Source organism: Bombus vancouverensis, chromosome 9 (assembly GCF_051014615.1).
Source record: "Bombus vancouverensis nearcticus chromosome 9, iyBomVanc1_principal, whole genome shotgun sequence".
Classification (NCBI taxonomy): Eukaryota; Metazoa; Arthropoda; class Insecta; order Hymenoptera; family Apidae; genus Bombus; species Bombus vancouverensis.
This window is the reverse complement of record NC_134919.1, coordinates 1,801,052-2,089,409: the sequence shown is the minus strand read 5'-3', so window position 1 is coordinate 2,089,409 and position 288,358 is coordinate 1,801,052. Positions and strand designations below refer to the sequence as shown.

General features: G+C 30.6%; 23 protein-coding genes and 1 long non-coding RNA gene across 67 annotated transcripts; 13 read left to right on the top strand and 11 right to left on the bottom strand.

The window, feature by feature from the left end:
* Positions 1–149,250: 149,250 nt before the first annotated feature.
* LOC117159981 (uncharacterized) lies at positions 149,251–194,521 on the bottom strand. 5 transcript variants are annotated; one of them, XR_013059132.1, is made up of 5 exons: positions 194,168–194,521; positions 193,738–193,945; positions 151,190–151,282; positions 149,703–149,770; positions 149,251–149,435 (listed from the first exon to the last, which is right to left on the bottom strand). XR_013059132.1 is itself a non-coding variant. In XM_076621206.1 (5 exons), the coding sequence occupies exons 1-4, from the start codon at positions 194,288–194,290 to the stop codon at positions 149,713–149,715; spliced, it is 444 nt and encodes a 147-aa protein (XP_076477321.1). In that variant the 5' UTR covers positions 194,291–194,521; the 3' UTR covers positions 149,251–149,435; positions 149,703–149,712. The 5 variants fall into 5 exon arrangements, 1 of the variants encoding a protein (XP_076477321.1); XR_013059131.1 differs by lacking the exon at positions 194,168–194,521 and adding an exon at positions 194,001–194,136; XM_076621206.1 differs by having other exon boundaries at positions 194,206–194,521.
* On the top strand, positions 181,169–189,261 carry LOC117161054 (NPC intracellular cholesterol transporter 1 homolog 1b). Of its 3 annotated transcripts, none has more exons than XM_033342257.2 (24): positions 181,169–181,311; positions 181,404–181,739; positions 181,950–182,170; positions 182,321–182,451; positions 182,553–182,670; positions 182,872–183,061; positions 183,465–183,536; positions 183,774–183,991; positions 184,086–184,184; positions 184,272–184,474; positions 184,545–184,745; positions 184,819–185,023; positions 185,123–185,239; positions 185,378–185,558; positions 185,645–185,772; positions 185,869–186,126; positions 186,257–186,420; positions 186,520–186,635; positions 186,707–186,846; positions 186,969–187,165; positions 187,382–187,613; positions 187,945–188,058; positions 188,129–188,291; positions 188,444–189,260. In XM_033342257.2, the coding sequence occupies exons 2-24, from the start codon at positions 181,523–181,525 to the stop codon at positions 188,527–188,529; spliced, it is 3,771 nt and encodes a 1,256-aa protein (XP_033198148.2). In that variant the 5' UTR covers positions 181,169–181,311; positions 181,404–181,522; the 3' UTR covers positions 188,530–189,260. The 3 variants fall into 3 exon arrangements, with proteins under 3 accessions (XP_033198148.2, XP_076477317.1, XP_076477316.1); XM_076621201.1 differs by having other exon boundaries at positions 181,176–181,294; XM_076621202.1 differs by lacking the exons at positions 186,969–187,165; positions 187,382–187,613 and having other exon boundaries at positions 181,169–181,739; positions 188,444–189,261.
* Positions 189,742–194,187, top strand: E(z) (histone-lysine N-methyltransferase E(z)). Of its 2 annotated transcripts, none has more exons than XM_076621205.1 (11): positions 189,742–189,951; positions 190,032–190,333; positions 190,424–190,666; positions 190,742–190,958; positions 191,425–191,525; positions 191,595–191,772; positions 191,859–192,233; positions 192,304–192,594; positions 192,671–192,853; positions 192,943–193,108; positions 193,178–194,187. In XM_076621205.1, exons 1-11 carry the CDS (start codon positions 189,816–189,818, stop codon positions 193,236–193,238), a joined length of 2,253 nt encoding a protein of 750 aa, XP_076477320.1. In that variant the 5' UTR covers positions 189,742–189,815; the 3' UTR covers positions 193,239–194,187. The 2 variants fall into 2 exon arrangements, with proteins under 2 accessions (XP_076477320.1, XP_033196174.1); XM_033340283.2 differs by having other exon boundaries at positions 190,020–190,333.
* Adcy2 (adenylate cyclase type 2 Ac76E) lies at positions 194,047–205,774 on the top strand. Of its 4 annotated transcripts, none has more exons than XR_013059129.1 (20): positions 194,047–194,187; positions 195,083–195,249; positions 195,704–196,033; positions 196,175–196,369; positions 196,459–196,565; positions 196,665–196,776; positions 196,919–197,046; positions 197,123–197,281; positions 197,365–197,497; positions 197,864–197,928; positions 198,363–198,468; positions 198,642–198,706; positions 198,852–199,022; positions 200,029–200,272; positions 200,489–200,652; positions 200,799–201,039; positions 201,124–201,378; positions 204,302–204,416; positions 205,053–205,437; positions 205,634–205,774. XR_013059129.1 is itself a non-coding variant. In XM_033340271.2 (19 exons), exons 1-19 carry the CDS (start codon positions 194,106–194,108, stop codon positions 205,313–205,315), a joined length of 3,102 nt encoding a protein of 1,033 aa, XP_033196162.1. In that variant the 5' UTR covers positions 194,047–194,105; the 3' UTR covers positions 205,316–205,514. The 4 variants fall into 4 exon arrangements, 2 of the variants coding, with proteins under 2 accessions (XP_033196162.1, XP_076477318.1); XR_013059128.1 differs by having other exon boundaries at positions 205,053–205,450; positions 205,634–205,773; XM_033340271.2 differs by lacking the exon at positions 205,634–205,774 and having other exon boundaries at positions 205,053–205,514.
* On the bottom strand, positions 205,510–209,127 carry Hexo1 (beta-hexosaminidase 1). Its single transcript, XM_033340284.2, has 6 exons — positions 208,979–209,127; positions 207,905–208,313; positions 207,038–207,484; positions 206,385–206,896; positions 206,121–206,251; positions 205,510–205,939 (listed from the first exon to the last, which is right to left on the bottom strand). Exons 1-6 carry the CDS (start codon positions 209,059–209,061, stop codon positions 205,707–205,709), a joined length of 1,815 nt encoding a protein of 604 aa, XP_033196175.1. The 5' UTR covers positions 209,062–209,127; the 3' UTR covers positions 205,510–205,706.
* Positions 209,128–209,408: 281 nt separating this feature from the next.
* On the bottom strand, positions 209,409–210,677 carry MED10 (mediator complex subunit 10). Its single transcript, XM_033340306.2, has 3 exons — positions 210,163–210,677; positions 209,771–209,854; positions 209,409–209,682 (listed from the first exon to the last, which is right to left on the bottom strand). The coding sequence occupies exons 1-3, from the start codon at positions 210,303–210,305 to the stop codon at positions 209,493–209,495; spliced, it is 417 nt and encodes a 138-aa protein (XP_033196197.1). The 5' UTR covers positions 210,306–210,677; the 3' UTR covers positions 209,409–209,492.
* A 142-nt stretch (positions 210,678–210,819) lies between these two features.
* On the top strand, positions 210,820–213,251 carry LOC117159975 (epimerase family protein SDR39U1). 2 transcript variants are annotated; one of them, XM_076621194.1, is made up of 6 exons: positions 210,820–210,978; positions 211,298–211,439; positions 211,498–211,768; positions 211,836–212,101; positions 212,173–212,286; positions 212,353–213,251. In XM_076621194.1, the coding sequence occupies exons 2-6, from the start codon at positions 211,413–211,415 to the stop codon at positions 212,464–212,466; spliced, it is 792 nt and encodes a 263-aa protein (XP_076477309.1). In that variant the 5' UTR covers positions 210,820–210,978; positions 211,298–211,412; the 3' UTR covers positions 212,467–213,251. The 2 variants fall into 2 exon arrangements, with proteins under 2 accessions (XP_076477309.1, XP_033196186.1); XM_033340295.2 differs by lacking the exon at positions 210,820–210,978 and adding an exon at positions 211,100–211,234 and having other exon boundaries at positions 211,333–211,439.
* A 140-nt stretch (positions 213,252–213,391) lies between these two features.
* Positions 213,392–216,461, top strand: Atg101 (autophagy-related protein 101). 4 transcript variants are annotated; one of them, XM_076621195.1, is made up of 2 exons: positions 213,392–213,665; positions 215,039–216,461. In XM_076621195.1, exons 1-2 carry the CDS (start codon positions 213,650–213,652, stop codon positions 215,701–215,703), a joined length of 681 nt encoding a protein of 226 aa, XP_076477310.1. In that variant the 5' UTR covers positions 213,392–213,649; the 3' UTR covers positions 215,704–216,461. The 4 variants fall into 4 exon arrangements, with proteins under 4 accessions (XP_076477310.1, XP_076477311.1, XP_076477312.1 ...); XM_076621196.1 differs by lacking the exon at positions 213,392–213,665 and adding an exon at positions 213,951–214,272; XM_076621197.1 differs by lacking the exon at positions 213,392–213,665 and adding an exon at positions 213,952–214,038.
* A 271-nt stretch (positions 216,462–216,732) lies between these two features.
* LOC117159974 (prolactin-releasing peptide receptor) lies at positions 216,733–224,827 on the top strand. Of its 6 annotated transcripts, none has more exons than XM_076621193.1 (4): positions 216,733–218,749; positions 218,930–220,115; positions 220,948–221,204; positions 224,646–224,827. In XM_076621193.1, the coding sequence occupies exons 2-3, from the start codon at positions 219,159–219,161 to the stop codon at positions 221,167–221,169; spliced, it is 1,179 nt and encodes a 392-aa protein (XP_076477308.1). In that variant the 5' UTR covers positions 216,733–218,749; positions 218,930–219,158; the 3' UTR covers positions 221,170–221,204; positions 224,646–224,827. The 6 variants fall into 6 exon arrangements, with proteins under 6 accessions (XP_076477308.1, XP_033196183.1, XP_033196182.1 ...); XM_033340292.2 differs by lacking the exon at positions 224,646–224,827 and adding an exon at positions 222,820–223,082 and having other exon boundaries at positions 216,733–217,740; positions 218,947–220,115; XM_033340291.2 differs by lacking the exon at positions 224,646–224,827 and adding an exon at positions 222,820–223,082 and having other exon boundaries at positions 216,733–217,740.
* Positions 224,828–225,735: 908 nt separating this feature from the next.
* Positions 225,736–227,976, top strand: LOC143303126 (uncharacterized). Its single transcript, XR_013059126.1, has 2 exons — positions 225,736–225,911; positions 226,199–227,976. It is a non-coding gene; the product is annotated as an uncharacterized LOC143303126 (long non-coding RNA).
* LOC117159978 (N-alpha-acetyltransferase 30) lies at positions 226,516–229,014 on the bottom strand. The gene is made up of 3 exons (XM_033340300.2): positions 228,460–229,014; positions 228,197–228,375; positions 226,516–227,975 (listed from the first exon to the last, which is right to left on the bottom strand). The coding sequence occupies exons 1-3, from the start codon at positions 228,731–228,733 to the stop codon at positions 227,658–227,660; spliced, it is 771 nt and encodes a 256-aa protein (XP_033196191.1). The 5' UTR covers positions 228,734–229,014; the 3' UTR covers positions 226,516–227,657.
* Positions 229,015–229,379: 365 nt separating this feature from the next.
* RpS8 (ribosomal protein S8) lies at positions 229,380–232,214 on the top strand. The gene is made up of 5 exons (XM_033340304.2): positions 229,380–229,467; positions 229,913–230,043; positions 230,422–230,673; positions 230,747–230,876; positions 232,059–232,214. Exons 1-5 carry the CDS (start codon positions 229,464–229,466, stop codon positions 232,166–232,168), a joined length of 627 nt encoding a protein of 208 aa, XP_033196195.1. The 5' UTR covers positions 229,380–229,463; the 3' UTR covers positions 232,169–232,214.
* A 1,621-nt stretch (positions 232,215–233,835) lies between these two features.
* LOC117159971 (Inositol hexakisphosphate kinase) lies at positions 233,836–242,002 on the top strand. 3 transcript variants are annotated; one of them, XM_033340288.2, is made up of 9 exons: positions 233,836–234,283; positions 234,928–235,054; positions 235,339–235,465; positions 235,601–235,680; positions 235,791–235,966; positions 236,035–236,240; positions 236,430–236,708; positions 240,391–240,666; positions 240,776–242,002. In XM_033340288.2, exons 1-9 carry the CDS (start codon positions 234,161–234,163, stop codon positions 240,999–241,001), a joined length of 1,620 nt encoding a protein of 539 aa, XP_033196179.1. In that variant the 5' UTR covers positions 233,836–234,160; the 3' UTR covers positions 241,002–242,002. The 3 variants fall into 3 exon arrangements, with proteins under 3 accessions (XP_033196179.1, XP_033196180.1, XP_033196177.1); XM_033340289.2 differs by having other exon boundaries at positions 235,788–235,966; positions 240,394–240,666; XM_033340286.2 differs by having other exon boundaries at positions 235,788–235,966.
* Positions 242,003–242,153: 151 nt separating this feature from the next.
* On the top strand, positions 242,154–245,797 carry LOC117159977 (ciliary microtubule inner protein 2B-like). 7 transcript variants are annotated; one of them, XM_033340299.2, is made up of 6 exons: positions 242,154–242,737; positions 242,850–243,192; positions 243,987–244,062; positions 244,184–244,346; positions 244,453–244,695; positions 244,859–245,797. In XM_033340299.2, the coding sequence occupies exons 3-6, from the start codon at positions 244,057–244,059 to the stop codon at positions 245,086–245,088; spliced, it is 642 nt and encodes a 213-aa protein (XP_033196190.1). In that variant the 5' UTR covers positions 242,154–242,737; positions 242,850–243,192; positions 243,987–244,056; the 3' UTR covers positions 245,089–245,797. The 7 variants fall into 7 exon arrangements, 6 of the variants coding, with proteins under 6 accessions (XP_033196190.1, XP_033196189.1, XP_033196188.1 ...); XM_033340298.2 differs by having other exon boundaries at positions 244,147–244,346; XM_033340297.2 differs by lacking the exon at positions 242,850–243,192.
* LOC117159970 (mini-chromosome maintenance complex-binding protein) lies at positions 242,862–249,022 on the bottom strand. 4 transcript variants are annotated; one of them, XM_076621566.1, is made up of 9 exons: positions 248,728–249,022; positions 248,046–248,323; positions 247,441–247,791; positions 247,006–247,331; positions 246,744–246,923; positions 246,416–246,659; positions 246,163–246,336; positions 245,811–246,021; positions 242,862–242,880 (listed from the first exon to the last, which is right to left on the bottom strand). In XM_076621566.1, the coding sequence occupies exons 1-8, from the start codon at positions 248,783–248,785 to the stop codon at positions 245,830–245,832; spliced, it is 1,803 nt and encodes a 600-aa protein (XP_076477681.1). In that variant the 5' UTR covers positions 248,786–249,022; the 3' UTR covers positions 242,862–242,880; positions 245,811–245,829. The 4 variants fall into 4 exon arrangements, with proteins under 4 accessions (XP_076477681.1, XP_076477683.1, XP_033196176.1 ...); XM_076621568.1 differs by lacking the exon at positions 242,862–242,880 and adding an exon at positions 248,453–248,531 and having other exon boundaries at positions 245,725–246,021; positions 248,728–249,019; XM_033340285.2 differs by lacking the exon at positions 242,862–242,880 and having other exon boundaries at positions 245,725–246,021.
* A 126-nt stretch (positions 249,023–249,148) lies between these two features.
* LOC117159967 (uncharacterized) lies at positions 249,149–253,137 on the bottom strand. Of its 6 annotated transcripts, none has more exons than XM_033340276.2 (7): positions 252,644–253,136; positions 252,212–252,384; positions 251,862–252,132; positions 251,658–251,794; positions 251,355–251,582; positions 251,066–251,273; positions 249,149–250,943 (listed from the first exon to the last, which is right to left on the bottom strand). In XM_033340276.2, the coding sequence occupies exons 3-7, from the start codon at positions 252,115–252,117 to the stop codon at positions 249,433–249,435; spliced, it is 2,340 nt and encodes a 779-aa protein (XP_033196167.1). In that variant the 5' UTR covers positions 252,118–252,132; positions 252,212–252,384; positions 252,644–253,136; the 3' UTR covers positions 249,149–249,432. The 6 variants fall into 6 exon arrangements, with proteins under 6 accessions (XP_033196167.1, XP_033196168.1, XP_033196170.1 ...); XM_033340277.2 differs by having other exon boundaries at positions 252,914–253,136; XM_033340279.2 differs by having other exon boundaries at positions 252,975–253,136.
* Positions 253,138–253,396: 259 nt separating this feature from the next.
* HDAC1 (histone deacetylase 1) lies at positions 253,397–258,198 on the bottom strand. Its single transcript, XM_033340290.2, has 9 exons — positions 258,038–258,198; positions 256,957–257,069; positions 256,662–256,779; positions 256,137–256,510; positions 255,909–256,056; positions 255,547–255,832; positions 255,233–255,461; positions 255,012–255,102; positions 253,397–254,930 (listed from the first exon to the last, which is right to left on the bottom strand). The coding sequence occupies exons 1-9, from the start codon at positions 258,084–258,086 to the stop codon at positions 254,860–254,862; spliced, it is 1,479 nt and encodes a 492-aa protein (XP_033196181.1). The 5' UTR covers positions 258,087–258,198; the 3' UTR covers positions 253,397–254,859.
* A 544-nt stretch (positions 258,199–258,742) lies between these two features.
* LOC117160026 (F-box only protein 32) lies at positions 258,743–265,189 on the bottom strand. Of its 2 annotated transcripts, none has more exons than XM_033340405.2 (7): positions 264,800–265,189; positions 262,318–262,364; positions 262,064–262,113; positions 261,462–261,648; positions 261,209–261,384; positions 260,892–261,142; positions 258,743–260,759 (listed from the first exon to the last, which is right to left on the bottom strand). In XM_033340405.2, exons 1-7 carry the CDS (start codon positions 264,919–264,921, stop codon positions 260,561–260,563), a joined length of 1,032 nt encoding a protein of 343 aa, XP_033196296.1. In that variant the 5' UTR covers positions 264,922–265,189; the 3' UTR covers positions 258,743–260,560. The 2 variants fall into 2 exon arrangements, with proteins under 2 accessions (XP_033196296.1, XP_076477684.1); XM_076621569.1 differs by lacking the exon at positions 264,800–265,189 and adding an exon at positions 263,499–263,626.
* Positions 265,190–265,390: 201 nt separating this feature from the next.
* On the bottom strand, positions 265,391–267,120 carry LOC117160028 (18S rRNA aminocarboxypropyltransferase). Of its 2 annotated transcripts, XM_076621574.1 has the most exons (5): positions 267,012–267,120; positions 266,414–266,523; positions 266,169–266,338; positions 265,705–266,092; positions 265,391–265,615 (listed from the first exon to the last, which is right to left on the bottom strand). In XM_076621574.1, exons 3-5 carry the CDS (start codon positions 266,295–266,297, stop codon positions 265,461–265,463), a joined length of 672 nt encoding a protein of 223 aa, XP_076477689.1. In that variant the 5' UTR covers positions 266,298–266,338; positions 266,414–266,523; positions 267,012–267,120; the 3' UTR covers positions 265,391–265,460. The 2 variants fall into 2 exon arrangements, with proteins under 2 accessions (XP_076477689.1, XP_033196300.1); XM_033340409.2 differs by lacking the exon at positions 267,012–267,120 and having other exon boundaries at positions 266,414–266,691.
* Positions 267,076–270,765, top strand: olf186-M (Ki-ras-induced actin-interacting protein-IP3R-interacting domain olf186-M). 2 transcript variants are annotated; one of them, XM_076621565.1, is made up of 6 exons: positions 267,093–267,216; positions 267,410–267,422; positions 267,753–268,056; positions 268,136–268,431; positions 269,214–269,438; positions 269,499–270,765. In XM_076621565.1, the coding sequence occupies exons 2-6, from the start codon at positions 267,413–267,415 to the stop codon at positions 270,497–270,499; spliced, it is 1,836 nt and encodes a 611-aa protein (XP_076477680.1). In that variant the 5' UTR covers positions 267,093–267,216; positions 267,410–267,412; the 3' UTR covers positions 270,500–270,765. The 2 variants fall into 2 exon arrangements, with proteins under 2 accessions (XP_033196293.2, XP_076477680.1); XM_033340402.2 differs by lacking the exon at positions 267,410–267,422 and having other exon boundaries at positions 267,076–267,216.
* Positions 270,766–271,906: 1,141 nt separating this feature from the next.
* On the bottom strand, positions 271,907–274,914 carry LOC117160029 (uncharacterized). Its single transcript, XM_033340410.2, has 5 exons — positions 274,674–274,914; positions 273,532–273,789; positions 273,288–273,428; positions 273,072–273,196; positions 271,907–272,965 (listed from the first exon to the last, which is right to left on the bottom strand). The coding sequence occupies exons 1-5, from the start codon at positions 274,779–274,781 to the stop codon at positions 272,947–272,949; spliced, it is 651 nt and encodes a 216-aa protein (XP_033196301.1). The 5' UTR covers positions 274,782–274,914; the 3' UTR covers positions 271,907–272,946.
* A 4-nt stretch (positions 274,915–274,918) lies between these two features.
* Positions 274,919–278,480, top strand: LOC117160025 (dipeptidase 1). 2 transcript variants are annotated; one of them, XM_033340403.2, is made up of 9 exons: positions 274,919–275,190; positions 275,279–275,529; positions 275,790–275,916; positions 276,424–276,595; positions 276,679–277,116; positions 277,282–277,540; positions 277,804–277,888; positions 277,947–278,022; positions 278,092–278,480. In XM_033340403.2, the coding sequence occupies exons 2-9, from the start codon at positions 275,332–275,334 to the stop codon at positions 278,324–278,326; spliced, it is 1,590 nt and encodes a 529-aa protein (XP_033196294.2). In that variant the 5' UTR covers positions 274,919–275,190; positions 275,279–275,331; the 3' UTR covers positions 278,327–278,480. The 2 variants fall into 2 exon arrangements, with proteins under 2 accessions (XP_033196294.2, XP_033196295.1); XM_033340404.2 differs by having other exon boundaries at positions 275,675–275,916.
* A 443-nt stretch (positions 278,481–278,923) lies between these two features.
* LOC117160023 (endothelin-converting enzyme 1) lies at positions 278,924–286,414 on the top strand. 5 transcript variants are annotated; one of them, XM_033340397.2, is made up of 18 exons: positions 278,933–280,275; positions 280,753–280,844; positions 280,916–280,966; positions 282,354–282,424; positions 282,590–282,768; positions 282,988–283,233; positions 283,364–283,569; positions 283,665–283,841; positions 283,940–284,038; positions 284,130–284,274; positions 284,402–284,616; positions 284,707–284,883; positions 284,952–285,114; positions 285,215–285,263; positions 285,345–285,412; positions 285,530–285,672; positions 285,780–285,944; positions 286,123–286,414. In XM_033340397.2, exons 2-18 carry the CDS (start codon positions 280,827–280,829, stop codon positions 286,297–286,299), a joined length of 2,349 nt encoding a protein of 782 aa, XP_033196288.1. In that variant the 5' UTR covers positions 278,933–280,275; positions 280,753–280,826; the 3' UTR covers positions 286,300–286,414. The 5 variants fall into 5 exon arrangements, 4 of the variants coding, with proteins under 4 accessions (XP_033196288.1, XP_076477422.1, XP_076477423.1 ...); XM_076621307.1 differs by lacking the exon at positions 280,753–280,844 and having other exon boundaries at positions 278,934–279,999; positions 280,077–280,275; XM_076621308.1 differs by lacking the exon at positions 280,753–280,844 and having other exon boundaries at positions 278,934–279,999.
* Positions 285,959–288,112, bottom strand: LOC117160027 (p21-activated protein kinase-interacting protein 1-like). Its single transcript, XM_033340407.2, has 4 exons — positions 287,990–288,112; positions 287,818–287,916; positions 287,542–287,704; positions 285,959–287,439 (listed from the first exon to the last, which is right to left on the bottom strand). Exons 2-4 carry the CDS (start codon positions 287,893–287,895, stop codon positions 286,760–286,762), a joined length of 921 nt encoding a protein of 306 aa, XP_033196298.2. The 5' UTR covers positions 287,896–287,916; positions 287,990–288,112; the 3' UTR covers positions 285,959–286,759.
* Positions 288,113–288,358: the final 246 nt, after the last annotated feature.

Sequence of the window (288,358 nt, the reverse complement as noted above, 5' to 3'; positions counted from 1 at the left end):
AAATGCCGTTTTACGTTATATGGTATTACGTTATAACGTATTACGTTATATGGAATAACGTTATACCGTATCACGTAATATGGTATAACGAAATGACGTATTACGTTATATGGTATTACGTTATAACGTATTACGTTATATGGTATGACGTTATAACATATTACGTTATATGGTATAACGGTTTAACGTATTACGTTATATGGTATAACGTTATAACGTATTACTTTATATGGTATAAGGCTATCACGTATTACGTTATATGGTATAACGATTTAACGTATTACGTTATATGGTATATCGTTATAACGTATTACGTTATATGGTATAACGTTATACCGTATTACGTTATATGGTATAACGAAATGACGTTTTACGTTATATGGTATTACGTTATAACGTATTGCGTTATAAGGCATTAAGTTATATCGTATTACGTTATATGGTATAACGTTATACCGTATTACGTTATATGGTATAACGAAATGCCGTTTTACGTTATATGGTATTACGTTATAACGTATTACGTTATATGGAATAACGTTATACCGTATCACGTAATATGGTATAACGAAATGACGTATTACGTTATATGGTATTACGTTATAACGTATTACGTTATATGGTATGACGTTATAACATATTACGTTATATGGTATAACGGTTTAACGTATTACGTTATATGGTATAACGTTATCACGTATTACGTTATATGGTATAACGTTATAACGTAAAACGTTATATGGTATTACGTTATAACGTATTACGTTATATGGTATAACGTTATAACGTATTACGTTATATGGTATAACGTTGTAACGTATTACGTTATATGGTATAACGTTATAACGTATTACGTTATATGGTATATCGTTATAACGTATTACGTTATATGGTATAACGTTATACCGTATTACGTTATATGGTATAACGAAATGACGTTTTTCGTTATATGGTATTACGTTATAACGTATTACGTTATATGGTATTACGTTATAACGTATTACGTTATGTGGTATAACGTTTTAACGTATTACGTTATATGGTATAACGTTATAACGTATTACGTTATATGGTATAACGAAATGACGTTTTACGTTATATGGTATTACGTTATAGCGTATTACGTTATATGGTATGACGTTATAACATATTACGTTATATGGTATAACGGTTTAACGTATTACGTTATATGGTATAACGTTATAACGTATTACTTTATATGGTATAAGGCTATCACGTATTACGTTATATGGTATATCGTTATAACGTATTACGTTATATGGTATAACGTTATACCGTATTACGTTATATGGTATAACGTTATAACGTATTACGTTATATGGTATAACGTTATAACGTATTACGTTATATGGTATATCGTTATAACGTATTACGTTATATGGTATAACGTTATACCGTATTACGTTATATGGTATAACGAAATGACGTTTTACGTTATATGGTATTACGTTATAGCGTATTACGTTATATGGTATTACGTTATAACGTATTACGTTATATGGTATAACGAAATGCCGTTTTACGTTATATGGTATTACGTTATAACGTATTACGTTATATGGAATAACGTTATACCGTATCACGTAATATGGTATAACGAAATGACGTATTACGTTATATGGTATTACGTTATAACGTATTACGTTATATGGTATGACGTTATAACATATTACGTTATATGGTATAACGGTTTAACGTATTACGTTATATGGTATAACGTTATAACGTATTACTTTATATGGTATAAGGCTATCACGTATTACGTTATATGGTATAACGATTTAACGTATTACGTTATATGGTATAACGTTATCACGTATTACGTTATATGGTATAACGTTATAACGTAAAACGTTATATGGTATTACGTTATAACGTATTACGTTATATGGTATAACGTTATAACGTATTACGTTATATGGTATGACGTTATAACATATTACGTTATATGGTATAACGTTGTAACGTATTACGTTATATGGTATAACGAAATGACGTTTTACGATATATGGTATAACGTTATAACGTATTGCGTTATATGGCATTAAGTTATATCGTATTACGTTATATGGTATAACGTTATACCGTATTACGTTAGATGGTATAACGTTATAACGTATTACGTTATATGGTATAACGTTATAACGTATTACGTTATATGGTATAACGCTATAAAGTATTACGTTATATGTCATTACGTTATATCGAATTACGTTATATGGCATTACGTTATAACGTATTACGATATATGGTATGACTTTATAACATATTACGTTATATGGTATTACGTTATAACGTATTACGTTATATGGTATAACGTTGTAACGTATTACGTTATATGGTATAACGTTATAACGTATTACGTTATATGGTATATCGTTATAACGTATTACGTTATATGGTATAACGTTATACCGTATTACGTTATATGGTATAACGAAATGACGTTTTTCGTTATATGGTATTACGTTATAACGTATTACGTTATATGGTATTACGTTATAACGTATTACGTTATGTGGTATAACGTTTTAACGTATTACGTTATATGGTATAACGTTATAACGTATTACGTTATATGGTATAACGTTATAACGTATTACGTTATATGGTATATCGCTATAACGTATTACGTTATATGGTATAACGTTATACCGTATTACGTTATATGGTATAACGAAATGACGTTTTTCGTTATATGGTATTACGTTATAACGTATTACGTTATATGGTATTACGTTATAACGTATTACGTTATGTGGTATAACGTTTTAACGTATTACGTTATATGGTATAACGTTATAACGTATTACGTTATATGGTATAACGTTATAACGTATTACGTTATATGGTATAACGTTATCACGTATTACGTTATATGGTATAACGTTATAACGTATTACGTTATATGGTATTACGTTATAACGTATTACGTTATATAGTATAACGTTATAACGTATTACGTTATATGGAATAACGTTATCACGTATTACGTTATATGGCATTACGTTATAACGTATTACGTTATATGGTATTACGTTTTAACGTATTACGTTATATGGTATAACGTTATAACGTATTACGTTATATGGTATTACGTTATAACGTATTTCGTTATATGGTATAACGTTATAACGTATTACGTTATATGGTATAACGTTATAACGAATTACGTTATATGGCATTACGTTATAACGTATTACGTTATATGGTATAACGTTATAACGTATTACGTTATATGGTATAACGTTATAACGTATTACGTTATATGGTATAACGTTATAACGTACTACGTTATATGGTATATCGTTATAACGTATTAAGTTATATGGTATAACGTTATACCGTATTACGTTATATGGTATAACGTTATAACGTATTACGTTATATGGTATAACGTTATAACGTACTACGTTATATGGTATATCGTTATAACGTATTACGTTATATGGTATAACGTTATACCGTATTACGTTATATGGTATAACGTTATAACGTATTACGTTATATGGTATAACGTTATAACGTATTACGTTATATGGTATATCGTTATAACGAATTACGTTATATGGCATTACGTTATAACGTATTACGTTATATGGTATAACGTTATAACGTATTACGTTATATGGAATAACGTTATAGCGAATTACGTTATATGGCATTACGTTATAACGTATTACGTTATATGGTATAACGTTATAACGTATTACGTTATATGGTATAACGTTATAACGTATTACGTTATATGGTATAACGTTATAACGTACTACGTTATATGGTATATCGTTATAACGTATTACGTTATATGGTATAACGTTATACCGTATTACGTTATATGGTATAACGTTATAACGTATTACGTTATATGGTATAACGTTATAACGTATTACGTTATATGGTATATCGTTATAACGTATTACGTTATATGGTATAACGTTATACCGTATTACGTTATATGGTATAACGAAATGACGTTTTACGTTATATGGTATTACGTTATAGCGTATTACGTTATATGGTATTACGTTATAACGTATTACGTTATATGGTATAACGTCATAACGTATTACGTTATATGGTATAACGTTATAATGTATTACGTTATATGGTATAACGTTATAACGTATTACGTTATATGGTATATCGTTATAACGTATTACGTTATATGGTATAACGTTATACCGTATTACGTTATATGGTATAACGAAATGACGTTTTACGTTATATGGTATTACGTTATAGCGTATTACGTTATATGGTATTACGTTATAAAGTATTACGTTATATGGTATAACGTCATAACGTATTACGTTATATGGTATAACGTTATAACGTATTACGTTATATGGTATAACGTTATAACGTATTACGGTTATATGGTATAACGTTATAACGTATTACGTTATATGGTATTACGTGAGCACGTATTACGTTATATGGTATAACGTTATAACGTATTACGTTATATGGTATAACGTTTTAACGTATTACGTTATATGGTATAACGTTATCACGTATTACGTTATATGGTATAACGTTATAACGTATTACGTTATATGGTATTACGTTATAACGTATTACGTTATATAGTATAACGTTATAACGTATTACGTTATATGGAATAACGTTATCACGTATTACGTTATATGGCATTACGTTATAACGTATTACGTTATATGGTATTACGTTTTAACGTATTACGTTATATGGTATAACGTTATAACGTATTACGTTATATGGTATTACGTTATAACGTATTTCGTTATATGGTATAACGTTATAACGTATTACGTTATATGGTATAACGTTATAACGAATTACGTTATATGGCATTACGTTATAACGTATTACGTTATATGGTATAACGTTATAACGTATTACGTTATATGGTATAACGTTATAACGTATTACGTTATATGGTATAACGTTATAACGTACTACGTTATATGGTATATCGTTATAACGTATTAAGTTATATGGTATAACGTTATACCGTATTACGTTATATGGTATAACGTTATAACGTATTACGTTATATGGTATAACGTTATAACGTACTACGTTATATGGTATATCGTTATAACGTATTACGTTATATGGTATAACGTTATACCGTATTACGTTATATGGTATAACGTTATAACGTATTACGTTATATGGTATAACGTTATAACGTATTACGTTATATGGTATATCGTTATAACGAATTACGTTATATGGCATTACGTTATAACGTATTACGTTATATGGTATAACGTTATAACGTATTACGTTATATGGAATAACGTTATAGCGAATTACGTTATATGGCATTACGTTATAACGTATTACGTTATATGGTATAACGTTATAACGTATTACGTTATATGGTATAACGTTATAACGTATTACGTTATATGGTATAACGTTATAACGTACTACGTTATATGGTATATCGTTATAACGTATTACGTTATATGGTATAACGTTATACCGTATTACGTTATATGGTATAACGTTATAACGTATTACGTTATATGGTATAACGTTATAACGTATTACGTTATATGGTATATCGTTATAACGTATTACGTTATATGGTATAACGTTATACCGTATTACGTTATATGGTATAACGAAATGACGTTTTACGTTATATGGTATTACGTTATAGCGTATTACGTTATATGGTATTACGTTATAACGTATAACGTTATATGGTATAACGTCATAACGTATTACGTTATATGGTATAACGTTATAACGTATTACGTTATATGGTATTACGTTTTAACGTATTACGTTATATGGTATAACGTTATAACGTATTACGTTATATGGTATTACGTTATCACGTATTACGTTATATGGTATAACGTTATAACGTATTACGTTATATGGTATAACGTTATAACGTATTACGTTATATGGTATAACGTTATAACGTATTACGTTATATGGTATAACATTATAACGTACTACGTTATATGGTATAACGTTATAACGTATTACGTTATATGGTATAACGCTATAAAGTATTACGTTATATGTCATTACGTTATAACGAATTACGTTATATGGCATTACGTTATAACGTATTACGATATATGGTATGACGTTATAACATATTACGTTATATGGTATTACGTTATAACGTATTACGTTATATGGTATAACGTTGTAACGTATTACGTTATATGTTATAACGTTATAACGTATTATGTTATATGGTATATCGTTATAACGTATTACGTTATATGGTATAACGTTATACCGTATTACGTTATATGGTATAACGAAATGACGTTTTTCGTTATATGGTATTACGTTATAACGTATTACGTTATATGGTATTACGTTATAACGTATTACGTTATGTGGTATAACGTTTTAACGTATTACGTTATATGGTATAACGTTATAACGTATTACGTTATATGGTATAACGTTATAACGTATTACGTTATATGGTATAACGTTATAACGTATTACGTTATATGGTATAACGTTATAACGTATTACGTTATATGGTATTACGTGAGCACGTATTACGTTATATGGTATAACGTTATAACGTATTACGTTATATGGTATAACGTTTTAACGTATTACGTTATATGGTATAACGTTATCACGTATTACGTTATATGGTATAACGTTATAACGTATTACGTTATATGGTATAACGTTATAACGTACTACGTTATATGGTATATCGTTATAACGTATTACGTTATATGGTATAACGTTATACTGTATTACGTTATATGGTATAACGTTATAACATATTACGTTATATGGTATAACGTTATAACGTATTGCGTTATATGGTATATCGTTATAACGTATTACGTTATATGGTATAACGTTATACCGTATTACGTTATATGGTATAACGAAATGACGTTTTACGTTATATGGTATTACGTTATAGCGTATTACGTTATATGGTATTACGTTATAACGTATTACGTTATATGGTATAACGTCATAACGTATTACGTTATATGGTATTACGTTATCACGTATTACGTTATATGGTATAACGTTATAACGTATTACGTTATATGGTATATCGTTATAACGTATTACGTTATATGGTATAACGTTATACCGTATTACGTTATATGGTATAACGAAATGACGTTTTACGTTATATGGTATTACGTTATAACGTATTGCGTTATAAGGCATTAAGTTATATCGTATTACGTTATATGGTATAACGTTATACCGTATTACGTTATATGGTATAACGAAATGCCGTTTTACGTTATATGGTATTACGTTATAACGTATTACGTTATATGGAATAACGTTATACCGTATTACGTAATATGGTATAACGAAATGACGTATTACGTTATATGGTATTACGTTATAACGTATTACGTTATATGGTATGACGTTATAACATATTACGTTATATGGTATAACGGTTTAACGTATTACGTTATATGGTATAACGTTATAACGTATTACTTTATATGGTATAAGGCTATCACGTATTACGTTATATGGTATAACGATTTAACGTATTACGTTATATGGTATAACGTTATCACGTATTACGTTATATGGTATAACGTTATAACGTAAAACGTTATATGGTATTACGTTATAACGTATTACGTTATATGGTATAACGTTATAACGTTTTACGTTATATGGTATGACGTTATAACATATTACGTTATATGGTATAACGTTGTAACGTATTACGTTATATGGTATAACGAAATGACGTTTTACGATATATGGTATAACGTTATAACGTATTGCGTTATATGGCATTAAGTTATATCGTATTACGTTATATGGTATAACGTTATACCGTATTACGTTAGATGGTATAACGTTATAACGTATTACGTTATATGGTATAACGTTATAACGTATTACGTTATATGGTATAACGCTATAAAGTATTACGTTATATGTCATTACGTTATATCGAATTACGTTATATGGCATTACGTTATAACGTATTACGATATATGGTATGACTTTATAACATATTACGTTATATGGTATTACGTTATAACGTATTACGTTATATGGTATAACGTTGTAACGTATTACGTTATATGGTATAACGTTATAACGTATTACGTTATATGGTATATCGTTATAACGTATTACGTTATATGGTATAACGTTATACCGTATTACGTTATATGGTATAACGAAATGACGTTTTTCGTTATATGGTATTACGTTATAACGTATTACGTTATATGGTATTACGTTATAACGTATTACGTTATGTGGTATAACGTTTTAACGTATTACGTTATATGGTATAACGTTATAACGTATTACGTTATATGGTATAACGTTATAACGTATTACGTTATATGGTATAACGTTTTAACGTATTACGTTATATGGTATAACGTTATCACGTATTACGTTATATGGTATAACGTTATAACGTATTACGTTATATGGTATTACGTTATAACGTATTACGTTATATGGTATAACGTTATAACGTATTACGTTATATGGAATAACGTTATCACGTATTACGTTATATGGCATTACGTTATAACGTATTACGTTATATGGTATTACGTTTTAACGTATTACGTTATATGGTATAACGTTATAACGTATTACGTTATATGGTATTACGTTATAACGTATTTCGTTATATGGTATAACGTTATAACGTATTACGTTATATGGTATAACGTTATAACGAATTACGTTATATGGCATTACGTTATAACGTATTACGTTATATGGTATAGCGTTATAACGTATTACGTTATATAGTATAACGTTATAACGTATTACGTTATATGGTATAACGTTATAACGTATTACGTTATATGGTATTACGTTATAACGTATTACGTTATATGGTATAACGTTATAACGTATTACGTTATATGGAATAACGTTATCACGTATTACGTTATATGGCATTACGTTATAACGTATTACGTTATATGGTATTACGTTTTAACGTATTACGTTATATGGTATAACGTTATAACGTATTACGTTATATGGTATTACGTTATAACGTATTTCGTTATATGGTATAACGTTATAACGTATTACGTTATATGGTATAACGTTATAACGAATTACGTTATATGGCATTACGTTATAACGTATTACGTTATATGGTATAGCGTTATAACGTATTACGTTATATGGTATAACGTTATAACGTATTACGTTATATGGTATAACGTTATACCGTATTACGTTATATGGTATAACGTTATAACGTATTACGTTATATGGTATAACGTTATAACGTATTACGTTATATGGTATATCTTTATAACGAATTACGTTATATGGCATTACGTTATAACGTATTACGTTATATGGTATAACGTTATAACGTATTACGTTATATGGTATAACGTTATAACGTATTACGTTATATGGTATAACGTTATACCGTATTACGTTATATGGTATATCGTTATAACGTATTACGTTATATGGTATAACGTTATACCGTATTACGTTATATGGTATAACGAAATGACGTTTTACGTTATATGGTATTACGTTATAACGTATTGCGTTATAAGGCATTAAGTTATATCGTATTACGTTATATGGTATAACGTTATACCGTATTACGTTATATGGTATAACGAAATGCCGTTTTACGTTATATGGTATTACGTTATAACGTATTACGTTATATCGAATAACGTTATACCGTATTACGTAATATGGTATAACGTAATGACGTATTACGTTATATGGTATTACGTTATAACGTATTACGTTATATGGTATTACGTTATAACGTATTACGTTATGTGGTATAACGTTTTAACGTATTACGTTATATGGTATAACGTTATAACGTATTACGTTATATGGTATAACGTTATAACGTATTACGGTTATATGGTATAACGTTATAACGTATTACGTTATATGGTATTACGTGAGCACGTATTACGTTATATGGTATAACGTTATAACGTATTACGTTATATGGTATAACGTTTTAACGTATTACGTTATATGGTATAACGTTATCACGTATTACGTTATATGGTATAACGTTATAACGTATTACGTTATATGGTATTACGTTATAACGTATTACGTTATATAGTATAACGTTATAACGTATTACGTTATATGGAATAACGTTATCACGTATTACGTTATATGGCATTACGTTATAACGTATTACGTTATATGGTATTACGTTTTAACGTATTACGTTATATGGTATAACGTTATAACGTATTACGTTATATGGTATTACGTTATAACGTATTTCGTTATATGGTATAACGTTATAACGTATTACGTTATATGGTATAACGTTATAACGAATTACGTTATATGGCATTACGTTATAACGTATTACGTTATATGGTATAACGTTATAACGTATTACGTTATATGGTATAACGTTATAACGTATTACGTTATATGGTATAACGTTATAACGTACTACGTTATATGGTATATCGTTATAACGTATTAAGTTATATGGTATAACGTTATACCGTATTACGTTATATGGTATAACGTTATAACGTATTACGTTATATGGTATAACGTTATAACGTACTACGTTATATGGTATATCGTTATAACGTATTACGTTATATGGTATAACGTTATACCGTATTACGTTATATGGTATAACGTTATAATGTATTACGTTATATGGTATAACGTTATAACGTATTACGTTATATGGTATATCGTTATAACGAATTACGTTATATGGCATTACGTTATAACGTATTACGTTATATGGTATAACGTTATAACGTATTACGTTATATGGAATAACGTTATAGCGAATTACGTTATATGGCATTACGTTATAACGTATTACGTTATATGGTATAACGTTATAACGTATTACGTTATATGGTATAACGTTATAACGTATTACGTTATATGGTATAACGTTATAACGTACTACGTTATATGGTATATCGTTATAACGTATTACGTTATATGGTATAACGTTATACCGTATTACGTTATATGGTATAACGTTATAACGTATTACGTTATATGGTATAACGTTATAACGTATTACGTTATATGGTATATCGTTATAACGTATTACGTTATATGGTATAACGTTATACCGTATTACGTTATATGGTATAACGAAATGACGTTTTACGTTATATGGTATTACGTTATAGCGTATTACGTTATATGGTATTACGTTATAACGTATTACGTTATATGGTATAACGTCATAACGTATTACGTTATATGGTATAACGTTATAATGTATTACGTTATATGGTATAACGTTATAACGTATTACGTTATATGGTATATCGTTATAACGTATTACGTTATATGGTATAACGTTATACCGTATTACGTTATATGGTATAACGAAATGACGTTTTACGTTATATGGTATTACGTTATAGCGTATTACGTTATATGGTATTACGTTATAACGTATTACGTTATATGGTATAACGTCATAACGTATTACGTTATATGGTATAACGTTATAACGTATTACGTTATATGGTATTACGTTTTAACGTATTACGTTATATGGTATAACGTTATAACGTATTACGTTATATGGTATTACGTTATCACGTATTACGTTATATGGTATAACGTTATAACGTATTACGTTATATGGTATAACGTTATAACGTATTACGTTATATGGTATAACGTTATAACGTATTACGTTATATGGTATAACATTATAACGTACTACGTTATATGGTATAACGTTATAACGTATTACGTTATATGGTATAACGCTATAAAGTATTACGTTATATGTCATTACGTTATAACGAATTACGTTATATGGCATTACGTTATAACGTATTACGATATATGGTATGACGTTATAACATATTACGTTATATGGTATTACGTTATAACGTATTACGTTATATGGTATAACGTTGTAACGTATTACGTTATATGTTATAACGTTATAACGTATTATGTTATATGGTATATCGTTATAACGTATTACGTTATATGGTATAACGTTATACCGTATTACGTTATATGGTATAACGAAATGACGTTTTTCGTTATATGGTATTACGTTATAACGTATTACGTTATATGGTATTACGTTATAACGTATTACGTTATGTGGTATAACGTTTTAACGTATTACGTTATATGGTATAACGTTATAACGTATTACGTTATATGGTATAACGTTATAACGTATTACGTTATATGGTATAACGTTATAACGTATTACGTTATATGGTATAACGTTATAACGTATTACGTTATATGGTATTACGTGAGCACGTATTACGTTATATGGTATAACGTTATAACGTATTACGTTATATGGTATAACGTTTTAACGTATTACGTTATATGGTATAACGTTATCACGTATTACGTTATATGGTATAACGTTATACCGTATTACGTTATATGGTATAACGAAATGACGTTTTACGTTATATGGTATTACGTTATAGCGTATTACGTTATATGGTATTACGTTATAACGTATTACGTTATATGGTATAACGTCATAACGTATTACGTTATATGGTATTACGTTATCACGTATTACGTTATATGGTATAACGTTATAACGTATTACGTTATATGGTATATCGTTATAACGTATTACGTTATATGGTATAACGTTATACCGTATTACGTTATATGGTATAACGAAATGACGTTTTACGTTATATGGTATTACGTTATAACGTATTGCGTTATAAGGCATTAAGTTATATCGTATTACGTTATATGGTATAACGTTATACCGTATTACGTTATATGGTATAACGAAATGCCGTTTTACGTTATATGGTATTACGTTATAACGTATTACGTTATATGGAATAACGTTATACCGTATCACGTAATATGGTATAACGAAATGACGTATTACGTTATATGGTATTACGTTATAACGTATTACGTTATATGGTATGACGTTATAACATATTACGTTATATGGTATAACGGTTTAACGTATTACGTTATATGGTATAACGTTATAACGTATTACTTTATATGGTATAAGGCTATCACGTATTACGTTATATGGTATAACGATTTAACGTATTACGTTATATGGTATAACGTTATCACGTATTACGTTATATGGTATAACGTTATAACGTAAAACGTTATATGGTATTACGTTATAACGTATTACGTTATATGGTATAACGTTATAACGTATTACGTTATATGGTATGACGTTATAACATATTACGTTATATGGTATAACGTTGTAACGTATTACGTTATATGGTATAACGAAATGACGTTTTACGATATATGGTATAACGTTATAACGTATTGCGTTATATGGCATTAAGTTATATCGTATTACGTTATATGGTATAACGTTATACCGTATTACGTTAGATGGTATAACGTTATAACGTATTACGTTATATGGTATAACGTTATAACGTATTACGTTATATGGTATAACGCTATAAAGTATTACGTTATATGTCATTACGTTATATCGAATTACGTTATATGGCATTACGTTATAACGTATTACGATATATGGTATGACTTTATAACATATTACGTTATATGGTATTACGTTATAACGTATTACGTTATATGGTATAACGTTGTAACGTATTACGTTATATGGTATAACGTTATAACGTATTACGTTATATGGTATATCGTTATAACGTATTACGTTATATGGTATAACGTTATACCGTATTACGTTATATGGTATAACGAAATGACGTTTTTCGTTATATGGTATTACGTTATAACGTATTACGTTATATGGTATTACGTTATAACGTATTACGTTATGTGGTATAACGTTTTAACGTATTACGTTATATGGTATAACGTTTTAACGTATTACGTTATATGGTATAACGTTATAACGTATTACGTTATATGGTATATCGTTATAACGTATTACGTTATATGGTATAACGTTATACCGTATTACGTTATATGGTATAACGAAATGACGTTTTTCGTTATATGGTATTACGTTATAACGTATTACGTTATATGGTATTACGTTATAACGTATTACGTTATGTGGTATAACGTTTTAACGTATTACGTTATATGGTATAACGTTATAACGTATTACGTTATATGGTATAACGTTATAACGTATTACGGTTATATGGTATAACGTTATAACGTATTACGTTATATGGTATTACGTGAGCACGTATTACGTTATATGGTATAACGTTATAACGTATTACGTTATATGGTATAACGTTTTAACGTATTACGTTATATGGTATAACGTTATCACGTATTACGTTATATGGTATAACGTTATAACGTATTACGTTATATGGTATTACGTTATAACGTATTACGTTATATAGTATAACGTTATAACGTATTACGTTATATGGAATAACGTTATCACGTATTACGTTATATGGCATTACGTTATAACGTATTACGTTATATGGTATTACGTTTTAACGTATTACGTTATATGGTATAACGTTATAACGTATTACGTTATATGGTATTACGTTATAACGTATTTCGTTATATGGTATAACGTTATAACGTATTACGTTATATGGTATAACGTTATAACGAATTACGTTATATGGCATTACGTTATAACGTATTACGTTATATGGTATAACGTTATAACGTATTACGTTATATGGTATAACGTTATAACGTATTACGTTATATGGTATAACGTTATAACGTACTACGTTATATGGTATATCGTTATAACGTATTAAGTTATATGGTATAACGTTATACCGTATTACGTTATATGGTATAACGTTATAACGTATTACGTTATATGGTATAACGTTATAACGTACTACGTTATATGGTATATCGTTATAACGTATTACGTTATATGGTATAACGTTATACCGTATTACGTTATATGGTATAACGTTATAACGTATTACGTTATATGGTATAACGTTATAACGTATTACGTTATATGGTATATCGTTATAACGAATTACATTATATGGCATTACGTTATAACGTATTACGTTATATGGTATAACGTTATAACGTATTACGTTATATGGAATAACGTTATAGCGAATTACGTTATATGGCATTACGTTATAACGTATTACGTTATATGGTATAACGTTATAACGTATTACGTTATATGGTATAACGTTATAACGTATTACGTTATATGGTATAACGTTATAACGTACTACGTTATATGGTATATCGTTATAACGTATTACGTTATATGGTATAACGTTATACCGTATTACGTTATATGGTATAACGTTATAACGTATTACGTTATATGGTATAACGTTATAACGTATTACGTTATATGGTATATCGTTATAACGTATTACGTTATATGGTATAACGTTATACCGTATTACGTTATATGGTATAACGAAATGACGTTTTACGTTATATGGTATTACGTTATAGCGTATTACGTTATATGGTATTACGTTATAACGTATTACGTTATATGGTATAACGTCATAACGTATTACGTTATATGGTATAACGTTATAATGTATTACGTTATATGGTATAACGTTATAACGTATTACGTTATATGGTATATCGTTATAACGTATTACGTTATATGGTATAACGTTATACCGTATTACGTTATATGGTATAACGAAATGACGTTTTACGTTATATGGTATTACGTTATAGCGTATTACGTTATATGGTATTACGTTATAAAGTATTACGTTATATGGTATAACGTCATAACGTATTACGTTATATGGTATAACGTTATAACGTATTACGTTATATGGTATAACGTTATAACGTATTACGGTTATATGGTATAACGTTATAACGTATTACGTTATATGGTATTACGTGAGCACGTATTACGTTATATGGTATAACGTTATAACGTATTACGTTATATGGTATAACGTTTTAACGTATTACGTTATATGGTATAACGTTATCACGTATTACGTTATATGGTATAACGTTATAACGTATTACGTTATATGGTATTACGTTATAACGTATTACGTTATATAGTATAACGTTATAACGTATTACGTTATATGGAATAACGTTATCACGTATTACGTTATATGGCATTACGTTATAACGTATTACGTTATATCGAATAACGTTATACCGTATTACGTAATATGGTATAACGTAATGACGTATTACGTTATATGGTATTACGTTATAACGTATTACGTTATATGGTATTACGTTATAACGTATTACGTTATGTGGTATAACGTTTTAACGTATTACGTTATATGGTATAACGTTATAACGTATTACGTTATATGGTATAACGTTATAACGTATTACGGTTATATGGTATAACGTTATAACGTATTACGTTATATGGTATTACGTGAGCACGTATTACGTTATATGGTATAACGTTATAACGTATTACGTTATATGGTATAACGTTTTAACGTATTACGTTATATGGTATAACGTTATCACGTATTACGTTATATGGTATAACGTTATAACGTATTACGTTATATGGTATTACGTTATAACGTATTACGTTATATAGTATAACGTTATAACGTATTACGTTATATGGAATAACGTTATCACGTATTACGTTATATGGCATTACGTTATAACGTATTACGTTATATGGTATTACGTTTTAACGTATTACGTTATATGGTATAACGTTATAACGTATTACGTTATATGGTATTACGTTATAACGTATTTCGTTATATGGTATAACGTTATAACGTATTACGTTATATGGTATAACGTTATAACGAATTACGTTATATGGCATTACGTTATAACGTATTACGTTATATGGTATAACGTTATAACGTATTACGTTATATGGTATAACGTTATAACGTATTACGTTATATGGTATAACGTTATAACGTACTACGTTATATGGTATATCGTTATAACGTATTAAGTTATATGGTATAACGTTATACCGTATTACGTTATATGGTATAACGTTATAACGTATTACGTTATATGGTATAACGTTATAACGTACTACGTTATATGGTATATCGTTATAACGTATTACGTTATATGGTATAACGTTATACCGTATTACGTTATATGGTATAACGTTATAACGTATTACGTTATATGGTATAACGTTATAACGTATTACGTTATATGGTATATCGTTATAACGAATTACGTTATATGGCATTACGTTATAACGTATTACGTTATATGGTATAACGTTATAACGTATTACGTTATATGGAATAACGTTATAGCGAATTACGTTATATGGCATTACGTTATAACGTATTACGTTATATGGTATAACGTTATAACGTATTACGTTATATGGTATAACGTTATAACGTATTACGTTATATGGTATAACGTTATAACGTACTACGTTATATGGTATATCGTTATAACGTATTACGTTATATGGTATAACGTTATACCGTATTACGTTATATGGTATAACGTTATAACGTATTACGTTATATGGTATAACGTTATAACGTATTACGTTATATGGTATATCGTTATAACGTATTACGTTATATGGTATAACGTTATACCGTATTACGTTATATGGTATAACGAAATGACGTTTTACGTTATATGGTATTACGTTATAGCGTATTACGTTATATGGTATTACGTTATAACGTATTACGTTATATGGTATAACGTCATAACGTATTACGTTATATGGTATAACGTTATAATGTATTACGTTATATGGTATAACGTTATAACGTATTACGTTATATGGTATATCGTTATAACGTATTACGTTATATGGTATAACGTTATACCGTATTACGTTATATGGTATAACGAAATGACGTTTTACGTTATATGGTATTACGTTATAGCGTATTACGTTATATGGTATTACGTTATAACGTATTACGTTATATGGTATAACGTCATAACGTATTACGTTATATGGTATAACGTTATAACGTATTACGTTATATGGTATTACGTTTTAACGTATTACGTTATATGGTATAACGTTATAACGTATTACGTTATATGGTATTACGTTATCACGTATTACGTTATATGGTATAACGTTATAACGTATTACGTTATATGGTATAACGTTATAACGTATTACGTTATATGGTATAACGTTATAACGTATTACGTTATATGGTATAACATTATAACGTACTACGTTATATGGTATAACGTTATAACGTATTACGTTATATGGTATAACGCTATAAAGTATTACGTTATATGTCATTACGTTATAACGAATTACGTTATATGGCATTACGTTATAACGTATTACGATATATGGTATGACGTTATAACATATTACGTTATATGGTATTACGTTATAACGTATTACGTTATATGGTATAACGTTGTAACGTATTACGTTATATGTTATAACGTTATAACGTATTATGTTATATGGTATATCGTTATAACGTATTACGTTATATGGTATAACGTTATACCGTATTACGTTATATGGTATAACGAAATGACGTTTTTCGTTGTATGGTATTACGTTATAACGTATTACGTTATATGGTATTACGTTATAACGTATTACGTTATGTGGTATAACGTTTTAACGTATTACGTTATATGGTATAACGTTATAACGTATTACGTTATATGGTATAACGTTATAACGTATTACGTTATATGGTATAACGTTATAACGTATTACGTTATATGGTATAACGTTATAACGTATTACGTTATATGGTATTACGTGAGCACGTATTACGTTATATGGTATAACGTTATAACGTATTACGTTATATGGTATAACGTTTTAACGTATTACGTTATATGGTATAACGTTATCACGTATTACGTTATATGGTATAACGTTATACCGTATTACGTTATATGGTATAACGAAATGACGTTTTACGTTATATGGTATTACGTTATAGCGTATTACGTTATATGGTATTACGTTATAACGTATTACGTTATATGGTATAACGTCATAACGTATTACGTTATATGGTATTACGTTATCACGTATTACGTTATATGGTATAACGTTATAACGTATTACGTTATATGGTATATCGTTATAACGTATTACGTTATATGGTATAACGTTATACCGTATTACGTTATATGGTATAACGAAATGACGTTTTACGTTATATGGTATTACGTTATAACGTATTGCGTTATAAGGCATTAAGTTATATCGTATTACGTTATATGGTATAACGTTATACCGTATTACGTTATATGGTATAACGAAATGCCGTTTTACGTTATATGGTATTACGTTATAACGTATTACGTTATATGGAATAACGTTATACCGTATCACGTAATATGGTATAACGAAATGACGTATTACGTTATATGGTATTACGTTATAACGTATTACGTTATATGGTATGACGTTATAACATATTACGTTATATGGTATAACGGTTTAACGTATTACGTTATATGGTATAACGTTATAACGTATTACTTTATATGGTATAAGGCTATCACGTATTACGTTATATGGTATAACGATTTAACGTATTACGTTATATGGTATAACGTTATCACGTATTACGTTATATGGTATAACGTTATAACGTAAAACGTTATATGGTATTACGTTATAACGTATTACGTTATATGGTATAACGTTATAACGTATTACGTTATATGGTATGACGTTATAACATATTACGTTATATGGTATAACGTTGTAACGTATTACGTTATATGGTATAACGAAATGACGTTTTACGATATATGGTATAACGTTATAACGTATTGCGTTATATGGCATTAAGTTATATCGTATTACGTAATATGGTATAACGTTATACCGTATTACGTTAGATGGTATAACGTTATAACGTATTACGTTATATGGTATAACGTTATAACGTATTACGTTATATGGTATAACGCTATAAAGTATTACGTTATATGTCATTACGTTATATCGAATTACGTTATATGGCATTACGTTATAACGTATTACGATATATGGTATGACTTTATAACATATTACGTTATATGGTATTACGTTATAACGTATTACGTTATATGGTATAACGTTGTAACGTATTACGTTATATGGTATAACGTTATAACGTATTACGTTATATGGTATATCGTTATAACGTATTACGTTATATGGTATAACGTTATACCGTATTACGTTATATGGTATAACGAAATGACGTTTTTCGTTATATGGTATTACGTTATAACGTATTACGTTATATGGTATTACGTTATAACGTATTACGTTATGTGGTATAACGTTTTAACGTATTACGTTATATGGTATAACGTTTTAACGTATTACGTTATATGGTATAACGTTATAACGTATTACGTTATATGGTATATCGTTATAACGTATTACGTTATATGGTATAACGTTATACCGTATTACGTTATATGGTATAACGAAATGACGTTTTTCGTTATATGGTATTACGTTATAACGTATTACGTTATATGGTATTACGTTATAACGTATTACGTTATGTGGTATAACGTTTTAACGTATTACGTTATATGGTATAACGTTATAACGTATTACGTTATATGGTATAACGTTATAACGTATTACGGTTATATGGTATAACGTTATAACGTATTACGTTATATGGTATTACGTGAGCACGTATTACGTTATATGGTATAACGTTATAACGTATTACGTTATATGGTATAACGTTTTAACGTATTACGTTATATGGTATAACGTTATCACGTATTACGTTATATGGTATAACGTTATAACGTATTACGTTATATGGTATTACGTTATAACGTATTACGTTATATAGTATAACGTTATAACGTATTACGTTATATGGAATAACGTTATCACGTATTACGTTATATGGCATTACGTTATAACGTATTACGTTATATGGTATTACGTTTTAACGTATTACGTTATATGGTATAACGTTATAACGTATTACGTTATATGGTATTACGTTATAACGTATTTCGTTATATGGTATAACGTTATAACGTATTACGTTATATGGTATAACGTTATAACGAATTACGTTATATGGCATTACGTTATAACGTATTACGTTATATGGTATAACGTTATAACGTATTACGTTATATGGTATAACGTTATAACGTATTACGTTATATGGTATAACGTTATAACGTACTACGTTATATGGTATATCGTTATAACGTATTAAGTTATATGGTATAACGTTATACCGTATTACGTTATATGGTATAACGTTATAACGTATTACGTTATATGGTATAACGTTATAACGTACTACGTTATATGGTATATCGTTATAACGTATTACGTTATATGGTATAACGTTATACCGTATTACGTTATATGGTATAACGTTATAACGTATTACGTTATATGGTATAACGTTATAACGTATTACGTTATATGGTATATCGTTATAACGAATTACGTTATATGGCATTACGTTATAACGTATTACGTTATATGGTATAACGTTATAACGTATTACGTTATATGGAATAACGTTATAGCGAATTACGTTATATGGCATTACGTTATAACGTATTACGTTATATGGTATAACGTTATAACGTATTACGTTATATGGTATAACGTTATAACGTATTACGTTATATGGTATAACGTTATAACGTACTACGTTATATGGTATATCGTTATAACGTATTACGTTATATGGTATAACGTTATACCGTATTACGTTATATGGTATAACGTTATAACGTATTACGTTATATGGTATAACGTTATAACGTATTACGTTATATGGTATATCGTTATAACGTATTACGTTATATGGTATAACGTTATACCGTATTACGTTATATGGTATAACGAAATGACGTTTTACGTTATATGGTATTACGTTATAGCGTATTACGTTATATGGTATTACGTTATAACGTATTACGTTATATGGTATAACGTCATAACGTATTACGTTATATGGTATAACGTTATAATGTATTACGTTATATGGTATAACGTTATAACGTATTACGTTATATGGTATATCGTTATAACGTATTACGTTATATGGTATAACGTTATACCGTATTACGTTATATGGTATAACGAAATGACGTTTTACGTTATATGGTATTACGTTATAGCGTATTACGTTATATGGTATTACGTTATAAAGTATTACGTTATATGGTATAACGTCATAACGTATTACGTTATATGGTATAACGTTATAACGTATTACGTTATATGGTATAACGTTATAACGTATTACGGTTATATGGTATAACGTTATAACGTATTACGTTATATGGTATTACGTGAGCACGTATTACGTTATATGGTATAACGTTATAACGTATTACGTTATATGGTATAACGTTTTAACGTATTACGTTATATGGTATAACGTTATCACGTATTACGTTATATGGTATAACGTTATAACGTATTACGTTATATGGTATTACGTTATAACGTATTACGTTATATAGTATAACGTTATAACGTATTACGTTATATGGAATAACGTTATCACGTATTACGTTATATGGCATTACGTTATAACGTATTACGTTATATGGTATTACGTTTTAACGTATTACGTTATATGGTATAACGTTATAACGTATTACGTTATATGGTATTACGTTATAACGTATTTCGTTATATGGTATAACGTTATAACGTATTACGTTATATGGTATAACGTTATAACGAATTACGTTATATGGCATTACGTTATAACGTATTACGTTATATGGTATAACGTTATAACGTATTACGTTATATGGTATAACGTTATAACGTATTACGTTATATGGTATAACGTTATAACGTACTACGTTATATGGTATATCGTTATAACGTATTAAGTTATATGGTATAACGTTATACCGTATTACGTTATATGGTATAACGTTATAACGTATTACGTTATATGGTATAACGTTATAACGTACTACGTTATATGGTATATCGTTATAACGTATTACGTTATATGGTATAACGTTATACCGTATTACGTTATATGGTATAACGTTATAACGTATTACGTTATATGGTATAACGTTATAACGTATTACGTTATATGGTATATCGTTATAACGAATTACGTTATATGGCATTACGTTATAACGTATTACGTTATATGGTATAACGTTTTAACGTATTACGTTATATGGAATAACGTTATAGCGAATTACGTTATATGGCATTACGTTATAACGTATTACGTTATATGGTATAACGTTATAACGTATTACGTTATATGGTATAACGTTATAACGTATTACGTTATATGGTATAACGTTATAACGTACTACGTTATATGGTATATCGTTATAACGTATTACGTTATATGGTATAACGTTATACCGTATTACGTTATATGGTATAACGTTATAACGTATTACGTTATATGGTATAACGTTATAACGTATTACGTTATATGGTATATCGTTATAACGTATTACGTTATATGGTATAACGTTATACCGTATTACGTTATATGGTATAACGAAATGACGTTTTACGTTATATGGTATTACGTTATAGCGTATTACGTTATATGGTATTACGTTATAACGTATTACGTTATATGGTATAACGTCATAACGTATTACGTTATATGGTATAACGTTATAATGTATTACGTTATATGGTATAACGTTATAACGTATTACGTTATATGGTATATCGTTATAACGTATTACGTTATATGGTATAACGTTATACCGTATTACGTTATATGGTATAACGAAATGACGTTTTACGTTATATGGTATTACGTTATAGCGTATTACGTTATATGGTATTACGTTATAAAGTATTACGTTATATGGTATAACGTCATAACGTATTACGTTATATGGTATAACGTTATAACGTATTACGTTATATGGTATTACGTTTTAACGTATTACGTTATATGGTATAACGTTATAACGTATTACGTTATATGGTATTACGTTATCACGTATTACGTTATATGGTATAACGTTATAACGTATTACGTTATATGGTATAACGTTATAACGTATTACGTTATATGGTATAACGTTATAACGTATTACGTTATATGGTATAACATTATAACGTACTACGTTATATGGTATACCGTTATAACGTATTACGTTATATGGTATAACGCTATAAAGTATTACGTTATATGTCATTACGTTATAACGAATTACGTTATATGGCATTACGTTATAACGTATTACGATATATGGTATGACGTTATAACATATTACGTTATATGGTATTACGTTATAACGTATTACGTTATATGGTATAACGTTGTAACGTATTACGTTATATGTTATAACGTTATAACGTATTATGTTATATGGTATATCGTTATAACGTATTACGTTATATGGTATAACGTTATACCGTATTACGTTATATGGTATAACGAAATGACGTTTTTCGTTATATGGTATTACGTTATAACGTATTACGTTATATGGTATTACGTTATAACGTATTACGTTATGTGGTATAACGTTTTAACGTATTACGTTATATGGTATAACGTTATAACGTATTACGTTATATGGTATAACGTTATAACGTATTACGTTATATGGTATAACGTTATAACGTATTACGTTATATGGTATAACGTTATAACGTATTACGTTATATGGTATTACGTGAGCACGTATTACGTTATATGGTATAACGTTATAACGTATTACGTTATATGGTATAACGTTTTAACGTATTACGTTATATGGTATAACGTTATCACGTATTACGTTATATGGTATAACGTTATAACGTATTACGTTATATGGTATAACGTTATAACGTACTACGTTATATGGTATATCGTTATAACGTATTACGTTATATGGTATAACGTTATACTGTATTACGTTATATGGTATAACGTTATAACATATTACGTTATATGGTATAACGTTATAACGTATTGCGTTATATGGTATATCGTTATAACGTATTACGTTATATGGTATAACGTTATACCGTATTACGTTATATGGTATAACGAAATGACGTTTTACGTTATATGGTATTACGTTATAGCGTATTACGTTATATGGTATTACGTTATAACGTATTACGTTATATGGTATAACGTCATAACGTATTACGTTATATGGTATTACGTTATCACGTATTACGTTATATGGTATAACGTTATAACGTATTACGTTATATGGTATATCGTTATAACGTATTACGTTATATGGTATAACGTTATACCGTATTACGTTATATGGTATAACGAAATGACGTTTTACGTTATATGGTATTACGTTATAACGTATTGCGTTATAAGGCATTAAGTTATATCGTATTACGTTATATGGTATAACGTTATACCGTATTACGTTATATGGTATAACGAAATGCCGTTTTACGTTATATGGTATTACGTTATAACGTATTACGTTATATGGAATAACGTTATACCGTATTACGTAATATGGTATAACGAAATGACGTATTACGTTATATGGTATTACGTTATAACGTATTACGTTATATGGTATGACGTTATAACATATTACGTTATATGGTATAACGGTTTAACGTATTACGTTATATGGTATAACGTTATAACGTATTACTTTATATGGTATAAGGCTATCACGTATTACGTTATATGGTATAACGATTTAACGTATTACGTTATATGGTATAACGTTATCACGTATTACGTTATATGGTATAACGTTATAACGCAAAACGTTATATGGTATTACGTTATAACGTATTACGTTATATGGTATAACGTTATAACGTTTTACGTTATATGGTATGACGTTATAACATATTACGTTATATGGTATAACGTTGTAACGTATTACGTTATATGGTATAACGAAATGACGTTTTACGATATATGGTATAACGTTATAACGTATTGCGTTATATGGCATTAAGTTATATCGTATTACGTTATATGGTATAACGTTATACCGTATTACGTTAGATGGTATAACGTTATAACGTATTACGTTATATGGTATAACGTTATAACGTATTACGTTATATGGTATAACGCTATAAAGTATTACGTTATATGTCATTACGTTATATCGAATTACGTTATATGGCATTACGTTATAACGTATTACGATATATGGTATGACTTTATAACATATTACGTTATATGGTATTACGTTATAACGTATTACGTTATATGGTATAACGTTGTAACGTATTACGTTATATGGTATAACGTTATAACGTATTACGTTATATGGTATATCGTTATAACGTATTACGTTATATGGTATAACGTTATACCGTATTACGTTATATGGTATAACGAAATGACGTTTTTCGTTATATGGTATTACGTTATAACGTATTACGTTATATGGTATTACGTTATAACGTATTACGTTATGTGGTATAACGTTTTAACGTATTACGTTATATGGTATAACGTTATAACGTATTACGTTATATGGTATAACGTTATAACGTATTACGTTATATGGTATAACGTTTTAACGTATTACGTTATATGGTATAACGTTATCACGTATTACGTTATATGGTATAACGTTATAACGTATTACGTTATATGGTATTACGTTATAACGTATTACGTTATATGGTATAACGTTATAACGTATTACGTTATATGGAATAACGTTATCACGTATTACGTTATATGGCATTACGTTATAACGTATTACGTTATATGGTATTACGTTTTAACGTATTACGTTATATGGTATAACGTTATAACGTATTACGTTATATGGTATTACGTTATAACGTATTTCGTTATATGGTATAACGTTATAACGTATTACGTTATATGGTATAACGTTATAACGAATTACGTTATATGGCATTACGTTATAACGTATTACGTTATATGGTATAGCGTTATAACGTATTACGTTATATAGTATAACGTTATAACGTATTACGTTATATGGTATAACGTTATAACGTATTACGTTATATGGTATTACGTTATAACGTATTACGATATATGGTATAACGTTATAACGTATTACGTTATATGGAATAACGTTATCACGTATTACGTTATATGGCATTACGTTATAACGTATTACGTTATATGGTATTACATTTTAACGTATTACGTTATATGGTATAACGTTATAACGTATTACGTTATATGGTATTACGTTATAACGTATTTCGTTATATGGTATAACGTTATAACGTATTACGTTATATGGTATAACGTTATAACGAATTACGTTATATGGCATTACGTTATAACGTATTACGTTATATGGTATAGCGTTATAACGTATTACGTTATATGGTATAACGTTATAACGTATTACGTTATATGGTATAACGTTATACCGTATTACGTTATATGGTATAACGTTATAACGTATTACGTTATATGTTATAACGTTATAACGTATTACGTTATATGGTATATCTTTATAACGAATTACGTTATATGGCATTACGTTATAACGTATTACGTTATATGGTATAACGTTATAACGTATTACGTTATATGGTATAACGTTATAACGTATTACGTTATATGGTATAACGTTATACCGTATTACGTTATATGGTATATCGTTATAACGTATTACGTTATATGGTATAACGTTATACCGTATTACGTTATATGGTATAACGAAATGACGTTTTACGTTATATGGTATTACGTTATAACGTATTGCGTTATAAGGCATTAAGTTATATCGTATTACGTTATATGGTATAACGTTATACCGTATTACGTTATATGGTATAACGAAATGCCGTTTTACGTTATATGGTATTACGTTATAACGTATTACGTTATATCGAATAACGTTATACCGTATTACGTAATATGGTATAACGAAATGACGTATTACGTTATATGGTATTACGTTATAACGTATTACGTTATATGGTATGACGTTATAACATATTACGTTATATGGTATAACGGTTTAACGTATTACGTTATATGGTATAACGTTATAACGTATTACTTTATATGGTATAAGGCTATCACGTATTACGTTATATGGTATAACGATTTAACGTATTACGTTATATGGTATAACGTTATCACGTATTACGTTATATGGTATAACGTTATAACGTAAAACGTTATATGGTATTACGTTATAACGTATTACGTTATATGGTATAACGTTATAACGTATTACGTTATATGGTATGACGTTATAACATATTACGTTATATGGTATAACGTTGTAACGTATTACGTTATATGGTATAACGAAATGACGTTTTACGATATATGGTATAACGTTATAACGTATTGCGTTATATGGCATTAAGTTATAACGTATTACGATATATGGTATGACGTTATAACATATTACGTTATATGGTATTACGTTATAACGTATTACGTTATATGGTATAACGTTGTAACGTATTACGTTATATGGTATAACGTTATAACGTATTACGTTATATGGTATATCGTTATAACGTATTACGTTATATGGTATAACGTTATACCGTATTACGTTATATGGTATAACGAAATGACGTTTTTCGTTATATGGTATTACGTTATAACGTATTACGTTATATGGTATTACGCTATAACGTATTACGTTATGTGGTATAACGTTTTAACGTATTACGTTATATGGTATAACGTTATAACGTATTACGTTATATGGTATATCGTTATAACGTATTACGTTATATGGTATAACGTTATACCGTATTACGTTATATGGTATAACGAAATGACGTTTTTCGTTATATGGTATTACGTTATAACGTATTACGTTATATGGTATTACGCTATAACGTATTACGTTATGTGGTATAACGTTTTAACGTATTACGTTATATGGTATAACGTTATAACGTATTACGTTATATGGTATAACGTTATAACGTATTACGTTATATGGTATAACGTTTTAACGTATTACGTTATATGGTATAACGTTATCACGTATTACGTTATATGGTATAACGTTATAACGTATTACGTTATATGGTATTACGTTATAACGTATTACGTTATATGGTATAACGTTATAACGTATTACGTTATATGGAATAACGTTATCACGTACTACGTTATATGGCATTACGTTATAACGTATCACGTTATATGGTATTACGTTTTAACGTATTACGTTATATGGTATAACGTTATAACGTATTACGTTATATGGTATTACGTTATAACGTATTTCGTTATATGGTATAACGTTATAACGTATTACGTTATATGGTATAACGTTATAACGAATTACGTTATATGGCATTACGTTATAACGTATTACGTTATATGGTATAGCGTTATAACGTATTACGTTATATGGTATAACGTTATAACGTATTACGTTATATGGTATAACGTTATAACGTACTACGTTATATGGTATATCGTTATAACGTATTACGTTATATGGTATAACGTTATACCGTATTACGTTATATGGTATAACGTTATAACGTATTACGTTATATGATATAACGTTATAACGTATTACGTTATATGGTATAACGTTATAACGTATTACGTTGTATGGTATAACGTTATACCGTATTACGTTATATGGTATAACGTTATAACGTATTACGTTATATGGTATAACGTTATAACGTATTACGTTATATGGTATATCTTTATAACGAATTACGTTATATGGCATTACGTTATAACGTATTACGTTATATGGTATAACGTTATAACGTATTACGTTATATGGTATAACGTTATAACGTATTACGTTATATGGTATAACGTTATACCGTATATTACGTTATATGGTATAACGTTATAACGTATTACGTTATATGGTATTACGTTATCACGTATTACGTTATATGGTATTACGTTATCACGTATTACGTTATATGGTATATCGTTATAACGTATTACGTTATATGGTATAACGTTATACCGTTTTACGTTATATGGTATTACGTGAGCACGTATTACGTTATATGGTATAACGTTATAACGTATTACGTTATATGGTATAACGTTATAACGTATTACGTTATATGGTATAACGTTATACCGTATATTACGTTATATGGTATAACGTTATAACGTATTACGTTATATGGTATTACGTTATCACGTATTACGTTATATGGTATTACGTTATAACGTATTACGTTATATGGTATTACGTTATAACGTATTACGTTATATGGTATAACGTTATACCGTATTACGTTATATGGTATAACGTTATAACGTATTACGTTATATGGTATTACGTTATAACGTATTACGTTATATGGTATAACGTTATAACGTATTACGTTATATGGTATATCGTTATAACGTAGTACGTTATATGGTATAACGTTATAACGTATTACGTTATATGGTATAACGTTATAACGTATTACGTTATATGGTATAACGCTATAAAGTATTACGTTATATGTCATTACGTTATATCGAATTACGTTATATGGCATTACGTTATAACGTATTACGATATATGGTATGACGTTATAACATATTACGTTATATGGTATTACGTTATAACGTATTACGTTATATGGTATAACGTTGTAACGTATTACGTTATATGGTATAACGTTATAACGTATTACGTTATATGGTATATCGTTATAACGTATTACGTTATATGGTATAACGTTATACCGTATTACGTTATATGGTATAACGAAATGACGTTTTTCGTTATATGGTATTACGTTATAACGTATTACGTTATATGGTATTACGTTATAACGTATTACGTTATGTGGTATAACGTTTTAACGTATTACGTTATATGGTATAACGTTATAACGTATTACGTTATATGGTATAACGTTATAACGTATTACGTTATATGGTATAACGTTTTAACGTATTACGTTATATGGTATAACGTTATCACGTATTACGTTATATGGTATAACGTTATAACGTATTACGTTATATGGTATTACGTTATAACGTATTACGTTATATGGTATAACGTTATAACGTATTACGTTATATGGAATAACGTTATCACGTATTACGTTATATGGCATTACGTTATAACGTATTACGTTATATGGTATTACGTTTTAACGTATTACGTTATATGGTATAACGTTATAACGTATTACGTTATATGGTATAACGTTATAACGTATTACGTTATATGGTATATCGTTATAACGTAGTACGTTATATGGTATAACGTTATAACGTATTACGTTATATGGTATAACGTTATAACGTATTACGTTATATGGTATAACGCTATAAAGTATTACGTTATATGGAATAACGTTATCACGTATTACGTTATATGGCATTACGTTATAACGTATTACGTTATATGGTATTACGTTTTAACGTATTACGTTATATGGTATAACGTTATAACGTATTACGTTATATGGTATTACGTTATAACGTATTTCGTTATATGGTATAACGTTATAACGTATTACGTTATATGGTATAACGTTATAACGAATTACGTTATATGGCATTACGTTATAACGTATTACGTTATATGGTATATCTTTATAACGAATTACGTTATATGGCATTACGTTATAACGTATTACGTTATATGGTATAACGTTATAACGTATTACGTTATATGGTATAACGTTATAACGTATTACGTTATATGGTATAACGTTATACCGTATATTACGTTATATGGTATAACGTTATAACGTATTACGTTATATGGTATTACGTTATCACGTATTACGTTATATGGTATTACGTTATCACGTATTACGTTATATGGTATATCGTTATAACGTATTACGTTATATGGTATAACGTTATACCGTATTACGTTATATGGTATTACGTGAGCACGTATTACGTTATATGGTATAACGTTATAACGTATTACGTTATATGGTATAACGTTTTAACGTATTACGTTATATGGTATAACGTTATCACGTATTACGTTATATGGTATAACGTTATACCGTATTACGTTATATGGTATAACGAAATGACGTTTTTCGTTATATGGTATTACGTTATAACGTATTACGTTATATGGTATTACGTTATAACGTATTACGTTATATGGTATGACGTTATACCGTATTACGTTATATGGTATAACGTTATAACGTATTACGTTATATGGTATTACGTTATAACGTATTACGTTATATGGTATAACGTTATAACGTATTACGTTATATGGTATATCGTTATAACGTAGTACGTTATATGGTATAACGTTATAACGTATTACGTTATATGGTATAACGTTATAACGTATTACGCTATATGGTATAACGCTATAAAGTATTACGTTATATGTCATTACGTTATATCGAATTACGTTATATGGCATTACGTTATAACGTATTACGATATATGGTATGACGTTATAACATATTACGTTATATGGTATTACGTTATAACGTATTACGTTATATGGTATAACGTTGTAACGTATTACGTTATATGGTATAACGTTATAACGTATTACGTTATATGGTATATCGTTATAACGTATTACGTTATATGGTATAACGTTATACCGTATTACGTTATATGGTATAACGAAATGACGTTTTTCGTTATATGGTATTACGTTATAACGTATTACGTTATATGGTATTACGTTATAACGTATTACGTTATGTGGTATAACGTTTTAACGTATTACGTTATATGGTATAACGTTATAACGTATTACGTTATATGGTATAACGTTATAACGTATTACGTTATATGGTATAACGTTTTAACGTATTACGTTATATGGTATAACGTTATCACGTATTACGTTATATGGTATAACGTTATAACGTATTACGTTATATGGTATTACGTTATAACGTATTACGTTATATGGTATAACGTTATAACGTATTACGTTATATGGAATAACGTTATCACGTATTACGTTATATGGCATTACGTTATAACGTATTACGTTATATGGTATTACGTTTTAACGTATTACGTTATATGGTATAACGTTATAACGTATTACGTTATATGGTATTACGTTATAACGTATTTCGTTATATGGTATAACGTTATAACGTATTACGTTATATGGTATAACGTTATAACGAATTACGTTATATGGCATTACGTTATAACGTATTACGTTATATGGTATAGCGTTATAACGTATTACGTTATATGGTATAACGTTATAACGTATTACGTTATATGGTATAACGTTATAACGTACTACGTTATATGGTATATCGTTATAACGTATTACGTTATATGGTATAACGTTATACCGTTTTACGTTATATGGTATAACGTTATAACGTATTACGTTATATGGTATAACGTTATAACGTATTACGTTATATGGTATAACGTTATAACGTATTACGTTATATGGTATAACGTTATACCGTATTACGTTATATGGTATTACGTTATAACGTATTACGATATATGGTATGACGTTATAACATATTACGTTATATGGTATTACGTTATAACGTATTACGTTATATGGTATAACGTTGTAACGTATTACGTTATATGGTATAACGTTATAACGTATTACGTTATATGGTATATCGTTATAACGTATTACGTTATATGGTATAACGTTATACCGTATTACGTTATATGGTATAACGAAATGACGTTTTTCGTTATATTGTATTACGTTATAACGTATTACGTTATATGGTATTACGTTATAACGTATTACGTTATGTGGTATAACGTTTTAACGTATTACGTTATATGGTATAACGTTATAACGTATTACGTTATATGGTATAACGTTATAACGTATTACGTTATATGGCATTACGTTATAACGTATTACGTTATATGGTATAACGTTATAACGTATTACGTTATATGGTATAACGTTATAACGTATTACGTTATATGGTATAACGTTATACCGTATATTACGTTATATGGTATAACGTTATAACGTATTACGTTATATGGTATTACGTTATCACGTATTACGTTATATGGTATTACGTTATCACGTATTACGTTATATGGTATATCGTTATAACGTATTACGTTATATGGTATAACGTTATACCGTATTACGTTATATGGTACTACGTGAGCACGTATTACGTTATATGGTATAACGTTATAACGTATTACGTTATATGGTATAACGTTTTAACGTATTACGTTATATGGTATAACGTTATCACGTATTACGTTATATGGTATAACGTTATACCGTATTACGTTATATGGTATAACGAAATGACGTTTTTCGTTATATGGTATTACGTTATAACGTATTACGTTATATGGTATTACGTTATAACGTATTACGTTATATGGTATAACGTTATACCGTATTACGTTATATGGTATAACGTTATAACGTATTACGTTATATGGTATTACGTTATAACGTATTACGTTATATGGTATAACGTTATAACGTATTACGTTATATGGTATATCGTTATACCGTATGACGTTATATGGTATAACGTTATAACGTATTACGTTATATGGTATAACGCTATAACGTATTACGTTATATGGTATATCGTTATAACGAATTACGTTATATGGGATTACGTTATAACGTATTACGTTATATGGTATAACGATATAACGTATTACGTTATATGGTATAACGTTATAACGTATTACGTTATATGGTATAACGTTATACCGTATTACGTTATATGGTATAACGTTATAACGTATTACGTTATATGGTATTACGTTATCACGTATTACGTTATATGGTATTACGTTATCACGTATTACGTTATATGGTATTACGTTATCACGTATTACGTTATATGGTATAACGTTATAACGTATTACGTTATATGGTATAACGTTATACCGTATTACGTTATATGGTATAACGTTATAACGTATTACGTTATATGGTATAACGTTATAACGTACTACGTTATATGGTATATCGTTATAACGTATTACGTTATATGGTATAACGTTATACCGTATTACGTTATATGGTATAACGTTATAACCTATTACGTTATATGGTATAACGTTATAACGTATTACGTTATATGGTATATCGTTATAACGAATTACGTTATATGGCATTACGTTATAACGTATTACGTTATATGGTATAACGTTATCACGTATTACGTTATATGGTATTACGTTATCACGTATTACGTTATATGGTATTACGTTATCACGTATTACGTTATATGGTATAACGTTATAACGTATTACGTTATATGGTATATCGTTATAACGTATTACGTTATATGGTATAACGTTATTCCGTATTACGTTATATGGTATTACGTGAGCACGTATTACGTTATATGGTATAACGTTATAACGTATTACGTTATATGGTATAACGTTTTAACGTATTACGTTATATGGTATAACGTTATCACGTATTACGTTATATGGTATAACGTTATAACGTACTACGTTATATGGTATATCGTTATAACGTATTACGTTATATGGTATAACGTTATACCGTATTACGTTATATGGTATAACGTTATAACGTATTACGTTATATGGTATTACGTTATCACGTATTACGTTATATGGTATTACGTTATCACGTATTACGTTATATGGTATTACGTTATCACGTATTACGTTATATGGTATAACGTTATAACGTATTACGTTATATGGTATATCGTTATAACGTATTACGTTATATGGTATAACGTTATACCGTATTACGTTATATGGTATTACGTGAGCACGTATTACGTTATATGGTATAACGTTATAACGTATTACGTTATATGGTATAACGTTTTAACGTATTACGTTATATGATATAACGTTATAACGTATTACGTTATATGGTATTACGTTATAACGTATTACGTTATATGGTATAACGTTATAACGTATTACGTTATATGGAATATCGTTATCACGTATTACGTTATATGGCATTACGTTATAACGTATTACGTTATATGGTATTACGTTTTAACGTATTACGTTATATGGCATTACGTTATAACGTATTACGTTATATGGCATTACGTTATAACGTATTACGTTATATGGTATAACGTTATAACGTATTACGTTATATGGTATAACGTTATAACGTATTACGTTATATGGTATAACGTTATAACGTACTACGTTATATGGTATATCGTTATAACGTATTACGTTATATGGTATAACGTTATACCGTATTACGTTATATGGTATAACGTTATAACGTATTACGTTATATGGTATAACGTTATAACGTACTACGTTATATGGTATATCGTTATAACGTATTACGTTATATGGTATAACGTTATACCGTATTACGTTATATAGTATAACGTTATAACGTATTACGTTATATGGTATAACGTTATAACGTATTACGTTATATGGTATATCGATATAACGAATTACGTTATATGGCATTACGTTATAACGTATTACGTTATATGGTATAACGTTATCACGTATTACGTTATATGGCATTACGTTATAACGTATTCCGTTATATGGTATAACGAAATGACGTATTACGTTATATGGTATTACGTTTTAACGTATTACGTTATATGGTATAACGTTATAACGTATTACGTTATATGGTATTACGTTATCACGTATTACGTTATATGGTATTACGTGAGCACGTATTACGTTATATGGTATAACGTTATAACGTATTACGTTATATGGTATAACGTTTTAACGTATTACGTTATATGGTATAACGTTATCACGTATTACGTTATATGGTATAACGTTATAACGTATTACGTTATACGGTATTACGTTATAACGTATTACGTTATATGGTATAACGTTATAACGTATAACGTTATATGGAATAACGTTATCACGTATTACGTTATGTGGTATAACGGTATAACGTATTACGTTATATGGTATTACGTTATAACGTATTACGTTATATGGTATAACGTTTTAACGTATTACGTAATATGGTATAACGTTATCACGTATTACGTTATATGGTATAACGTTATAACGTATTACCTTATATGGTATGACGTTATAACATATTACGTTATATGGTAAAACGTTTTAACGTATTACGTTATATGGTATAACGTTATCACGTAGTACGTTATATGGTATAACGTTATAACGTATTACGTTATATGGTATAACGTTATAACGTATTACGTTATATGGTATAACGCTATAAAGTATTACGTTATATGTCATTAAGTTATAACGAATTACGTTATAGGGCATTACGTTATAACGTATTACGATATATGGTATGACGTTATAACATATTACGTTATATAGTATTACGTTATAACGTATTACGTTATATGGTATATCGTTATAACGTATTACGTTATATGGTATAACGTTATACCGTATTACGTTATATGGTATAACGAAATGACGTTTTACGTTATATGGTATTACGTTATAACGTATTACGTTATATGGTATAACGAAATGACGTTTTACGTTATATGGTATTACGTTATAACGTATTACGTTATATGGTATAACGTTATACCGTATTACGTTATATGGTATAACGAAATGACGTTTTACGTTATATGGTATTACGTTATAACGTATTACGTTATATGGTATAACGAAATGACGTTTTACGTTATATGGTATTACGTTATAACGTATTACGTTATATGGTATAACGTTATCACGTATTACGTTATATGGCATTACGTTATAACGTATTACGTTATATGATATTACGTTATAACGTATTACGTTATATGGTATATCGTTATAACGTAGTACGTTATATGGTATAACGTTATAACGTATTACGTTATATGGTATAACGTTATAACGTATTACGTTATATGGTATAACGCTATAAAGTATTACGTTATATGTCATTACGTTATAACGAATTACGTTATATGGCATTACGTTATAACGTATTACGATATATGGTATGACGTTATAACATATTACGTTATATGGTATTACGTTATAACGTATTACGTTATATGGTATAACGTTGTAACGTATTACGTTATATGGTATAACGTTATAACGTATTACGTTATATGGTATATCGTTATAACGTATTACGTTATATGGTATAACGTTATACCGTATTACGTTATATGGTATAACGAAATGACGTTTTTCGTTATATGGTATTACGTTATAACGTATTACGTTATATGGTATTACGTTATAACGTATTACGTTATATGGTATAACGTTGTAACGTATTACGTTATATGGTATAACGTTATAACGTATTACGTTATATGGTATATCGTTATAACGTATTACGTTATATGGTATAACGTTATACCGTATTACGTTATATGGTATAACGAAATGACGTTTTTCGTTATATGGTATTACGTTATAACGTATTACGTTATATGGTATTACGTTATAACGTATGACGTTATGTGGTATAACGTTTTAACGTATTACGTTATATGGTATAACGTTATAACGTATTACGTTATATGGTATAACGTTATAACGTATTACGGTTATATGGTATAACGTTATAACGTATTACGTTATATGGTATTACGTGAGCACGTATTACGTTATATGGTATAACGTTATAACGTATTACGTTATATGGTATAACGTTTTAACGTATTACGTTATATGGTATAACGTTATCACGTATTACGTTATATGGTATAACGTTATAACGTATTACGTTATATGGTATTACGTTGTAACGTATTACGTTATATGGTATAACGTTATAACGTATTACGTTATATGGAATAACGTTATCACGTATTACGTTATATGGCATTACGTTATAACGTATTACGTTATATGGTATTACGTTTTAACGTATTACGTTATATGGTATATCGTTATAACGTATTACGTTATATGGTATAACGCTATAAAGTATTACGTTATATGTCATTACGTTATATCGAATTACGTTATATGGCATTACGTTATAACGTATTACGATATATGGTATGACGTTATAACATATTACGTTATATGGTATTACGTTATAACGTATTACGTTATATGGTATAACGTTGTAACGTATTACGTTATATGGTATAACGTTATAACGTATTACGTTATATGGTATATCGTTATAACGTATTACGTTATATGGTATAACGTTATACCGTATTACGTTATATGGTATAACGAAATGACGTTTTTCGTTATATGGTATTACGTTATAACGTATTACGTTATATGGTATTACGTTATAACGTATTACGTTATGTGGTATAACGTTTTAACGTATTACGTTATATGGTATAACGTTATAACGTATTACGTTATATGGTATAACGTTATAACGTATTACGTTATATGGTATAACGTTTTAACGTATTACGTTATATGGTATAACGTTATCACGTATTACGTTATATGGTATAACGTTATAACGTATTACGTTATATGGTATTACGTTATAACGTATTACGTTATATGGTGTAACATTATAACGTATTACGTTATATGGAATAACGTTATCACGTATTACGTTATATGGCATTACGTTATAACGTATTACGTTATATGGTATTACGTTTTAACGTATTACGTTATATGGTATAACGTTATAACGTATTACGTTATATGGTATTACGTTATAACGTATTTCGTTATATGGTATAACGTTATAACGTATTACGTTATATGGTATAACGTTATAACGAATTACGTTATATGGCATTACGTTATAACGTATTACGTTATATGGTATAGCGTTATAACGTATTACGTTATATGGTATAACGTTATAACGTATTACGTTATATGGTATAACGTTATAACGTACTACGTTATATGGTATATCGTTATAACGTATTACGTTATATGGTATAACGTTATACCGTTTTACGTTATATGGTATAACGTTATAACGTATTACGTTATATGGTATAACGTTATAACGTATTACGTTATATGGTATAACGTTATAACGTATTACGTTATATGGTATAACGTTATACCGTATTACGTTATATGGTATAACGTTATAACGTATTACGTTATATGGTATAACGCTATAACGTATTACGTTATATGGTATATCGTTATAACGAATTACGTTATATGGCATTACGTTATAACGTATTACGTTATATGGTATAACGTTATAACGTATTACGTTATATGGTATAACGTTATAACGTATTACGTTATATGTTATAACGTTATACCGTATTACGTTATATGGTATAACGTTATAACGTATTACGTTATATGGTATTACGTTATCACGTATTACGTTATATGGTATTACGTTATCACGTATTACGTTATATGGTATTACGTTATCACGTATTACGTTATATGGTATAACGTTATAACGTATTACGTTATATGGTATATCGTTATAACGTATTACGTTATATGGTATAACGTTATACCGTATTACGTTATATGGTATTACGTGAGCACGTATTACGTTATATGGTATAACGTTATAACGTATTACGTTATATGGTATAACGTTTTAACGTATTACGTTATATGGTATAACGTTATAACGTATTACGTTATATGGTATTACGTTATAACGTATTACGTTATATGGTATAACGTTATAACGTATTACGTTATATGGAATAACGTTATCACGTATTACGTTATATGGCATTACGTTATAACGTATTACGTTATATGGTATTACGTTTTAACGTATTACGGTATATGGCATTACGTTATAACGTATTACGTTATATGGTATAACGTTATAACGTATTACGTTATATGGTATAACGTTATAACGTATTACGTTATATGGTATAACGTTATAACGTACTACGTTATATGGTATATCGTTATAACGTACTACGTTATATGGTATATCGTTATAACGTATTACGTTATATGGTATAACGTTATACAGTATTACGTTATATGGTATAACGTTATAACGTATTACGTTATATGGTATAACGTTATAACGTACTACGTTATATGGTATATCGTTATAACGTATTACGTTATATGGTATAACGTTATACCGTATTACGTTATATGGTATAACGTTATAACGTATTACGTTATATGGTATAACGTTATAACGTATTACGTTATATGGTATAACGTTATAACGTATTACGTTATATGGTATAACGTTATACCGTATTACGTTATATGGTATAACGTTATAACGTATTACGTTATATGGTATAACGCTATAACGTATTACGTTATATGGTATATCGTTATAACGAATTACGTTATATGGCATTACGTTATAACGTATTACGTTATATGGTATAACGTTATAACGTATTACGTTATATGGTATAACGTTATAACGTATTACGTTATATGTTATAACGTTATACCGTATTACGTTATATGGTATAACGTTATAACGTATTACGTTATATGGTATTACGTTATCACGTATTACGTTATATGGTATTACGTTATCACGTATTACGTTATATGGTATTACGTTATCACGTATTACGTTATATGGTATAACGTTATAACGTATTACGTTATATGGTATATCGTTATAACGTATTACGTTATATGGTATAACGTTATACCGTATTACGTTATATGGTATTACGTGAGCACGTATTACGTTATATGGTATAACGTTATAACGTATTACGTTATATGGTATAACGTTTTAACGTATTACGTTATATGGTATAACGTTATAACGTATTACGTTATATGGTATTACGTTATAACGTATTACGTTATATGGTATAACGTTATAACGTATTACGTTATATGGAATAACGTTATCACGTATTACGTTATATGGCATTACGTTATAACGTATTACGTTATATGGTATTACGTTTTAACGTATTACGGTATATGGCATTACGTTATAACGTATTACGTTATATGGTATAACGTTATAACGTATTACGTTATATGGTATAACGTTATAACGTATTACGTTATATGGTATAACGTTATAACGTACTACGTTATATGGTATATCGTTATAACGTATTACGTTATATGGTATAACGTTATACCGTATTACGTTATATGGTATAACGTTATAACGTATTACGTTATATGGTATAACGTTATAACGTACTACGTTATATGGTATATCGTTATAACGTATTACGTTATATGGTATAACGTTATACCGTATTACGTTATATGGTATAACGTTATAACGTATTACGTTATATGGTATAACGTTATAACGTATTACGTTATATGGTATATCGTTATAACGAATTACGTTATATGGCATTACGTTATAACGTATTACGTTATATGGTATAACGTTATCACGTATTACGTTATATGGCATTACGTTATAACGTATTCCGTTATATGGTATAACGAAATGACGTATTACGTTATATGGTATTACGTTTTAACGTATTACGTTATATGGTATAACGTTATAACGTATTACGTTATATGGTATTACGTTATCACGTATTACGTTATATGGTATTACGTGAGCACGTATTACGTTATATGGTATAACGTTATAACGTATTACGTTATATGGTATAACGTTTTAACGTATTACGTTATATGGTATAACGTTATCACGTATTACGTTATATGGTATAACGTTATAACGTATTACGTTATATGGTATTACGTTATAACGTATTACGTTATATGGTATAACGTTATAACGTATAACGTTATATGGAATAACGTTATCACGTATTACGTTATGTGGTATAACGTTATAACGTATTACGTTATATGGTATTACGTTATAACGTATTACGTTATATGGTATAACGTTTTAACGTATTACGTAATATGGTATAACGTTATCACGTATTACGTTATATGGTATAACGTTATAACTTATTACGTTATATGGTATTACGTTATAACGTATTACGTTATATGGTATAACGTTTTAACGTATTACGTAATATGGTATAACGTTATCACGTATTACGTTATATGGTATAACGTTATAACGTATTACGTTATATGGTATTACGTTATAACGTATTACGTTATATGGTATAACGTTATAACGTATAACGTTATATGGAATAACGTTATCACGTATTACGTTATGTGGTATAACGTTATAACGTATTACGTTATATGGTATTACGTTATAACGTATTACGTTATATGGTATAACGTTTTAACGTATTACGTAATATGGTATAACGTTATCACGTATTACGTTATATGGTATTACGTTATAACGTATTACGTTATATGGTATAACGTTATACCGTATTACGTTATATGGTATAACGTTATAACGTATTACGTTATATGGTATTACGTTATAACGTATTACGTTATATGGTATAACGTTATAACGTATTACGTTATATGGTATATCGTTATACCGTATTACGTTATATGGTATAACGTTATAACGTATTACGTTATATGGTATAACGTTATACCGTATATTACGTTATATGGTATAACGTTATAACGTATTACGTTATATGGTATTACGTTATCACGTATTACGTTATATGGTATTACGTTATCACGTATTACGTTATATGGTATATCGTTATAACGTATTACGTTATATGGTATAACGTTATACCGTATTACGTTATATGGTATTACGTGAGCACGTATTACGTTATATGGTATAACGTTATAACGTATTACGTTATATGGAATAACGTTATCACGTATTACGTTATGTGGTATAACGTTATAACGTATTCCGTTATATGGTATAACGAAATGACGTATTACGTTATATGGTATTACGTTTTAACGTATTACGTTATATGGTATAACGTTATAACGTATTACGTTATATGGTATTACGTTATCACGTATTACGTTATATGGTATTACGTGAGCACGTATTACGTTATATGGTATAACGTTATAACGTATTACGTTATATGGTATAACGTTTTAACGTATTACGTTATATGGTATAACGTTATCACGTATTACGTTATATGGTATAACGTTATAACGTATTACGTTATATGGTATTACGTTATAACGTATTACGTTATATGGTATAACGTTATAACGTATAACGTTATATGGAATAACGTTATCACGTATTACGTTATGTGGTATAACGTTATAACGTATTACGTTATATGGTATTACGTTATAACGTATTACGTTATATGGTATAACGTTTTAACGTATTACGTAATATGGTATAACGTTATCACGTATTACGTTATATGGTATAACGTTATAACTTATTACGTTATATGGTATTACGTTATAACGTATTACGTTATATGGTATAACGTTTTAACGTATTACGTAATATGGTATAACGTTATCACGTATTACGTTATATGGTATAACGTTATAACGTATTACGTTATATGGTATTACGTTATAACGTATTACGTTATATGGTATAACGTTATAACGTATAACGTTATATGGAATAACGTTATCACGTATTACGTTATGTGGTATAACGTTATAACGTATTACGTTATATGGTATTACGTTATAACGTATTACGTTATATGGTATAACGTTTTAACGTATTACGTAATATGGTATAACGTTATCACGTATTACGTTATATGGTATTACGTTATAACGTATTACGTTATATGGTATAACGTTATACCGTATTACGTTATATGGTATAACGTTATAACGTATTACGTTATATGGTATTACGTTATAACGTATTACGTTATATGGTATAACGTTATAACGTATTACGTTATATGGTATATCGTTATACCGTATTACGTTATATGGTATAACGTTATAACGTATTACGTTATATGGTATAACGTTATACCGTATATTACGTTATATGGTATAACGTTATAACGTATTACGTTATATGGTATTACGTTATCACGTATTACGTTATATGGTATTACGTTATCACGTATTACGTTATATGGTATATCGTTATAACGTATTACGTTATATGGTATAACGTTATACCGTATTACGTTATATGGTATTACGTGAGCACGTATTACGTTATATGGTATAACGTTATAACGTATTACGTTATATGGTATAACGTTTTAACGTATTACGTTATATGGTATAACGTTATCACGTATTACGTTATATGGTATAACGTTATACCGTATTACGTTATATGGTATAACGAAATGACGTTTTTCGTTATATGGTATTACGTTATAACGTATTACGTTATATGGTATTACGTTATAACGTATTACGTTATATGGTATAACGTTATACCGTATTACGTTATATGGTATAACGTTATAACGTATTACGTTATATGGTATTACGTTATAACGTATTACGTTATATGGTATAACGTTATAACGTATTACGTTATATGGTATATCGTTATACCGTATTACGTTATATGGTATAACGTTATAACGTATTACGTTATATGGTATAACGCTATAACGTATTACGTTATATGGTATATCGTTATAACGAATTACGTTATATGGCATTACGTTATAACGTATTACGTTATATGGTATAACGATATAACGTATTACGTTATATGGTATAACGTTATAACGTATTACGTTATATGGTATAACGTTATACCGTATTACGTTATATGGTATAACGTTATAACGTATTACGTTATATGGTATTACGTTATCACGTATTACGTTATATGGTATTACGTTATCACGTATTACGTTATATGGTATTACGTTATCACGTATTACGTTATATGGTATAACGTTATAACGTATTACGTTATATGGTATAACGTTATACCGTATTACGTTATATGGTATAACGTTATAACGTATTACGTTATATGGTATAACGTTATAACGTACTACGTTATATGGTATATCGTTATAACGTATTACGTTATATGGTATAACGTTATACCGTATTACGTTATATGGTATAACGTTATAACGTATTACGTTATATGGTATAACGTTATAACGTATTACGTTATATGGTATATCGTTATAACGAATTACGTTATATGGCATTACGTTATAACGTATTACGTTATATGGTATAACGTTATCACGTATTACGTTATATGGTATTACGTTATCACGTATTACGTTATATGGTATTACGTTATCACGTATTACGTTATATGGTATAACGTTATAACGTATTACGTTATATGGTATATCGTTATAACGTATTACGTTATATGGTATAACGTTATACCGTATTACGTTATATGGTATTACGTGAGCACGTATTACGTTATATGGTATAACGTTATAACGTATTACGTTATATGGTATAACGTTTTAACGTATTACGTTATATGGTATAACGTTATCACGTATTACGTTATATGGTATAACGTTATAACGTACTACGTTATATGGTATATCGTTATAACGTATTACGTTATATGGTATAACGTTATACCGTATTACGTTATATGGTATAACGTTATAACGTATTACGTTATATGGTATTACGTTATCACGTATTACGTTATATGGTATTACGTTATCACGTATTACGTTATATGGTATTACGTTATCACGTATTACGTTATATGGTATAACGTTATAACGTATTACGTTATATGGTATATCGTTATAACGTATTACGTTATATGGTATAACGTTATACCGTATTACGTTATATGGTATTACGTGAGCACGTATTACGTTATATGGTATAACGTTATAACGTATTACGTTATATGGTATAACGTTTTAACGTATTACGTTATATGGTATAACGTTATAACGTATTACGTTATATGGTATTACGTTATAACGTATTACGTTATATGGTATAACGTTATAACGTATTACGTTATATGGAATAACGTTATCACGTATTACGTTATATGGCATTACGTTATAACGTATTACGTTATATGGTATTACGTTTTAACGTATTACGTTATATGGCATTACGTTATAACGTATTACGTTATATGGCATTACGTTATAACGTATTACGTTATATGGTATAACGTTATAACGTATTACGTTATATGGTATAACGTTATAACGTATTACGTTATATGGTATAACGTTATAACGTACTACGTTATATGGTATATCGTTATAACGTATTACGTTATATGGTATAACGTTATACCGTATTACGTTATATGGTATAACGTTATAACGTATTACGTTATATGGTATAACGTTATAACGTACTACGTTATATGGTATATCGTTATAACGTATTACGTTATATGGTATAACGTTATACCGTATTACGTTATATAGTATAACGTTATAACGTATTACGTTATATGGTATAACGTTATAACGTATTACGTTATATGGTATATCGTTATAACGAATTACGTTATATGGCATTACGTTATAACGTATTACGTTATATGGTATAACGTTATCACGTATTACGTTATATGGCATTACGTTATAACGTATTCCGTTATATGGTATAACGAAATGACGTATTACGTTATATGGTATTACGTTTTAACGTATTACGTTATATGGTATAACGTTATAACGTATTACGTTATATGGTATTACGTTATCACGTATTACGTTATATGGTATTACGTGAGCACGTATTACGTTATATGGTATAACGTTATAACGTATTACGTTATATGGTATAACGTTTTAACGTATTACGTTATATGGTATAACGTTATCACGTATTACGTTATATGGTATAACGTTATAACGTATTACGTTATACGGTATTACGTTATAACGTATTACGTTATATGGTATAACGTTATAACGTATAACGTTATATGGAATAACGTTATCACGTATTACGTTATGTGGTATAACGGTATAACGTATTACGTTATATGGTATTACGTTATAACGTATTACGTTATATGGTATAACGTTTTAACGTATTACGTAATATGGTATAACGTTATCACGTATTACGTTATATGGTATATCGTTATAACGTATTACCTTATATGGTATGACGTTATAACATATTACGTTATATGGTAAAACGTTTTAACGTATTACGTTATATGGTATAACGTTATCACGTAGTACGTTATATGGTATAACGTTATAACGTATTACGTTATATGGTATAACGTTATAACGTATTACGTTATATGGTATAACGCTATAAAGTATTACGTTATATGTCATTAAGTTATAACGAATTACGTTATAGGGCATTACGTTATAACGTATTACGATATATGGTATGACGTTATAACATATTACGTTATATAGTATTACGTTATAACGTATTACGTTATATGGTATATCGTTATAACGTATTACGTTATATGGTATAACGTTATACCGTATTACGTTATATGGTATAACGAAATGACGTTTTACGTTATATGGTATTACGTTATAACGTATTACGTTATATGGTATAACGAAATGACGTTTTACGTTATATGGTATTACGTTATAACGTATTACGTTATATGGTATAACGTTATACCGTATTACGTTATATGGTATAACGAAATGACGTTTTACGTTATATGGTATTACGTTATAACGTATTACGTTATATGGTATAACGAAATGACGTTTTACGTTATATGGTATTACGTTATAACGTATTACGTTATATGGTATAACGTTATCACGTATTACGTTATATGGCATTACGTTATAACGTATTACGTTATATGATATTACGTTATAACGTATTACGTTATATGGTATATCGTTATAACGTAGTACGTTATATGGTATAACGTTATAACGTATTACGTTATATGGTATAACGTTATAACGTATTACGTTATATGGTATAACGCTATAAAGTATTACGTTATATGTCATTACGTTATAACGAATTACGTTATATGGCATTACGTTATAACGTATTACGATATATGGTATGACGTTATAACATATTACGTTATATGGTATTACGTTATAACGTATTACGTTATATGGTATAACGTTGTAACGTATTACGTTATATGGTATAACGTTATAACGTATTACGTTATATGGTATATCGTTATAACGTATTACGTTATATGGTATAACGTTATACCGTATTACGTTATATGGTATAACGAAATGACGTTTTTCGTTATATGGTATTACGTTATAACGTATTACGTTATATGGTATTACGTTATAACGTATTACGTTATATGGTATAACGTTGTAACGTATTACGTTATATGGTATAACGTTATAACGTATTACGTTATATGGTATATCGTTATAACGTATTACGTTATATGGTATAACGTTATACCGTATTACGTTATATGGTATAACGAAATGACGTTTTTCGTTATATGGTATTACGTTATAACGTATTACGTTATATGGTATTACGTTATAACGTATGACGTTATGTGGTATAACGTTTTAACGTATTACGTTATATGGTATAACGTTATAACGTATTACGTTATATGGTATAACGTTATAACGTATTACGGTTATATGGTATAACGTTATAACGTATTACGTTATATGGTATTACGTGAGCACGTATTACGTTATATGGTATAACGTTATAACGTATTACGTTATATGGTATAACGTTTTAACGTATTACGTTATATGGTATAACGTTATCACGTATTACGTTATATGGTATAACGTTATAACGTATTACGTTATATGGTATTACGTTATAACGTATTACGTTATATGGTATAACGTTATAACGTATTACGTTATATGGAATAACGTTATCACGTATTACGTTATATGGCATTACGTTATAACGTATTACGTTATATGGTATTACGTTTTAACGTATTACGTTATATGGTATAACGTTATAACGTATTACGTTATATGGTATAACGCTATAAAGTATTACGTTATATGTCATTACGTTATATCGAATTACGTTATATGGCATTACGTTATAACGTATTACGTTATATGGTATAACGTTATCACGTATTACGTTATATGGCATTACGTTATAACGTATTACGTTATATGATATTACGTTATAACGTATTACGTTATATGGTATATCGTTATAACGTAGTACGTTATATGGTATAACGTTATAACGTATTACGTTATATGGTATAACGTTATAACGTATTACGTTATATGGTATAACGCTATAAAGTATTACGTTATATGTCATTACGTTATAACGAATTACGTTATATGGCATTACGTTATAACGTATTACGATATATGGTATGACGTTATAACATATTACGTTATATGGTATTACGTTATAACGTATTACGTTATATGGTATAACGTTGTAACGTATTACGTTATATGGTATAACGTTATAACGTATTACGTTATATGGTATATCGTTATAACGTATTACGTTATATGGTATAACGTTATACCGTATTACGTTATATGGTATAACGAAATGACGTTTTTCGTTATATGGTATTACGTTATAACGTATTACGTTATATGGTATTACGTTATAACGTATTACGTTATATGGTATAACGTTGTAACGTATTACGTTATATGGTATAACGTTATAACGTATTACGTTATATGGTATATCGTTATAACGTATTACGTTATATGGTATAACGTTATACCGTATTACGTTATATGGTATAACGAAATGACGTTTTTCGTTATATGGTATTACGTTATAACGTATTACGTTATATGGTATTACGTTATAACGTATGACGTTATGTGGTATAACGTTTTAACGTATTACGTTATATGGTATAACGTTATAACGTATTACGTTATATGGTATAACGTTATAACGTATTACGGTTATATGGTATAACGTTATAACGTATTACGTTATATGGTATTACGTGAGCACGTATTACGTTATATGGTATAACGTTATAACGTATTACGTTATATGGTATAACGTTTTAACGTATTACGTTATATGGTATAACGTTATCACGTATTACGTTATATGGTATAACGTTATAACGTATTACGTTATATGGTATTACGTTATAACGTATTACGTTATATGGTATAACGTTATAACGTATTACGTTATATGGAATAACGTTATCACGTATTACGTTATATGGCATTACGTTATAACGTATTACGTTATATGGTATTACGTTTTAACGTATTACGTTATATGGTATAACGTTATAACGTATTACGTTATATGGTATAACGCTATAAAGTATTACGTTATATGTCATTACGTTATATCGAATTACGTTATATGGCATTACGTTATAACGTATTACGATATATGGTATGACGTTATAACATATTACGTTATATGGTATTACGTTATAACGTATTACGTTATATGGTATAACGTTGTAACGTATTACGTTATATGGTATAACGTTATAACGTATTACGTTATATGGTATATCGTTATAACGTATTACGTTATATGGTATAACGTTATACCGTATTACGTTATATGGTATAACGTTATAACGTATTACGTTATATGGTATAACGTTTTAACGTATTACGTTATATGGTATAACGTTATCACGTATTACGTTATATGGTATAACGTTATAACGTACTACGTTATATGGTATATCGTTATAACGTATTACGTTATATGGTATAACGTTATACCGTATTACGTTATATGGTATAACGTTATAACGTATTACGTTATATGGTATTACGTTATCACGTATTACGTTATATGGTATTACGTTATCACGTATTACGTTATATGGTATTACGTTATCACGTATTACGTTATATGGTATAACGTTATAACGTATTACGTTATATGGTATATCGTTATAACGTATTACGTTATATGGTATAACGTTATACCGTATTACGTTATATGGTATTACGTGAGCACGTATTACGTTATATGGTATAACGTTATAACGTATTACGTTATATGGTATAACGTTTTAACGTATTACGTTATATGGTATAACGTTATAACGTATTACGTTATATGGTATTACGTTATAACGTATTACGTTATATGGTATAACGTTATAACGTATTACGTTATATGGAATAACGTTATCACGTATTACGTTATATGGCATTACGTTATAACGTATTACGTTATATGGTATTACGTTTTAACGTATTACGTTATATGGCATTACGTTATAACGTATTACGTTATATGGCATTACGTTATAACGTATTACGTTATATGGTATAACGTTATAACGTATTACGTTATATGGTATAACGTTATAACGTATTACGTTATATGGTATAACGTTATAACGTACTACGTTATATGGTATATCGTTATAACGTATTACGTTATATGGTATAACGTTATACCGTATTACGTTATATGGTATAACGTTATAACGTATTACGTTATATGGTATAACGTTATAACGTACTACGTTATATGGTATATCGTTATAACGTATTACGTTATATGGTATAACGTTATACCGTATTACGTTATATAGTATAACGTTATAACGTATTACGTTATATGGTATAACGTTATAACGTATTACGTTATATGGTATATCGTTATAACGAATTACGTTATATGGCATTACGTTATAACGTATTACGTTATATGGTATAACGTTATCACGTATTACGTTATATGGCATTACGTTATAACGTATTCCGTTATATGGTATAACGAAATGACGTATTACGTTATATGGTATTACGTTTTAACGTATTACGTTATATGGTATAACGTTATAACGTATTACGTTATATGGTATTACGTTATCACGTATTACGTTATATGGTATTACGTGAGCACGTATTACGTTATATGGTATAACGTTATAACGTATTACGTTATATGGTATAACGTTTTAACGTATTACGTTATATGGTATAACGTTATCACGTATTACGTTATATGGTATAACGTTATAACGTATTACGTTATACGGTATTACGTTATAACGTATTACGTTATATGGTATAACGTTATAACGTATAACGTTATATGGAATAACGTTATCACGTATTACGTTATGTGGTATAACGGTATAACGTATTACGTTATATGGTATTACGTTATAACGTATTACGTTATATGGTATAACGTTTTAACGTATTACGTAATATGGTATAACGTTATCACGTATTACGTTATATGGTATAACGTTATAACGTATTACCTTATATGGTATGACGTTATAACATATTACGTTATATGGTAAAACGTTTTAACGTATTACGTTATATGGTATAACGTTATCACGTAGTACGTTATATGGTATAACGTTATAACGTATTACGTTATATGGTATAACGTTATAACGTATTACGTTATATGGTATAACGCTATAAAGTATTACGTTATATGTCATTAAGTTATAACGAATTACGTTATAGGGCATTACGTTATAACGTATTACGATATATGGTATGACGTTATAACATATTACGTTATATAGTATTACGTTATAACGTATTACGTTATATGGTATATCGTTATAACGTATTACGTTATATGGTATAACGTTATACCGTATTACGTTATATGGTATAACGAAATGACGTTTTACGTTATATGGTATTACGTTATAACGTATTACGTTATATGGTATAACGAAATGACGTTTTACGTTATATGGTATTACGTTATAACGTATTACGTTATATGGTATAACGTTATACCGTATTACGTTATATGGTATAACGAAATGACGTTTTACGTTATATGGTATTACGTTATAACGTATTACGTTATATGGTATAACGAAATGACGTTTTACGTTATATGGTATTACGTTATAACGTATTACGTTATATGGTATAACGTTATCACGTATTACGTTATATGGCATTACGTTATAACGTATTACGTTATATGATATTACGTTATAACGTATTACGTTATATGGTATATCGTTATAACGTAGTACGTTATATGGTATAACGTTATAACGTATTACGTTATATGGTATAACGTTATAACGTATTACGTTATATGGTATAACGCTATAAAGTATTACGTTATATGTCATTACGTTATAACGAATTACGTTATATGGCATTACGTTATAACGTATTACGATATATGGTATGACGTTATAACATATTACGTTATATGGTATTACGTTATAACGTATTACGTTATATGGTATAACGTTGTAACGTATTACGTTATATGGTATAACGTTATAACGTATTACGTTATATGGTATATCGTTATAACGTATTACGTTATATGGTATAACGTTATACCGTATTACGTTATATGGTATAACGAAATGACGTTTTTCGTTATATGGTATTACGTTATAACGTATTACGTTATATGGTATTACGTTATAACGTATTACGTTATATGGTATAACGTTGTAACGTATTACGTTATATGGTATAACGTTATAACGTATTACGTTATATGGTATATCGTTATAACGTATTACGTTATATGGTATAACGTTATACCGTATTACGTTATATGGTATAACGAAATGACGTTTTTCGTTATATGGTATTACGTTATAACGTATTACGTTATATGGTATTACGTTATAACGTATGACGTTATGTGGTATAACGTTTTAACGTATTACGTTATATGGTATAACGTTATAACGTATTACGTTATATGGTATAACGTTATAACGTATTACGGTTATATGGTATAACGTTATAACGTATTACGTTATATGGTATTACGTGAGCACGTATTACGTTATATGGTATAACGTTATAACGTATTACGTTATATGGTATAACGTTTTAACGTATTACGTTATATGGTATAACGTTATCACGTATTACGTTATATGGTATAACGTTATAACGTATTACGTTATATGGTATTACGTTATAACGTATTACGTTATATGGTATAACGTTATAACGTATTACGTTATATGGAATAACGTTATCACGTATTACGTTATATGGCATTACGTTATAACGTATTACGTTATATGGTATTACGTTTTAACGTATTACGTTATATGGTATAACGTTATAACGTATTACGTTATATGGTATAACGCTATAAAGTATTACGTTATATGTCATTACGTTATATCGAATTACGTTATATGGCATTACGTTATAACGTATTACGTTATATGGTATAACGTTATCACGTATTACGTTATATGGCATTACGTTATAACGTATTACGTTATATGATATTACGTTATAACGTATTACGTTATATGGTATATCGTTATAACGTAGTACGTTATATGGTATAACGTTATAACGTATTACGTTATATGGTATAACGTTATAACGTATTACGTTATATGGTATAACGCTATAAAGTATTACGTTATATGTCATTACGTTATAACGAATTACGTTATATGGCATTACGTTATAACGTATTACGATATATGGTATGACGTTATAACATATTACGTTATATGGTATTACGTTATAACGTATTACGTTATATGGTATAACGTTGTAACGTATTACGTTATATGGTATAACGTTATAACGTATTACGTTATATGGTATATCGTTATAACGTATTACGTTATATGGTATAACGTTATACCGTATTACGTTATATGGTATAACGAAATGACGTTTTTCGTTATATGGTATTACGTTATAACGTATTACGTTATATGGTATTACGTTATAACGTATTACGTTATATGGTATAACGTTGTAACGTATTACGTTATATGGTATAACGTTATAACGTATTACGTTATATGGTATATCGTTATAACGTATTACGTTATATGGTATAACGTTATACCGTATTACGTTATATGGTATAACGAAATGACGTTTTTCGTTATATGGTATTACGTTATAACGTATTACGTTATATGGTATTACGTTATAACGTATGACGTTATGTGGTATAACGTTTTAACGTATTACGTTATATGGTATAACGTTATAACGTATTACGTTATATGGTATAACGTTATAACGTATTACGGTTATATGGTATAACGTTATAACGTATTACGTTATATGGTATTACGTGAGCACGTATTACGTTATATGGTATAACGTTATAACGTATTACGTTATATGGTATAACGTTTTAACGTATTACGTTATATGGTATAACGTTATCACGTATTACGTTATATGGTATAACGTTATAACGTATTACGTTATATGGTATTACGTTATAACGTATTACGTTATATGGTATAACGTTATAACGTATTACGTTATATGGAATAACGTTATCACGTATTACGTTATATGGCATTACGTTATAACGTATTACGTTATATGGTATTACGTTTTAACGTATTACGTTATATGGTATAACGTTATAACGTATTACGTTATATGGTATAACGCTATAAAGTATTACGTTATATGTCATTACGTTATATCGAATTACGTTATATGGCATTACGTTATAACGTATTACGATATATGGTATGACGTTATAACATATTACGTTATATGGTATTACGTTATAACGTATTACGTTATATGGTATAACGTTGTAACGTATTACGTTATATGGTATAACGTTATAACGTATTACGTTATATGGTATATCGTTATAACGTATTACGTTATATGGTATAACGTTATACCGTATTACGTTATATGGTATAACGAAATGACGTTTTTCGTTATATGGTATTACGTTATAACGTATTACGTTATATGGTATTACGTTATAACGTATTACGTTATGTGGTATAACGTTTTAACGTATTACGTTATATGGTATAACGTTATAACGTATTACGTTATATGGTATAACGTTATAACGTATTACGTTATATGGTATAACGTTTTAACGTATTACGTTATATGGTATAACGTTATCACGTATTACGTTATATGGTATAACGTTATAACGTATTACGTTATATGGTATTACGTTATAACGTATTACGTTATATGGTGTAACGTTATAACGTATTACGTTATATGGAATAACGTTATCACGTATTACGTTATATGGCATTACGTTATAACGTATTACGTTATATGGTATTACGTTTTAACGTATTACGTTATATGGTATAACGTTATAACGTATTACGTTATATGGTATTACGTTATAACGTATTTCGTTATATGGTATAACGTTATAACGTATTACGTTATATGGTATAACGTTATAACGAATTACGTTATATGGCATTACGTTATAACGTATTACGTTATATGGTATAGCGTTATAACGTATTACGTTATATGGTATAACGTTATAACGTATTACGTTATATGGTATAACGTTATAACGTACTACGTTATATGGTATATCGTTATAACGTATTACGTTATATGGTATAACGTTATACCGTTTTACGTTATATGGTATAACGTTATAACGTATTACGTTATATGGTATAACGTTATAACGTATTACGTTATATGGTATAACGTTATAACGTATTACGTTATATGGTATAACGTTATACCGTATTACGTTATATGGTATAACGTTATAACGTATTACGTTATATGGTATAACGCTATAACGTATTACGTTATATGGTATATCGTTATAACGAATTACGTTATATGGCATTACGTTATAACGTATTACGTTATATGGTATAACGTTATAACGTATTGCGTTATATGGTATAACGTTATAACGTATTACGTTATATGTTATAACGTTATACCGTATTACGTTATATGGTATAACGTTATAACGTATTACGTTATATGGTATTACGTTATCACGTATTACGTTATATGGTATTACGTTATCACGTATTACGTTATATGGTATTACGTTATCACGTATTACGTTATATGGTATAACGTTATAACGTATTACGTTATATGGTATATCGTTATAACGTATTACGTTATATGGTATAACGTTATACCGTATTACGTTATATGGTATTACGTGAGCACGTATTACGTTATATGGTATAACGTTATAACGTATTACGTTATATGGTATAACGTTTTAACGTATTACGTTATATGGTATAACGTTATAACGTATTACGTTATATGGTATTACGTTATAACGTATTACGTTATATGGTATAACGTTATAACGTATTACGTTATATGGAATAACGTTATCACGTATTACGTTATATGGCATTACGTTATAACGTATTACGTTATATGGTATTACGTTTTAACGTATTACGGTATATGGCATTACGTTATAACGTATTACGTTATATGGTATAACGTTATAACGTATTACGTTATATGGTATAACGTTATAACGTATTACGTTATATGGTATAACGTTATAACGTACTACGTTATATGGTATATCGTTATAACGTATTACGTTATATGGTATAACGTTATACCGTATTACGTTATATGGTATAACGTTATAACGTATTACGTTATATGGTATAACGTTATAACGTACTACGTTATATGGTATATCGTTATAACGTATTACGTTATATGGTATAACGTTATACCGTATTACGTTATATGGTATAACGTTATAACGTATTACGTTATATGGTATAACGTTATAACGTATTACGTTATATGGTATATCGTTATAACGAATTACGTTATATGGCATTACGTTATAACGTATTACGTTATATGGTATAACGTTATCACGTATTACGTTATATGGCATTACGTTATAACGTATTCCGTTATATGGTATAACGAAATGACGTATTACGTTATATGGTATTACGTTTTAACGTATTACGTTATATGGTATAACGTTATAACGTATTACGTTATATGGTATTACGTTATCACGTATTACGTTATATGGTATTACGTGAGCACGTATTACGTTATATGGTATAACGTTATAACGTATTACGTTATATGGTATAACGTTTTAACGTATTACGTTATATGGTATAACGTTATCACGTATTACGTTATATGGTATAACGTTATAACGTATTACGTTATATGGTATTACGTTATAACGTATTACGTTATATGGTATAACGTTATAACGTATAACGTTATATGGAATAACGTTATCACGTATTACGTTATGTGGTATAACGTTATAACGTATTACGTTATATGGTATTACGTTATAACGTATTACGTTATATGGTATAACGTTTTAACGTATTACGTAATATGGTATAACGTTATCACGTATTACGTTATATGGTATAACGTTATAACGTATTACGTTATATGGTATGACGTTATAACATATTACGTTATATGGTATAACGTTTTAACGTATTACGTTATATGGTATAACGTTATCACGTAGTACATTATATGGTATAACGTTATAACGTATTACGTTATATGGTATAACGTTATAACGTATTACGTTATATGGTATAACGCTATAAAGTATTACGTTATATGTCATTAAGTTATAACGAATTACGTTATAGGGCATTACGTTATAACGTATTACGATATATGGTATGACGTTATAACATATTACGTTATATAGTATTACGTTATAACGTATTACGTTATATGGTATATCGTTATAACGTATTACGTTATATGGTATAACGTTATACCGTATTACGTTATATGGTATTTCGAAATGACGTTTTACGTTATATGGTATTACGTTATAACGTATTACGTTATATGGTATAACGCTATAAAGTATTACGTTATATGTCATTACGTTATAACGAATTACGTTATATGGCATTACGTTATAACGTATTACGATATATGGTATGACGTTATAACATATTACGTTATATGGTATTACGTTATAACGTATTACGTTATATGGTATATCGTTATAACGTATTACGTTATATGGTATAACGTTATACCGTATTACGTTATATGGTATAACGAAATGACGTTTTTCGTTATATGGTATTACGTTATAACGTATTACGTTATATGGTATTACGTTATAACGTATTACGTTATATGGTATAACGTTATACCGTATTACGTTATATGGTATAACGAAATGACGTTTTACGTTATATGGTATTACGTTACAACGTATTACGTTATATGGTATAACGAAATGACGTTTTACGTTATATGGTATTACGTTATAACGTATTACGTTATATGGTATAACGTTATCACGTATTACGTTATATGGCATTACGTTATAACGTATTACGTTATATGATATTACGTTATAACGTATTACGTTATATGGTATATCGTTATAACGTAGTACGTTATATGGTATAACGTTATAACGTATTACGTTATATGGTATAACGTTATAACGTATTACGTTATATGGTATAACGCTATAAAGTATTACGTTATATGTCATTACGTTATAACGAATTACGTTATATGGCATTACGTTATAACGTATTACGATATATGGTATGACGTTATAACATATTACGTTATATGGTATTACGTTATAACGTATTACGTTATATGGTATAACGTTGTAACGTATTACGTTATATGGTATAACGTTATAACGTATTACGTTATATGGTATATCGTTATAACGTATTACGTTATATGGTATAACGTTATACCGTATTACGTTATATGGTATAACGAAATGACGTTTTTCGTTATATGGTATTACGTTATAACGTATTACGTTATATGGTATTACGTTATAACGTATTACGTTATATGGTATAACGTTGTAACGTATTACGTTATATGGTATAACGTTATAACGTATTACGTTATATGGTATATCGTTATAACGTATTACGTTATATGGTATAACGTTATACCGTATTACGTTATATGGTATAACGAAATGACGTTTTTCGTTATATGGTATTACGTTATAACGTATTACGTTATATGGTATTACGTTATAACGTATTACGTTATGTGGTATAACGTTTTAACGTATTACGTTATATGGTATAACGTTATAACGTATTACGTTATATGGTATAACGTTATAACGTATTACGTTATATGGTATATCGTTATAACGAATTACGTTATATGGCATTACGTTATAACGTATTACGTTATATGGTATAACGTTATAACGTATTACGTTATATGGAATAACGTTATAGCGAATTACGTTATATGGCATTACGTTATAACGTATTACGTTATATGGTATAACGTTATAACGTATTACGTTATATGGTATAACGTTATAACGTATTACGTTATATGGTATAACGTTATAACGTACTACGTTATATGGTATATCGTTATAACGTATTACGTTATATGGTATAACGTTATACCGTATTACGTTATATGGTATAACGTTATAACGTATTACGTGATATGGTATAACGTTATAACGTATTACGTTATATGGTATATCGTTATAACGTATTACGTTATATGGTATAACGTTATACCGTATTACGTTATATGGTATAACGAAATGACGTTTTACGTTATATGGTATTACGTTATAGCGTATTACGTTATATGGTATTACGTTATAACGTATTACGTTATATGGTATAACGTCATAACGTATTACGTTATATGGTATAACGTTATAATGTATTACGTTATATGGTATAACGTTATAACGTATTACGTTATATGGTATATCGTTATAACGTATTACGTTATATGGTATAACGTTATACCGTATTACGTTATATGGTATAACGAAATGACGTTTTACGTTATATGGTATTACGTTATAGCGTATTACGTTATATGGTATTACGTTATAACGTATTACGTTATATGGTATAACGTCATAACGTATTACGTTATATGGTATAACGTTATAACGTATTACGTTATATGGTATTACGTTTTAACGTATTACGTTATATGGTATAACGTTATAACGTATTACGTTATATGGTATTACGTTATCACGTATTACGTTATATGGTATAACGTTATAACGTATTACGTTATATGGTATAACGTTATAACGTATTACGTTATATGGTATAACGTTATAACGTATTACGTTATATGGTATAACATTATAACGTACTACGTTATATGGTATAACGTTATGACGTATTACGTTATATGGTATAACGCTATAAAGTATTACGTTATATGTCATTACGTTATAACGAATTACGTTATATGGCATTACGTTATACCGTATTACGTTATATGGTATAACGAAATGACGTTTTTCGTTATATGGTATTACGTTATAACGTATTACGTTATATGGTATTACGTTATAACGTATTACGTTATGTGGTATAACGTTTTAACGTATTACGTTATATGGTATAACGTTATAACGTATTACGTTATATGGTATAACGTTATAACGTATTACGTTATATGGTATAACGTTATAACGTATTACGTTATATGGTATAACGTTATAACGTATTACGTTATATGGTATTACGTGAGCACGTATTACATTATATGGTATAACGTTATAACGTATTACGTTATATGGTATAACGTTTTAACGTATTACGTTATATGGTATAACGTTATCACGTATTACGTTATATGGTATAACGTTATACCGTATTACGTTATATGGTATAACGAAATGACGTTTTACGTTATATGGTATTACGTTATAGCGTATTACGTTATATGGTATTACGTTATAACGTATTACGTTATATGGTATAACGTCATAACGTATTACGTTATATGGTATTACGTTATCACGTATTACGTTATATGGTATAACGTTATAACGTATTACGTTATATGGTATATCGTTATAACGTATTACGTTATATGGTATAACGTTATACCGTATTACGTTATATGGTATAACGAAATGACGTTTTACGTTATATGGTATTACGTTATAACGTATTGCGTTATAAGGCATTAAGTTATATCGTATTACGTTATATGGTATAACGTTATACCGTATTACGTTATATGGTATAACGAAATGCCGTTTTACGTTATATGGTATTACGTTATAACGTATTACGTTATATGGAATAACGTTATACCGTATCACGTAATATGGTATAACGAAATGACGTATTACGTTATATGGTATTACGTTATAACGTATTACGTTATATGGTATGACGTTATAACATATTACGTTATATGGTATAACGGTTTAACGTATTACGTTATATGGTATAACGTTATAACGTATTACTTTATATGGTATAAGGCTATCACGTATTACGTTATATGGTATAACGATTTAACGTATTACGTTATATGGTATAACGTTATCACGTATTACGTTATATGGTATAACGTTATAACGTAAAACGTTATATGGTATTACGTTATAACGTATTACGTTATATGGTATAACGTTATAACGTATTACGTTATATGGTATGACGTTATAACATATTACGTTATATGGTATAACGTTGTAACGTATTACGTTATATGGTATAACGAAATGACGTTTTACGATATATGGTATAACGTTATAACGTATTGCGTTATATGGCATTAAGTTATATCGTATTACGTTATATGGTATAACGTTATACCGTATTACGTTAGATGGTATAACGTTATAACGTATTACGTTATATGGTATAACGTTATAACGTATTACGTTATATGGTATAACGCTATAAAGTATTACGTTATATGTCATTACGTTATATCGAATTACGTTATATGGCATTACGTTATAACGTATTACGATATATGGTATGACTTTATAACATATTACGTTATATGGTATTACGTTATAACGTATTACGTTATATGGTATAACGTTGTAACGTATTACGTTATATGGTATAACGTTATAACGTATTACGTTATATGGTATATCGTTATAACGAATTACGTTATATGGTATAACGTTATACCGTATTACGTTATATGGTATAACGAAATGACGTTTTTCGTTATATGGTATTACGTTATAACGTATTACGTTATATGGTATTACGTTATAACGTATTACGTTATGTGGTATAACGTTTTAACGTATTACGTTATATGGTATAACGTTATAACGTATTACGTTATATGGTATAACGTTATAACGTATTACGTTATATGGTATATCGTTATAACGTATTACGTTATATGGTATAACGTTATACCGTATTACGTTATATGGTATAACGAAATGACGTTTTTCGTTATATGGTATTACGTTATAACGTATTACGTTATATGGTATTACGTTATAACGTATTACGTTATGTGGTATAACGTTTTAACGTATTACGTTATATGGTATAACGTTATAACGTATTACGTTATATGGTATAACGTTATAACGTATTACGGTTATATGGTATAACGTTATAACGTATTACGTTATATGGTATTACGTGAGCACGTATTACGTTATATGGTATAACGTTATAACGTATTACGTTATATGGTATAACGTTTTAACGTATTACGTTATATGGTATAACGTTATCACGTATTACGTTATATGGTATAACGTTATAACGTATTACGTTATATGGTATTACGTTATAACGTATTACGTTATATAGTATAACGTTATAACGTATTACGTTATATGGAATAACGTTATCACGTATTACGTTATATGGCATTACGTTATAACGTATTACGTTATATGGTATTACGTTTTAACGTATTACGTTATATGGTATAACGTTATAACGTATTACGTTATATGGTATTACGTTATAACGTATTTCGTTATATGGTATAACGTTATAACGTATTACGTTATATGGTATAACGTTATAACGAATTACGTTATATGGCATTACGTTATAACGTATTACGTTATATGGTATAACGTTATAACGTATTACGTTATATGGTATAACGTTATAACGTATTACGTTATATGGTATAACGTTATAACGTACTACGTTATATGGTATATCGTTATAACGTATTAAGTTATATGGTATAACGTTATACCGTATTACGTTATATGGTATAACGTTATAACGTATTACGTTATATGGTATAACGTTATAACGTACTACGTTATATGGTATATCGTTATAATGTATTACGTTATATGGTATAACGTTATACCGTATTACGTTATATGGTATAACGTTATAACGTATTACGTTATATGGTATAACGTTATAACGTATTACGTTATATGGTATATCGTTATAACGAATTACGTTATATGGCATTACGTTATAACGTATTACGTTATATGGTATAACGTTATAACGTATTACGTTATATGGTATAACGTTATAACGTATTACGTTATATGGTATATCGTTATAACGTATTACGTTATATGGTATAACGTTATACCGTATTACGTTATATGGTATAACGAAATGACGTTTTACGTTATATGGTATTACGTTATAGCGTATTACGTTATATGGTATTACGTTATAACGTATTACGTTATATGGTATAACGTCATAACGTATTACGTTATATGGTATAACGTTATAATGTATTACGTTATATGGTATAACGTTATAACGTATTACGTTATATGGTATATCGTTATAACGTATTACGTTATATGGTATAACGTTATACCGTATTACGTTATATGGTATAACGAAATGACGTTTTACGTTATATGGTATTACGTTATAGCGTATTACGTTATATGGTATTACGTTATAAAGTATTACGTTATATGGTATAACGTCATAACGTATTACGTTATATGGTATAACGTTATAACGTATTACGTTATATGGTATTACGTTTTAACGTATTACGTTATATGGTATAACGTTATAACGTATTACGTTATATGGTATTACGTTATCACGTATTACGTTATATGGTATAACGTTATAACGTATTACGTTATATGGTATAACGTTATAACGTATTACGTTATATGGTATAACGTTATAACGTATTACGTTATATGGTATAACATTATAACGTACTACGTTATATGGTATAACGTTATAACGTATTACGTTATATGGTATAACGCTATAAAGTATTACGTTATATGTCATTACGTTATAACGTATTACGATATATGGTATGACGTTATAACATATTACGTTATATGGTATTACGTTATAACGTATTACGTTATATGGTATAACGTTGTAACGTATTACGTTATATGGTATAACGTTATAACGTATTACGTTATATGGTATGACGTTATAACATATTACGTTATATGGTATAACGTTGTAACGTATTACGTTATATGGTATAACGAAATGACGTTTTACGATATATGGTATAACGTTATAACGTATTGCGTTATATGGCATTAAGTTATATCGTATTACGTTATATGGTATAACGTTATACCGTATTACGTTAGATGGTATAACGTTATAACGTATTACGTTATATGGTATAACGTTATAACGTATTACGTTATATGGTATAACGCTATAAAGTATTACGTTATATGTCATTACGTTATATCGAATTACGTTATATGGCATTACGTTATAACGTATTACGATATATGGTATGACTTTATAACATATTACGTTATATGGTATTACGTTATAACGTATTACGTTATATGGTATAACGTTGTAACGTATTACGTTATATGGTATAACGTTATAACGTATTACGTTATATGGTATATCGTTATAACGTATTACGTTATATGGTATAACGTTATACCGTATTACGTTATATGGTATAACGAAATGACGTTTTTCGTTATATGGTATTACGTTATAACGTATTACGTTATATGGTATTACGTTATAACGTATTACGTTATGTGGTATAACGTTTTAACGTATTACGTTATATGGTATAACGTTATAACGTATTACGTTATATGGTATAACGTTATCACGTATTACGTTATATGGTATAACGTTATAACGTATTACGTTATATGGTATTACGTTATAACGTATTACGTTATATGGTATAACGTTATAACGTATTACGTTATATGGAATAACGTTATCACGTATTACGTTATATGGCATTACGTTATAACGTATCACGTTATATGGTATTACGTTTTAACGTATTACGTTATATGGTATAACGTTATAACGTATTACGTTATATGGTATTACGTTTTAATGTATTACGTTATATGGTATAACGTTATAACGTATTACGTTATATGGTATTACGTTATAACGTATTTCGTTATATGGTATAACGTTATAACGTATTACGTTATATGGTATAACGTTATAACGAATTACGTTATATGGCATTACGTTATAACGTATTACGTTATATGGTATAGCGTTATAACGTATTACGTTATATAGTATAACGTTATAACGTATTACGTTATATGGTATAACGTTATAACGTATTACGTTATATGGTATTACGTTATAACGTATTACGTTATATGGTATAACGTTATAACGTATTACGTTATATGGAATAACGTTATCACGTATTACGTTATATGGCATTACGTTATAACGTATTACGTTATATGGTATTACGTTTTAACGTATTACGTTATATGGTATAACGTTATAACGTATTACGTTATATGGTATTACGTTATAACGTATTTCGTTATATGGTATAACGTTATAACGTATTACGTTATATGGTATAACGTTATAACGAATTACGTTATATGGCATTACGTTATAACGTATTACGTTATATGGTATAGCGTTATAACGTATTACGTTATATGGTATAACGTTATAACGTATTACGTTATATGGTATAACGTTATAACGTACTACGTTATATGGTATATCGTTATAACGTATTACGTTATATGGTATAACGTTATACCGTATTACGTTATATGGTATAACGTTATAACGTATTACGTTATATGGTATAAGGTTATAACGTATTACGTTATATGGTATAACGCTATAACGTATTACGTTATATGGTATAACGTTATACCGTATTACGTTATATGGTATAACGTTATAACGTATTACGTTATATGGTATAACGTTATAACGTATTACGTTATATGGTATATCTTTATAACGAATTACGTTATATGGCATTACGTTATAACGTATTACGTTATATGGTATAACGTTATAACGTATTACGTTATATGGTATAACGTTATAACGTATTACGTTATATGGTATAACGTTATACCGTATTACGTTATATGGTATATCGTTATAACGTATTACGTTATATGGTATAACGTTATACCGTATTGCGTTATATGGTATAACGAAATGACGTTTTACGTTATATGGTATTACGTTATAACGTATTGCGTTATAAGGCATTAAGTTATATCGTATTACGTTATATGGTATAACGTTATACCGTATTACGTTATATGGTATAACGAAATGCCGTTTTACGTTATATGGTATTACGTTATAACGTATTACGTTATATCGAATAACGTTATACCGTATTACGTAATATGGTATAACGAAATGACGTATTACGTTATATGGTATTACGTTATAACGTATTACGTTATATGGTATGACGTTATAACATATTACGTTATATGGTATAACGGTTTAACGTATTACGTTATATGGTATAACGTTATAACGTATTACTTTATATGGTATAAGGCTATCACGTATTACGTTATATGGTATAACGATTTAACGTATTACGTTATATGGTATAACGTTATCACGTATTACGTTATATGGTATAACGTTATAACGTAAAACGTTATATGGTATTACGTTATAACGTATTACGTTATATGGTATAACGTTATAACGTATTACGTTATATGGTATGACGTTATAACATATTACGTTATATGGTATAACGTTGTAACGTATTACGTTATATGGTATAACGAAATGACGTTTTACGATATATGGTATAACGTTATAACGTATTGCGTTATATGGCATTAAGTTATAACGTATTACGATATATGGTATGACGTTATAACATATTACGTTATATGGTATTACGTTATAACGTATTACGTTATATGGTATAACGTTGTAACGTATTACGTTATATGGTATAACGTTATAACGTATTACGTTATATGGTATATCGTTATAACGTATTACGTTATATGGTATAACGTTATACCGTATTACGTTATATGGTATAACGAAATGACGTTTTTCGTTATATGGTATTACGTTATAACGTATTACGTTATATGGTATTACGCTATAACGTATTACGTTATGTGGTATAACGTTTTAACGTATTACGTTATATGGTATAACGTTATAACGTATTACGTTATATGGTATATCGTTATAACGTATTACGTTATATGGTATAACGTTATAACGTATTACGTTATATGGTATAACATTATAACGTACTACGTTATATGGTATAACGTTATAACGTATTACGTTATATGGTATAACGCTATAAAGTATTACGTTATATGTCATTACGTTATAACGAATTACGTTATATGGCATTACGTTATACCGTATTACGTTATATGGTATAACGAAATGACGTTTTTCGTTATATGGTATTACGTTATAACGTATTACGTTATATGGTATTACGTTATAACGTATTACGTTATGTGGTATAACGTTTTAACGTATTACGTTATATGGTATAACGTTATAACGTATTACGTTATATGGTATAACGTTATAACGTATTACGTTATATGGTATAACGTTATAACGTATTACGTTATATGGTATAACGTTATAACGTATTACGTTATATGGTATTACGTGAGCACGTATTACGTTATATGGTATAACGTTATAACGTATTACGTTATATGGTATAACGTTTTAACGTATTACGTTATATGGTATAACGTTATCACGTATTACGTTATATGGTATAACGTTATACCGTATTACGTTATATGGTATAACGAAATGACGTTTTACGTTATATGGTATTACGTTATAGCGTATTACGTTATATGGTATTACGTTATAACGTATTACGTTATATGGTATAACGTCATAACGTATTACGTTATATGGTATTACGTTATCACGTATTACGTTATATGGTATAACGTTATAACGTATTACGTTATATGGTATATCGTTATAACGTATTACGTTATATGGTATAACGTTATACCGTATTACGTTATATGGTATAACGAAATGACGTTTTACGTTATATGGTATTACGTTATAACGTATTGCGTTATAAGGCATTAAGTTATATCGTATTACGTTATATGGTATAACGTTATACCGTATTACGTTATATGGTATAACGAAATGCCGTTTTACGTTATATGGTATTACGTTATAACGTATTACGTTATATGGAATAACGTTATACCGTATCACGTAATATGGTATAACGAAATGACGTATTACGTTATATGGTATTACGTTATAACGTATTACGTTATATGGTATGACGTTATAACATATTACGTTATATGGTATAACGGTTTAACGTATTACGTTATATGGTATAACGTTATAACGTATTACTTTATATGGTATAAGGCTATCACGTATTACGTTATATGGTATAACGATTTAACGTATTACGTTATATGGTATAACGTTATCACGTATTACGTTATATGGTATAACGTTATAACGTAAAACGTTATATGGTATTACGTTATAACGTATTACGTTATATGGTATAACGTTATAACGTATTACGTTATATGGTATGACGTTATAACATATTACGTTATATGGTATAACGTTGTAACGTATTACGTTATATGGTATAACGAAATGACGTTTTACGATATATGGTATAACGTTATAACGTATTGCGTTATATGGCATTAAGTTATATCGTATTACGTTATATGGTATAACGTTATACCGTATTACGTTAGATGGTATAACGTTATAACGTATTACGTTATATGGTATAACGTTATAACGTATTACGTTATATGGTATAACGCTATAAAGTATTACGTTATATGTCATTACGTTATATCGAATTACGTTATATGGCATTACGTTATAACGTATTACGATATATGGTATGACTTTATAACATATTACGTTATATGGTATTACGTTATAACGTATTACGTTATATGGTATAACGTTGTAACGTATTACGTTATATGGTATAACGTTATAACGTATTACGTTATATGGTATATCGTTATAACGAATTACGTTATATGGTATAACGTTATACCGTATTACGTTATATGGTATAACGAAATGACGTTTTTCGTTATATGGTATTACGTTATAACGTATTACGTTATATGGTATTACGTTATAACGTATTACGTTATGTGGTATAACGTTTTAACGTATTACGTTATATGGTATAACGTTATAACGTATTACGTTATATGGTATAACGTTATAACGTATTACGTTATATGGTATATCGTTATAACGTATTACGTTATATGGTATAACGTTATACCGTATTACGTTATATGGTATAACGAAATGACGTTTTTCGTTATATGGTATTACGTTATAACGTATTACGTTATATGGTATTACGTTATAACGTATTACGTTATGTGGTATAACGTTTTAACGTATTACGTTATATGGTATAACGTTATAACGTATTACGTTATATGGTATAACGTTATAACGTATTACGGTTATATGGTATAACGTTATAACGTATTACGTTATATGGTATTACGTGAGCACGTATTACGTTATATGGTATAACGTTATAACGTATTACGTTATATGGTATAACGTTTTAACGTATTACGTTATATGGTATAACGTTATCACGTATTACGTTATATGGTATAACGTTATAACGTATTACGTTATATGGTATTACGTTATAACGTATTACGTTATATAGTATAACGTTATAACGTATTACGTTATATGGAATAACGTTATCACGTATTACGTTATATGGCATTACGTTATAACGTATTACGTTATATGGTATTACGTTTTAACGTATTACGTTATATGGTATAACGTTATAACGTATTACGTTATATGGTATTACGTTATAACGTATTTCGTTATATGGTATAACGTTATAACGTATTACGTTATATGGTATAACGTTATAACGAATTACGTTATATGGCATTACGTTATAACGTATTACGTTATATGGTATAACGTTATAACGTATTACGTTATATGGTATAACGTTATAACGTATTACGTTATATGGTATAACGTTATAACGTACTACGTTATATGGTATATCGTTATAACGTATTAAGTTATATGGTATAACGTTATACCGTATTACGTTATATGGTATAACGTTATAACGTATTACGTTATATGGTATAACGTTATAACGTACTACGTTATATGGTATATCGTTATAATGTATTACGTTATATGGTATAACGTTATACCGTATTACGTTATATGGTATAACGTTATAACGTATTACGTTATATGGTATAACGTTATAACGTATTACGTTATATGGTATATCGTTATAACGAATTACGTTATATGGCATTACGTTATAACGTATTACGTTATATGGTATAACGTTATAACGTATTACGTTATATGGTATAACGTTATAACGTATTACGTTATATGGTATATCGTTATAACGTATTACGTTATATGGTATAACGTTATACCGTATTACGTTATATGGTATAACGAAATGACGTTTTACGTTATATGGTATTACGTTATAGCGTATTACGTTATATGGTATTACGTTATAACGTATTACGTTATATGGTATAACGTCATAACGTATTACGTTATATGGTATAACGTTATAATGTATTACGTTATATGGTATAACGTTATAACGTATTACGTTATATGGTATATCGTTATAACGTATTACGTTATATGGTATAACGTTATACCGTATTACGTTATATGGTATAACGAAATGACGTTTTACGTTATATGGTATTACGTTATAGCGTATTACGTTATATGGTATTACGTTATAAAGTATTACGTTATATGGTATAACGTCATAACGTATTACGTTATATGGTATAACGTTATAACGTATTACGTTATATGGTATTACGTTTTAACGTATTACGTTATATGGTATAACGTTATAACGTATTACGTTATATGGTATTACGTTATCACGTATTACGTTATATGGTATAACGTTATAACGTATTACGTTATATGGTATAACGTTATAACGTATTACGTTATATGGTATAACGTTATAACGTATTACGTTATATGGTATAACATTATAACGTACTACGTTATATGGTATAACGTTATAACGTATTACGTTATATGGTATAACGCTATAAAGTATTACGTTATATGTCATTACGTTATAACGTATTACGATATATGGTATGACGTTATAACATATTACGTTATATGGTATTACGTTATAACGTATTACGTTATATGGTATAACGTTGTAACGTATTACGTTATATGGTATAACGTTATAACGTATTACGTTATATGGTATGACGTTATAACATATTACGTTATATGGTATAACGTTGTAACGTATTACGTTATATGGTATAACGAAATGACGTTTTACGATATATGGTATAACGTTATAACGTATTGCGTTATATGGCATTAAGTTATATCGTATTACGTTATATGGTATAACGTTATACCGTATTACGTTAGATGGTATAACGTTATAACGTATTACGTTATATGGTATAACGTTATAACGTATTACGTTATATGGTATAACGCTATAAAGTATTACGTTATATGTCATTACGTTATATCGAATTACGTTATATGGCATTACGTTATAACGTATTACGATATATGGTATGACTTTATAACATATTACGTTATATGGTATTACGTTATAACGTATTACGTTATATGGTATAACGTTGTAACGTATTACGTTATATGGTATAACGTTATAACGTATTACGTTATATGGTATATCGTTATAACGTATTACGTTATATGGTATAACGTTATACCGTATTACGTTATATGGTATAACGAAATGACGTTTTTCGTTATATGGTATTACGTTATAACGTATTACGTTATATGGTATTACGTTATAACGTATTACGTTATGTGGTATAACGTTTTAACGTATTACGTTATATGGTATAACGTTATAACGTATTACGTTATATGGTATAACGTTATCACGTATTACGTTATATGGTATAACGTTATAACGTATTACGTTATATGGTATAACGTTATAACGTATTACGTTATATGGTATAACGTTATAACGTACTACGTTATATGGTATATCGTTATAACGTATTACGTTATATGGTATAACGTTATACCGTATTACGTTATATGGTATAACGTTATAACGTATTACGTTATATGGTATAAGGTTATAACGTATTACGTTATATGGTATAACGCTATAACGTATTACGTTATATGGTATAACGTTATACCGTATTACGTTATATGGTATAACGTTATAACGTATTACGTTATATGGTATAACGTTATAACGTATTACGTTATATGGTATATCTTTATAACGAATTACGTTATATGGCATTACGTTATAACGTATTACGTTATATGGTATAACGTTATAACGTATTACGTTATATGGTATAACGTTATAACGTATTACGTTATATGGTATAACGTTATACCGTATTACGTTATATGGTATATCGTTATAACGTATTACGTTATATGGTATAACGTTATACCGTATTGCGTTATATGGTATAACGAAATGACGTTTTACGTTATATGGTATTACGTTATAACGTATTGCGTTATAAGGCATTAAGTTATATCGTATTACGTTATATGGTATAACGTTATACCGTATTACGTTATATGGTATAACGAAATGCCGTTTTACGTTATATGGTATTACGTTATAACGTATTACGTTATATCGAATAACGTTATACCGTATTACGTAATATGGTATAACGAAATGACGTATTACGTTATATGGTATTACGTTATAACGTATTACGTTATATGGTATGACGTTATAACATATTACGTTATATGGTATAACGGTTTAACGTATTACGTTATATGGTATAACGTTATAACGTATTACTTTATATGGTATAAGGCTATCACGTATTACGTTATATGGTATAACGATTTAACGTATTACGTTATATGGTATAACGTTATCACGTATTACGTTATATGGTATAACGTTATAACGTAAAACGTTATATGGTATTACGTTATAACGTATTACGTTATATGGTATAACGTTATAACGTATTACGTTATATGGTATGACGTTATAACATATTACGTTATATGGTATAACGTTGTAACGTATTACGTTATATGGTATAACGAAATGACGTTTTACGATATATGGTATAACGTTATAACGTATTGCGTTATATGGCATTAAGTTATAACGTATTACGATATATGGTATGACGTTATAACATATTACGTTATATGGTATTACGTTATAACGTATTACGTTATATGGTATAACGTTGTAACGTATTACGTTATATGGTATAACGTTATAACGTATTACGTTATATGGTATATCGTTATAACGTATTACGTTATATGGTATAACGTTATACCGTATTACGTTATATGGTATAACGAAATGACGTTTTTCGTTATATGGTATTACGTTATAACGTATTACGTTATATGGTATTACACTATAACGTATTACGTTATGTGGTATAACGTTTTAACGTATTACGTTATATGGTATAACGTTATAACGTATTACGTTATATGGTATATCGTTATAACGTATTACGTTATATGGTATAACGTTATACCGTATTACGTTACATGGTATAACGAAATGACGTTTTTCGTTATATGGTATTACGTTATAACGTATTACGTTATATGGTATTACGCTATAACGTATTACGTTATGTGGTATAACGTTTTAACGTATTACGTTATATGGTATAACGTTATAACGTATTACGTTATATGGTATAACGTTATAACGTATTACGTTATATGGTATAACGTTTTAACGTATTACGTTATATGGTATAACGTTATCACGTATTACGTTATATGGTATAACGTTATAACGTATTACGTTATATGGTATTACGTTATAACGTATTACGTTATATGGTATAACGTTATAACGTATTACGTTATATGGAATAACGTTATCACGTACTACGTTATATGGCATTACGTTATAACGTATCACGTTATATGGTATTACGTTTTAACGTATTACGTTATATGGTATAACGTTATAACGTATTACGTTATATGGTATTACGTTATAACGTATTTCGTTATATGGTATAACGTTATAACGTATTACGTTATATGGTATAACGTTATAACGAATTACGTTATATGGCATTACGTTATAACGTATTACGTTATATGGTATAGCGTTATAACGTATTACGTTATATGGTATAACGTTATAACGTATTACGTTATATGGTATAACGTTATAACGTACTACATTATATGGTAAATCGTTATAACGTATTACGTTATATGGTATAACGTTATACCGTATTACGTTATATGGTATAACGTTATAACGTATTACGTTATATGATATAACGTTATAACGTATTACGTTATATGGTATAACGTTATAACGTATTACGTTGTATGGTATAACGTTATACCGTATTACGTTATATGGTATAACGTTATAACGTATTACGTTATATGGTATAACGTTATAACGTATTACGTTATATGGTATATCTTTATAACGAATTACGTTATATGGCATTACGTTATAACGTATTACGTTATATGGTATAACGTTATAACGTATTACGTTATATGGTATAACGTTATAACGTATTACGTTATATGGTATAACGTTATACCGTATTACGTTATATGGTATAACGTTATAACGTATTACGTTATATGGTATTACGTTATCACGTATTACGTTATATGGTATTACGTTATCACGTATTACGTTATATCGTATATCGTTATAACGTATTACGTTATATGGTATAACGTTATACCGTATTACGTTATATGGTATTACGTGAGCACGTATTACGTTATATGGTATAACGTTATAACGTATTACGTTATATGGTATAACGTTTTAACGTATTACGTTATATGGTATAACGTTATCACGTATTACGTTATATGGTATAACGTTATACCGTATTACGTTATATGGTATAACGAAATGACGTTTTTCGTTATATGGTATTACGTTATAACGTATTACGTTATATGGTATTACGTTATAACGTATTACGTTATATGGTATAACGTTATACCGTATTACGTTATATGGTATAACGTTATAACGTATTACGTTATATGGTATTACGTTATAACGTATTACGTTATATGGTATAACGTTATAACGTATTACGTTATATGGAATAACGTTATCACGTATTACGTTATATGGCATTACGTTATAACGTATTACGTTATATGGTATTACGTTTTAACGTATTACGTTATATGGCATTACGTTGTAACGTATTACGTTATATGGTATAACGTTATAACGTATTACGTTATATGGTATAACGTTATAACGTATTACGTTATATGGTATAACGTTATAACGTACTACGTTATATGGCATATCGTTATAACGTATTACGTTATATGGTATAACGTTATACCGTATTACGTTATATGGTATAACGTTATAACGTATTACGTTATATGGTATAACGTTATAACGTACTACGTTATATGGTATATCGTTATAACGTATTACGTTATATGGTATAACGTTATACCGTATTACGTTATATGGTATAACGTTATAACGTATTACGTTACATGGTATAACGTTATAACGTATTACGTTATATGGTATATCGTTATAACGAATTACGTTATATGGCATTACGTTACAACGTATTACGTTATATGGTATAACGTTATCACGTATTACGTTATATGGCATTACGTTATAACGTATTCCGTTATATAGTATAACGAAATGACGTATTACGTTATATGGTATTACGTTTTAACGTATTACGTTATATGGTATAACGTTATAACGTATTACGTTATATGGTATTACGTTATCACGTATTACGTTATATGGTATTACGTGAGCACGTATTACGTTATATGGTATAACGTTATAACGTATTACGTTATATGGTATAACGTTTTAACGTATTACGTTATATGGTATAACGTTATCACGTATTACGTTATATGGTATAACGTTATAACGTATTACGTTATATGGTATTACGTTATAACGTATTACGTTATATGGTATAACGTTATAACGTATTACGTTATATGGAATAACGTTATCACGTATTACGTTATGTGGTATAACGTTATAACGTATTACGTTATATGGTATTACGTTATAACGTATTACGTTATATGGTATAACCTTTTAACGTATTACGTAATATAGTATAACGTTATCACGTATTACGTTATATGGTATAACGTTATAACGTATTACGTTATATGGTATGACGTTATAACATATTACGTTATATGGTATAACGTTTTAACGTATTACGTTATATGGTATAGCGTTATCACGTAGTACGTTATATGGTATAACGTTATAACGTATTACGTTATATGGTATAACGTTATAACGTATTACGTTATATGGTATAACGCTATAACGTATTTCGTTATATGGTATAACGTTATAACGTATTACGTTATAGGGCATTACGTTATAACGTATTACGATATATGGTATGACGTTATAACATATTACGTTATATAGTATTACGTTATAACGTATTACGTTATATGGTATATCGTTATAACGTATTACGTTATATGGTATAACGTTATACCGTATTACGTTATATGGTATAACGAAATGACGTTTTACGTTATATGGTATTACGTTATAACGTATTACGTTATATGGTATTACGTTATAACGTATTACGTTATATGGTATAACGTCATAACGTATTACGTTATATGGTATTACGTTATCACGTATTACGTTATATGGTATAACGTTATACCGTATTACGTTATATGGTATAACGGAATGACGTTTTACGTTATATGGTATTACGTTATAACGTGTTACGTTATATGGTATAACGTTATCACGTATTACGTTATATGGCATTACGTTATAAAGTATTACGTTATATGATATTACGTTATAACGTATTACGTTATATGGTATATCGTTATAACGTAGTACGTTATATGGTATAACGTTATAACGTATTACGTTATATGGTATAACGTTATAACGTATTACGTTATATGGTATAACGCTATAAAATATTACGTTATATGTCATTACGTTATAACGAATTACGTTATATGGCATTACGTTATAACGTATTACGATATATGGTATGACGTTATAACATATTACGTTATATGGTATTACGTTATAACGTATTACGTTATATGGTATAACGTTGTAACGTATTACGTTATATGGTATAACGTTATAACGTATTACGTTATATGGTATAACGTTATACCGTATTACGTTATATGGTATAACGAAATGACGTTTTTCGTTATATGGTATTACGTTATAACGTATTACGTTATATGGTATTACGTTATAACGTATTACGTTATGTGGTATAACGTTTTAACGTATTACGTTATATGGCATTACGTTGTAACGTATTACGTTATATGGTATAACGTTATAACGTATTACGTTATATGGTATAACGTTATAACGTATTACGTTATATGGTATAACGTTATAACGTACTACGTTATATGGTATATCGTTATAACGTATTACGTTATATGGTATAACGTTATACCGTATTACGTTATATGGTATAACGTTATAACGTATTACGTTATATGGTATAACGTTATAACGTACTACGTTATATGGTATATCGTTATAACGTATTACGTTATATGGTATAACGTTATACCGTATTACGTTATATGGTATAGCGTTATAACGTATTACGTTATATGGTATAACGTTATAACGTATTACGTTATATGGTATATCGTTATAACGAATTACGTTATATGGCATTACGTTATAACGTATTACGTTATATGGTATAACGTTATCACGTATTACGGTATATGGCATTACGTTATAACGTATTCCGTTATATGGTATAACGAAATGACGTATTACGTTATATGGTATTACGTTTTAACGTATTACGTTATATGGTATAACGTTATAACGTATTACGTTATATGGTATTACGTTATCACGTATTACGTTATATGGTATTACGTGAGCACGTATTACGTTATATGGTATAACGTTATAACGTATTACGTTATATGGTATAACGTTTTAACGTATTACGTTATATGGTATAACGTTATCACGTATTACGTTATATGGTATAACGTTATAACGTATTACGTTATATGGTATTACGTTATAACGTATTACGTTATATGGTATAACGTTATAACGTATTACGTTATATGGAATAACGTTATCACGTATTACGTTATGTGGTATAACGTTATAACGTATTACGTTATATGGTATTACGTTATAACGTATTACGTTATATGGTATAACCTTTTAACGTATTACGTAATATGGTATAACGTTATCACGTATTACGTTATATGGTATAACGTTATAACGTATTACGTTATATGGTATGACGTTATAACATATTACGTTATATGGTATAACGTTTTAACGTATTACGTTATATGGTATAGCGTTATCACGTAGTACGTTATATGGTATAACGTTATAACGTATTACGTTATATGGTATAACGTTATAACGTATTACGTTATATGGTATAACGCTATAAAGTATTACGTTATATGTCATTAAGTTATAACGAATTACGTTATAGGGCATTACGTTATAACGTATTACGATATATGGTATGACGTTATAACATATTACGTTATATAGTATTACGTTATAACGTATTACGTTATATGGTATATCGTTATAACGTATTACGTTATATGGTATAACGTTATACCGTATTACGTTATATGGTATAACGAAATGACGTTTTACGTTATATGGTATTACGTTATAACGTATTACGTTATATGGTATTACGTTATAACGTATTACGTTATATGGTATAACGTCATAACGTATTACGTTATATGGTATTACGTTATCACGTATTACGTTATATGGTATAACGTTATACCGTATTACGTTATATGGTATAACGAAATGACGTTTTACGTTATATGGCATTACGTTATAACGTATTACGATATATGGTATGACGTTATAACATATTACGTTATATGGTATTACGTTATAACGTATTACGTTATATGGTATAACGTTGTAACGTATTACGTTATATGGTATAACGTTATAACGTATTACGTTATATGGTATATCGTTATAACGTATTACGTTATATGGTATAACGTTATACCGTATTACGTTATATGGTATAACGAAATGACGTTTTTCGTTATATGGTATTACGTTATAACGTATTACGTTATATGGTATTACGTTATAACGTATTACGTTATGTGGTATAACGTTTTAACGTATTACGTTATATGGTATAACGTTATAACGTATTACGTTATGTGGTATAACGTTATAACGTATTACGGTTATGTGGTATAACGTTATAACGTATTACGTTATATGGTATTACGTGAGCACGTATTACGTTATATGGTATAACGTTATAACGTATTACGTTATATGGTATAACGTTTTAACGTATTACGTTATATGGTATAACGTTATCACGTATTACGTTATATGGTATAACGTTATAACGTATTACGTTATATGGTATTACGTTATAACGTATTACGTTATATGGTATAACGTTATAACGTATTACGTTATATGGAATAACGTTATCACGTATTACGTTATATGGCATTACGTTATAACGTATTACGTTATATGGTATTACTTTTTAACGTATTACGTTATATGGTATAACGTTATAACGTATTACGTTATATGGTATTACGTTATAACGTATTTCGTTATATGGTATAACGTTATAACGTATTACGTTATATGGTATAACGTTATAACGAATTACGTTATATGGCATTACGTTATAACGTATTACGTTATATGGTATAATGTTATAACGTATTACGTTATATGGTATAACGTTATAACGTATTACGTTATATGGTATAACGTTATAACGTACTACGTTATATGGTATATCGTTATAACGTATTAAGTTATATGGTATAACGTCATAACGTATTACGTTATATGGTATTACGTTATCACGTATTACGTTATATGGTATAACGTTATACCGTATTACGTTATATGGTACAACGGAATGACGTTTTACGTTATATGGTATATCGTTATAACGTAGTACGTTATATGGTATAACGTTATAACGTATTACGTTATATGGTATAACGTTATAACGTATTACGTTATATGGTATAACGCTATAAAGTATTACGTTATATGTCATTACGTTATAACGAATTACGTTATATGGCATTACGTTATAACGTATTACGATATATGGTATGACGTTATAACATATTACGTTATATGGTATTACGTTATAACGTATTACGTTATATGGTATAACGTTGTAACGTATTACGTTATATGGTATAACGTTATAACGTATTACGTTATATGGTATAACGTTATACCGTATTACGTTATATGGTATAACGAAATGACGTTTTTCGTTATATGGTATTACGTTATAACGTATTACGTTATATGGTATTACGTTATAACGTATTACGTTATGTGGTATAACGTTTTAACGTATTACGTTATATGGTATAACGTTATAACGTATTACGTTATATGGTATAACGTTATAACGTATTACGGTTATATGGTATAACGTTATAACGTATTACGTTATATGGTATTACGTGAGCACGTATTACGTTATATGGTATTACGTTATAACGTATTACGTTATGTGGTATAACGTTTTAACGTATTACGTTATATGGTATAACGTTATAACGTATTACGTTATATGGTATAACGTTATAACGTATTACGGTTATATGGTATAACGTTATAACGTATTACGTTATATGGTATTACGTGAGCACGTATTACGTTATATGGTATAACGTTATAACGTATTACGTTATATGGTATAACGTCATAACGTATTACGTTATATGGTATAACGTTATAACGTATTACGTTATATGGCATTACGTTATAACGTATTACGATATATGGTATGACGTTATAACATATTACGTTATATGGTATTACGTTATAACGTATTACGTTATATGGTATAACGTTATAACGTATTACGTTATATGGTATATCGTTATAACGTATTACGTTATATGGTATAACGTTATACCGTATTACGTTATATGGTATAACGAAATGACGTTTTTCGTTATATGGTATTACGTTATAGCGTATTACGTTATATGGTATTACGTTATAACGTATTACGTTATATGGTATAACGTCATAACGTATTACGTTATATGGTATAACGTTATAACGTATTACGTTATATGGCATTACGTTATAACGTATTACGATATATGGTATGACGTTATAACATATTACGTTATATGGTATTACGTTATAACGTATTACGTTATATGGTATAACGTTGTAACGTATTACGTTATATGGTATAACGTTATAACGTATTACGTTATATGGTATATCGTTATAACGTATTACGTTATATGGTATAACGTTATACCGTATTACGTTATATGGTATAACGAAATGACGTTTTTCGTTATATGGTATTACGTTATAACGTATTACGTTATATGGTATTACGTTATAACGTATTACGTTATGTGGTATAACGTTTTAACGTATTACGTTATATGGTATAACGTTATAACGTATTACGTTATATGGTATAACGTTATAACGTATTACGTTATATGGTATAACGTTTTAACGTATTACGTTATATGGTATAACGTTATCACGTATTACGTTATATGGTATAACGTTATAACGTATTACGTTATATGGTATTACGTTATAACGTATTACGTTATATGGTATAACGTTATAACGTATTACGTTATATGGAATAACGTTATCACGTATTACGTTATATGGCATTACGTTATAACGTATCACGTTATATGGTATTACGTTTTAACGTATTACGTTATATGGTATAACGTTATAACGTATTACGTTATATGGTATTACGTTATAACGTATTTCGTTATATGGTATAACGTTATAACGTATTACGTTATATGGTATAACGTTATAACGAATTACGTTATATGGCATTACGTTATAACGTATTACGTTATATGGTATACCGTTATAACGTATTACGTTATATGGTATAACGTTATAACGTATTACGTTATATGGTATAACGTTATAACGTACTACGTTATATGGTATATCGTTATAACGTATTACGTTATATGGTATAACGTTATACCGTATTACGTTATATGGTATAACGTTATAACGTATTACGTTATATGGTATAACGTTATAACGTATTACGTTATATGGTATAACGTTATAACGTATTACGTTATATGGTATAACGTTATACCGTATTACGTTATATGGTATAACGTTATAACGTATTACGTTATATGGTATAACGTTATAACGTATTACGTTATATGGTATATCTTTATAACGAATTACGTTATATGGCATTACGTTATAACGTATTACGTTATATGGTATAACGTTATAACGTATTACGTTATATGGTATAACGTTATAACGTATTACGTTATATGGTATAACGTTATACCGTATTACGTTATATGGTATAACGTTATAACGTATTACGTTATATGGTTTTACGTTATCACGTATTACGTTATATGGTATTACGTTATCACGTATTACGTTATATGGTATTACGTTATCACGTATTACGTTATATGGTATAACGTTATAACGTATTACGTTATATGGTATATCGTTATAACGTATTACGTTATATGGTATAACGTTATACCGTATTACGTTATATGGTATTACGTGAGCACGTATTACGTTATATGGTATAACGTTATAACGTATTACGTTATATGGTATAACGTTTTAACGTATTACGTTATATGGTATAACGTTATCACGTATTACGTTATATGGTATAACGTTATAACGTATTACGTTATATGGTATTACGTTATAACGTATTACGTTATAACGTATTACGTTATATGGTATAACGTTATAACGTATTACGTTATATGGAATAACGTTATCACGTATTACGTTATATGGCATTACGTTATAACGTATTACGTTATATGGTATTACGTTTTAACGTATTACGTTATATGGCATTACGTTGTAACGTATTACGTTATATGGTATAACGTTATAACGTATTACGTTATATGGTATAACGTTATAACGTATTACGTTATATGGTATAACGTTATAACGTACTACGTTATATGGTATATCGTTATAACGTATTACGTTATATGGTATAACGTTATACCGTATTACGTTATATGGTATAACGTTATAACGTATTACGTTATATGGTATAACGTTATAACGTACTACGTTATATGGTATATCGTTATAACGTATTACGTTATATGGTATAACGTTATACCGTATTACGTTATATGGTATAACGTTATAACGTATTACGTTATATGGTATAACGTTATAACGTATTACGTTATATGGTATATCGTTATAACGAATTACGTTATATGGCATTACGTTATAACGTATCACGTTATATGGTATAACGTTATCACGTATTACGTTATATGGCATTACGTTATAACGTATTCCGTTATATGGTATAACGAAATGACGTATTACGTTATATGGTATTACGTTTTAACGTATTGCGTTATATGGTATAACGTTATAACGTATTACGTTATATGGTGTTACGTTATCACGTATTACGTTATATGGTATTACGTGAGCACGTATTACGTTATATGGTATAACGTTATAACGTATTACGTTATATGGTATAACGTTTTAACGTATTACGTTATATGGTATGACGTTATAACATATTACGTTATATGGTATAACGTTTTAACGTATTACGTTATATGGTATAGCGTTATCACGTAGTACGTTATATGGTATAACGTTATAACGTATTACGTTATATGGTATAACGTTATAACGTATTACGTTATATGGTATAACGCTATAAAGTATTACGTTATATGTCATTAAGTTATAACGAATTACGTTATAGGGCATTACGTTATAACGTATTACGATATATGGTATGACGTTATAACATATTACGTTATATAGTATTACGTTATAACGTATTACGTTATATGGTATATCGTTATAACGTATTACGTTATATGGTATAACGTTATACCGTATTACGTTATATGGTATAACGAAATGACGTTTTACGTTATATGGTATTACGTTATAACGTATTACGTTATATGGTATTACGTTATAACGTATTACGTTATATGGTATAACGTCATAACGTATTACGTTATATGGTATTACGTTATCACGTATTACGTTATATGGTATAACGTTATACCGTATTACGTTATATGGTATAACGAAATGACGTTTTACGTTATATGGTATTACGTTATAACGTATTACGTTATATGGTATAACGTTATCACGTATTACGTTATATGGCATTACGTTATAACGTATTACGTTATATGATATTACGTTATAACGTATTACGTTATATGGTATATCGTTATAACGTAGTACGTTATATGGTATAACGTTATAACGTATTACGTTATATGGTATAACGTTATAACGTATTACGTTATATGGTATAACGCTATAAAGTATTACGTTATATGTCATTACGTTATAACGAATTACGTTATATGGCATTACGTTATAACGTATTACGATATATGGTATGACGTTATAACATATTACGTTATATGGTATTACGTTATAACGTATTACGTTATATGGTATAACGTTGTAACGTATTACGTTATATGGTATAACGTTATAACGTATTACGTTATATTGTATATCGTTATAACGTATTACGTTATATGGTATAACGTTATACCGTATTACGTTATATGGTATAACGAAATGACGTTTTTCGTTATATGGTATTACGTTATAACGTATTACGTTATATGGTATTACGTTATAACGTATTACGTTATGTGGTATAACGTTTTAACGTATTACGTTATATGGTATAACGTTATAACGTATTACGTTATATGGTATAACGTTATAACGTATTACGGTTATATGGTATAACGTTATAACGTATTACGTTATATGGTATAACGTGAGCACGTATTACGTTATATGGTATAACGTTATAACGTATTACGTTATATGGTATAACGTTTTAACGTATTACGTTATATGGTATAACGTTATCACGTATTACGTTATATGGTATAACGTTATAACGTATTACGTTATATGGTATTACGTTATAACGTATTACGTTATATGGTATAACGTTATAACGTATTACGTTATATGGAATAACGTTATCACGTATTACGTTATATGGCATTACGTTATAACGTATTACGTTATATGGTATTACTTTTTAACGTATTACGTTATATGGTATAACGTTATACCGTATTACGTTATATGATATAACGTTATAACGTATTACGTTATATGGTATAACGTTATAACGTACTACGTTATATGGTATATCGTTATAACGTATTACGTTATATGGTATAACGTTATACCGTATTACGTTATATGGTATAACGTTATAACGTATTACGTTATATGGTATAACGTTATAACGTACTACGTTATATGGTATATCGTTATAACGTATTACGTTATATGGTATAACGTTATACCGTATTACGTTATATGGTATAACGTTATAACGTATTACGTTATATGGTATAACGTTATAACGTATTACGTTATATGGTATATCGTTATAACGAATTACGTTATATGGCATTACGTTGTAACGTATTACGTTATATGGTATAACGTTATAACGTATTACATTATATGGAATAACGTTATAACGAATTACGTTATATGGCATTACGTTATAACGTATTACGTTATATGGTATAACGTTATAACGTATTACGTTATATGGTATAACGTTATAACGTATTACGTTATATGGTATAACGTTATAACGTACTACGTTATATGGTATATCGTTATATCGTATTACGTTATATGGTATAACGTTATACCGTATTACGTTATATGGTATAACGTTATAACGTATTACGTTATATGGTATAACGTTATAACGTATTACGTTATATGGTATATCGTTATAACGTATTACGTTATATGGTATAACGTTATACCGTATTACGTTATATGGTATAACGAAATGACGTTTTACGTTATATGGTATTACGTTATAGCGTATTACGATATATGGTATTACGTTATAACGTATTACGTTATATGGTATAACGTCATAACGTATTACGTTATATGGTATAACGTTATAATGTATTACGTTATATGGTATAACGTTATAACGTATTACGTTATATGGTATAACGTTATAACGTATTACGTTATATGGTATAACGTTATACCGTATTACGTTATATGGTATAACGAAATGACGTATTACGTTATATGGTATAACGTTATAACGTATTACGTTATATGGTATTACGTTTTAACGTATTACGTTATATGGTATAACGTTATAACGTATTACGTTATATGGTATTACGTTATAACGTATTACGTTATATGGTATAACCTTTTAACGTATTACGTAATATGGTATAACGTTATCACGTATTACGTTATATGGTATAACGTTATAACGTATTACGTTATATGGTATGACGTTATAACATATTACGTTATATGGTATAACGTTTTAACGTATTACGTTATATGGTATAGCGTTATCACGTAGTACGTTATATGGTATAACGTTATAACGTATTACGTTATATGGTATAACGTTATAACGTATTACGTTATATGGTATAACGCTATAAAGTATTACGTTATATGTCATTAAGTTATAACGAATTACGTTATAGGGCATTACGTTATAACGTATTACGATATATGGTATGACGTTATAACATATTACGTTATATAGTATTACGTTATAACGTATTACGTTATATGGTATATCGTTATAACGTATTACGTTATATGGTATAACGTTATACCGTATTACGTTATATGGTATAACGAAATGACGTTTTACGTTATATGGTATTACGTTATAACGTATTACGTTATAAGGTATTACGTTATAACGTATTACGTTATATGGTATAACGTCATAACGTATTACGTTATATGGTATTACGTTATCACGTATTACGTTATATGGTATAACGTTATACCGTATTACGTTATATGGTATAACGAAATGACGTTTTACGTTATATGGTATTACGTTATAACGTATTACGTTATATGGTATAACGTTATCACGTATTACGTTATATGGCATTACGTTATAACGTATTACGTTATATGATATTACGTTATAACGTATTACGTTATATGGTATATCGTTATAACGTAGTACGTTATATGGTATAACGTTATAACGTATTACGTTATATGATATAACGTTATAACGTATTACGTTATATGGTATAACGCTATAAATTATTACGTTATATGTCATTACGTTATAACGAATTACGTTATATGGTATAACGCTATAAAGTATTACGTTATATGTCATTAAGTTATAACGAATTACGTTATAGGGCATTACGTTATAACGTATTACGATATATGGTATGACGTTATAACATATTACGTTATATAGTATTACGTTATAACGTATTACGTTATATGGTATATCGTTATAACGTATTACGTTATATGGTATAACGTTATACCGTATTACGTTATATGGTATAACGAAATGACGTTTTTCGTTATATGGTATTACGTTATAACGTATTACGTTATATGGTATTACGTTATAACGTATTACGTTATGTGGTATAACGTTTTAACGTATTACGTTATATGGTATAACGTTATAACGTATTACGTTATATGGTATAACGTTATAACATATTACGGTTATATGGTATAACGTTATAACGTATTACGTTATATGGTATTACGTGAGCACGTATTACGTTATATGGTATAACGTTATAACGTATTACGTCATATGGTATAACGTTTTAACGTATTACGTTATATGGTATAACGTTATCACGTATTACGTTATATGGTATAACGTTATAACGTATTACGTTATATGGTATTACGTGAGCACGTATTACGTTATATGGTATTACGTTATAACGTATTACGTTATGTGGTATAACGTTTTAACGTAATACGTTATATGGTATAACGTTATAACGTACTACGTTATATGGTATATCGTTATAACGAATTACGTTATATGGCATTACGTTATAACGTATTACGTTATATGGTATAACGTTATAACATATTACGGTTATATGGTATAACGTTATAACGTATTACGTTATATGGTATTACGTGAGCACGTATTACGTTATATGGTATAACGTTATAACGTATTACGTCATATGGTATAACGTTTTAACGTATTACGTTATATGGTATAACGTTATCACGTATTACGTTATATGGTATAACGTTATAACGTATTACGTTATATGGTATTACGTGAGCACGTATTACGTTATATGGTATTACGTTATAACGTATTACGTTATGTGGTATAACGTTTTAACGTAATACGTTATATGGTATAACGTTATAACGTACTACGTTATATGGTATATCGTTATAACGAATTACGTTATATGGCATTACGTTATAACGTATTACGTTATATGGTATAACGTTATCACGTATTACGTTATATGGCATTACGTTATAACGTATTCCGTTATATGGTATAACGAAATGACGTATTACGTTATATGGTATTACGTTTTAACGTATTACGTTATATGATATAACGTTATAACGTATTACGTTATATGGTATTACGTTATCACGTATTACGTTATATGGTATTACGTGAGCACGTATTACGTTATATGGTATAACGTTATAACGTATTACGTTATATGGTATAACGTTTTAACGTATTACGTTATATGGTATAACGTTATCACGTATTACGTTATATGGTATAACGTTATAACGTATTACGTTATATGGTATTACGTTATAACGTATTACGTTATATGGTATAACGTTATAACGTATTACGTTATATGGAATAACGTTATCACGTATTACGTTATGTGGTATAACGTTATAACGTATTACGTTATATGGTATTACGTTATAACGTATTACGTTATATGGTATAACCTTTTAACGTATTACGTAATATGGTATAACGTTATCACGTATTACGTTATATGGTATAACGTTATAACGTATTACGTTATATGGTATGACGTTATAACATATTACGTTATATGGTATAACGTTTTAACGTATTACGTTATATGGTATAGCGTTATCACGTAGTACGTTATATGGTATAACGTTATAACGTATTACGTTATATGGTATAACGTTATAACGTATTACGTTATATGGTATAACGCTATAAAGTATTACGTTATATGTCATTAAGTTATAACGAATTACGTTATAGGGCATTACGTTATAACGTATTACGATATATGGTATGACGTTATAACATATTACGTTATATAGTATTACGTTATAACGTATTACGTTATATGGTATATCGTTATAACGTATTACGTTATATGGTATAACGTTATACCGTATTACGTTATATGGTATAACGAAATGACGTTTTACGTTATATGGTATTACGTTATAACGTATTACGTTATAAGGTATTACGTTATAACGTATTACGTTATATGGTATAACGTCATAACGTATTACGTTATATGGTATTACGTTATCACGTATTACGTTATATGGTATAACGTTATACCGTATTACGTTATATGGTATAACGAAATGACGTTTTACGTTATATGGTATTACGTTATAACGTATTACGTTATATGGTATAACGTTATCACGTATTACGTTATATGGCATTACGTTATAACGTATTACGTTATATGATATTACGTTATAACGTATTACGTTATATGGTATATCGTTATAACGTAGTACGTTATATGGTATAACGTTATAACGTATTACGTTATATGATATAACGTTATAACGTATTACGTTATATGGTATAACGCTATAAAGTATTACGTTATATGTCATTACGTTATAACGAATTACGTTATATGGCATTACGTTATAACGTATTACGATATATGGTATGACGTTATAACATATTACGTTATATGGTATTACGTTATAACGTATTACGTTATATGGTATAACGTTGTAACGTATTACGTTATATGGTATAACGTTATAACGTATTACGTTATATGGTATATCGTTATAACGTATTACGTTATATGGTATAACGTTATACCGTATTACGTTATATGGTATAACGAAATGACGTTTTTCGTTATATGGTATTACGTTATAACGTATTACGTTATATGGTATTACGTTATAACGTATTACGTTATATGGTATAACGTCATAACGTATTACGTTATATGGTATTACGTTATCACGTATTACGTTATATGGTATAACGTTATACCGTATTACGTTATATGGTATAACGAAATGACGTTTTACGTTATATGGTATTACGTTATAACGTATTACGTTATATGGTATAACGTTATCACGTATTACGTTATATGGCATTACGTTATAACGTATTACGTTATATGATATTACGTTATAACGTAATACGTTATATGGTATATCGTTATAACGTAGTACGTTATATGGTATAACGTTATAACGTATTACGTTATATGGTATAACGTTATAACGTATTACGTTATATGGTATAACGCTATAAAGTATTACGTTATATGTCATTACGTTATAACGAATTACGTTATATGGCATTACGTTATAACGTATTACGATATATGGTATGACGTTATAACATATTACGTTATATGGTATTACGTTATAACGTATTACGTTATATGGTATAACGTTGTAACGTATTACGTTATATGGTATAACGTTATAACGTATTACGTTATATGGTATATCGTTATAACGTATTACGTTATATGGTATAACGTTATACCGTATTACGTTATATGGTATAACGAAATGACGTTTTTCGTTATATGGTATTACGTTATAACGTATTACGTTATATGGTATTACGTTATAACGTATTACGTTATGTGGTATAACGTTTTAACGTATTACGTTATATGGTATTACGTTATCACGTATTACGTTATATGTCATTACGTTATAACGAATTACGTTATATGGCATTACGTTATAACGTATTACGTTATATGGTATTACGTGAGCACGTATTACGTTATATGGTATAACGTTATAACGTATTACGTCATATGGTATAACGTTTTAACGTATTACGTTATATGGTATAACGTTATCACGTATTACGTTATATGGTATATCGTTATAACGTATTACGTTATATGGTATAACGTTATACCGTATTACGTTATATGGTATAACGAAATGACGTTTTTCGTTATATGGTATTACGTTATAACGTATTACGTTATATGGTATTACGTTATAACGTATTACGTTATGTGGTATAACGTTTTAACGTATTACGTTATATGGTATAACGTTATAACGTATTACGTTATATGGTATAACGTTATAACATATTACGGTTATATGGTATAACGTTATAACGTATTACGTTATATGGTATAACGAAATGACGTATTACGTTATATGGTATTACGTTTTAACGTATTACGTTATATGATATAACGTTATAACGTATTACGTTATATGGTATTACGTTATCACGTATTACGTTATATGGTATTACGTGAGCACGTATTACGTTATATGGTATAACGTTATAACGTATTACGTTATATGGTATAACGTTTTAACGTATTACGTTATATGGTATAACGTTATCACGTATTACGTTATATGGTATAACGTTATAACGTATTACGTTATATGGTATTACGTTATAACGTATTACGTTATATGGTATAACGTTATAACGTATTACGTTATATGGAATAACGTTATCACGTATTACGTTATGTGGTATAACGTTATAACGTATTACGTTATATGGTATTACGTTATAACGTATTACGTTATATGGTATAACCTTTTAACGTATTACGTAATATGGTATAACGTTATCACGTATTACGTTATATGGTATAACGTTATAACGTATTACGTTATATGGTATGACGTTATAACATATTACGTTATATGGTATAACGTTTTAACGTATTACGTTATATGGTATAGCGTTATCACGTAGTACGTTATATGGTATAACGTTATAACGTATTACGTTATATGGTATAACGTTATAACGTATTACGTTATATGGTATAACGCTATAAAGTATTACGTTATATGTCATTAAGTTATAACGAATTACGTTATAGGGCATTACGTTATAACGTATTACGATATATGGTATGACGTTATAACATATTACGTTATATAGTATTACGTTATAACGTATTACGTTATATGGTATATCGTTATAACGTATTACGTTATATGGTATAACGTTATACCGTATTACGTTATATGGTATAACGAAATGACGTTTTACGTTATATGGTATTACGTTATAACGTATTACGTTATATGGTATTACGTTATAACGTATTACGTTATATGGTATAACGTCATAACGTATTACGTTATATGGTATTACGTTATCACGTATTACGTTATATGGTATAACGTTATACCGTATTACGTTATATGGTATAACGAAATGACGTTTTACGTTATATGGCATTACGTTATAACGTATTACGATATATGGTATGACGTTATAACATATTACGTTATATGGTATTACGTTATAACGTATTACGTTATATGGTATAACGTTGTAACGTATTACGTTATATGGTATAACGTTATAACGTATTACGTTATATGGTATATCGTTATAACGTATTACGTTATATGGTATAACGTTATACCGTATTACGTTATATGGTATAACGAAATGACGTTTTTCGTTATATGGTATTACGTTATAACGTATTACGTTATATGGTATTACGTTATAACGTATTACGTTATGTGGTATAACGTTTTAACGTATTACGTTATATGGTATAACGTTATAACGTATTACGTTATATGGTATAACGTTATAACGTATTACGGTTATATGGTATAACGTTATAACGTATTACGTTATATGGTATTACGTGAGCACGTATTACGATATATGGTATAACGTTATAACGTATTACGTTATATGGTATAACGTTTTAACGTATTACGTTATATGGTATAACGTTATCACGTATTACGTTATATGGTATAACGTTATAACGTATTACGTTATATGGTATTACGTTATAACGTATTACGTTATATGGTATAACGTTATAACGTATTACGTTATATGGAATAACGTTATCACGTATTACGTTATATGGCATTACGTTATAACGTATTACGTTATATGGTATTACTTTTTAACGTATTACGTTATATGGTATAACGTTATAACGTATTACGTTATATGGTATTACGTTATAACGTATTTCGTTATATGGTATAACGTTATAACGTATTACGTTATATGGTATAACGTTATAACGAATTACGTTATATGGCATTACGTTATAACGTATTACGTTATATGGTATAATGTTATAACGTATTACGTTATATGGTATAACGTTATAACGTATTACGTTATATGGTATAACGTTATAACGTACTACGTTATATGGTATATCGTTATAACGTATTAAGTTATATGGTATAACGTCATAACGTATTACGTTATATGGTATTACGTTATCACGTATTACGTTATATGGTATAACGTTATACCGTATTACGTTATATGGCATAACGGAATGACGTTTTACGTTATATGGTATTACGTTATAACGTATTACGTTATATGGTATAACGTTATCACGTATTACGTTATATGGCATTACGTTATAAAGTATTACGTTATATGATATTACGTTATAACGTATTACGTTATATGGTATATCGTTATAACGTAGTACGTTATATGGTATAACGTTATAACGTATTACGTTATATGGTATAACGTTATAACGTATTACGTTATATGGTATAACGCTATAAAGTATTACGTTATATGTCATTACGTTATAACGAATTACGTTATATGGCATTACGTTATAACGTATTACGATATATGGTATGACGTTATAACATATTACGTTATATGGTATTACGTTATAACGTATTACGTTATATGGTATAACGTTGTAACGTATTACGTTATATGGTATAACGTTATAACGTATTACGTTATATGGTATAACGTTATACCGTATTACGTTATATGGTATAACGAAATGACGTTTTTCGTTATATGGTATTACGTTATAACGTATTACGTTATATGGTATTACGTTATAACGTATTACGTTATGTGGTATAACGTTTTAACGTATTACGTTATATGGTATAACGTTATAAGGTATTACGTTATATGGTATAACGTTATAACGTATTACGGTTATATGGTATAACGTTATAACGTATTACGTTATATGGTATTACGTGAGCACGTATTACGTTATATGGTATTACGTTATAACGTATTACGTTATGTGGTATAACGTTTTAACGTATTACGTTATATGGTATAACGTTATAACGTATTACGTTATATGGTATAACGTTATAACGTATTACGGTTATATGGTATAACGTTATAACGTATTACGTTATATGGTATTACGTGAGCACGTATTACGTTATATGGTATAACGTTATAACGTATTACGTTATATGGTATAACGTCATAACGTATTACGTTATATGGTATAACGTTATAACGTATTACGTTATATGGCATTACGTTATAACGTATTACGATATATGGTATGACGTTATAACATATTACGTTATATGGTATTACGTTATAACGTATTACGTTATATGGTATAACGTTATAACGTATTACGTTATATGGCATTACGTTATAACGTATTACGATATATGGTATGACGTTATAACATATTACGTTATATGGTATTACGTTATAACGTATTACGTTATATGGTATAACGTTGTAACGTATTACGTTATATGGTATAACGTTATAACGTATTACGTTATATGGTATATCGTTATAACGTATTACGTTATATGGTATAACGTTATACCGTATTACGTTATATGGTATAACGAAATGACGTTTTTCGTTATATGGTATTACGTTATAACGTATTACGTTATATGGTATTACGTTATAACGTATTACGTTATGTGGTATAACGTTTTAACGTATTACGTTATATGGTATAACGTTATAACGTATTACGTTATATGGTATAACGTTATAACGTATTACGTTATATGGTATAACGTTTTAACGTATTACGTTATATGGTATAACGTTATCACGTATTACGTTATATGGTATAACGTTATAACGTATTACGTTATATGGTATATCGTTATAACGTATTACGTTATATGGTATAACGTTATACCGTATTACGTTATATGGTATAACGTTATAACGTATTACGTTATATGGTATACCGTTATAACGTATTACGTTATATGGTATAACGTTATAACGTATTACGTTATATGGTATAACGTTATACCGTATTACGTTATATGGTATAACGTTATAACGTATTACGTTATATGGTATAACGTTATAACGTATTACGTTATATGGTATATCTTTATAACGAATTACGTTATATGGCATTACGTTATAACGTATTACGTTATATGGTATAACGTTATAACGTATTACGTTATATGGTATAACGTTATAACGTATTACGTTATATGGTATAACGTTATACCGTATTACGTTATATGGTATAACGTTATAACGTATTACGTTATATGGTATTACGTTATCACGTATTACGTTATATGGTATTACGTTATCACGTATTACGTTATATGGTATTACGTTATCACGTATTACGTTATATGGTATAACGTTATAACGTATTACGTTATATGGTATATCGTTATAACGTATTACGTTATATGGTATAACGTTATACCGTATTACGTTATATGGTATTACGTGAGCACGTATTACGTTATATGGTATAACGTTATAACGTATTACGTTATATGGTATAACGTTTTAACGTATTACGTTATATGGTATAACGTTATCACGTATTACGTTATATGGTATAACGTTATAACGTATTACGTTATATGGTATTACGTTATAACGTATTACGTTATATGGTATAACGTTATAACGTATTACGTTATATGGAATAACGTTATCACGTATTACGTTATATGGCATTACGTTATAACGTATTACGTTATATGGTATTACGTTTTAACGTATTACGTTATATGGCATTACGTTGTAACGTATTACGTTATATGGTATAACGTTATAACGTATTACGTTATATGGTATAACGTTATAACGTATTACGTTATATGGTATAACGTTATAACGTACTACGTTATATGGTATATCGTTATAACGTATTACGTTATATGGTATAACGTTATACCGTATTACGTTATATGGTATAACGTTATAACGTATTACGTTATATGGTATAACGTTATAACGTACTACGTTATATGGTATATCGTTATAACGTATTACGTTATATGGTATAACGTTATACCGTATTACGTTATATGGTATAACGTTATAACGTATTACGTTATATGGTATAACGTTATAACGTATTACGTTATATGGTATATCGTTATAACGAATTACGTTATATGGCATTACGTTATAACGTATTACGTTATATGGTATAACGTTATCACGTATTACGTTATATGGCATTACGTTATAACGTATTCCGTTATATGGTATAACGAAATGACGTATTACGTTATATGGTATTACGTTTTAACGTATTGCGTTATATGGTATAACGTTATAACGTATTACGTTATATGGTATTACGTTATCACGTATTACGTTATATGGTATTACGTGAGCACGTATTACGTTATATGGTATATCGTTATAACGTATTACGTTATATGGTATAACGTTATACCGTATTACGTTATATGGTATAACGTTATAACGTATTACGTTATATGGTATAACGTTATAACGTATTACGTTATATGGTATATCGTTATAACGTATTACGTTATATGGTATAACGTTATACCGTATTACGTTATATGGTATAACGAAATGACGTTTTACGTTATATGGTATTACGTTATAGCGTATTACGTTATATGGTATTACGTTATAACGTATTACGTTATATGGTATAACGTCATAACGTATTACGTTATATGGTATAACGTTATAATGTATTACGTTATATGGTATAACGTTATAACGTATTACGTTATATGGTATATCGTTATAACGTATTACGTTATATGGTATAACGTTATACCGTATTACGTTATATGGTATAACGAAATGACGTTTTACGTTATATGGTATTACGTTATAGCGTATTACGTTATATGGTATTACGTTATAACGTATTACGTTATATGGTATAACGTCATAACGTATTACGTTATATGGTATAACGTTATAACGTATTACGTTATATGGTATTACGTTTTAACGTATTACGTTATATGGTATAACGTTATAACGTATTACGTTATATGGTATTACGTTATAACGTATTACGTTATATGGTATAACGTTTTAACGTATTACGTTATATGGCATAGCGTTATCACGTAGTACGTTATATGGTATAACGTTATAACGTATTACGTTATATGGTATAACGTTATAACGTATTACGTTATATGGTATAACGCTATAAAGTATTACGTTATATGTCATTAAGTTATAACGAATTACGTTATAGGGCATTACGTTATAACGTATTACGATATATGGTATGACGTTATAACATATTACGTTATATAGTATTACGTTATAACGTATTACGTTATATGGTATATCGTTATAACGTATTACGTTATATGGTATAACGTTATACCGTATTACGTTATATGGTATAACGAAATGACGTTTTACGTTATATGGTATTACGTTATAACGTATTACGTTATATGGTATAACGTTATAACGTATTACGTTATATGGTATAACGTTATAACGTACTACGTTATATGGTATATCGTTATAACGTATTACGTTATATGGTATAACGTTATACCGTATTACGTTATATGGTATAACGTTATAACGTATTACGTTATATGGTATAACGTTATAACGTACTACGTTATATGGTATATCGTTATAACGTATTACGTTATATGGTATAACGTTATACCGTATTACGTTATATGGTATAACGTTATAACGTATTACGTTATATGGTATAACGTTATAACGTATTACGTTATATGGTATATCGTTATAACGTATTACGTTATATGGTATAACGTTATACCGTATTACGTTATATGGTATAACGAAATGACGTTTTACGTTATATGGTATTACGTTATAGCGTATTACGTTATATGGTATTACGTTATAACGTATTACGTTATATGGTATAACGTCATAACGTATTACGTTATATGGTATAACGTTATAATGTATTACGTTATATGGTATAACGTTATAACGTATTACGTTATATGGTATATCGTTATAACGTATTACGTTATATGGTATAACGTTATACCGTATTACGTTATATGGTATAACGAAATGACGTTTTACGTTATATGGTATTACGTTATAGCGTATTACGTTATATGGTATTACGTTATAACGTATTACGTTATATGGTATAACGTCATAACGTATTACGTTATATGGTATAACGTTATAACGTATTACGTTATATGGTATTACGTTTTAACGTATTACGTTATATGGTATAACGTTATAACGTATTACGTTATATGGTATTACGTTATAACGTATTACGTTATATGGTATAACGTTTTAACGTATTACGTTATATGGCATAGCGTTATCACGTAGTACGTTATATGGTATAACGTTATAACGTATTACGTTATATGGTATAACGTTATAACGTATTACGTTATATGGTATAACGCTATAAAGTATTACGTTATATGTCATTAAGTTATAACGAATTACGTTATAGGGCATTACGTTATAACGTATTACGATATATGGTATGACGTTATAACATATTACGTTATATAGTATTACGTTATAACGTATTACGTTATATGGTATATCGTTATAACGTATTACGTTATATGGTATAACGTTATACCGTATTACGTTATATGGTATAACGAAATGACGTTTTACGTTATATGGTATTACGTTATAACGTATTACGTTATATGGTATTACGTTATAACGTATTACGTTATATGGTATAACGTCATAACGTATTACGTTATATGGTATTACGTTATCACGTATTACGTTATATGGTATAACGTTATACCGTATTACGTTATATGGTATAACGAAATGACGTTTTACGTTATATGGTATTACGTTATAACGTATTACGTTATATGGTATAACGTTATCACGTATTACGTTATATGGCATTACGTTATAACGTATTACGTTATATGATATTACGTTATAACGTATTACGTTATATGGTATATCGTTATAACGTAGTACGTTATATGGTATAACGTTATAACGTATTACGTTATATGGTATAACGTTATAACGTATTACGTTATATGGTATAACGCTATAAAGTATTACGTTATATGTCATTACGTTATAACGAATTACGTTATATGGCATTACGTTATAACGTATTACGATATATGGTATGACGTTATAACATATTACGTTATATGGTATTACGTTATAACGTATTACGTTATATGGTATAACGTTGTAACGTATTACGTTATATGGTATAACGTTATAACGTATTACGTTATATGGTATATCGTTATAACGTATTACGTTATATGGTATAACGTTATACCGTATTACGTTATATGGTATAACGAAATGACGTTTTTCGTTATATGGTATTACGTTATAACGTATTACGTTATATGGTATTACGTTATAACGTATTACGTTATATGGTATAACGTCATAACGTATTACGTTATATGGTATTACGTTATCACGTATTACGTTATATGGTATAACGTTATACCGTATTACGTTATATGGTATAACGAAATGACGTTTTACGTTATATGGTATTACGTTATAACGTATTACGTTATATGGTATAACGTTATCACGTATTACGTTATATGGCATTACGTTATAACGTATTACGTTATATGATATTACGTTATAACGTATTACGTTATATGGTATATCGTTATAACGTAGTACGTTATATGGTATAACGTTATAACGTATTACGTTATATGGTATAACGTTATAACGTATTACGTTATATGGTATAACGCTATAAAGTATTACGTTATATGTCATTACGTTATAACGAATTACGTTATATGGCATTACGTTATAACGTATTACGATATATGGTATGACGTTATAACATATTACGTTATATGGTATTACGTTATAACGTATTACGTTATATGGTATAACGTTGTAACGTATTACGTTATATGGTATAACGTTATAACGTATTACGTTATATGGTATATCGTTATAACGTATTACGTTATATGGTATAACGTTATACCGTATTACGTTATATGGTATAACGAAATGACGTTTTTCGTTATATGGTATTACGTTATAACGTATTACGTTATATGGTATTACGTTATAACGTATTACGTTATGTGGTATAACGTTTTAACGTATTACGTTATATGGTATAACGTTATAACGTATTACGTTATATGGTATAACGTTATAACGTATTACGGTTATATGGTATAACGTTATAACGTATTACGTTATATGGTATTACGTGAGCACGTATTACGTTATATGGTATAACGTTATAACGTATTACGTTATATGGTATAACGTTTTAACGTATTACGTTATATGGTATAACGTTATCACGTATTACGTTATATGGTATAACGTTATAACGTATTACGTTATATGGTATTACGTTATAACGTATTACGTTATATGGTATAACGTTATAACGTATTACGTTATATGGAATAACGTTATCACGTATTACATTATATGGCATTACGTTATAACGTATTACGTTATATGGTATTACTTTTTAACGTATTACGTTATATGGTATAACGTTATAACGTATTACGTTATATGGTATTACGTTATAACGTATTTCGTTATATGGTATAACGTTATAACGTATTACGTTATATGGTATAACGTTATAACGAATTACGTTATATGGCATTACGTTATAACGTACTACGTTATATGGTATATCGTTATAACGTATTAAGTTATATGGTATAACGTTATACCGTATTACGTTATATGATATAACGTTATAACGTATTACGTTATATGGTATAACGTTATAACGTACTACGTTATATGGTATATCGTTATAACGTATTACGTTATATGGTATAACGTTATACCGTATTACGTTATATGGTATAACGTTATAACGTATTACGTTATATGGTATAACGTTATAACGTACTACGTTATATGGTATATCGTTATAACGTATTACGTTATATGGTATAACGTTATACCGTATTACGTTATATGGTATAACGTTATAACGTATTACGTTATATGGTATAACGTTATAACGTATTACGTTATATGGTATATCGTTATAACGAATTACGTTATATGGCATTACGTTGTAACGTATTAAGTTATATGGTATAACGTTATAACGTATTACGTTATATGGAATAACGTTATAACGAATTACGTTATATGGCATTACGTTATAACGTATTACGTTATATGGTATAACGTTATAACGTATTACGTTATATGGTATAACGTTATAACGTATTACGTTATATGGTATAACGTTATAACGTACTACGTTATATGGTATATCGTTATAACGTATTACGTTATATGGTATAACGTTATACCGTATTACGTTATATGGTATAACGTTATAACGTATTACGTTATATGGTATAACGTTATAACGTATTACGTTATATGGTATATCGTTATAACGTATTACGTTATATGGTACAACGTTATAACGTATTACGTTATATGGTATAACGTTATACCGTATTACGTTATATGGTATAACGTTATAACGTATTACGTTATATGGTATAACGTTATAACGTATTACGTTATATGGTATATCGTTATAACGTATTACGTTATATGGTATAACGTTATACCGTATTACGTTATATGGTATAACGAAATGACGTTTTACGTTATATGGTATTACGTTATAGCGTATTACGTTATATGGTATTACGTTATAACGTATTACGTTATATGGTATAACGTCATAACGTATTACGTTATATGGTATAACGTTATAACGTATTACGTTATATGGTCTTACGTTTTAACGTATTACGTTATATGGTATAACGTTATAACGTATTACGTTATATGGTATTACGTTATAACGTATTACGTTATATGGTATAACCTTTTAACGTATTACGTAATATGGTATAACGTTATCACGTATTACGTTATATGGTATAACGTTATAACGTATTACGTTATATGGTATGACGTTATAACATATTACGTTATATGGTATAACGTTTTAACGTATTACGTTATATGGTATAGCGTTATCACGTAGTACGTTATATGGTATAACGTTATAACGTATTACGTTATATGGTATAACGTTATAACGTATTACGTTATATGGTATAACGCTATAAAGTATTACGTTATATGTCATTAAGTTATAACGAATTACGTTATAGGGCATTACGTTATAACGTATTACGATATATGGTATGACGTTATAACATATTACGTTATATAGTATTACGTTATAACGTATTACGTTATATGGTATATCGTTATAACGTATTACGTTATATGGTATAACGTTATACCGTATTACGTTATATGGTATAACGAAATGACGTTTTACGTTATATGGTATTACGTTATAACGTATTACGTTATATGGTATTACGTTATAACGTATTACGTTATATGGTATAACGTCAAAACGTATTACGTTATATGGTATTACGTTATCACGTATTACGTTATATGGTATAACGTTATACCGTATTACGTTATATGGTATAACGAAATGACGTTTTACGTTATATGGTATTACGTTATAACGTATTACGTTATATGGTATAACGTTATCACGTATTACGTTATATGGCATTACGTTATAACGTATTACGTTATATGATATTACGTTATAACGTATTACGTTATATGGTATATCGTTATAACGTAGTACGTTATATGGTATAACGTTATAACGTATTACGTTATATGGTATAACGTTATAACGTATTACGTTATATGGTATAACGCTATAAAGTATTACGTTATATGTCATTACGTTATAACGAATTACGTTATATGGCATTACGTTATAACGTATTACGATATATGGTATGACGTTATAACATATTACGTTATATGGTATTACGTTATAACGTATTACGTTATATGGTATAACGTTGTAACGTATTACGTTATATGGTATAACGTTATAACGTATTACGTTATATGGTATATCGTTATAACGTATTACGTTATATGGTATAACGTTATACCGTATTACGTTATATGGTATAACGAAATGACGTTTTTCGTTATATGGTATTACGTTATAACGTATTACGTTATATGGTATTACGTTATAACGTATTACGTTATGTGGTATAACGTTTTAACGTATTACGTTATATGGTATAACGTTATAACGTATTACGTTATATGGTATAACGTTATAACGTATTACGGTTATATGGTATAACGTTATAACGTATTACGTTATATGGTACTACGTGAGCACGTATTACGTTATATGGTATAACGTTATAACGTATTACGTTATATGGTATAACGTTTTAACGTATTACGTTATATGGTATAACGTTATCACGTATTACGTTATATGGTATAACGTTATAACGTATTACGTTATATGGTATTACGTTATAACGTATTACGTTATATGGTATAACGTTATAACGTATTACGTTATATGGAATAACGTTATCACGTATTACGTTATATGGCATTACGTTATAACGTATTACGTTATATGGTATTACTTTTTAACGTATTACGTTATATGGTATAACGTTATAACGTATTACGTTATATGGAATAACGTTATCACGTATTACGTTATATGGCATTACGTTATAACGTATTACGTTATATGGTATTACGTTTTAACGTATTACGTTATATGGCATTACGTTATAACGTATTACGTTATATGGTATAACGTTATAACGTATTACGTTATATGGTATAACGTTATAACGTATTACGTTATATGGTATAACGTTATAACGTACTACGTTATATGGTATATCGTTATAACGTATTACGTTATATGGTATAACGTTATACCGTATTACGTTATATGGTATAACGTTATAACGTATTACGTTATATGGTATAACGTTATAACGTACTACGTTATATGGTATATCGTTATAACGTATTACGTTATATGGTATAACGTTATACCGTATTACGTTATATGGTATAACGTTATAACGTATTACGTTATATGGTATAACGTTATAACGTATTACGTTATATGGTATATCGTTATAACGAATTACGTTATATGGCATTACGTTATAACGTATTACGTTATATGGTATAACGTTATCACGTATTACGTTATATGGCATTACGTTATAACGTATTCCGTTATATGGTATAACGAAATGACGTATTACGTTATATGGTATAACGTTATAACGTATTACGTTATATGGAATAACGTTATCACGTATTACGTTATGTGGTATAACGTTATAACGTATTACGTTATATGGTATTACGTTATAACGTATTACGTTATATGGTATAACCTTTTAACGTATTACGTAATATGGTATAACGTTATCACGTATTACGTTATATGGTATAACGTTATAACGTATTACGTTATATGGTATGACGTTATAACATATTACGTTATATGGTATAACGTTTTAACGTATTACGTTATATGGTATAGCGTTATCACGTAGTACGTTATATGGTATAACGTTATAACGTATTACGTTATATGGTATAACGTTATAACGTATTACGTTATATGGTATAACGCTATAAAGTATTACGTTATATGTCATTAAGTTATAACGAATTACGTTATAGGGTATTACGTTATAACGTATTACGATATATGCTATGACGTTATAACATATTACGTTATATAGCATTACGTTATAACGTATTACGTTATATGGTATATCGTTATAACGTATTACGTTATATGGTATAACGTTATACCGTATTACGTTATATGGTATAACGAAATGATGTTTTACGTTATATGGTATTACGTTATAACGTATTACGTTATATGGTATTACGTTATAACGTATTACGTTATATGGTATAACGTCATAACGTATTACGTTATATGGTATTACGTTATCACGTATTACGTTATATGGTATAACGTTATACCGTATTACGTTATATGGTATAACGAAATGACGTTTTACGTTATATGGTATTACGTTATAACGTATTACGTTATATGGTATAACGTTATCACGTATTACGTTATATGGCATTACGTTATAACGTATTACGTTATATGATATTACGTTATAACGTATTACGTTATATGGTATATCGTTATAACGTAGTACGTTATATGGTATAACGTTATAACGTATTACGTTATATGGTATAACGTTATAACGTATTACGTTATATGGTATAACGCTATAAAGTATTACGTTATATGTCATTACGTTATAACGAATTACGTTATATGGCATTACGTTATAACGTATTACGATATATGGTATGACGTTATAACATATTACGTTATATGGTATTACGTTATAACGTATTACGTTATATGGTATAACGTTGTAACGTATTACGTTATATGGTATAACGTTATAACGTATTACGTTATATGGTATATCGTTATAACGTATTACGTTATATGGTATAACGTTATACCGTATTACGTTATATGGTATAACGAAATGACGTTTTTCGTTATATGGTATTACGTTATAACGTATTACGTTATATGGTATTGCGTTATAACGTATTACGTTATGTGGTATAACGTTTTAACGTATTACGTTATATGGTATAACGTTATAACGTATTACGTTATATGGTATAACGTTATAATGTATTACGGTTATATGGTATAACGTTATAACGTATTACGTTATATGGTATTACGTGAGCACGTATTACGTTATATGGTATAACGTTATAACGTATTACGTTATATGGTATAACGTTTTAACGTATTACGTTATATGGTATAACGTTATCACGTATTACGTTATATGGTATAACGTTATAACGTATTACGTTATATGGTATTACGTTATAACGTATTACGTTATATGGTATAACGTTATAACGTATTACGTTATATGGAATAACGTTATCACGTATTACGTTATATGGCATTACGTTATAACGTATTACGTTATATGGTATTACTTTTTAACGTATTACGTTATATGGTATAACGTTATAACGTATTACGTTATATGGTATTACGTTATAACGTATTTCGTTATATGGTATAACGTTATAACGTATTACGTTATATGGTATAACGTTATAACGAATTACGTTATATGGCATTACGTTATAACGTATTACGTTATATGGTATAACGTTATAACGTATTACGTTATATGGTATAACGTTATAACGTATTACGTTATATGGTATAACGTTATAACGTACTACGTTATATGGTATATCGTTATAACGTATTAAGTTATATGGTATAACGTTATACCGTATTACGTTATATGGTATAACGTTATAACGTATTACGTTATATGGTATAACGTTATAACGTACTACGTTATATGGTATATCGTTATAACGTATTACGTTATATGGTATAACGTTATACCGTATTACGTTATATGGTATAACGTTATAACGTATTACGTTATATGGTATAACGTTATAACGTACTACGTTATATGGTATATCGTTATAACGTATTACGTTATATGGTATAACGTTATACCGTATTACGTTATATGGTATAACGTTATAACGTATTACGTTATATGGTATAACGTTATAACGTATTACGTTATATGGTATATCGTTATAACGAATTACGTTATATGGCATTACGTTGTAACGTATTACGTTATATGGTATAACGTTATAACGTATTACGTTATATGGAATAACGTTATAACGAATTACGTTATATGGCATTACGTTATAACGTATTACGTTATATGGTATAACGTTATAACGTATTACGTTATATGGTATAACGTTATAACGTATTACGTTATATGGTATAACGTTATAACGTACTACGTTATATGGTATATCGTTATAACGTATTACGTTATATGGTATAACGTTATACCGTATTACGTTATATGGTATAACGTTATAACGTATTACGTTATATGGTATAACGTTATAACGTATTACGTTATATGGTATATCGTTATAACGTATTACGTTATATGGTATAACGTTATACCGTATTACGTTATATGGTATAACGAAATGACGTTTTACGTTATATGGTATTACGTTATAGCGTATTACGTTATATGGTATTACGTTATAACGTATTACGTTATATGGTATAACGTCATAACGTATTACGTTATATGGTATAACGTTATAATGTATTACGTTATATGGTATAACGTTATAACGTATTACGTTATATGGTATATCGTTATAACGTATTACGTTATATGGTATAACGTTATACCGTATTACGTTATATGGTATAACGAAATGACGTTTTACGTTATATGGTATTACGTTATAGCGTATTACGTTATATGGTATTACGTTATAACGTATTACGTTATATGGTATAACGTCATAACGTATTACGTTATATGGTATAACGTTATAACGTATTACGTTATATGGTATTACGTTTTAACGTATTACGTTATATGGTATAACGTTATAACGTATTACGTTATATGGTATAACGTTATAACGTATTACGTTATATGGTATAACGTTATAACGTATTACGTTATATGGTATAACGTTATAACGTATTACGTTATATGGTATAACGTTATAACGTATTACGTTATATGGTATAACGTTATAACGTATTACGTTATATGGTATAACGTTATAACGTACTACGTTATATGGTATAACGTTATAACGTATTACGTTATATGGTATAACGCTATAAAGTATTACGTTATATGTCATTACGTTATAACGAATTACGTTATATGGCATTACGTTATAACGTATTACGATATATGGTATGACGTTATAACATATTACGTTATATGGTATTACGTTATAACGTATTACGTTATATGGTGTTACGTTATAACGTATTACGTTATGTGGTATAACGTTTTAACGTATTACGTTATATGGTATAAAGTTATAACGTATTACGTTATATGGTATAACGTTATAACGTATTACGTTATATGGTATAACGTTATAACGTATTACGTTATATGGTATAACGTTATAACGTATTACGTTATATGGTATTACGTGAGCACGTATTACGTTATATGGTATTACGTTATAACGTATTACGTTATATGGTATAACGTTATAACGTATTACGTTATATGGAATAACGTTATCACGTATTACGTTATATGGCATTACGTTATAACGTATTACGTTATATGGTATTACTTTTTAACGTATTACGTTATATGGTATAACGTTATAATGTATTACGGTTATATGGTATAACGTTATAACGTATTACGTTATATGGTATTACGTGAGCACGTATTACGTTATATGGTATAACGTTATAACGTATTACGTTATATGGTATAACGTTTTAACGTATTACGTTATATGGTATAACGTTATCACGTATTACGTTATATGGTATAACGTTATAACGTATTACGTTATATGGTATTACGTTATAACGTATTACGTTATATGGTATAACGTTATAACGTATTACGTTATATGGAATAACGTTATCACGTATTACGTTATATGGCATTACGTTATAACGTATTACGTTATATGGTATTACTTTTTAACGTATTACGTTATATGGTATAACGTTATAACGTATTACGTTATATGGTATTACGTTATAACGTATTTCGTTATATGGTATAACGTTATAACGTATTACGTTATATGGTATAACGTTATAACGAATTACGTTATATGGCATTACGTTATAACGTATTACGTTATATGGTATAACGTTATAACGTATTACGTTATATGGTATAACGTTATAACGTATTACGTTATATGGTATAACGTTATAACGTACTACGTTATATGGTATATCGTTATAACGTATTAAGTTATATGGTATAACGTTATACCGTATTACGTTATATGGTATAACGTTATAACGTATTACGTTATATGGTATAACGTTATAACGTACTACGTTATATGGTATATCGTTATAACGTATTACGTTATATGGTATAACGTTATACCGTATTACGTTATATGGTATAACGTTATAACGTATTACGTTATATGGTATAACGTTATAACGTACTACGTTATATGGTATATCGTTATAACGTATTACGTTATATGGTATAACGTTATACCGTATTACGTTATATGGTATAACGTTATAACGTATTACGTTATATGGTATAACGTTATAACGTATTACGTTATATGGTATATCGTTATAACGAATTACGTTATATGGCATTACGTTGTAACGTATTACGTTATATGGTATAACGTTATAACGTATTACGTTATATGGAATAACGTTATAACGAATTACGTTATATGGCATTACGTTATAACGTATTACGTTATATGGTATAACGTTATAACGTATTACGTTATATGGTATAACGTTATAACGTATTACGTTATATGGTATAACGTTATAACGTACTACGTTATATGGTATATCGTTATAACGTATTACGTTATATGGTATAACGTTATACCGTATTACGTTATATGGTATAACGTTATAACGTATTACGTTATATGGTATAACGTTATAACGTATTACGTTATATGGTATATCGTTATAACGTATTACGTTATATGGTATAACGTTATACCGTATTACGTTATATGGTATAACGAAATGACGTTTTACGTTATATGGTATTACGTTATAGCGTATTACGTTATATGGTATTACGTTATAACGTATTACGTTATATGGTATAACGTCATAACGTATTACGTTATATGGTATAACGTTATAATGTATTACGTTATATGGTATAACGTTATAACGTATTACGTTATATGGTATATCGTTATAACGTATTACGTTATATGGTATAACGTTATACCGTATTACGTTATATGGTATAACGAAATGACGTTTTACGTTATATGGTATTACGTTATAGCGTATTACGTTATATGGTATTACGTTATAACGTATTACGTTATATGGTATAACGTCATAACGTATTACGTTATATGGTATAACGTTATAACGTATTACGTTATATGGTATTACGTTTTAACGTATTACGTTATATGGTATAACGTTATAACGTACTACGTTATATGGTATAACGTTATAACGTATTACGTTATATGGTATAACGTTATAACGTATTACGTTATATGGTATAACGTTATAACGTATTACGTTATATGGTATAACGTTATAACGTATTACGTTATATGGTATAACGTTATAACGTATTACGTTATATGGTATAACGTTATAACGTACTACGTTATATGGTATAACGTTATAACGTATTACGTTATATGGTATAACGCTATAAAGTATTACGTTATATGTCATTACGTTATAACGAATTACGTTATATGGCATTACGTTATAACGTATTACGATATATGGTATGACGTTATAACATATTACGTTATATGGTATTACGTTATAACGTATTACGTTATATGGTGTTACGTTATAACGTATTACGTTATGTGGTATAACGTTTTAACGTATTACGTTATATGGTATAACGTTATAACGTATTACGTTATATGGTATAACGTTATAACGTATTACGTTATATGGTATAACGTTATAACGTATTACGTTATATGGTATAACGTTATAACGTATTACGTTATATGGTATTACGTGAGCACGTATTACGTTATATGGTATAACGTTATACCGTATTACGTTATATGGTATAACGAAATGACGTTTTTCGTTATATGGTATTACGTTATAACGTATTACGTTATATGGTGTTACGTTATAACGTATTACGTTATGTGGTATAACGTTTTAACGTATTACGTTATATGGTATAACGTTATAACGTATTACGTTATATGGTATAACGTTGTAACGTATTACGTTATATGTTATAACGTTATAACTTATTATGTTATATGGTATATCGTTATAACGTATTACGTTATATGGTATAACGTTATACCGTATTACGTTATATGGTATAACGAAATGACGTTTTTCGTTATATGGTATTACGTTATAACGTATTACGTTATATGGTGTTACGTTATAACGTATTACGTTATGTGGTATAACGTTTTAACGTATTACGTTATATGGTATAACGTTATAACGTATTACGTTATATGGTATAACGTTATAACGTATTACGTTATATGGTATAACGTTTTAACGTATTACGTTATATGGTATAACGTTATCACGTATTACGTTATATGGTATAACGTTATAACGAATTACGTTATATGGCATTACGTTATAACGTATTACGTTATATGGTATAACGTTATACCGTATTACGTTATATGGTATAACGTTATAACGTATTACGTTATATGGTATAACGTTATAACGTATTACGTTATATGGTATATCGTTATAACGAATTACGTTATATGGCATTACGTTATAACGTATTACGTTATATGGTATAACGTTATCACGTATTACGTTATATAGCATTACGTTATAACGTATTCCGTTATATGGTATAACGTTTTAACGTATTACGTTATATGGTATAACGTTATCACGTATTACGTTATATGGTATAACGTTATAACGTATTACGTTATATGGTATTACGTTATAACGTATTACGTTATATGGTATAACGTTATAACGTATTACGTTATATGGAATAACGTTATCACGTATTACGTTATATGGCATTACGTTATAACGTATTACGTTATATGGTATTACTTTTTAACGTATTACGTTATATGGTATAACGTTATAACGTATTACGTTATATGGTATTACGTTATAACGTATTTCGTTATATGGTATAACGTTATAACGTATTACGTTATATGGTATAACGTTATAACGAATTACGTTATATGGCATTACGTTATAACGTATTACGTTATATGGTATAACGTTATAACGTATTACGTTATATGGTATAACGTTATAACGTATTACGTTATATGGTATAACGTTATAACGTACTACGTTATATGGTATATCGTTATAACGTATTAAGTTATATGGTATAACGTTATACCGTATTACGTTATATGGTATAACGTTATAACGTATTACGTTATATGGTATAACGTTATAACGTACTACGTTATATGGTATATCGTTATAACGTATTACGTTATATGGTATAACGTTATACCGTATTACGTTATATGGTATAACGTTATAACGTATTACGTTATATGGTATAACGTTATAACGTACTACGTTATATGGTATATCGTTATAACGTATTACGTTATATGGTATAACGTTATACCGTATTACGTTATATGGTATAACGTTATAACGTATTACGTTATATGGTATAACGTTATAACGTATTACGTTATATGGTATATCGTTATAACGAATTACGTTATATGGCATTACGTTGTAACGTATTACGTTATATGGTATAACGTTATAACGTATTACGTTATATGGAATAACGTTATAACGAATTACGTTATATGGCATTACGTTATAACGTATTACGTTATATGGTATAACGTTATAACGTATTACGTTATATGGTATAACGTTATAACGTATTACGTTATATGGTATAACGTTATAACGTACTACGTTATATGGTATATCGTTATAACGTATTACGTTATATGGTATAACGTTATACCGTATTACGTTATATGGTATAACGTTATAACGTATTACGTTATATGGTATAACGTTATAACGTATTACGTTATATGGTATATCGTTATAACGTATTACGTTATATGGTATAACGTTATACCGTATTACGTTATATGGTATAACGAAATGACGTTTTACGTTATATGGTATTACGTTATAGCGTATTACGTTATATGGTATTACGTTATAACGTATTACGTTATATGGTATAACGTCATAACGTATTACGTTATATGGTATAACGTTATAATGTATTACGTTATATGGTATAACGTTATAACGTATTACGTTATATGGTATATCGTTATAACGTATTACGTTATATGGTATAACGTTATACCGTATTACGTTATATGGTATAACGAAATGACGTTTTACGTTATATGGTATTACGTTATAGCGTATTACGTTATATGGTATTACGTTATAACGTATTACGTTATATGGTATAACGTCATAACGTATTACGTTATATGGTATAACGTTATAACGTATTACGTTATATGGTATTACGTTTTAACGTATTACGTTATATGGTATAACGTTATAACGTACTACGTTATATGGTATAACGTTATAACGTATTACGTTATATGGTATAACGTTATAACGTATTACGTTATATGGTATAACGTTATAACGTATTACGTTATATGGTATAACGTTATAACGTATTACGTTATATGGTATAACGTTATAACGTATTACGTTATATGGTATAACGTTATAACGTACTACGTTATATGGTATAACGTTATAACGTATTACGTTATATGGTATAACGCTATAAAGTATTACGTTATATGTCATTACGTTATAACGAATTACGTTATATGGCATTACGTTATAACGTATTACGATATATGGTATGACGTTATAACATATTACGTTATATGGTATTACGTTATAACGTATTACGTTATATGGTGTTACGTTATAACGTATTACGTTATGTGGTATAACGTTTTAACGTATTACGTTATATGGTATAACGTTATAACGTATTACGTTATATGGTATAACGTTATAACGTATTACGTTATATGGTATAACGTTATAACGTATTACGTTATATGGTATAACGTTATAACGTATTACGTTATATGGTATTACGTGAGCACGTATTACGTTATATGGTATAACGTTATACCGTATTACGTTATATGGTATAACGAAATGACGTTTTTCGTTATATGGTATTACGTTATAACGTATTACGTTATATGGTGTTACGTTATAACGTATTACGTTATGTGGTATAACGTTTTAACGTATTACGTTATATGGTATAACGTTATAACGTATTACGTTATATGGTATAACGTTGTAACGTATTACGTTATATGTTATAACGTTATAACTTATTATGTTATATGGTATATCGTTATAACGTATTACGTTATATGGTATAACGTTATACCGTATTACGTTATATGGTATAACGAAATGACGTTTTTCGTTATATGGTATTACGTTATAACGTATTACGTTATATGGTGTTACGTTATAACGTATTACGTTATGTGGTATAACGTTTTAACGTATTACGTTATATGGTATAACGTTATAACGTATTACGTTATATGGTATAACGTTATAACGTATTACGTTATATGGTATAACGTTTTAACGTATTACGTTATATGGTATAACGTTATCACGTATTACGTTATATGGTATAACGTTATAACGAATTACGTTATATGGCATTACGTTATAACGTATTACGTTATATGGTATAACGTTATACCGTATTACGTTATATGGTATAACGTTATAACGTATTACGTTATATGGTATAACGTTATAACGTATTACGTTATATGGTATATCGTTATAACGAATTACGTTATATGGCATTACGTTATAACGTATTACGTTATATGGTATAACGTTATCACGTATTACGTTATATAGCATTACGTTATAACGTATTCCGTTATATGGTATAACGAAATGACGTATTACGTTATATGGTATTACGTTTTAACGTATTACGTTATATGGTATAACGTTATAACGTATTACGTTATATGGTATTACGTTATCACGTATTACGTTATATGGTATTACGTGAGCACGTATTACGTTATATGGTATAACGTTATAACGTATTACGTTATATGGTATAACGTTTTAACGTATTACGTTATATGGTATAACGTTATCACGTATTACGTTATATGGTATAACGTTATAACGTATTACGTTATATGGTATTACGTTATAACGTATTACGTTATATGGTATAACGTTATAACGTATTACGTTATATGGAATAACGTTATCACGTATTACGTTATGTGGTATAACGTTATAACGTATTACGTTATATGGTATTACGTTATAACGTATTACGTTATATGGTATAACCTTTTAACGTATTACGTAATATGGTATAACGTTATCACGTATTACGTTATATGGTATAACGTTATAACGTATTACGTTATATGGTATGACGTTATAACATATTACGTTATATGGTATAACGTTTTAACGTATTACGTTATATGGTATAGCGTTATCAGGTAGTACGTTATATGGTATAACGTTATAACGTATTACGTTATATGGTATAACGTTATAACGTATTACGTTATATGGTATAACGCTATAAAGTATTACGTTATATGTCATTAAGTTATAACGAATTACGTTATAGGGCATTACGTTATAACGTATTACGATATATGGTATGACGTTATAACATATTACGTTATATAGTATTACGTTATAACGTATTACGTTATATGGTATATCGTTATAACGTATTACGTTATATGGTATAACGTTATACCGTATTACGTTATATGGTATAACGAAATGACGTTTTACGTTATATGGTATTACGTTATAACGTATTACGTTATATGGTATTACGTTATAACGTATTACGTTATATGGTATAACGTCATAACGTATTACGTTATATGGTATTACGTTATCACGTATTACGTTATATGGTATAACGTTATACCGTATTACGTTATATGGTATAACGAAATGACGTTTTACGTTATATGGTATTACGTTATAACGTATTACGTTATATGGTATAACGTTATCACGTATTACGTTATATGGCATTACGTTATAACGTATTACGTTATATGATATTACGTTATAACGTATTACGTTATATGGTATATCGTTATAACGTAGTACGTTATATGGTATAACGTTATAACGTATTACGTTATATGGTATAACGTTATAACGTATTACGTTATATGGTATAACGCTATAAAGTATTACGTTATATGTCATTACGTTATAACGAATTACGTTATATGGCACTACGTTATAACGTATTACGATATATGGTATGACGTTATAACATATTACGTTATATGGTATTACGTTATAACGTATTACGTTATATGGTATAACGTTGTAACGTATTACGTTATATGGTATAACGTTATAACGTATTACGTTATATGGTATATCGTTATAACGTATTACGTTATATGGTATAACGTTATACCGTATTACGTTATATGGTATAACGAAATGACGTTTTTCGTTATATGGTATTACGTTATAACGTATTACGTTATATGGTATTACGTTATAACGTATTACGTTATGTGGTATAACGTTTTAACGTATTACGTTATATGGTATAACGTTATAACGTATTACGTTATATGGTTTAACGTTATAACGTATTACGGTTATATGGTATAACGTTATAACGTATTACGTTATATGGTATTACGTGAGCACGTATTACGTTATATGGTATAACGTTATAACGTATTACGTTATATGGTATAACGTTTTAACGTATTACGTTATATGGTATAACGTTATCACGTATTACGTTATATGGTATAACGTTATAACGTATTACGTTATATGGTATTACGTTATAACGTATTACGTTATATGGTATAACGTTATAACGTATTACGTTATATGGAATAACGTTATCACGTATTACGTTATATGGCATTACGTTATAACGTATTACGTTATATGGTATTACTTTTTAACGTATTACGTTATATGGTATAACGTTATAACGTATTACGTTATATGGTATTACGTTATAACGTATTTCGTTATATGGTATAACGTTATAACGTATTACGTTATATAGTATAACGTTATAACGAATTACGTTATATGGCATTACGTTATAACGTATTACGTTATATGGTATAACGTTATAACGTATTACGTTATATGGTATAACGTTATAACGTATTACGTTATATGGTATAACGTTATAACGTACTACGTTATATGGTATATCGTTATAACGTATTAAGTTATATGGTATAACGTTATACCGTATTACGTTATATGGTATAACGTTATAACGTATTACGTTATATGGTATAACGTTATAACGTACTACGTTATATGGTATATCGTTATAACGTATTACGTTATATGGTATAACGTTATACCGTATTACGTTATATGGTATAACGTTATAACGTATTACGTTATATGGTATAACGTTATAACGTACTACGTTATATGGTATATCGTTATAACGTATTACGTTATATGGTATAACGTTATACCGTATTACGTTATATGGTATAACGTTATAACGTATTACGTTATATGGTATAACGTTATAACGTATTACGTTATATGGTATATCGTTATAACGAATTACGTTATATGGCATTACGTTGTAACGTATTACGTTATATGGTATAACGTTATAACGTATTACGTTATATGGAATAACGTTATAACGAATTACGTTATATGGCATTACGTTATAACGTATTACGTTATATGGTATAACGTTATAACGTATTACGTTATATGGTATAACGTTATAACGTATTACGTTATATGGTATAACGTTATAACGTATTACGTTATATGGTATAACGTTATAACGTACTACGTTATATGGTATATCGTTATAACGTATTACGTTATATGGTATAACGTTATACCGTATTACGTTATATGGTATAACGTTATAACGTATTACGTTATATGGTATAACGTTATAACGTATTACGTTATATGGTATATCGTTATAACGTATTACGTTATATGGTATAACGTTATACCGTATTACGTTATATGGTATAACGAAATGACGTTTCACGTTATATGGTATTACGTTATAGCGTATTACGTTATATGGTATTACGTTATAACGTATTACGTTATATGGTATAACGTCATAACGTATTACGTTATATGGTATAACGTTATAATGTATTACGTTATATGGTATAACGTTATAACGTATTACGTTATATGGTATATCGTTATAACGTATTACGTTATATGGTATAACGTTATACCGTATTACGTTATATGGTATAACGAAATGACGTTTTACGTTATATGGTATTACGTTATAGCGTATTACGTTATATGGTATTACGTTATAACGTATTACGTTATATGGTATAACGTCATAACGTATTACGTTATATGGTATAACGTTATAACGTATTACGTTATATGGTATTACGTTTTAACGTATTACGTTATATGGTATAACGTTATAACGTATTACGTTATATGGTATTACGTTATAACGTATTACGTTATATGGTATAACCTTTTAACGTATTACGTAATATGGTATAACGTTATCACGTATTACGTTATATGGTATAACGTTATAACGTATTACGTTATATGGTATGACGTTATAACATATTACGTTATATGGTATAACGTTTTAACGTATTACGTTATATGGTATAGCGTTATCACGTAGTACGTTATATGGTATATCGTTATAACGTATTACGTTATATGGTATAACGTTATACCGTATTACGTTATATGGTATAACGAAATGACGTTTCACGTTATATGGTATTACGTTATAGCGTATTACGTTATATGGTATTACGTTATAACATATTACGTTATATGGTATTACGTTATAACGTATTACGTTATATGGTATAACGTTGTAACGTATTACGTTATATGGTATAACGTTATAACGTATTACGTTATATGGTATATCGTTATAACGTATTACGTTATATGGTATAACGTTATACCGTATTACGTTATATGGTATAACGAAATGACGTTTTTCGTTATATGGTATTACGTTATAACGTATTACGTTATATGGTATTACGTTATAACGTATTACGTTATGTGGTATAACGTTTTAACGTATTACGTTATATGGTATAACGTTATAACGTATTACGTTATATGGTTTAACGTTATAACGTATTACGGTTATATGGTATAACGTTATAACGTATTACGTTATATGGTATTACGTGAGCACGTATTACGTTATATGGTATAACGTTATAACGTATTACGTTATATGGTATAACGTTTTAACGTATTACGTTATATGGTATAACGTTATCACGTATTACGTTATATGGTATAACGTTATAACGTATTACGTTATATGGTATTACGTTATAACGTATTACGTTATATGGTATAACGTTATAACGTATTACGTTATATGGAATAACGTTATCACGTATTACGTTATATGGCATTACGTTATAACGTATTACGTTATATGGTATTACTTTTTAACGTATTACGTTATATGGTATAACGTTATAACGTATTACGTTATATGGTATTACGTTATAACGTATTTCGTTATATGGTATAACGTTATAACGTATTACGTTATATAGTATAACGTTATAACGAATTACGTTATATGGCATTACGTTATAACGTATTACGTTATATGGTATAACGTTATAACGTATTACGTTATATGGTATAACGTTATAACGTATTACGTTATATGGTATAACGTTATAACGTACTACGTTATATGGTATATCGTTATAACGTATTAAGTTATATGGTATAACGTTATACCGTATTACGTTATATGGTATAACGTTATAACGTATTACGTTATATGGTATAACGTTATAACGTACTACGTTATATGGTATATCGTTATAACGTATTACGTTATATGGTATAACGTTATACCGTATTACGTTATATGGTATAACGTTATAACGTATTACGTTATATGGTATAACGTTATAACGTACTACGTTATATGGTATATCGTTATAACGTATTACGTTATATGGTATAACGTTATACCGTATTACGTTATATGGTATAACGTTATAACGTATTACGTTATATGGTATAACGTTATAACGTATTACGTTATATGGTATATCGTTATAACGAATTACGTTATATGGCATTACGTTGTAACGTATTACGTTATATGGTATAACGTTATAACGTATTACGTTATATGGAATAACGTTATAACGAATTACGTTATATGGCATTACGTTATAACGTATTACGTTATATGGTATAACGTTATAACGTATTACGTTATATGGTATAACGTTATAACGTATTACGTTATATGGTATAACGTTATAACGTATTACGTTATATGGTATAACGTTATAACGTACTACGTTATATGGTATATCGTTATAACGTATTACGTTATATGGTATAACGTTATACCGTATTACGTTATATGGTATAACGTTATAACGTATTACGTTATATGGTATAACGTTATAACGTATTACGTTATATGGTATATCGTTATAACGTATTACGTTATATGGTATAACGTTATACCGTATTACGTTATATGGTATAACGAAATGACGTTTCACGTTATATGGTATTACGTTATAGCGTATTACGTTATATGGTATTACGTTATAACGTATTACGTTATATGGTATAACGTCATAACGTATTACGTTATATGGTATAACGTTATAATGTATTACGTTATATGGTATAACGTTATAACGTATTACGTTATATGGTATATCGTTATAACGTATTACGTTATATGGTATAACGTTATACCGTATTACGTTATATGGTATAACGAAATGACGTTTTACGTTATATGGTATTACGTTATAGCGTATTACGTTATATGGTATTACGTTATAACGTATTACGTTATATGGTATAACGTCATAACGTATTACGTTATATGGTATAACGTTATAACGTATTACGTTATATGGTATTACGTTTTAACGTATTACGTTATATGGTATAACGTTATAACGTATTACGTTATATGGTATTACGTTATAACGTATTACGTTATATGGTATAACCTTTTAACGTATTACGTAATATGGTATAACGTTATCACGTATTACGTTATATGGTATAACGTTATAACGTATTACGTTATATGGTATGACGTTATAACATATTACGTTATATGGTATAACGTTTTAACGTATTACGTTATATGGTATAGCGTTATCACGTAGTACGTTATATGGTAGAACGTTATAACGTATTACGTTATATGGTATAACGTTATAACGTATTACGTTATATGGTATAACGCTATAAAGTATTACGTTATATGTCATTAAGTTATAACGAATTACGTTATAGGGCATTACGTTATAACGTATTACGATATATGGTATGACGTTATAACATATTACGTTATATAGTATTACGTTATAACGTATTACGTTATATGGTATATCGTTATAACGTATTACGTTATATGGTATAACGTTATACCGTATTACGTTATATGGTATAACGAAATGACGTTTTACGTTATATGGTATTACGTTATAACGTATTACGTTATATGGTATTACGTTATAACGTATTACGTTATATGGTATAACGTCATAACGTATTACGTTATATGGTATTACGTTATCACGTATTACGTTATATGGTATAACGTTATACCGTATTACGTTATATGGTATAACGAAATGACGTTTTACGTTATATGGTATTACGTTATAACGTATTACGTTATATGGTATAACGTTATCACGTATTACGTTATATGGCATTACGTTATAACGTATTACGTTATATGATATTACGTTATAACGTATTACGTTATATGGTATATCGTTATAACGTAGTACGTTATATGGTATAACGTTATAACGTATTACGTTATATGGTATAACGTTATAACGTATTACGTTATATGGTATAACGCTATAAAGTATTACGTTATATGTCATTACGTTATAACGAATTACGTTATATGGCATTACGTTATAACGTATTACGATATATGGTATGACGTTATAACATATTACGTTATATGGTATTACGTTATAACGTATTACGTTATATGGTATAACGTTGTAACGTATTACGTTATATGGTATAACGTTATAACGTATTACGTTATATGGTATATCGTTATAACGTATTACGTTATATGGTATAACGTTATACCGTATTACGTTATATGGTATAACGAAATGACGTTTTTCGTTATATGGTATTACGTTATAACGTATTACGTTATATGGTATTACGTTATAACGTATTACGTTATGTGGTATAACGTTTTAACGTATTACGTTATATGGTATAACGTTATAACGTATTACGTTATATGGTATAACGTTATAACGTATTACGGTTATATGGTATAACGTTATAACGTATTACGTTATATGGTATTACGTGAGCACGTATTACGTTATATGGTATAACGTTATAACGTATTACGTTATATGGTATAACGTTTTAACGTATTACGTTATATGGTATAACGTTATCACGTATTACGTTATATGGTATAACGTTATAACGTATTACGTTATATGGTATTACGTTATAACGTATTACGTTATATGGTATAACGTTATAACGTATTACGTTATATGGAATAACGTTATCACGTATTACGTTATATGGCATTACGTTATAACGTATTACGTTATATGGTATTACTTTTTAACGTATTACGTTATATGGTATAACGTTATAACGTATTACGTTATATGGAATAACGTTATCACGTATTACGTTATATGGCATTACGTTATAACGTATTACGTTATATGGTATTACGTTTTAACGTATTACGTTATATGGCATTACGTTGTAACGTATTACGTTATATGGTATAACGTTATAACGTATTACGTTATATGGTATAACGTTATAACGTATTACGTTATATGGTATAACGTTATAACGTACTACGTTATATGGTATATCGTTATAACGTATTACGTTATATGGTATAACGTTATACCGTATTACGTTATATGGTATAACGTTATAACGTATTACGTTATATGGTATAACGTTATAACGTACTACGTTATATGGTATATCGTTATAACGTATTACGTTATATGGTATAACGTTATACCGTATTACGTTATATGGTATAACGTTATAACGTATTACGTTATATGGTATAACGTTATAACGTATTACGTTATATGGTATATCGTTATAACGAATTACGTTATATGGCATTACGTTATAACGTATTACGTTATATGGTATAACGTTATCACGTATTACGTTATATGGCATTACGTTATAACGTATTCCGTTATATGGTATAACGAAATGACGTATTACGTTATATGGTATTACGTTTTAAAGTATTACGTTATATGGTATAACGTTATAACGTATTACGTTATATGGTATTACGTTATCACGTATTACGTTATATGGTATTACGTGAGCACGTATTACGTTATATGGTATAACGTTATAACGTATTACGTTATATGGTATAACGTTTTAACGTATTACGTTATATGGTATAACGTTATCACGTATTACGTTATATGGAATAACGTTATCACGTATTACGTTATGTGGTATAACGTTATAACGTATTACGTTATATGGTATAACGTTATAACGTATTACGTTATATGGTATGACGTTATAACATATTACGTTATATGGTATAACGTTATAACGTATTACGTTATATGGTATATCGTTATAACGTATTACGTTATATGGTATAACGTTATACCGTATTACGTTATATGGTATAACGAAATGACGTTTTTCGTTATATGGTATTACGTTATAACGTATTACGTTATATGGTATTGCGTTATAACGTATTACGTTATGTGGTATAACGTTTTAACGTATTACGTTATATGGTATAACGTTATAACGTATTACGTTATATGGTATAACGTTATAATGTATTACGGTTATATGGTATAACGTTATAACGTATTACGTTATATGGTATTACGTGAGCACGTATTACGTTATATGGTATAACGTTATAACGTATTACGTTATATGGTATAACGTTTTAACGTATTACGTTATATGGTATAACGTTATCACGTATTACGTTATATGGTATAACGTTATAACGTATTACGTTATATGGTATTACGTTATAACGTATTACGTTATATGGTATAACGTTATAACGTATTACGTTATATGGAATAACGTTATCACGTATTACGTTATATGGCATTACGTTATAACGTATTACGTTATATGGTATTACTTTTTAACGTATTACGTTATATGGTATAACGTTATAACGTATTACGTTATATGGTATTACGTTATAACGTATTTCGTTATATGGTATAACGTTATAACGTATTACGTTATATGGTATAACGTTATAACGAATTACGTTATATGGCATTACGTTATAACGTATTACGATATATGGTATGACGTTATAACATATTACGTTATATGGTATTACGTTATAACGTATTACGTTATATGGTGTTACGTTATAACGTATTACGTTATGTGGTATAACGTTTTAACGTATTACGTTATATGGTATAACGTTATAACGTATTACGTTATATGGTATAACGTTATAACGTATTACGTTATATGGTATAACGTTATAACGTATTACGTTATATGGTATAACGTTATAACGTATTACGTTATATGGTATTACGTGAGCACGTATTACGTTATATGGTATAACGTTATACCGTATTACGTTATATGGTATAACGAAATGACGTTTTTCGTTATATGGTATTACGTTATAACGTATTACGTTATATGGTGTTACGTTATAACGTATTACGTTATGTGGTATAACGTTTTAACGTATTACGTTATATGGTATAACGTTATAACGTATTACGTTATATGGTATAACGTTGTAACGTATTACGTTATATGTTATAACGTTATAACGTATTATGTTATATGGTATATCGTTATAACGTATTACGTTATATGGTATAACGTTATACCGTATTACGTTATATGGTATAACGAAATGACGTTTTTCGTTATATGGTATTACGTTATAACGTATTACGTTATATGGTGTTACGTTATAACGTATTACGTTATGTGGTATAACGTTTTAACGTATTACGTTATATGGTATAACGTTATAACGTATTACGTTATATGGTATAACGTTATAACGTATTACGTTATATGGTATAACGTTTTAACGTATTACGTTATATGGTATAACGTTATCACGTATTACGTTATATGGTATAACGTTATAACGAATTACGTTATATGGCATTACGTTATAACGTATTACGTTATATGGTATAACGTTATACCGTATTACGTTATATGGTATAACGTTATAACGTATTACGTTATATGGTATAACGTTATAACGTATTACGTTATATGGTATATCGTTATAACGAATTACGTTATATGGCATTACGTTATAACGTATTACGTTATATGGTATAACGTTATCACGTATTACGTTATATGGCATTACGTTATAACGTATTCCGTTATATGGTATAACGAAATGACGTATTACGTTATATGGTATTACGTTTTAACGTATTACGTTATATGGTATAACGTTATAACGTATTACGTTATATGGTATTACGTTATCACGTATTACGTTATATGGTATTACGTGAGCACGTATTACGTTATATGGTATAACGTTATAACGTATTACGTTATATGGTATAACGTTTTAACGTATTACGTTATATGGTATAACGTTATCACGTATTACGTTATATGGTATAACGTTATAACGTATTACGTTATATGGTATTACGTTATAACGTATTACGTTATATGGTATAACGTTATAACGTATTACGTTATATGGAATAACGTTATCACGTATTACGTTATGTGGTATAACGTTATAACGTATTACGTTATATGGTATTACGTTATAACGTATTACGTTATATGGTATAACCTTTTAACGTATTACGTAATATGGTATAACGTTATCACGTATTACGTTATATGGTATAACGTTATAACGTATTACGTTATATGGTATGACGTTATAACATATTACGTTATATGGTATAACGTTTTAACGTATTACGTTATATGGTATAGCGTTATCACGTAGTACGTTATATGGTATAACGTTATAACGTATTACGTTATATGGTATAACGTTATAACGTATTACGTTATATGGTATAACGCTATAAAGTATTACGTTATATGTCATTAAGTTATAACGAATTACGTTATAGGGCATTACGTTATAACGTATTACGATATATGGTATGACGTTATAACATATTACGTTATATAGTATTACGTTATAACGTATTACGTTATATGGTATATCGTTATAACGTATTACGTTATATGGTATAACGTTATACCGTATTACGTTATATGGTATAACGAAATGACGTTTTACGTTATATGGTATTACGTTATAACGTATTACGTTATATGGTATTACGTTATAACGTATTACGTTATATGGTATAACGTCATAACGTATTACGTTATATGGTATTACGTTATCACGTATTACGTTATATGGTATAACGTTATACCGTATTACGTGATATGGTATAACGAAATGACGTTTTACGTTATATGGTATTACGTTATAACGTATTACGTTATATGGTATAACGTTATCACGTATTACGTTATATGGCATTACGTTATAACGTATTACGTTATATGATATTACGTTATAACGTATTACGTTATATGGTATATCGTTATAACGTAGTACGTTATATGGTATAACGTTATAACGTATTACGTTATATGGTATAACGTTATAACGTATTACGTTATATGGTATAACGCTATAAAGTATTACGTTATATGTCATTACGTTATAACGAATTACGTTATATGGCATTACGTTATAACGTATTACGATATATGGTATGACGTTATAACATATTACGTTATATGGTATTACGTTATAACGTATTACGTTATATGGTATAACGTTGTAACGTATTACGTTATATGGTATAACGTTATAACGTATTACGTTATATGGTATATCGTTATAACGTATTACGTTATATGGTATAACGTTATACCGTATTACGTTATATGGTATAACGAAATGACGTTTTTCGTTATATGGTATTACGTTATAACGTATTACGTTATATGGTATTACGTTATAACGTATTACGTTATGTGGTATAACGTTTTAACGTATTACGTTATATGGTATAACGTTATAACGTATTACGTTATATGGTTTAACGTTATAACGTATTACGGTTATATGGTATAACGTTATAACGTATTACGTTATATGGTATTACGTGAGCACGTATTACGTTATATGGTATAACGTTATAACGTATTACGTTATATGGTATAACGTTTTAACGTATTACGTTATATGGTATAACGTTATCACGTATTACGTTATATGGTATAACGTTATAACGTATTACGTTATATGGTATTACGTTATAACGTATTACGTTATATGGTATAACGTTATAACGTATTACGTTATATGGAATAACGTTATCACGTATTACGTTATATGGCATTACGTTATAACGTATTACGTTATATGGTATTACTTTTTAACGTATTACGTTATATGGTATAACGTTATAACGTATTACGTTATATGGTATTACGTTATAACGTATTTCGTTATATGGTATAACGTTATAACGTATTACGTTATATGGTATAACGTTATAACGAATTACGTTATATGGCATTACGTTATAACGTATTACGTTATATGGTATAACGTTATAACGTATTACGTTATATGGTATAACGTTATAACGTATTACGTTATATGGTATAACGTTATAACGTACTACGTTATATGGTATATCGTTATAACGTATTAAGTTATATGGTATAACGTTATACCGTATTACGTTATATGGTATAACGTTATAACGTATTACGTTATATGGTATAACGTTATAACGTACTACGTTATATGGTATATCGTTATAACGTATTACGTTATATGGTATAACGTTATACCGTATTACGTTATATGGTATAACGTTATAACGTATTACGTTATATGGTATAACGTTATAACGTACTACGTTATATGGTATATCGTTATAACGTATTACGTTATATGGTATAACGTTATACCGTATTACGTTATATGGTATAACGTTATAACGTATTACGTTATATGGTATAACGTTATAACGTATTACGTTATATGGTATATCGTTATAACGAATTACGTTATATGGCATTACGTTGTAACGTATTACGTTATATGGTATAACGTTATAACGTATTACGTTATATGGAATAACGTTATAACGAATTACGTTATATGGCATTACGTTATAACGTATTACGTTATATGGTATAACGTTATAACGTATTACGTTATATGGTATAACGTTATAACGTATTACGTTATATGGTATAACGTTATAACGTATTACGTTATATGGTATAACGTTATAACGTACTACGTTATATGGTATATCGTTATAACGTATTACGTTATATGGTATAACGTTATACCGTATTACGTTATATGGTATAACGTTATAACGTATTACGTTATATGGTATAACGTTATAACGTATTACGTTATATGGTATATCGTTATAACGTATTACGTTATATGGTATAACGAAATGACGTTTTACGTTATATGGTATTACGTTATAGCGTATTACGTTATATGGTATTACGTTATAACGTATTACGTTATATGGTATAACGTCATAACGTATTACGTTATATGGTATAACGTTATAACGTATTACGTTATATGGTATTACGTTTTAACGTATTACGTTATATGGTATAACGTTATAACGTATTACGTTATATGGTATTACGTTATAACGTATTACGTTATATGGTATAACCTTTTAACGTATTACGTAATATGGTATAACGTTATCACGTATTACGTTATATGGTATAACGTTATAACGTATTACGTTATATGGTATGACGTTATAACATATTACGTTATATGGTATAACGTTTTAACGTATTACGTTATATGGTATAGCGTTATCACGTAGTACGTTATATGGTATAACGTTATAACGTATTACGTTATATGGTATAACGTTATAACGTATTACGTTATATGGTATAACGCTATAAAGTATTACGTTATATGTCATTAAGTTATAACGAATTACGTTATAGGGCATTACGTTATAACGTATTACGATATATGGTATGACGTTATAACATATTACGTTATATAGTATTACGTTATAACGTATTACGTTATATGGTATATCGTTATAACGTATTACGTTATATGGTATAACGTTATACCGTATTACGTTATATGGTATAACGAAATGACGTTTTACGTTATATGGTATTACGTTATAACGTATTACGTTATATGGTATTACGTTATAACGTATTACGTTATATGGTATAACGTCATAACGTATTACGTTATATGGTATTACGTTATCACGTATTACGTTATATGGTATAACGTTATACCGTATTACGTTATATGGTATAACGAAATGACGTTTTACGTTATATGGTATTACGTTATAACGTATTACGTTATATGGTATAACGTTATCACGTATTACGTTATATGGCATTACGTTATAACGTATTACGTTATATGATATTACGTTATAACGTATTACGTTATATGGTATATCGTTATAACGTAGTACGTTATATGGTATAACGTTATAACGTATTACGTTATATGGTATAACGTTATAACGTATTACGTTATATGGTATAACGCTATAAAGTATTACGTTATATGTCATTACGTTATAACGAATTACGTTATATGGCATTACGTTATAACGTATTACGATATATGGTATGACGTTATAACATATTACGTTATATGGTATTACGTTATAACGTATTACGTTATATGGTATAACGTTGTAACGTATTACGTTATATGGTATAACGTTATAACGTATTACGTTATATGGTATATCGTTATAACGTATTACGTTATATGGTATAACGTTATACCGTATTACGTTATATGGTATAACGAAATGACGTTTTTCGATATATGGTATTACGTTATAACGTATTACGTTATATGGTATTACGTTATAACGTATTACGTTATGTGGTATAACGTTTTAACGTATTACGTTATATGGTATAACGTTATAACGTATTACGTTATATGGTATAACGTTATAACGTATTACGGTTATATGGTATAACGTTATAACGTATTACGTTATATGGTATTACGTGAGCACGTATTACGTTATATGGTATAACGTTATAACGTATTACGTTATATGGTATAACGTTTTAACGTATTACGTTATATGGTATAACGTTATCACGTATTACGTTATATGGTATAACGTTATAACGTATTACGTTATATGGTATTACGTTATAACGTATTACGTTATATGGTATAACGTTATAACGTATTACGTTATATGGAATAACGTTATCACGTATTACGTTATATGGCATTACGTTATAACGTATTACGTTATATGGTATTACTTTTTAACGTATTACGTTATATGGTATAACGTTATAACGTATTACGTTATATGGAATAACGTTATCACGTATTACGTTATATGGCATTACGTTATAACGTATTACGTTATATGGTATTACGTTTTAACGTATTACGTTATATGGCATTACGTTGTAACGTATTACGTTATATGGTATAACGTTATAACGTATTACGTTATATGGTATAACGTTATAACGTATTACGTTATATGGTATAACGTTATAACGTACTACGTTATATGGTATATCGTTATAACGTATTACGTTATATGGTATAACGTTATACCGTATTACGTTATATGGTATAACGTTATAACGTATTACGTTATATGGTATAACGTTATAACGTACTACGTTATATGGTATATCGTTATAACGTATTACGTTATATGGTATAACGTTATAACGTATTACGTTATATGGTATAACGTTATAACGTATTACGTTATATGGTATAACGTTATAACGTATTACGTTATATGGTATATCGTTATAACGAATTACGTTCTATGGCATTACGTTATAACGTATTACGTTATATGGTATAACGTTATCACGTATTACGTTATATGGCATTACGTTATAACGTATTCCGTTATATGGTATAACGAAATGACGTATTACGTTATATGGTATTACGTTTTAAAGTATTACGTTATATGGTATAACGTTATAACGTATTACGTTATATGGTATTACGTTATCACGTATTACGTTATATGGTATTACGTGAGCACGTATTACGTTATATGGTATAACGTTATAACGTATTACGTTATATGGTATAACGTTTTAACGTATTACGTTATATGGTATAACGTTATCACGTATTACGTTATATGGAATAACGTTATCACGTATTACGTTATGTGGTATAACGTTATAACGTATTACGTTATATGGTATTACGTTATAACGTATTACGTTATATGGTATAACCTTTTAACGTATTACGTAATATGGTATAACGTTATCACGTATTACGTTATATGGTATAACGTTATAACGTATTACGTTATATGGTATGACGTTATAACATATTACGTTATATGGTATAACGTTTTAACGTATTACGTTATATGGTATAGCGTTATCACGTAGTACGTTATATGGTATAACGTTATAACGTATTACGTTATATGGTATAACGTTATAACGTATTACGTTATATGGTATAACGCTATAAAGTATTACGTTATATGTCATTAAGTTATAACGAATTACGTTATAGGGCATTACGTTATAACGTATTACGATATATGGTATGACGTTATAACATATTACGTTATATAGTATTACGTTATAACGTATTACGTTATATGGTATATCGTTATAACGTATTACGTTATATGGTATAACGTTATACCGTATTACGTTATATGGTATAACGAAATGACGTTTTACGTTATATGGTATTACGTTATAACGTATTACGTTATATGGTATTACGTTATAACGTATTACGTTATATGGTATAACGTCATAACGTATTACGTTATATGGTATTACGTTATCACGTATTACGTTATATGGTATAACGTTATACCGTATTACGTTATATGGTATAACGAAATGACGTTTTACGTTATATGGTATTACGTTATAACGTATTACGTTATATGGTATAACGTTATCACGTATTACGTTATATGGCATTACGTTATAACGTATTACGTTATATGATATTACGTTATAACGTATTACGTTATATGGTATATCGTTATAACGTAGTACGTTATATGGTATAACGTTATAACGTATTACGTTATATGGTATAACGTTATAACGTATTACGTTATATGGTATAACGCTATAAAGTATTACGTTATATGTCATTACGTTATAACGAATTACGTTATATGGCATTACGTTATAACGTATTACGATATATGGTATGACGTTATAACGTATTACGTTATATGGTATAACGTTATACCGTATTACGTTATATGGTATAACGAAATGACGTTTTTCGTTATATGGTATTACGTTATAACGTATTACGTTATATGGTATTACGTTATAACGTATTACGTTATGTGGTATAACGTTTTAACGTATTACGTTATATGGTATAACGTTATAACGTATTACGTTATATGGTATAACGTTATAACGTATTACGGTTATATGGTATAACGTTATAACGTATTACGTTATATGGTATTACGTGAGCACGTATTACGTTATATGGTATAACGTTATAACGTATTACGTTATATGGTATAACGTTTTAACGTATTACGTTATATGGTATAACGTTATCACGTATTACGTTATATGGTATAACGTTATAACGTATTACGTTATATGGTATTACGTTATAACGTATTACGTTATATGGTATAACGTTATAACGTATTACGTTATATGGAATAACGTTATCACGTATTACGTTATATGGCATTACGTTATAACGTATTACGTTATATGGTATTACTTTTTAACGTATTACGTTATATGGTATAACATTATAACGTATTACGTTATATGGTATTACGTTATAACGTATTTCGTTATATGGTATAACGTTATAACGTATTACGTTATATGGTATAACGTTATAACGAATTACGTTATATGGCATTACGTTATAACGTATTACGTTATATGGTATAACGTTATAACGTATTACGTTATATGGTATAACGTTATAACGTGTTACGTTATATGGTATAACGTTATAACGTACTACGTTATATGGTATATCGTTATAACGTATTAAGTTATATGGTATAACGTTATACCGTATTACGTTATATTGTATAACGTTATAACGTATTACGTTATATGGTATAACGTTATAACGTACTACGTTATATGGTATATCGTTATAACGTATTACGTTATATGGTATAACGTTATACCGTATTACGTTATATGGTATAACGTTATAACGTATTACGTTATATGGTATAACGTTATAACGTACTACGTTATATGGTATATCGTTATAACGTATTACGTTATATGGTATAACGTTATACCGTATTACGTTATATGGTATAACGTTATAACGTATTACGTTATATGGTATAACGTTATAACGTATTACGTTATATGGTATATCGTTATAACGAATTACGTTATATGGCATTACGTTGTAACGTATTACGTTATATGGTATAACGTTATAACGTATTACGTTATATGGAATAACGTTATAACGAATTACGTTATATGGCATTACGTTATAACGTATTACGTTATATGGTATAACGTTATAACGTATTACGTTATATGGTATAACGTTATAACGTATTACGTTATATGGTATAACGTTATAACGTACTACGTTATATGGTATATCGTTATAACGTATTACGTTATATGGTATAACGTTATACCGTATTACGTTATATGGTATAACGTTATAACGTATTACGTTATATGGTATAACGTTATAACGTATTACGTTATATGGTATATCGTTATAACGTATTACGTTATATGGTATAACGTTATACCGTATTACGTTATATGGTATAACGAAATGACGTTTTACGTTATATGGTATTACGTTATAGCGTATTACGTTATATGGTATTACGTTATAACGTATTACGTTATATGGTATAACGTCATAACGTATTACGTTATATGGTATAACGTTATAATGTATTACGTTATATGGTATAACGTTATAACGTATTACGTTATATGGTATATCGTTATAACGTATTACGTTATATGGTATAACGTTATACCGTATTACGTTATATGGTATAACGAAATGACGTTTTACGTTATATGGTATTACGTTATAGCGTATTACGTTATATGGTATTACGTTATAACGTATTACGTTATATGGTATAACGTCATAACGTATTACGTTATATGGTATAACGTTATAACGTATTACGTTATATGGTATTACGTTTTAACGTATTACGTTATATGGTATAACGTTATAACGTATTACGTTATATGGTATTACGTTATCACGTATTACGTTATATGGTATAACGTTATAACGTATTACGTTATATGGTATAACGTTATAACGTATTACGTTATATGGTATAACGTTATAACGTATTACGTTATATGGTATAACATTATAACGTACTACGTTATATGGTATAACGTTATAACGTATTACGTTATATGGTATAACGCTATAAAGTATTACGTTATATGTCATTACGTTATAACGAATTACGTTATATGGCATTACGTTATAACGTATTACGATATATGGTATGACGTTATAACATATTACGTTATATGGTATTACGTTATAACGTATTACGTTATATGGTATAACGTTGTAACGTATTACGTTATATGTTATAACGTTATAACGTATTATGTTATATGGTATATCGTTATAACGTATTACGTTATATGGTATAACGTTATACCGTATTACGTTATATGGTATAACGAAATGACGTTTTTCGTTATATGGTATTACGTTATAACGTATTACATTATATGGTGTTACGTTATAACGTATTACGTTATGTGGTATAACGTTATAACGTATTACGTTATATGGTATAACGTTATAACGTATTACGTTATATGGTATAACGTTATAACGTATTACGTTATATGGTATTACGTGAGCACGTATTACGTTATATGGTATAACGTTATAACGTATTACGTTATATGGTATAACGTTTTAACGTATTACGTTATATGGTATAACGTTATCACGTATTACGTTATATGGTATAACGTTATAACGTATTACGTTATATGGTATTACGTTATAACGTATTACGTTATATGGTATAACGTTATAACGTATTACGTTATATGGAATAACGTTATAACGAATTACGTTATATGGCATTACGTTATAACGTATTACGTTATATGGTATAACGTTATAACGTATTACGTTATATGGTATAACGTTATAACGTATTACGTTATATGGTATAACGTTATAACGTACTACGTTATATGGTATATCGTTATAACGCATTACGTTATATGGTATAACGTTATACCGTATTACGTTATATGGTATAACGTTATAACATATTACGTTATATGGTATAACGTTATAACGTATTGCGTTATATCGTATATCGTTATAACGTATTACGTTATATGGTATAACGTTATACCGTATTACGTTATATGGTATAACGAAATGACGTTTTACGTTATATGGTATTACGTTATAGCGTATTACGTTATATGGTATTACGTTATATGGTATAACGTCATAACGTATTACGTTATATGGTATTACGTTATCACGTATTACGTTATATGGTATAACGTTATAACGTATTACGTTATATGGTATATCGTTATAACGTATTACGTTATATGTTATAACGTTATACCGTATTACGTTATATGGTATAACGAAATGACGTTTTACGTTATATGGTATTACGTTATAACGTATTGCGTTATAAGGCATTAAGTTATATCGTATTACGTTATATGGTATAACGTTATACCGTATTACGTTATATGGTATAACGAAATGCCGTTCTACGTTATATGGTATTACGTTATAACGTATTACGTTATATGGAATAACGTTATACCGTATTACGTAATATGGTATAACGAAATGACGTATTACGTTATATGGTATCACGTTATAACGTATTACGTTATATGGTATGACTTTAAAACATATTACGTTATATGGTATAACGGTTTAACGTATTACGTTATATGGTATTACGTGAGCACGTATTACGTTATATGTTATAACGTTATACCGTATTACGTTATATGGTATAACGAAATGACGTTTTACGTTATATGGTATTACGTTATAACGTATTGCGTTATAAGGCATTAAGTTATATCGTATTACGTTATATGGTATAACGTTATACCGTATTACGTTATATGGTATAACGAAATGCCGTTCTACGTTATATGGTATTACGTTATAACGTATTACGTTATATGGAATAACGTTATACCGTATTACGTAATATGGTATAACGAAATGACGTATTACGTTATATGGTATCACGTTATAACGTATTACGTTATATGGTATGACTTTAAAACATATTACGTTATATGGTATAACGGTTTAACGTATTACGTTATATGGTATAACGTTATAACGTATTACTTTATATGGTATAAGGCTATCACGTATTACGTTATATGGTATAACGATTTAACGTATTACGTTATATGGTATAACGTTATCACGTATTACGTTATATGGTATAACGTTATAACGTAAAACGTTATATGGTATTACGTTATAACGTATTACGTTATATGGTATAACGTTATAACGTATTACGTTATATGGTATGACGTTATAACATATTACGTTATATGGTATAACGTTGTAACGTATTACGTTATATGGTATAACGAAATGACGTTTTACGATATATGGTATAACGTTATAACGTATTGCGTTATATGGCATTAAGTTATATCGTATTACGTTATATGGTATAACGTTATAACGTATTACGTTATATGGTATAACGAAATGCCGTTTTACGTTATATGTTATTACGTTATAACGTATTACGTTATATGGAATAACGTTATACCGTATTACGTTATATGGTATAACGAAATGACGTTTTACGTTATATGGTATTACGTTATAACGTATTACGTTATATGGTATAACGTTATCACGTATTACGTTATATGGCATTACGTTATAACGTATTACGTTATAACGTATTACGTTATATGGTATAACGAAATGACGTTTTACGTTATATGGTATAACGTTATAACGTATTACGTTATATGGTATTACGTTTTAACGTATTACGTTATATGGTATAACGTTATAACGTATTACGTTATATGGTATTACGTTATACCGTATTACGTTATATGGTATAACGTTATAACGTATTACGTTATATGGTATAACGTTATAACGTATTACGTTATATGGTATATCGTTATAACGTATTACGTTATATGGTATAACGTTATACCGTATTACGTTATATGGTATAACGAAATGACGTTTTACGTTATATGGTATTACGTTATAGCGTATTACGTTATATGGTATTACGTTATAACGTATTACGTTATATGGTATAACGTCATAACGTATTACGTTATATGGTATAACGTTATAACGTATTACGTTATATGGTATAACGTTTTAACGTATTACGTTATATGGTATAACGTTATCACGTATTACGTTATATGATATAACGTTATACCGTATTACGTTATATGGTATAACGAAATGCCGTTTTACGTTATATGGTACTATGTTATAACGTATTACGTTATATGGTATATCGTTATAACGTATTACGTTATATGGTATAACGTTATAACGTATTACGTTATATGGTATAACGTTATAACGTATTACGTTATATGGTATTACGTTTTAACGTATTACGTTATATGGCATTACGTTATAACGTATTACGTTATATGGTATAACGTTATAACGTATTACGTTATATGGTATAAGGTTATAACATATTACGTTATATGGTATAACGTTTTAACGAATTACGTTATATGGCATTACGTTATAACGTATTACGTTATATGGTATAACGAAATGACGTTTTACGTTATATGGTATAACGTTATAACGTATTGCGTTATAAGGCATTAAGTTATATCGTATTACGTTATATGGTATAACGTTATACCGTATTACGTTATATGGTATAACGAAATGCCGTTTTACGTTATATGGTACTATGTTATAACGTATTACGTTATATGGTATATCGTTATAACGTATTACGTTATATGGTATAACGTTATACCGTATTACGTTATATGGTATAACGAAATGACGTTTTACGTTATATGGTATTACGTTATAACTTATTACGTTATATGGTATAACGTTATCACGTATTACGTTATATGGCATTACGTTATAACGTATTACGTTATATGGTATTACGTTTTAACGTATTACGTTATATGGTATAACGTTATAACGTATTACGTTATATGGTATTAGGTTATCACGTATTACGTTATATGGTATAACGTTATAACGTATTACGTTATATGGTATAACGTTTTAACGTATTACGTTATATGGTATAACGTTATCACGTATTACGTTATATGATATAACGTTATAACGTATTACGTTATATGGTATATCGTTATAACGTATTACGTTATATGGTATAACGTTTTAACGTATTACGTTATATGGTATAACGTTATACCGTATTACGTTATATGGTATAACGAAATGACGTTTTACGTTATATGGTATTACGTTATAACGTATTACGTTATATGGTATTACGTTATCACGTATTACGTTATATGGTATAACGTTATACCGTATTACGTTATATGGTATAACGAAATGACGTTTTACGTTATATGGTATTACGTTATAACGTATTACGTTATATGGTATTACGTTATCACGTATTACGTTATATGGTATAACGTTATACCGTATTACGTTATATGGTATAACGAAATGACGTTTTACGTTATATGGTATTACGTTATAACGTATTACGTTATATGGTATTACGTTATCACGTATTACGTTATATGGTATAACGTTATAACGTATTACGTTATATGGTATAACGTTTTAACGTATTACGTTATATGGTATAACGTTATACCGTATTACGTTATATGGTATAACGAAATGACGTTTCACGTTATATGGTATTACGTTATAACGTATTACGTTATATGGTATTACGTTATCACGTATTACGTATATGGTATAACGTTATACCGTATTACGTTATATGGTATAACGAAATGACGTTTTACGTTATATGGTATTACGTTATAACGTATTACGTTATATGGTATTACGTTATCACGTATTACGTTATATGGTATAACGTTATAACGTATTACGTTATATGGTATAACGTTATAACGTACTACGTTATATGGTATATCGTTATAACGTATTACGTTATATGGTATAACGTTATACCGTATTACGTTATATGGTATAACGTTATAACGTATTACGTTATATGGTATAACGTTATAACGTACTACGTTATATGGTATATCGTTATAACGTATTACGTTATATGGTATAACGTTATACCGTATTACGTTATATGGTATAACGTTATAACGTATTACGTTATATGGTATAACGTTATAACGTATTACGTTATATGGTATATCGTTATAACGTATTACGTTATATGGTATAACGTTATACCGTATTACGTTATATGGTATAACGAAATGACGTTTTACGTTATATGGTATTACGTTATAGCGTATTACGTTATATGGTATTACGTTATAACGTATTACGTTATATGGTATAACGTCATAACGTATTACGTTATATGGTATAACGTTATAACGTATTACGTTATATGGTATTACGTTTTAACGTATTACGTTATATGGTATAACGTTATAACGTATTACGTTATATGGTATTACGTTATCACGTATTACGTTATATGTTATAACGTTATAACGTATTACGTTATATGGTATAACGTTATAACGTATTACGTTATATGGTATAACGTTATAACGTATTACGTTATATGGTATAACATTATAACGTACTACGTTATATGGTATAACGTTATAACGTATTACGTTATATGGTATAACGCTATAAAGTATTACGTTATATGTCATTACGTTATAACGAATTACGTTATATGGCATTACGTTATAACGTATTACGATATATGGTATGACGTTATAACATATTACGTTATATGGTATTACGTTATAACGTATTACGTTATATGGTATAACGTTGTAACGTATTACGTTATATGTTATAACGTTATAACGTATTATGTTATATGGTATATCGTTATAACGTATTACGTTATATGGTATAACGTTATACCGTATTACGTTATATGGTATAACGAAATGACGTTTTTCGTTATATGGTATTACGTTATAACGTATTACGTTATATGGTGTTACGTTATAACGTATTACGTTATGTGGTATAACGTTTTAACGTATTACGTTATATGGTATAACGTTATACCGTATTACGTTATATGGTATAACGAAATGCCGTTTTACGTTATATGGTACTATGTTATAACGTATTACGTTATATGGTATATCGTTATAACGTATTACGTTATATGGTATAACGTTATACCGTATTACGTTATATGGTATAACGAAATGACGTTTTACGTTATATGGTATTACGTTATAACTTATTACGTTATATGGTATAACGTTATCACGTATTACGTTATATGGCATTACGTTATAACGTATTACGTTATATGGTATTACGTTTTAACGTATTACGTTATATGGTATAACGTTATAACGTATTACGTTATATGGTATTAGGTTATCACGTATTACGTTATATGGTATAACGTTATAACGTATTACGTTATATGGTATAACGTTTTAACGTATTACGTTATATGGTATAACGTTATCACGTATTACGTTATATGATATAACGTTATAACGTATTACGTTATATGGTATATCGTTATAACGTATTACGTTATATGGTATAACGTTTTAACGTATTACGTTATATGGTATAACGTTATACCGTATTACGTTATATGGTATAACGAAATGACGTTTTACGTTATATGGTATTACGTTATAACGTATTACGTTATATGGTATTACGTTATCACGTATTACGTTATATGGTATAACGTTATACCGTATTACGTTATATGGTATAACGAAATGACGTTTTACGTTATATGGTATTACGTTATAACGTATTACGTTATATGGTATTACGTTATCACGTATTACGTTATATGGTATAACGTTATACCGTATTACGTTATATGGTATAACGAAATGACGTTTTACGTTATATGGTATTACGTTATAACGTATTACGTTATATGGTATTACGTTATCACGTATTACGTTATATGGTATAACGTTATAACGTATTACGTTATATGGTATAACGTTTTAACGTATTACGTTATATGGTATAACGTTATACCGTATTACGTTATATGGTATAACGAAATGACGTTTTACGTTATATGGTATTACGTTATAACGTATTACGTTATATGGTATTACGTTATCACGTATTACGTTATATGGTATAACGTTATACCGTATTACGTTATATGGTATAACGAAATGACGTTTTACGTTATATGGTATTACGTTATAACGTATTACGTTATATGGTATTACGTTATCACGTATTACGTTATATGGTATAACGTTATAACGTATTACGTTATATGGTATAACGTTATAACGTACTACGTTATATGGTATATCGTTATAACGTATTACGTTATATGGTATAACGTTATACCGTATTACGTTATATGGTATAACGTTATAACGTATTACGTTATATGGTATAACGTTATAACGTACTACGTTATATGGTATATCGTTATAACGTATTACGTTATATGGTATAACGTTATACCGTATTACGTTATATGGTATAACGTTATAACGTATTACGTTATATGGTATAACGTTATAACGTATTACGTTATATGGTATATCGTTATAACGTATTACGTTATATGGTATAACGTTATACCGTATTACGTTATATGGTATAACGAAATGACGTTTTACGTTATATGGTATTACGTTATAGCGTATTACGTTATATGGTATTACGTTATAACGTATTACGTTATATGGTATAACGTCATAACGTATTACGTTATATGGTATAACGTTATAACGTATTACGTTATATGGTATTACGTTTTAACGTATTACGTTATATGGTATAACGTTATAACGTATTACGTTATATGGTATTACGTTATCACGTATTACGTTATATGGTATAACGTTATAACGTATTACGTTATATGGTATAACGTTATAACGTATTACGTTATATGGTATAACGTTATAACGTATTACGTTATATGGTATAACATTATAACGTACTACGTTATATGGTATAACGTTATAACGTATTACGTTATATGGTATAACGCTATAAAGTATTACGTTATATGTCATTACGTTATAACGAATTACGTTATATGGCATTACGTTATAACGTATTACGATATATGGTATGACGTTATAACATATTACGTTATATGGTATTACGTTATAACGTATTACGTTATATGGTATAACGTTGTAACGTATTACGTTATATGTTATAACGTTATAACGTATTATGTTATATGGTATATCGTTATAACGTATTACGTTATATGGTATAACGTTATACCGTATTACGTTATATGGTATAACGAAATGACGTTTTTCGTTATATGGTATTACGTTATAACGTATTACGTTATATGGTGTTACGTTATAACGTATTACGTTATGTGGTATAACGTTTTAACGTATTACGTTATATGGTATAACGTTATAACGTATTACGTTATATGGTATAACGTTATAACGTATTACGTTATATGGTATAACGTTATAACGTATTGCGTTATATGGTATAACGTCATATGGTATAACGCTATGAAGCATTACGTTATATGGTATAACGCTATAACGTTTTATGTTACGATTCTATGGATAAAGTGTACGATTCTAATAATCGAATCTGTTTCGATTAAGACAACAGACGTGGTTCAAATGAGTTTAACACTGAATTGACAGGGTTAATATAAACTTGTATCTTTAACAATATTTAATATTATAATGAGCTCGTCACAAATGATGTAACAATGAATACAATTATTTTATTACAATAATTCGAATCGACTGTATGATATTTGTCGATGTATTTGTTAGACTATGCGATTTTAATTTTATTCGTCAGAACCTCGCGGTGCAATCCGTTTGTGTCCCTAAGTGATACTGATTGCACCGCTACCGTTCGCGCCTATGATCGCGTATACCACCTTCTTTGTAATAACAGACCGAAGGCGAATCGACGTTTCCAGAACTCGCAGCTTGATGACAATTATGCGCTTGTCGTTACATTGTTACGTCGCGTGAAGTAGGTCCGTGCGATGTCCTTCATTGTGTGACCGTCAACGCCCAAGCGCCATTAGACAGACCCTCAATAAACCAAAGGCCCCACCATAAATCGAATCTTATTAGCTTGCAGGGACCTTTAATCCTGCAAGTATTTTCGGTTTATAGCTGGTACTTAAAACAGTCCTTAAGTCTATTGCACGTTCTTAGAAATTACGGAGAAAGCAGGTAGTTATCTAACGGAAAAGGTGGATATTTGTCTAACGGAAAAGCCGGTTTTTGCCATGAACAAGGTCACCCCTGAGCCACGTCGGTAGGAGGCTTCCTTCTCCAATCTTCATTTATTAACATTGGCTATAACCAATGGGCATTGCAGATCGTTATTCTCACTGTTCTAACGAAAAGTGTGAACAACGAATCCACGTTCTTAGTTCAAAAGACACACCCACTCCGAGCTTTCCTCCGTAATCACACAAGAACGAACTTCACTTGTTCTCATCACGACAGAACAGTCAAGTGACAATCAAATCTCATCAGCGAATCTATCAACTCGAGTCAGAGGACAGTGCAAAGAACAGCACGAATCTACAAGTCGAAAACAGTCATCATCATCGTCAGCACGAAAGGAGACTCAGGTCGTACTCGTTCGTAGTTGTCATTTCAAATACTTAATCTTGTATCACACTAAAGTTGTTGGATCATTAAAATATATAGTAACCTGTTAATAGCAGCGTTATCTTCAATCAACTACCCTTATTATCCCACAAGAAATAAGGGATCGAACAATTCGTAGCATCGATTAGTCAAATCGTAACGGGAATTTACGACTCCCGTTGGCGTGCTCCTTTGAGATCGTGTCTCCCATTGAACGTCCGAAAGTTCATCTATACTTTACTTTACTTTATTACTTTAATGAACAATTAAACTGAATGAAGATAATTAATGAAGAATATACATATTTATTAAACATAAACCAAGATTCAATGCAAGTAATATTTATATCAATGAATAACAATGGACTCTAAATGAACTCTATTACTCGAAATATCCTCAGGCGATATCTTTATCAAAACACATCTTTGAAAGCACAAAAAACGTTCAAAATTTGTTTTGATTCAGAAACCAGCCTGTCGCGAAGTATTTTCTTGCACGTGAAATTTGATAATATTTATCATAACGGACAGACAAAGTTAGACTTTCACATATATTTTCATATTCCATATCCCGAATTTTACTGAAATTATACTATTAAGTATACCGTGTATACTCAAATGATACAACTGCTCCATACCATCGTAATCATAATTCAATTTTCATATTAACGAAATTTGAGGGTATCAGACTTCTTCACTACGAAATATGTAAACGAAGTCATTTCGTCGTTTATTACAACACTCATATATATGCTCACATGGATACTCGGTCTTTATAAACATATAGTAATATTGAATATAATTTGATTTTATAAATGATTATAATTAATATGTTACGCCGCCTAAAACATCTGCACGCCAGCCCGCGCGACCGAACAACAACCGGCCTGCGTAACGTCACTTCGACCCTCAATAAACCTAAGGACCCACCATAACTTTCACTTCCCTGTATTGTTTCGCCATGTGTCTTCAATCCGTTTGTCTTGAAGAATTTCTAAAGCTTAAAAATATTCTCGAAACACCGTCGGTTTTTAGAGAGGTCCTTGGGTTTATTAGGCGCACTTAAAACACGGAGAAAGTGGGTATGCACCCATTAGGAAAATCCGAATAGCCCTCTAATAAAACAAGCTAGGTTTTCCTCACGCACACGGTCATCTATACACCACGATGGTAGGAGACTTCCTACTCATCCCTTCGAGCAGTAGTGCAGGTCATGACCAATCGACACCGCGGTTCGTTACCCTCACTTTTCCTAACGAAAGTGGGAACAACGAATCCGCGTTCTTTAGACACAGGGGCACACCCACACCGAACTTTTCTTCCGTATTAGAAAAAGAGCGACAGTCAGTCTAAAAACTAACGCCTAACGCGGCAGTCTACACATAGCGCGAGAGTCGCATACTTCACGCAAACCTTTTGTTGGTTCTTGGTGTTGTCGAACATACATCTCCTCTCCTAAATATATTATAGTGCTACGTCCATCAATACATTAACTTCCATTATAAGAGCCCTGCTCGCGTACATATCTATCGCATCTTCGTGCGACAAGTTGTTATCTATTTATTTCTCTTCGACAGTGTAATCTAAGTGTTGGAAATATATAATTTATAATTCTGTGAATCACAGTGTTATACAAACTCAATCACCCCTATTATCTCACTGGAAATCAGGGGATCGATCAATTCGTGGTGTCGATTGTTATAATCGTAACGGGAATTTACGACTCCCGTTGACGTCTCTCCTCGCGATTACGTCTCCCCGAAATTGGTCGAATTTACATAATATATTGTGTAATTTTCAATCATATGCATATATACATTAGTTATATCTAATAATATAATATATAATTATATTATTATCAACGTTATATTACTTACACAAAATACTTTATATTGTAATATGTAAATACCATACTTATATATATTTGTCGGAGATGAAAGAACACCGGAGCCTTTGGAATTTTGGATAATCCCGCAACATTGTAACCTAGAGTCTGCTATAGCTGTAATTGAACAATTGTAGTTATTCAACCCGATTGTAATTGTTCGAGAGTCGTGATAATGAGCTTGGGCTCGAGGCGACAGTCAGTCGCCGAACGTAGCCGCGGTCACGGGATGAACGCTTTGTCTAACAAAGGTATGGAGTAATTCTATAGCTCTCCTTAAAAGAAATATTCGTGGCGACACGCGACAGTAAACATTCCAACGGTTTCTGTCCTGTGGCTCGCCACACGCAGACCCTATTCTTCGAGTAAGATGATTGCCAGATGTCGATGCGTCTCCGCAGTACATGTTCGGCTAGCTCGAGGGCCCGTTATAAATCTTAAGGTTTAGTTAACTAAAGTCCTTCAAACAGACAAACAGTCTTTGTCCCCACTACGGGAAGATAGGGGAGACATATTTTTCAACGAGCGGCGTCTCCCACTAGCAACTTTCCCTCGAGGGCGGCTAGCATCTTTTTCTAACCACCGATATGGAGATTGACCAATTAGCAGCAACGCCAATTTCCCTTACTTTCTGAACGAAGGCTTTTCTCGACGAATCCGATGATCTCGTGTCCTTAGACACACCCCATTATAGTTTTCCTCTGTGGCATGATCGGGACGGGAAAGACATTCTTTCTCGCGATCTCATTGATGAAAGGAGTAACTCTTTACGACCAGTGAATATTACGCGTCCGACTTAGATTTTGTGAGTACGTTCATCTATCATCCCGTCGACCGCGGATTCGTTATTGAACCTAGGATCATTGTCATTAGTTTCTCGAGCACCTAACTACCGCGGTTACTTGTCCGGTTCTATAATAATCGTATTTGCACTAGTCAATGTCTTCTCCATTGCATAACGACAACGTGTAACCCAAACGAAGATTCGTTTCACGCCCCTAACCCTAATTCTAATGTAAACCCGACATATTATATATGTCGAGTTCAGATTATGATTAAGGTTAGGGGCGTGAAGCGAATTTTCATTTGGATTAGACATTGTTGTTATGCAATAGAGAAGATATTTACTAGCGCAAATACGATTATTACAGAATTTGACAAGTAACCGTGGTAATTAGATAATCGAGATGCTAATAACAATGATCTTATGTTCAATAGCGAATCCGCAGTCAACGGGATAACCAAATGCGCTTTCTTCCAAAATCCAAGTTGTACTCCACTTGCTTGTCTACGGTACAAGTATTACTGAACTAAGTCTTTGTTAAAACGTAGAATATCCACAGAGCGTAAAGACGCTATGTATCTCGCTAATGCGACCTCACGAGAGAATGACTTTCCGTCACAATGATGCTGCAGAGGAGAACTATAATAGGGCGTGTCTAAGGACACGAGATCGTCGGATTCGTCGAGGAAAGCCTTCGTTCGGAAAGTGAGGGAAATGGACGTTTCTGTTAATTGGTTAATTTCTAGGTTGGTGGTTGAAGAAGGATGCTAACCACCCTTGAGAGAAAGTTGCTAGCGGGAAACGTCATTCGTGAGAAAAGCAGATTTTCCGTATCTCCCTGTAGTAGGTGGTAGATTTAGGGACTGTTAGGATAAAGACTGTTTGTTTGTTTGAAGGACTTTAGTTAACGAAACCCTAAGATTTATAGCGGCTCCTCAGGCTAGCTGAACATGTACTGTGAAGATGCATCGACATCTTGCTCGAAGAATAGGGTCTGTGTGTGACGAGCCACGGGACAGAAACCGTTGGAATGTTTATTGTCCCGTGCTGCTACAACTATTTCTTTTTGAGGAGAGCTATACTATTACTCCATACCTTTGTTAAGCAAAACGTTCATCCCTTGAACGCGACTACGTTCGGCGACTGGTTGTCACCTCGAGCCCAAGCTCATTGTCACAAATCTCGAACAAATACAATCGGATTGAATGACGACAATTGCTTAATAACGGCTATGGTAGAATCTAGATTACAGTATTAAGGGGTTTCCCCGAAGTTCCAAAGGGAAGGCTCCGGTGTCCTTTCATCTCCGACATATATATTCATCGTCATTTAAAAACGCGGTGTGCAAGAAAACCTATCCTAAACTAATAAATAAAATATAGACAAAAATGTTACTACTCACGGGTATAATAAATAACCGTGGTCACTATGCTCGTCAAAAATTCTACGTATATAACAAATTGCCCGTGTCGATTCGGACCTTTCATCCTTCGATATAATTGAGTGACTTGAAGAACAAAAACGCATGCGACTCACGATTAGATGTAAAGAATGTCGTGTTCGATATTGTTCTGATCCAAGGGATTCGTTATCAAGTCGTCATCAAATTGAAATCATCGAATTCGATGGAAGAAAATTTTAATAAAGCATAGAATATTTTAATTTACTCGTAATGACGGTGTTAATTACTTTAAAAGTTTGAAACAATAAAAGACTAATTTCTATTAAACAAAAATTTTTAATAATAACATTCAATTTAAGAATGAAAACTTTACAAGTTGTCAAATTTTCAAACAAATTTTATTTTTTAAATTATCTAATTATTATTTAATTAAATTATTAAATGAAATATAAGGAATCGACTTAAATAAAATAAAAAATACATAGTTATTTACATTTTTGGCTTTTGAAACACCACTAGGTCCTTTCCAGAGAACAGGAAGAAGGGGAAGAAGTGACATACCTTTAACGAAATATGAATCGTTATAATTTGTTTTGAAAAATGTGATGGTTGATCAAAAAATTTAACATAATAAAATATGAAACACTATGAGGACTTAAAACGAAATTAAAAAGAAAAAGAAATTAAAATTATAATAAACTCTAATTAGAATTGAAATTAAGATTCTAATATAAAAATTTAAAACCAGATATTAGTTTTTAATTAATAATAATTACAGCGAAAGACAAGGAATAAAGTTAATACAATACAAAGTGTGAAGATTCTTACATGCTTAAATTTAAAACACCGCTACATCCTTCCCAAAGAAGAATAAAAAAATGGAAGTTATGAAAAACCTGTAACAAAACATGTTAAATATTATAATCTGTTCTTGAAAACGTACTTGTGATGGTTAGAAAACTTAAAACAATGAAGAATAAAACTCTAATCAAACTTGAAATTTTAATAATAAAAAGAATTGAAATTCTAATAAAGTTTAATTACTACATAAAAAGTGGAACTTTAACATAATAATGACTTAGAAATTGAGGCTCTATCGATTTCCGAACGTTATCAAACATTTTTATTGCGTATTTCAAGAGCAAAATTTTAAGATTTTAGTTCGATAAATTAATTAAAATACAACGTACGACAATAGTTACATTTTTGAGTTCCAGGAAAGGCTTTATCCTCCTTGCGTGACCTGCGACTCTACTATCGAAAACGAATGTTTAACAAAAAAAAAAAAAGAATAATAGACTAACGCGTCCGTTATGTCAACTGACAATCGGCGAACACACTGACCCTAATTTCGCGTCTGATTATTATAATTACATTTAATGAAAGTTATTATGCTCTAAATCAATATTAAGCAGCAAACACTGATTCTACCGACCGCATTGTGCGCGGACATAAAAATATTCTGAAAGAAAACTTTATTAGAGGTAGGGGATAGGAAGAGGAAATTTTTTTCTTTTTTCTGTCGAGTGTTTGTTTACGAAAATACTGCTTTCTTAGAACTACGAATTAATTATTATTTATTTACCATAGGTAGAATCATATATCATATCAAGAGCACGAAAATATACACATAAATATTATACCAAAAATGCGAAAGAAAATATATCGTTAGTATATTTAAAATATTTTCAAAGTATTTTTTATTATTGTCAAATATATGTATGAATATTCCATAATACGATTGATTTGTAAAAGTTATCCGCCAAATAGAATGTCCGCCATTACAATTTCAAATATTTTATGCATTACTTGACTTCGTTCTAATGCAACATGGCGCACTTTTTCTGCCCGTTAAACAAAGCTGCGCAATACGAAAATAACGCGATATGCAGAAACTGTTTTAACTAGTCTGTGATAACGTAATTTCTCAAATGTAATAAAAGTTATTGAGAAAAACGAAATTAATAGTCCATATTATATTACAGACAATTTACGAATAATGAAGCAAAATGAGAAAGTTATTTGAATTTCTTACTCAAATGAAACAGAATCGAGAGAATCTATGTTAAATTTATGTTAAACAATCTATTCAATTTCTTCGGAAATATAATTTAATATATTCGAAAGAAAAAAATAATTTCTTTAATCTTGCATTTTTCATCTTGGTGTTCTAATAAACCGTGAATTTAGAATTTGTTATATTAGATATTAATTACGATAATATCACGAAATATTTATAAGAAATGGAGTTAATCTAAAAGTGAACAAATATTATCACATTTCGACGAAAAGTTATCAAATTTATCGTTAATCACCATGGTGTCCTCTTGACTTTCATCCCGTCCTTTCGAATTTCACAGCATCCTTCTAATACATCAAAGTTCCCCTCGGTATCATATAATAGTAATCTGCACAAAAAAAGAGCGAAATATTAAAACAAATGTGTAAAAAGAATAAATCATTTGAAAATGAAACAATGATCAGGGTCAAATTGTTTTTCGAAAACATATTGCACGAGCTACCGGCAAATGGGACAACCAAAAAGACAGTCGGAAAAACAAGGGTAATTAAATAATAGATTACAACGAAGTATTGAAGAAAAACGTACAATTAAATGAAAATAACAATAGTGTGAGTTTGAACGGTAGAAAAATGTCTACCAAAGTGCCAAAGCCACCTGTCGCGAAATGACACGGATGGATATACGTCTGATTCCTCTGATTGTCTACGCTAAACTGACATCCCATACTGCGATTTACCCGACGAGTTTGGGTTAGGGAGGAGTAGGGGGCTAGAGTTGTCGGCTATCCATACATACACGAATAGGATTCGTCAAATTCCTGGAACACTCAAGGATACGTTTTGTATATGTGTTCACACGTGTCTGGTATTGTAGAGCTCTCGTGAAAACAAAAAGTTGTTGACAAAGATTTAGTGACGCTACGATGTTCTCGTCAAGAATTTACAATTCATATAATATATGAGATATTTCAATTTTTATTTTAATTTCAATTGATAATATATTAATTATTTTATCGAATTGTTCAAAACTTTATTTTGTAGTACAGCTCGAGGAAAAAATTATTTAAAATAAAAAAACGTTGAAGATATTTGAACTCTCATAAAAGTAATGATTTCTTATTTCATTACGTCTAGTTCCACTTTGGTATTTTTTAGAGAAATTATAGAATTACGTATAATTTCGTCATATTAAGTTAAATATTAAGTTAAATATAATAATATATATATATATATTATTGACAATCATATATACTATATATATATATACATATATATATATACATATATATATATACATATATATATAGTATATATGATTGTCATATCATAAATGTGTATATCATAAATGAAACGTTACTAAACATTACTGTATGAAAAAGCATGGAATAGAATGCTAATTATTTCATTATTCAGTCCTGCAATTAATGAACTGTACGAAACAAAATCAAAGATTTAAATAAACTTATATCGAACTTATGTTTCAAAAGTTTATGATACAAGCCACCGGTAATAAAAACGATCAAATAGTCTACCAATGGAAAGAAACAGAAAAAAGTCTCGCTCTTCGACGGTAGAATGGTGGTATCCCGCTAAAAGTGAGCCTAGCCGATTCTTGATTGGCTGAGGCGACGAGGCTTCGTTTGTATGCAATGCGCGCGAGAAATTGAAATACCAAACGCCGCAAAAATTTTCTTACATTTTACGAACTTATGAACTGAATATTTTCAAACCAGATAACTATAAGAATTTGAACACTAAAGTGCACACGTATATATGCGTACATCAACAAACATGATTTCTTTAACAAAATCTTGTATTTTAACAAATATTTTCAGAATGAACATATTGTTCATTATGATTTTAAAATGCGAATTTTAAGTATTATGTGAAGACAGATAATTACAGAATTACAGATTGCTGTTACAAGCGAAATATAAAAAATTGTATGCTTATTCGTACTATGTAACAGTGCATATACGTAACCTTTCTACTTACTGTTCTACTAATAGTAATATAAAATAAAATTAAGATATAGTCCATCAAATCTAATATATCCACCATGAAATAAGATTATGATCATATAGATAATTTCTAAAATTTTCTGACAAAGAGAGGTTATTGTATAATGCATTAAATCCATATATTAAGATTAATCTTTGGAAAGCGAAGGTAATGTAACCCAAGAACTATGCACTAAATTTGAAACGTATGCGATGTGTTGAAAGTTTTAAAAGTTTCTTTCAAGTTTCAGATATTTAATCTAAATTAGAGATATATTAGTAAAACATAAAATGAAATATATATATTTACATTATAATTTTTAAACATATTCGTATTTTTAAATATCATTAAGTAAATTTCTAAATAATTAAGAATATACTGCTTCTTATTAAATAGTTACGAAATGTTTTTATTAGCGAGAAGCTATTAAAAGTGATGGTTGACAAATTGTATCGATATACCACAAGTTGACGAAGTATACCAGTAATAATTTAACAAAGCAAATTCTTCACTGCGATCTTCGAGAGAAATTCCTTGAAATTGGAATTGTTGTAACGAACGCAGCTGCATTTATAACATGCGATACAAGTACACTCTTTTATATACTAAGCTATTTGATTAATGCTAAGTATGTAAGAAATTTAAAAAGCTTTTAAAATCGTATATTTATCACTGTACTATTGATTTTCTTACCATTTCGAAATGTACAATTTTGAGAATAATTGCTATATCTTCGTTCTTAAATAATGGAGCAACTAGCGAAAAAATAAAAGAAAAGGCGAAGAAACGATGCAGAATATTAATGATGTGCGTGTGATTCATCTACATGTTTCAGTTTTGTTGTATATTTCACAATCGAACATTTTCTTTTCTCTTCTATCGTACTCTTGTATCTTGTGACGTGACTGTTTCTCGTGGGAGATAAGAGCAAGACGATATGCGGTTTCTAGCATTTTGAAAACAAAAAAGGACGAAATTGTTCGCTTTTCTTCTGTTTTCTTGTTTTTAAATAGAGGTGAAAGATAAAAAGACATATATCTACAGAATTTATTCTATTTCCATTACACTATTTTCATCTAAATCAATTGGCTTGCTGAATAAATTCTTCTTGTTTACAGGCATAGCTAATAGAGATTTGGATAGTCTAATATGGCTTATTTTCATTCTTTTTCTTAGCTCTAATACTTTCTTTAAATCTTTCTCGTCAAACCTTATAAATTTAAAATTATTCGCACACTGTAATTCATTATTCCAATTCAATAACATTTCACACTGAGTTGCATTTAAAATATCAGAAATTTCTGAAAAATAAAGGAGGGTTTGTACATCAGGATATATTGAAAATAAATTTGGCTGTAATTCCTTTCTCATTGCAGTGGCCTATAAAAGACAACAAAATAAATTAGTTAAAATATTACCATGGCTATGAATTATTTCGATTATCCTAATCATCAAAACTCCAACTCAGACTATACGTTTACTCAATGTATAATCATGCACAGGCGAATCGTCGACAGTATCACACGCTTAGAAGCACTAATGGAGTAGACAAAATATACCTCTTTGTTATAACACTCTGAACCGTCACTCTGTTGGATTCATGCAATAAATTTTACCACTATATCTAAAGTTCAATTCTTTAACTTATTTGTGAAACGTTCGAACTGCGACTCGAGGAGATCACCGGTGATTTGTCAATTTCGTGATTTGTTGTGTCTCGTATGTGACAACAGCAACGACAGCGACGCCTATCGAAAGTAAAAATAATATCGAAGTATACCTTCTTACCATGACATTTCCGGGCCAACAAACTTCAAAATTGGTTTCTTCTGTTTCAAAATATTTTTAGCTATTTTTTTTAATCTTATAATGATAACCTATTTTAAAATGTGCAATGTTTGATAAATGTACATTAGTAAAATTTCATACGAAGAAAGTTTTTGGGAATCCGTATTATATCCAGCGAGCAGAAAACGAAGACTTGACGGAAGTTGACGACAATGGAGATAAAAGTCTTTATCGTAATATTGTTTTTATTGGTTTTAACGTCAGATGGAACGGGTTTCGACAGAAAACGATCCTCCAAATGTCAAAGAGGTAACGAGCAGACTTCAAGTAAAAACGAGCAGAAGTCAACACCCGATTATTATTATTACTGCGACTCAACAGAATTTGGAGTAGTATTATACAAAAGATTCCGTATTTGCGTTCTTGTTCACCGTGCGACATGATAGGAATTGATTTCTCTTCCGCTTGTATCAGATGCGGGATGTGCCTTGCCATTGCTGAAAAGGTTGATCCTTTTTCATCAGTCTCGATTATCCTATTTCTCTTTATTCGCCTATTTTTTAAACACAAATATACATTTTTTTACGATTATTTATATTGTTGATGACATCATTTGACAAATTCTTCGAGAACTTCGCAAGGGAACCAAGACATAATGATATTTAAAATGTTTATAGCAGTTCTGAAGTAAAGAGAAGCGATATTAGTTTGAAATGATGGATCATTTCAATGACTTTATTATTTCCATTTTAGACATAACACAGGAGAACTTTATAATTTCAAAATCTCTTTGATTTTATGTATCTTTCCACATTTATTTTTCTTTTTGCATATCTGCATGTTGCCTTAATAGCTATCTACATATTATTTTAGTTGCGTTTTTCTTTTGGATCGGAAATGACTATCCTGTGTTTCGCCAATAATTTGTCTTGCTTCCTTGGTGCATTTCTAAAAGTAGTATTGATATAAATGAATTTTTTACTCCAAGAGTCAACATCACATTTTTTCGATTTCTTTTTTAGTTTACAAGAGTATAAAGCTATATATAGGCCAAAACATGTATGTATTTTTCGATAAAAGATAAATTTTTATTCAAAATCTACGAGACTGCACGCAGATATTTCAAATTGCAGCGAATATTATCACGAATACTTCGCGTTAAACATGTTATATCTTTTAACATTTTCAGAGACGCGTAAACATCCACAAGCTATTTATCACTTTATTCGATTGCATATTGTAGCGGCATATGAATCATAGGACGATGCGAATCGAGAGTAACTCGTGTTGTTGTTTTGCCTCGGGGCATTGATACCGTCTCGAGGTACGAAACTTGATAATAAACAAACTCCGGACAGAACAATATCGCCGCTACGCGCAACCGTCAACCGAAGTCGAATTTAAATTCGTTAGAAGGAGATCGTTAGAAGAGTACTGCCGATAGTTTTAAATACATTTGACTACACCAAATATCAACTCGTCTCATCACTATATACACCAACGTGTTTAATCAACCTCCACATAACCGAGAAGTGATTTCAAATTTAACCCACGTTTCTATCGACTTCGCTTTCTTCTTTATTTTGGAAGAAACGCACATTCACTATTTATCAGCTAAGCGAACTCGAAACGAATGAAAATTCCCAACCACCACGTAGACCAAAGCCTATCAGCCTTTTTCGAACCTGTAGGTTACAACGAGATTCTTAATTAATTAATTCGTTTCTTACAGGCTACAGAGTCTGAGAATAAAGAATTTTTTCTGACCGTTTTGTTACGACCTTTGTTAAAACCACATCATAGGAATAAGATAATAATACAGATCGTAATCATTATATATCGGCACGTACTGTCAATTTGATTGTGCAATTAAATAACATAATATCAAAAGTAATCAAATGTTGGGATACTTTTGAGCGATAGTGTATATGTGTAAAACAATATGATTCTATAAATTCATTAACAATAAATCAAAAACAATGCTGTGTTGCTTATTCTAGTAAACAATCCAACCATTTAACTGTAAGATATTTGGAAAGTTCATGTAACAAGCATACAATATGCCACCCGGAAGGTACCAACTACGTTCCTCTATGAAATTAGTACAAATATTTCAAGACTTATATACGATTAACATTTCACGCAACGTTTTTATAAGATACGTTAATCCGTTGAAATGACCCGTCGCGGTAAATTTATACATAGATCAGAGTTAGAAAATACAAAAGAACGATATTTTCTCTGAGTATACGAAGTTAAAATGGTGTTGGACGCAAATTAATTGGTTGAACAGAGGCGCCTTGAAGCGTACTAAAAGAGGTAGCTTACCTCGTTGAAATACCATGGAACGAAACCCTGTTGGGCAATGGGCATTCTGCTGTAGCCTGGAATTCCTTTTGCTCCCGTATTCTTCTTCTGTTTTCCGTGGTTTTTGTTACAACACTCGCGACATTTTCATTCAAACGAACACACAACGCATAAACGGAGAAAAACAAACGTTGAAGGCTACGTCGCGTCACGCGAATCACTGACGCTACACTTATACGTTGGAAACAGGAACGAAACCAATGCGGGTGCAACACGGGGCCCGTGAAATGTAAACTATCGAACTACGTATAATAGCACACGAAAGTATTTCTATTGTATTGTATATATATATGTGTGTGTGTATATTCATGTGTGTGTGTGTGTGTGCGTGCGTGCGCGCGCGCGCGCGCGTGTGTGTATTCATATATATATTATAAATTGGTTATATATATATATAAATATATATATATAATAAATATATATATATATGTCGGGTTTACATTAGAATTAGGGTTAGGGGCGTGAAACGAATCTTCGTTTGGGTTACACGTTGTCGTTATGCAATGGAGAAGACATTGACTAGTGCAAATACGATTATTATAGAACCGGACAAGTAACCGCGGTAGTTAGGTGCTCGAGAAACTAATGACAATGATCCTAGGTTCAATAACGAATCCGCGGTCGACGGGATGATAGATGAACGTACTCACAAAATCTAAGTCGGACGCGTAATATTCACTGGTCGTAAAGAGTTACTCCTTTCATCAATGAGATCGCGAGAAAGAATGTCTTTCCCGTCCCGATCATGCCACAGAGGAAAACTATAATGGGGTGTGTCTAAGGACACGAGATCATCGGATTCGTCGAGAAAAGCCTTCGTTCAGAAAGTAAGGGAAATTGGCGTTGCTGCTAATTGGTCAATCTCCATATCGGTGGTTAGAAAAAGATGCTAGCCGCCCTCGAGGGAAAGTTGCTAGTGGGAGACGCCGCTCGTTGAAAAATATGTCTCCCCTATCTTCCCGTAGTTGGGACAAAGACTGTTTGTCTGTTTGAAGGACTTTAGTTAACTAAACCTTAAGATTTATAACGGGCCCTCGAGATAGCCGAACATGTACTGCGGAGACGCATCGACATCTGGCAATCATCTTACTCGAAGAATAGGGTCTGCGTGTGGCGAGCCACAGGACAGAAACCGTTGGAATGTTTACTGTCGCGTGTCGCCACGAATATTTCTTTTAAGGAGAGCTATAGAATTACTCCATACCTTTGTTAGACAAAGCGTTCATCCCGTGACCGCGGCTACGTTCGGCGACTGACTGTCGCCTCGAGCCCAAGCTCATTATCACGACTCTCGAACAATTACAATCGGGTTGAATAACTACAATTGTTCAATTACAGCTATAGCAGACTCTAGGTTACAATGTTGCGGGATTATCCAAAATTCCAAAGGCTCCGGTGTTCTTTCATCTCCGACATATATATATATATATATATATATATATATATATATATATATTTACCGACATTTTACCGAGCATTCATTTTATAAATCTTATACATATACATATATATATATATATATATATGTATATACATATATTTATAAAATGAATGCTCGGTAAAATGTCTGTGATAAATAATTCCAATTAAAATAGAAAAATTTTTAATTGCATTGCTTCGACTATACATATACACATACTTAATGTGACTTACTTTGTATGAGAAAAATTCTGTTTGTCAATTCGATACCGAGAGCTGATAATGCTAACACACGATGAAACGATAACAGAAGAATCCGAATATTCAGAACTTTTCACGATATATGTTAAATAATATTATGAAATAAATTAAATAATTACCCCGCATTGCTTCCGGCGTACGTGTTCATGATTCTCGGCGAAACCGAATATGGCAGCAGGAAATCAACCAATCACAACTTCGGAGAAAAGTAAAGCGCGGGAAGAAATCGCGGCATCCAGCTTCCTGCGAATCTATTCTCGATCTCGATGTAAGCAGTAATCTTTCGATAATCGTTTTGCAAAATGGCGTGCCTTAAACGAAGTGTATAGTAAAATTCGTATTTGAGAGACGCATAAATAAACGATATCAGGCTATTTCCCGCGAGAAATTCACGTTCGGTTGCAACATAACATGTCACGTATATATTTTCGTCGAAAACTGATTTCGTGGGACGTGTATATGTACGTATCAAGTTACTTGTCGAAAGTTCAACGACAGACTGTGACTTTAAAACAGTAAGTGTGTAAGCCTGTGTTTGTTGTCCGAGAATTTGAAGAATCTGTCATCTTTTGTTTACGTCGGCTGTAATAGAGTGGTGTTTTCGTTTTGTGGTAACTGAATGTCTCAAACAACAAACTCGAGATTTCAATGGATCTTCGAAAAGAAGTCATAACCATTGGGCTTGGATGAGTTGTGATTTCATTAACTTTTTAATTCATAATTGATAACATAAGGTTATTGTAAGATCGATGAAAATATGGATAGCAACCAATTGCAATTGAATATCTGGCCTGTTTTGCACTATTGAAATTTTGCAAGTCACTAAAGTTACCAGCATTAATATGTTCCCTTGCACAAGTTTGACGATAAAACAAATGAAATTTTACTAATTGCAAGTTATTTGATTATTCTATTTAACGAAAAATTATAAAATCATAAAATAGAATTCTATATAATCTGTAAATCGTAACTTGTCAATCTACTAGTACATATATTATAAATTGGTAAACTTTTGTGTGTGGGGGAGGGGGTGCTAGATGTAACACTGATGCGACATTTTGAAAAATATTTAATTATAATCATGAAAGGTGTTATTGAAATATTGAATTTTTATTAATGTTCCTTGCAACTTCGATTTTGCGTACCATATTTAAAATGTACATAAGATATAAAGTATATTGACAAATAACAGTCACAAAATTGTTTCAAATGATGATAATCATCCTAATATCAACTTATCAATTGTGATCTGATAAACAAGAATTCAAAATACAGTTAAACTGTGTTCTACATACAATAATCTTTTTCGGATGAGATTTAAATATATGAACATATTGTGATATTTTGTCCATAATAACATGAATAATACAAAGTTTCGTATTACATATACTATATTTTTTAATATATTCTGCATATCTCATTTTATGACAACAGACAAGCAAACTATATTCCCATTATAAGCTTCGCTCTAATTTCGCATCGTTTCACCTGAATATATCGTGAAATTTCATCCCGTCAAAATTTTGCGTCAATCTTTTTTATCTTAAAGGATTAAAGACAGTTGCAAAACGCCACGTGTTTCGGGGTTTGTTTAAATTTCCGCCAAATGAAAAAGAAGTTTCGCGAAAAATGGTGGTTACTAACGGCACGTCTGGTTACAATTTTCGTTTACAATACTTTTGGCGAGTAAATATGACGTACTGGGTCGATACTAAGTAGTCGGTCGTCCCTGAAATTTGAACTGTTGAGAACGAGGTAATAAAAGGGCGACTGGTTTGTTGCTGTGTAACGTATACACGTTTCTGAATAGTTTTCTACTTCGAATGAAATTAACTGCTACCTGACGGAGTTTCGACGTAGCGATAAACACGCCACTGAAAAAAGCGACGAATGGGAATGGAACATACGTAAAGATTTTTTTGACAAAATAAAGAATCATTTTGTCAGATTTCAAGAAGAGTTTGGGTAAATTCAATTTATGCTATTTGCTACTTGACTTATGTTTATAACACTAAAAGTTATCTTTACAAGCTGCGAAGTGATTCAGTTTCATTCGTAATTCGGTTGCTTCCAATTTTTTCATTTTCACATTGCGTATTATAATATTGATGTTAAAATATTATTATAGAAAAACATGTTAGCAATTTAATTTTCTATTTGTTCTTTTCTCTGTTTTCCTTGTTCTCTGTTTTTGGATTTGTGGTGGATGATTTAAATAATGACGTGACGAGTTGATACTTGATATTGTCAAATATATTTAAAATTATTCTAAATACAGAATTAATCGCGCGGGAGACAAAGATTTTATAACGAATCCTAGCGGCTGCCATTTGTCGTTCACGCGCTGTTGCTAATACCGGATACGCTAATGTCACGTAAAATAACAAAATAAAAAAAGAAATTTGAGGTAAAAAATAAAAAAAAGAAACTTTTTTTTTCTAACAACAATCCACTTTACAATCCACTTCCGAACTCTAGGCGTGACTTTCCAAGACTGAAGCTCTTATGATTTGACTTTCGATCGGATCCGATTACTTTCTTTTGTCATTCCTCAACATCCCCACCGTCAATGCATTTGCTAGGCGTCCGCGGCCGTTGCCACGTGCTCTTTCTTCTAGACCCTTCGGTGGAAGGACCGTTGGGATGTTGATGGTTCATTAGACACTTTAGCGATATACATTGTCGCCGAGTGCCGCCACATCTTTATCTCCATCGTCAGTCCATCGGATTTGAAGTATGCCGGTCGTAACATTAACATTGTGGCGTCAGAGAGCACGCGTTTCGACTCGCAAAAGGCGTTTTCGGTTTGCTTCGACCACTCGAATCGCCGCGAACAGCTCGTACGTATCTTTGTTCGCGGATCCGCGTAGTTTGTTGCACGGGTATACGTTTATATTGACACCGGTGTTCACGAGGAAAGAGATCCTTGGTGCCCTGTCCGTCACGAAAATGCGACGGGATACTAAAGCCATCGCCACATGCCGCGTTTACGGACGGCTGGTCTCGTTTCACTGGGTCCAGTTGCAAGGGGCCCGGCACTTCCTTGCGCGGTCTCGAAAGGTCTCCTGGTAATAGCAGAGATCAGACTTCTGCGGTCTGTCTTTCGAACTCGATGTCAATCTTGCCTTCCGTATGTAGAATAACGATGTGAGGTGGATAGTGGGTGAAGGTGGCCACAAGAAATACTCTTGATGTTCAACAAAAAAGTTAATTAAACCATTAACAATCAACAGTCAATAATTTATGATCAACAATTAACGACTAACGATTAACTGTCAACAACAATTAACGATTAACGATTAATGATTAACTATCAAGAATCAATAATCACGTATCTCTAATTGTGTTTACTTCGCTATGACGCTTAACCTTTCGCACTCCGCAGCTCGGGGCAGAATGAATCTTTGATTCGAAACCAAATGGATTCTTTATTTTGTTGCCCCTCGATATCCCCACTACGCACGCGGTTGCCGCGTATGCATTCTTCCGAATATTCGGCGAAAGAACTGTAGGTATATCGATGGTACATTAGGCATGTCGGCCTTACGCTTTGAAGGTATAGCGCTTTGTGTCGCGAAGCCGTTGGAAAGTTCCATGGTCGAGTGCCATCACAGATGCATGACGATTAGATACAAATGCTTCAAGTATTACAATTAATAGCTGATACAATTGCAACAAAACAGATGTCCTTTATGCAATACTACTGAAATTACACAGCTACAATAATATAAGGAATACGTCTGTACTATGGGAAACATAAATAAATATACACATAGTAGCTTATACAACATGTATGTGGAGGACGATTAAACGTGTTGTTAATTAATGACTAGACGAGTTGATACTTAGTGTAGTCAAATGTATTTAAAATTATTTGCAGTACAGAGTTAGTCGTCGTTCGCTTAGTGTTGCTCGATATGTGTTTACAAGGTAATGCTTACGTTCGTTCGATATTAATTCGCTATAAGAATGTTCGATACTAACTGTCTTAACGATCGTGTTCTTTTATTTATACTCGGGGGAGTACCGGAAACTTTAAATTCAACCTCGGTTGACGATTGCACGTAGCGGCAACATTGTTTTGCCCGGAATTTGTTTATCGTTACGCTTTGCGTGTCACGTAAAAGTAATGGGAAAATAATAATAAAAAAATGTTGGGTTCTTGAACCAGAGTTCGAGATACCTTTATTCTATAATAGGATTACAAGTGTGCGATTAGATTAGATCAATATAACTAATAATTTATAAGACACTTAGTTCCTATTTCTTAAGACTTCTAATTCTATGTTCATAATTAAGAGAGTTTACTTCGTTGGAAATTTGATTGAGGTGCATTCTATACGATTATACATTATTAATGATTTTTGGAGCGTTCTTAATTTTTGTTAGGATTTCTTCTAGACTGTCAGTTAAGGGTAAAGCTATAGTTTTGAGATTTATTTTGTAAGTTATATTGGTTTTTAAGTTATTGTTTTCATCAAAAAGTTTATCTATATTTTTATTCATTAATTCTAAATCATCGTCATCCAGAGTTACAAATAGACTTCTAGAAATGGATCCAACAAAATTCAATGACCCTCTTCGGTAACAAGTGTGTGTCATAAGTTTAATATGCATTATTAAATTGTCTAAATTTCTTTCGCGAGCGCGTGTAATCATTTCATTGGAATGCGGGCATTCACTTTTATAATGCTCGTTAACATTAGTCTAAATCTCTTAATTTCGCTGAGTTTTGCATATATATCCTTAATGTCTAAACCTATAATTACGTTTACAGATTCGCTATATAAGTATGCATGAGCTAATTTTTCTTGATATATAGAACTACCGTTAAGAGGTATAACGTTTAGCTTAGCTAACTATGTAGAAGGTGAAGATCGTCCTGGAAAGTAAGGTTTAATACGGTTACCATGTATTTTCCTAATCGAGTCATTTACTATTATTTCATAATAAGGGGCTTTTCACTTTTTCAATGGTGTATGGCTCTGGCCATTCAGTATCTAACTTGTGTTATTTATGATCGTTATGAACTAATACTAAATGTCCTTCTTTAAAAATAGATTGAGGTTTGGCAATTTTAGAGAAGTTTCTAATAAATTTTCTATAGTATCCAGCTAGCCCAAGGAATGATTTTACATCTGTAGGATTTTTTGGTAGTTTAAAATTCTTTACTGCTTCCATCTTTTTAGGGTTAGGTTTTACTCCATTTGCTGTCACTACATGTCCTAGATATTCTAATTCGGGCTTTAAGAATTCACATTTATCTGGTTGTATTCTTAGACCTACTCCCCTGAGTCTTTGGAATATAATGGCTAAGTTTTTATTATGTTCTTCTATCGATTGCCCAAATATAATGATATCATCGAGATAAACGAAACAATGATTGTTAATCAAACCTCTTAACGTGGTATCCACCATTCTAATGAAAGGTAGCAGGTGCTTTCTCGAGCCCGAGTGGCATTCTATTATAGTGGAAGTGTTCTTGTGGTGTGCTAAATGCAGTGTATTTCTTTGAATTCTCGTCCATGGGTATTTGACGGAACCCTGAAGATAAGTCTAAAGCGGAGAAATATTTCGCATTTCCTAGTTGTGATAGTATATCGTCAATGTCAGGTAGTGGATACGCGTCTTGGTCTGTTAGTTCGTTTAACTTCCTAAAGTCAATCACTACTCGCCATTTTTGTTTCCCTGGTGCGTCGATTGTCTTTGGAACGACCCAGACAGGAGAGTTATAGGGGGAGTCGGAGGATTCTATAATCTTTTTGTTTAACATTTCAGTCATCTGTTTATTTATTTCGGTTTTATGATGTTCGGGAGGACGGTAGGATTTTACGTTGATGATCTTGTTAGGTAGATGATACATTTACACTGTACATGTGAATGTGTGTGTCAGAGGCCGTCCAGGTCTCAGTTGAGACAAAAGACGATTGGAGGCTGTTAGGAGAATCTAGAAGAGTTGCTTGACAACAAGCGTGCGTGCAAGAAGGTTATCGAAGTCTTCAGAGTGTAATATATATATGTATAGCTGTTGTGTGCGAAATAAAGTAAACTATTTGTATTTTCGAATCCTCTCTATACCTTAACATGGTAGCAGAGCGTGGTTATTAGTTTTGCAAGCTATTTAGTGCGTGGTTTTTAGTCTTGCGAGTTTAGTAAGGGAAGAAACGTTCAAAGAATATAAAATAAAAGAAAAAATACTTCAAGCACGTAGGAACGCTTGAGTAAAGAATAGGAAATCAATTAAAATGGAGAGATCGGAAATTATGCTATCGATATTTGATGGTGAGGGTTACGGTATGTGGAAGAAAAGAATAACAATGTTTCTGAGGTATAAAGAATGTGATATTGTTATAACTAGAGTGAAGACTGAAACAGACAATCCAGACTGGGATAAAAAGGATCTGAAGGAGATAAATATAATTTACAGTGCCTTCTCAAATAGACAATTAGAATATATTAGGGGAGAAAAAACAGCGTATGAAATAATGAAAAAGTTCGACGAAGTGTACTTGAAAGAGTCGACGGCACTAGATCGTGTGCAGAAGGAGATTGGAGAAGATAAGTCTTGATAAATACAGTGATTCAGCATCGTTCTTTAGCGATTTTGAAAAATTAATAAATGAATTAAAAGGTGCAGGCGCACAAGTGAGTGAGAGGGAAAAGCTGAATTACATGCTAAATACGTTTCCCGAAGAGTATAGCTACATAGCGGATATAATAGATGCGGTGAAAGAAGAGAAACGAACGGTAGCGTGCGTGAAGAATAAAATAGAAATAGCGGAAAAGAAAGATAAGTCTAATCGAGGAGAAATGAAAACTAATGCCTTTGCTGCAAAAAAGGAAGAATGCTTCAAATGTGGAAGAGTGGGACATTTTGCAAGAGAGTGTCAAAATGGCGTCCAAGGGGAAGCAGTAACAGTTATCGGTGTGAGTCAACACGCGGTCGCAGCAGAGGAAGAGGAAACAAAGGCAATACGAGCAGGGGGCGTGGAAACTTCCATCGTCAATCAGCAGCCGGCACGAGCGAATATGGCGAATATGGCAACTCAGGAGCAGGCACATGTATGGCAACAGCGCACGCAGCACACAGCAGCGAGATGAACGAGATAAGTGGTAACGAAATATTATGCCTATTAGATAGCGGTTCTACCGATCACATTATTAACGATGTAAATTATTTTGATAAATCTATTGACCTTAAAGAACCGGTAAATATATATTTGGGCGATAATAGATCGATAAAGGCAACAAAAGTATGAAATGTTATTAGCTATTTTGAAGCATTTGGAAAGCGAAATAAAATAAATATGAATAAAGTTTTTTATGTGAAAGAAATGTCCGCAAACTTGATTAGTTTAGGCAAGTTAACGGATAATAATAATATGGTTATTTCAAAAGGAAATATTGCAAAAATAATAGATGAGAACAATAAACTTACAGCTTTAGCGGTCAAAGAGAATGGTACATATAAAATGAAAAGTATATTGAAAGGAAGAAGCACTTAGTAAACAGTGCCGAACGTAGTGGTATGAGTAAAAAGGAAAGATGGCATAGGATGCTAGGACGCGTAAATTTTAGATACTTAAATATTTTGGGCAAGTAAAGAGCAGCTAGTGACAGGTATACCGAATAAATTTGAAAAGGAATTGTTCAAATGTAAGGTGTATATAGAAAGTAAAATTCATAATTTATCTTTCAAAAATAATCGAACTAAGGCTAGGGAGATAATGGAAATTATTCATACGGACGTGTGCGGTATCTTTAAGACTACCGGATTAAATGGAGAGAAATATTTTATTTCATTTATCGATGATTATAGTAAAATAGCTACGATCTATTGTATAAAATCAAAAGATAAGGTCTTTCATTCTCTCGTACAGTTTGTAAATGAAGTTGAGAACTTAAGGGGCAAGAGGTTAAAAATATTAAGATGCGGTAATGGAAGAGAATACTTAAACAATCGAATTTATAAATTTGCTAGGGATAAAAGTATCATAATAAATAATTGTCCAACCTACGTACATGAATTAAGCGGGACAGCGGAAAGGTATAATAGAACAGTGATGGACATGGCGCATTGCTTGTTAACGGAAGCTAAAGTACATAAAAAGTACTGGCCGGAAATAATATGTACAGCGGCGTACTTGAAAAATCGAATACTAGCAAACACTGTAGAGAGAAAGACACCTTTTGAAATATTCTTCGAGAGAAAACCAAGTGTTGAAAATTTGTATCTATATGGAAGTAAAGTTTTTGTAAGAAGGCCAGAACAAAAAAGAGTTTCTAAATGAGATAAGAAGGCAGATATGGGAATTCTGTTAGGATATAGTGAAGTAGGTTACAGAGTCCTATTAGGTGGAAAAATAACAGTAGCGACATGTAGAGGTCGTAGAAACAGACAAAGAATGTATCGGTTTTGAGGAGAATTCATTCGATGCAGTTAGCAATGATAGTAAAGATAATTATTTATTGGATAACATGAATAAGGAAGAGTTAGAAAGTAGAGAAGATGAAAATGATAATAGTTCTGAAAGATTAAAGATTCCTAGGAGATCTACACGTAATAAGAAAATTCCAGTATGGTATCCAGAAGAGGAAAACAGTAGTGAGATTCACGCAAATTATTGTAGAGTAGATATCCTTTATACATTTGAGGAGGCGATTTGTTGTGAAAATAGTGAAGATTGGAAACAGGCTATGGATAAAGAAATAGAATGTCTCTATAAAAATAAAACTTGGAAATTGGTAGAAAGGGTAAAAAGCAAAGAAGTATTAGATGTAAAATGGGTTTACACGAGAAAATCAGATAACAGGTATAAGGCTAGATTAGTGGTAAGAGGATTTCAACAAAGAAACGTAGTCGATGACATATATTCTCCAGTAGCGAGTAATCAGACCTTTAAGATATTGCTATCATATTGTTGTCAAAATGGATTAATCATTGAGCAAATGGATGTAAAAACTGCCTTTTTAAATGGTGAAATAAGTTCGGAGGTATATGTAAATCAACCAAAGGGATATGCAGACGGAACGAATGGAGTTTGTAAATTATTGAAAGCGCCTTATGGGTTGAAAGTCCGAGGAACTGGTATGAGTGTTTTGATAGGTATGTGACGAGATTGGGTTTTAAGAAGAATAACATAGAGTTGTGCCTATATACTCATGGAAAGGGGGAAAATATTGTTTATTCGCTAATATATGTAGACGATTTGTTAATCCGTAGTAAAAACAAAAAAAGGATACAAAATGTAAAGAAGCTATTAACTGATAAATTTAAAATGAAAGATTTAAGTAAAGTAAAAGAATATCTTGGAATAAATATAGAGTATGATTATATAAAAAATGAAATGAAACTAAGCCAAACGAAATACATTGAATCATTAGCGAACAAATATAAATTACAAAACAGCAAATTGTACTGTACACCAATGGAAACAAATTTAAAAATTGAAAAAGCTGAAATAAATAGAAATGACATTGGATACAAGAACTTAATTGGTGCATTGCTGTATATTAGTACAAATATCAGATCCGATATAAGTTATAGTGTGAATTATCTTAAGTAGATTTCAAGATTGTTGTAGCGAGACACATTTTAAATATGCTTTGCGAATATTGAAATATTTGTACCGGAATATTGAAATATTTAATATTAAAGTTTTAAGGTTACATTAGAAAAGGAATGAAAAGTGTGAAGCGATAGATTGTTATGTGGACGCTGATTGGGCAGGAGATCATTTAGATAGGAAATCTACTTCTGGATATGTAATTAAATTGTATGGAAATGTAATCGGTTGGAAATCTAAAAAACAAAGGTGTGTGACAAAAGCCTGGACGTATGCAGAGTATGTAGCTCTATCGGAAGCGGTGAGTGAATTAATGTCTATTAGAGAAATTATGAAGATCTCCAATGTAAATCTAGACAATAACCCTGTAAAAATTTATGACGATAACTTTGGAGTGATAAGTATAGCAAAGTACGGAAATTTCACAAAAAATTCTAAACACATTGAAGTTCATTACCACTACGTTCACGAATGCTTAAAGGAAAATAAGATAAATATAATTAAAGTAGGTACAGACGAAAATACTACATAGGTTCTCTAAGAGGTTTTTCTATGTGCGGAAGTCGAATGAAAGATTTGAATTTTTCGATTTGATCTACAGTGTTTATATTTTCAATAATGTTAGAAATTTGGACTGAAAACTTACCACCATTGATAAAGCATACTGGCGTTGGCTTTCCTTCGAAGTATACAATTTTTTGAACGATTTCTCCTGATGCGAGGGTTGGTTCTTGCTGCAGCAGAAGGGTATTATTATCTAATTTTAATGTTTTATTGGAGAGTTCGAATCGATATTGATTTAAAGCGGGTAAGCCTAATATGCCGTCTTCTATGATAGGGAAATTATCATCTACTAAGGCAAATTCTATCTCTTTGTTCAATAAATTTAGTTTAATTTTGGAATTGGATTCGTATTTGGAATGTCCCATGGAGAATTTCTATGTGTCTGGTATTATTGTTCCTCCTGGGTAGCATCCTCGTTTAAGCAAGTTGATTCCTGCTCCCGAGTCAACGAAAAATCGCAATCCTGGTCGTCCTGGTAATTGTAGTCGTATTGTGGATAATCTTCCTGAGTAGCATTGTTAATTCTGATTGTTCGTGAATGTGGTTTATTCCTGGAGGGGCTTTTGTTTGAGGCGGTATTCGAAAATTTTGGCATTGATTGGCAAGGTGTCCCAATCGATTGCATTTGAAACATTTCGTTTGTGGCCTTTCGTTTAATGGTCGATTTTCAAGCTTTGTAAAATTATTCATTCTTGGTTGAATGTTTTGTGTGGGTGGAGTTTTGTTATTCATGTTACTTGTAATCGTGAAGCGGTTACCTACTGGACGAGACGTCTGGTTACGATAAAATGGTGGAGTGGTTGTTTCTCGTGTCATCCGTCTGCGAGCGTTGTCTTCGCGAAAGTATTTTTCCACGTCCATTGCCTTTTTTTCTGCATCGATGATGTTTGGGGGGGGGGCGGGAATTAACCAATAGCACTTATCCTATTTCTGAACGAAGGCCTCTTACATAGTCTATCACAGAGACCATGTATAGTCGATCGTTCATCGCTCATCGAGTTAGTTCGTCTTTATATTCATTGGTAATGCTGTATTGAAGTTTGTTGAAAACACGTCGAAATCCAATGTTATAATTTTGCACGCTTTCGGTTATTCCTTGCTTTATCACTCTTAACTGATCTTGGTGTTCTCTTACTGATGCTTGAGTAGCTATGTTACGTCTTAATCCTTCGTACAGAGTTCCGAATTCGTTAATATGGATATTGCGGATTGTCATTGCGGCTTTTCCTACAATTTTCTCTATTTTGATCATTTTTAATAATAACGTTTGTTCGCTACACATCATTCTCATTTCTTTTATTTCACGAATAAAATCTTCTACACCTATATCGTCTTCTCCGGTTAGTATCGGAGATACTAAACAGCTTTTAGATTTCCAGAGTTTGCAGCTGTTGGATTGGATGGTTGGACATATGTTGGTGGTTTTTGTGGCATAGGTGGAGGTGGATTAGTATCGTCATCGTCAGTCATCATAGAACCGAATTCAGTTGATTTTACGTTTATTTGTGGTAGTTTAACACGAGAGAGGTTTCTACCTAATATTTCCATTTCGTTAGCGCGTTTTCTATTTTCCTTCGTTCGCTAATTTTAAAGCATTCTTTATTTCGTTAAATTGTTGTCGAAATTCTTCGTTCTGTCTCTGTATTAAGTCTAATAAAATTGCTCTGGTAGAGGAATCGAGTGATCCCGTTTTATTTTGGACTCCACTTGTAGAGGGTGAACTTGTCTCGGCTTTTGAGTCTTTCTTGTTGTTCATAGTGAATATTGTCACTTCGTTAGAGTTACTAGAGAAACTAACTTTTCGCGTTCTATATTGTTTAAAAAAATCCAGACTTTTCTCACCTTGATACGTAAGTTCGTAGAATGAGGTTCCCTTGCGGTGTTTTCCTCTGTGGCGCGTTCAAAGGTGTTGTTTGAGCGTCAAACTCGTTCTGTTGATTTGTTCTATGCTGACAGTGGTCCCGTTGATTTGGTCCACTGTGGTAAATTATTGGCAGCAAAGTTCATAACACAAGTAGTTCGAATCCTTCGATCTTCAATAATGTTCGTAGACCGAAATCGTAATTTCGTTTACACTGAAGCGAATGGATCCTGGCAGGATCGCCAAAATGTCACGTAAAAATAATGGGAAAATAAGAATAAAAAAATGTTGGGTTCTTGAACCAGAGTTCGAGGTACCTTTATTTTATAATAGGATTACAAGTGTGCGATTAGACCGTTACCGAAAGACTGAAGCCTCGATCAAGACTCAACCCTTCTAGATGTTCGTTTATCTTATGCCTATGGGCCGAATTCATATTCCTTTGTTTTGGGAGTCGGTGTCGTGTGCAAGGCGGTTCAGGTTTCCTGAGTCTGTTGGAGATATTTGTTGACGTTACATGTACGTCAAGATTGTGTCAGTGTCACGAGGCAAAACAATAATATGAGTCGCTCTCGATTTGCATCGTCCTCTGACTCATGTGCCGCTACATACGTATATAGCTATTATTTCTTACAACCTAGCGTATGCAGTTGTGTATGGGGCCTTAAGTTCACTGTTTATAGATACTGCTAGGAATTAATCGAACGAATTCAACGCAGTCGCGTTTACAGTGTTCCGTATTATCGGAAATGCCGAATTCGCGTGGTTTCGCTTTGACGTTCGTCCACGTTGACGATTGTTCAAAGAACAACCGAGTGGCCTCCGCGTCGCAGTTGCGAAAGACATCGAAGCCGCGACACCCTTGAGTGACTTCCCTATCTTTTCCTAAAACCAAGGATGACGCAACTCAGGCAATCGTTACAAGCGTTCGAACTTGACATTTTCTTACTATACTATCAACAAAAAATGAAAGCTGGTTTTCAATGAGTCATTATATAATTATATGATATGTAATTTATAAACAGAATTCATTGTAATGATATAGATAGATTTCTTAGATAGTTAAAGAAGGAAGTTGTTCGCAATCATGTACTTGACAACATATTCAAAAGTCATTGAAATCGGAAAAGACGTTACGGTTCTATAGTTTCACCCAATCAACATTTATTAATCATAAACGAAGTAGCTATCAATCTTGACAATTCCCAGTTAAACTTAAAATAATTATTGCATTTTTAAAAATAATGAAAATTTATTATTTGCATAAGCGATCTAATGACCAATCTTGCGTTCTTCATTGTAAATTAAAATAAATAAATTATACACTTTACTTTGTACCGCTTAGGACTGAATTATAACTTTACCGAAACAGTGTAAAGCATTATTTAAAATTCTCTAAAATTCATTTGCATTCATTTCATCTATATACATATATTTATACATATGCTGAGTTGATAGTAAAAAGTATTTCAATGGAAATTATTTAATAATAATAATTATCTACTGTGCCCTGTTCTTTAAGGATTAAGTTTGTAGTAGTTCCTGTGCTCACAGTTAGAAAATAAACTATCTATCTTGTCTTGTGCGTTCGGTTCCTCATTGTGTCTTTTGATGCCGTTGATGACACATATCACTTCATAGTGAAAAAAGCAATATTCAATCACGGACCAGCAACATACTGGAGATCTTATAAAGAAATTCAAGAAATTCAAAATAAAATAGAGTCGAACTCAATCCTAAAATCAAATGGAGTTATTATTACCCGACCGAACTATTTTCAACTCTCATTGAGAATTATAAGTAAATTCTTTTGGCGTGGTACTGTAACAAGTAAAATGTAACATAATTTTGAGACGAAACGCGAAAGTAAATCGATAAAAAGGAGGGAGACATGGCGTTGGTTACATTTCCCCTTTCCTTCTTGAAAATAGGCCGAAATCACATTGAAGCGGATCAAATAGTACATATATAAAATTACATAGTCAAATAAATACTAACAAAAGGGAAGCCAGCACCAATACCTTGGGCCTTGATATATATTGACAAGGACACACTTCTGATTAACTTCCAGAAGATTTTAGCCATCACTCGTTAGTCCTTAAAAATTAATTAACAGAAGCATATTGCTACTACTATGTACAGCGTGTTAAAATATTTATTTGTCAAAAAAGTGGAACGCCAAATTTCCTGAATGTTGAAATGGTTACCACTTCTAAGAAAACTCTACATCTGGTCTTTTTAGTTTTCTCAAGCACTGAAGCCATTGACAGCGCGTAGACAAAAAACTGCGACAAAGTCAGGCCATAAACAGTAGACAGGCGATGTTGGCTTCGGGGTTTTCAGTTATTGGGTAACACAGCTAGTGTGCGGACCTGGACCAGCTCAAATTGTATTCTTACTTATAATTACACTTCTATGTAAATATATGTAGTATCGGGGAGAAGGGCCTAGGAAACGTCCAGCTAACTACAGACAATGTCGGGAGAGCCGAGGCGCTGTCGGCTTCATCAATGCATTACCGGGTCCTTCAGGTAAATAGCTTTACCGAAAAGACCTACGTGACCCTGGCTACGAGCGTCTGTAGAACACGTGTGCGGTGGGCCCAGCAATAGACAATAGAGTGCTACAACGGCCAGAGAGGCAGTCGAGAAGCAGAGTGCGAGTTGAGCGGACACGGAGTGTGAGTCGGCGTGCGACGATATCGTAGTCTGTCCTTTTGTTATCGAATATCACTCATTAAAATACCTTAAACTTTAAACTCTACCAGCAATCACTTGTCCTTACTCTGAGAATCCACCAGTTACTATATATATTTTCTGCCTTACAATTTATCTACGTGTTTTCTCTGTTTACATATCGAATAACCTCTACACTGAACATGATTAACAAGGCCAAATTTTTTGCTGTTGCAAAAATCTGTTCTCTTAGAAACAGGTATTTAAAGTGTCCTGAATTTTTAAACTGATTTTGTTCATATTTTAAAGTCAGATATGTAGTATCGTGGACAGATTGCCTAAGAAATATCGGTTTTTTTTCTATTTAATTCTTTTCATTCACAATTCGTCCAATTTGGACATTTGGTAGAATTTTTTAACTGTTTGATTATCATGTGGGTGGCTACCCCCAGCGGGATACCATCTTCGTGTTTGTTAGGTTGTGTCGTTTGTGAGGTCTGTTGGGTGTTTCCTTTTCAGTCTTCTTTCCGTGATTGAAGTGTTGATCGCTTCCGCAGCTAACAGCTAGTTTGTGTGTGTTCCTATTCTTTGTTTGTATTATCGTCGTATGTTGTCGTCCTTCCGTATGTCCTCGTTTCTAACGTACCATGGGGCGTTTACTATTGTTCTAAGAATTTTAGCTTGTACTATCTCTATTTTGCTTATATGGCTCATTGCTGCCGTTCCCGAAAGTGGTATTCCGTACGTCCAAATTGGTTTTATGATCGTTTTGTATATTTTTAGTTTGTTTTCTATGCTTAGTTTGGATTTTCGACTTGTTAACCAATACATTTGTCGCCTTGCTAATTGTATTTTGTCTATTATAGATTTAATATGCTGTTTCCATGTGAATCGTGTATCTAAGTGGAGTCTTAGGTATTTGACTTGCCTTGTTTGTATTATGTGCGTGCCGCTCAATATAATGTTTGGAGGTATCTGTTTTCGGAGTGTGAATGTAATGTGGTTGCATTTATCGGGGTTTGCTTTAATATGTTTAACTTGAAGCCACTTTTCTATTTTTGTGATATGTCCTTGTAGTGATGTGACTCCTGGTGCAGGGTCAGTGTGCCTGAATAGTACCGCTGTGTCTTCCGCGAATGTCAGTATCTTGCTATTAGAAGTTGTTGGTATGTTGGCCGTGTATAGTGTGTATAGAATTGCTCCTAAGACGCTTCCTTGCTGAACCCCTGCCTTGATGTCTTTAACTTCAGAGTATGTGTCTTTAATTTTTACTGCGAAGGTTCTGCTGCTTAAGTAAGATTTAATTAAATGGTATATCTGCTCCCGGAATTGTTTTCTGATTGATTGAAGTAGACATTCGTGGTTTATTATATCAAATGCTTTCTCGATGTCCATAAAGAGGGCTGTGCAGTATTGTTTGTTTTCTAATGCTAGAATTATTTCATTTGTATAACGTTATAACGTATACGTTATAACGTATTACGTCATATAGTATAACGTTATAACGTATTACGTTATATGGTATAACTGTATAACGTATTACGTTACATGGTATAATGTCATAACGTATTACGTTATATGGTACGACGTTATAACTTATTACGGTATATGGTATAATGTTATAACGTATTACGTTATATGGTATAACGTTATAAGGTATTACGTTATATGGTATAACGTTATATATGTAGTATCGGGGAGAAAGGCCCAAGAAACGTCGAGCTAACTACAGACAGTGTCGTGAGAGCCGAGGCGTTGTCGGCTCCATCAATGCATTACCGGGTCCTTCAGGTAAATAGCTTTGCCGAAGGGACCTGCGTGACCCTGGCTACGAGCGTCTGTAGAACACGTGTGCGGTAGGCCCGGCAAGAGACAATGGAGTGCTAAAACGGGCAGAGAGTCAGTCGAGGAGCAGAGTGCGAGTCGAGAAGCAGAGTGCGAGTTGAGCGGACACGGAGTGTGAGTCGGCGTGCGACGATATCGTAGTCTGTCCTTTTGTTATCGAATATCACTCATTAAAATACCTTAAACTTTAAACTCTACCAGCAATCACTTGTCCTTACTCTAAGAATCCACAAGTTACTACATATATTATGACGTTATAACGTATTACGTTATATGGTATAACGTTATAACGTATTACGTTATATGGTATAACGTTATAACGTATTACGTTATATGGTATAACGTTATAACGTATTACGTTATATGGTATATCGTTATAACGTATTACGTTATATGGTATTACGTTATAACGTATTACGTCATATGGTATTACGTTATGACGTTATACGTTATATGGTATAGCTTCATAACGTATTACGTTATATAGTATAACGTTATACGTTATATGGTTGCGGCGTGAATGTATATGCGCTCGTGTGTGTGTGTGTGTGTGTATAAATAAAATATATGTACACAGCATGGGAGTAAATGGATGTTCATAAATCTAAGGATATCTATATCAAACGGAGCGAATCGTATATACATAAGTAAGAACTTACTTATGTCTATGCACTCACTGATAGATCCTATACTTTTCGTCTATGTTTTTCTTTCTTATTTTGAAAAGAAAAAGGGCGTTGCCGTGAAATAATATAAATCGATACCGATAGAGGTAAAGTAATACATTGGGCAATTAAAATATATCCCTAAATTTTTTAATACTACTTGGGATCATCCTATTTATACATGTTCGTGTACATATATTATCTATATGTATGACACACATATATGGATGCATAATCAAAATACGATATATTTTCTTTTAAATATTTCATAGGGATACCATCATGGGTATAAATCGTTTGTGTCGGACAAGACAACTATTAGATTTATTATGCTTATTTCTTGTTGAAACAAATAATGAAACGAAAATTTTAACGTAAGGTCTATTTCATTTCATTTCATTTCACTTCGCTTCAATTCGTGGTTCGTTTCCACTTCATTTTGTTTCATTTTGCACTAATTTCACGAATAACAGTAAATAGTTCGATGCGTTACGAAATGTGAATTTGACGCACATATCAAACAACGACAGCCCATATGTCGAACAAATTATTCTTGTATTTCTTGTCTTCGTTAAAATGCCAGCATATTCGTTAGTCGTGTCCTCCAATTAATCTTTTTCATGTTCGAGACTACCGATTTAAATATGAATCCCTTGTGTAAGAAATTTCAAATTTCCGATCGTCCAGTATACTTGATCTAACAAACTGGATATGGACTAAAGAAACGAGACGACAATGTAGCGAGATATACTTCGCGGGACATTCATTTAAGAAAGAATGAGAAAAAAGCACATAAGAAATTTAAATTCGATCAATCAATTGGTCGTTCTATTTGATCGGCAACTATTCCATCATTAGTTTCACTATCTTGTTGCATACACGGATATGTTTATCGTGCAGCAATTATGTACAATGAAAAAGCTTAGACTTTGTTTTAAACCTCCTCGCACGCATTTGTATTAACAAATTTATTCGATAATTATCTTTACGAAAAGCAAAAATCACACATGCTATTAATACATTTATCAGATTCTGCAATTTCGTAGAATTACATTACAAATGATAGGTTACCGCGCTGTTGATCATGTTTACTAAATAGTATGTCAGTGTGTGTGTGCGTGTGTCGGTAATGCATCCTGCTTGTTTTATCGCGTTTCGTAAATATTTTTACAAAAGCAACTTGTATCAAGGAATTTGTTGAAGTTTAATTTACAAATTTATTTAAACATCTTTCTATATCAGCGGCTCGAAATTAAAATGCTAGTATTTAACTCAGTACACAAATAGAGACATTAAAGTTCGATTATGAGTTTCAGTCAAAAAATATTTTGAAAGGTATTTCATGTTAGCTTTCACTCTATTTCGAGGGATTTTACAGATTAAAATGTATAAAGCGATTAAAATGTATAAAAGTTAATGGAAGGAATGTAATATTTTGGGCGGCGGGGGGGGGGGGTTATAATATACGAATACATCTGCATATTACTACCGAAACTTGGAAATCTATGTAAAGTATCTTTCAAAGATCATGGTTGAAAATCGTCTTTTACGCTCCGCTTCCGCTTGAAGTTTGCGTATGTTCACTTGGAACATGTAGGAAAAATGACACACGCGGGCAATAAAAAAACTTATTGAATGAGCATTGTATACTGTTGAATATTGTACATAACGAAAGAATAAACCAAATAAGACCAAATACGAAAAATTATAGGAAACAAATAAAAAGGAGTAGAAGAAGAGTAGCAAGAAAGGGAAGAAAATGAAGAGAAAGAAAGAAAATGAAAAATAATTTGAAAAAATGAAAAATTGTCAACCAACCAAAAATAAAATAAGACTACAAACTGAAATTACAGAAAAGCCATAGATGTATATTTTACACCGATTTATAGAATTTGAAAGCTTGATTGTAGCTGTACGATAAAATTCTTTACACTTTCTATAATTATCATTATGCTATAAAACCACGTGCTCTTTTTTTTCTCATTCAACATCCATACATACGTGCACACTTTGCAACATATGCACACACTTACATAGCAATCGCATAATCGCACACGTGCGCATATACACACAATACGTACGTACATAATAAGTTATTGATTAATATTTCACGATGGAGAAGAAATAACAAAATATCTACTTAACGATTATTATAGATATAATGCGTGCGGATTTAAGATCTACAGATTTTCCGTTGCTCGAGTTATTGCATTGTCTACTACTACCACTACTATTACTACTACCACTACTACTATTACTACCACTACTACTACTGTTACATTATTACACTATCACACTGCTACACTATACTACTATTACTACTACTACTACTACTATTACTGCTGCTACTACTGTTGCTACTCCTACTACTACTTCTATTACCACTCCTACCTCTCCTCTTCCTCTTACTACTATCACTATTACTAATCCTATTACTACTATTACTATTACTACTACTGCTGCTTCTGCCATTACTACTGCTACTGCTACTACCGCTACTACTGCAATTGCTGCTACTACTGCTGCTACTGCTGCTGCTACTACTACTGCTACTGCTGCTGCTACTACTACTACATACACACAACATATTAAAATATGTAACAACACACAAATTTTATTATATAAATTTTACCGAGATACGTCTCCGAACAAAAGTTGGTATTTCCTTTTTTCTCGATCTGCATGACATCCTGTTTATCCTACACAATGAGATTCCTCCTTTAAATTGTAATTCATTTGAAATTAACATCGATACAGAATGAGTTGGAATCGTGATAGGAGTAATTGGTCCAATAATAAATATTACTTTCTCGTAATTTTTCAGAGTATTAAATCGGTTTGTTATATATGAAATACTTTATCCATCAAACATAAAAACCTAGTGATAAGGTTTTTAGTGTTTAATATTCCATTCAGTAGATCGTATTACGCCTACATACATACATTCATATTTATATGACAATCAATGGAAATCTTAGATTAATTATTTTTTCTGTTTCAAAAGAAGGAAAACTGGTACAACGAAAAATGAGAATTATAATTATTATAATCACGTTAACAGTATTAATAATAATAATATAATATTGTTAATAATATTGTTAATAATAAGAATGAGAAGAAATCGGAAATTTGAAGAGCGATAAAGCGAAAAAATAATTAAGATCAAAGTATTTTGTGTGTTTAGCTTGTGAGAAATTAGGCCGTTGGTGCGCGATAACGGATCCTAAAAATGTTAGGAGTATCGTAAAGTTCCTGAAGATTGAATAAACACGCAACGCAGGCAATGAGAAAAATGGCAAATGGTCGCAACACTATAGCTCGGAGACGTATCTTGGTACATAGTTGGCCTAGTAACAAGTTTCATATTTTTCGCCCCAATCGAAGTGAATCGTCAAGTACTTATCATCTATTATACTATATTATTGACATTATCCAGAAATTTTATTGAAATAAACTTTATCGATACCGTTGAACGTAATGTACTTAAATTGTGACGACGACAATTTCGATATTGTTACGGACACTGAGTATACAAAGTGAAAGGAGAAAACAAAATATGAGGGAGAAGAGACAGGATGCGAGAAAAAGGGGAAAAGTAAGTAAATGAGTGAGTGAATGAATAAGAGTGAAGACGGTAAACGTGGCTCCGTGATGTGTGTACGTTTGATTGTATGTATGTGTGTATGTATATGGAGGAATGAATATGGAGAAAGTTGGAAAAATGAGAGAAGAAGAAAGTGGAAAGCAAAAAATAAACGGACATCAGCCTTTGAATGGATGTGAATCCGAATATTTGAAATGAGAGAGATCGATAGAATTATTATTGTATAATTATATAAACGGAAATATAAGAGATACAAATATGAGTAGGAATACGAATATAAATGTGAATATGAATATGAATACGAATATGAACATGAACATTAATATGAATATGAATATGAATACGAATATGAATATGAATATGAATATGAATACGAATATGAATATGAATATGAATATGAATACGAATATGAATATGAATATGAATATTAATATGAATACAAAACAAATTGGAACAGGGTGGGCCGGTCGTGTTAAAATAAAACAAGTATAGAATACAATGACGATATAACGAATCTTTCTACGTATATTATTTCCCTGTCATTAATACATATATGCACACTTGTGTGATGAATCAGAAATTGAGAAACCTTGTACCTTACGTATAAATACGCAAAGGCAGTGCAAACATGTTGTTTATGTTTTGTGTAATTATACATTAGTAATGAACATTATATAATTATGATAATTCCTGTATTTATTGTTGCTGTTCCTCGGTTACACGGAAATGTTCAAGAATGATCCATTTGTACAATCATTAAGTTATTAAAATATGATTATTCAGTATCAAAGATGCGTATCTTTTCTACCTCCTTTTCTACTCCATTCATCGTTCTTACATATTACTCTTTCTTTTATTGCGATTCTATCTGATTTTATTATATATACATATATACAAGAGTAAAATTTAAAAATAATATTGTAGAGTAAGAATGATTCGATAACTGTGACAAAGTACATAACACAGGTGTATTATTATCTCCAATTAAAACTAGATAGAACGCAGGTGTGCACAACTTGATACTGAGGCCAGGTACGGATTAAGTGTCTTCACGGGAGAATTCCCATTTTTTAAGTCCCTGAAAATAATTGTCTAAGTTGGAACAAAAATTTGAAAATGCTTTGAAAAAAGTTTTGTAACGGTAGCTTGTTTTATAAGTTTTAAATTTTATTAATAAGCTACTTTATATAGTTTCTTCTTTCTTCTATCAAGTATATATACTTGATAAATTTTTAATTTTGATTTTCTCTGAAACGGAGAGTTATATGAAAATATTTTACTCTATAGTTTCTTCTTGTTTCTTCATAAGGAATTATTCGACCAAACGCTGTATATACAATATATTTATATTACTTATATTATTCTTTTAAAAACTTTTGTAAAAATGAAACAATTACAAAAGAAACTGGATTTTATAAAAATATTTCAATATGATTTATTGTAAAATAAGTCTTATTTTATATTTATGGAAATTTATTTCATTTCAACACGCCTCTCCCTTTCTCATTTTTGTATGAAGAATCACCGTTAAGTCATTCTCCAAACGTTCCAGGCTTGAAAAACTTTAAATCGGCCCTGCATGAACCGATCATTATCAATGATTTATTGAGTATATCGATATTAATCTACGATGTACTCTGCTCCGATAAGTCTTTATATTTCCATTACTGCTTACGAGAAGTTTAATTTCATTGTAAATGTTCATCTCTTTCTAACAGCTCCTTTATTAATATATTCAATCACACGATAAGATGTTCGATAAATTCGATATGAAGACGAAAAGTCAGTATTAGTTTAAGGTATTCCAGACTGATTCTTCGATTGAGTAACAAAACAAACGATTCATAGGTGACATTAATGATAAAATAGTTATCAATTCATTTGTTGGTAGTGATTGTGAAGGAAGGAAGTTAAGAGGTATCGAAGAAGAAAAGAACCAAACTCTGTGAAGTTAACATAATCTACGGGTGAAATCCGAAATTCACGCTTGAGTTTTGAATTATTCGCAATATGAGTCGAAACAGAATATTTGTTTTACTACTATTCTGTTACATGTTACAATTAACGCAATGCACAGATAAATACCACTGTGTATGGTACGGAAAGTGTGGTACCCGGAAAAATTTGCAGCTTGCGTGTGCGGCAAATAATACTGCAAAACCAATCAATAACACATCAGCCTCAGAACTTCTCCGTGGAAAATGTCCACAATATTTCGAAAATATAGGTATTAATTTCATTTTCATTTTCATTTTCATTTTCATTTTCACTTTCATTTTCATTTTCATTTTCATTTTCATTTTCATTTTCATTTTCATTTTCATTTTTACTTTGAACATTACTTGTATCTTTCCTTATTGCTTATTCGTTTCTCATGCATCAGGTCTTGTACATATATATATATATTTAAATATGTAGTTACGTGTAAATGTTTTAGGTTCGAATGAACCAGAATTATGTTGCGACTCTGATAATATTGAAACGTTGGTTACACAGCTGTCTATGGCCGAAACCATCTTTGGCCGATGTCCAACTTGTATAAAAAATGTATATAAGTTACTATGCGATTTAAGTTGTAGTCCTGAACAAAGTAGATTTCTCAATGTCACGAAAACAAATAAAACTTCAGAAGGCAAAGAATACGTCGAAGAATTGGAAGTGAGTGAATCAGACGCGCTTTAATATCATTCTATGACATAACAAGTTCGTTAAATGTAAAAAATTTAATGTCTCTCGAAAAATCTATTCTACTTATTCTTCAATCTTTCGCATGAATAAATAAATTATATCCATTTTCAATCGTTTTAGGTTTATATTGATGAAAAATACATGAACGATACCTATGATTCCTGTAAGAATGTCGTGTATCCAGCATCTGGAAATTTAGCTATGGATCTCGCTTGTGGAGTTCACGGTGCTAGTAGATGCAATGCAAAATTGTAAGCAATTATAAAATGTAAACCATCCTACCGTAACTTTATATGAAACAATAGATATTTACGTAAATTTATATCAAAATTTCAAAAAAGTATAATTGTAGATGGTACGAGTTTCAAGGTGATCCGGTTGCAAATGGTTTTATAGCCTTTCGAATGACTTTTATAACAGATAAGCCATATTGGAACGAACCTACGAAGACATGTGACGAACAGTATGATGTGAGTCCAAAGACGAATACACATTGAAATGATTCATATTGTGATTCACATGTGTATCAAATGATACACATTGAATACACATACAAAGAGTAGACCAATACACATATAATTAAATACATACATATGTCTATGTTTTAATGAGTACATAAACTGTTACTATAACTATAAAAAATGATTTATATTTGCGTTCTTTTTTGACAGGGTTTATCGGCATGTAGTTGCGTTGACTGTCCAAAATCCTGTCCTCTCATCAAATTAGACGAAAGCAATAATGTTCCCTTCATTCTTTTTGGAATGAACGCCTATGGTATCATAATAGCAATTGGAATCAGTTGCATCGCCTTATTAATCACACTTGTATATCAATTCGTACGGAGAATATTTCGTTTAGGTATTTATAATATTTAATATAAGCAGCTTGCATAAGTGCTTATACGTACTTGTATGCTATGTACATTGTAAATACATATGTACATAGCGTTAGATCAAACGTGATGCACAATTTATTAGACATTTGCAGCCACGTAATAAGAACATGTTTTGAACCAAATTTATTAGTATCTAGCGTACAACAAATGACCATGATAAAAATGTTGAAAACATTCTTTTCATAAGTGTTTTTTTAAATAAGGGTTTTACGATATCTAATAATCGCCAACGAATAATATTGAAAAATCATTGTAGTACTATGTAGTACAAGTACATATATAGGCACTTATGTGCATTAGTGAATATAAGCGAATTTATATCTGTTCTATATGTTATCTCTGTTTGATATGTTGTGAATGATGAAGACGGAAAAAACCTGATTATTTGTAGAGGATATCATAAAATATTTCATGTGGCTTTCACTGCTTGGGGCAAAGGTACGTTTTTCTAATTACTTTATCTATTTATGTATTTATATAATTACAATACGTGTGTTGTATTGGATGTTAATCAAAATACTCTATTATTAATCATAGTACTGAATTACGTTTATCACTATACGTTTATACATATATCTTTATATATTATATATATTCATATATCGTTAGTGACTATCCTGTTATTTTTACTGATGTGAATAATACGATTACACTAACTATACTTATGTTCGATAGCATTCGCAAAATATCCATTCATCACGTTAATCATCTGTTCGTACGTAATATTGGGATTAAGTTACGGAATGACGTATCTTTCTATAACAAGTAACCCGATAGAAATTTGGGCAGCACCTACTAGCAGAGCTAGACTTGAGAAAAATTACTTCGATTCTCATTTTCAACCGTTCTACAGAACTGAGCAGATTTATATTAAATCCGTGGGCCTTGGTGAGGTAAAGTTGTTCAGTTATCCGAAATTTTAAACATAAACGTAGTAGGCATGTTAAGTATTCGAATACGTAAACGTATGTTTCAAATTATATTTAGATAATCCACAACACAACAAATGGTAATCTTGAATTCGGTCCTGTGTTCAACAAGGAGTTTTTGCTCGCTGTATATGATCTCCAAAAGAAAATATTGCAAGTAAGATAAGAGATAAAAAAAAATGTTGAATGGAAAGAAAAAATACATGTAATATGAACGAGACCGCGTTGATATTGAAATTTTCAGCTTGGACAAAACGACGGAGAAGGTTTGGAACATATCTGTTATGCTCCTGTTCAAAGCGAATTTTTTGGCCCCGTTACTTTAGATCTTTGTACAGTACAAAGTGTATGGGGGTATTTTCAAAATAATCTCACTTCGTTTAATAAGACAGATACATCAGATACGTACGAAGTAAATTATTTGGATGAATTGTACAAGTGTGTTCAGTAAGTAAGGAGTATTTATTGTGCCTTGCTATTGTTATTGCCAATTTCTTTTATCATATCTCTTTTGAAGAAATCCATACAATCCTGAATGCCTGGCACCGTACAAGGGGCCGGTTTTACCCGCGCTAGCCTTTGGAGGATTTCTTCGTGAGGACGAATTCAATTACGATGCGACAGATTACATCAAATCGACCGGATTGATTTTATCGTTTCTTGTAAAAAACTCACTAAACAAAACTGTACTTGATGCAACTCGCAAGTGGGAACAGCGGTAAAATTGATTCACAAAAATAGGATTGACACTTTTCTATTGAAATATTCAATCATTCGACTTAATCTTTTAGATTCATTGACTTTATGAAAGAATGGGATGTCAAAGAGAGACCAGAATTTATGGATGTCGCCTATACTACGGAGAAATCAATTGAGGATGAATTAGAGCGATCGTCGAAAGCAGAAGCAGTAACAGTAATATTCAGTTACGTGTTGATGTTCCTTTACGTAGCTTTTGCCTTAAGCGAAATAAAATGTTCCGTTAAAAAGTATTTCGTAAGTTTTTCTTTTTGATATATATGTAGTTAATAATCACGTTCGTCTGCGTCCATATTTTCGCATTCGTTTTTCTTTTTCATGTTTCTGTCGTTTTAGGCAAACAGTAAAATAATATTAAGTATCGGTGGAGTTATCACCGTAATAGCGTCAGTAGCTTCTTCCCTTGGTATATTTGGCTATATCGGAGTACCCACGACACTACTCACGATCGAGGTAAATGAGTGGATATAAAGGAAATCGCAAATAACAGAATAACCGCTTTTTTCATCTACAATACATAGACGTTTCCTGTACAATACATAAATACTTATGTATTTGGAATATATATACATATATTATCTATATAAACAGGTAATTCCGTTTCTGGTACTAGCTGTGGGCGTAGATAATATTTTTATTTTGATTAATACGCATCAAAGAAATCCAAGACGTAGCGGAGAATCGGTGCCTGATCATATCGGCAGAATCATGGCCGAAGTTGGACCATCAATGTTACTCACTAGTACGTCAGAATGCTTCTGCTTCCTGATCGGTTAGTATCGATATTTTCGACGTTTAACGTTTATTCTTTATCAAACATTTAACTATTATTCTTACACTGAACATTTTCATTTGCAGGGACATTATCGACAATGCCTGCAGTAAATACTTTTGCACTCTATGCATTTGTGTCTATCTGGATCAATTTTTTGCTGCAAATAACTGCGTTTGTTAGCCTTTTATCGTTGGACGAGCAACGATTCGAGGTAAATGATATTATATCTACATACATACGTACATACATACGTACATACATACATATATACCTATTAAACTAATTTTTTAATTCTTTAATACTCTAGAATAATTATTTGGATGTATTATGTTGCATAAAAACGAAAAAAGAGAATTTTATAGTCGGGGAAAACTTCAGTTTCGCACATACGATCTTCAAACGTTTTTACACACCTTTTCTTATGAAAACGCCGATCAGAATAATTGTATTAATCATATTCATCGTAGTACTACTTACACACGTCATAGTATTGCCAGATATTAGTATCGGATTGGATCAAAAACTTTCGATGCCTGCAGATTCTTATGTTTTAAAATACTTTCAGGTAATGTCTTTATTGTATGGATTATATGTACCGTTATGCGATAATTTAATAGTAATGATAACTGTGTTGAAAATGGTGGTGATAGTGACCTCGTATATCATAACGCGACTGAATATTCGGAATTTTTCAGTTTATGGAAGACCTTTTATCAATGGGCCCACCTGTTTATTTCGTGGTAACTCCTGGACTTGATTACAGTAGGAGAATGGTACAAAATATAATTTGTGGTGGTCAAGGATGTAATAGCGATTCTCTATACACGCAAATTTATTCGGCTGCTAAGCAACCTCAAAAGTTTGTATAATGCAATTCCATTGCATTCGAATTGCTCTTAATGATATGCATCCTCCACTCGAAACCTTGCTAATAGGATTATTCGTTATTCAATCGTAGATCGTATTTGTCAAAATCAGCTTCATCTTGGATAGACGATTATATGGATTGGTCACAAATTAGCGACTGCTGCAAATACTTTCAACATAATCAATCCTTTTGTCCACACACAGACTGTAATTATCACAAGATTTCATATTTTTACGAACCGGTTATTATTTTATTATAACCAACATTTCTATTATAGATTCGTGTGAGGAGTGCAATATTCATATCGACGCGGACCATCGACCAGATCCGTACAGTTTCCGAAAATATATATCCTACTTTATACAAGATATTCCAGACCCAAGCTGCGCAAAATCTGGTCGTGCTGCATACTTTGATGTAAGATTATTTCTATATTTTTCTTCCCTGCGCCTCCTGCTTCTTCTCCTCTTACATCTACAATTACATCTGATTTCTTATATTCTACTAACATTCTAGCATCATTATTTACATATTTGTAGGCAATAAATTATCATACAGACAAATACGGTTTAACGGATGTTAAGGATAGTTATTTTATGGGATATCATATCCCATTAAAAAAGTCATCTGATTGGTACGAAGCATTGAGATCTGCTAGAACTATCGCGGATAATATTACAACTATGATAAATAGTAAAAATCTAACCAACGAAAACATAACTATATTTCCATACAGGTTTGTCTCTTTCATTTTTATTTACTTTTATAGATTTTAAACTCAAATGCACCACTTTCTCAAAATCGAATTTTTATAAATTTCCCAGATTATATACGTATATGCATATGTACCTACACAAATATCATCATTATACCATTATATCATTGTCATCGTTAGCGCTATTGTTAATGAAAAATTGTGCGTATGAAAAATTTGATAAATTATTTCTTACAGCATATTCTATGTGTATTACGAGCAGTATCTCACAATTTGGAAAGAAACGCTATCGTCATTGGGTTACTCTCTTTGTGTCATCTTCATAGTGACTCTAATCCTAACAGGATTGTCGTTATTTTCGGCGATAATAGTAATACTGACAGTACTCATGATCATCGTAAATATAGGCGGTCTTATGTATTGGTGGCATATTCAATTAAACGCAGTTTCTCTCGTCAATTTAGTAGTGGTATGGTAACAAATGGCACACATATAATTGCATACTAACAACGAATCACACGAATCTATACTATTTATGTATATGTACATATTTGAATAATGTATAACAGAGCGTTGAAATCCGTAGAAATCTTATGAAGATCAACTATGATCACAGAGGGCAAATACGTAAAAATAATTAAATATGTATATACATAGATTGTGACAAGTACATATACATATTTGTATATTTCGTTCTTCACATATTTTATTCGACAGAACACACATCCATTGTAACCAAAGCCTAAAGACACATAGCAGCAATGAAAACCTATATTCGATTAAATTTCGACTTCTTACAGGCCGCTGGTATATCCGTAGAATTTTGCAGTCATATCATACATTCGTATTTAAAATCTACGAAGAAAACAAAAATTGATCGTGCATCTGACGCACTTAACAACATGGGAAGCTCGGTATGTATAAATACTCTTTGTCTATCAATATTCTAATTAATATGTTTTCTTTCGTTTTGTTCCGTTGCAGGTATTCTCGGGAATCACATTAACGAAAATCGTAGGTATCATTATACTGGCGTTTTCGAAAACTCAAATCTTCCAAATATTCTTCTTTCGAATGTATTTGAGTATAGTAGTTTTTGGTGCTGCGCACGGTCTAATATTTTTACCGGTGCTACTAAGTTTTATAGGTAGGGGAAATAAAGTTGCACATCGTACAACTCTTTTAAAACTATATCGTATACATTTTGTATTATAAAATACATAAAGTAGTTGAATATACATAACTGTAATGCCGATACATTGTTTTTGTGAGTATATAACAATTATGAATCAATTTTAGGTCCATCAAGAACGTTAACAAATGTAGCAGAGAATGAAAACAAAAATGGACAATATATAACCAATATCACATTCAACAAATACTAACAACGTGTACAATGTACAAGGGGTTTTCATCCATGAATTATTATTACGTTTTAAGAGCGCGAAAACAAATTAATTTTCCACTTAGTTTTGAAACACATTAAAATCATATATACAATAGAATATATATTAAATTATTATTTCTAAAAATATATTTCTATCGAATAAAAATAATTAATAATATCACATATCTGCCTAAATATTAGAGAAGCTGTACATATTACATCTCAACATCGAATCATTTTAATCTCCAGGGAAGAAATCCCGGTTCTGTACTTCAAATTATTGAATATCGGACAGAAGGTTAGACAGAAAAAATAAAATAATTTTCATTCTTTGGCCATCGTTTCCCGATAACATTTTTTAAATTTCGATGTGTAATGTCTCATTTTAGATATTTTTAGTTATATATAATGTTTACATCTCATTATGTGTTTATATTTTATGTTATTAAGAAATGGTGTCCTTTTTATAAATTTGAAACAATTAATAATTGTAATGTATAAAAAATGTAATATCACAAATTTTATTTAAAATTTTGTAACAATTTCATATTAAATTTTATTTATTTCTCGAAATCAAGTATTTTATTTAGTGAGAAGTACAAGTTACGTTTCAAGATAGAGAAAGATGAAGAAAGTGATTCTTTTCTTTCATCGAGTCTCTTTCTCCTAACACCCTTCTCCATGCTCCACTGTCTAGAACTGCATACTTAGGTCAGACCACGTGGATCAGGCTCTGTCCAATCAAGGATTCTCCCGCCAGTTCCACTTCAATGGTTCTCGAATCATAATGATGCTTCCATTCCGCCATTGTACCCGAAATGTACGTGTATTGTATAATATATGTACAGAGTCCAAGTTAAGAAAATGATTGCCAAAGTACAATTTATAACTTTTCTTATAGTTAAAACACGAGTCGATTAATTATAAGATTAAGTACATTTTTCAGAAAATAGAAACTATTAATGTATAAATATTATCCTTTAATAACTAATTCAGAGTTTTTCAATAGGGTATTTGTATTTTTCTCCTTGCCATCATTATATATAGATATATGTATAAATGTGTCTAACTAAATGATTTCGAATTTCATTCTTAATTTACACATTCATATCCATTTTGGAATTTTGTTTATTTGAATTTGGATTTGAATTTACCGCCATATCACTACTATCAGCGTCATCATATCATAGACATCTACTGTCAACTAAAGACAGTTTCAGTAATAAAAGAAATCCAAGTACTCATACACCATTTTGTAGTATTCGGAATAAAGCTTTCGTTGCAATGTCGAAAGCAAAGGTATCTGCAGAATGGAAAAAGCGGGTAAAATCGGAATATATGCGTTTGAGACAAATGAAACGCTATAAACGGGCAGACGAGGTAAAAATTGCTTGGAATCAAAACCGTAAGATTATGTCCGGTTAGTATCTTCTTTATTTCTCACTATCGTTAAAGCAAATCTTGTCTTGAATTTTTACTACTTCTTAGATCTTTTAATAGTTGAACAAAAACGATGGGCAGACGGGAAAGCAATGTGGCTTGCAATGCAAGATATACCACCACATGTATCCTGTATGAAAAAGGCAGAAGTAACCAGTTCTGACAATGATGTACAATCATGTCCTGTTAAGATCATTAATGCAGTCACTCCTATACCAACCATGTATACATGGGCTCCAATACAACAGAATTTTATGGTTGAAGATGAAACAGTGTTGCATAACATACCTTATATGGGGGATGAAATTTTAGACCAAGATGGTACATTTATCGAAGAGTTAATAAAAAATTATGATGGAAAAGTATGTGCGATATGAGAATAAAAGCTATCTTTGTTAAAATGAAATAATGATTTATCATCATGGAAAGTAAGTTTAATCGATTGATTCTAGGTACATGGAGACAGAGAATCGGGCTTCATGGATGATTCAATTTTTGTGGATTTAGTAAATGCTTTAATACAGTATGAAAAAGAGGACAGGGATAGAGAACAAGTAAAGAAAGGAAAAGAAAAAGATGATGATAAAGATAAAGATAAGAAGGATATTCTTATCAAAACAGAAATTAAAGCAGAAAAATTGTTGGAAGAAGTTAGAACTGATAAAAATCCATTTCCATCTATGCATATATTTAATGTAAGTGGTATATATAGAAACTAATTTTCCCTTATTATTTATAACAGTTATAGTATCATTATATTAATTCTTTAGGCAATATCTAGTATGTTCCCTGACAAAGGTAGGCCAGAAGAATTAAAAGAAAAATATATAGAATTAACGGAGAGATCGGATCCCAATATCTTACCTCCAGAATGTACACCGAATATTGATGGAGTAAACGCAAAGAGTGTACCTAGAGAACAAACAATGCATTCCTTCCATACGTTATTTTGTAGAAGATGCTTCAAATACGACTGTTTCCTCCATCGTGAGTATAAAAATAAGACATAAATGTTTCACTCTTCTTAAATTGATTATATCATTTAATTATAAAGATCAGTATTGAGATACAACCTAATGGCTATACACCATGCTGTATCCCTGCCTTAAATTGATCATCTGTTAATTACAATCATTTATGATTCCTGATTTATTGTAGCAGCCAGGGGAGCGTCGCCGTCAGGTAAAGAACAACACTGCATACAAACGATCATATTTGAACAAACGCTTCTTTCTCTTTTTACTTTTATCTTCTCTTTCTTTCTCCCATTTCTTTCTTCTTCGTTCTTTATTCGGTTTATTTTTTTCATTTAGCATGGAGAAGCCATCAAGGATACATCTGCAATCATATTTCGTTGGTCGTTCGACGCTGTGAACACATACTAAATTCTACATCGTCTGTGATACTTTCCTTTAGAAATAGCTTCACACTGAATTTACATTGTTACTTATAGGACTTCAAGTCTGTCATCCAGGACCAAATTTGCAAAAACGAAAGGGACCTGATTTGAAACCTTTTTCTGAACCTTGTGGAACAGAATGTTACATGCATTTGGTAAAAACAAGAATGATAATAACAGTAACAAGAAAAGCAGGCAACTAAAACGCGAATTTTGTTTCATAGGAAGGCATGAAAGAAAAACTTGCTGCACAAGCGGCAGATATAAAAGACGAGGAAAGCGATGAGAAACGCGGTGGTCCCAGAAAGGTACGGAAACAAGCAAGCGTAGATTCCGGAAACGAAGCGAGTAGTGAAGATAGCAATGATAGCAATAAGTATAGTCAGGCAGGTGGTTGTCAAGGTAATATACAGAATAACTGATTTTTTCTAAATAAGGTACATAGTGTCTACATTGATTCATATGTTGTTATCATATCGCTGTTATAGATTTTAAACAAAACGTTAATAAAGAAACAAAATCCGAAGAATTGATGGAAGATCAAGCTCAACCGGAAAATCAAACTCCATTTACTCTTCTGGGTCTCGATAAACGAATAAAAACAGAAAGCGAACCTTCGTGGACAGGTTCAGAGCAAAGTTTGTTTCGAGCTCTTCATAAAGCTTTCCCTGGTAATCCGTGCGCATTAGCACAAATAATGCTGACTAAAACATGTCAGGAAGTGTATCAGTTTGCACAGAAAGAAGCGTCAGATATTCCAGCAGTCGAAAATTTGAAGGACTTTACGCCACCACGAAAGAAAAAAAAGAAACACCGTCTTTGGTCAATGCATTGTAGAAAAATACAGCTAAAAAAGGATTCTGGTGAATATTCTAAAATAAATAATATTACTTTCTATAAATTCATAATTTATGTTATATTCTTGCTTTCAAGGTGCCAATCATGTTCATAATTTTGCTCCATGTGATCACCCGGGAAGACAGTGCGATAACTCGTGTCCATGTATACAAGCTCAGAATTTCTGCGAGAAGTTTTGCCAATGCAGTAGCGAATGTCAGAATCGTTTCCCAGGATGTAGATGTAAAGCTCAATGTAATACAAAACAGTGCCCCTGTTACCTAGCTGTTAGGGAATGTGACCCAGATCTATGCCAAACATGCGGTGCAGATCAGTTTCATATTACTAAAATATCGTGCAAAAACGTTAGCGTTCAACGCGGTCTCCGTATGTATATACATCTTTATATTTTTGAAATCATAACATTAACTTTCACTTCATATAAAGCATAATGTAATTTCAGACAAACATCTTTTAATGGCACCATCTGATGTGGCTGGCTGGGGAATATTTCTTAAGGAATCTGCGGCGAAGAATGAATTTATATCGGAATATTGTGGTGAAATTATAAGTCAAGATGAAGCTGACAGACGAGGCAAAGTGTATGATAAGTACATGTGTAGTTTCCTCTTTAACCTTAATAACGGTAAGAAAAATAGTAACAAGTCTTAAAATTTCCTACCAATGTTTGAAAAACAATCAAATTTCTATTAATTTTGCCGTTTTAACATTTAGACTTTGTCGTGGATGCCACTCGAAAGGGCAATAAAATAAGATTCGCGAATCATTCAATAAATCCTAATTGCTATGCAAAAGTAATGATGGTAAATGGCGACCATAGGATAGGTATTTTTGCAAAAAGAGCTATTCAGCCTGGCGAGGAATTATTTTTTGATTACAGGTAAAATTACTAACATTATTATGTATCACATTATTTTCGCATTATATTTATATATTTCTTCTCCTACAGATATGGACCAACAGAACAATTAAAATTCGTGGGCATTGAACGTGAAATGGAATTTTTATAATGTAAAATAAAGTTCATTAGACAGTAACATATTTGATAAAGATTGAAGAGAGATAAAGAAAAAGAAAGAAATAATAATACAGTTTTTGTTACAAAACAAATGAAAACAAAAAAGAGAGAAATTTAATCAATAAATTATACATGTATTTTGGAAAATACCGATTTAATGTCTATAATATTGTTCATGGTCCTTTATCATCTAATTTAGTTTTATGTCTAAATCGAAAGTGGTTAAATTAAATATTACTTTTTCGTTTCACAAACAAAGATTAATAGTAATAAAGAAAGTTATAGTATGTACAAATACTTAATATAAATCTGACTAAATAAACGGTGTTAATTTAAAACAATATATAATGAAAAAGCTCTGTGATAAACTTGTTTGATAAACAATTGAGCTATTAATAGCGATCTTCGTATTTTCAAGATAGTAATCGCTATGAATAGTTTGTATACATATCTGTCGGAATATCATTGTAATCATTAAATCTTGTACTTACAACAAAATGTCGTTCCAGAATGAATTATAATTGAATTTCATTAACATAATTAAACATGCTAATGTTAAAAATGTTGCTTGTATCGATCGGATAATCTGTTTATTACTTTTGTTTCTCTTTCTCTCTTTCCTTCTTCCGCTTGTTCTTCTCCTTCTTCCTACTTCTCCTTCTCCCCACCATCGCGGTAAGGGATCCAAAAGTGCAAGAACTACGAATAGGTTGCAGTGTATAATAGTTATATTTTTTCCTTGTGATCCACTTACACTTTAACACTTTCTGATTGTACAATTATCGGAGCAACGCTCAAAAATTGTTTTGTGTGATTGATCGATTAAAAATTGAAAGAAGTGGGAAATATTGAATATTCAATGACTGAGAAAATTAAGCAGTCGAAAGAATTAAAACACGAAACAGAAACGGAGTATTTTACCAGTGTTATGCCAGCAGAAGGTAATGATCTAAGCTTACATGATGTCATGTTCAATAGAGGCGAATACAAGTAGGAAACTAGATACATATACAAATAGTTCTTTACTGAGATAAAAATGTGCATGTACTGACATTAATGATGTTCATCCTATCAATCTACATTCATATATTCATATATTCATAAAAATAAAGTAGAATAAAAAAAACCGAGCCTGTTAATGCATCATAAAACAATAGAAAAAGATTTGCGATTTAAGATAGATATATATTTTGCTCGAACTGTACGTGAACTATACTTTTAATAACATTTATTGTTAAGCTATTCGCGAACATGATTCTTTGCGAGGGTAACATTACGCATGACTAACAATAAAGAAAAAAGTCAACTAAATTTCCGTTGAGTTACATAGATCGGAAATAGCTCGTACTGGCAATCAGCCAACTCTTAAAGCTAGAAGCATATTGAGAGAAAGAACCGTGAATTCGTTAGATGTTCTGTTTTTCCTTCTTATTGAGTAATTTTTGTCGATTTGGTTTGTTTCAAATGAAACAGACAATTAAAAATTGTAAGATCGTAAAAAATGTAATGGGGAGAGGGATTAGATATCTTACACCTCTTACATCGCTTAGCAGTGTGTACTTGCATACATACATACCACTTGCTTGTATTATGCATGTATTGTACCTATACATATTATACCTATGTATATACCTATGTATACATTGTATATGTTCGTACGTGCATGCAATACTATATACACACATGCGATACTATTGCTCTCGATTCTCGATGCTTATAGAGATGCTTTTAATGCGAGTTAGAGATTTTTCAAATGTCTAACTTTCTTGGATATTACTATTTCTCAACCTTAGTAGTAATAGTAATTAATATATGCAATATATGGACATATTGTAGAAAAATCAGAGAAACATGTGGCAAAAGAAGCCGACATTGAGGATTTAAAACAACTGCGAAGCAAATACGAGGGGAAATTAACAGCCTCCCTCTATGCTGGCACTCTCCTCGTTGCTGTTGTTGCCTTGATTCCCGCTCTAGGAATTCTCTGCGTTCCTAACTATCAGGTAAATTTAATGCGTCCCTACGAAACATTAAAATAGCGCTAAACCGTTAGTTTCGTAACTCAACTGAGTACTTTTTTTATCGCTCATAAACTATTTAGCGTAACAAGGGGAAATAAATATGTATACACGAGTACGTACGTAAAATACATAGTTATTGTATATTTAGCTTACAATACTTGGTTTTGTTACTATATACCCACAAGTAATCGTATGTATACATATTATGTATCCAAAGTCTAAAATAGAAAGAAAAAACTTAAAATTATTCTTAGCCATAATACTTATAAATTATACCTATCTATAATAAGTATTAACTTATTGTAAATAAACAGCCATGTCACTGCGCCACGCCAGAAAAATTACTGAAAATTCTCAACGCGAGAATTGATTGTAATTTCAACAAATAAATAAAAAAAAAAAAAATTCTTAGCCCACTCGTTTCGTTTTGTTACAGGATTTAACTGAAGCGACTGTCCCTATATCGACTTTGACGATATTATTATTCTCTTCATTAAGTTTACTACTAATAACGCAACTACCGTCCACGTTAGCATCCGCTAAAGCTAGACTTCTCATTGGCTTTATTGCGTCTGCTACTTTAGGTGTTGGAATTATAATCGTGCGTGCTTCGGTACCCTTGTTTATCGCAGTTCACGCAATGATCGCTGTACTACCGAGAGGTAGTCGACAAACACCAACGATTCTTGCAATTACGCTAATTGCTATTCATTTAGGCATGCGATTCGTGCTTCTCGATCACTCGAGCTACTATCAAATAGTCGAGGTATGGCGGTATACCTGTTTGCCAGTTTAAATTAGCATATCCTCTACTACTATTATACTACTTTATTTGTTGTATCTTCATTTACTTTGTTTCCATATTCGGGCCTACTTATTTGATCATTCTCCTTGCCATTTAATTTAGACATGCAGCGAGATCGTCTTTCTGTTTGCTGCAGTTTTGTCGGGTTCGTATTATAGCATCCTAACTACAAAAGCGCACAATAGAACGTTTTCTAGAACAAAAACAGTCATCGAATCCAGAATAAAGTTAGAATGTGAAAGAGAACAACAAGAACAGTTATTGTTGAGTGTTATTCCGGCTTATATTGCAGCTGAGGTAAGCTTTGTATTTTCCTCTGATAAAACATTACCATTGTTGATTGTCCGTTCAAGTACATTGGACATTGTTAAATAAAATTGAGACAGGTGAAAAGAAGCATTATGTTGAAAATGGCGGATGCGTGTCAAGAGGCTCGTAAACATACGCAAACTAGATTCCATGAAATGTACGTGCAACGATATAACAATGTTAGGTAAGTTAAAGGATGGAACCAAATACTATTTTCATTAGTACTAGTATTAGTATTAGTCAAACGTAAAATAGGTAGAAAGAATAATGATATCTCTTTCAGTATTTTATATGCGGACATTGTTAATTTTACACCGCTCTCAGAACAATTGTCAGCCTCGAATTTGGTAAAGATATTGAACGAACTATTCGGAAGATTCGATCAAATCGCTCAGGTAAAGTCGCGATCATTTTTTATTGGATCGTCTCCTATTATTCAGTATCGCACAAAATGAGTCTGCTATCTTACTGAAATATCGTAACTTAAATTCGTAATCTAATAATGTTTGAGTAAAAAACACAAACTTCCATTTTTAGGAAAATCAATGCATGAGAATTAAAATCCTGGGTGACTGTTACTACTGCGTTTCAGGATTACCCATTTCTCGACCGAATCATGCGTACAATTGCGTGACTATGGGATTACAAATGATAGATGCTATCAGGTAGAAGAAAGGATAAGCTGGTCTTTCTCCGCAATGCTAGAATGATACAAATATAACCGATCGTTCCTCTTTTTAGATTCGTTCGCGAAGCAACGGGATTCAACGTGGATATGCGAATAGGAATACACACCGGAAACGTGCTATGCGGTGTACTTGGTTTACGAAAATGGCAATTTGACGTTTGGAGTGATGATGTTACACTGGCAAACCATATGGAGAGCGGTGGTTTACCGGGGTAATTTATTCTAGTTATCATATACTTCGCTTGTTGGAACGAGGGAAATGTCTTTACTTTCGAATAGCTTTCCTTTTTTCAAGGAGAGTGCATATAACTAAAGCTACCCTGCTTCATCTTGGAAATCACTTCGAAGTGGAACCTGGCAATGGAGGGTCGCGAGAGAGCTATCTTGCCCAGCACAATATTGAAACTTTTTTGATAGTGCCACCAAAGGTGAGATTAAATCCTCTTCTTCCATCAGTATCATTATTAATAGACATTTTAATCACAAATTAGAATTTTCCATTGATATTCGTGATACAAAAATTAATACTCTGTGCATAAGATTTAAATTAATTTCAATAGATTAAATTAAACTAAAAATTAAGGTAAAAATGTCGTGTATGTATCAAAATCGGTAAAACAATCGAGTATTGAGAAAAAATAATTATTCAATTACCGTCGATTACTGCAGTAGAATATTCAATTACAATCTGATTGATTGATTTTATTTTAATAATGATACTTCGAACATTGGTTCGAGTTATTGAATTTGTTAACCAAATCTGATGCATAATGATTTATTTTGTATTATGGTAGAAAGCCAACCAAGAAAATCACACGGATGATGAGCGCGAACGCAGTGCTGTCTCCATACCGTCCAGGTGAACACGGCACATCGTTCAGTTTCGATATTTCGGTCTATTCACGTATGGAAACTGTGTCAATGCTGTAACAATGCCACCTTCCCGCATTTAAATTTGGCTTTAAATGTAATTATAATTCTCTAACCCGAATGAAATTAGTGCGCTGTCAATAGATAGCTAATGTCGTAACAGGATCGTTCATTTCTAGCTTTTAAAATGATGATCACATTCTTCTTCTTCATACCTTCTGTATTAACCACTAATGAGTAATGTTTAACTGAGTTCAAAAGGCTAAGAAAGTATCATTTGTATACGTCTTCTTTTGATATTTCGATAATTGTCACTCAAAAAAAAAGAAAAAAAAAGAAACAGAGAAAGGAAAACGGAAGAAAAGAAGAAAACAAGCTATAAATACACATAATAAAATAATTTTCATCTCTATATTTGAGCAGATCAAGACCAAGCAGTAAAATGACAAAATATGTTGAAAGTTGGGGTGCTGATAAACCTTTCGCCAACGTTGTAGAAGCTACGCTTGCTAAGAATATTGGCCTAACGGTAAGCAAATAACTGATTGTCGTTCAATTTATCGTTTTTAATTAGTTAGTAATTAGTTAGTAATCTAAAGAAGGAAAATTAGTCCTTTCTTGTATTAATGCAATGAGATATGATTAAATCAAGAATTTGAACTATAGGAATTAACGCATTATGTGTCTCTTTGTCTCTTATAGAGCATCGCTATGATTGAATCGAATCTTTTCGTAAATAGTAATTCTAATTGTTTTCTCGATATAAGGTGAGTTTATCTTTTTCTTTATTTTTCGTTTTTATAAATATCATGCACTATACTCATACATACATATATATATGGCATAAATTAACCATCACTACATATATACATATCCAATATTCAATATTCATATGCGTGTTCATCACAATAGAAAATGGTGTCAGAGCAACGAAGGCATGTCATCCTTCACTTATCGATTTTATGATCAAAACCAAGAACTTCAATACCGCCAACAGATTGATGAACAATATCCGTGGTATCTCCTCGCTTCAACTATTATTTATGCTATGATCTTCGCCATTCAAATTATGTATTTACCGAGGTAAGCACCTACTAACCGACTAATTTATTATTCGATTTTCCTCGTATTGATAAAAGAATATATATGATTAAAAAAATTCAAAAAACGCGCGATGTAATTGGAATGTTTGAGCTTAATTTAGGATGTATGTTGATTCATTGTTGTACAAAATGTTCACGGCAACCTTCCCATTTGGCTTTGGCGCGTTTTATCCTAATAAAGGTGGGACGATACTAGAATTGATGTGAAGTGCTCATTGTTTCTAAATTATTCTTCGGAATTTAAATACCGAGATAACACGTCTTCGGCTATTAAGCGTGACAAAAAATAAAAATTTTGAAAAAATTAATACTTGTTACTCCTAATATGCTTTAATACTGCATCCAGACTGACAGACTGTTCACGAACAGCTGCATATTTTTCGCCGATAGTCTGGTCGCTCTAGCGAAAAACGAATCCTATTTGCTCAGGAGAGTGCTCACTCGCGAATAATGGCTTATAACTGCTCTTAAGCAGCCTGAATACAACATGAGATCTCTATTTAAAAGTAGTCTTCCTTTGTGATTGTGTTATAAGCTTTGTCAAGAGGACTTAACACATTCTTTTGCTTGTTCCGTTCCGGGATGAAACAAATACATATATACAAGTCGACAATAAGTATCATAAAGGATGATTCTCCCGTTAGTTGACTCAAGAGAAATGTCATCGATTATATACATACATCCTATATTGTAGCAGTATCGCCGTAGTAATTTAGACGATCGGAAATGTACGTATCTCCTCTATGTCATTGACGGTTACCGTACCAAAAACGACCACGTGTGTATATACCTGCAAAAGGGAAATAAGAGTATACTTACTGTGTACCAGGAAAATTTTCAGTTACTTTTCTCAAAAAGCAAATCCTTATACAAAAAGACTTTATTCTTCGTTTTCAATTTATTTTTTCGCTATGAGTTTCGGCAATTGTATCACGATTCCGGACGCGCCCTGTATAGATCGTTACACATAGAAATTTTTATTACAGGAGCATCACAGTTTACAGTTGTTTTCTACCTGTTTTATCATGTTTATCCATTTTTTCCATATTATGTTGGTCAAATATTAAAACCAGAATCGATGGGAACAATATACGAAGTTGGTTATCCTTGAACAGGGAAGTCAGAATAGCAGTATACTTAATTACGGTCGTTTTAACGATCACGTCATGCGTTCTTAGTATATTGTTGAACGATATCGAACAGGCAAACAAATACGATGTCATCGTACCAGTACGTATCAATATTTATACGTAAATATGTACATGAAAAAAGTTAACTTTAACATACTTTTTTACGATTAGACTAGGTGTATTAACTTCCCATTGTAATAGTTCTTGATTAAATAACATCAAAATTCGAGATTATGTAATACTAACTGTGTATACAGATACAGTACAAAAAAGCGTTATTTTATTCACAAAGGGTATTTTCTTCTTCCTTTTTCAGTTATATATATATACTGCGGTGATGTCCTTAATCGTAGGTTGGACACATTTACGTGTTGATTTTTTGCTAAAATTCTGCACAATGTTTCTCTCTCTAACAACAATCGTATTTGTGTTTTCGCAAGCACCAGTCGCACGATTGTATAATGCGATCGAGACCGTCGAGTAAGTAGAAATAATTATACTATTTAAAAATTATATAAAAAATATTGAAATCTCAATGTCGGTGTTTATTTATTTATATGTATACATATGTGTATGTATACAACAAATTGTAATGTTTATACCTATATACCTGACTTATTTCGCAGACATTATCGCATTCATTATTTATTCACAATTTGTTATTTACTTGCACTTGTATGCCTCGTGCTGCACATTTTGGATAGACAAATTGAATATACTTCGAGAACTGATTTTCTATGGCAAAATAAACTGAAAATAGAACAGGATGAGGTAGAAACTATGAGAGGTATTAACAAGATTCTTCTCGAAAACATACTACCTGCTCATGTAGCAGAGCATTTTTTAACAAACGTCAGAGCAACTCAGGTGAACATTTAACATCTCGCTACTTAAACAGCAACAACAGTAAACGAGTAAAAATGTTTCTCAAGCTTAGAAATTCTCCCATAGGATCTTTATCATGAAAGATACAGCAGTATTGCCGTAATGTTTGCATCCATTCCAAATTATAAGGAATTCTATGATGAAACCGACATAAATAAACAAGGATTGGAATGTCTGAGGCTTCTAAATGAAATTATATGTGATTTTGACAAATTGTTGCTTAAGCCAAAATTTTCTGGAATCGAAAAAATTAAAACTATCGGTAGCACCTATATGTTGGCTTCTGGTCTTAGTCCAGGGAAAGAAGATATTGATGAAAAGGTAAAAATGCACATCGATTGTTACGACCGTTCGCGGAGAGACGCAGTCGCTAGGAAAATGCGTCAGCGGGAGGCGTAAATTCTCGCTACGATTCGGTTAATCGACGCCGCGTTTATTCTAACAACTTGTAAAGAAAATAGTTACGCTGGTACGTATGTATAAGATGAGTGAGTGACTGATCTACGGGTGTATTCCCGGTCAAAGGATGTTGACCGTTCGAAGGATGGAAAATCAGTGCTGTTCGGAGACGATGCTGTGTTGGGTGTTTCCTTTTTAGTCTTCTTTTTATGTTTGTTGCGCCGACCGTTTCCGCTGCCAGCCGGTTCGGGTGCGTTGCTATTTTTTCTCTGTACCTTCTTGCACTTCTGTTAATCTCCTCCTAGACCGTTGGTATTCCCAGGTCTTTCCGAATGTCCTCGTTTCTAACTTACCATGGCGCGTTTGCTATTGTTCCTATTGAAATGTCCCGAACCTTTCGACCTGTCGGTACTTACGCTTTATCGCAACACTGTATATATTTCGTCGGGTCTTTCTTAAACAGTCTTTCCGCGATACTACAATAAGGAGCTAAGATTTTTTTTTATTTATTTATTAAAATTACAATCAATTCTGGCGTTGAGAATTTTCAGTAATTTTTTTGGCGTGGCGCAGTGACATGGCTGGGGTATTTATAATAAGTTAATACTTATTATAGATAAGTATAATTTATAAGTAAGTGTTATAAATAAGTGAATATTACTTAATTTAGATAACTAATTGAATCTAGCGTTTAGGTCTAGCGGGTAGTGCCTCTTCAGTCTGCGAATCTGGTCCGTCGTATCAAGTAGTCCAGTGATTAGGGGGTTTCGGTGTTTCTCGACTCTTTTGCTATATCTGTCGCTATATTTTGCTATTTCCTCTTTGACTGTAGGTATCTTGAGGTCGCGATGGATGGTTTCGTTGGTAACATACCAAGGTGCGTCTATTAAGGCTCTTAGCGTTTTCGATTGGAATCGTTGTAGTATTTCGATGTTGGAGTTACTTGCTGTTCCCCATAGTTGGATTCCGTAGGTCCAGACAGGTTTTATTACGGTCTTGTAGAGGGTAATTTTATTCCGTATGTTTAGTTTGGAGCGTCGGCGCGTGAGCAAATAGAGTTTTTTTAGTTTGTCCTTTAGTTGCTTCGTTTTATCTGAGATGTGTTTCTTCCACGTTAGTCTCCTGTCCAGGGTCATGCCCAGGTATCGGACTGAGTCCCTTCTAGGAACTGTTGCATTGTTGATGGTGACCTGGGGGCAGGTTTGTTTTCCGAGCGTGAAGGTTACATGTGAGGATTTCTTTTCGTTGATTTTGAAGCCCCATTTGTGAAACCACTTTTCCATGGAGTCGAGACTTCGCTGGAGAGTGGATGAGGCTATTACCGGGTCTGCGTGGGTAGCTAATAGCGCTGTCTCGTCTGCAAATGTCGCTATTGCTATCTCGTTTGGTATAAGTAAGTCGGCAGTGTAGATGGAGTACAGTAGGGGTCCGAGGACAATACCTTGGGGTATGCCGGATTCTATTGGGAATGTTGCGGAAGTGGCGTCTAGGCGTTTAACCATGAATTGTCTATTGGTTAGATAGGATTTTAGGATGGAGTAGTAGGGGTGAGGTAGGATCTTTTTAAGCTTGTATAGTAGCCCTTCATGCCATACTTTGTCGAATGCCTGTTGGATGTCTAGGAAAACCGCTGAGCAATATTTTTTCTTTTGTAACGTCAAAATGAAAAGGAAATGTATTCTATTTGACTGAAAGACCGAAGGCATTTTGATGGGCCTATTGAAGTGTCCCGAACCTTTCGATCTGTCGGCACTTACGCTTTATAACCTGCCCCCAGGTCACCATTAACAATACAATAATTCCTAGCAAAGACTCAGTCAGATACCTGGGCATGACTCTGGACAGGAGGCTAACTTAGAAAAATCACATCACAGACAAAACAAAGCAACTCAAGGACAAACTCAGCGACATTTGCAGACGACACAGCGCTATTAGCTACCCACGCAGACCCGGTAATAGCCTCATCCACTCTCCAGCGAAGTCTCGACTCCATGGAAAAGTGGTTTCACAAATGGGGCTTCAAAATCAACGAAAAGAAATCCTCACATGTAACCTTCACGCTCGGAAAACAAACCTGCCCCCAGGTCACCATCAACAATGCAACAGTTCCTAGAAGGGACTCAGTCCGATACCTGGGCATGACCCTGAACAGGAGACTAACGTGGAAGAAACACATCTCAGATAAAACGAAGCAACTAAAGGACAAACTAAAAAACTCTATTTGCTCACGCGCCGACGCTCCAAACTAAACATACGGAATAAAATTACCCTCTACAAGACCGTAATAAAACCTGTCTGGACCTACGGAATCCAACTATGGGGAACAGCAAGTAACTCCAACATCGAAATACTACAAACGCTAAGATCCTTAATAGACGCACCTTGGTATGTTACCAACGAAACCATCCATCGCGACCTCAAGATACCCACAGTCAAAGAGGAAATAGCAAAATACAGCGACAGATATAGCAAAAGAGTCAACAAACACCGAAACCCCCTAATCACTGGACTACTCGATACGACGGACCAGATTCGCAGGCTGAAGAGGCACTACCCGCTAGACCTAAACGTTAGATTCATTTAGTTATCCAAATTAAGCATATGCACTTACTTATAATACCTACAAATTATACCTATCTATAACAAGTATTAACTTATTGTAAATAAACAGCCATGTCACTGCGCCACGCCAGAAAAATTACTGAAAATTCTCAACGCGAGAATTGATTGTAATTTCAACAAATAAATAAAAATAAATTTTGACGTTACGATAGTACAATATGAACGGTATTTTTCGAAATTTCAATTAAACAATTACACAAAATTAGACATTTTCTACTTTCAGGAACTTTCAAAACAAGATCATAATATAATCATTCTCGTTGAATTTGCTCTTGCTTTGATGACAATCCTCGATCAAATCAACAAGGAATCTTTTCAAAGATTTAAATTAAGAATGGGTAAGTTTCCTTCAAAAATATAAATACGAACCTATATTGTGTGTATGTAACGTTGATCTGCCAGAAGTATACAAAAAAAGAGATTTGATAAATAATTTATTGTAAAATAAACAAGAAAATATTGTAGAAATCACTGGTTGCTGATCTTTATGGATTTATTTATTATGATTTAAACAGAAACGATGGTTATTTAACGTGAACTTAATGCAGTAATGTGATATAACTAAGACAGCTAAATTGATAATTCGCAACTCAACTCACAACTTGCTTTATATACCACAGTTTTGGTATTCCTAGCACGCACATGTGTTCCACAGACGTGGATGACCTTTTAATTACCCAATGTCATAAAGGAGCACGGGTATATGGCCCATCGGGATTCCCATTGTTCCGGGCCCGTCAACACTTTTATTGTTTTCTACCTGTAGTTCATCGGAATTTTCCCGAGTTTTTCTCCGATACTACAATATAATAGAGAGGGAGGACGACATTTAATAAATACAAAAATATATTACATTTTTCAAAAAGTTTACCTCAAGAGAGAAAGGAGGAAAAAACTTATTATTAAGGAAGAAAAAACTATTAGTATACATGTATAATCTAGTTGGTTTTATAACAAAATTTCTTTCGTTATAGGTTTAAATCATGGACCTGTGATAGCAGGGGTGATCGGAGCACAAAAACCTCAATACGATATTTGGGGAAATACCGTAAACGTAGCATCAAGAATGGATAGTTGCGGAGAAATGGGAAAACTTCAAGTTACTGAAGATACAGCCAAGATTCTAATCGCCGCTGGTTATGAATTGACGTGTCGAGGCCCTACTTATGTCAAAGGAAAAGGAACTTTAATAACATATTTCGTAAAAACACCATTCGACGACAAAGAAGAAACTTAATTTAGGAATGTTTGACTTAGGTCAGACAAAATCTAAAGATGCAAATGAAACGGAAAATGTAATGAAAGAAAAGAGATAGAGGAACAGTCACTTTGTTCATTCTAAAAGCCGAGCCAAAAAAAGTAAGAGTATAACGTAAGTTTATACTTGTTACTTAGTAATGTCATTAGTGAATAAATTATGAATACACGTGATAAAATTATGAATTATTTAATGTTATACTGTTATATAAACAAACAATTATATGTTTATATATATTCACATATAAGCAAATACACATTATGCATATATAATTGAAGTGTTAATCAAAATCGATAGGATCAGAAAAAGAGAAAAGAAGAAAGGAAAGAAAGAAGTAAACGATTTTGTTCATTAATTTTTTAAGGGCAGATTATGCGTAACAGTGTCCTTGATTTCGCAAACACCATTCAGGTTGTAAGGTCTCAGCAGAGATTCCTCTTTTTACGAATCGTTCTCGATGTCTCAGCATTCTATATTCAGCATGAATCCAAGTTGAATTGGGCTCTGCCCACAATCTCTCAGCAAATGCTGCGGACCTAGGCCAAATTTTCGTATCAGTTGACGCGCTATCGGCTTGTTCCGTCCAAAGAGCTACTTCACCTCCTGTTACAACACAAAGATATGCCTATACTATATATGTATATAATTGTTGTGTGACATCACCATGGCTAAATTTTTCTCTTTAATAAGCCGCTTACTTCTTAAATGTACAAAAGAAGCCCAATCGGACATTGTAGGTATAATAATATAATCTTTGCATTTCAAAGTAAAAAGAAATATTTACCTAATATAAGATGTTTTTTATTCTCGAGATGTTGCAATTTGATCATTTTCAGAGGAGAGTTGTCATAAACGATCTGCCATCCTTTGTAAGGAGAACACCAATTATTACCCTCGCCTACCCAAGCTGAGAAACTAAAAGAAAAAGCATAAGCAAAATAGAAAGTGGAGGATGCCAAAATCTAATATTAAATTGTTAATTACGAGTATATTAATAATTTATAATACTACTAATAATATAATAACTTGAAAATACTTATTTACCTACCCACAATCTAGATAGAGAGCGTCATAATTAGAAATAATTAATTTAAAATTATTTCGTAACAATCTACCAATACTAAGATCATCTTTGGTTGTCCATACTTGAATGATATACTTCTTAGGATCCAAATATTTAATATTTTCTTCGTTGGTTAAGCCACTAGTCCACAAAATGATAGGTATCTCCTTTCCATCGTTAGCGATTTTCAGCTTGTCCATTGCCTTTTTTTGAAAATAATCCCAAAGCTTGTAAAAACTTGATTCTGATAGATCCCAATTTTGTACAGTTTGCATCCAATTTCTAATAACGGCTGAAGAATTCCAACAGTTTATATTCACTTCATCTCCACCCATATGAAACAGATCTGGTTGAAAATCCCGTATCATGTCTTTATATATTCCTTCGAGAATTTCGTATACTTTCTCATTAATCGGGTTCAATTGACCGCAAGGTGGCTCAACGCAATAATTTCTCCAGGATTCTGCTTTGAAACAAACAACTGTATCATTTCCAATCTGAAAGCGATAGAATCATCAAAATTTCATTTGCTTTTCATTCTTCATCTGCTTCTTGTTCTTTTATTTTAACTTCTGCTTTTAATTCCTTTTTCTTCGTTAAAGCGCATAAAATAAAAGATAGTAAAGAATTTCAATTACCCATTGCCACCCTTCTCCCACGTGGGCGGGAGCATCAAATTCCGGTAGTACTCTAACACCGCGAATAAGGCCGTATTCAATAATTTCCTTCACATCTTCTTGATTGTAAATCTTGTCAGCTGCATAAGAGCCAAATTTTGAAAATTCCGGCCATGTTTTGCTAACATAGGGAAAACTTTGAGAATCGATAATGTGCCAATGCAACGTATTTAATTTGGACATGCCCATGCCGTCGATCGTTCGCAATATCGTTGCCTTGTCAATGAAATTTCGGCTAGTATCCAATAACACGCCACGGTAAGGATACACAGGGCCATCAACGATCACTATTTCATTCGGAATTTGAATCTGATTCCGTAAATCGTCGAAAACGATCAACTGACTCAATGTTTCCAGAGCATGTCGTACACCGAAATATGATTTCGCTATAATCGTTACTTCCAATAGCTATATATTATAAAATAAGAAAAAGAAAAAAACAAGAGTAATTATATGTTTTATATTACATATATATTTGAGTACTTATTTAGCAGGATATATAAATTATTTTGTTAAGTATAAAATTATGTTAATAATTCAAGTTCGTCGACAAAGAAAATCGAAAACCTGTTCCGAAGTACTGGACTATCTTCACGTATAAAACCATAAATATGTATTAGTAATATGTTATGGAAATAACGTTCTGGATACGATCTTTCCTTCTCTGATTATCTCACCTCATCTCCCTCCTACTATATTACAGTTAATTTTTAGTGTTTTTTAAATTCCTCTTTCTCTTTCTGTTATTAATTACGAACGTATGAAATATATATAAATTATACTAAACGACAAACAAAGCTTTTTGTGGAAGGATTACCAAGCGCTCACCGTTTTATCCGTTTGTGTTACAGTTAAATTGTAGCTTTCGTCCGTGTTCAAGGTCAATTTAATGTTGTTATCTTCGAGATAACCTTTACATTGAATAAGTATGCCCACCCCGCCACCATTTGCTAATTTGCCGCCAATGTTCTTTACGATATTTCTTAATAAAAGTATATTCCTTTTAAGAAGATATTCAATTTGTGTCCCAGTTTGTACATCGCCTAATAAAATCTTATCTGGATTAAGCTGAACCATATTCTTGCTCAAAGACAGGTGACCAGTTGGTTTTGGCCACAGAGAACTGGATGCACCACAAAACAGTTCGCATACTTCCAATGAAATGGGTTCAGTTACATCCTTTGTGATTAACTCCTTCTTACAGAGACCACCCTCGCACTTATAATGCCATAGAGAACTGTGATCAAAATTAATCGATTTCTTCTTTTCTCCTTCTTCAGATATATTCAAAGATATATAACTTTAACATTTTTCTTTTCAGAAAAAAAGGTCAGAATACTATTTCTGCCATTAACTGATAAACCAAATAGATAAAATAAAACATTTTTCTTTTCAGAAAAAAATCAGAATACTGTTTCTGCCATTAACTGATAAACCAAATAAATAAAATAAAATAAAAATGAAGATATATATTATATATCTATTCATGTGTAAAAATATACATGTATAACAAAAATTAACAATTATTATAACGTGAATTTATTAATAACTTTTAAACTATAATATTTAGAAAATTTACGATTTACGATTCGAGATAATAGTACATTTTTTTCGTGTTCAATTTCATTTAATTTTCTGTTTAATATCACCTATGATGTAGATGAATAAGGTGCCACGTACGCGTATGTATCTACCTGCTGCTTTCACTATACAAGTTAAAATGGAACAAATCTCTCTTTCTCTTGCCGTCTGTTTGTCAATTTTCAAGGAAAACTGTTTGCATTGAATTATAATCGTTCAAATTTAAAACGCTAATTCCACACGTCTCCTTATTTTATTTTTTTATAAATTGCTTAAAAATTATTTATAAATTTTATCTAAAAAATAGAAAGAATTACTTACCTATATTCTCCAATACTATCGCTCGTATTAACTCCAATAATAAATACGATAAGTAACAAAGTGAGTATATTAATACTTCGCATGTTTCATCCGTGCATAGATACGTTTTTCGAATGACTGAATACTGCAGATATCTCTTCATTCGAATGATTTTATTCGCTTAGCGACATGGATCAAATCCATTTTGATTGGATAAAGAATCACGAAGTGGGGTAACGACATTACTGTTTAATAAATTTGAATTTTAACGAATTCGATGAAAAAAGAGTTTCGTTTTTATACCATCCAAGTTAATTGCTGATAATAAACGATTACTTTAAAATTATTACTTAACCGTACACAATCTAAATGCCATAATTATATCGCAGTAATGTATGTTCATGGGACATGTTTCATAAAAATAAAATCTACTACAACATACGTATTTTTTTTAATAAATATTTATTATATATGTAATTAGGATATTATAAAAAAATTAACAAAAAAGCATTATGTTGTTTGGTTTACTTTCTGTTCATTCATCACCACGTATAGCTCTATATTTAGCCAACTCATGTGGGAAAACTCTAGTTAGCTCTACAAGCATGTTTGCTTTAAATTTCCTATAAGCATCGATTTTTCCTTTCACTTGTTCATTTTTAGTTAATGCCTTTTCTATGCAATCCTTAGTATATAATTGTGGATTTCTGCCTTGATCAATGTAACTAAAACCATGTAGATATGATAAATTGTAGACATGAATTCTTTGTTATAAGAATCAACAACATAGCCCGCTGATTTTGACATACTTACTCGAAAACCTCCAAAGGTACATGAACATCTTGAACTTGAGACTTAAGTTTGTCTATTTCTTGTAACCCGTTTACTAAACCTTGACTAAAACATAAAAAATTCATATATTATAACATCATATATTATATATAAAAACAATAGCCAATAATGTTAAACCCTTAAACATTCTTAACCATACTTTATGATATCTAAATCTCTCCTAGGTTATTAATCATTATTAATCTCAATGGAATATTCCGTTACAAGTAATAATAATTCTAAATCACGGTTATAATTTATCTTTTTCCTGATCACATGGATAAAAATTTTATGAAATATTTATTTGGTTGATTCAACAATAATATTAAATATGTACGTAATGAAATGAATTGTATCATATATACACAACTCACATTTTTTGATTCAGTACATTTTGTCCTTGCGGTTGAAAATCACTCACTATAATACGTATTTGCCTAACATTCTCAATAAAAAGCTCCAACTGTGTTTCCAAATTTTCTAACGTAGACGCCATATTTACACCATACATATACATATACAACTAGTACCTAGCTCCTATTCCACGGTCGCAAACCGTACTGGCGACCGAAACTTCCGTAGGTCCGAAAACTTCCGTAGTAGGGATAAGATTCTTAACATCGGGAGATATGTTTTCGGCCGCTAACCATAGCGGTAGGATTAATTTGTTAAACTTCAGCATTTAACGCCACCTTCGCCGTCCTTACCATTGAAGATAAAGAATATAAACTAAATTATTTTTCATAATTTCTTTCAACTTATTTAGAGTAACCGTACGGTATTTTATGTAGTATAAAAGAATGTTTTTTTTAAATAAATGTAGATTCACATAATAGAGTACAGTTCAGTTGCAGACACGGTCCTGTTTCAGATTGCAGACAAAAGGCGCGCTGACAACAAAGACCATCAAATCGATTGGCGCAATTTACTTCAGAAACATTTTCTGACCGCTAACAGCCTTCCCCCTTCCATTACAATTTTCAAACCTGTGTATACAATCATATATATACATACATATGTAACAAATATACGGCCACAAGCTCACATAGTCATGTTTTATATATCTGATACTACCAGACTTCGGAGCTACATAATTGAATTCCAAGTTGTATAAGAGAAATAAGCTTCGTAGTTTTCTAATAACATTTTCAAAAAATAAATAATTCATCAAAAATATAAAATATAAATAAGTATAAACAATAAAATATCTAAAATATCGTATTGTGTCTGTGCGTGTATATGTGTGTATATAGATATGAAAAAGATATTTTAAATTTACCTTGTAATCGATTATAATTTAATAAAGCTAGTATATTGTATTAATTAAATATATTAAAACTTGCGCTTATACAATCCATAACATATTCATATCAAACATCTAAATACTATAATACATTTCCATTTTTACATTAACTTTTATGATGATGCTAAAACACGTAGTCATAGGCAAGTTTATTCTTTTCATTCAGCAAACTTAAGATAAATTTTCGAAATAACATCAATTAATAGGTTACGTTACGGATGAGGTTATGTAATTCTCCCAGGTGGTGGTACAGGTTTTATTGGAACACAGATAATAAGTTCATTATCTCGTAAAGGAGTTCCTTATACATGTATTTCTCGCATGCCTGGGCCAAATCGAATTTCATGGGTAAGACGAACTAAATAATATAAGCATATAATAATAATAAATATAATAAAATTTTTAGCATGATTTGGAATGTTATGGTTTACCTGAAAATACAACTGCTGTAATCAACGTTGCTGGTCAGAATATACTTGATCCAAAACAGCGATGGTCAGAAGGATTTAAACAAAATGTTATAAATAGTCGAGTAGAGACAACAAAATCTTTAGCTAAAGCTATAATACATACTAAAGCTAATGCTTTTGTAACAATTTCTGGAGTTTCTTGCTATAAACCAAGTGATACAGAATACACTGAAGAAAGCAAATGTGAAAAATATGACTTCCTATCAGGTAAATCGTCATTTTGATGTTAATACAGTACAAATAATATAATTATATTATTTCAAACCTATACCAGAACTCTGTCATGAATGGGAAGAAGCTGCACAACTTCCGAAAGATAGCAATATCAGACAGATCACAATTAGGTCAGGAGTTGTATTAGGAAAAAATGGCGGTATGATTAAAGAAATATATTTACCGTTTTTTTTTGGATTGGGTGGCCCTATTAGTAGTGGAAATCAATATATGCCATGGATACACATAACGGACTTAGTAAATTTATTTTTGTTCTCAATTGAGAATGAGAGCGTATATGGTATACTAAATGGTGTTGCCCCCCAGGTAATTAACTGAAATCTAAGTTAATTTCAATAATAATAAATAAGCATAATTAACAGAATTATTATTTACAGATTGTAACAAATAAAGAATTTACTAAGGCATTTGCATCTGCAATGCAAAGACCTGCATTTATTCCTGTACCACGCATTGTTTTGAATAGCTTGTTCAATAAAGAACGGGCAAAAGTGAGTACAAATCATATGTTGTGTTATGTTCTATTGTAGTTAATAATTATATCAATCCTTTCTCAGATTATGTTGGAGGGACAAAAAGTTATTCCTAAACGTGTCAAAGAATTAGGATTTCAATACCAATATCCTGATATTAATTGTGCTTGCGCTGAAGTACTTGGCAAAAATAAATAATTATAAATCGAGATTAGAGAGCTAATTGAAGTAATATGTATGTCGGAGAGGGAAGGACAGCGGGATTTTCCGTCGGAAATGCTGGGAAAAACCCCAATACTATAGTCAAGACTTTTATGATAGCTACATTTAAGCAATAAAAATAAGAAATAACTTTTAATATTCCAACCTGTCTTTATGACGATGGATTCGGGTTTAAGGTGACATAGCGGGTCACTAGATGTAGCCACGGTCACGGGAGGGACGTGTACCTGACAGAGGTATGGAATGGTTATATGACTCTCCTTAAGAACAAGGATTGCCCCGAGAAGTGGGGATAGGAATATATAAGGGCAGTTTCATTTGGACTGAGAGTTAGAGAGTTTGTTAGTTAGTCGTTGGACGAATCGTCGATTGAGTTATCGAGAAGTTACCCGACTCGAGTATTACGCGGATACTTGTCATCCTGTGGACCGTGGATTCGTCGACAAATCTGAAGTCATCGCCACTAGCGTCCCGAGTGTCTAACTGATCCCGTCCCGTGATCAACTGTTACGGTAGTAACCATCCCTTTGTTGTAATAAACTACATCTGTGCTGTACCGCCGCAATGGCTAGTTCCCGTGAAGACAAATCCGACGCCCCCAACCTTATTCCTACCGCGGATCCGACATATAAATATCAATATTTTAATACTGATTCTTGATTGTATTAACTTGTACAATACAATATTAATTTATATATTTACATTCATATATTACTATGTATGTATATAGAAACAAGAAATAATTAATTTATTTTCTAATATTTCGCAATTTGTTCTTTGCAAAACTTCCTATGTACACATTGATGAATTTATTTGTCTCTTTTATTAAAAAGAAAACAAATAGATTGTGGTAAAAATCCCAATGTATTTAATAACATGAATTTCCAAAATAATATGTGACTATATCAATGTGCACTGCATTTTTCCAACTGCGTTTCTTATTAACCCTTTTGTTGCGAACAGCGCTTATAGGCAATCCGCCAGAGTAGCTCTTCTCTCGGAGCATCGTACCATCCGCGCAACCGATCTCTCATTGTCACGCCGGCTACTCAGAGAACAATTCGTTTTTGAGCGCTCCGCAGCGAAAGTATTAATATAATTTTATTTTTGTTTTTGTCTACATATTAAGAAGCGTCTTCTGAATACATTCAAATTAAATATGTTCTCATATGAAAGTAAATATAATCAAATTTTATAATAATTGATAATCATGTTATTGTAATATTTTAGTTTTTTACGAACGTAAATTTTCTGATCATTGGAACCGTAATTTAAAATTTTAAGAAACATTCTCATAATAAATATGCATATGTCGATAAATAACCTCTACTTTCTGAACCATTATAGCAATTCTTTCATAAACTAATTGTATTTTTCTGTAATTTATTGTAAAAATTAAATACTATATACCGATGTTACATATATACGTACATGTGAGTAAGTAAGTACGTACGGTTGCATATTGCAGAGTCAAATAAGATTAAAGAAAATAGAAAATGGCGTGATACCGCGAGGACAGCTGTTATTTATCGGAGAAAGAAAACAGAAGTAATTTGGTTTAATTCAAGTGATTTTGTGAAATTTTACATATATACGAATTTCTTTATAAAGAGATTTGAAAGCGAATAATATCTAGTGAAGCATAAAAGTTGAAAATATAGTAACCACTCGAATTAAATGATAAAAATTTATAGAATGATGGCAGTGATAATGTTGGTGGAAGTGATTGTGTGAACATTGAAGGAAACTAGTTCCAGGAATTTATATATATTAGGAATATTGGTTTGTTTCGTTTTATTATGTGTAATTGACTATCATTAATGATAATGACCTGCAATTAAATTTTTCTAAGAGAATTCCTCCATAGAGAAGAAAATTTAGAGAAAAGAAATAAAGCGAAAAATATGAAGAAAGAAATAAGTTAAAGTTGTGGTCAAAAGTTCATGTAATTCTTGTTTCTCGAATGTCTAAAAATAAGAGTAAAATATTTAAAGAAGCGAGACAATTCCATAAGTTGTAATTTTACTTCGATGTATCTACATATATGTTGGATATTTCGTATATAAAATTTTTAAAGACTCGGAGGACTTACTTCCATGCATTTTTTCAACGATTATTTAATTACATTTTCGACGTATTGGATATTTCTCTACAATTAAAAGATGACCAAATATCATCCAATATCACAACAAGTATCCAGTGATAATCATCGTTTTTACCACTGTTCTTACGAGGTTAGGATTAATCGACACAATCATATTTGCTTTATTTTTATCCATATTTTTTTACGCTAGATATTCAGATACGTATATGTGTAATTTAATTTCACATTGATCTAAGCAGAATTCAATCTAATTCACATATTTCATACGATTTTATCTTCGTTGATTTAATAAGCAATTAATAATAAATTAATATTAATAATTTTAGCATAAATACTATAATAATGAAATATATGAAGAAAAAATATTATGTTATTTTAACATTGCTTAATTTACTGTAATTTGTGAAAATTTTTATACATTTGTACTGATATTTTGTTGAATAGGAATCACCATGAATGCCAGAACTCAGTTATTTGAATTAAGTATGGAGGGCAGACAAGTGGATGAAGCAGTAGCAAGTATATTCCATAGTGTTCTGTTCCATCGAAGTCTTGGTAAATTTAAGTACAAGCAAGAAGGTAGTTACTCAGTAGGCACTGTTGGATATCAGGATGTTGACTGCGACTTCATTGATTTTACTTATGTCTGTTGTTCATCGGTACACCTGGATCAAACTTTGAAACGTGAAATATCAGGTTTTTCTGAAGCTTTGCGTTCTAATGATAGTCCAGGTTCTGGCCAAATATCCCTGGAATTCTTTCAGAAGAAGAAAAATCGTTGGCCTTTTCAACCAGAATGTATACCATGGGAAGTATGGACAGTACGCTTAGAACTTATTAAGTTAGCAACAGAACATGAACGACAGATATGTAGAGAAAAAGTTGGAGATTTATTAACAGATAAGATTCTTTATATAACAGAAGTCATGAATCGACATGATTATTTACCAAAAATGCCAAATCAAGCTGAACTGGATTTGATCTTTGACACATCGTACCCTGATATACAACCTTATCTGTTTAAATTATCATTTACCACCTCTGGCCCATCGAGTACAACAATGGGTAATACAATGAAAAAATTGATCAAAGAGACATTATCCATTTAGTTGTTTATTAGTTTCCATGAGAATGTTTTTAGTGTAATGTACATATAATGCAAATTCATTCCTGGATAAATTAACATTATGAACTTTCCTTCATTAACAAAGGAATTCTGTTTGTCATATGAAATGGTGTGCATTCATATATACTCAAATCATACCTTACTCATACTCTTTTAGTTTCTTTTACTTGTAGTTTATAAACATTTGTCACATTACATGTTTTTATATGTATTGACTTGCATAGAGGATTGAAACCTAGAAGGATAGAGTTAATTGTATGCAATATTTGAAATAAAGTGGGATAAAGAGATCAATCCCATACATCAAAATGCTATTTCTGACCGGCGTCTACGCAAATTCTGTGCCGACAATATTTGTCAGAAAGAAAACGGAAAAAAAATATATATTATAATTGTATAAACTTAAAATATTTGTAAAATTTCTATAGTACAAAGGAACCAATTGTGTATAGCAGTTACTTTTTTGCGTATACATATATTATTCCATGAATATCGTCCATTGCATAAGTCTTCTAGGTAATCAGTTATAGATTAAATATGAAATATTTACTTTTCATTATTTTAAATTCGAATTTGTTGAAATGTGAATATTGTTAATAGGCGAATAATGATATCTCATTAATAGAGAACATTTTTTGTTTTATTTATCTCTGAAAATACATGACGATTGTAAGGAAATAAAACAGTGTATGTGTTTATTTAGCAAAATTTAAAGGTAATAAATTTGTTCTAATATATAAAGCTGTTATTTCTCTCTCTCTCTCTCTCTCACTCTTTTTCTATGTTTGAAAAATCTCGTGCACATATTTAATGTTTAATATATGACTGAAACCTAGACTTACTATTGTGAATAAACATATAGTACAAGTGCTTGTTTCTACATTTGTTATTCACATATTAATGTAAATGTGAAAATATGTAGTATGTATATGTGATTGAAAAATAGACTTTAAGTAATTTTTATAGTTTGCTCTTGTTAAAACATCCTTGTTAAAAGAACAATTTATAACGATCGTATTGATTAAGTAAAAGATATAAAGAGCGAAATAGTAGTAATAATATAATCCGTTGTATATATTACAGATAAGTCGAAAGATTCTAAAAAGTTTTAGTAAATATACTTACTTGAATGTCAATGAATCTTTTGTCCTAAAATTAATATTGTTGTTTGAGTGGAAAATTATTTGTGAAATAAAAACGTATCAAGCTGACATAGATCACTCCTATAAGTAAAAACTATGTAATGGTCTTGATTAAATTTTTTGAAGTTCATTCTTTTGTATGAATCTTTTATATAAAAAAACAAGAGATGAAAAGTTTTAACGTGTGTAATTGCAACGTGAAATAATTTAAAAAATGAAATACTTTCGTGAAATATTAGATTTATCGTAAATATACCTACATTTTTCGATAATGTATAATAGTAACATGGTACTACTTTCGCTATATTAAATTAAGCTTCTGCAAGAGTGTGCAAGTATTTAAGGAAGGATCTAGGCCTAGAGGAAATATATTGAATTTACTATAACAGCAAAGTTCCGAATAAAGTGATTCTTTGATATTTTTTAATATTACTAATTTTGTATATGTTAGAAAATGTTCGAATGTCATGATACAAGTACTGATTTTCAAATTACATTTTGGCTATAGTACTCTCAGTTATTACTGAACTGAAAGCCGACACGTTGTTACAGATACCAGATATGAACATTGCAAGTTATAGGTAAAAAGACGGTAGGAAGAGAATACAGATGGTAACGCGGACGCCTGCGCGAGAAAACGGCGGCTTGTCTAGTTAGGTTTAGCCAACAATTTTCCATTTTCAGTTATCGGTGGAAAAGGCTAGCCGTCACTTCGAAAGCGTTTCATCGTTGAAAATTATAACACGTTGTTAAATGTTGTGGTGCTCGCTTTATATTATTTAGAAACAAACCGTAATATAAGAAATACTGAAACGTCTTTCATCTTTATAATAAAAAGAGAAGAAAAAAGCAAAATTATAAGTACTTGTCAAAGAAAGGTATAATCGACATTTATAACAATTGTGTGTAAAGTGATTTCGAAAGATTACTATCTACATGTTTTTTATTTGACTTTTTATTCGGTGACGGTGAATACCTGCCATTGCCAACGTAAAATATTTTTAATTTACATATTTTGGTTACTTTATGTAATAAGTACGTGGTACTGTTATAATTGTGAAGCATCAATTACGATTGATTTTCTAAATAATTCTCCACGATCGGCCTGAAAAATTAATTTTTAATTTAATTTCAGTTATTTTATAATTAGTCTTTGTTCTCTCGTGTCTAACTATTTGCTTTGTTTCCATTTTATATACGTATATTTTTGCGTAATAACGAAAAAGACATGTACATGTACATAAAGATTAACGGTCGAAATTATCAACAGGTGGTTGGAGAAAATAATAAATTTTAACTTTGATTTCAACTACTATACATTTCTTAATAGCAAAGTATTTTTTAAACACTTCTGCCGATACTGCTTCTAATTAAAATACTTTGAACAGATTGCGATAATTAAGAGCAGGTGATTTAACACGTATAACACGAAGTATTACTCAAAGTTTGACTCATTGTCAGAGAAAGATTGTGTGCGTAATAGCAAACTAAATGTTATGTATGTATATGTAAATAAGTAACTATGTAAACAATAAGAATGGCAATGAGTTGAAAAACTTTTCGATTCCTTTTTTTCTAATCGAATAATTCGAACATATTTTTTTATTTCGACTGAACGTTTTGAGTGTAAAAAATTTTATATAACTGGCATCGATCGAAGGACGATTCGTGATCACGCAATATCGTTCTATTTTTGGGGAATGTTTTAAACTCGGTAACCTCGAGAAACACCAGATTTTACCACCTTTGAGATCGGTTATACGATTTGACTAAAGTGAATGGAATAAAACGAAGAACTTTTTCAAATGAAGAACAATCCAGATGTATCAACATTATATATATTAGTTTCAGTAATACGTGTTATTGTGTCGACGATATTTTCATTCGGTCAGTAACGCATATGAATATCTACGAGCAATCAAAGTAAAACAAATTCGATCATCTTTGACAAATCGATTAATTATTTCTCATTGGCTGTTAATAATTGGCTTAGCTCGTAATTATTCAAATATAATTATTTAATTATAATCAAGACGATATTACCGTAAATTATAAACGATGGAATAGTCGGCATATGTTTTCAGTTGCGGCTTCATCTTATTCTGTCTTATTCTAATCGTACTGAAAAAGCTCTCGAGGAAAAAGATTCGAAACGAAGAGAAACAGAAGAGGAAAACAAGACAATTTTGGAAAAAAAGAAGACAGAAATCAGGTTGGAATAAAAAAAAAGACAAAGAACAAGATAGGGAAAGTGGAATAATAACTGCTCGGTCCCCGGAGACAGATCGATCGAGAAATGAATGATTCGCCGATTTTATCAAACGGGACCGCCGTAGAAGGATGGTCGACTACTAACCGTCCGACTATAGAGAACGATGTAACCTCGAATAGTTTAGTGCAATTAATCTTTTACATATTTTATGCAAATATTTTTGCGTTTGGTGTGTTTGGTAATGTGCTCGTATGTTTCGTCGTGGCACGAAATCGACAAATGCAGACAGTTACGAATCTGTTTATCACGAATCTAGCATTGAGCGATGTGCTACTCTGTGCTCTGGCGGTTCCGTTTACTCCTTTATATACATTTCTCGGGGGATGGATATTTGGCAGAACCCTGTGCCACTTGGTACCGTACGCTCAAGGTGTCAGCGTATACATCAGCACATTCACTTTGACGAGTATCGCGATCGATAGATTCATGGTGATCATATATCCTTTCCATCCTCGTATGAAGATCGAAGTTTGTTTAGCCGTGATAGTCGGTATTTGGATAATCGCATTGTTGTTCACTCTACCTTACGGGCTTTACATGCATCTCGAGGAGCCGTACACTTATTGCGAGGAACACTGGCCGAACGAACGATTTCGAAAAATCTTTAGTTCCATTACTTCGATACTACAATTTGTCTTACCCTTCTTCATCATCGCTTTTTGTTATATTTGCGTTTCGATCAAGTTGAACGATCGAGCTAGAACGAAACCTGGCACAAAGACTAGTCAAAGAGAAGAGGTTGACAGAGAAAGAAAGAAACGAACGAATCGGATGTTGATCGCTATGGTTGCCGTATTCGGCATATCTTGGCTGCCGCTCAATATCATCAACGTTATCGACGATTTTTATTCACCTGCCAATGATTGGGCTTATTACAGAATCTGCTTTTTCATGACGCATTGCCTCGCTATGAGTAGCACCTGCTACAATCCTTTCCTTTACGCTTGGCTCAACGATAACTTTCGCAAAGAATTTAAGCAAGTACGAACTTACTTTTTATACTTTTATTTCTTGTTATATGTGTGTCTACTTACTCGTAGAAAGTTTCCTTCGTTTCTCAATTTTCTTGCTCTCGGTTCTTACCATGTTTTCTCCTCTTCCAATTCTTGTTTTTTAATCAACTCAATACATAGTTGATTAAAATACTTGTAAGTAGGTAATTGTAATGTACGGATCTCGTATCATATTTCATCTCCGAGTAAATTCTCTTTTCGTTATGCGTGCTTATACGTGTCTCTGTGTCGTGCGTATATCCTCACTATCCACCTGTAAATGGACTCGTATAAACGACACTAAATTATTCGCTGAAAGATCTCTTCCCTCCTCAAATTCCACTTACCGTGGTTATAAGAGAAAAGCTTTTAAAGAAAAGTTCTCTCATTTACATTGCAATACGATTTATAACTTTGATCGAACGAACGTTCCTTACTTTCTAACATAAGCCGACAACGTTCTCTCGAGCCCATTATCGCGCTAAACCATTTCAAGTTGTTGTTAAATATGTTTCGTTATTAAACACAAATGAAAGATGCACGAACTCAAGCTGCAAATTCATACGTACATTATCAAAATTCGATGAACAAGTAAAGAAATAAACGCACACGCTGTGTCTAATATAATTAACGTTGTAGATTCTTATCGATTTCAAACTAAATGTAAAATAGAAGAACCTATAATAAGATAATAATGTACGAAGCAGCCGTGTGTTCCTTATCTTAGCCTATGGCTTCAAACTTTCAATACTATCATACTATCGATATATTTTTAATACCGTCAAAATTTCACGATAAAACCCATCTGAATTCTTTTGAAGGTGCTTCCATGTTTTCCAAAAGCAATCAACGGTTACACTCCAAGAACCACCGAAGAATTTCAAAATAATAAAGAATGTAGCGGAAATAACACTATCCAGGAATCTTTATTACTGAATGAAACACATATAAGAACTTCAAATCCCGAAGCTCGCGAACTGATCGTCCACGAAACGACCACCAACAATATGTCGAGAAACTTGGAAGAAATGGAAACTTTTTGATTCGATCAAATTCGAACGCGAGTCAACCATCGTAAGTAAGTATGCATTCACATCGTTTCTCTGTGAGGAAGAGAATAATATAATATTTACTGTATTTATCGTATAGATGTCTTTCTTCGCTAAAAACAAATATTTATAAATTGATCGCATTATCCATTAATTGCATTAGACCTCTATCTCTATGTATACATATGTACAGGTAGATAGGCAAAGGGAAACCGAGATCCGGTATAATACAACGTTCTATTCATCTAATTCGTACGTCTAATTTATTTAAGAGGTAAATGGATACGTGCAATAAAGTCGGGAACAAAGATTTATCTTCGTTTATCGTCTTTATTTATAGTTAACAGGATCGTTGAAATCCTTGCTGTTTTCTCAAGATCTACATAGGTAGAAGTTAAATCGTCACATACACGATTGGCTAATGACGTAGTCGCTCTGAACATGTATATTTATTGCTTTTCCATCGTCTTCGGTCTTTCCTTTCTGTGATAAATTGACCGTGCTTAGGATAAATTGCTCGAAATGAGGAAAAATTATTGCCTATCGAGCATTCGTTGAATAATGAGGAAAAGTCTAAAGCAGAAGTTGAGCATCTTTCACGTTCTTGAAAATGAGAGAAACGAGAGAGAATCGACTTTTAAGCGGGCACGTTTCCTAGTTTCAGTTTTTCGCATTGATCAGCGCACCGATTTCCATACATTTCTTTACTGTTTTACGTATCCGATAAATATATTTATCTCGAGACCTACCTTAAGAACATATTTACCTATTGTTCTAATTCTATTTATTTCAAGATCCACCAACTGAAGGACACTTTCTCTAATAAAAGCTATTTTTCTTCTCTAACAGCTTCAGCTACAGAACACTTACAAAATTGACTTCACTGAATGATAGTTCATATTTTTATTCTTTTCATATGCTCTTTAGCGTTTTCTTTTTTCAAAATTATAAAAAATATTGATTGGTTGGGAAAGATTATAAAATGTTATTACAAGCAATTCATTGGACTATAAACGAATAGAAGTAGAAATAGAAACAAAAATAACGGTAGAAATTCTACGAATACGAAAAGCTGTACGAATGCTAACATAATTGATCGTGATATTGTGGGAGGAACAAATCGAAGATACTGTTATAGTTAAAACATATACGCTTGTCCATTGGATTCATATACACCGCGGTACATAAGTACATACATTTTCAATAGATTGCCGTGTTATTTCCTGCCGTATTGGTTCGGGATTCAGGACAGAGGACAGCCATTCTTCTATCGTTATCGTGCACTTTTTTACTAGCGCTCCAGTGTTTCCGTGTCATATCCTATCCTGAAATTTATATATGTATATAGTTTGTTTCATCGATAACAATTTTTTTCTCAACTTTTTCCTTTGCATTGTCATAACTATATACGGTCGCTGTACTCTTCTTCTCTCCTCTTTTTTATTACTATTTTATTATTTATAGACATATTTGGTGTATCCTTCTATGATGTTTATTGTCAGCAATGTAAAGAGAAAAAACAATATAAAGTACCAACGTTGCAATAACAGAAGGAGGAAGGAAGCAGGAGAAAGGAATGAAGATTGTTCTCTTATATGTATATATGAAATGTTTCTCTATTTCACAGACATCTCTGTGTTACAGAAACAGCTGCATTTTCTCTGGAGGCTGAAATCTACTTGTATCATTCTTCAATCAAGTACTACGTTTTGCATTACTTGTTGTATAAAAGAAACAAGCAACAATGGTGGCGGTATATTTACAGAAAAAAGAGACACGCGATTCTGCACAATCATATTACGATAGAATTAAGAATTGATTCGCCAATCTAAGTTTGTTATAAACCATGGTGCGTCAAATACAAAGAAAATTACGAAGGGAAAAATAAAAAAAAGGAACTTGCTCAACTTCATTGTCAGTTTCTTTATTATGTTTATCCAAACTATTTTTCTGTATCTTAACACTTTGCGATTGGTATATCTTTCTCTTCGCATTATTAACTAGTCAACACTCGAGCAAATTTGACATAATAAATATTTAACATGCCATTCGACTTTAAAAACAAATTTTAAATACCGTTATCCGATTGCAAAGGGTTCAATGTTAATTTCTCAATATTTTTGTACAAACCAATACGCATTTTATGAAAAAATTCATCGTTAAATTTCACATCGATCGTTAACAAACCATGATTACAAATGAGACACAAATGCGTAATTAAGTGATATAGTAGTCATAGTATAATACTATGTCATTGTAGTACGTATAGTACATGTGTACGTATATTATTACATCTATTTGATTCAGATTAAGTATCATTGGACTCTTGTCATTAAACGTGGTTTGAAATTTTATTCGAAAACTTGCTCGATCGAATATCCTAGAGATAAGAGAGTACGTTGCAGGGGTATGTTTACTGATAAAAGCTGATAACGACATCGTTTCGATCGACTATTCTCGAGAACGTGTTCTCCCCTTTCGTCCATCTCCGATTTCAATTCCGCAATAACACCTCATTATCCTACACAATGATTGCGGTAATCCGAGCACGCCTTGTGAAAAACGATGCTTGTCAAGATACATCGCGTATATCTACACTTCTATATCTTTATCTATGTATATGCAAGTAATTTTCAATTGTATTGTCATATGAATATGTTAAAAATTCTATTTTTATTTCCCATAAATTATCGTTCACTTTACATTCTCGGATCTTTAATAAAAAGGAAATGATCTATTCATACATAAAAATGTTCATCGTGATTATACAGACGTAGACTGTGGCTTCTTATGCACTTATAGGAAACTTGAAATTGCGAATTGTGTTCGAAATGTATATATTATGAAAAAATGAATTAAATATCCAAACTATAGCGCATCCTATAATACTTGGTAGGTAAACGATGATTTTCTATCAAAATTCTATAATTTTCTAATTATATACTTAAAAATATGAATTTTCATCAAAATCCGCAGTCTAATCGTAATTATTTATTATATTTTTATTGTTATCGTAATTATTTATTTATTATATATATTTCAATGAAATTTATATCGTAATATTTCAAAGAAAAAAAATCACATTACAAAATAAATTATACAACAATTGTGTATAGAGTATCTTACAGTTATAGTAGAATGTGCCAGCTTCAGAATGATCATCTTTTTCTAATAGCTATAAAAATATTTTTACAGAAATGCTTTTGTAGTATTGTATTTTCCTGCTAATATACTATACATATAAATAAGATTTGTAATCAGGTTCGCTAGATTATATCTATTAGAATTCATGTAATGTCTTTAAGAAATGAGTCAGATAAAGACAATGTCAATCTACTTCATCAATACCATATTCCTTCAAATGTTTAATCTCATTAGTATTGATAATATCCTTTATGAAAAAGCATAAAAATTGCTCAAAAATTTAATTATGTATTAGAAATAAATTGCATTTTTTGTATTGATTACAGAAAAGTCACTTTAGGATCGAAAACAATACTCAGGATATCATAAGCAGCCAGCAGTAACCAGCAACAACGATCTTTTTACAAATGATTATATAATACAATAAAAAATGAGATTATTTATTGTAAAATAATTATACAGAATGTATTTAGGAACAGTTTCAATAAATCAGAATAATTTAATGACATTTTATAATTTTATAAAATATTGGGCGAAATCTCGAAACTCTCGGTTCCAAAAAATTCCTGAAATATGATGTCAAGTTCTAAAAATTGTCGAAATTGTGGTGCTACACTATCATGTTCCCCTGATACAAAATCGCAAAATCGGCCGAAAATTTTTTTAAGAAGCCGAAAATTTCGGTTTCGAGAACTTCTTGGAATGTGATGTCATATTCTAAGAATCGCCGAAATTATGCCGGTCTCTTATGCTGTCACGTTCTCCTGATGCAAAATCGCTATTTCAGCTGATACATTTCTCGTTCCAACGACAATTTTTTGCTCGCAGGAAGAATTTGAGAATTCACTGAATTGTGGATATTGAAAGAATTTTAAATGATCAAACGTTTTATTCATTTGCAAAATAAGCTGATTTTATTCAATTTAATTTGCAAGTTTACAGTGATTGTACAATTTTACAATTTCATAATTTCTGTATAATAATTTGTGTAATTGTGTAATGGTACAATAATTTGATCGCGTTGTTCGACCGATGGAACTAAACAACTCTTCTCATACGAAAATAATGACAAAAAACTTAAGTGGTCGTGGTATAGTGCGGCCTTTTGTCACTTATTTTCGAATCGCTACTAAGCGCGCCTGCTTTCGGTTAATTCCGTACGGTGTCGCCAATATTCGGCAGCAAATGATTCTGATTGGTTGGGCTGTCTGCCCATGTCTTATTATAAAGAATTTGAAAAGATTTATTTAAACGGTTCCTTTTTCTACATATATTAACTTTAATTAAAATGTATTGTTACAGATAGCTTTTAAGTACTCGTTACTCCATGACAGACTGTTAGTGTGGCTAGGGCTAGTAGGCATAATTAACACTTATCTATGGTTAAAAGTAAAAACAAGATGGTGTGGTCATCAATAAAGAAGAGAATAGGCATAACATGAAATACTTTTTCGTGTCCAACAATTTAGACATTATATAATTATGAATTCGTAAATTATTATTTTAGTGCAAAGAAAGAATTCTAAGCATCTATAGTGTATTGTATTTATACAGATTGAATTAACGGTTGATCAAAACAGTAATTTTGAACGGTAACTACTATGTTCTTAAGTTCCTAACATTCTGACATAAATAGACGACCACTACGTGTTATAATTATGTATTATATGGCAAATAATATAAAGTAATCGGCTGCAACCGCGATTATATTTTTATATAATTAGAAAACTTATTAAGCTGTTAATGAAAATATGATTGATTCCTAAATTCTGGATTGGCTTTTTTTTGATAATATGTAGTAAAGTATCGTGCAAATATTCATATACTTCGTTTGTGATTATAGGACATCCCGTTCTATACTTTATTTATAATTTTATAGACGACTTTAGTCTTAATTCAAACCACTCTTGTACTGAATTGGTAATGTCGCATGTGACACAAAAATGGCAAGGGAGTCCCAAAACGTAGGACACGAAAATCAAAGAAAAATTTCCTCTCTGGATATATCACGATGTCACTTTATTCTGTGCATGAAACGCTTAATGAAGGACACCACAGCAAGAAGCAAATAATCTTACGGACCAATTCATGAATAGCTCTTATTGTTAATAATAAATTATTCTCTTTCATGCATATGCACGTTAAAATATATGTATAAAATGCTTTTTATAGGAAATGATAATAGTTGACTGTAAAAACATTTAGATATTTTTATTAACATTTTTACATTCTTTTTTAATAGTTATATTATGATCTGTGCCTCGCATTTATTTTGTACAAAGCTGTAACATGTAGGGGAGACAGTAATAAATCTTGTTACACGTTAATCGCAACAAACGTCCTTAGTTCTTTCGGAATATTTTCATTTGGCAAATTGTAATTTTTCCCTTCATTCTTTGCATTCATGTTTACATATATTATGTATGTCGTGTGCATGCATAATATATACTGTATATATATACATATACACATTCATGTTATTATATTTATTATACGCAGAAATATTTAGCTGCAAATATTTTGTTGGTGTCAATCAAAATTAATATTAGCAAAACATTGCATTTTATCATTGCATTTTATCATAGAAAGATATAATATCCCATACAATAAAAAGAGATGCGGGAATATTCGGAAATAATATCCATTGTATTGTTCAGTTCACACTTGAGCATCATAAGAGATAACAAATTTCTGTCGATTTTCCACAATTTACATTAAATTCATTCATTGATGTATCAACTTCCAAAGATTCTCATCATTTTATTATATCTTCTCAATTCACTTTGTTACCACGTGGTATTAGATTTCTCTTAAGTGATACAAAAAAACATATTGTTTGTTTTCAGACATCATTTCACATTTTTCATCCTTTCACCTTCATTATCTTTTCTCACTGTAAAATTTTTAAGCTGTAATTGCATGCTACTTCAATGAACGTTAATGCCAAAAAGGATAATAAATTTCGATAATCAACGATCAACTACACAATTAAAATCACTAATGACCAATGACATATGAATTGATTTGTTATACTGTATCTTCCATATTAGTGGTACATATATTTGTTATATACTAGTGCATAAATGATATAACGTGATAATGTTATAAATATACTGTAATAAGGAAATTGATAATTGAACATAACATTAAATTACATGCGCTACGTATACTTATTTTTCCAGATACATATGTTATTGTTTTGTTTATACATTTTCAGATACAATCCCCTTGGCATTAATGTCCTATATTCCTGAACTTTACTGAACTTTGACGTCATATCTCTTCAATGTGTTAGAGTTAAATAGGTCTTTATTGAAATGTCAAGATATAGATGAATTTCATCTAAGCCATAGCTTCAATCGAAGAGCATCTACGCCGTTTAAATAATACCGAAATAATCGCTTATCACGCACAAAACCAAGATTTTCGTACAAACGTAGTGCTGGACGATTAGTAATTTCTGTTTCTAAAACTACTTCGCCAGCATTATCTTCCACCATAGCTTGAATCGCTCTTCTTACTAGGTTTGAACCAATCTTTTGCTTTCGATATTTCACATCAACAGCTAACATTGCAATGTACCCACGTTTTATTACTTTTCTGTGGATGTCCAGCTTGCAGACAATGGCACCAACACATTCCTCACCATGTATTGCCTTGACGAACAAAAAGCAAGAATTTTTTGTAAATTCTACATACCTGCAAGACAAAGAAATTCGACCAAAGCTGGCTAACAGCTCTTTCTACTTGTCGATACTTTTTAATACCATGTTGACAACTTCTTAAATAGAATTATACAAAGATACACAATATTATGAAATATATGTTCCTACCAACAATGTTTCAATACATTTGATTATTTCATAAATATACATACCAAGAAACATAATTTTGGCCAGTTATAAATGAAATATCTGTACGTATAAATAGAATATGGTTCGCTCAAGTCTTTTTGTATTAATTTCATAATATCAGGCATTTGGAGTTCACTTGTATAACTAACATATTGAATGTTATTATCCCTACTTTCCAATGACACTGTTTCTGCTAATGTACCTGAACATGCATAATTAGTAATCAATATAAAGGAATTCATAAAGGACAATTGATTGTTAAAAATTGAATGTTAATTTCTTGTACCATGTTGGTTTAAATGACTAGTTTCCATAGATTCAGATTGTGGAAGATTAACTATGCTGGTAATTCTTTCAGAAGAATTACAAATACCATTAACTAGAGGTATTCCATTTCTATGTGATTCTTCATATATTTCAGTTGTTTTCAGACTAAGTCGAGATGTAATGTCCAAAGTAGCAATATCTGTTAAAGAATTTTCATTCTTTTCTTCAATGCTACTTTGATCACCCTCTGATTCATTTCCATCCACTACACTCTTCGTTTTAAGCTTTTCCATCTTTAATTTTTTGTTAATATTTTTATTTTCTATATATCTGAATTTCTTTTCTCAAAGCATACAATTTCAGTACAGGGTTTTAAAGATGACAATTTCTACTTTTTTATACAATATATCCCTATGACATCAGTATTTCCAAATGACACACTAGCTTTTCAAACGAATTTTCATAATTACGCCGAGTTAAACGATTTCTTTATTTTTAATGTTATTTCCATATACAGAACGCCAATTTAGCTCTTCAATCGACGGACACCATATTGAATTTTCTGCGATGACCACTAACGACACAAACATAAACAATGCGCGAATAGCAACCATATCATATGTACTATTGTGCCATCATTTTCATTACCTTTAATCATAAATAAAAAATGTAACCAATACTATTTAAATATTAAATTCTGCACACTTCCATTTTCACTTATGAAATATTCATAGCAATAATTTTTACAAAGTTCATGTTAATATAAATAAAATCTGATTGATTCTAAATAAGTACGGAATAGATGACAAAAATAGTGTCATTTAAAAATTAAGAATAAAATGACGAAATTAATATCGATATATTCTTTTTCTTGTTATTTATTTATTATTTATACATTTCATACATATCTCGTTTCGATGTTCCAAGAGGGCGCCCGTGTTCTTGAAAACGCCGGAAGTGGATAGAAGTCTACTACCATCTACTAACATCAGGAACGTTTAAGGTTCTTTTTGATGTACCACGATGGGTAAGTTGTTTGGCTAGATATGGGTTTTGTTTTTATCGATTTGAATCAGTATCTTTGACATTAAAATTATTATTGAATAACCATTAATCATTTATAAAAACACCAATTTCTTTTATTCGGATATATATTACTTTCATAAATATAACTTAAATGGTTAAAAATGTTTGATATGTCGCCAGCTTTTGTAATTTCACTATTTTAATCAACTTTTCTTTATAATCTACTTTATTTTTGCTTAATTATATATTTATCATAGTTTTCATTTACTGATTTTAAGTTTATTGTGTTTAAGATAAGTATACATATATGTCTTTAACGTTTTTCATTCTTGTGTTGTTTATTAAGTTGGAACTATATTATGTTATGTTGTCAGTAGTATCTCTATATATATAAAATGTTCCTTATGTATTTTACTATATATATAAATATTTATTTGGTATTACAGGTATCTCTCGTGATCATTGGCATAAGAGACGAGCAACTGGTGGTAAAAGAAAACCACTCCGCAAAAAGAGGAAATTCGAATTAGGACGTCCAGCTGCTAACACGAAACTTGGAACTCAACGTATTCATACGGTATTATTAAACAATCCTTTATCATGAAATTCTATATTTTATTTATCGTTGTCAGAAGCAAAAGATAGCTGTTTTATGAATTTCATAATTTATCAGAAACAAAGCATAATAAATCTACTGATATATATTATCTATTATGCAATATATTCACTTTTAAAAAGTATAAAGGTGTTTCTGTATAAAGATTTTGACAATTTCTTGACCTTTTCTTTTGACAATTAGTGTAGCAATATAGAAACATAAAGTGATGACGATCTTTACCTACTCTGAATATTGTGCTGATTTATATCCCACAGCGTACTGATTGGAATTAGTATATTATATATTATTTATTTGTTACTAAACAATCATAATCATCTATATTCATATGTAAATTAGGTACGTACAAGAGGTGGTAACAAAAAATATAGAGCCCTTCGTTTAGATACAGGAAATTTTTCATGGGGTTCTGAATGTACTACAAGAAAAACACGTATTATTGATGTAGTTTATAATGCATCAAACAATGAATTGGTGAGAACTAAAACTCTTGTAAAGAATGCAATTGTTACCATAGATGCAACACCTTTCAGACAATGGTATGAAGCTCATTATGTTTTACCATTGGGTCGTAAACGAGGTGCTAAATTGGTGAGTAGACACTTTTTTTTATTTATGTCATTAACAATTAATGATCTAACAAATTAATAAATGTTCAAAATAGACTGAAGCTGAAGAAGAAGTTTTAAACAAAAAACGCTCAAAAAAAGCAGAATCTAAGTACAAAGCGAGACAGCGATTTGCTAAAGTTGAGCCTGCTTTAGAAGAACAGTTTGCTACAGGACGCGTCCTTGGTAAGCAAAATATTTTAACAAACAAATTATTCCGTACAATATATTGTATAAATTAATTTTTCAGCACGCATATGCGAATATCGCAAATGTAGGTTGAACTTCGTTTCGAGACACAAAAGTAGTTCACATTGTGAAATACTTTTTATAATATACAAAAAAAATGACAAATTTGTTGTGTCCCAAAACGAAATTTAGCTCAATTTTATCATCTCTAATATTGCTAGTTTAAATTTGTTTACATTATTGCTTTGTAATGTAATTATTAAGATTTACTCTCTATTTATATCCATACAAAATGTTTCACGCAATTCGATGGCTATAGTTATATGATTCAAACATTTCAAAGGCATTTTTATTTTTCTAAATTGAGCTATACTTTGCTTTGCATCTCAATTGACATGTTTTGTTATTTCCTATAAAAAAATGTTGGATTGTGTCTGAAATTAGTTCAATAGATATTTTATCTTTAGTTATGTAGAACTTTGAAAGATAAAGAAAAACGAGAAAAGACATAATGCAATACTCTTGTGCTTGTTTTTCTTATCTTTCATATGATAAGTCCCTAGTTAAAATATCTTTTGAATAACTTTGGACAGTTTTCGACCAAAATGCCTTAACATTGTCATCCGTATAAATTTATTAATATCCTTAAGCAATAACCGTCGATTTTTGGTAACAAATTTCAAGTTCATAAACTTTACGTAAAGGTTTACCTTGTGTTGGACATCAACGTTGTATCACCAGACACTAACATTTAGCCTGCACAACACGTTGGTGTCACCGGATGTAAAAGTGTTAATACTTTTTGTAGAAAGTAATAAAATGTGTATCAATTAGTTGATTCAATCGATTTGATTGATACAATTTAAAAGTAGCGATGACTTTAAAATCTTCAAAACGTTTAGATTTTCGGAATAAAAATACGTACCTCATGCATTGTGTATAAAACCACTTAATTTTGCTTTATTTTCATAATAGTGAATAGTAATAGGAAGTCTTTTGACTTCTACCAGATTCATATAAGTTGGCCTCACTGCGTGAAACATCACAAATAACTTTGTATAAGGAAATGTTACATTCTTTGCGTTTAGTAACACGCGCATCATATGTTGCTTAAATACTAAAACAAAGGAAACACTTTCTTATGAATTTTGAGTCATCAAATTTAAATTTTGATTTCAGCTTGTATATCAAGTAGACCTGGACAATGCGGTCGAGCGGATGGTTATATACTTGAAGGAAAAGAACTTGAATTTTATATGAGAAAAATTAAAAGCAAGAAAGCTAAATAAAATGTATAACTACAACAAGAAAATAAAATAATCTTTATGTAAGAAATGATACAAGTAATAGTAAATAACCAGTATATTCCTCGTACATATTTAAATTTTTATCAAACTATTTAATTATAATATCATACCGACTATGGTATTTAATATATTATATATGGTTTGCAAATGTAGTACATATGCCGAGCTAGAAAAAACTGTTAATCGATTGTAGTTAATAGAATAATTATACATTGCTTTTAAAGTCTGAAGTATTCGAAATAAAACTTTTCGCAAGCTATTAACTGTACAAAAATTAAAAATATTTTTCTACACCACTTCAAAATTGACGCTGTACATGTCAAATGATAATTGAGTTCCTTACATGTGCTTCCATGCACAAGATCGCTACTTCTTATATATATACTTTGTGTCTCGATTAACTTCTCGAATACGATGTGCTCATGATATATACAGATCTGGAAACTCCCGTGGTGAGGGTAAAGATCTCGGTAATTGGACAATGTTGGTCAATTTATCTGCAATATGGCGCTTCAATCGAAAAGTTAGGATTCGTCATGTAACGCCATCGTATAGAAATAACTCGGACTCGATTGTCTTTGCCTCTCTCTTTCTCCTTAATGTGGTTACATATTTGATTCATGGCGAACGAAGTAGCAGAGGATATAAAAAAAAGCGGCACCATAATAATAATAATAGCAGAGAAGGAATTTTCTCACTGATAATACAAATCAATTTTTGTCTTATATGTATGATTATTATAATTTTATTATTATTATTTTATATTTAACTAATATCTAATAAATATTATATAACATAAATATTCTTTTCGTTATTAATAACCTTTATAAACCCTAAAATTATACTATAATTTTATTTTTTCAGCACAAAATTTAACAATAATATAATATTTGAAACGTTTCAATCATGAACAATATTTTGTGAATGATAGTATTTACATATGTATATTACAGATAGTGTTAATAGTTACAATATTTAATGAATTAGAAAAACTAAAAACAAATTTACTTTCTGATAAATGTTATATATTTCATATACGCCATATAATGTACGTCAAATATAAAAGTGTTAAATACATATGTGTAGATATTTGATTTGAAAGTTGTAATTTTATTAAATTTTTTGTTGCAAACAATAATATGTACATATTTAATAAAGGTGCATAATTAATATTCATTTTTAATTAAAATGAAATATTGTAAATGCATTTACTTTAAATAAATGGTGAAAAATTATGGAAAAAAGCTTAGTCTAGTCATGGAGTAAACTCAATGGTTTAGTTCATATTCTTTATCTTGAATGTTTTCATCAAGAGTGACGTTAGATACAAAATTCTAACTTCTCGATTGCGACGTTCGATTTGTAAAGGACAACTCTTGACATTAAAAGCCTCCTCCCTTCCAGTGGTGGTTCAGACCTGTGTATAAAACCGTGATTGCGCTATACAGAGCGCTGCAAACTTTGCTTTTACAAACATAGAAATATATACATATATATCTGTGCTTACAAATGAAGTGAGGTTGTCATGACCGATCTGAAGTGAACTCTTTCTAATATTTGTTCCTGTTTAACTCTTTCTCCGCTAGATGGAGCAGTTTTCCTAGAACTTTCCTAATTTCCACATGCCCTTCGACAAAGGAATTTGCATCTTCAATCGTAGTCATTGCACAGCTGATCTTGTAGTGTCGTTTACGGTTTACAGTAATATTTTTTTTTGTGTTTATATTGTTACTCATGAAAAATTGATTGTAACAGAACATTACGGGTATTTAAAAGTTTATTTTGTAATTGTTGATAATAATATTTTACCGTTCTTTCAACATGGTGACGCATTCAAGAAAAATGTATTGAGAGCAAGTTAGTCAGTAATATTGAATGGGTGGGAAACATATCGACAAAGTACACAGAAATAAAGATCGTGTGAATAATTTGTTTTGGTGTTGAGTTTCATTTCTTGAACTATAGTTAGCGGGTATGGTATATTTGTCAGATACCTGGGGTATGGGAGAAACAAAATCGCAGTGCCACAATACAAATAGTAGTTCCTCCTTTCTGCAGGAGAATGATGAAGTTGCGTTACTACCGCTTAAGAATCAGGTAAGATGATAATTTATCTCATTGGTGTGTACTATTTTCTTTGAATAAAATAACGTCTGAAATATTCTTTTCGTCATTTGTTTTTTATTGTTTCACTTTTCAGTCGCACTATACATAGTGTTGATTCTTGGCGTGAACAATTTTTGATTTTGCTTGATTTTATGGTAAATCACATCAAACTGTTTAGTTGGTGTGTGTATATATATATATATATATATATATATATATATACACACACACCTATCTTCATAATTCTATATTATATTTAATTAAAATATTAAACTTTTTGCATTATATAAATTTATGTTTAGAGATATATGTATATGTCTGTGTAAATGTAATTTGTAATGAAACATCACATTGTTTTTGTTTTCATTTCATTTTATTTGCAGGAAGAATAATAATAATATTAAAAGAATGGAAGTAAATTAACAGCTGCATTATTTATAGTGACTTGTAGTTTAATTATAAAATTTTATTACATATTTTTCAAATTACATATAATCTTACAAGTTACACGAATATTTAATCAATGCATATGGTATTTTACTAGTTTTATTGCATACATTTATTATTGTATATTAACTAATTGTATATTATGGACAACATTTAATCCCATAATAAAGCAATAACTTTTTTTATAGGTTGGTGGACATACCAGATTGCTATTACTCAATCAGAATACTATTTGTAAACCATTAAACTGCAGAGAACTTGACTTTTATCAAAACATTCCACAAGACATTCAAATTTTTGTTCCAAAATTTAAAGGTAAAATAACTTTATTGTTTCCTATCTTTATAATTCTATATTATATTTAATTAAAATATTAAACTTTTTGCATTATATAAATTTGTGTTTAGAGATAAGAAATATGTTTGTCTAAACCAAATGAATTGTACAATTAAATCTTTATGATAAAAGTATAAAATTGAAACAATTTAAAATGAATTAAGATAGTTCTGTAGACATATATTTTTACCTGACATATAGTGGTAATCAGTAGTAGAAAGTAGGAGTTTTAATAATTTAATGTTATTTTTTCAATGTTTCAGGTGTTTTACAAGCTTCTAACAGCAGTGAGGTTACATTAGACAAACGTTATAGCCCAAGCTTTAGAGAACAAGATAATAATAGACAGGGACACAATTCAAGTAAAAGAAAGAGAGAAGATGTATTAAGGTTTGTGTTTGAATGATTTTTAATAAATTGTATTGAAGTTGCATTATATAAATGAATGCATAGAATACTTTTAGGTTGTTGAGGCAACAAAAAAAATGAAAATAAATTTTATGTATCATAATCTTTTTGTTGTAGAATGAAAATTCATCGTGACAACACATTAGGAGGGGTATTAAAACCAGAAATGCATTTGGAAAATGCATCAAACAGACAGTGTATGTACAATATGCAATTTGTCAAATTTCAGAGAAAAGAATGATGCAGTGTAAAAGATGTGCCCTTTGTAAATTACTTTTTTTCTTTCTATTTTTTTATACAAAAGCAGATTTTCTTTTACTGGAAAATATAACATCACAATACATCCATCCGTGTATATTGGATCTGAAAATGGGGACCAGGCAACATGGTGATGATGCATCTGCCGAAAAACGTAGTAAACAAATTGCAAAGTGTGCTGCTAGTACATCAGCCTCGTTAGGTGTTAGACTATGTGGAATGCAGGTTTGTTGTAGTATTTACCTTAAAATCTGTACAATATCAAATACTAATATAAATAATGTATATTACAGGTTTATCAAGCTGATACCAATCATTATGTAAAAAGAGATAAATACTGGGGCAGGGAGTTAAATGAAGAAGGTTTTAAAGCAGCTTTGTATAGATTCTTTCATAATGGCTTTTATTTACGAACGTTAGTCATCGAAAAAGTGGTATCACGATTAGAACAATTACGGCGTGCGATTGAAAGGCAAAGCAGCTACAGATTTTATTCGTGGTAAATTTTCTCAAATATACTACTGGAATATTTTCAAGAACTTTATTTTACATACAAATATATATGAATTCAATCACACAAATCGTTCGGATATTTGAAATTTTATAATTTAAAAATCAATCGAAAATGTGATATTCTAATATATGATATTTAATATATTAGAAATATTCACTTTTAAATTTGTTTCAGTTCATTGTTAGTCGTTTACGAAGGTTATCAAAAGGATTTTTCGGGATTCGGCCATTCATCGTCTGCATTACAGATGAATGAAGACTCAATCAGTTCTACCTTCGTTAACGATGATCCTCATACGTCTGATGGTTGTTACGACGGGGATATAAATAACAGTTCCCCAGATTGTAATGTTACTATGGAGAAGGAAATCAGCCAAACGAGTACTTTGCGCAGGGGATTTGCTGAAGCGACAGTTAAAGAGACCAAACGTATCGCCAGTTTTTACCCTACAAGGTTTGTGATCGACTCTTTTTTGCTCATTAGCGTGTATACATTGTCGTTGATATTTATGAATAAAAAATTATTGCTCGTTCCATCTTGATTTGCTATAAATATTAATATTCGTAAATTATTATTTCTTAATGCGTACAATAAAACTTTTTCAGACAATACATAGACTTGAAATTAACGTGTACTTCGATACGTATGACATACAATTTGATTACGATTTTCTTGAAATCTATTTGCAATAAAAGGCGATTCAATATGGAACGAACTAAATTAAATTCCTAACGTTGTGATGCTGTTAAGATTTGATGGCAGAGTAATTTTCAGGTGCAATATTTCTTTATACGCTTTTATTTATTTATTTATTGAGTAATTTATTCATTCATTTATTGATTTATTAGCATATTTGCTGTTTTTATGTATTGTTTTGGTGTATTACAACACTAGGAATATAATAGATACTTTCTTTCTTTTTTTGTTTCGAATATTATAATTAGATAATAATTGAACATAGAACATAAACATTCTGATTTAATACGTTTAACCCTCCGATATATGTATGTATTAAGTAGAAGTCGAAACATGCGCGTTATCTGGTGAAGTATGTAATTATAAGATATCGGATTACGCGCGTATTTCATTCGATACATCTTTTGATATTTCGTCTGAATCACGTCATACTTGTATATTACTTTCCTTTTCTTCTTTTTTCTTCTTTTCTTTCCTTCTCTCTTTCCCTTTTTTGCGCTACTTTTCCTCCTTTAAATAAATAGTGCATTAAAACTTGTACCATTCTCGAAGTAATCAAAGGAGATCAATTGTATTTCATTAAATTTAAAGTAACCTGCATATAACAGGATGTTAGTAATTTTGTAAATATATTCTAAAATTGAAGGTATAACATACTCCATCAGAAAATTGGAGGGTTAGTTATTATGACGATTCTAATGTATTCGAATTGTTTATTTCAATTACATGTTGTTAAAAATCGGTTTAGAGAAAATATCGCACGTTCAGCGCCTTAGTGTATTAATATTTGATGTTTTCAACGATTAAGACTATCGTATGTAGTGTAACGTTAAAAGTAGTTTCTGTGTGAACAATTAGATCATTACATGCATATACGTAAAAGTATCTATAAAGTATCTTAATAATATAAAAGAGACTTTTTGGTGAATTCTCATTCATTTCTTACTACTAGTATGTATTTACATACGACTGATTAATGCTCTGTTTTTTAATGTATTTCTATTAATCATTGAAGCTGGCGTAAGACCAATTTGTATTCGAGTCGCTGAAATTAATAAATTGAATGCTTAGATACCTTAGAATTGATCCAAATTCTATGTATCTTGGAAAAATTGGAGGAACTTATCAGTGAAGAGTAGAAATCATAAACTACCTTTTATGGTATTGTTACACTAACAAACTGACAGTGTGATATTTTCGTTATTTAAGCATGTATATTTCTGTGTACCATCACTTTTTAGAAAACTGCTCTTTATTACGGCCGAACTATAATAAAGCGCGGCAATACCAGTTCCTAATCGAGCCCGATCAGTTTCTTACTAGGGGAGGATCAGAGCTGAAAATGGTGGATTTCAAAATCCTTTCGTAGGTATATTGTTGCTCAAGAGTAGAGTAAAAGCTCTACAAAAGTTATTAGGAGCAAATATTTAAACATTAAAATCAAAGGAGTTAAAGGGATATTTACATTGTATTGCATATATATATGTATGTGTATACGTATACGTATATGTATACAAAGAATATTTCATAAGATGTGTAGCGTATTAATGAAATAGACTTCTTAACCTGAACTGAATCATTCTCTGCGTTTTAAATCCAATTCACTTTTAAACAAACTCTCAGATGCATTTTAGGACTGATTATGATGCATCGCGTTTTGATATCTTTAATAACTTGCATCTACAATGTACATGTTCACTTGTCTTCTGTATTTTATATGTTACATTTTTCATATAATTATCGAGGAATATGATAAAGTGTCGTAAGAAAACTATGTGTGTAATTTTCAGACACATTAGATGGCTAGACATAGCCGAGAATAGTTTAAATACATATTATCGTAGTCAATTTCGTTGATCGATGAACCGATGATACGATTAGTCGTTGTTCAGAATTGATAACATCAAGAATCTTCTTATTTAGTTTTATTTGATCGATCTTTTATTTTTATTTTTCGATAGTGTTGTAACTTATTTTACCGTTACATTCTCAGCCCGCATATATGTATACGTAGCACATATACGTGCGTGTGTGTTCACTTTTCAACAGTTCATGAGTATATTTCCATAATTTAAGTTGATTTAGCTTCACATTTTGTAGTAAACGAAATCAAATATACAAGACGTTCAGTAAGTGGTGAATTTTGTTACATGAAAAATAAATTTATACAAATTGCTCGTTTAATTTATCTTTTCAAGTTTAAAATATGTATGTATATGTGTAAAAAAGAGCTACTATATATATAGTACGTACACACGCACATTGTCCCTTTTATTTTATGGTATAAACTGAAGGAGACGAATTGCCAGTTATAGATACGTTATTATAGAAACGTTAAATAATGAAATTTCCAAAACTATATTATCATTATTTTCTTACGAAATTAACTTTATTTATTTAACAATTAACAAATTGTAAAAATAATATACTTGGATGCTTTTATAAAAAAATGCAAATTAAATGACATAAAATTGAGATATTAGATTTGGAAGTCGTAAATTCTCTTATAAGATGTAGTAGCATCCCAAGGTATTCACACATAGAACGCACAGTAAAATAAACGAAAAATTTCTAATTTTACCATAAAATAAAAAAGAAATTTCCTGAAAGGTATTACCATTTACTTTGCATCCTGTATATTAAGATATAAACATTCTCTTTTACTCGACAATATATGACCCACAGGGCCTGCATGCCCGCTACGGTTGGGGCAGTAAAAGGGTTATTAATAGATGGTAAGAGGTCATATACATTGTACCATGTGAGATCTAATGATGGGGCTGTGTCAAAACTTCGTTGTATTTCCTCGATAAATAGAATTGAATCTACAAATTGTCTAATCATTAAGTAAAGTTCCTAAAACAGAATGAAATTTTAGATTATTCATATAATTAAGATTTCTTTTATTTCTATTATTATTATTATTCAAAGTATTTCCAAAGTCAATGTGAAGAACAAGATTTCGTGCTATCCTGTTTAGTTAACTTGTGTTTTAATTACTTTTAGTTTCTTTCGACATGATTAAATAGCCGATGTATATTACGCATTTATTACGTATATTTTTATGATTTTACTTGATGAAAATTGAGTAATAATTGTACAAAAGATGGAAAAAATAATAGGACATGATATGCGACGTTTGTTGTATTAATTCCATTGATCAAGGAAGGTTAACCGATCATTCGGTTTTATTGCACTTACTATAAACTTAATAATAATTGTAGGGTAAAAATTTTCGATGAAAAATAAATATTACGTGTATAGTGTATTTACATATATGAAGATCGCGTGTTCAATATTGAGAAATTGCGAATTTTTTGCGCGGCCCATATTATATATTTTAATAATTTCAATATTAGACAATATTTGAAGAGAGGCAAATGAATCAAGCAATAATTAAGTTAATACGTTCTATGCGATGATCCACTGACAATCCCAGCAGCGAGGAGACAGTTTTCGTCGAATCTGCGGACAGCTTGATCGACAGGGTGCTTCATTCTCCGAGATACGAACAGTGGATGCTTTACGGCACCAGAAACGATGAATTTTATTTTGGACAAAGCTCGGACAATGAGACGCAAGATACTAGTTCCGATACAGAAATTACGTCGGATTCTGGATCACAGTGGCAAAGACGCGGACATCGGTTATTTCACATTTACAAGAGGGACGAGAGAATAGAAGGGGAACTTGAATGTGCCAATATGTCAAACAGGTATTAAGAATGATTAAATATTCGATATGTATGAATTTATCAAGCTGCCAAATCGACAGCGTTTACAATTATTAAACGGAAACAAATGATATTTAAATTTACTTCATAGATATACCTCGTATCCTTATCGATCGAAGAAGATGAAACAGAAGTCTCAGGAAGCACGGGTCGATGTAAGAATGATCGACTTTGCACACACGACTTTTGTTCATGGTTCTACCGTGGCCTGTAACTCGTCTCCTACTCCTATGGTGTACCAAGGCCCGGACTGTGGTTTTCTAACTGGTCTCGACAGCTTAAAACGACTTCTCCTTGAAATTTTGACCGAAGATTAATTCATAAACACTCGACCAATATCTATCTATTCCGTCTTTATGTGTAAAGAGTTGAAAGAAATGCGTTGAAAACAACTAAAAGATTGGTGACGAAACTTTGATTATTAAACCTGATTGATTTCTATGAGATCGATCTGTACATATGTATTTCCAACGTATGTAATTTTAAGTAACAAAGTTCCACTCTAAGTATACGAGCGAAGTAAGCGCGTAGAGCTAACGAGTGTACGATAGCAGTAAGATATGCGACAACGAACTAAAATCACAGAGTATTATTTAATTCACATGAATAAATATATTCATGTGTGTATATATACATATGTGTATGTGCGTGCGTGTATGTGTACATAGCTCGTATATTTTGCGTGAGAGTTATACTGTTACAACATATGTACATATAATTCTTAATACACAAAATTTAAAAAGAGCTACTTTTAATAAATCGTGTACTTGTATTCTTGTTTCTTTTCAATTTAGTAAGATTACACAGTTTGTAAATTGCTAAATAATTGTATTGGACGGGAATTTTATCGACATTTTCTATCGATGTTTGTACAAATTATGTGACAAAAAATAAATCATTTAAATGATTTGATGTCGTAGCCTGTCACGCAGTCTATAATTTTTGTAAGCTAAATAATGGCTCATTCCCGATACAGTCTTCGATCTATTGCTAAATCATTTTCATATTAAAATTGGTGATAATTTGCTGCGAGACGATTGCGAGATCTTTTACTTTCTCGACATTTCTTAACCGATCGATCATGGCAGAGTCAAATGGTCTTTCTTTTACTTTTCCCCACCTCCTGCGCGTATCGATCTTCTTGAAGGTAACGGAGTTGTGTTACTCCTAGGAAACCATTGCCTGGTACTAAATCGTATCCAGTTATCGATGAAACGCGAAAGGAAAACGGTAACACGCGAAACGCTTTTCGTTTACGATTGTAAAATAGAGGTTTCACAGTGTGTTTCTTTGTTAATATATATATTGTAAAATCTTATCGTTGGGCAGTTTTCATTCGTTTCAACAAAGATTCAAATTTATTTCGTGAACCTTGATTATCGTGGTTTATAAAACAATTTTTTGAATTATACTAAAGACAAAGCTGTCGAGGATCTATTCGATGAAAACATAGCTTTGAAAATCCTTCCAATCCTTTCTTTTCTTTCTTCCTTCCTTGAAATCATAACAGAGTAAAGAAGTAACTAACGCAGTAACTAAATAACGATAACTAAACGATACATTTGTAACATATATCGTTGCTTGGTGTATAATGTTCAGAAACAAAATTATATTAATAAATTAGAAACACTAACTATATTCAAGTAACCAAGAATTATCATATAAGAAAGGACTTTTACTCAATTATAACGTGCATAGCACACTCTGCGATATGCAGTATACAGCTTTTAATACATATATACGTATACATGCATATACGTTTCTTCTGTACGAGTAGCGCGACTTTCGTATTACTGATTGCATTTTCGTTCGCGTTTAGATTTTATTACAAATGAACTGCAAAGAAATTCTACGTTATAAAAAGCTTCGATCGAAAAGTGTGAATGCCGAAAGAAAGGGATGAAAGCAATGGAAGCGACGGAGGCGTTGATCTAACACGATAATTTGAACACATTACGTTTAAAAAGCTTGGTCGGAAAATGGTCTTCGATTCAGTATCCGAAGAACAGAGAAAACAATTTTTTAGAGAGAGTTATGCCGCTCACTTGCCTGGGTAAGATCCGACGAGTCATATGCATACCTGTGAGAATAATACCGATGTTATATCCGATGACGTATCGCGTAATTTAAGAATCATCTTTTTCTCTTTGGTCCCCCGTTTCAAGATGGTATCGAATTTCCACCTGCGGCAAACACCTGCATCACCATCGAACAGCATTAATTGAATTTGCAATGTTTACCATTTACGCTAAATATTTCCTGGTAGCACCGTTTATTTTTGGTTGCGCAACACGCACGTTACAGCACGGCTTTTCAAGATACATACAAACAAACGCGCTGTTAAGCTTGAACCCGGTTGCAATGGTTTTACAAAAGAGGAACTTTAACGTTGTGCTTTAGAATAAAAGAACTATTTATATCGCTGCTTCGATGCATTAGATAAAAGGAAGAACAAGCTTCAGGAAAGAAATTGAACGTAACTTTGGTTTTCCAGGATAATCGTCCACGGTAGGTAATTAAACCACAACGTGCATATCACCTCATCCCTTTCTCGCGAAATATCTCTACCCGTCTATCGTTCTATTGACAATTGTAACCAAAATATGATACATGATAACAAGAACAATACCTGAAAATTGTCTATTGTGAAAAATGTTTCGATATTAGTGCCATGCTTCGATCGTTGCATACCAATTATAATAGTAAGCTAGAATATCAATGACAGGTACTTTACTAAAGGAAATACTATTACAGAAGCAATCTTAATGCACATGTATCAAATAAAACACTTCGCTTAAGCACTGCTTATCCTACTATCAAATAATTTATTTACTTTTACGCGGATCGATCCATTGATCAACCTATTCGAGCCGATTTACATCACATACTTGCATTTATATATATAGAATTTTTACGTGAAACGATAAACAATCAATCTATCGATGAGGAAAAGATAGCTCGTTTGATCGATGATTTGAAATGTGACGTTCAAAGAAGAGAAATACAACAATTGTAACTAAGTACATGTAACATACGTGTATTGTACATACAATGTTTCTGATACGATTGTTGTCACGTTTCGCCGATCACCGCAAGGACAAATTACGGATAGGCTTGGCTCGGGTCAACTTAAATTTAATGATTTTGATGGCACATATGCGCATTGCGTGCCTAATGATCAACCGCAACAAGTTCGTTGTTACGTGGAATAAAATTTCTATATATTCATTTATTTATATATACCTTCTGCGCCTGATAATTTTATTATGAATACATTATACTTTGTTCAATCATACTTTCAGCTATACCGGACACTGTCCCACCCTTAAATTTCGAGTTGGAAAACGATTCGGTGCGTGCACTCAAGAAATTATGAAGGTAAGAGCATACAAGTGATACATAAGCATTTGATTCTGCATTGGGAGAAAAAGAGAAAAGCAACAAAACAAAATCTTTATAAAGTTAATTAAAGTTTCCACGAGCGTATTGCATCATGCAGGAATTACTTCAAAAGAAAATTCTCAAGACAGGACCTTACAGACCCATCTCCGAGAAGAACACAAATGAGAACACGACGATTATTTACGAGAAAGATACCAGTACAGATTGGAAAAGAGAAACGCATTTCTTCAAAGCACCGCCGTACATTTTGGGATATACTGGTAAGTATATTACAGACCGGTAACTGTATTATAGATTGAGATACTATTTTATCATATTATATCGTTTTATAAAAGTAAATTAATATACTTAATCGTTTACTTGTAGGATACATTCCTGGGTTTAATAGTAGTTATGGTTTATCGTTTATGAGAGCCGTGGAAGAAGGTGCCAGAGAATGGCGCGAAAATCAAATTAAATTAAAAGCTCATAGAGATCTTATGCAACCTAAGGTCGAAAAAAGCACTATCTCTAGACACTTTTTATTTCGACCGCGAGCCGATGATATAGATATACCAATCGATCATGATCACGATTTTAATCACGATAAAAATCGATTAACCACGTTTCGTACGTAACATGTACTTCCATATGAACTTCATTGTAAATTTTCTTTTCAACTTCATTGTAAACCTCCTTGTAAAGGATTTCATAAAGTATGAGATCAGTCGTAAACATTAGATGAAACATCTTAATCACCTTGAAATGAAAGATAAGAACATTATTCTTACAGATTATGAAGTTTCTCCTGAAAGACCACCGATTGTAGGCTATACCGGTCATATTCCAGGCTTTAAGGGAGAAGTTGCACTTTCGAAAAGATATGCACAGGCTGCGAAGAAGGGATTGGAATTAGTTCGAAAAGAACGCGAACATAGACTCGGTAAATTAAGAGACACTAATACGGTACAGAAAGCATTAAATGTGTCCCGTTTCAATGAAATTGATCTCGCCGGAGCCTGATTTTTGGAATTCATCAAATTTTTAATAACACAACATTTAATATACATATAAATTAACAATCTTCTTTAACTTAACTATATAACTTCCATCTGATTAGAACTATTTCATGAAATATAATTTACCTTTTTAATCTATTTTCATTTTTAAGACGCAGGTAACGGACGAAAATCCAAATAAAATTATTAATAATTTTTATCTCGACTTTCGTTCCTTTCTTGCATTTTTCTTTTCTTTATTATAAGAAGAAGGAAACATAAGTGCATCTACAATCTTTTTTAATTCTAATTTCCTTAATATTTCGATCAAAAGCAGATCGAGATATTTTACTTGTATTTTTTAAATATAAATTAATCAACATTTGAATCAAGGAATTCTTGAAAATATTTTTTAACTAGAAATATTTTTTAAGAATAAGTTATGGAGAAAGTAAAAAATAATGCTATTTCCATTTACAAAGCATAAAGAAGCATTATCTAACATTTGAAATGGAATTTAGCAAACGTGTAAATTATTATGTACAGTAGATGTTCGAATGTTACTTGTAGGACACACACAGGTGTACACGCAATGCAAATCTTTCAATCTATTACATGTGTGCCATACTTTGATAAATTATTAGGTTCGAGTATTAAAAAATTTGATATTGAAAAAATTATTTATTAAGATGTACAAAAGAACAATAAATTTCCGTATGTAAAAATATAATAAACGAATACGTTTACCTTTACTTTTAATTAACAGTTAAGTTTCTTTTTTCCCCGGTAATCTATTTAATCTTTCTATTTCCATTTGGAATGCCTTTTTCCAATATTCTATAGTTAAAGTATTCGATCCATATGATAAAGATAATAATCTAGCCAACACCATTAATAAGTGTAAATGATCAGCGTTTTTGTTTTTCTGGTTCCATTGTATGAAATCATTCTGAATTTCCTACAAGAAAAAATAATCATATATGTTATATTATGATATATATTTATTGTACACATGTACATATATGAAATATATTATAAAACAAAATATGAAAAATTGCTGGAATAAATTATATGATTTGAAATAATATCTTATAAATACCTTTATAACATCTTCATCGTTAAATTCAAATTTCGTATCTCGAATAGTTTCTAAATACTGTCGAATATTTATCAATCTATTTTCATCTTTCAAATACTGTTCAGCGATTTTTATTATTTGAGGATAAACGCTTTCTGATTCTGAATCTACTTTTAGTAGGACTTGGGTTTGACACTAGAATGAACGTATATTACTTATTGTTCATAAAAATATGAATGAATATGAAATGCTTTTAGTAAAAATTCTTTCATACAGGGATAAAAGATTTAGCTTCTGATAAAATTAAGACTGGAATATCCGTTTCGTATTCTATTTTATAAAATTCAAAATCATATGTAACTTTTTGAAAGTTAATCAAGTCGCAAATCGCATTGTAATTTTCTCGTCCGGCCTGTGTAATTTGACCAGTAGTTAGTCCTGTTTCGTCTATTACGAGATGTGTATTGTCGCTAAGTTGGAGTACTCCGCTGGTTAGCCTATTACACTCGTAATCTTTCCTGATAACAAGGCAAGTATCTTAAATTATATAGTGTAAAACTCTGTCAGGAAAAGGGTTTACATTTGATAAAGTATTTACTTACTTTGGCAACAATGTCAAATTGTTTAAATTTTCTAATGTGATTTCTAACAAGTAACTTTTCTTGATGAATAGAGTTAAAAATTTATATAAATACTTTGGAAATTCCTTGCATTTAGTCACAGAAAAGTGTGTTATATTTAGCGGATAAGTACCAAGACAGAAGTAATCCCTTTTCATGTAACTAAAATGAAATAATGCTTTAAAAAATGAGTTATGAGTAATTCTTTCCTTCATAAAGAAATAAAAACATTAAATAAGTTTACACTGATGAAAGTAAATGACAAATTAAGTAATCTGCAGCCAGATGATCCCCAAATAAAAGTTGACTCAATATTAAGTGAAGATCGCTTCTTATTAATTCTGCATTAGATATCACTTGAGGAACAATCGTCATATCTTGTTTAGTTGAATGGATTATTTTTATAGCATGTAATCGTGGAACAAGAGATACTGGTGGATGGTGCACAGTTATCTCAGCTTCTGTCATAGTTTCATCTGAATCGTGAGCAATATTTAAAAGAGGATCCAGAGATATAAAACCTATTATTTCAATAACTTGATTCAGTTTTAAAGTCATATCTTCGTATATCTGTAATTTATATATTAAAAGATATGTTAAACAATTTGAAACATTTATATACTATTTAAAAATCATTAATATTATATAAAAAAATAAATGTTCAAAATTCATTAATAACCTTTACAATGCAAGCTTTACCATCATCCATAGGAAATGGAAAATTTAATATATATTCCTTTGAAAATGCATTTTGTTGCCTTGTATTACTCTTCATTGTTTCCATTTTTTCATTATTATCGATTGGTGACATTCTTCCTTTTTTTTGTATTAATTCCAAATAGTTTGTAGTCTCACTATTATCCTTGTCTAAACTCCTTTTATGATTATTAGTGGATCTTATACTTGAATAATGTGACTGTTCATATGTTTCCTTTGCCCAATCATTTAAACCAGGAGTTGATATCACAATACATGTATGTCTTTCTGAATTTTGATTCTTTTCCGATTCCAACAAAATCATTTCGTGTGGCTAAGAAACATAAACAAATCATAATGTTTTAAGTAAACAAAGTATTCTATTCATTTTGAAATATTCGTGTTAAAAATAAAATGATGTAGGCAGTTTTATACATGAGATAAGCTGTTCTTTTTACATCCCACACCTGAAACTGCCATATTTACTATCGGCCCCATATCAATCTTAAATACACATATAATTTGAATATGGACAAAACAAAATGTGTGGAAAGGCCTTATGAAATGAAACTTTAATCAAATAATCACCAAACATTTTGCAGAATCTGTATACATCCCACATTTTATCTGGTATGTTTCAGTTTGAGTATTTTTGACTTCATACACTTGTAAGTAATATTCAGGATTGTGCATATCTTGAATCATTCCTTTAAATCTGACCAATTGACCATCCCTGAATGCATGAGCAGGGGCATTATTTAGTAAGGGAATTTCTTTTAAAGCATCTAGATTTTCCAAGATCGCATTACAATTCGATTTATTTGCGATAAAATACTCTGGTGTCCAATCCGTTATTTTAGCCAAAGCTAAAAGACGAAGTAAATGCTATTATGTTCTGTATTCTTCAAATAACTTCATTCGAGACTAATTTACTAAATATACTAGCACATACATAATAAATATTTCTTAATACAAATAAAGAAACATTTACTCACAAATCATTATGAGGCTATGCAAGTACTAGCGTAGTATCAAAGTTTTATTGCAATGTATCACAAACCAATCCCGAATAATCTTCGAAAACAACAAAATATACATAAGTAAATAAAAATAAACTTGCGCAAAAATATAGTGTGCTGACAAATATTCAAAATCAAACTCTATCGAAAATAGGTCGATAAACGAAATATGTAAGTACATATAATGTAAGTAAATACAAATTTAACAATAGCACTTGCGTCTTTTTACACTGCAGAGTTCCATTTCTCACCGGTATGCAACAGTACGGTACGATTCAGACGAGTGCTAGATACGTCCATATGCCACATGAGGCAATGTCGCACGATCGCACAATTCCCCCCACGCCGTATACCGGCGCATTTCTCCCGCCAAGAGCACCGAAGACGATGAGTGCTGATAGTGTAGCCGTTCGGCACAAGAGCCCCTTACTCTTAGTGTCCATTTTTTAGTAAAATTTCGCCCATATAAGCATTGACGATCTCCTTACCCATTTTTAATAATAGCTCTGATAATAGATTATTATCAACTCACCGAAACGATAGCTTGATATACAAATCAACAAGTTATGATAGAAATTATAAATATCAAAATTACATACAACAAAAAACTTCAATATTTACAATATTTCTAGCAATGGAAGTAATTAATGTTAATATAAGTGGAAAATATCATGTGATTCAATGTAAAAATATATTTATAATTTCAATTATTCACTGATTACATAGGAGAATAATGATATGTACAATAATATGCAATGTGGCTATATAATATAAATAACATTTAGCAATATTGAAATTATCCGTTTCATCTGTTTTGGATATGTACTTTATGAATAGAACAAAATGGAACAATAACAAAGTAAGATTGTACTAACTGCTAATTAGCATTAAAAAAATTAAATTCTGCTGAATATTTTATATCTAATCGAATTATATCTAATCAGGTCTCCAAAAATTTAGATATTATAATCTTCACCGATATTCACGAATTTTAAATCCCTCTGTTTCAATTTAACATATTCTCCTCTTATGGGAATGTTCGAATCGATTGAAACTGCGTTTCCAAATCCTTGTTCTGACAAATATATATTAGTTTTAATCAATGATGTTTTAGCTGTATCATTTTCGGAAGAATTCTGGTTTGTTTTGTTCTTTAATTCATTTATTAAATTTCCCTCAACTTTTTCATTTCCTTTAAAACATTCTTCGCGATTATCCTTAGTGGTGAAATTTTTTATTAGATATTCAGATTCATTTGAGATATCACTTGTGACTTTGGTATTAGTTTTTTCTATTCTTATATTAATTTCTCGCTTTTCACGTTCATGATTCTCTAAAATATCTCTACGAATTAGTTGAACGGTTCCCTCGGACTTATGTTCTTCTAACGAATTCTCTACATTTGTTTGATTTCGCATTTTTAATGCGATTGGTAAGGAATATTGATACTGTAAATTTTCTAACTTTACATTTGACTTTCCTTGTAAATTAGAAATTATATTGCTAAAATTATTTTTATTATAGTCAGTTTCACTATTGTTTAGTCTTAAGTCATCAGTGGAAATAGATCTTTGTAATACTCGTTTTGTCAAAGCATTCAAGATAGGTCCTTTAAGTAATTTTTTTGAATTATTAGGACTCACTCCTACTTCCTTAAGCTTTTTATTATTTAACTTGTTGTCAAATAGCATTTGGTATGTATCCAATTGAATATTTTGCCTTTTATTCATGTTTTCATTGTTAGAAAGAGCTGACTTAAAAGTTTTATTATTGATATTTTCCCTTTGGTTTTTGGAGGATTCATTTTCGTTACTATTACTTATGATTGTAGAATTCATTTTTGCTTGTATGACAGATTTTCCACTAAGAACCTTTAAATCATTTTTGCCTTTTTTATATTCCTCTGTATCTGTTTGCTTCTGCCTCTCAATTTCTTGTTTTTGTTCTTTAAGATCTTTTAATATTTCTTTCTGCTCTTCCACCATTTGCAGTTGTTCTTGTTTGTGTTTTTCTAAGGTTTTTCTAAGTTTTTCATGTCTTTCTGCAACTAACATGTTGGCAGCCTCTGCGTAAGCAGCTAGTTCTGAATCTTCTTTTTTAATTGCATCAGAATTTATAAGACTATAGTGTTTTCTTTTATCTATAAAACTTTCTTTCTTCTTCATGAGATTAATTTCTTCCTTATCTTCAGTGGCAACTTTTGTTGTTATTATAATATCATTTTTTACTAAATTGTTTGATTCTTTATGAAAATCTGTATCTACCCTTTTTATTTGATCAACTATTTTTTTAATAACTGGAGCAAAAGTAACTAATATATTGTCAATAGACTTTTGTGTTTCTACTATTGACTTTTCTGTAATAACAATACGTTCAACTGGTATTGGCGGTTCTTGTCGCATATCATTTGCTTGCAGATTTAAAGAATTCTCAGGAACACTTAAGTCTGATAACTGACTCATTTCCTCTGAAAATTATGAATGTAATTATTATCACAATATTATTGCTACTACTATCATCACTGCCATTACTATTGTTACTGATATCACTATATATTTCAATTTTAAGCTAATAATAACTATATAGTACCCTTAATATTTGGAAGAACTTCAGGATTATTAGGAACATTTGCTATTGCATTAATATTATCCTTATTTAAGTTTAATGGTATATTATTTATTTGATTAGCAGGATTGTTTGTTGGTGTTAATATCTTTATATTAGTAGATTCTTCTAACGCATACAAATTTGCATATGTGCTCAGAATCATAATACAGATACCAACAAACATGATTACCTAGAAATGCATCGACAAGGAAATATTAAAGAGAAATAATTAGAAAATAATATAATTTTTGTATTTGCTTAATCATCTCACTTGAGCTAATAATCTCTCATTAGTATGTTTGCTACTAATGGATATGAAGAATATTGCTGGAAATATCAAGCAAATCATTACACCAATGGTAGATCCTACTAAACCAAGAACAAATTCAATATTTGGTATTAGAATGCCAGTTATCAGAGAAACAGTTACAATTATGATAGTAAGACATCTAAATCTTGTTTCTGGCAAATAATTTATAGAGGGTTCATGAGCATACACCTGTAAGAAGTTATATATGAAATATTTAAATTTATTATCTCATTATTATAATATACTGCTATAATTAATACAAACCCTGCGAAATAAAAGAGAGTTTAGACTTGCACGGCATGGAAATATGACTAGAGGAAAACTAAATGCAATTGAAAACACAAATCCCATTTTAATCATTTCAGATGACAAACTGGGTTCAAAGCTCATTAATATATTGCCTGTAAATTTAATAATGGATAAGTAAGATATATGAAGAAAGGATGTTTAATTTAAAACAACAAATACCTGTAAATGGCTGTGTGCAAAATGCAATATAACCAAAGAATCCAACACAAAGATATACAATAGTACATATATTTAATGCACCTCGTACAACTTCGTTCATTTTCTCTAAAGATACATTTGGTATAGTTTCATAGATTTCAAATAGTTGGGTTTGACAAAATAAAGCCATAGAAAAGATAGGTATGCATTGAAGTATACCAGATGGTCTCCAATAATATACATGTTCATACCAATCTCCAGCAAAAATATGCTGCATAGATTCTGTTATTATCTATGAAAAAGATAAAAAATGTAATGAATTAACATTGAATTGTTTTTATAACAAATAATATCAATTGCAAATTATTCACCTTTAATACAAGACAAAGATAAAAGATAATGGTAGCAGTACAAAGAGTAGACAAACTGTCAATATTCCTAAGCAATCCCAAGGGTAAAACTATGAAAATGCTTGTTGTTATAAGTAAACTAGTCCTAATATCCTCTGGTTTCTTATCTATCACTTTTCTCACAATTTGTGGTCCTAAATCACCCATAATAACAAAGAAAGCAATACATGTTCCCACAAGAAAACCAATGATAAATAATTCCACTAAAAATTTGCCCATATGACCAAACGCATGGAAAGCCAAAAGTTCAAAATTTCGTCTTCTAGACATCACAGCTGATTTAATAAGAAAATGACAAGCAAGTCTAGACAAAGTACTACTCAATATCAAGACTACAATAGCTAAAACAATACCGCATTGCTTGAAACAAAATGGCATTGCAAGAACGCTTACTCCAATGATGCTGTTTGCAAGAGTCATAACATGTGGCATTTGAGAAATCATTTTGGTGGTTTTTATATTTTTTTAGTAAACCTACGCAGTTTCTATATCCTTAGTCGTCAGAATCTATGTTTTGTCTAGCATTAAACTTTTCTTTTTCAAATCAATATTTTCAGCAAATAGAAATGTTATAATATTTAATGGATACTCAAAGACTCTATAATGCGTATAAATAATAATTATTCACGCATTCTTTTCAAATGCTTTTAAAATATAAAATACCCTGATTATGAGGTTAGATTTATCATTCCGTTAACCAGCAATATATAACCAACAGTATTACATGTAAAACAAATAATGTAATTTATTATCATGTTGGACGTATCAAAATCGTGATACGAAGGTCACGCTTTTGATAAAACACAATTTTTTATAGTGACAGTTGGAAAATACCACCGAGCGTTCTGTTGACCACTCAAAACTACCACCATTTTGACTCGACAAGTTCTATCAAGCATGCTCTATTAATCTGTGTTTATCACACGGAAAAGTAATTTCAGCAATACGCACAATAGATTTCTTTATTTTTTATTATAAATATTTAAAAACATTTGGTATTTGTATTCTGATATAGTATATAGCATATAACTTTATACATATATACTTATATTATACTTGATCTATTTTAATTAATCAACTTAGATGTACGCAAATATTATATCGAATTTATCTTTGTGTTGTAAATAATTAATTACAGTAAAGGTATATGTTTAATTACAATAAAAGTATATGTTTAATTACAATAAAAGTATGTTTAATTACAATTAGATAAATCGATTTATTTCTTTTTCAATTATTTATTTGACACCATGCAACTAGTCGAATCTAATCCATTTTTGCAAGAATTTTCGACTCGCACAGAAGTTCATTTTATGTATAAAAAATTAATGCATTTATCGTGCAAATGTGAAATTAATAAGGTTGAAAGATAATAATTTTAATATTTATATTAGAACGACGCTTTTCTTCTTTTTCTAACTTTTTTCTTTGAACGAGAATGCTTCTGCAGCCTCGACATTTAGACAGAAGTCGACTTAGTCACAAGTGTTTAATTTTTAGTATTATCTCTTCTTAGTTTAAGATTCTACAATTCTGCTCCAATTCAGTGTGTTCATTGACTGTTCTATTCTTTTCATACTTTCTTTTTTGCTGACTTTAATTTTTCACATATAAAATAAAATATTTTACATATCAAAAGGAATATCATTATGTCATTATTATATGTATAGTATTGCATGTAGGACATTGTTTAAATCGGATTTGTATGTACAAGAGAGAATAGGAAGTAAAAAATTTGTTAGTCCATAATACTAGCCCGTTGTATACAATCTCATTCCCTTTCAATTATAAAAATCGCACACTAAATTATTTAATGATGATCATGTTGTGAGCAATGGATAAGAAGACAAAGAAACGTATTCATCCAAAACATATTATGGTGATTTGTATACTTTTAAACTTTCGATTTATCGAAATGTGTCAATTACAAAAATTAGATATCTTGATAAGCTGCCTATATCTTCTGATCTTAGTGAAAATTTTAACTTTTATAAAAAATTTAATCTTCTTTGTACATTTAAGATATCCATTTGTCTTATTTGACTAGTCACATGTATTGATTCTAACAGTAAGTGAACATGACGGCTTTAATCAGATCATAAGACTGACCGATTACTCAAGATATCATTCATCGCACGATTTAAAATATATTTCAAGGAGTGATTGCTTAATGGCTTATAACTTCGAGAATTTCGGCTAATGTTTATAAATTTAATGAGATAACTGAAATTACTGAGGGTCTATCATGTCAATTGTATGCTCGTAGATGTACATAAGTGATAATAATGTCTCTTGCCTCGAATTTAATAAAGATATATGTATGTGTGTGTGTATGTATGTATATATATATGTGCGTTTTTATATATATATATACATATATGTACATGTATATAGGATATATGTATATATATATATTCCTATTGAAGTATTTGTATGGTTTTGAATCAAAGAATAAAAGAAATCATATTGTTTACAATGGTATGTCCAGTTCGAGACAACAGACATCTATTATGCACTACATGTTTGTTCACTTAATTTATCTATACTGATTTATGATTAATTTAAATAAGATCTTTTTTCAATTTCTTTTTGGAAACAAATACCATTTATCAGGGATTCGATCCACCATCTTTCTTCGTTTCCTCATTTGTAACATTCGTTTTCTCATCTTTCTCATTTTCTATAAAATATTTTTTTTTATTATGATAAAAGTAAAAACAAAAGTACATTAAAAATATACAAAGATATTAAAATTACATACCTTTTGGTTCTGATTTTATGTCTTCTTCTTTTTTTAGATCACTTTCTATACCTTCTTGTCCTTTTTCTAGACGTGGTCGTTTTCTGGAACTCTATTAAATAGAAAGAATTTGTGACTTAAATACAAAAATATTTAACACAAATGAAACATTACCCCTGCGAGGTGAAACGAAAATGTGAAATAATAAAATATCTATATTTATGAATAATAATGGATGTTACCTTAAATGACCTATTATCTCTTCGCCCCCCTTCACCTTCATCCTCACTGTCGCTATATTCATTTTCGTGTTGTATTCTTTTATCTAAATCTCGTTGTGGTAATCTTTCGTCTGGATTTACCTTTTCCTCAGCCTCTGAATCTTCAATGACTGCACCATCTTCTGGAATTGGTTGAACCTGCACACCTGGGGCATGCGGCAACATTCTTAAATTTTCAAACAGTCTGGTTCTGTAAAAAATATAGAATATGTGGAATTAACTACAATAAAAAAAGGAAAGAAGCGGTTAATTATTATCCTTGAGATAAAACATACTTAATCTTTTCAAGATATTCAGGAGTATTTTGATTTGCCATGTTTGAAGGACTAATGTGCAGCTTAAAATCAGGACCAAAATATTCAAAGTAATCATTATAGGGTAACTCATTTGCAATTTCAGAACCAAGAGCAACCGAAGTTTCATATGTCCAACATCTAGATACATTTCTAATTGTATATCCACCACCACCAACCATTAAGAAGGGTAGATTATATTTTTTTACAAATTCAACACATTTCCCATGACCCCTCACTGTTAAATTGAAACAGCCTAACCGATCTCCTACAAATAACATGTATCAATTTAATTTTTATTTTATTTCCTTCATTTTATTTTACTAAATGATATTTATGTATACCAGTTAATGAATCAGCACCACATTGTAGGACCACAGCAGAAGGCTGGAAAGTTTCCATCACTTTAGAAATAATAGGTACAAATATTGACTCATAGCTTTCGTCATCCATACCGTCTCTTAGTGGTATATTGACTGCATAATACTTTCCCTGTGAAAACAAGGTTTCAAGTTAATATAAAATTTAAAAATAGAAACATATCAAACGTATACTGTTAACAAAGTTTTTACCTTTCCAGCACCAATATCACGCAGATCACCAGTACCAGGAAAATATTCACCATATTTATGAAAAGAAACCGTCATAACTCTATCGGTGGTATAAAAAGCTTCTTCTACACCATCTCCATGATGAACATCAATATCAATATATAGTACTCTTTGATGATATTTGAGCAATTCCAGTATTCCTAATACAATGTCATTTACATAACAAAATCCAGATGCTTCACTTTTTTTGGCATGATGCAAACCACCACCCCAATTTATGCAAATTTCTGAGGCCTGTTTGTTAAGTTTCACAGCAGCAGCAACAGAACCTCCAGCTGATAATTGACAAAATTCATATAAACCATCAAAGACAGGGCAATCTTCTCCTACATTAACTAAAGGAAAAAGGAAATACTAAATGTAATCACAATTATCAAACATATATATTTATATATACATAACATATATATATATATATGTTATATATATAACATACATATACACATATATTCATTGAATGTATAAATATTAGATCTATAATCTTACATCGTTGCATTTGTTTGTTATACTCTGACATGTTATCAGGTCTTATTGATCTCAAAAACCTAATATAGTCATCGCTATGAAATTTTGTCATTTCATCTGCTGTAGCTTTATGTGGACGCTAAACAAAAGAAAGAGAATAAAATTAAAGAAATAGAAAAGAAATGGTAATGAAAATATTTATTTTAAATATCCATGCAACATAATATTTGTATTTTTGTACATTTTTATAAATTAGCAAACATATAAATACTAAAAATTATAAACAGAAGAATATCATTCAATGAATAATTCTTACATATATTTCCATCTTCCTATAAAGACCATAATTCAAAAGTAAATTATGTGTCATCCTTATACGATGTGGCTTCATAGGATGTCCTTGTCCATAATAATAATTTCCAATATCACCTAAAATATAATTTATTTCTTTATTTATTTTATTGTTTGATATAAGTTTTAGGAAAAGAATTATGTTAAATATTTGCAACAATTTTATTAACTTAAAATAGTTTTGATTTTACATGTGCATACATACATATCGTTTCCTCTGGTACAGGCGACCGAGGTACGCTTGAGAATTTTTCGCATAATTTGCACGGAAAAGGTATTACCGTTTACCTACTCGACTCAAACTGTATTATCTTCTTCAAATTTAGTAAAAGTATTAAGCAGGTCTATAATTTTATACGATTGCAAAAGTGCTAATATTTTTTTGAAATATTCTTAAATTATAACCTTCAATTAATCTGTTTCTTTGGAAAATTAATATTCTCACTTAAAAAATATTAATAATAATATGTGAAATAAATATAGAGAATATAACCAATATATAGATATAAAAGATAATTATGATATTAGTAATATTTATAATTCCTATCCTCTTATATTGGCTATATATTATTAAAATTTAATGACTGTTATTGAATTGAAACGTTAATATTAGAAAATAATTAAAAAATAATTTAGAAAGAGAAAAAGAAAAAAATATATATATATAATATGACACGAAAGTATATTATCAAATGATAATTGAATGATTGTACGGATCGTGAAAAGCGGACGCTCTTTCTTGGTTGGAGTAAGGTAACATGGAGTAATAGCTATGAATCTTTCGCCTTAACGCATCTGAAACCGTGCAGGCAATCGTAGGAAAGATAACAAAAGGCGAACATTGTATAAGAAATACGTTTTCTCAATGATTAAATAAATATATTAAAATGAAAAGCGTGTTAGAAAAGGTAAATAAATGTGAAATAAATGCATGATAGACGATACAAGCGCGGATAGCACAAACACATTTTGACAATCTTTCTATGCATGTACGATATTTTCGCGGGATACTAAGTATATCAACATTTTTTAACTTTTTTACTCACTATCATAGTAGTAGCAGACACGCTTCTTGGTATGTGGCAACGTCGTCATCTTGACCGATTTTTTCTCCTTAATTGTAAAATACCTGATATGAATTAAACGTAAAGCGCGGAGCGTGACGATACCCACCGACAGGACGAGCGTCACTAAACTTCTGAACTACGCGTGCGCAATATTCTGTAGTTAGCTTTGTTGTATAGGTGGCGTTTTCATCGAAAAATGAACTTAACCATAAAACGAATGAAGTTGAGAATAGATACATTGTGGTTTAAATTATTCTAGAATTATTAAAACTCAGTTCACTAAATGACTAAGTTTATATACTTACACTTCTACCAATATAGCAAAAATGAAAAATCGCCACTGCGTATATATGCATATGTAAATAAGATTCATATGTTTGTCTATATATAAGTATAACATGTGTAAACTTAAGTGTCGTATATTGAAATGCAAGCAATTATATGTATAACTCTAGGATTTCTTTATTTTATTGTAGGAAAAAAGAGCAGCATCACGAAGTAGATTATAATTACTTTTCTTACAATTTACTTATATAATTAATAAAATAAATTTAAGAAGAAATGAAATATCAAATTTTTTATCTATATTTATAATTAAATATATTTTATATGTATACGTAGTTGTTATATGTATGAACGTACATATATATGTACATTCGTATATAAACAAATTTAACACATATATATACAGAAATAAATTTTTTATTTTGGAGCATCTGGCACAACATTGCTTTACATCCTTTACGTAAAAAAAATGTTGTGTCGGTATAAAAAAAGTTACAGAAATCGATAAAGAAAATTTTTAAAGTTATAACAACAATTTGCTAAAATATCGGATTGATAAGCACAGCTTTCGTGCTGTATTTTTAGTATTCTTACTTGTCAAACAATGTATACATATTTTATGATACAACTACTTCGGGAAGATATACATACATACATTGATTGATTGTAATGCAATTGTATTAAGTAAAGAGAAGTAACATATCAAAAAAAGAAATTAATTGTGTATATAGTACTTAAGGGAACTGTACCAAGAAATGCATTGATAGGGATAAATGCAGCAGTATTGATTTTGGCAGTATGGATTTCAGCATTCCAAATGAATCGCTTAATCAATTTTAATATCTATATAGTCGTGAAACGCTTAAACATTCAGCAATACTACAGTTAAATGAACATGTGTGTAATAAATGCATACTAATTGTAACTAATGGAAATATTGTTTGTATTCGTTACAACTAGCATATAGACCCCTTCTCCTTTCTTCAAGAGGGAAAAAAGTATCAATTCAAGATAAATTTACAACGTATTTCTATTATTATATTTCATTTTAAGAATAAAACCTATTATATTAAAGCAACCCATATAAAAGAAATGTTCGCAGAAAGTAACAAATGTAAAGATTAATATTTTCCACTGAAAGTTAGCGTCAAGGGATGACATTATGTATAAAATAATTTGACATTTCTTTATTCTACGATGGTTATAACGATTGTGATGACGATGATGCTGATATACAAAACAAAAAAGGCTATATAAAATATGTAAGTGTACAAAATAGACGCAAAATTGGTAATAAGTAATATTACAAAAGTAATTAAAAAATAAATATTGATTTAAATGGATGAGAGAAATATCGATAAAACTATCGGGAACTGTAACGTATTTAACTTCGTTGTAATAAACAATACCGTTCCAAAATAAATTTCACACATACATATATCATAAATACGTTCTCAATAAGTAACGTTTGAATAAGTATGTAGTACCATCGCTGATAATTATGTGTCTTTCACAGAAATTTTGCAATAAGATCAATGTTCGTTACATTTAATCAACGTAATTTATGTAAAGACGCTTCGATGGATAAACATAAAATATTCGTTCACTTAAAATAAAGTTGACACAAAATTTTTATTTTGCTTCAACTTTTCTTTAAAAGTCGAATGAAAAAGTTTTTTCCATTTTGAGAAGGGTAGTGAGTGTCATATTGTTGTACGATTACAAGTAGATAAAGAACGAACACACACAGCTAATTCTACGATTCACGATACACACGAATTTGTGCCATGTTATTACACTTCGTTCATTTTGTTTGGCGTCGGAAAAATCGAAAAGCATATGATAACATTCGTTAGGTAACGATATGAGATATCAAAGAGAGAACGAGATGGTCACGATATTTTCTCTTTCTTCTTTTTATTATTATTATTATTGTTATTATGTCGATGTCTTTGAAAGAACTGATCGAAGTAAGTTGGAGCGATCGAGATTGAAAGGAGTCGAAAATTTAGGAGTTGGTGATCGGAGGATTTAAGCAACGCATTTCCGAACGCATTCATCGGGAACAAGACAAGGCGAAAACAAGAAAACGAAGGGCATCGAAGGTTGTTACGCAATGCGCGTATACCTTTCTGATCGTTTATTCCTTTGCCAAAGAAGGCTAGAAAAATAGATGCGTAGATCCCTTGTTTCCTCTTCTCTATCTGCCTGTTTGTTTCATAGGGAAAAGAATTTGAGAAAGGTCTGCGGAGGAATCGGAACATGAAGAGATGCTCGATCGACATCCGCTAGTTTCTCCTGAAAGGCTGGATCCTGATCGGCGATACAGGGATGTCCGAGTGACCGCCAAAACAGGCAGCGGCAATTGCGGCACAACTGTATTATCTCTGCATATTCTTCTCGCAGACCAAACGACCTATAAGTCACATAATAAGTCCATTGATTTTGCGAACAACAAGACATAGGTGGTAACGGATTAAGCATAAGAATACCAAATGAATATTTGTATTATTTAAGAAATGTAATAGTATCTATATGTACGATGTACCTTCGTGCGATAGTAAAAATAGTCTTCCAGTCTTTTCCAGGATTATGCTGTCTAGTGGAGGCTATTTGTTGAGGCGTGAAGTGATACTGGGCAAGCTCCCGCCAGATTCTCTGTTCCTGTGCTAGAACAGCTAGATGTTCGCAAGCTTCCGAGGACGCTTCTATGTCTCGTGGATCACTGAGTCGAAGGAGAACCTCCCGGCGGCATTCCGCTGGCAAATCCGACCATTGCGGCTGCTGTTCCTCGTCCGGCTAAAAAACAGCAATAATGATCAAACGAACGTCTCGTCTCTCTTTACCCTAGTTACGCTTTTCTACCTGAGTTATAGTGATGGACGAAGCAATTTGCAATATTCGTTCTAGAGCGGCTTTGTGTTTCTCCCATAAAACTACAGAACCCAAAGGTCTACCGCCCCAACAACAACCCGCGCTGAAAGCCCGAACTCTTTCGATCAACCGACGAAGTTTTCCGGTTTGTTGCTGCGACAACGATACTGCCGAACATATCGTAAGAACAGAGGTATAAGAGAGTTAATATGATCGCGATCAATTTAGTAGCTTAAATCTTTACCTTCCAATGCGACTTCTTCCAACATATTGAAGAGAACTCGTTGAGCGCATCCACTAAGACCGCCCATCCTGTGACTGACCAGAAGATCCAAAAGTTGCACAATGTAATTAAAACGTCGGCAATCGTGCACCGCTGATAAAAAGTCCAAGCTTTTCAGCGCATCGCTTAAACCGTTGAAACCAGCGATCTACGAATTTAAATAGAACGCACAGTCGCAATCGTTTCTTTTTCCTTCGTTTAATCTTATTTAAATGTGCGCGTACCCTAGCCCATGCTCGCGATTCAACCCTAACAATATACCGTTTGGAATCGAATGGAAGAAGAGTACAATCGTTCTTCTTTTACTTTCCCGTTATTTTCGTTTCGTTGCTACCTTTATCCTTTTATTTTTTTTCTTTCATTTCATATCTCTTCTCTCTTATTCTTTTTCTCTTCCTCTTTCTTTTTCTTCTTCTCTTCTCCTTTCTCTTTTTCTTTCCTTTCCTTCCTTTTCCTCTTTTCCTTCGATTCTTTCTTTCTTAACCTTAACGACCAAATCCCATTTCTCTCCTCTTTCACGAGGCTAAGGTTAAATATAAGCATGGATGGAACAAGTCACTCACCTCACGAGTGCATTTCAGCGTGATGCGGCAATGCGGCTGGACGGCGTTTTCTAAAATTACGTGAAAAAGAAGAATTAACCGAAGAAAGATTCAAAGGACGATCATATACTTTGCCTTTCAATCGACAATCGAGTAACGTTCTACTTTCAGCCGTTTTTGATAGCGCATGAAACACGCTAAAAAAAGGGAATATGTACATATTGAAAAGGTACGAATCGACAGTTTCGATAGCTTTTACAAAATATTCTGCTCACCTTTCTTTTTATCCTTCTCCTTTTTGTCGAGCACATCCTTATCGCCGCTGCGAAAAAAACGAACCATTAATATAATTCTGCTCCTTACACTAAAATTACTCGACAATTCGTAAACGCGATTCTCACGAATTCAATATATGTATATTGAGTATATATACTTATGTATTCATGTCACGTAAGCACAAACGCATAACAAGTTTGTAACGATCTGTCGTTTTACAGATGTAAAAGATACGTGTTAAAATACCGTTTATCATTTAAATATCTTTTAAATTCGTTCAATACTAGCCACTGAGAAAAAAAATAAGAAAAATGCGAAATTAACGGATACACTTATCAGACTTCTGTGGAAATATGCGACTTTCTCTTCAAAATCTATTTCATTAATTTCTTTCTCGTGTCTTTTTTCCACTTGGTTCATTTTTCAAGTCAAAACGCAACGTGCTTTTCCAAACGTTATGAATATACAAATTATCTATACATAATGATCATCGCAAAATGAAAATCGGTAAAAACAATTTATATTGTTCCCAGGGCGAACAACTTCTTACCCAAACTATCGCCTAGTGTGAAAGATACTATTGAAACTCAAGCAAGAAATTTTCTTTTAAAGATTCGTAATATAAATACATAGGTCCTTATCTTGAAACGAGCGAGATTGGTGAAATGATCCAGTTGTCGATTCGCGACGAACATGATCATCGAGGGAGACCTTGCGGTAATGTGCTTACGCGTCGCGGGGAGAGAAACCCCGCGCCAATAATCCGTAACATTATATAACTGTTGGTAATGCTCCATTCGCGCGTGAAACGAATCGCGTAGTAACTAAGTACTACGCCTGTATACAATAAATATTACTTGTGCTGTTGCTTGTTGCACATTGCACATTGTACAAGAATATCTAAAGTTTCGAATCTCACCATTCTGTCTAGACACATACTCAGGTACATTTATGCGTTCGCGATCTTTACGTAGCTGTTCCAATGCTTTCTAAAAATCCACACCTTAATACATGGCCTATTATCGTATAAACGAACTGTTATGCTTCACTAGGTATATGCTAATGAAAAATACTTGTTAAAAAGTATTGCACTGTCGCGAATTGAATGTATCAGAACAACATGGTGATAAAGAAGATTTACAGAATTGATACAGGTCGTATTAGCTAGGTTATAACCTACTTCAAACACATGCATGAACGACAACACGATTTTCTCTCTGCTATTTCGGGAATTTTCTTATCCAAGGATAAGATAACTACTTAAATACTGGCTCAACGTTCGACAAATTTCGTAAAGCAAATAATAGTTTTTCTGCTATGCTTTACACTGGACTGCATAAAACTTCATCAAGGCAACGTCTTTGATAACGAACATGTTTTATGGCAGAAAACCAAGATTTTATACGAAAAAAGAGAATTATTTTCTTTTTTTGTGAAGCGCGCGAAAGCGTGACTATGCACGATGCAGCTTTCTCTCTCTCTTTCTCTCTCTTTGTTGTACGCTTTGCCATAAGCTTTCACGGTCTCGCGACACCGACTTAGTTCCAGTATGAACGCGAGACGCGTCCAAGTCCAAACTCATCGTATCGTACGAAGTATATACGTACATACGGCAAGCAAAGAGGGAAGACGTTCAGAGCGTGCACTATGCACTACAACGGTTAGGCACACACACGTACACACGCACGCGCATTTCTGCGTATGCAATATAGTGAATAAGGAGTAAGGAATACATATTATTAAGTAGAAAATTCAATCCTTTATTATTGTAAAAAATGAACAAGACATAATAAAAAGATACGCTCGAAATTATATATATATTATAAAGTATTTTTTTCTTTTTCTTATGCAAAGAAAATCGTGCTGTTTTAGAATGAACCAAGAATGCATGAAGAACAACATGGATAGGCTATTTTTGGGCTTCTGTTTATACCGATATAAAATGAATAAGACAAGATAGAAACTTCTCTAACAAATCAAGGAAGGGTACTTATGAAACATTGAATTAATGGAAATCGCGATAAAAATGTGATACGCAGGTCGAAAACGATATGTATTAAACAGGAATCAATCGTATCATAAACTAATGTTTAAAAGTTAAGAATTGTAACTCCATAACTAAAAAAGCGCGTGCGATAACTAGTATTCAGTATAATATATAAGCATTTCTTAAAAAATGGAAAAATTCTATTTTCACGTGGTATCTCTTTCTCTTATTTATTAATTCCATTCATATTAACTTAATTTTGGTGGCTATTTAGCGATAGACACACAGCTACTAGTGTATGTCAAGTTTGCAAGAGTAAACAAACTGAGAACTGTCATTCGATCGATGTAACAGCTGTGAGACAGATGGAAGATTCGGATAGAAACGATTGGTTGTGTTTCTTCGGTATTATTTGCAAAGAAAAAATACATTCTCAGCGAGAATGAAAAAAAAACAAAAGGGAAAGGATAAGAATCAGTGATGGCAGTACTCACCGAAGTAAAAGAGAAAGTGTTTTATTGTTGGCGCATTCGAGGATTTTCTTCTTTTCCCAACCTTCGACAGTTTTTACCCATTCTTCGCCAGGACTGCGCCAATCCTTCGATATGAATGGCATCGTTCGCAAGATATATAATTGTGCGAGATGCTTGCTCTGCTTACGTGTGCAAACCACGAGCGATCCTTCGACTAACGATCAAATATATTAAGGAACGCACCTCACTGGACCACGGACGCTCAATGTTTGCTCACAAGACAGTTCGGTCTGCTCGGTTTACTTCGCGGCTGCGATCGACCGCGCATGGCTTTGTTTTACTGACGTCACTTTGGTATCAGCTGTGCAACTGACATGACAAACCAGTGCACTCTGAACAACTCTGAACTACACGTTCGGCCATTTTAAAATGTATATGTTACGCATGCGCAATTTTGTCTTGAAGAAGTTTGACATTCACGCGTTATTCATTTCGATTTGTCATCTCGTTTGATTTATTTTCTTTCTTTCCGTTACTTTTAGTAGTTACAAGGAATATATCGATTGGTTATTTTTTGTTAGCTATCTGCAAAGGTGAAATTTTACAAACGTGTGTCATAACCAATATGTTTTTATTATATAAAGAAAATACATATGTATATACAACTGTATTTGAGTCATTTTTATACTATTTTCGTGTCCTTTACTAGCTCGTCTATTTTGGAAATAATATTTACAGGTACAGTTTCTTCTTTCCCTTCCTCTTCTTTTTCCCCTACTTCTTCTTCTTCTTCTTCCTCTTCAGTTTCCGAATCGGTTGGTGGAAAATCTGACACAACTATTGAATAAACACAAATTATAAATACACATTAATAAGAAGTGATAGGTTAAGTGAAGGTTAATAATCAAAGAGATTACAAGAATTACCATGTCTGTTTAACTTTTCTTTCCTTGCATCTATGAGAAATTTTTCTTGGACAGATATAATTTCTTTTGCATTTGTACAAAGCGAATATTTCTTTAATAATTCGCCATTCAATTGTAAAAACGAGTGGCCCCAGGAGAATTTTCCAAGAAAAAAATTTGCTTCTTCGGGAAAACCTGTTATAATCAAAGTAGCAGCTATAGCTTCTACACAACTTAATTGACATGGTCTGCCATAATTTATCGGGTTCGCAGCAACTAGAAATGGTAAAAGACGAGGATTGGGAGTTTTCATTCTATTAAATGGAGTATCGTCCAAACGTGCCCAACTGCAGTCGACGACCGCACAACCATAATCTTGTATGATATCGCGATCTGTGGGACTCACACACTGCAACATGATATTCCAATTTCGAGTATTAGAAGTCAATTTATCTTCTATATTGCAACAAAGATATTTTTTATACCTTTTCACCAATTGGAGTAAGAACTAATCCTGAGAAACGAGCTCCTAACCTTAATATTTTTACTAAGCCATGTCTAACCAATTTTTTACCGGAACACTTTTTAGGGTCGCAGTGTTCGAGATCCCACATAGCGACGGGAAAAGGAAGGGACCATTCTTCTTCTTCTTTCTCTGGAAATTAAAATAGTCGGGTCTATCTCGGAGTTTCTTATGAATCTGTATATAACCAAACTACTTTATTCTAACCTGATACTTCATCTTCCTTATCCGACTTATCCCTTTCTTGACGATATTTTTCTTCTTTCCCAATTACATGTCGCGGTCGTCTTGTTAGTATTCGTTTTCTATTTTTCTTTCTATGAGATGACATTTATAAAACTTCAAAATATTTTCCAGTACAATAAATTGTGTAAATATATGTACACGCACGTCAAACTGATCTCCCTAATTCAAAGGTTACTTGTTATTTTGTCATTGTCACTCAATGTGTACATCTATAAGAAACTATATATACACATATGTACATATACATATGTATGAGAATATATGTGCACATGCGCGCAAACTAATTTGTTTTTACTCAAATAAATATTATACCATCTGAAAGTACTTGCTATAACATAATAATTTACTCAATACTGGTTGTTTTACTTGACATGTATATATTTCTTTTATAACATCGCTTACTTCATGTACCAATCTGTTTATACGCAGTGTTGCGATCGAATATTAATATACATAATATTTATGATTATAAATGTCAAATTAAATTTATATATAATACAATTGTTATTTAATAAAAGCATAAAAGCTAGATGTATGACAATTAGTTATATTTACTTACTTAAATGTTAAAATTTATAAAAGTACCACTGCATTAGACGGCCCTGAAACCCTGTTAGAGTGGTTAACAAGTGGCTGTTCTATTCTCAATCGCTCCGCGGGACACAAATCATTCAATGAATAGAGATTCTTCAAACATGTGTTTAAATACGATTTGATTAGAACAGAAATGTCTTCTTTATTCTTGTATTTCTCTTAAATTTAAGGTAAGTGTTGGTTTGTAATATTTTACACCTATAGATTTTATAGTTTATCAATACGCATTATTAAAATTATTATTTCGCAATCATATACATATAAAAATAATGACTAGTTAATGCGTATCTGTGCAATCGAATATTTTCATTTTTTATATACTATTATTATATACTATTTATATACTGTTTACGCTGCTTAAAGGATATGGATCCAGGTACATATTGTCGAGGAAAATAAATCGTTTGTTATTTTATAACATTTTCGTGTGCATATACGCTGCATTTAAATATTTAAATTATCATTAACTATTAAAATTATCGTTTAAATCCTTTTAAAGAAACTGTTTTTAATATTTATTGTGCAACATATGGATGTCATTGAATTTTACACATATACAACAAACTTCTTGCATTTTACAGTGGCTAATATTAATTCAATTTACAGTTAATTCTATCATAAGTAAATTTATTTTAAATTTTATATTATGTCCATCATTGAATTTCTAATACTTTTATAATTTTATTATGTATCTATATTTTATAAGAAAACACAAGGAAAGAAACAATTGTAAAGGTAACGGATTGGTTACGTGGAATTTGGGAGATGAGACGTCAAACTGGGCCTGTTCAGCAATGGATAGATTCAATACCATCACCTATAAAGTCTAATTTTTCAATGAAAAATGATAATCAAGGAGAATCAAGCAGTAAGAAACCTAATATTTCATTGGCACTAACAGAGCCTAAGGACATTCCATATTCTATGAGAACAAAACAATTAACTATGACAGTGTCTGCACCTATTAATGTTCCTAATACAACATCAAATAATACAACAGGATTACATAGGTATAATAAAAAGCATAGTACAAGAAATGTATAATAAATTCAAAAACATTATACTTACAATTATATTTACTTCATACAGCTCATTGCCTCATAAATTGGTTCGGGATCCAAGCCTACAATCTGATAGTAGTCATTGTAGTAGTGTAGAAAGCTTGTTAGAGCTAAGAAAAGCAGATCCAGAAGCAATTTTGCTAGGTCTTGGATTTGGTGGTTGCTCGAGCAGTCCACAAGAAAATGGTTCCTTTTCTCGTATACCGAAAAGATTTCTTCAGCCATCGAAATTAAAAGGCATAGCTATTAATGATTTTATGAAGCAACAACAGGAAACTAGTGAATCCTTTGATTCTGTATCTCTCGGATATAGAGGTTTGACAGGTGAGCTGCTTATCAAAAACTGACACTTAATAGAAACATGTAATGGAATTAAGAGAAAAATAAATAGTAATTCAAAAGTTGTTGTATCTTAATGTGGGACAGTTTAAATAAATTTTATAGTTAAATTATTAATTATGTTAAAAATAAATTTGTGTTACACAAATAGTAATGTTATAGGAAGTGATGACACATTATCTGTGTCTAGACTTCATCCACATCGCAGACATTCTGGACCAATTAATTTTGTAAGTTTTGTGGCAGTTAGATTTTTTCTGAAATTTTCTTGATTCTTAAACAACTTTTGTTTAAAGCATTAAAAGAATTACTTTTCAGTACAAGCAAAATATTTGTCTTGATGTGTTTTAAACTATTTACATTTATGAGTGTGTTTAAAATATGTTTGTTTTTATCATATATAGCAAGGAAACAGAATTTGCATGAAATAGTTATATTACCATTGTGAAAATATCTAATGCCTGAAATAAGTATGTAATTGTTTTTGTATTATAGATGTGGTGTGATTATAATCATTTATTTAGTTTGCAGGGCATTTCTTAAATATGACAAATTGATCATCAAGTATTTAGACTGGTAGTATGTTTAATAAAGAAAAATAAAGTTGCATAGTTTTTATAATTTGCATACTGTGTTGTATTTTCATAAATTGTCATTGCTTCTTGTTTACAGCTACTTTTAGTATTGTACTATATTTATTTATTGTTAATGTATAATGATATTTAATTACTAAGGGATATGAAATCATTATTCTCCTTATGTGATAGGCTCACCGTATGTAGCGCCATCGGAAATTGTGCAAAAGATTATGCAGCGTTTACGAGAGCATGAGAGTCATGAACACGATCCATATGCAATGTATAATTCGTATGAACAATACAGTCCTCTACATTGTGGTGGTACACTTTCTGTGTTGTCTCCTGATAGCAGACAATTTTTGGAACGACCACGTTCAAAAAGCCCCGACATGCGTAATAAACGTATGATTATTGGTAAGAATTGTATTTTATATACGTTTTTTATTTGTAGTATTGAACATTGAACATTTTCAGGACAAAAGTCATTTGCATTTGGTCATGATGGTGATCTAATCGAAATTGATCCTTCTAACGAAAAAAGGTCGTTCGAAAGTATTCCAAGCAATGATTCTAACGCCGTAGAAAATTCAGAAGTATCTAATGATTTAGCTGATAATAATAATGAAGTATATGAGCAAACACCTATCCAGAAAAAAATATTACTAAAACGATTATTTTTTAACGACAGTACGGAACTTAATGACACCGATGTTTCTTTATCAGTAAAAGTTTTTGAAGAAAGCGAAGACCAGCAAAATGAAAATTTGAATAAAAATACTGACTACAAAGATGATATTTTTCCAAACACAGTTTCAGAAAATGTATCTGATATTCGAAGGGCCAGTGATGGATTTTATGATATGAAAGACGGAAAAATATCAATGGTAAATAAACGAAGACACAGCGATGGCTTTGTGCAAACTACTGAGCATGTTGACGATACTGTACTTGCTCGAAGGAGAAAAACTTTGAAGCGACAGTCTAGAATAAGCGATACAGATGCGGTAAACTATTGCAATGTAAATTTCAGCCAGTCTGATACAGCGCAATGCATGGGAATGAAATGTAACACGAATAAAAATGTACATGAAGTTTGTAACCAAGAAAGCGTTTCCACGAAATTTCCAAGATTAAAAAATGAAACTAAAAATTATGACGTAAATGAATGTGCAGAGAAGTTACTTGAAGGAATGTATAAATCAGCAGAAGATAGTTTAAGTAAAAATAAACAGGGAAATAAGAATGAATACTATGTTGAGGAAACCAAGCTTGTAGAACAAGTGTGTACAGATAAAGGCGAAAAAACAACCTGTTGCTGTCATTCTGGTACTAAAAAATATTGGAAGAAAATGGAGAAAATTATTCAAGAAAATAAAAATTTGGAAACTATGGTAACAAAGAGCAGGAGAGAAATGGCAGAAATTCGAGAAATGTTAAATAATGTGTTATCTGTACGATTAGAACCTGGTTTTTGACCTAAATTGATTTATGGATTTTATGAAAACATGTTGTTTTCATATTCATTATGATGTTAGGATATCTAAAACTTTTGAAGCAATTTCAATTGTATATTTTCAAAAGTATTTTGCTCATCACTTAAAGTGATTCATGAAATTATTTCAGGTGATAAATATTATAATAGATATCAATGCAACAAGAATGCATTTTTGCTTATAGTAATTATATTTTATTCTGTTTTTAGTTTCAAATAAAGATGTAAATATTGTTATATAATTTAAAACTTTTATTACTTAGTAAATATGGATGAAATATCAATATTCATTATCTTATATATTTACAAATAACATATTGGTTCCATTACTATGAAATAGTTTTAATGTTTCGTTATGTTTGAAAATTATTGCTATTTTGTTATTATTTTTGTTACTATATTTAAATCATATTACAATTTTGCTTGATGCAGAGAGTTTAATTGTAATTTTATATTGATATATAAATCGTTTCTTTTTATCCTTGTTCAATCATACATAATGTACGTGTATACATTCAAGTAGGATTGAAATGATTTTTATGACATTTAAGTCTTAATTAAATTTTAAAATTGTGCCAATCAAACACTACATATTCTTTAGTGAAAAAAAATTAAAATTCTAATCTCATATACTTTCGCAATAATAACGTGCTCTGAATATATTACCATAAAAAAGGAAAATAATAATGATTATATCAGTAATAGTAGCAGCCATAATAGTAGTGGTAATTGCAATAATAATAGCAACAATGACAAGAATAAAAACTCAAATTCAAAGCTTTTTGATAAACATATGCCACACACACAGACATATTTTTTCAAAGATATAAATTAGCTTCAAAATAATTTACAACTTATCACACAAGTTAGTACTATATCAGCGAATGTTTGGAAAAAAGAAAATTAGAAAAGAAGATAATTTCACTTTGCTTGAAGAACTTACAATCTTATGCTCTTAATTAAATAAATATTCGAATTTTCGTCTATTCAAGAATATATATATATGTATAGACGAAAGAAATAAACTTCTTCTTGAAATCTTTTTATAATAGAAAAAGTTATCGCGTATAATTATTTCTATAGAGTTATAATTTTATAAGTTCGTTAATTGTTTTTAATGCTCAAGTATTATAACATATACTTTTGTTATTGTAAGTTGCTCGTAATACGAACTAAACATAGTTTTATTGGGGCTCTTTGCTAACATTAACTACATTTCAACACATAGCCTTTGTAATTAAGTTAGACATAATTACAAAAATTATATTTACGTATTATTAATCAAAATATTTAAAGTACAAATTAAAATGGAAGTTACAACAGGACTTATTTATATACGTGTGTATATATAAATATAATATATATACACACATTTTTTCTTTATCTAATGTATCATTTAATGGTTTAAAATTTATTAAACTCATAACGGAAATTGTATTCCTTATTATGTGCCTACATTCCAATAAATTTAATGTATACAAATTATATAAACAGGGTAGGAGCTTTGTAGAAAATATGAAATGTACAAATAATATAGGAATATTGAATAAATATTTGACACGATTAATTTTTACTCTCTCTCTCTCTCGCGCGCTCTCTCTCTTTTTTCTTTCTTTTATATACGTAAAACATAATTTTTATCCATAAAGCTAGATCGAACATGACATACCACTGAACATGATTGATGACAGTACATATAATTAATTTCTTATTCACACTGTTGCCACTAACAGAAGTTCATCATACATATTATTTATAGCCATGAAATTTTCGAGGTGTAATTAAAGATAATTAAAAGCATTTATAATATGATTTTCCAATATGAATTTATACGGCAATAGGAACGTAAGACCACAACGGTAACTGACACTGATTTATTTTCTATATCTAAAGTTTTTTATTTCAACGACTAAACATAACACGAAATCTAGTTACTGAAGGTGTTCTTATAACTGGGACATTGAATTATTTAAAGTGCAACAGAGGATCGAATAAATTTTGCAATTAAAACTACGCCGAAATTTGTATATCAAGATTATCACCAATATTGTAAGCAATACAATAATATTTCGAAAGTAACATGCAGTCTAAACAAGAAATTTTAGACTTACGTCGAATTTATAAAATACGAAATATGAGTGGATATCATATTTTTTACGGAAACAAATAATGTTTGAAATTGAGACATACACAAACAGCTCATAAATTTGTCAATTATATGTAAAGCTACCCTTAGTAAAGAACTGAGATCCATGGTCCACTCAATCTTATTTTTAAACACGAATCTGCTAGGATATCATTTTGTAAACTGCATCCACGTATTTACGTAATATGTCTGTAATGTTGATGTGTACCTGTGATTGTAAATGTATTCTTCCTTAGCATACCTTAAAATGTATATAAACAAATATGATCAAACATGATCTATATTTAGTCTTCTTTTTCTTCTCTGAAAAAATAAGAAATAAAAGATCAGTTATTGCTATGCATTATTCTATAATTATAACAAAATAATAGTATAGAAGTACAAAAGAAAGTAGAAGGAAACTACATACTTTACAACTTCTTGTTGATGTTGATCAAGGTGAAGTTCAACAATGGTTTCTGTTCTACTTTGCACTTTGAAAGTTACTTGGGCTGCTAAGTATTTATCTTTGTTATTTACTGACCATCCAGAATACTATAAAATACATATAATACTTATTAGGCACAAAGGAAAAAGAGGTGGTGTTGATTTCATAATGGAATTAATAATTATGTTAATAATCTACCGTCGATGTGCTTTTATATAACGTTTTCCCATCTTCTTTGAAAGGTAAAAACTTTTGAAGTAATGCCTTCCCATCTATCCTCCACAATGTTGGATCCGTATTTCCACCAATGTCAGCTTTTGCCACAACGAATGCACCAGACTAGGATAACCAATACAAACAACATTGTATTCTCATTAGGCAAGTAGACAAATGTATAGAATTTTATAAACTAACGGTAAAATAAATAATAAATATAACTAACGGTAAAATCTTTTGGTGTTTCTCCTGACGATTCATTGAAGCTATTATCATCGGAGTCTTCTTCATCTTCATCTTCCTTTTCATCTTCTTCTTTCTTAGACCGCCTTTTTCTTTTAGGTTTCTTTCCTGTATCCGAATCAGATTCGTCATCCTCTTCATCGTCATCTTCCTCATCCTCTTCTTCTTCTTCATCTTCTTCTTCTTCTGAGTGTTGCCGTTTTTTAGCAGCTTCCCTTTGTGGCCTCTTTTTAGCACCACTCTAAATATTAAAATTATAAAATATAAAAATAAAGTATCTTTTGTACATTAAATGTTCAATTTTTATTGTTATTTGAAATAATTTTTCTCGTGATAATATAAATATACAAACAATTATATAATGATATATAACAGAAATGAATAACAATTATTCCATTATAAGAGAGAAAGTGGTTAAATAATGAAAGGCGTAGATAGTAGAGTTGCATTGTTTTGAAAAATGTATATAGCGCCCGGCGCCACCGACCGGCCGGCGATGATAACTCGCCAACTGTAATAGCATTTCCAAGAATAACTGATCTTCTAAGCATATAATGAAAAGTAGGGTTTAATTATAAGTTTCTCGCTGATAATAAATATTAAGAATCATTTCATGATAAAATGTACTTTTTGCGAGACATTTCATTAGCAGTAATAGATTTGGTAAAGTACGGTATATCGTGTAGCGTGTTTGACACAGCAACGACACATCACTACTATATATATATACATAACTAAATCGACTTGTGTTTTCTCGTTATCTATTCAGGAGAATTGATTGATTAAAAATGATCATTTTTTCTGACAATAACGGAAGGTATCAGATTAGGAGGATATTAAATAAGGCGCAAGCATTAGAAATGATAAGTTGAATGTTATATCTAGAAACATTTGCGTCTCTTGTTCTTACTTGGATGAAAAATATAATGTATTAAAGTAAGAGCAACTAGCCGACTGACAGAAGTTTATTTACGAATAACTAAGCACAAATAAACGTTTTAACATATGAAGAAATTGGCAGAAAGCATAAGAGAAAAGCGAGAAAGTAGGGTTAGTTAAAAAACAGTTACAAATTTGATTGCGATAACAGCAAAAAAGAAGAAAGTATTAGTAGCGTGGGCTTACTTCAGCTCCGGCTTCAGGAGTCCACTCTTCTTCAGAGGCTCCTTCTACTTCTTCCGGATCATCTGCGGAATATTCATCCTCGTCTGATACGTCCTTCGTTTTCTTCATGTTGCTTTTTCGCGAAATGTTTGCAAATTTTCCCAATGGGGCTCACCGAACAAGAGAAAAACTTCACGAGACCACGTACAAGATAGACCAGAGCACGATCACGATTTGTCGCAAACAATATGGCGGTATATAGCGGTCGGAACTGACATTTACGCATATCCTCCTGCGCAGCCTGGAAGCGACGCGTGCTTTGTAATTTCCTGCGCGTCCATAGAACCGCCAGACACGGAATTTTTTAGGTAACCATTTTAATGATTTACACAATTTTTCTATTATACTTGCAGATTGCGGTAATACAAAGTAAAAGGTGGCATTGTGGAAAAGAAGTAAAAAATAAGAGAAAATATGTGAGAGAAAGGACGACGAGAAACAGAAGAAACGAATACATACGATTCACAATGATTTAAAAGTATGTCTAGTCATGTAAATAGTTAATTTAATTGTAATATAATTAAGCAGTTATGTAGTTGTTTTTAATGCCGATTATTTTTTAATAGCATGTATTGTGTGAATTCGTCTAAATTCAAAATGTTTTTCGAGTCGGATCGATATGAGAGTTGGCGCATGCGTTAATATTTTAGAGCATAGGACGCTCCCTATGATATTTACGGAGGGAAGAACTCAATGTACAGAGGGAACAAGCAATCGTGGGAAGAAAATAAAGATGTTTGAGCTGTATGGTATGAATAAAGATGGTATGGTTTATCGGTCACCACCACCGAGAAGAAAAGAAGTTGATATATTAGAGGTAATTAGGTAAAATAGTCTAATTCTAATTTGCTTAGTTATTTGCTAAGTGTTATTATATTCATTAGTGATGGTTTTTCAATCGATATATTTAAGGCTGCTAATTTGTATAGAATAATGTGTATGTCTTTTCATCAAATATATAGGTTGGGTCATTGACCGAATTTTATTGACACAATGGTGAACTACTTCGAACGGTGACTAGGTTGATTGTTCGTTTTTGATAAGTAAAGTGATATTTGCTTGCAACTTACTTTGCAGACTTGCTTACAATTATCGTCTCCCGAGTTAATGAGAAAACTGCCAAACGGTGATGCGGTACACCATACAAAGGATTCAGTTGTTTCTACCTCTTTCGATAAGAATAAAGATCTACCAAGGGAAAACAGTAAGTGTGAACGACAAATTTTTGTATACCGTTAATCGTAGGAATAGAGGCGAGGATTTTACGGATGGAATAAAGTGGTTTAGAAAACAGTTGGGACAGCTTATGTCTGCTGTGGTGATAGATAGTTAACTACTTCAGTTTCTTTTGTAATTTCGCACGTCAGTGAGTTTATTTAATGCTGCGTAACCGTGTAACTTCTCTAGCGATGAAACAATGGTAGGGCAGAATCGTAAAAGTGGTTAATTTTTGCTCGAATTTCACAGAGATCGGAATTCGATATGGTTTTCATTTTTTCCACGTATTGGCGATGTTATCGCGACGATAAAATCGCGTTGTCCAAAACGCGTTAATAAGAGTCATCCATTTATTCGTCACTGTGGTCGGCAGATAGGAAGAAAGATAATTGCACAATAGAAAGTTATTTCGTTTTTATTTATATTTCGTCCGCATTCGTCGAGAATGAAATAATGACATAACCGAAAGATGTGTGCATGGTATGATACACAGGACGGAACGTGTTAAGGAAATGGATAGTGATGATTGGTTTCTTTTTCCTTGGATGCGCTTTGGTCGCAGGCGTTGGATTACCTTTAGCTTTGGAACTACGAAGCTCGCATTTATTGGAAGCTAGACTTCAAGTTGTAAGACGAATGCTGTCAGAAGTACCTTTGATCGATGGGTAAGAAAGTATCTTGTAAAAAAGCTTTTGATCCAAGCAGTATAAGAGTTTGTGAATTCAAGCGATCATTATTTCTGATTCAGGCACAATGATTTCGCATGGAATCTGCGAAAACATCGGGGAAACACAAAGTTGAAAGACTTTCCTTTCGACGAGAACTTGTCGCGAAACATAAGTTGGGGCTCTCAGTGGCAAACCGATTTGGTGCGGTTACGACAAGGTATCGTGGGCGGGCAATTCTGGTCCGTTTATGTTCCGTGCGAAGCACAATTTCTTGACGCGGTGCAACTCACCCTGGAACAGATAGACGTAGTACGTAGGCTAACTTCAAGGTATCCAAAGAAAATAAGAATGGTAACGAGTAGCAAAGAGCTTGAAAAAGCGCACAAGGATGACGTGATTGGGAGTTTGGTAGGAATTGAAGGTGGTCACAGTATTGGGACATCCATGGCTGTGCTAAGAAGTTTTCATCAACTGGGAGCTCGCTATATGACCCTGACACATAAATGCAATACTCCATGGTAAGTTTACATTTCTCATTCTCGCATTCTACGTCAAGTCGGCATCTCTATTTTGATATACGAATAATACAAATAGGATAAGAGAAGTATCAATCGTATCAATCAATGTGTGTCAGCGTTCGTATACATAAGCAGATGATGATAAGCCGTTGTAATTGTTCGCAGGGCTGATTCGTGTTCGGTAGAAGATTCAAATTCGGATGCGCGATTGGATTTTCACAGCGATGGATTATCGGTATTCGGCAGAGCGGTAGTAAAAGAATTGAATCGATTAGGAATGCTTGTAGATTTGTCTCATGTTTCGGTAAGGACCATGAGACATGCACTGGCGATGAGTAAAGCACCAGTGATATTCTCTCATAGCGCGGCCAGAGCTCTCTGTAATTCGTCCAGCAACGTTCCAGACGACATACTCCGTAATTTGGTGAGAAAAGAACGTCGAACGAAACAATTTTTCCACTGGAGCCTTAATTTCTATTTTATATTTTCTCTTATATTATTTTATTTACTTATCTTTCTTATTATACTTATCTTATATTATTCGTGTACGTGTATGTACAATTTATGATTATTCCTTGTCTTATTTTCCATCAATAGCATTAATTGTTTGTGTTAATCGATGACTCGTACACATACGTGAAAAAAAACAAGAACGTTAGCGTTATCGTGTTTTTTCTCTTGTTTCAGTCGGTGAATGGAGGTCTGGTTATGGTAAGCTTTGACAGCGCGCATTTGAGCTGCGGCGATAAAGCTTCTATGTATGACGTGATAGGTACGCCTGCATCGAATTCTATTTGAGAAATGTTAAAAAATGTTACTTGTCTTTACAGCTCACATCAATCATATCAGACGAATAGCTGGCGTCAACCACGTGGGTCTTGGAGCCGGTTACGATGGTATATCGAAGTGAGTACAAACGATCAGCAGCTTATTTTAAAATAAAATGTCGATAAATAAGCTTTCATATATCTTTAGTCCGCCGATTGAACTGCCAGACGTTTCTGGTTATCCTTTGCTACTGGCTGAATTGACCAGAGATAGAAGATGGTCAGCTTTGGACATCAAGAAATTGGTGGGCGGAAATTTATTAAGAGTGTTGAAAGAAGTGGAAAATCATGCGACAATCATGTCCCATCAATCTCCAGCGGAAGAATTGATTCCTCAGGAGTTGATAGAGGATACTGCATACTGTAGATATCAGGACGCCTAGAAACGATTCGATATACAACGTTCCTACGGCATCGGTAATCGTTTATCTTCGATCTTTCAGAACGTCGAACCGTGTGCTCCTTATCATTTCCTCTCTTTGTACCTGGATTACTCCGTTTTACATTTTTTAATAAAGTAGCCACGGATCGTACGAATGTTCGTTTCCTCTCTATTCCTTGCTTTTCGTTAATTAGCCTACTATCTTAACATAGTATCATATATACAGTATAGCTATAACTCGTGATATTATCGTGTTAGAATTAATATATTTTACTACAGTGAAAGTGTAGCGGCCGGCCCGTTTAAACGTAGTACAATGAATAGAAAATAAATTATAATTAATTGTGATCGTTTCGTAATCGACTCGGTCGCTTGTGATAAACGTCGCGACAAAACGTGTGTAGAATCAACGGTTGTTCCCGCATGTATATAAGTATACATATTTTTCGTACGAATAGCGTCGAGATTTACTCGACGTAATATGATAATTACGTCGCACAATTACAAAGTTCGCGATAGGCGATAGGCGCGACACTCCGATAGATCTTCCGTGCAGTCGACGTGGTTATAATTAATCAGTCTTTCTGCGAATTTAACATGCCATGTGGCTACACATGGACGGCTGTCGGTACACATTAAAGCGGTGTATTATTTACTTTTGAGATTGAAAGTAGGAATTGTTTCCTTCGAACGTAGGAGAAGAAGATAGAGAAGAGGCAAAAATGAAAAACAACCAACAATGATTGATTACACGTGACGTGTTTGTCGGGTAAATCGAAAAGATCGAGATAAATCGTAATTGGATCGAAACCTTGTTGCGAACGAGGGAGAGAGAGAGAGAGAGAAAACAACCAAAAGAAGAGAAGGCGAGAATGAAGGAGATAGTAGCAAAAGAGACGAAAAATGACAAGGTGGTAACACGATTGATAGGAACAAAGTATTCGTGCTGTAGTTTTACGACGGATATCAATTACTAACTATCGATCGCAGACTATCAACTATCAATTGTCGACTATTGACAGCAAGCGAGTTTTCTTGGTTTTTCAAAACACTCGAGGTCATATAGAAGCGCGAAATCAATACGCTGTTACGCATTGATCCCACAACTACAGAAATGTATTCGTTCACGTAATACTCCAGCTGCTAGAGTTCAGCAGAACCAAGCTTAGTATTTGTTTAAAAAGTCAGAAAAAATGATTTTTCCACGCAAATGACACTGAATCGAAATAATTTATAAGTAAAATATGTCTCAAGATATAGTTAAGTAAAAACACGAGCCACTGCGATTCTCAACTCTCGTACAGAGCACAACGTTTCATGAATACACGAATATATCGTAGCAGAAATTATACATCTCATGCAGAGTTTTTGAAATCGATCTCTTGTCGATTTTTTGATGCATTTAGCCCACTGTGGAAGTCTGCGTTCGAATGATCGATCACGGCTCGATTCAAAGTGGAAAAAATCCATTCCTAGACAACATGGTTTCGTCGCGCGGAAGTGGTAGGGGAGTCGAAGAGTATACTCGCTGGTTCGTACGCCGAAAGCTCAGTTTAGTTTAATAGCGGTTTCGAGCAGCATTCTTCTCCGAGCTTCGAATTTTGGAATGTCCGAATATTGAATAAAATTCGCAATCGTCGAAGCGTCGAAACCGGGATCGAAACACAATCAAACGTAAGGAAAAGAAAGAAGAACGAGGACCAATGGCTGTTGGGCGAATTTTTCAATTGACTGAATTTCATATACCATAGGAAATTGGTTTATTGTGTACGCGTTTCTTTGGTCACTCGCTCTCCAACAGTTTTCACTATTTTTATTTTCTCCTTCGATTCCAATCTCGTGTGATCGCTTATGAATTAACGAAGATACCCGCAACAAGGAAACATAGAGAACGTATTAAGGCTTGATATTCGTATGCAAAACGGAAACGGGAAAAGAAACAAAATCGAGGTGAGTCTTTTGCGATCGTACGCTGTTTTAGAAGCACATTAAGTACATAGTTCGATCGACGAACACAAGTTCGAAGAAACCAGACAAGAAATAGCCTACGCAATGAACTCGAGATCATAGATCATGAATATGATTGTGATCGTAAAATTTTTTTTTTTTTTTGTAAACACCTATTCGGTCATTTCCCTTTCTCTACTACGACTTACGCACTCAACTTCAATTTTCAAGTTCGATGAACTGTGTATACCACAGATGAAAGCGAAGGTTTCCGTAAAAATAGCCATGGCTTATTTCTAATCAGGGAGAGCAATATATACACTTGTCATATTGCGAAACGCGCATAAATCTCTCCCCATTCGTCCTCTTCTCTAGTTTCCTCTTTTTCTACGATTTTCAACACGATCGCCGCTTTTTCACAAATGAACGTTCGAGTCCAAGTACATGTTTGGTGTGTAATATTCGGTGTAATATTTCCAGACAAACGACAAAACGTGGAAAAATGTATCGGATACGATTATATCGTGATGCACGATCAATCTCGATAACCCCGGATGGGTACCCGTAACATTGTATAATATATATATATATATGGTACGTTTGTCACCAGACGATCCTATTATTCGATCGTTCTTCGTTTCAGATAAATCCGATCGGCAAAGGAGAAATAGACTGGCGAACGATGAAATACAAGGTAAGGCAATAAATTTCAGCAAACTTAGGATTCTTCGTCATTAGCATCGTAGCAGTTACGTTCTCTCGTGTTATTGAGAAATTTGAGAAGAAACATCTGTGTATCTTCCAACATTTATATATTATCGTACATGTATTTACTATACATTATAATTGCAAGCGACATCATCGTTCGTCTTCGACCGAATAGCCGAATACTGAAAAACTGGAAAAGCGTCTTATCGCGACGCATGGTTTTTCCTTAATTACGTCGTTAGTTGCATAAATAATTCGATAAGCGAATAAGGAAATCTAAGTAGAACGCTTGATCGAGACAAGCGTCGCGATGCGTCCATTTATTTAGAAGGAAATATCACGATACGGCGATTATGTTCGCATCGTTACTCGACACTCGTACCGTCTCTTTTAAGTAGCACAAACGAAAAAATCCTCGGATCAGCGCAAGAATGAGAAATCAAACGTGAAATTCGAATAAACGCGCAAGGTCCCCTTGCAAGATTAAAGTCACGATCGAATTTTCATCTACGTAATTGCACATCCAAGCGATTAGATTTTCTCTGGAAGGTCATAGTTGCATTAAACCAACTACTTTACATGTGTTTCTGCTATCTTGTAGTGTACATCTAGACATTCATTCTATCCGTAGTACACATAAGTCGACTGAGAATACAACTATCTGTTTTCTGTTTAATTATCTGCTATGCTACTTTGTATTGCGTCTTTTTTTAATTAGTTTCTCCATCTTTGTCATCAATTAGTAATTTTTCAAACGTTAATAGCGTTTCAATTGAATCGAATTTATTAACTTCTTCTTGGCAATCGCGTCATCCGTTTGTTTCATACCAATCTGATCACACGTGGTAATACTATTCTTTCTTTTCAATTTCTTTTTTCATAGCTTTCGTTTTCCAAATAGAGCATTCAATTTGACAATCGTCGTTTTCGACAATTCAGTTGCGTGCAACGAATCGGAACACAAGAAGAGAGAGCATGCCTCTACAGCGGCTTAGATTTGTTCTTGTAGTACGTGACACAGCCGATCGGATTAGACGGATTGTACGACCTGTTCGAGTTTATTTACGTTGCCAATGCATCGTCGACGAAAACCAATTAAAATTCATTCGCTGCGCCGATTGGATCTCGCAAGAGTAGAATAAACAACTGCTTAACTTTTAAACATTAAAAAGGTATCGGCCACGATACCATCTACGCGTAACTGTTCCGTGTCCTTAACCACTCTACGAATGGAAGAAGAACTATCGTTGTCGGATCTCTGTCACGAATGTAGAGTAAAAACGGCAAAAATAATGTCAAAGTAATTTCAGTGATTCTGGAGCGAGGTAAAAGAGCATCGATCCTCGCCACTATTATTATTTTCGTTTTTATAGGTAAACGATCCGGACGCAAACGACGAAAGGAATGGCGCGATTGAGATGAAACAAAAATCGATATTCTCGTGGTAATTAGCAAATTACAATTAACTACGGAAGATCAAATTTGAAATCTTAAGATACGCGTTTTTTGTTTCGATCGAATTAGAAAATACGTTTATTCGATATTTCGATGAAATCAAGAATGTGGAATCACATGTTGTCGACGTTTTACCTAATTTTGATTCGAACAGGCAATATCGGCCGAGGAACGAAAAGGAATTGGACAAAAATAGATGGAAATTGATCATAATCGTTGGTATATTAACGGTAATCGTGGTTGCGTTGCTACTAACGCTGGCCTTGCAGACGGTTATTTTCCGCAAGGAAGTCTACGATGAGATGTGCCAGAGCGAGGAATGCGTGAGGACAGGTACCGTAAAATCAAGGTTTCCTCTGTTCCTTTTCTATACTTTTCCCTATCCCCACCCGAGTTAGCCTGGCGATGTAATCGAAACACAGAAATATCCCATTTCAATTTCAATTATCCTTATATAAGAAAAGTAACAATTTATGCTTGCGTCGATCCTACGTTTATTCGCGATGAGCAACTACTACATTGACGCGAAACAAAAGTTGTTGGACGTTCCAGCCGCCAGGATAATAGAGGCGATGAACAGATCTGTAGATCCTTGTCGAGATTTCTACAAATTCGCCTGCGGCGGTTGGATTTCGAAGAATCCTATACCGCAGAGTCAAACATCCTGGGATCAATTGAGTCTTCTGAAGGAACGACTGCTGAAGGATCTAAGGATATTGCTCGAAGAATCGGACGATGGAAACGATTTGAGATCGGTCAAGTTGGCTAGAACTCTGTACAGGACTTGTATGAATTTAAGTAAGAATAACCGATTTAACCTAATTCGAAATAACTAACAGAAGGAACATCGATAAACGTAAAACGAGGGAACGCACGGAACTGGAATTGTCAGACACGCGTAAAATAATACGAGTTATCGTCGTTTTAGCGAGCGTCGAAGCTCTGGGGTTGAAACCCGTCTATGAAACGTTCAACAAGCTCGGATTACCAAAAGATCCACCTTTACAAAACGAAACTTTACCTTTTGATCTTCCCGGTATTGTCGGGAGGATACAGAGAGTTCTAGGTTTGAATATATTTCTAAATTTTTATATTAGCGAGGATATACGAGACACGACGAAAAATATGATGATGGTAAGTGTAACAGGTAGAGCAATTCGTTTGACTAAATTCTACAACCATACGACGATTTCAATTTCGGCTTCGTCAACTAATTCGGACAGTTTTAGATAGAACAAACGTCACCAGGATTTAGCGAGCGCTATTTGCTCGATTCTTCACGATTTCAATCGGAATTAATGGAATATAAGAAGTATATAGAAAGCATGATCGAACTGGCTGGCGCAGGGAATAGAAGCAGCGAATTTGCCAACGAAATCTTAAACTTTAGCACGAATATCGCGCGCGTTAGTATTCACCGAGGCTTATTGCGTTATTAAAATTATATTCCATCGAGCGCATATTCCGAGCGAGTAAATTTACCAATTGTTTTACATTTGTTCAGATCATGGCGACTGCAGAACAAAGACGCAACGTAAATCATCTTATTTACGATGTAACTATCAATGAATTTCAACAGATGACAGATTTGCACGTACAACAGGTGACTGAATTGAAGCTGGAAAAGCTTATGAACGATATTAAAGAGAAAGAGAGAGAGAGAAAGAGAGAGACTTTTAATCAACCCGTTTCAGTGGAACTGGACCAGATATTTGGAAGCGGTGTTCGACGATACAAACGTGACAATAAATACTGAATCGGAGCGTGTGATCGTAATGGATCTGCAGTATTTACAGAAACTACCTAAACTGTTAGCGACTACTCCATCCGCCACGATAGGTAAATACATACATATATACTATATACATACATATATCAACCATTTTACTGCGAAACTTTACACGTCGCCACTTATCATTTGGATCGTATCAAGCGTTATCGATAATCAACTGTTGAAATGTTTTAGCGCGATTCGTATGGTGGAACGTCTATTCGGCTATTGCTCCATTAACGTCACAGCGATTTCGTGATCTTGGTTTCAAATTCTCGCAGAAAGTTTTCGGTTTGAAAGAAGAGACATCGAGATGGAAAATTTGTACTGGAAATGTAAACGTAAATTTTGGTATGGCTCTCAGTTATATTTACGCACGAAAACACTTTGACGATAATGCTCGACAAAAGGTTCGTACGACATGATCTTCTTTTATTTAGCGATCGCTATATGTACAATTACGATAAGTATGTAGAGAGAAACAAATAGACGGTTTTCAGGCTCTAGAAATGTTGCTCGACATTAAGGCAGCATTTGAACAAATGGTTGCCGAACTAGATTGGATGGATGCTGAGACAAGAGCTCGGGCTCATAGAAAGCTGCACGCGATAAGACCGTTCGTAGGAATTCCAGACTGGATTACTAATTCAACAAAATTGGATAAATTTTACGAGGGGGTGAGGTGCCTTAGCTTGTATCTCGGTCAGTGCGAAATCTGGAAATCCAAGATGAAATTTTGTTGCAGAAAAATGTTGTGCCTGGGCGATTGTTCGATACATTTTTGATGCTAACTGACGCAACAGTCAAGAAAAATTTAAATAGTTTGCGTGAGAAACCGGACAAAAATCGATGGATATCGACTGGAACGACAGTAAATGCGTTTTATAGCGCGATATTAAACTCAGTCAGTAAGTATTTGAATATTATATGCATATCATATTTTATAAATATTATTTTATCATTTCGTGTTCCTGTTGCGATCTAATGCCTCACTTTTCTCACACATAGCATTTCCAGCTGGTATTTTGCATCCTCCGTTTTACGGCAATGGTTTACAGTACGTATAGATCATTGATAATCAACGAATGAATTAAACAAATTTTGAATACGAAATTGAAATACCAAACATATTCCGCAGGTCTATCAATTACGGTGCCATGGGCGCAATCATGGGTCATGAACTAACTCATGGATTCGATGATCAAGGTAGTATATCGATGTCGATGCACTGTATCAATATGTATCGTAATAAATTGCAGAAAATTAAGTAAACTTCGTATAGATCAAATACAATTTCTACGAGCCGATCTGTTTATATGCAAGGTCGTAGATATGACGAAAACGGGAATCTTCAGCAGTGGTGGAGCAACGAAACGTTACAACGTTATCATGAGAAAGTTGAGTGTATAATCAAACAGTACGGTAACTACCATCTGCCAGAGCTAGGCAATAATAATAACTTCACGGTGAGTATTACCGTCCTTTTAACCCTAATGCAAATTAAGCCAAGGTGAAGATGGCGTGTGTAAGTCTTTGATCTGTAATTCAACAAAGCGTACGATACTCTGTCTAGGTAAATGGCGTGAATACACAGGGAGAGAATATAGCTGATAACGGTGGTATACGAGAGGCCTACAAAGCGTATCAACGATTTCGAACAAGAAATACTAATCGACTAGCTCTGCCTGGACTCGCTAATTATAGCCAAGAACAATTATTTTTTATAGGTTTCGCACAAGTAAGTAGTCGCCATTGATAAGAAATGATACAACTTTTATTGAAAAATCGTGATAATTCCTAAACCGAAGATATCGTAGAACATGTAAAATAAATGAATTCATGAGAAACATGTACATATTTACAATATATGTATACGCTGCCGATATGAATATATACACTTCCATACATTTTCGTAGGTCTGGTGCGGTAGTTATACGAATGGAGCGCTAAAATCTAAATTGATACAAGGAGTTCATGCACCAAATCATTTCAGAGTCATCGGAACTTTATCGAATAACGCGGATTTTGCGAAAGCATGGAATTGTCCGGTTGAAAGTCCCATGAATCCGTCTCGCAAATGTATTCTTTGGTAATTATTTATAATTACACAGCACGCACGTATCCGAACATTACTGAACATACGAGATTATGTTATTCTTTAAAAAGAACATTGTATAATATTCATAGTAAAATTACATAAACAGAAAATCGTGTACTTGTACTTATTCCCAGGACGAAAAAATTGACAAACGACAAAACAGAATATCAGTGAAATTAATTCAGAAACATTATATTGGAATTTCGTGTATAACGTCCATAAAAGTGGATGTTGTTCTCTAATAGAAAATATCGCCTCTTATAGTATATTTAACTTAACACTAAACCTACCGCTGCTGGTCAAATTGACCGTTTTCAAACATCTACACAAATTTAAGTGTCTTTAAACGCTATCATATCGCTTCATAATTTCTGACTTTTCATAAACACTTTGACCGGACACGGTAGGAATAGCTATACACGAAGTGTCGGTAGGTTTAGTGCTAAAAACTAATTCTAACACAACATTGCAAGAGATAAACAGGTAATTCTAACATCGCAATTAACTTTTTGTAACATATCCAATCTACGTCTGCGATACCTCCATAGTTTAATTTCCCCATTACTCGAAGCTGTAACTAATAAATTATCTTTAAAAGCCATACATTTCACTCGTTTATCATGTGCAACTACTTCTACAATTTCCACAGATTTTTCAAGATCATAAAACTTGATTTGACCATTTTCTAAACCAGCGGCAATTAAATCATCATTCAAAAATTCAACGCAAATAATTTTTGAGTCGAATTTTATTTCATTATCGATCCCCGCTGATTTTACAGAATATACATCTATTCTCTGATTTACAGCTAATAAATACTTTTCGCCATTAGGACTCCATTTAAGAATGTTTACATTTCTACCATCTGATCTCAATCTTGGGACTAGATTTGTGGCATATGCTTGCCTTCCTTTAACTAGATTCCAAGTTCGCAGAATTCCATCTGCTCCAGCAGACAGTGCTATTTTTCCTGTTGGGTGAATAGCCAAAGTATTAACAGCTGAACCTTTATGCGATTTTTGCCAATGTTTTTCTGTTTGCCAATTTCCACATCGAATTGCAGCTATAGTTCCATCGCTACTGCACGAAAACAGATGAGATCCATCAGGGGTAAACGCAATGCAATTGACGGTATCTGCATAAACACATAAAAATATATAAAACTTATCGATATAGATGATTTCATCCCCCATTTTAACATGACATGCGAATAACGATCGTATATGATCACACCTACCATTATGGTGCATTAATCTACCAAATTCTACTCTGTTATGTAAATCGTATAAATAAACAGAATCATCAGCTCCACCAGATGCTAAAATATTTTTGTTACTCGCAACGCTACGTATGCTACTGACATGGCTATGTGTTGCGAAACTTTTTACCATGTTGTATTCCTGAAAGTTCATCAAATTTATCAGTAAAATGTGAAATTATATTCAACTGAAGTAAGTTCCATGCACCGAACATAACCTAAAATATAACAACGGAAAGGAACTTGTTTACTTACGTTATCAGTATTACTTATTTTATAACCGAGTAAATACTGTTCGTATGTCCCTACGATTATTTCGAATAGATCCGGCATGTTGAAATTCAATTTCTGTTGCTGATGATAACAAAATTGTAGTTGTAATTGCAGTTGTAGGTAATATGAAAGAGGAAATGAGAGTATAACTCACATTATAATCTGGTTGTTCCCGGATTAGTACTGCACCATGCTGCTAAATGCTGAAGATAGCACGCGCTAGCATATACAAGATCCTATAAAATTACAGGTATTATGAATTGGTGTAGGCCTGTGGCTCCCTCCAGTGTGAATATCTTGTATGATAATAAGGTAAACTCTAACGCGGCGAATTTAACTGTAGAGCAGCGTAGACGAGGCAACGAATACGTTAAGCGCCAAGCCTGTTTTGCCTTCCTTTTTATTTAGCGCGCGATGTCCTATTTCACCAATATGCTGGCGGCCGGAGATCTGTGTAAGGTTGCGATAAGACAATAGAGAGACAGATGTTTTCAATCGTTTATGTAAAATATAACAACAAATA

What these genes read in the sequence shown, in the direction of transcription:
- LOC117161054 (XM_033342257.2), top strand. Translation starts at nt 181,523, where the DNA reads ATGAGTCGAAACAGAATATTTGTTTTACTACTATTCTGTTACATGTTA. An exon ending in ACTCGCAAGTGGGAACAGCG is followed by an intron (nt 184,746 to 184,818) that starts GTAAAATTGATT and finishes TTAATCTTTTAG; the next exon opens with ATTCATTGACTTTATGAAAG. An exon ending in ATAACTATATTTCCATACAG is followed by an intron (nt 187,166 to 187,381) that starts GTTTGTCTCTTT and finishes TATTTCTTACAG; the next exon opens with CATATTCTATGTGTATTACG.
- Adcy2 (XM_033340271.2), top strand. Translation starts at nt 194,106, where the DNA reads ATGACTGAGAAAATTAAGCAGTCGAAAGAATTAAAACACGAAACAGAA. An exon ending in GATTCGATCAAATCGCTCAG is followed by an intron (nt 196,777 to 196,918) that starts GTAAAGTCGCGA and finishes TTCCATTTTTAG; the next exon opens with GAAAATCAATGCATGAGAAT. An exon ending in GAGAGCGGTGGTTTACCGGG is followed by an intron (nt 197,282 to 197,364) that starts GTAATTTATTCT and finishes CCTTTTTTCAAG; the next exon opens with GAGAGTGCATATAACTAAAG.
- LOC117159981 (XM_076621206.1), bottom strand. Translation starts at nt 194,290, where the DNA reads ATGCACATTTTTATCTCAGTAAAGAACTATTTGTATATGTATCTAGTT. An exon ending in TTCTGGAACGACATTTTGTT is followed by an intron (nt 151,283 to 193,737) that starts GTAAGTACAAGA and finishes TTTTTTGTGCAG; the next exon opens with ATTACTATTATATGATACCG. An exon ending in AAAGTCAAGAGGACACCATG is followed by an intron (nt 149,771 to 151,189) that starts GTGATTAACGAT and finishes GTTTTGTTACAG; the next exon opens with GTTTTTCATAACTTCCATTT.
- Hexo1 (XM_033340284.2), bottom strand. Translation starts at nt 209,061, where the DNA reads ATGCGAAGTATTAATATACTCACTTTGTTACTTATCGTATTTATTATT. An exon ending in GCTCTCTATCTAGATTGTGG is followed by an intron (nt 206,252 to 206,384) that starts GTAGGTAAATAA and finishes TTTTTCTTTTAG; the next exon opens with TTTCTCAGCTTGGGTAGGCG. An exon ending in TAAAAAACATCTTATATTAG is followed by an intron (nt 205,940 to 206,120) that starts GTAAATATTTCT and finishes GTGTTGTAACAG; the next exon opens with GAGGTGAAGTAGCTCTTTGG.
- MED10 (XM_033340306.2), bottom strand. Translation starts at nt 210,305, where the DNA reads ATGTATATGTATGGTGTAAATATGGCGTCTACGTTAGAAAATTTGGAA. An exon ending in AATGTACTGAATCAAAAAAT is followed by an intron (nt 209,855 to 210,162) that starts GTGAGTTGTGTA and finishes TTTATGTTTTAG; the next exon opens with TCAAGGTTTAGTAAACGGGT. An exon ending in GTACCTTTGGAGGTTTTCGA is followed by an intron (nt 209,683 to 209,770) that starts GTAAGTATGTCA and finishes ACATGGTTTTAG; the next exon opens with TTACATTGATCAAGGCAGAA.
- LOC117159975 (XM_033340295.2), top strand. Translation starts at nt 211,207, where the DNA reads ATGATGATGCTAAAACACGTAGTCATAG. An exon ending in GGCCAAATCGAATTTCATGG is followed by an intron (nt 211,440 to 211,497) that starts GTAAGACGAACT and finishes TAAAATTTTTAG; the next exon opens with CATGATTTGGAATGTTATGG. An exon ending in AAAATATGACTTCCTATCAG is followed by an intron (nt 211,769 to 211,835) that starts GTAAATCGTCAT and finishes AACCTATACCAG; the next exon opens with AACTCTGTCATGAATGGGAA.
- LOC117159974 (XM_076621193.1), top strand. Translation starts at nt 219,159, where the DNA reads ATGAATGATTCGCCGATTTTATCAAACGGGACCGCCGTAGAAGGATGG. An exon ending in TTCGCAAAGAATTTAAGCAA is followed by an intron (nt 220,116 to 220,947) that starts GTACGAACTTAC and finishes ATTCTTTTGAAG; the next exon opens with GTGCTTCCATGTTTTCCAAA.
- LOC117159978 (XM_033340300.2), bottom strand. Translation starts at nt 228,733, where the DNA reads ATGGAAAAGCTTAAAACGAAGAGTGTAGTGGATGGAAATGAATCAGAG. An exon ending in TAGTCATTTAAACCAACATG is followed by an intron (nt 228,376 to 228,459) that starts GTACAAGAAATT and finishes ATGCATGTTCAG; the next exon opens with GTACATTAGCAGAAACAGTG. An exon ending in GGCCAAAATTATGTTTCTTG is followed by an intron (nt 227,976 to 228,196) that starts GTATGTATATTT and finishes TTGTTCGTCAAG; the next exon opens with GCAATACATGGTGAGGAATG.
- RpS8 (XM_033340304.2), top strand. An exon ending in GAACTCAACGTATTCATACG is followed by an intron (nt 230,044 to 230,421) that starts GTATTATTAAAC and finishes TATGTAAATTAG; the next exon opens with GTACGTACAAGAGGTGGTAA. An exon ending in TGCTACAGGACGCGTCCTTG is followed by an intron (nt 230,877 to 232,058) that starts GTAAGCAAAATA and finishes TTTTGATTTCAG; the next exon opens with CTTGTATATCAAGTAGACCT.
- LOC117159971 (XM_033340286.2), top strand. Translation starts at nt 234,161, where the DNA reads ATGGTATATTTGTCAGATACCTGGGGTATGGGAGAAACAAAATCGCAG. An exon ending in TTTTGTTCCAAAATTTAAAG is followed by an intron (nt 235,055 to 235,338) that starts GTAAAATAACTT and finishes TCAATGTTTCAG; the next exon opens with GTGTTTTACAAGCTTCTAAC. An exon ending in GCCAGTTTTTACCCTACAAG is followed by an intron (nt 236,709 to 240,390) that starts GTTTGTGATCGA and finishes TGACAATCCCAG; the next exon opens with CAGCGAGGAGACAGTTTTCG.
- LOC117159977 (XM_076621570.1), top strand. Translation starts at nt 243,736, where the DNA reads ATGTTTCTGATACGATTGTTGTCACGTTTCGCCGATCACCGCAAGGAC. An exon ending in GCACTCAAGAAATTATGAAG is followed by an intron (nt 244,063 to 244,183) that starts GTAAGAGCATAC and finishes TGCATCATGCAG; the next exon opens with GAATTACTTCAAAAGAAAAT. An exon ending in GTACATTTTGGGATATACTG is followed by an intron (nt 244,347 to 244,452) that starts GTAAGTATATTA and finishes GTTTACTTGTAG; the next exon opens with GATACATTCCTGGGTTTAAT.
- LOC117159970 (XM_076621566.1), bottom strand. Translation starts at nt 248,785, where the DNA reads ATGTGGCATATGGACGTATCTAGCACTCGTCTGAATCGTACCGTACTG. An exon ending in TGTCATTTACTTTCATCAGT is followed by an intron (nt 246,924 to 247,005) that starts GTAAACTTATTT and finishes ATTTCATTTTAG; the next exon opens with TTACATGAAAAGGGATTACT. An exon ending in ACGATGAAGATGTTATAAAG is followed by an intron (nt 246,022 to 246,162) that starts GTATTTATAAGA and finishes TTTTTCTTGTAG; the next exon opens with GAAATTCAGAATGATTTCAT.
- LOC117159967 (XM_033340274.2), bottom strand. Translation starts at nt 252,694, where the DNA reads ATGATTTCTCAAATGCCACATGTTATGACTCTTGCAAACAGCATCATT. An exon ending in ATCTTTGTCTTGTATTAAAG is followed by an intron (nt 252,133 to 252,211) that starts GTGAATAATTTG and finishes TCTTTTTCATAG; the next exon opens with ATAATAACAGAATCTATGCA. An exon ending in ACTCTCTTTTATTTCGCAGG is followed by an intron (nt 251,583 to 251,657) that starts GTTTGTATTAAT and finishes AACTTCTTACAG; the next exon opens with GTGTATGCTCATGAACCCTC.
- HDAC1 (XM_033340290.2), bottom strand. Translation starts at nt 258,086, where the DNA reads ATGACGACGTTGCCACATACCAAGAAGCGTGTCTGCTACTACTATGAT. An exon ending in TGGTGCTGATTCATTAACTG is followed by an intron (nt 255,833 to 255,908) that starts GTATACATAAAT and finishes TGTTATTTGTAG; the next exon opens with GAGATCGGTTAGGCTGTTTC. An exon ending in CATAAAATCAGAACCAAAAG is followed by an intron (nt 254,931 to 255,011) that starts GTATGTAATTTT and finishes AATATTTTATAG; the next exon opens with AAAATGAGAAAGATGAGAAA.
- LOC117160026 (XM_033340405.2), bottom strand. Translation starts at nt 264,921, where the DNA reads ATGCCATTCATATCGAAGGATTGGCGCAGTCCTGGCGAAGAATGGGTA. An exon ending in ACACTTTCTCTTTTACTTCG is followed by an intron (nt 262,365 to 264,799) that starts GTGAGTACTGCC and finishes TTTTTTTCGCAG; the next exon opens with CGGCGATAAGGATGTGCTCG. An exon ending in GGAAGAAGTCGCATTGGAAG is followed by an intron (nt 261,385 to 261,461) that starts GTAAAGATTTAA and finishes TATGTTCGGCAG; the next exon opens with TATCGTTGTCGCAGCAACAA.
- LOC117160028 (XM_033340409.2), bottom strand. Translation starts at nt 266,537, where the DNA reads ATGTCATCTCATAGAAAGAAAAATAGAAAACGAATACTAACAAGACGA. An exon ending in TAAGGAAGATGAAGTATCAG is followed by an intron (nt 266,339 to 266,413) that starts GTTAGAATAAAG and finishes TTTAATTTCCAG; the next exon opens with AGAAAGAAGAAGAAGAATGG. An exon ending in TTACTCCAATTGGTGAAAAG is followed by an intron (nt 266,093 to 266,168) that starts GTATAAAAAATA and finishes ATCATGTTGCAG; the next exon opens with TGTGTGAGTCCCACAGATCG.
- olf186-M (XM_076621565.1), top strand. An exon ending in AATACAACAGGATTACATAG is followed by an intron (nt 268,057 to 268,135) that starts GTATAATAAAAA and finishes TACTTCATACAG; the next exon opens with CTCATTGCCTCATAAATTGG. An exon ending in TAATAAACGTATGATTATTG is followed by an intron (nt 269,439 to 269,498) that starts GTAAGAATTGTA and finishes GAACATTTTCAG; the next exon opens with GACAAAAGTCATTTGCATTT.
- LOC117160029 (XM_033340410.2), bottom strand. Translation starts at nt 274,781, where the DNA reads ATGAAGAAAACGAAGGACGTATCAGACGAGGATGAATATTCCGCAGAT. An exon ending in CTCCTGAAGCCGGAGCTGAA is followed by an intron (nt 273,790 to 274,673) that starts GTAAGCCCACGC and finishes TTTAATATTTAG; the next exon opens with AGTGGTGCTAAAAAGAGGCC. An exon ending in AAACACCAAAAGATTTTACC is followed by an intron (nt 273,429 to 273,531) that starts GTTAGTTATATT and finishes TGGTTATCCTAG; the next exon opens with TCTGGTGCATTCGTTGTGGC.
- LOC117160025 (XM_033340403.2), top strand. Translation starts at nt 275,332, where the DNA reads ATGAGAGTTGGCGCATGCGTTAATATTTTAGAGCATAGGACGCTCCCT. An exon ending in AGATCTACCAAGGGAAAACA is followed by an intron (nt 275,917 to 276,423) that starts GTAAGTGTGAAC and finishes TATGATACACAG; the next exon opens with GACGGAACGTGTTAAGGAAA. An exon ending in GAAGTACCTTTGATCGATGG is followed by an intron (nt 276,596 to 276,678) that starts GTAAGAAAGTAT and finishes TTTCTGATTCAG; the next exon opens with GCACAATGATTTCGCATGGA.
- LOC117160023 (XM_076621307.1), top strand. Translation starts at nt 280,240, where the DNA reads ATGCAAAACGGAAACGGGAAAAGAAACAAAATCGAG. An exon ending in GGCGAACGATGAAATACAAG is followed by an intron (nt 280,967 to 282,353) that starts GTAAGGCAATAA and finishes TCGTTTTTATAG; the next exon opens with GTAAACGATCCGGACGCAAA. An exon ending in ACGATAATGCTCGACAAAAG is followed by an intron (nt 284,617 to 284,706) that starts GTTCGTACGACA and finishes GACGGTTTTCAG; the next exon opens with GCTCTAGAAATGTTGCTCGA.
- LOC117160027 (XM_033340407.2), bottom strand. Translation starts at nt 287,895, where the DNA reads ATGCCGGATCTATTCGAAATAATCGTAGGGACATACGAACAGTATTTA. An exon ending in AAATAAGTAATACTGATAAC is followed by an intron (nt 287,705 to 287,817) that starts GTAAGTAAACAA and finishes ATGAACTTTCAG; the next exon opens with GAATACAACATGGTAAAAAG. An exon ending in TAGATTAATGCACCATAATG is followed by an intron (nt 287,440 to 287,541) that starts GTAGGTGTGATC and finishes GTGTTTATGCAG; the next exon opens with ATACCGTCAATTGCATTGCG.